General features: G+C 32.0%; 6 protein-coding genes across 41 annotated transcripts in view; 4 read left to right on the forward strand and 2 right to left on the reverse strand.

Moving 5' to 3' along the window:
- Positions 1-706: 706 nt before the first annotated feature.
- On the reverse strand, positions 707-132,473 carry LOC139523959 (piezo-type mechanosensitive ion channel component 2-like). 31 transcript variants are annotated; one of them, XM_071318419.1, is made up of 53 exons: positions 132,224-132,473; positions 119,253-119,368; positions 111,529-111,624; positions 108,061-108,183; positions 106,939-107,043; positions 104,133-104,175; positions 99,860-100,297; positions 98,607-98,766; positions 97,419-97,490; positions 93,282-93,314; positions 90,431-90,652; positions 89,673-89,933; positions 88,748-88,892; positions 86,798-86,833; positions 84,983-85,042; positions 83,726-83,865; positions 82,965-83,113; positions 81,256-81,402; positions 80,600-80,706; positions 79,813-79,964; positions 65,598-65,771; positions 62,900-63,136; positions 61,855-62,055; positions 60,834-61,035; positions 57,809-57,907; positions 56,881-57,040; positions 56,062-56,247; positions 55,257-55,417; positions 53,998-54,145; positions 52,652-52,812; positions 51,402-51,535; positions 49,816-49,884; positions 49,324-49,378; positions 47,574-47,734; positions 47,136-47,159; positions 44,838-44,917; positions 42,743-42,805; positions 42,091-42,346; positions 41,159-41,335; positions 40,574-40,672; positions 39,699-39,811; positions 24,153-24,306; positions 22,292-22,339; positions 21,667-21,833; positions 17,579-17,737; positions 16,826-16,973; positions 16,191-16,376; positions 14,422-14,514; positions 14,037-14,206; positions 13,176-13,292; positions 12,416-12,495; positions 9,068-9,266; positions 707-4,877 (listed from the first exon to the last, which is right to left on the reverse strand). In XM_071318419.1, the coding sequence occupies exons 2-53, from the start codon at positions 119,323-119,325 to the stop codon at positions 4,595-4,597; spliced, it is 7,326 nt and encodes a 2,441-aa protein (XP_071174520.1). In that variant the 5' UTR covers positions 119,326-119,368; positions 132,224-132,473; the 3' UTR covers positions 707-4,594. The 31 variants fall into 31 exon arrangements, with proteins under 31 accessions (XP_071174520.1, XP_071174519.1, XP_071174527.1 ...); XM_071318418.1 differs by having other exon boundaries at positions 97,389-97,490; XM_071318426.1 differs by lacking the exon at positions 106,939-107,043 and having other exon boundaries at positions 97,389-97,490.
- Positions 68,749-77,906, forward strand: LOC139523962 (uncharacterized). 2 transcript variants are annotated; one of them, XM_071318451.1, is made up of 2 exons: positions 68,749-68,903; positions 75,850-77,906. In XM_071318451.1, the coding sequence occupies exon 2, from the start codon at positions 75,854-75,856 to the stop codon at positions 77,543-77,545; it is 1,692 nt and encodes a 563-aa protein (XP_071174552.1). In that variant the 5' UTR covers positions 68,749-68,903; positions 75,850-75,853; the 3' UTR covers positions 77,546-77,906. The 2 variants fall into 2 exon arrangements, with proteins under 2 accessions (XP_071174552.1, XP_071174553.1); XM_071318452.1 differs by lacking the exon at positions 68,749-68,903 and adding an exon at positions 69,518-69,618 and having other exon boundaries at positions 75,850-77,655.
- Positions 132,344-138,318, forward strand: LOC139523963 (transmembrane protein 276-like). Its single transcript, XM_071318453.1, has 2 exons — positions 132,344-132,448; positions 135,378-138,318. Exon 2 carries the CDS (start codon positions 135,386-135,388, stop codon positions 135,998-136,000), a length of 615 nt encoding a protein of 204 aa, XP_071174554.1. The 5' UTR covers positions 132,344-132,448; positions 135,378-135,385; the 3' UTR covers positions 136,001-138,318.
- A 6,733-nt stretch (positions 138,319-145,051) lies between these two features.
- On the forward strand, positions 145,052-153,825 carry LOC139523964 (zinc finger TRAF-type-containing protein 1-B-like). Its single transcript, XM_071318455.1, has 4 exons — positions 145,052-145,347; positions 147,622-147,860; positions 149,354-149,565; positions 150,824-153,825. The coding sequence occupies exons 1-4, from the start codon at positions 145,147-145,149 to the stop codon at positions 151,210-151,212; spliced, it is 1,041 nt and encodes a 346-aa protein (XP_071174556.1). The 5' UTR covers positions 145,052-145,146; the 3' UTR covers positions 151,213-153,825.
- A 13,060-nt stretch (positions 153,826-166,885) lies between these two features.
- Positions 166,886-172,283, reverse strand: LOC139523968 (translocon-associated protein subunit alpha-like). The gene is made up of 9 exons (XM_071318466.1): positions 172,089-172,283; positions 171,416-171,543; positions 170,702-170,795; positions 170,132-170,259; positions 169,510-169,641; positions 169,002-169,081; positions 168,608-168,686; positions 168,038-168,131; positions 166,886-167,094 (listed from the first exon to the last, which is right to left on the reverse strand). Exons 1-9 carry the CDS (start codon positions 172,162-172,164, stop codon positions 167,015-167,017), a joined length of 891 nt encoding a protein of 296 aa, XP_071174567.1. The 5' UTR covers positions 172,165-172,283; the 3' UTR covers positions 166,886-167,014.
- A 45-nt stretch (positions 172,284-172,328) lies between these two features.
- The window catches only part of LOC139523965 (uncharacterized), a 76,022-nt gene continuing 32,914 nt past the window's right edge, over positions 172,329-215,436 (forward strand). The window contains exons 1-2 of one of the 5 annotated variants that reach the window (XM_071318456.1): positions 172,329-172,423; positions 175,302-175,393. In XM_071318456.1, the coding sequence (XP_071174557.1) occupies positions 175,384-175,393 (10 nt within the window). In that variant the 5' untranslated portion in view covers positions 172,329-172,423; positions 175,302-175,383. Of the gene's footprint in view, positions 172,424-175,301; positions 175,394-194,843; positions 194,948-207,492; positions 207,771-214,573; positions 215,058-215,436 lie in introns of those variants that run through there. The other 4 variants (XM_071318462.1, XM_071318457.1, XM_071318463.1 and 1 more) reach the window with 4 other exon arrangements.

The raw sequence follows: 215,436 nt of genomic DNA on the forward strand, positions 1-215,436 counted from the left end.
TTAGCATATTTTTTTCAACAGCACAAGTATTTAACAAGCTTCAGTTACAATTTACACAGCATACACCAATTGCAAGAAAACAGATTATTGTATACAAATAAAAGAAAACTGTATATATATAGCAAGATTTTATGGCAGCTTCCTATAACTTTTTAAAATGATGGAATGAAAAAAACTCTAATGAGCAAGATTACATCCCCCATATGATATGGGATATTTACAAGACTCTCTCTTAAAAAATAGTTCTGCATTTCCCATTTTTCTGATTATCAAACTCATTTGAGGATAAGTTAGTGAAAGCCTCATCTAAATTTGAACAGAATCTGTGGAAAAATGAAGATAATATCTGAGGCAACAAGAAATTATACTGTCCCCCCATACAAGATTTAAGAATTTTTTTCTGATGATTGAAATCACCTGTGGTTTTGATGTATGGAAACCGAATTCTGGGAGAAGCAAAAAATAAAAATATTCAAGTCTTTAGTTTTAATATGGCTGGGGATCAAACCACATATCACCCATATGTGAGGATAGCACACTACCATGAGGCATGAGATCACAGAAGATCTGATGTTCTGACGGGTGGAAAACTTCATCCAAATTATGGAGTTCCTAGCAAAGCAATTACGGTACAAAGTGACGATAGGCAAGTTAAAATTATAATACCCTCAGAAAATGGATGCATATGGTAAAATAACAAACTTCATTTACAACATTCATAGCTTTATTTACAAGGAGGCATACATAACAGGTACAATATCCATTAACAAAATAAATAGCAATATCTAAGTATGTACATGTAAAATGACTATGAGCAAATATAATGTAATGCATTGTAAAACATAACTAAGAAGTGATAAATAATAAAAAAATAATTATCCCAAAACAGTATAATAGATGATACTTTAGATGAAGGGGAAATAACCCTTTATTAAAATGAACCAAATAATTTTGTCATTTTTTAAAACCATTATTTCAAAAATTTAGCTTACTTAACTTTTAACATTTATGGATCAGCAGTAAAATTCATCATTTTTGAAAAAGAAATTACTTTTAAGCATTCTTAGTATCATATATTTTTGAATAAAAAAAAAATTAACCTCAATTTTTTTTATTTAGGTTTAATCAGAACTTGTTTGAATTTTCATCTGAGACAAAAAATTATATAAAAAAAAATTAATGCGCTAACTTATTTTCTATAAAGGCTAACATGATTCAAGTTTACTTTATTTTCCCATTTATTTATTTATTTTGAAACCATTAAAAAGCAGAAAGTATCCCAAATACAAAAATCATCATCAAAATATAATGACAGAAATAAACTGGCCAACTATATCGTATCTGAAATAAGCCATCAGTAATGCCCAAATATTTTATAAACTTTTTTCCCATTATTACAACGGAAAATAGTTTTCATCTTTTAGATGACATATATTTAATATACTAAAGCAAATTAAAATAATAGATAAGACCTAACCACACAACCTCACGTTGTTGCCAAGCAACATATCAAACAGCCTATCAGGCACATTTGGCAAACAAAAACATTATAAAAAGTGAAGGCACAAAAATATAATTTCATGATACAGTGCATCAGTGTTTCTAATAAGTATGAGGTAGAAAAGCTGGCACATTTTTTCAAGATAGGAAGACAAAAATAACAAGATACATAATTTTAACCACAAAATTTCAATTTTGTACTTCAATAACGAAACTCTTTTAAAAAGATATGAATAAAATAGATAATAATGTAGTCAAAAACAATTCATTCACCGAGTTTAAAGAGAGATCTGATTTTTTTCCCACGAAAAAAAGTAAATGGTTTTGAAATTTTTAAGACATAATAATTTAATTTTGGATGTAACACGTCTTCTGATTGGCTGACATTATTTTGATATCAGCCCATAGACATAATTCAGTCATGTGACCAAGATTATTATTGCACTTTGAACACTCATTTTTAACAAACTAAGTGGAGAATGCATACCTGGAGTTTGTATGTTACATAATTACAGAACTTAAAGATGAAAGAGAAGTAAAAAGAAGGATCCAATTACCTCTATGTTAATTTTGCATAGCATTCTTTAGTTCCAATTAATATATGAGCACTGGAAAAAGGAATGGACAGGGCAAATAACTGCCCCTTTTTATCCTGAAGCCATGACTTTATCCGCAATTAGTAATTTAAATTTTGTTAAGTAAGGTAGAAAGTCCCTAAAAATTCAAAGTCATTCATTCCAATTTAAAACAGTGACAAACCCAAGGTATACATTTACACATTTCCACTAACCAAATTACAAATATCATCCTTATATTATTTAAAAACGAAATTACAAACATTTTTTTCATTCCAGTTTAAGCTTCGTCACTTTAATCATAGTTGCTGGAGATCTGTATACGAAAATGAGTTTGGCAAATAAATCCTCTTCTAATCTGAACTGATGACATTCTCTGGCCATATATATATCCAGGCACAGATTGAGGACATAGTCTACGTTTGGCAGTTCTAAGAACATTATTACTTCTGACGAACCACTAAAAAACACTCGTACAAATCTGCCAATCACAAGCACAGCAGAAATATATAGTCCAATAATTCTGAAATGAAGAAATTAGTGAATTCTCGTTAGTAAATAAGGAATTATAAAGTTGATAACTTAGTAATTCATTATAATCAACAATGTAACTGATTTCCCGACACTTTGAAGTCGCAAAAGACATTTCTAACTCAAGAGGTTTCTACGTATCTTTAAACTTGAATTTGTACCCTACACTAACATGTTTTAAAACAGCATAAATTTAAATGTCTTACCCAAAATCTGCATCTTAAACATAAAAACATGAGATAAGTCTCAATAATTTACAATGGAAATATACTAATTTTATATAGTTTTACAAAAATATGTGAACAGTAGTTCATATTTGACAATTTTCTTGTCAAGACATTCTTTTAATTTTTCAATTCATAAGACAAATTGTATTAAAGAATTTAAAACTAATAAAGAATTAAAGATTTTTTTTTCAACTGATATATCAAAAATTAAAAAGCCAATAATGGCCATTTCTTTTATCAAAATTCTTCAAAAAATAACAATTTTTAAAATGCCATTTTCATCCTATACCAGTATTTATGTGAACATAACACTTGAGATATAATTTCAAATTAGCTTAAAAAATTTATATTTTAACACTTTATAGACATAAATAAGCTTAAACAATTATATTTTAACACTTTATAGACATAAATACACTTAAAAATACTTATAGACATAAATATTGCACATGATCATGAAACTACACGAAGATATATATTTCCTACCAAACATCCCCAAACTACATGACTAAACTAATTTTGCATACTCTTAGCCACTAAAATAAAAGTTCTACTCACAAAATGGTAGATTCTAAATATGTACAAGCTTATACAAAATCACCACTGGTTTTTTTTTTACTGTAAAACAACTTTTTTTACAAATCAATTTTAAATTAAAACAAGAATGTGTCCCCAGTACACGGATGCCCCATCGGCACTATCATTTTTCTATGTTCAGTGGACCGTGACAATGGAGGAAAATCTATAATTTGCCATTAAAATTAGAAAGATCATATCATAGAGAAGATGTGCACTAAGTTTCAAGTTGATTGGACTTCAACTTCGTGGAAAACTACCTTGACCAAAAACTTTAACCTGAAGCGGGACAGACAAACCAACAAACGAACGAACAGACGAACGGACGCACAGACCAGAAAACATAATGTCCTTAAATGGGGCATAAAAAAGATAACATGTATATGGATAACTGATGCCTTATAATACCATGAGGCTATTATTCTTGTAAATAACTTTTATCCATAATGAAGATCAACATCATAGTAGAATAGCACTTACAAATGGGTTTCCAAGAATATTTTGACATACAGAATTGCAAATCATACAATCTAGGGGAGACAATTCAATTGCCTTCTTTTATACTTATTTCTAATTGATAATTTTTTCTTATTTTACATATTATGATACATTCATGATTTCATAAACAAACAAAAACTGAAATGTAAATTTCATTAAAAAAAAAACACAAAACTTTCCCTCCAATTGCTTTTCACAAAGTATTAAACATAACAAGATATATAGAAAAAATAAAAAATGGCTATCTTCATAAGAGGTAACACGTTCAGCACGAAAACATACCCTGTAAATTAAAATGGCAAAAATTTATTGTCCTTTCAGACAAAAAAACAAAAGTTTCCAAAATATACAATCGATAAAATCTTTTCACCAAAAAAAAAAAAAAGGAAAGAGACAAACATATAATTGCCATTAAATTTGCTGCAAATCTTCAAATAGAAGTATGAATGTAAAATGACTAAAACAATTGCTATACAAAATAGAGTATAATTGATGAATATACAATATGTGAGCAAGACTGGCAATAGTATTATGGTTTAAGCAGTACTCAAATTTTTACAACGTTTGAATTTTTTATATATAAAAAACTTTCAAATATTAAACAAGGTGTATGGCCACTGCAGGTTATCATTGTTTAAACAAATACATTTTAGATTATAATTCAATCTTTCAGCTCCAACTCAAACATTAATTATTCTTTTTACAATCGGTGACGACAAGATGATTTGGAAGTCTAGTCCATTTGACACGAGTCTCTGCTGATCGGTAGAAGAATATAAGTTTGGCGTAGAGATCTTCTTCCAGACGGAATTCTCCCATTTCTCGTACAAGGTACAAATCTAAGCAAAGCTGCAATGCATTATCGATGTACGGTAGCTCATTGTAGGTGATATTTCCAATCAATCCTGATGTACTCAGTCGTAAGATTCTGCCAATCAACAATATGAAGGAAATATACAGTCCAATGATGCTGAAAAGCAAAGACAAATTAGAGAAAGGTATTTCACAATTAAGGAAGATATGCACAAAATTAAGAGAATATTACCTCTCCCTTTGCACTAGAAAAGGTCTGTTCTGAAACTAGAAAACAAGGGTGGACTGAATTTTATATTGGAAACAAATAATCTAGCTACCATATTTAGGATAGTAACATTTTAATGTGATAATATATCAGAACCATGCCATATTTAAGCCACTTCAGTTTGCTAGATCTGAATCTTTAAATGCTTTTTTGCTTTCAAAACCATAACCAACTTAATGGTTATTCTAAAAACATGAGTCCTATGTATGGAGTGGTACCATTACAAATTTTACAAGTACTTTTTTTTTACTATTGGTAAATAGTTTAGGCCTTAGTAGGGCTATTTCTATTAGTACAAAGGTGAAAAGAAATATGACATGTTTTTACCTTAACCTTCAAAGAACCTTTTTTGTACATGTATAATTCATGGAGTATCTTACTTCAATTTCCTTTTTAACATGATATCAAGCTATGGCTTTCTTTCTTGAATGCAGCACACCTTCTTACTGTGGGGAATAATAATGCCAAGTTTCATCCCAAATTTGAGTTTTAAGTTTAGATGGGGTACCAGAAACTATTTTTTTTTACATATGCACAAGGGTGGCTTAGCTGCACTAGGTTTTTGAAAATGCATTTCAAAGAACAGTTACCTAATGTGTAGGCAACACACCTTCTAGCAGTGGTGATAAATAGTGCAAATTTTCATTACTAAACTTTAAAAGGTGATTTGAAGTAGAGTTCAGTAACAATTTTTGCATAGGATCAGTTGACCCCACCACTAAAGGGTTTTAATGGTACAGGTCAAATATAATTTGTGTACAAAGGAACAGCTAAATTGAACTCATTTTTTTACCATGACTTTCAATGTAGTTTTCTTCCTTATATGATGCTTTCCAATAATGATTGAAAATCATGCCAAAATTTGATGGTGTTAAGACCGGAGAGCTGAAATGATTAGTGACTGGTAAAAACATGATATCTATACACTGTATAGGTCTCCAATGAATAATTAACATGGCACTTTTGAGCCAGATTTTTAATGTTGTACAAAAGAATGGAAACAGCAAACAAAATTGGCCTGAAAGATCAAGGTTAAAGGCAATCTGTGTGTTAATGAGGAGTGTAAATGCTTGCAATTTTCAGGTATGTTTTATAATACATTTGTATATGTAAAAGAGAAGATGTGGTATGATTGCCAATGAGACAAATCACCACAAGAGACCAAATGACACAGAAATTAACAACTATAGGTCATCGTATGGCCTTCAACAATGAGCAAAGCCCATACCACATAGTCAGCTATAAAAGGCCCTGTATGGTGGTATTATAAATCCAAGAGAATTTTTGTTGTTTCGTGAAACAAATATTTAACATTTCTGAGTTGTTTAAACACAGCCAATCGATTAAATCAATGAAGTTTTGCAGCTTTAGTAATTTTTTGGAGTCTCTTTTCCTGTGCTGACTTTCTAGCTTGCAACAGACTAAAATATACATCTACATTGCATAAATATCAAATACAAATATACACAAAAAAGCATTCAAAAAGCTAGAATCAACAAGTGTATATATATAATTAAATATAAATATGAAAAGCACAATAAAAAAAAACAAATGTGTATATAAGGCATTGGGTATTGCAGTGCTGTGACTTAAATTTTAAACATAATACATAAACAGTAAATATACTCTGTTGTAAACATGTATAGAATTAATTATCATACAAATTAGTTTGGGGGGTAGGTGTGTATAATAAAAGCAATCAAAATATCAGCAGCTGTAGCTTTATAAAAACAATCTTGAACTTTATAAAAATAATCTTGAACTTAATAAAAACAATCATAACATTTTCAATTAAATATCCTAAATTCAATGAGCTAGCATCATTTAAATTTTTCCCAATTTACTTAACTCTTTACTGAATATGTGATGTCTTTTAATGTGAAGAAGAATTTTACTGGACAACAAACTTTTATAAAATGCAAAGATCTTAAAAATGGCAATCAACTGGACATTCACCATGTTGACTTATGCCACAATAATTGGAAATTACCGAAATTCAAGTTTGATATTACATGTACTATAAAAGGTAAATATATGTCCATGTCCAAAACATACGTTTTCATTCCAATTTTCATCAATAAAGAAGTTCATGTACATAATAAAGAATCTCTTATTTTTTCATTTTTCTATTTTAACATTGTAAATGAGAATTTTTCTGGTCTAAAACTTTAATTTCAAGCTGCTGATATTTTATATTAGTATTATAGAAAATAAATACAATAAAAGCATACAATATAAAGTACCCCTAAGGCTATAATTGTCAGCAACTTCAGAATAACATTGAAGTCTGAAAGTGTTTCTAATGATGATATCTCATGATATGTATTTAAGCAGAAAATTTGTGAGTACTTCAGATATATTAATATTTGTGGCAAACTTTTTTCTTTTAACTACAAGCAAGCAAGAATTAAAGTATTCAAAAACTTTTCAATTTTCAATAGATTTGATATTTAAACTTAAGTAGAATATAAAAGTCTCAAATTCACCTAATCATCTAAAAGTGACTTCAACATGAAATTGATCCACTATTATTTTGTAGTAAATGTATAATTTAAAGCTTCTTTTTTTGCTATGAAAAATAATTAATTCTAAATTCTTTCCATCCAATGTGCTTTTCTGCAAAATTTGAATATAAATATAAAATTTGAAAGCCAAATATGTATTAAAATATCTTAATGACATATTATGAAAAGATATTTTAGTTATGAAACAGTGGATTTTTCAAAAGTCTACCCTGAATTAGAAAGCTGTAAACAATTGGTATCCGTTATATTTGGATTCCAACATATCTATAATTATAGCCTTATATGATATGACACCAATGGTTTACCATACAAAATATTAAAAGAATACCTTCAAAGTCTCAAATTATCTGACAGAATTGAAAGGTTTAAGCTCTATTTTGAAAATTTTAAATTCTGACAACAAACATTTTTGTGAATGTAACTGCATTGTTCTTATTTTGGAAATGATCTCAAGTTCTTTTCAACTTTCAAATAGAGAGAATAGAAAAAAAAAGGCGAAATGTGATATGAAAATAAAAACAATTTTATAACTTGACTTGATGAACATGGCAACCATTAGTGTTTATACATAATACAAAGTAAACAACATAAACCATGGTATATACATATGATTCACGATGCACTTTTTGTTGCAATATATATACAAGCACATGCATATCATTCCAAATGTGTATAAATCACAAAAAATTAAAGCTTAGATAAGGAAAAATAAAATAAAAAAAAATATATATATGTAAGATCATTAAAACTAGCATCTTCTAGTTTTACGGACCATTTTCATTTAATATTTGGCTTTGCCAGTATCAATACAAGATTTTGTGGTTTTAATTTTTTTCTTTAGCAAAATCCAAGCCAATAAATGATTATCTAGAACTATCAAATTCTAGTTGGAGATAGGTATATATATATACAATGTAACAACTTATTCTCTTGTTTCTATATATAATCGCTTCAGTATTTTTTTCTTTTTTAGTAAGAAATAAGATGCATATATAATTTTTCACATAGTCTCTGTACCATGTCAGGAATATTAACAGTTGTTATCCATTCTTTTGACGTGTTTGAGCTTTTGATTTTGCCATTTGATTAGGGACTTTCCGTTTTGAATTTTCCATGGAGATTAGTATTTTTGTGATTTTACTTTTTGAATCAATTTTTGACCTGTCAATACTCTGAGTGAATTAAAAGTTTTATTCAAAGTTAAGTCAATCATCATAATCAACAAAAGAGGTGCCATTTGTTGAGCAGAATATGCTTACCCTCTGGAGAACCTGAGATAATTTTTTTGTTGGGTTAATGTGATTCTCAGTAATTTTTATATGTAGTGGTTTGTCTTTTTGTTATTTGTTTGTCAGTTTGGCATCTTCTGCTTTTTATTGTTCATGTCATATGTTGACATCTGAGTATGTTTTCATTGAATATTGCTGTCGCAGGCTGCTGCCTGACTATGGTATATACCTACAGTCTAATTTCAATTAATTTTCAGTATTGTACTTTTTTCCAGCTTTGCTTCTCAATTTAATAGGTCTTCCCAATATTTTTGAAAATTCTTACCCATAATTTGTTATGAAACTAAATCCAGATGGCGCCACTCTGGCATTAAAAGTTATAAGTGAAATATGATGGACAACGTTATCTGGTTTCCCAGGACTGGGAGATATAACTGTACCAGTCATTAACTCGTCAACTTTCCACCATTCAACTATAGGATCATTTCCTTGTAAGTTCAACTGAACTTTACTCAGACCAATAGCTGAAAAATAAATAAAAGTTCTGAAATTTCTAAAATCAATACTCATTAACATAAACTGTTATCACAGAAATATGTCTCACCTTTTTGTAATTTTGATTATGCAAATGTTGAAATCAAAATACCAATACTTTAACATCTTACACAAGTTATGCAAATATTCAAAGTCAATGAACCATGACTGAGTTACATCAATCTCCATGTTATTGAGATGTGCCAATGCTAACACAATTGAACACCAAATACCATTGACCCATTGACTTATTATAAGTCGTTCCCAAACCTAAATACAAACATTAACTTGTAAACTATGAAAAAGTTTCAAAGTCAATGAACCATGAAGAGGGGGTGGGGCTATATAATCTCCATGGAAACGATACTTGCAGATGCCATTAAATAGGCATACCAAATATCATTGACTAAACATTAGCAGTTCATCTTAAACTGATCTAATCACAAACTAATACATGTAAACTAAGATAAGTTCCAAAGTCATTAGACTGTGACTGAGGGGTGAGGCCAAACATTCTCCATGGAATTGAGATGTGCCAATGCTTATACAACTGAATATCAATTAATATTGGCCTTCCACTAATGGTTCCCCTTGAACTGACCTAATCACAAACTATGACATGATAACTTTGAAAATTTTTCAAAGTCAACAGCATACATGTCAACCTCTGACAATGGGAAATCATGTCATGACATGACATGATATGTCAAAAAGCGTGTGAAAACGCGTGACGTAGATGCGGACTTGTTAATATGAATGTGGTAATGTTCATAATTTCATACAAATTTGTAAATATAAAAAAACAATATATATTCTACTTTGAACTTTTATTGTATTAAACAGTGGTCTGTTGTGTTGTTTTTAAAGCACCACCACTAGGCACATATTCAAAACAACTGCCAGTTTCAATTTTAGTTACATTTATTTGATAACAGCACACAATACAAATGTAACATAGTCAAGTTCGGATCAGAATTTAGTGTTAATTTCTTTATAATTGAAAAGGCTCTCCCACAGTAGGAATTGATATTTGACTGAATTAGCTTCATCAAGATTTGAAAGAATGTCATAATGTTCAGGTTTTTTTGGCAATGTAAAATGTCATCTATAGATTATCTCTGCCATTGCTCCCATTGCTATTGCCTGGTTAAAACTGGATAGTTCATCAGAAGAAAGCTGGTACTATCAGAGCTGATGCAACAGTTCTGTGGTATTTTTATCCCCATGGCCTGTAGAAATCTGTTGCCATGTTGGCTAGATTTGAAACTGAAATTGAAAAAGAAAAATGTTTTATAAATAGGATTTCTATTAGATAAACATGTTAAATGTTTATTCAAATAGCTACATTGTATTTCTCCTCTCACATGTATTGGTTTTTTTTTATCATTGCAACATAGAATGCACAAATTATGCGTTACTTGTCACTCGATCATTTAAACTCGAACTCCAAAATATAATTTATAAATCTTAAATCTTGCCGTACACATCGTTTTGGCTTAACAATTGGCACTTTAGGCGACGGTACAGGTCCTGAAAAGTGACCTCTTTCTGTGCACATTTCCCCTATAAAGTGAATTTGAAAGAAAGTCACAAAATTGTTAAAACTAATCACAAACTACTTACCTTTTACTGTTTGTCCATATAGAAAAATAAACAATACGGCAGCCAAACAATTGCTTCGAATTTTTCGGTATTTATCGCCGAATAAGGAAAAAACCCGAGAATAGCGATATCACTAACGACCAAAAAATGGGAAGAACGAAAAAGCGTGTAATTGCGTGTAAAGTGGTGAAAAGCGTGTACACGCCATGTGACAAAATCCTCGCGTGTAAACCGTTGAAAAAGCGTGTATTACACGCGAATATCATGTCACTTGACATGTATGCAATAGACCATGAATAAGGGGGTCAAGCTAAATTATCTCCATGGAAATGAAATTTGCCAATGCTTATACAACTGCATACTAAATATCATTGACCTACGACTTGTGGTTCCACATAAACTAACCTAATCACTAACTAATGCATGGTACATGTAAAATAAGCAAAAGTTTCGAAGTCAATAGATCATGACTGAAGAGGCAGGGCCAAATAATCTCCATGGAAATGAGATGTGACAATGCCTATACAACTGCATACCAAATATCATTGACCTACCACTTGTGGGTAAAAAAACCTGACTTAATCACAAACTAATACATATACATGTAAAATAAGCAAAAGTTTTGAGGTCAATAGACCATGACTGAAGGGGCAGGGCCAAATAATCTCCATGGAAATGAAATGTGCCCATGCTTATACAACTGCATACCAAAAATGATTGACCTACCACTTGTGATACACCATAAACTAGACCTAATCACAAACTAATACATTGTTGAAGCCGTCTCCGCCGTCGCCACAGCCGACGCTGGAAACAGCATACCCATGTCTCGCTTTTGGACTCCATCAAGGCGAAACAAAAATGATGGTAAAAACATTTAGAAAGTTTCTGATCTAAATGATTGCACTAAATAGCTTGATACCAACAAACATTTGTAAGGGGTCCCAAGGAGCCCTGTGTCTTGCCTGCAATTGCTGCTGTCATTGTAAAAGTGTTATGTTGATTTGATAAATGGAGAATGTGACTATGGGCCACAGAAATGCCCTTCTTTGTAAATATGCGTGAGTCATCTTCCTCATACAGATGCTGGATTAACATAGTTAATATTTCTGGGATTATAAGCATTGTGTAAAAGTTTCATAACATTTGGTTGAGGCAAACTGAAGCTAGAGAAAGAAAACGACAGATTTAGCAATTTTTCAATTTATAAAGGGGCATAACTTAAGGATGGTAAAAGTAAAACCACCCAAATTTAAACTTAATCCATATTTTGTAATAATTAGCATTGTATACAAGTTTCATAATATTTGGTTGAGGCAAACCTGCCTAATCTAACCCCTGAGTATTCAACATCATGCTTTAACCGAGACATTTTCATGGTCCCAAAATATGTCTAAATTTGTTTGCAGAAAACATCTGAGTATTCCAACACCCTGCTTAATCTAACATTTTTTCTGGACGTACAAATACTAAAAAGGGGTCATACAAAATTCTGCAGATTCAGAATATATGTAACTATATCTATTATCAACGTTACCATCATTTAAAGTCTTGATGCCAGCTGCTGAACCCTTGCTTGGTAACTTCAAAAACCTGGGGAATAACTTCGATATTACCCTGTAAAAGGAATACATAACAGGAAAATATTCTACTGTGATGATTTTATTCTTATTTACAAAATTATTCAAACTGTGGAATATACCGGTACTTACATTTTCCATGATTAAATGTACAGAAATTATATGATTTTCAAAAGTAAATGCACAGTACAGATTTTTAGCCACATTTTGGCATGTAATATAATGTCATGTCATAAAATAATATCTCATTGAATGCGGTTAGCAATTAGGCTTTAAACATAAAATAAAAATCTTTGAACGATCAAATATAATTGCAGGAGGTACACTGGGATACTAAATACAGTAATTTCAGTGATAAAGGTGAATTAATGGTAAACAAGAATGTGTCCCCAGTACACGAATGCCCCACTCGCACTATCACTTTCTATGTTCAGTGGACCGTGAAATTGGGGTAAACCCTCTAATTTGGCATTAAAATTAAAAAGATCATATCATAGCGAACATGTATACTAAGTTTGAAGTCGATTGGACTTCAACATCATCAAAAACTACCTTGACCAAAAACTTTAACCTGAAGCGGGACAGACGGACGGACGGACAGACGGACGAACGAACGGACGCACAGACCAGAAAACATAATGCCCCTCTACTATCGTAGGTGGGGCATAAAAAAACAATTTTTCAATCTGACAAATACATTATTTATAAAATACTTACAATGGTGTCTGTGTTGTATTGGTTAGTATATCTCTTAGTGTTGTTTGCTCTGTACTGTCTAAAGTTCTAACTATCTGAAAGGATAATGTATCTGCAGCTGATGCTGAGGCAGGAGTTCTGTCAAATGAAAATTTTATACAATTAATACAAAAATACAATTTGTACATTAATTCCTCCTAAAATACAAATGTAGCTCTCAAAAATTCTGATATTTCATATCCTGACAAAAAATTTATTTATGAAAATATCATGAAAACAAAATGCATACTGGTACTCATTTTTACATAACTTCCTAAATTGTTTATTCTCTCTTAAAAATGTTGAGATATTTTTTTATAAATAAATTATGTCAGAACATCCTTCAATAAGGTTATAGCAATGAAATTAGATGTGTCAAAACAACATGAATGACCCCGTCTCAAAAAGTTGAAAAATCTGCAATTTCAACAACACAAATGGACACAAACATGATTGTAGTCTCACAAATCAAAAATCAGCTCAAAATCTGAAGGCAAATAGAAAAAAAGTCCATATAACTGTTTTTCAAAGATTTATCAAATTCCAAAGACCGTAACTTTGGCAAAAATTAGTGGAGCAGAATGAAACTTTAACTTGATCTGTAACTCATCATTGTTAACTCACATACCAAAAATCAGCCCAATATCTAAAGGCGTTTAGAAAAAAAGTCTGTATAATTGTTTGTTGCTGAAATTAGAGACAAGGGTAAAACTATATGGCGTCGGTATGACGGATAAGGGTAAAACTATATGGCACCGAAAACTTTGTTGCCAATTTCTTCCCAAAATGTAATCTTACTTAGCCTGTAATAACTTTTCAATTTCTTTTTTTTTTATATCCTACCTCAAGAAAGAAGCATGGAATTCCAATCTAGCTTTATTGGAACTGGCTAACTGTTTGATAAGTTCGTCTTTACTAGGTGGACTTATTCCCCACAAAGATGTGGACTGTCCATTCAACTGTATCTCCGTAATATCTTCTGGTTCATATGCCGTCAAGAAGGCTATGGCATTCTGTAAATTAGAAGGACATGGCTTAGTATTTATAAATCCGGAACATTTTCTTTTCCGTTTATATTTAGGTATCTATCATGTTCTTATCAAAATCTTACTGATTACTCTTACCTGGTTTTCTCACAAAAAAATATGACTTTAGTACATTCAATTTAAATTTAAATCAATTATAACGTTTTTTATCAAAATTCACTGAATTGATTAATAAAATTTACCAGATTTCCATTGAATGTCTCTTTGAGGGTCTTGTACTCAGCAGAAGATAAAGCTCTTATTCCTTCTGTCTGTACTGTCATCTTATAAATAGGCTGTATATAAAATTAAAAATGTAAATTTAATCAGCCAGTGCAAATACAACAATTAACAATAAGAGTCCAAAAAATGCTCACACATTACAACCCATTGCAGTCAAGCTTCTGATCAAATATGAAGTCATTCTGTAAGTTTATTCACATAAAGGAAGTAAGTGTCTGACATATTTGAAAAGTGACTAAAAATTGTAACTAATCATTTGTCCAGCTACTGACCATATGATCAACGAAGTTATTATGTTTTGTATCACCTGAAACATATATTACAAATACATTGTTTTGGACTGAGTCAGTGTAATAGTAACCATTTTTAAGATTTGGTGTTTCATATTGTAAATTTAACTCACACATTTGATGTCAAGAGCTACAGTTGTTTTGAATACTTTCAAATTAGCTGTCAGAATAAGGAAATATGAAATATGAATAGCAACTGGCAACATATTCTTATAAATACAATAAAATCTGACAAAAAGGTTAGAAAAATTTCATCCATAAAACATGTATACAGAATGTATAAGTCGCAAGTAATGAGTGTAGTCAGTCCATTAAGGTAAGGCACAACTCTTAACAAGAGGCTGTCACAACGACAGCAAACCGGATTTATTAATATTTATTTGTGTCCTGGCAATATCACAAGAACCATTACTGATGAATATTAAGTGAAAATCGTCAATATCAAATTTGACCTCCATTTTGTCATCAGTATCAACATCTTAAAATTTGAAAAGCTTAGATTGAATGGTTCATGAGTAAATGCAACAACGTGAATGGAAACGCCATTTCACAATCTTTCAAGAACCATAACTCCTGAACGGTAAAAGTCAAAATCGTCATTATTGAACTTGACCTCTAATTTGTCATCAGTAACAACATATAAAAATTTCAAAAGCTTTGGTTGAATGGTTCATGAGAAAATGCACGGACACGACTGGAAACACCATTTTTCAATCTTTCAAGAACCATAACTCCTGAACGGTAAAAGTCGAAATCGTCATAATTGAACTTGACCTCTATTTTGTCATCAGTAACAACATATTAAAATTTGGGAAGCTTTGGTAAAACAGTTCATGCGTAAATGCACGGACACGACTGGAAACACCATTTTTCAATCTTTCAAGAACCATAACTCCTGAACGGTACAAGTCAAAATCGTCATTATTAAACTTGACCTCCATTTTGTCATCAGTAACAACATATTAAAATTTGGGAAGCTTAGGTAGAACAGTTCATGTGTAAATGCACGGACACGACTGGAAACTCCATTTTTCAATCTTTCAAGAACCATAACTCCTGAACGGTAAAAGCCAAAATCGTCATTATTGAACTTGACCTTCATTTAGTTGTCAGTAACAACATATTAAAATTTGGGAAGCTTAGGTAAAACAGTTCATGCGTAAATGCACGGACACGACTGGAAACTCCATTTTTCAATCTTTCAAGAACCATAACTCCTGAACGGTAAAAGTCAAAATCGCCATTATTGAACTTGACCTTCATTTAGTTGTCAGTAACAACATATTAAAATTTTAAAAGCTTTGGTTGAACGGTTCATGAGTTAATGCACGGACAACATTTGATTCCCGCCCGCCCGCCCGACCGACCGCCCGCCGTACATCCCCAAATCAATAACCGACATTTTTGTCACAAAAATCCGGTTAAAAATTAATTCATACCTGGAATCCATTAACTGTCATGGTAACTGTACATTCTGTAGGTGGGTTGACCTTGAAGACTGTATTAGCAAATGAGAAGATGACAAGTGGGAACCAGATAATAAAGATAATAAGAATCAACAGCAATCCTCCTACTCCATACTTTATCAGGGATTTCTTCTTAAATCCACGAGGAGTGGGATAATTCTGAAAATCAATAAATCATTTGAAATATGAAATAATACTGTGAAGTGAAAAATGTAATCTCATGAAAGCACCATCAATATGTTGAAAACATTTTTTCCATGTGCACTCACAGATATTTACTCCAAACTGGTGCACTGCGTTATCTAATATAAGAAACCAGACTAAACATGTATGCTTGTTATTATTTATTAGCAAACAGATTGTCCAATACAACAGTATAATTACATGGAAGGAATCTTCTTTCCAATATTGTTTGTTATAATGATGTATGGCAAATCAATCCTAGATCTCTGTTGCTTATTCTATAGTTAGAGTGTATGGGGCTAGCTAACAGCTGTGGATCTGTTCTTCATGTCAGATTCAAATTTTGAAGAACACAAACCAGCAATTGTGTTTACACACTTTCCTATGTCGAATGAGTTCAAAAACTAGTTATATAGTAAACATACCCTTTCAATGTCTCTCCAACATTTGAGCTGATACACATTAGCATAGATATCTTCCATCTGTAGCCAGCTCCCTATTGCCATTGTAGTATCTGTCCATATCCAGTCCATTAAAACTCTCAATTCCAACAGGAATGGGATAGCCAAGAACCTAAGTATGAATTACAAATTTTGTCAAACAAAATTATATATACGCACGTACATATAGACGTACAAGGGGGCATAAAAATCATCAACATGTAGGACTTATGCATTAGATTAAGAATAACAGTACTGCATGTTAGAATATGATGATGAAAACTTTTCAAATACAGTACTACTGTGTCTTAAATACAATGCCAACAAGAAAAGATTTATGAATAAATAGAGAATGTGTCTATGGGCCAAAGAAGCCAGCACTTGTAAATATGCATGAGTCAACTTCCACATACAGATGCAAGACTCATGTTGTTAAAATCGGTATGTGATTATAACCATAGTATATAAGTTTCATAACATTAAGTTAATGCAAACTAAAGTAGGAGAAGAGAAAGACAGATTTAGCAATTTGTCCATTTACAAAGGGGCTTAACTCAAGAATGGTAAAAGTGATGCCACCCAATTTCAAACTTGATCTGTTTTGTGGTAATAAGTATTGTGTATAAGTTTCATAACATTTGGTAGGGAATGTTAATGAGGGACAGACAAGGGTAACACTAAATGCCCCCTCGGTGCTACAGTGAGGGCATAAAAATATTTTAAGAGATAAGTACCTACCCTTTGTACAAGAACAAGTTAAGGTAGTTGTAACTCTTGGTGAGGAAGTTACCCAGAATCCTAGTGGGATAGCTGGATCTAATCTGATAGGCTGACAATCCAAAGTAAACACATTTCACAAAATACCATAACTGTGCTGGTCTGTTCTCAGAAAACTTCCTAAAAATATATGATATAGGTTTGTGTGTTATATGTTGTATGCTTTAATTTATATGCGTTATTACCATATTAAATTTTACATGATATCACCAGCCACACTTCGAAGATGGATTCCACATCCTTTGCATAAAATTGCACATAAAAAAGTACCTCAAATAAGATAAATTCATAGTAAGAATATCAACTTGATTTATAAAAGTTATTAGATTTTGCTGACCACAATAATGCTTTTGAAATGTTCAAATTTAGGCTTTCTAATAAAATAAAATTCAGCAGAAGACAACAGCATACAGTGCAATATTCGGTTACAGGATTTTTTTTTTTTATCTATTATACTTCACATCTCAAGCAATTTTTTTAGCCAATGAAATAAATTCAAACTGATTTGTATGCTATTAAGTCCTTCATAAGTAAACCGTGAAATTAGATATCCACAAAATTACAAGTTTCCTAAATTCATGAAAATAAATAAATCCACAGTCATCAATAAAAATGAAGAAAGGTGCACTGGTTTTGTCATAAGTCATGACTGTGTTTAAACAAGACGCATGACAATTGGAAATCGAAAAAAAAATCACTACAAAGTAGAAATTTCTAAAAACAGATGTATATCATGCTCAATTGGGTATGATCAAGAGTGCTCAAAGAATAATTTCTCTCTTGAGAATATTTTTAAAATTTTGTTATGAGCTACTGTGTGAAAAGCTCAGAAAAAGAAACCCCACCCTTGTATTGATCTTAACATACAAAGTACTGACCAAATATATACAGTTTATAGCATTCCACAGTACTTAGTTGGACATGTCTTTGTATATTTTAATATAGGGATATCCAGTTGAACAACAAGTTAAGTTTGTGTTAAGACCTAGCATACAGACATTCTCCAACTTTATTCTGGTCAAACCTTTTGGTGGGGGTCAACAAAAGTACTTAGTTGCCTTGGAATCCTTCAAAGCATGCAAAAGATGGTAACCAGTCATGATTTTCAACAGACAGAGTGATTCCCCTTTTTCCTGCATCTTTGTACATGGCAAAATCGTTTTGTGCAATTTGGTGTTACTATTGTGCTTATGATTATTATAGAATTGTTTATCTAAAGAGAAAGGCAGCAAGACTTATACTTGATATGTATCCTCTCAATCCATTTCAACCACTTTTTTGAAAAAATGTGTTCCATACTGTAGGGGAGATAATCAAAGATAACAAATACACTCTTATTTATAAATAATATAGAAACAAGAGGCTCTCAAGAGCCTGAATCGCTCACCTTAATTCTTTTGGTTAAATCTCTCATCAATGATTATTTTGGCTTTTCAATTTATTTAAATGTTTTTTGGATCGTCCTATTTTCTTCAAAAGCCAAAAAAAATAATCATTTTCTCCTATGTTCTATTTTAGCCATAGTAGCTATGTTTCTTGACATACAAGGAAATGAAATATAAAATTTATACTAGATACTCTGAAACTCACATTTAGCCTAAGTTTGGCTGAAATTGATACAGCAGTTTCAAAGGAGAAGATTTTTTAAAGTAAGTCAACATGATGAACAAATTGTGAAAAAAGTCTTTAAAGGGCAATAACTCCTTAAGGGGTCAATTGACAATTTTGGTCAAATTGACTTATTTGAAGATCTTACTTTGCTGAACATTATTGCTGTTTACAGTTTATTTCTATCTATAATTATATTCAAGATAATAACCAAAAACAGCAAAATTTCCTTAAAATTATCAATTCAGGGGCAGCAACCCAACAACAGGTTGTCTGATTCATCTGAAAATTTCAGGGCAGATAGATCTTGACCTGTTAAAGAATATTACCCATGTCAGATTTGCTCTAAATGCTTTGGTTTTTGAGTTATAAGCCAAAAACTGCATTTGACCCCTATGTTCTATTTTTAGCAATGGCGACCATGTTTGTTGATAGATCATAACTTCTGATACAATTTACAAACTAGATACCCTAAGGAACATTCAGTTAAAGTTTGGAAGTATTTGGCCCAGTAGTTTCAGAGGAGAAGAATTTTGTAAAAGATTTCTAAGATTTACGAAAAATTGTTAAAAATTGACTATAAAGGGCAATAACTCCTAAAGGGGTCAACTGACCATTTCCATCATGTTGACTTATTTGTAAATCTTACTTTGCTGAACATTATTGCTGTTTACAGTTTATCTCTATCTATAATAATATTCAAGATAATAACCAAAAACAGCAAAATTTCCTTAAAATTATCAATTCAGGGGCAGCAACCCAACAATAGGTTGTCTGATTCATCTGAAAATTTCAGGGCAGATAGATCTTGACCTGATAAACAATATAAACCCAGGTCAGATTTGCTCTAAATGCTTTGGTTTTTGAGTTATAAGCCAAAAACTGCATTTGACCCCTATGTTCTATTTTTAGCAATGGCGACCATGTTTGTTGATAGATCATAACTTCGGATACAATTTACAAACTAGATACCCTAAGGAACATTCAGTTAAAGTTTGAAAGTATTTGGCCCAGTAGTTTCAGAGGAGAAGATTTTTGTAAAAGATTACAAAGATTTACGAAAAATGGTTAAAAATTGACTATAAAGGGCAATAACTCCTAAAGGGGTCAACTGACCATTTCCGTCATGTTGACTTATTTGTAAATCTTACTTTGCTGAACATTATTCCTGTTTATAGTTTATCTCTATCTATAATAATATTCAAGATAATAACCAAAAACAGCAAAATTTCCTTAAAATTACCAATTCAGGGGCAGCAACCCAACAACGGGTTGTCTGATTCATCTGAAAATTTCAGGGCAGATAGATCTTGACCTGATAAACAATATTACCCCATGTCAGGTTTGCTCTAAATGCTTTGGTTTTTGAGTTATAAGCCAAAAACTGCATTTGACCCCTATGTTCTATTTTTAGCAATGGCGACCATGTTTGTTGATAGATCAAAACTTCGGATACAATTTATAAATTAGATACCCTAAGGAACATTCAGTTAAAGTTTGAAAGTATTTGGCCCAGTAGTTTCAGAGGAGAAGATTCTTGAAATAGTTTACGACGACAGACGACAGACGACAGACGACAACGGACGCCAAGTGATGGCATAAGCTCACTTGTCCCTTCGGGACAGGTGAGCTAAAAATGCATCAACATATTTCTTTGATAAACTATGTAATTTTTCTGCTAATAGCGTCTTTATTCATTTAGAACAATTGCTTAAGAAATCTCTTTGAATTTTGAAACAAAAAAAAGCACAATTATATGTAACCTTTTTAATTACTAAGAAGGTATATTGTGGAACAAGTTTTGACTATCAAAACTCTACCCAAGCTGAAAACTATGATAAATTGCTGAAAGAAATATTTTATGCTACAATTTCAAGTATATTAATTATGAGCTCATATAACTAATTTCTTTGCTTTTCTTGATACCTATGCTAGTTTTTCAAGACACTGTCACAACACAAAAAGAAATCTGTGAAAAATGTACCATTCACAAGTGTCTCTAGTAATTATATCACAATAGCTTTTTATCAGACACAGCAGTGACCAAATGCTATGTATTTTTTTTTTATCCATGATTATAAATGTTTCTCAAGATCTGGTAATATCAAATTATTAAAATCCTGTATAATAGTTAGCATTATCATTAATGACTTCAGTTAAATGAACTTTAACCATACTGCATACATTTTTTTTTCAAATTACAATGTAAAACACACATTCTGTGACTTCAAATATAACAATTCAACAAGTTTACTTCAGATAAATTCAGTTATAACAATGAAATTTTGTGACAAGAGGTTAATTCAATTACACCAAACCTACATTTTTTGTTTTGTAAACTCAGTCAAATCCATATAAAGTGACTTCGTACAAGTTAAACCTCATCTTTTGGTAAATTCAAATAAAACAATTCATTTTCCTGACATGAGCTGAAAACCTACCTTTTTGTGACTTCAGGTAAAACAAAGAACATCCATACATGTAACAGTATAACAAGTACAATCTGGAAGATAAACTTTCCTAGAACGTTCTTCCTCAGATACAGGGCACGGTCTATAATGATGAGGATAAACTGTACTACCAACATGATCAGGAAGGGTATAGGTACCTGCAAAGACATCATATTATAATAATGTCCTTTAGAAACTTTTAAAATAATTCAATTAGTAAATATATAATGCTCTGATAACAAAATAATTCTATTCTGCAATTTATCTAGGGCAAAACCAGTTCAAATTCATCAAGTAACAAATGTGTGTGTTTGGTGCTAATGGTAGATTTTAGGTATCCATTCAGTCCTTCAATCCAGGACCACACAGTTAAAAGTCATATCTTTGGGACAAATCAGGTCTGATCTTACCAAGAAACAATTTTACTAATAGGTAATTTCTGGTATCTATGATGAGTTTATTTTCAATCCATATGAGAAATTCAAAAAGAATAGCAGAGACATGTATGTTTACAATTTCCAGCAAGGCTATTACAGATATTAACATTAAGTCAGGTGAATAAAACCTAAATATTTAGCTAAGTATGACAGGATTTTTACCACAACCATAAACTTACTTTGTCTTCTTGGATGTAGGATGAGACATCTCCAGTTCCAACTGATTGCTGAAAATATATGCAATGAATTGACTGTTAAACAATTTAAATACTTGACCAGCACTTTCTATCCTATTCTATACATGTAAATTTCAAAATCAGATTGTATTTTTGTATTAATATTATTATCAGTGCACAATACCCCATTTAAGAAAGTAATTGTATACCAAAATTTGAATAGTGTTATGCAATTAGGGGCACAGCAATATGTCTATGTTGTTAACCAATAACCTGTTTTTGAAGACTTTGGATAGGATCATACACAATGCTTAAGATTCTGACACAATTTATTTCGTTTTTCTTTGGGTTTTTTATTGGCAAAAAGAGTGCTGAAATCAAAGTCTTCATTGAAATTCATCTTTTCAATCTCTTTATTAATATGAGCAAAAAATGAACCCCTCTTAAAACAGCATTCCCCCCCCCCCAAACCATAACAGATTGATTCCATCAAAGTTAAATAATTCCAAAGTGTTCAGGAAACTTTATACAGACTATAGGTATACACATTAAAACAAGAATGTGTCCCCAGTACACGGATGCCCCACTCACACTATCATTTTCTATGTTCAGTAGACCGTGAAATTGGGGTCAGAACTCTAATTTGACATTAAAATTAGAAAGATCATATCATAAGGAACATATATACTAAGTTTCAGGTTGATTGGACTTCAACTTCATCAAAAACTACCTCGACCAAAAACTTAAACCTGAAACTGGACAGACGAAAGAACGAACGGACTAACAGACGGATGAATGGACCCACAGACCAGAAAACATGATGCCCCTCTACTATCGTAGGTGGGGCATAAAAAGAAACATATCTTATTATGTTCAAAGATTTTTATGCCATGGAGTAAATGTTGGAACTGTATATTTTCTGCATTGAACAATTATTATTGAGAGGCAAAGAGTGGCCACTAAATTTCAGGAAGCTGTGATTTAAAGTACCTGAGATAAATTGAAGAAAGTTTCACGAGATGGAAGAACAGATAGAGGTAAACCAGTATGCCCCCTCCTTTGCAGAACGGGTAAAATTAAATTGTATTTTACGAATTGTGTGCTACATTCTACTTTATAAATATGATAAATGGTTTTTATGTATTAAGCTGACCTCACAAATTGTTCACTACTTGAACAAGAGAAAATAAGTACTTAGTCTAATAAACAAGAATGTGTCCATAGTACACGTTGCCCCATCCACACTAGCATTTTCTATGTTCAGTGGATTGTGAAACAGGGGTAAAAACTCTAATTTGGCATTAAAATTAGAAAGATCATATCAAAGAGAACATGTGTACTAACATTGGCTAGAGGTATAGGGGGAGGGTTGAGATCTCATAAACATGTTTAACCCCGCCGCAATTTTGCGCCTGTCCCAAGTCAGGAGCCTCTGGCCTTTGTTAGTCTTGTATGATTTTAAATTTTAGTTTCTTGTGTATAATTCGGAGTTTAGTATGACGTCCATTATCACTGTACTATTATGCATATTTTAGGGGCCAGCTGAAGGACACCTACGGGTGCGGGAATTCTCGCTACATTGAAGACCCATTGGTTGCCTTCGGCTGTTGTTTGCTCTATGGTCGGGTGGTTGTCGCTTTGACATATTCACCATTTCCTTTCTCAATTTTAAGTTTTAAGTTGATTGGACTTCAACTTCATCTAAAACAACATTGACCAAAAACTTTAACCTGAAGCTGGACAGATGTATGAACGGACTATCGCACAGACCAGAAAACATAACGCCCATAAATTGGGCATAAAAATAATAATTACGAGTCTTAATAAAAAAATCTTACTAATTCTTTTATTACTTGAGACTAACCTGTGGTCCAAATGCTGTGTAACCAAATACTACTATGAAGAAGTTGATAAAATCACAGAAAAACATGGAGGCATACACATCTGTTGTAGCATTGTAATCTGGATTTGTCACCTGGTTATAAAACTCCTTGAAAGGGTTCACTATCTTGCCAAACCTATTAATTAATCAAATTCATATCATTTTGAATTAAAAACAAGAGGCTCTCAAGAGCCTGAATCGCTCACCTGGTAAACAATGCCTTATTGAACATATTGAACCATGCCAGGCAAACATGTACAGCTAACAATTCTTCAATATTACAAATATATATGACTTACTGTTTATAAATAAAGAAAATGAGACCAAAAAAAACTTAGCAATGGACTGTGAAAATGAGGTCAAGTTCAAATAAAACCTGCGTAACTGACATATAGATCATAAAATATTTTCATACACCAAATATAGTTGACCTAATGCATAAAGTATTAAAAAAATAGACCAAAACTAAAAAAGTTAACTTTGACCACTGAATTATGAAAATGAGGTCAAGGTTAGATGACACCTGTCAGCTAGACATGTACACCTTACAATCATTCTATACACCAATTTTAGTAGACCTATTGCATATAGTATAAGAAAAACAGACCAAAACACAAAAACTTAACTATAACCACTGAACCATGAAAATGAGGTCAAGGTCAGATGACACCTGCCAGTTGGACATGTACACTTTACAGTTCTTCTATACACCAAATCTACTAGACTTATTGCTTATAGTATCTGAGATATGGACTTGACCACGAAAATTTAACGTTGTTCACTGATCCATGAAATGAGGTCGAGGTCAAGTGAAAACTGTCCGACAGGCATAAGGACCTTGCAAGGAACGCACGTACCAAATATAGTTATTCAATTCTGCCGCCGGATCACTATCCCTATATCAAGCTAACTGCAACAAAAGTTGCAGGCTCGACAAAAATGATCAAGACAATTTTTTTAACTAATCATTTATTAAGAGAAAAAAATCACACTATTTTGCTTTTTACGTTTTATTTATACACATATCTAGTTGATTTCACAATAAATAACAATGCATTTATTTCCTTTATGGAGATAGAATGTGTCATGCTTCTATGGAGATACATTTATAAAACATTCTCTTCTCAGAAAGTCTATAATTATATATATATATATATATATACAATGTCAGCCTTTACATCTCACTCAACTGTTGAATTAGTCCATGCTTCATGCATACTAGTCAATCATTATAGTAAATGTCCTTGTTAGATTTTATAACAGTGCAATATATATTGCTTACAATATTCTCTACACATCAACATATAAATTGAATCAAAAATACAGTTGAAAGTGTTTAGTACATAAGCAGTTATAAAAAAGAGTTCTTAAACAACAATATATACTCATGAAAAATTATAGAAACAAATAACAAACTATCATTTAAATCAGATCCATAAAGTTTATTATATGACCATAGATGACTTTTTTGTTTTGTCTGGCCCTGCGACACTGTCGCATATGCGAGTCTAGTGTCTGTATTGGGAGACTGATCTCCTGCATATGTATCAGGTTTTTATGCCACCACATTCTTGTTTGTTATTCGTGCATGGCACAGGACACCTGTTATCCTAGCATAGACCCTGACATTACATTATACCAGAACTTTTCTTCGAGCTATTTCTTATAATATAAATGTTTTTAAAAAATTTGCTTGCTTTAAAAAAAAAAAAGGTTATTGCTAACATTTAAACCTGTTTTATAACTGCTTATATACTAAATACTTTTAACTGTATTAAAACATGTATATCGTGAAGTGATTTATTTTTCTACAATTATTTTAACAACATGAAGATCATTCATCTTATCTGATACTTGTACTATTAAATTATCAAGATTATATCACAGCCATCACTATATGCTACAAATTGATCAATCAACTACAAATATCAAAGAATTTAAAAATAAAACACAAATGATACCTCAATTATTGTTCTTAAAACATTTCAAAATGTTTCAATAAAAATTATTCAACATTTATTCTAATGGACCAAAAAATATATCCTAGATTCTCATCCCCTTTATACATGTACCCAATTTTTCCAGCCTTCACAATAAATTATTTAGATTTTTTGTCACATTTTCTTATAAAACTTAAGTATGTTTGAAAGCAGTATTAATGGTAATGGTCCTTTTGGCTCCAGATGTAGCAAAATTTTGAAATGTGGATTATTTCTTTGTGTGATATATAATATTTGATATAAACATGTTTAACAAAATATAATAATCTTGGTTTTCAGAGGCCAATTATGCCCCTTACCATTCATACTCTTTTAACTGTATTGTCAGTTCCTTCCACAATTACACAGGCAAATTTTGTTCACGTGAATTTTATGTGAATTTAATTTTCACGTGAAATTCATGTGATGAATTGAGCTTATACATGAAATTCGTGTGAACTCATTTCATTTGAGTTTCACATGAATATCATTTACATGAATTTGTTTTGATGTGAAATTCACATGAATTTTTTCACGTGAATTTCACAATCATTTCATGTGAATTTCACATGAATTTGTGTGAAATTCACATGAACAAAATTTGTCTGTGACCCCAACCTTTATAAGATGGTGAGGGGAACCCATGAGCAAAAATAACCCCTCTTTGGACATTTAAGGTTGTTCTATTGAACAAACTTAAATGTCCAAAAAAATGTGGTGGGTTTTACACTTCTTACTTTAATATGTTTAATGTAACTGAACTGTAACATAAATAATCTGATGGTCGGACCAATAGGCATCAAGAATATCTGTCTCATAATGAAAAATTTTATCAATATTTAGGAAAATATGATCTAATAATGTTGTGTATAATCTGGTAGGCTTAGTAAGAATTTGGGAGCACATAAATGTGTCCAACATAAAGTTCAGGAAATTATCATGTCCAGATAGCAAATCAAAGTTAAAATCTCCCATTATAATTAAATTTGAGTGTTGTAAATCCAAAGTAGGAGCAAGATCATAGAGGAAAGCTGTCTTTAAATCTTTAAGGGAACATTCTGATGCTCTGTAGACAAACACTACTTGGAAGAGTCCTTTGTTAGGCACAATTATTTCCACTAGTAGAAATTCTAATGTAGGTGTTGAATAAGGCAATAGTCTTTGAAGTAAACAGCCATTTTTCAAGAATACAACAAGTCCATGTGGAGGTCTAGTATTTGGATGTTTTTGATTTTGATCAACTCGAATAGGTGTTTGAAATCCAGGAAATAAGTAATTTTCGTTGCAATCTGAAGGGATTAACCTTGATTCTGCGATACCAATGACATCAGCATCCATAATGCTGGGATCTGCTCTAATGTCTTCGTGATGCAAATGCATAGATCTCGAATTGTTAAAAACCACCTTGAAATTTTCACTTGGCAAAGAATACAGTGGTTTGAAACACAATGAAAGGACCGCCTCAGATTTCAATCTCTCAACTTCATCCTTGACACAGTCAGACACAGCAATATTTTTTCGATTCAAGTTAAGTATTTGCAATCCTGATAAAGTTGTTACTCTGCTTAAAGCAACATAATGAATATGAGGAATCTTCCCTTTGCATTTAGAATCAAGACTCACAACTACTTCTTTTAAAGTATCACCTTGTGACTTGTGGATTGTTTTTCCAGCAGCAGGTCGAAGAGGCATCTGGATTCGTTCAAAATTTTTGTATCTATAACTAAATGATCTCTTAATATCAAAAACTGGTGTCCATCTTTTGTCAATATTTTGACTGTACAAGTGGTTATACTTTTTTCTTGTATTTGTTCCAATTTTCTCATCATTAAATTTGACCCATACTATACTTGGTCTTTGCGATTTCGTCTTGTACTCAAATAATTTCACCTGACAAGATGAACCATTGGTGAGACCATCTGTTACTTCAATGTTAGCTGTTAGATCATATTTCATTCCAATAGCTAGCTCCACTTCTTTGGCTAAATTGGCTGTGTCAGACTGCTTTCCAGGTAAAGAACTGATCAATTTTGCTTTAATAGGAGGGGAAAAGTCTCCAACTACGGTGTCTACAGCTTTTACACTTACTTTCTCAGATGTCAAATTTGTTATAAACTTGTTGTTAAATTTATCAACAAGATCATTTTGTACAAATAAGTGTGTACTGTTTTTATTGTATGATTGATCTTCAATCCGGACAGTCCTTGTATCAAGAATAGCAAAATCATTGTCATTGAGATTATTAAGTCTCAACCTATTCAACAACTCTGCAAACTCTATATCATCTTTTTGTCTCATTATCTGTGTAAGTTCATGAACCTTAAATAACTCCTTCCACAAATTAGGAGAAAGAGCAGATATGCCTTTGTTAAGATCTTGAAAAATCCAACCATCAAATACTGGCTTCAGTTGAAAGAAGTCTCCAATTGCAATCACACTTACACCTCCAAATATCTGGTTGCTGCCTTTGATTTTCTTTAATCTAGCATCCAAAAGGGAGAACATTTTGTTTCCAACCATTGAGATTTCGTCAATCATTACAACTGATAAATTTCTATATTTCATTCTTAGAGTATTTAGAACATCACATGACAGAGATTGATTTAATCCTTTATTGGGCTGTATTTGAAAAGCATTATGTATGGTCAAACCATTAATATTATAGGCTGCTTTTCCCGTTGGAGCACATAACAGAATTCTTATATCATCAGGATCTTCACCTTCGGTGGAACACAAATGTCTATGCAGTGCTTGAAATAGAGCTTTGACTACTACAGATTTTCCTACACCTGCACCACCTGTCAAGAACAGATACAATGGGTCACATTTTCTTTTAATCCATGTGAGTACATGAAGGAAAAATTCTCTTTGTTTATTATTTAAAGACCGTATGAGCTTGTAATAGTCATCATCTTCAATGCGATTGGCATGACTTTTTACATCTATTGTTCTAGCTGCTACACCAACTTCTTCTGAAATATCATAATGTCTATGTTCTGTTGGTCTATCTGGGTTGAAATGTACATATTGATCTGCCTCTGTTGACCCTTCTTCAACATCTTCAAGCTCTACTTGCTGAGTTCCAGGAGCTATTTCATCATATTGATGGCAATCATTCTCTGCTTCCTCAATGGCTTTGTCAAGTTTTTCAACATTATGTTCATACTGTTTGGCTTTACTCTCTACTATTCTTCGAACAGAATTGTACATACTTTCATATGTTTCGTTTGTTCCCTTTAGATCAGATTGTTCATTTCTCCAAGGATAGAACAGTAGCAATCGTTCCCTGTAAAAATTTTCAGAATCTGTTTTTCTATTGTATCGGACATACCTAATCACTTTTTGTGATTTTCTTTGTCGAATGATTATGCCATTTTTAAGAGTAATTTTTATTTTTCTATGATTCTCATTTGACATTTCTAGCTCATCTTCAGTTTCAGACTCATTCTCTGACTCACTTTTGTTTTGTTCGTCATCTGAAGCAGGAAATTTCACTTCAAGTTGAGATATGTAGTCTGCAAGACACCAGTTTTGTAGAAGTGCTGGTCTTTTTGAATAACGTTTGATGTCATTGTTTGACTCTACATCAGTAGAATCAGGGGATAATTTTTCAAGCTCTGATGTTTGTTTTAGCAAGAAAGTTCTCTTGTCAGGTGGAGAAGTGTTTATGAATACTACATGTCTGGTAGCTTTTGTCAGAGGCATTTGTAGCAATAAATACACAGCTTCTTGAGCACAGGTTTCGACTGAATTTGTAAAATAATTTCCAATGTGCCTAACTTGTCGCTTGAGGTCCAAATTTCCTTCTCTAGCTTCCTTTGCAGCTTGGTCTAGCAATCCACTCATTCCCTTTTGAGACTTGCTTATATATGAAACAATGTATACAGCACATGCATATGGATCTAGGACAAACTGCAAATCATGATTTGCTTTCCATGCCGGTAATAATGCTTTCATGTATGGATTTACACGAACTTCACTTGGCTTTCTTTTAAGGAACACTTTTGCACTAGATAGATTGCTTCTGATTGCTTTAATATAATCCTCTCGACTTAACTGTAATACATTGTTAAGAAGCTCATCAAAAGTAATATCTTCAACATTATCCATTGTATAAAGTGAATCGACCTTGGTTTGGACTTCTTTATAAATTGCCTTGTATTTATCAATATCTTCATCTAATGGTTCTAAAATTACTGTCTCATCCAAAGGTGGCAAAGGAAACCCAAAGCGACATATTGGCCGGCCTTTAGTTCTGCAAGTCTTTGAATGTTTGTGAACTTGTAAACTAACCAAATCAGATGGAGCAGATGATAATGAACAACTTACATATTTGTCAATAAACTGAACGAGGTCTTCATTTGAATCCTGTTCATAAATTGGAGCATTTTCAATCCATATCAACATGTGAATGTGGGGTGACCCTCTTTGTTGAAATTCAACACGATAGAAATAATCAATCACTTTCCCAATAGGGTCATGATCACTCTGTAAAACTGTCTTGATGAATTGTTGGACACGATAATCAAAAAACCTAGAGCATGTGACAGGATCTTTCTGTACTAGTCTGGACTTTGTATTCCAGTCCATTTGATCCAATTCATCATCAGAATAATATTTACCATCATTCAACTTTCCAAGAATTCTAAGTAAATCCTTCCAATTTGTATCTGCTGAAGAAAAGGAACCAAACCATGTCGGTAAACCTAACTGTCTGATCATTGCAAATACATCTTTCTTTCTCTTCTCAAGGTAAACAGGAGAGTTTCTAAGTGATCTGAAAATGTAATATCCTTCATCTAACTTTACTATATCATTCACAGTTGAAGGGTTCAAAAAGTCTCTTACTGTCCATTTTTTCCCTTCTGATTTGCATCTACGTAAGGCAAGATTTACTCTATCATTTATATGTTTCATTTGTATTTTCTTTAATTTGAAAAACAAATTTGGTACTGACTGTGCAACTCTTCTGTCTACAGATCTCAGTTCCCACTTTACAATATCTGAATAATGCACAGAAACTAATCTTTCTTTGCTATCTGGTCTGCGTTGTCCACAAAATATACTTGGGAATGCTAAATACTCAGCATCTGTGTCATTGTACAAACTCAATGGTCTCTGCCCTTCACCAGGAGCAAAAACATACTGAGAACTGCCTGTGTTACTGGTCTCATCGAACACTTCGTCTAAAAGCGTGTCAGTATTTCCTGCATGGAGTTCCTCCTCATTGATTTCATCAAATTTATCACCTGTGCTTGTTTCTTCATCTTCATTGCTGGTATTATTAGCTACTTCACTTTCATCATTGTTTTGTACAGCAGTGATTTCTCTTATCCAGTTTTGATCTATTTGTACACCAGAGGTTTTGTACAAGTCACTATTCTGCATAAGATAATGCAATGCACAAAGTACAGCAAATGGCCTAACATTCTCACTGAAATCACATTTGTTATATGACAGTTTTTTTTTCAGTTTTATTGGTATTGTACCTGATTTCTCCAGAGTATGAGGAAGGGAATTAATTGTAGGTTGTACATCGACAGGTACATTTACTACATTTCCTTTGACTGAAAATTGACCTCCTCGTGGTAACAACCGAATTTGCATAAATGGTATTCTTAATGACAATAACCTTTCTTCTAATGGATACAGATTCAATTCTATTGGTTTTACTGGAAATCCCATTTTATTTGCAACAGAAAGCCTTGGTATTTTATTTTGTCTTATAGATTGTAAACATGTATTGCAAATCCATTCAATATTGTTGACAGATTTTCTATCAGTAAAACATTGCTTCAAATCACCCTTAACTGTCTGCTTTATTCTACAAGCATTAACAACTGAATTACTAAACCATGTCTGAGTACATGATGTGCACAGGTAAGTCGGACCTTCAATAATGTTTTTAGAAAATATATCAATGCATTGTTCAAGAGAAGAGCCTTGCTGTTTTTGTTTCTTTAATTTTGATTCATGACAGGCAAATTCTTCTGCCTTCCTCTTTTGACTCTTAACTGATCTATCATAGTTTCTAATCTTGGATCGATCTCTATTTCTAGAAGCTTGTTTACATAATCTTTCTTTTTCATTCACTTGGTCATCCTTTCTAGCTTTTCGCTTGGCATCTAATTCTTTCTGTCTGACTTCATCATCCCTTCTCATTTTTCGCTTGGCATCTAGTTCTTTCTGTCTGACTTCATCATCCCTTCTCGTTTTTCGCTTGGCATCTAGTTCTTTCTGTCTGACTTCATCATCCCTTCTCGTTTTTCGCTTGGCATCTAGTTCTTTCTGTCTGACTTCATCATCCCTTCTCGTTTTTCGCTTAGCATCTAGTTCTTTCTGTCTGACTTCATCATCTCTTCTCGTTTTTCGCTTGGCATCTACTGCTTTCTGTCTGACTTCATCATCCTTTCTCGTTTTTCGCTTGGCATCTAGTTCTTTTTGTCTGACTTCATCATCCCTTCTCGTGTTTCGCTTGGCATCTAGTTCTTTCTGTCTGACTTCATCATCCCTTCTCGTTTTTCGCTTGGCATCTAGTTCTTTCTGTCTGACTTCATCATCCCTTCTCGTTTTTCGCTTAGCATCTAGTTCTTTCTGTCTGACTTCATCATCTCTTCTCGTTTTTCGCTTGGCATCTACTGCTTTCTGTCTGACTTCATCATCCTTTCTCGTTTTTCGCTTGGCATCTAGTTCTTTTTGTCTGACTTCATCATCCCTTCTCGTGTTTCGCTTGGCATCTAGTTCTTTCTGTCTGACTTCATCATCCCTTCTCGTTTTTCGCTTGGCATCTAGTTCTTTCTGTCTGACTTCATCATCTTCTCTAGCCTTTTGTTTAGCATTAAGCTCTCTTTGGTGTATGTATGGATCTTCCCTTCTTCTTTGCATGTATGTTTTCATATATACCTTACGTTTATCACATTCGTCTGTCAGGGCTTTGGTCGAAATTTGAATTATATTTCTACGATTTTGATCTTTAAAATAACTATTAATCTGCCTCTGAAGTACTAATGAGTTGTCCATGTCAATTAACTTCACTGGAAGAATTTCATACTGTGACTGTAAATCAATATGCATGCTTGTGTAGTGAGAGTACATATAATTCACCAGACTTTGGATGTCTCTGAATCCTATGAGTATTGACATGCCTTTAGACTCTCGTGGCTCATATAAACCAGACTTGTCATGTGAATGAGAGTCAAAGAAAAAATAAGTATCGTTGTCAAAATAAACACCAGAACATATAGCACCTATCATAACTAAAGCAGCCTTAGCCTTTTCAAATGCTTCTACAAGGGCTTCTTGTAATGTAAGGAAGTCATTTGTTGAATCAAATTGAACAGCAGTACCAAACAAGACATTTTTTCTTTCCACTATAATTTTTTGTCCTCTAATTTCAAAGACATTTGGAATTTCGTTTAAAGTCAATAACATGTTTCTAAATCTACCTTCCTGTTTGAGATTCTGCACAGTTTTGAGATAAACTTGATCTCCTATTTCCAAAATATCATCTAAGTTATACTGTTGGTCATCTATATTCTTAGTTGCAAAGGCCAAATAAATTAAACAATTGCACGTGCATTGATTTCCTCTAGTAAAATTGGAAAAACGACCATCAAATTGATCAAAACTTCCAAAAGTCAACGTAACATTATCAAAAATATGAAGAGCATTTATTACTGAGTAGTTCATAGGTGTATCATTCGCATATTCTTTAGTATTTTTACTTTTAGTATCAGAAAGAATAGTTCTTGTTTTCCCACAAGGGGCATAATTTGCAATCTGTTCAGTTTTCCTACAAGAGGTGAAATGTACAATCTGCTCAGTTTTCCCATAAGGGGCATGCTCAGTTTTTCTGTTTTTAGGGAGGACAGACTCCTCAGGCTCATTTTCAATAGTATTCCCACAAGGGGCATTTGTTTTTCTGTTTTTATAAATGAGGGCAGACTCCTCCTCTCTGTCATCTACTGAGTGTTGGTCACCAGTCTTCGTCATTGGATTGGCAGCCCCCATGATGGCTTTGGAACGTTTCCAGTTCTTTCTTCTAGGCATCTTGAATGACTGCGAAATCACAAAAGAATGTGTAAAAATCATCAAATGAACAAGAGAACTTTCGAACATAGGCATCCTCAAGTTGGAACTCTGTTGCATGTGGGGACAAGAAACTGATTTGTTATTTATTGCTTTCATGAACTCTGTTTTTGTTGAAGCTAGGAGCATCTGTAACTTTGACACTTACAGTGTACATGTAATCAATCATCATGCACCTAAGACTTCTAATACAGACTGAAATAATACTCACATGTGTATTTCATGTTGGTAAATATTTTTTGTATAAATTACAATTTTTTCTTTGAGCAAACGTTATTTTTTTCGAAATGCACTCTTGTTTCAGTTTAATAAAATATTTAGGATTATCCTTTAATGTTATGAACTTGAAGTGTTTCATATATATATATAAAAATAGAAGACACTTACGGCACTGAATTATCTACTTTTTACATTTACACATAATAAACTCTGGCCAAAGTCGTTTCTTACTTAATCAGATGTTCATTCTGATTCTTTCAACAAGATCATTAATGTGCCTTAGTAATCGTTATCAGGCATATACAAGAGCTTGGAAAAATATCAAATGCAAATGTTTCTTTTGGGTTAAATTTGTACAACACTGAATATTGTATTCATTCAGTCTATAAAACTTTTAAAAGACCTAGAATAAATAGATTATCTAATAACCAACAAGATTTTGCAATGGACGAAATGACGAATTCCTGTGAACAGTATGATTTCTATCATATCTTATATACAACAACTTTACATCACTATATCATGTATACAAACAATTGGCAAGGTCTTTTAGCCACTCTAGATGCCACTCAAGTGCTGTACCTAAAACAACTCTAATACACATGAAATCTCGAGTTGATTTTGACCAGTCGGAACTACTATTTTTGTAATGTTGCACTACAAATAACTAAGTTATTGTGTTCTGATTACATTTTGGAACTTTTTAATGCAAAATGCAGCTTTATCAAACAATTTAAAAATGAAACATAACACAGTTTGTTTTATAAGACTTGGTTGCAATTAATTAAAATTAAAAACAATGCATATAACATTCAGAAGTAGGATAATTTGCCTTAACTCATTATACCCCCCATGAAGCAAACAAAATCGCTGGAGTCTAGATACCATTAAAGGAAAGCTGCCTTTAAAAACATGCACTACATTGTAAATGTACATGAACTGCATAAAAATACAGATATACTGCATATTGCTCTTATTTCTATTTCTTGTAAATGTACACGAACTGCATAAAAATACAGATATACTCCATATTGCTCTTATTTCTATTTCTAGAGAAATCCAAAAACTAACATACATGTATAGTGCATTGTGTAATATAATTTTGGCATAAAATTTTGAATTGTGGTGATTTTATTCTTATCAATTCAATTTATGTATGGATAATCATTCACTATAGCGCTTGTATTTGTGAAAAAACAAAAATGTGTCCAAAGTACACGGATGCCCCACTCGCACTATCATTTTCCATGTTCAATGGACCGTGGAATTGGATAAAAAAATATAATTAGGCCTTAAAATTAGAAAGATAATATTATAGGGAACATGTGTACTTAGTTTCAAGTTGATTGGACTTCAACTTAACCAAAAACTACCTTGACCAAAAACTTTAACCTGAAACATGCACTTTCATTTTCTATGTTCAGTGGACCGTGAAATTGTGGTCAAAAGTTTAATTTGGCTTTAATATAAGAAAGATCATATCATAAGGAACATGTGCACTAAGTTTCAAGTTGATTGGACTTCAACTTCATCAAAAACTACCTTGACCAAAAACTTTAACCTAAAGCGGGACAGACGGACGAACGAACAGACGGACGGACGCACAGACCAGAAAACATAATGCCCCTCTACTATCGTAGGTGGGGCATAAAGATTGAACATTTGATCTTGTTTATTATGCTCAGGGGACAAAGAAAATATATCTGGACACTTCAACTTCACCAAAAACTACCTTGACCAAAAACTTTAACCTGAAGCGGGACAGACAGACGAACGAACAGACAGACAAAGGAATGGACGCACAGACCAGAAAACATAATGCCCCTCTACTATCGTAGGTGGGGCATAAAAATTGAAGATTTGATCTTGTTTATTATGCTTAGGGGACAAAGAACATATATAGGAACAATGGTACCACAGCCGTTTTTCTAAGGGGCTGCATAAGCCAATTTCCAAACCGTTGTTTGGTGTCTATTTACATCTGATTTTTTCTTTTATATATATTTTTGTTTGTAAGTACATCTTGTGGCAGTTTGCTATGCATTCTAACCAAAATAAAATAGTAAAAATTTGCATTTGTTTTCTCCTCGTCAGAAAATGAAAATGAGTGATTAAAATTATGACTAAACAAACAATAAAACTTGAAACATTTTTACATCTTTTGGTGTTTATTTTATAAAAATCGGTCTTGTAGTTACTTGGCAATATTTTTTTTAAAAACATCGATTTTGGTTGAAATGATAGGACATTTTTTGAGTGGGAACTCAATCTTGTCCAATTACTGACTGTATAGTCTAAGCACTTGTTTCATGAGCTTGAGTAGGCTTATTTTATCAAGAACAATTATTGTTCTTAATAAAATAATATTTGCGAACGTCTTGTCCAGGAAATGCAAACCAAATGACATCTGACAGAGATATACAAAAAATAACGTACACGCGTGCTTCCAATGTTTTAATTATTTTTCCTGAATATAAGAGAACTAGCGGTGAAAATCGAAACAAAAAGTCTTTTTATATCGATGGGGAAACAATACCAACAATGCTGGATGAACAACAACACTAAGATTTACTAATATTAAGGAAAATATTTTCAAAAGGCTGAATGCAGTAATATTTCTTACCATCAAGTTACGGAAAGACTGTTTCCGGTCGGTCACACTAAAAACAACCCGGACGCGTCCGAGAGCGCCGGAGAGAAATACATGTATACACGTTTCCTTCTAATATAATATGCATACAAGAAGAGCGGCAGGACGTTATTTTTATTACATTATAGTTACAATAAAAGAATTTTAACAATAAAATTGTTATTGTTACATTATAAAATTGTTATTCTTTCGAATTTCTTCATTCATGATTTGGATTTATTCCACTGCTGAGAAGGGGCAAGAGGCTCCAATAACAGCAAAACAGTTAAATGATTTCATTAATAACAGTTAGGCATGGACCATTTAACTTGTAGGGGGGCATGTTTTTTTTTTCTGGTCAGAATATTTTCTATTTTTTGGAAGTAACACAACAAATTATTTTTTTTGCAAATTGCAAATTGAAAATTTCAGGACAGGTAGACCTTGACCTAATAAATATTTTAACTTCTAGTCTTATTTGCTCTAAATGCTGGAGTTTTTTTTAGATATAAGCCAAAAACTGCATTTTACCCTGTGTTCTATTTTTAGCCATGACGACTATGTTTTTAGACAAAATAGAAAATAAAACACAAACTTTATTTTATACACCCTACTGATCATTCAATTGAAGTTTGGTTGAATTTGGTTGAGTAGTTTTAGAGGAGAAGATTTTTTAAAGTTAGCAAATATGATGAACAAATTGTGAAAAAATTGTCATTAAAGGACAATAACCCCTTAAGGGGTCAATTGACAATTTTGGTCATAATTAACTTATTTGTAGATCTTACTTTGCTGATCATTTTTGCTGTTTACAGTTTTTCTTTATCTATAATGATATTCAAGATAATGACCAAAAACTGCAAAATTTCCTTAAAATTACCAATTAAGTGGCAGCAACCCAACAATGGTTTGTTTGATTCGTCTGAAAATTTCAGGGCTGATAGATCTTGACATAATGAACATTTTTACCCCACGTCAGATTTGCTCTAAATGCTTTCGTTTTTGAGATATAAGCCAAAAACTGCATTTGACCCCTATGTTCTATTTAAAGTAAGGGCGGCCATGTATTTTGACGGATCAAAAATCGAAGCACACACTTTGTGCAGGATAATCTAAGGAACTATCATGCTAAGTTTCATCCAAATCCATTCAGTAGTTTCAGAGGAGAAGATTTTTTAAAGTTAGCAAATATGATGAACAAATTGTGAAAAATTGTCATTAAAGGACATTTACCCCTTAAGGGGTCAATTGACAATTTTGGTCATATTAACCTATTTGTAGATCTTACTTTGCTGATCATTTTTGCTGTTTACAGTTTATCTTTATCTATAATGATATTCAAGATAATGACCAAAAACTGCAAAATTTCCTTAAAATTACCAATTAAGTGGCAGCAACCCAACAATGGTTTGTTTGATTCGTCTGAAAATTTCAGGGCTGATAGATCTTGACCTAATGAACATTTTTACTCCAGTCAGATTTGCTCTAAATGCTTTCGTTTTTGAGATATAAGCCAAAAACTGCATTTGACCCCTATGTTCTATTTAAAGTAAGGGCGGCCATGTTTTTTGACGGATCAAAAATCGAAGCACACACTTTGTGCAGGATAATCTAAGGAACTATCATGCTAAGTTTCATCCAAATCCATTCAGTAGTTTCAGAGGAGAAGATTTTTTAAAGTTAGCAAATATGATGAACAAATTGGGAAAAATTGTCATTAAAGGACATTTACCCCTTAAGGGGTCAATTGACAATTTTGGTCATATTAACCTATTTGTAGATCTTACTTTGCTGATCATTTTTGCTGTTTACAGTTTATCTTCATCTATAATAATATTCAAGATAATGACCAAAAACTGCAAAATTTCCTTAAAATTACCAATTAAGTGGCAGCAACCCAACAATGGTTTGTTTGATTCATCTGAAAATTTCTGGGCTGATAGATCTTGACCTAATGAACATTTTTACCCCATGTCAGATTTGCTCTAAATGCTTCCGTTTTTGAGATATAAGCCAAAAACTGCATTTGACCCCTATGTTCTATTTTAAGTAACGGCGGCCATGTTTTTTGACGGATCAAAAATCGAAGCACAAACTTTGTGCAGGATAATCTAAGGAACAATCATTTTAAGTTTCATTCAAATCCATTCAGTAGTTTCAGAGGAGAAGATGTTTGAAAAATTGTTAACGACGACGACGACGTCGACGACGACGACGTCGACGACGACGACGACGACGGACGCCAAGTGATGAGAAAAGCTCACATGGCCTTTTAGGCCAGGTGAGCTAAAAATATAGTATAATAGTGGGCTAATGCTTAAAGGATATTATGCTAGATTTTAAGATTTTTCAATTCTTTTCTGTAATGTGTATTAATAAAAAAAATGTAACATCTTCATTATTTCCTTAAAATATCACATTTTTGGATTCCAGACAGCAATAGTCCCCCCCCCCCCTAAAAAAAATTCCTAAGTAAGATCTTTGCAATTTATGCAAAGCAGTGTCTATATTTCTTTTCATTTCATGTTTCTTATTAACATTCTTGCACAAACTCTCCATGCATGTTTTCTATTCAAAAAGGTAGATTGTTTTAGTTTATATATATTAACATACGTAGACATTTCTGCCTTTTTCTTCTTGCCATTTGGATCCTCTAGACTTTCCTCTATACTACTGTGTGTTCCAGAGGTCTGTGCAGTACTGCCAGACACTACTAACTCTGTATCCTAATAATAAATCATATTTGTAAATGTACAAGAATCTAAATGACAAGTCTCACGTTTAAAATGCCAAAAAAAGGACCAGTTTTCTTATGACAAGTAAGCCAAAGAAAAACTGATAGATAAAAACATCACATCATATCAAACCAATAAAAAAAAAACGCCGCAATTTAGCGCCTGTGCCAAGTCAGGAGCCTCTGGCCTTTGTTCGTCTTGTATGATTTTTAATTTTAGTTTCTTGTGTATAATTCAGAGTTTAGTATGACATCCATTATCACTGTACTAGTATACATATTTTAGTGGCCAGCTGAAGGACACCTACGGGTGCGGGAATTCTCGCTACATTGAAGACCCATTGGTGGCCTTCGGATGTTGTCTGCTCTATGGTCAGGTTGTTGCCGCTTTGACACATTCCCCATTTCCTTTCTCAATTTTAAATGTATGTATCTTAAATCCAAATCTAAAATTAAAAAAAAGTTTACAATATTCAATTGCTTGAATACTAATCCAAGAAAGACTTCGCATACTCTTTTGTAATAAAGCTATTAAATTGTGCTTATTTACGGGAAAATGAATCTCACTTCGTACCCCGAAAATTTAAACATATATGTGAAAATGTCTCAGCTTCTAAACAAGCTATCATTCATATCCAAGTTTTACAATATGGACTGAGCTACAGAAGTAAATGTTACCATGACCACCTATGGGAAATCAATTGCGCATATTGACCCAATTGACAATATTTGTTTAATATTTTCCAAGACTTACCTCCCTTTTAGGTGCAGGAGATCCATGTGGTGATATTTTTTCCTCTACTTTATCAAAGTCTGAATTTATCTCCTCAGCATCCTTCCATAAACCATATCTCTGTTAATGGAGAAAATATGTAAAATTAAGGTTTTATCTTCTGTAAATTCAGAAATTATTGTGAAAAATGCAACAGGGTTATAATCGCAATAATTTGAACTCGCATTTCTAAATTTTTTTATATGAATTCAACAGGAATTTTCTGCATATAGCATAAATTAAAATCGTATTTCAGTCTGAAATGACAAAATCACATTAATAAATGCTTGCCATAATTCCTGAATTTACAGTATTAGAAATTTTATATAAATCAAATGCCTCATTTCAGCTGTTCAGTTTAATCATTGTTAACCTTTTAGAAAAGGTCATTATTCAATATTTATTTCAAACTTTCCATCTGAAAACAATGTAGTCAATAATTAGTACAGAAGTTATTGTTCTATAACTTGTTGCAATCTCTTTTTTTTTTTACATTTGTAAAACAAGAATATGTGACCATAGGACCAAAAGGATGGAATAATGGATACTTGAAATAACAGTACATACCTTGAGTATAGATCTATGTATAAACAGAGCTAACAACAGTATAAGATCCACAGTTGCATATCCATTTATCTGCTCTATTCCAATAATCCTTGGTGGATAAAACGGTTCTAAATTGGTCTGGTCTTTGTTCCAAGGCCAGAAACCAAACTGGAACAGATACTTCACCACAATGATAGCCTGAAATAACAATGTTTGTTTGTTAAAAAATGTATTCCAATGCTATAATCTTAGACCAAATATTTATGTCAAGCATTAAGTTGCAAATATAGAAGTGATTTCAGATGTTTGTTTGTTAAAAATGTATTCTTATGCTATTATGTTTTACCAAATATTTAGGTAAAATGTCTAGATGCAAATATAGATGTGATTTCAGATGTTTGTTTGTTAAAAATGTATTCCACTGCTATATTTTTAGACCAATATTTACATCAAATATTTAGATGCTAATATAAAAGTAATTCTAGTCTTCAATTTTTAAGTTGACTATTGACCAGCAAACTCAGGAATCAGTAACCAACAGTTTTCAATTTTAAATTATTCATATTGTTTCGATATCTAACATTTAGTTTAGCCACGATCAGTAGTCTTTCTGTTAGCTTCATTTAAGTATTTTCAAGTTTTATTCATACAAGCATAAGTGAATGAAAAAACACCCAATCATTCTTACTAAATAAATGAATAGTAAAAATGAAGGGTATGAAAAGTTTTCTAATTACCAAAGTAGGATTTGTCTGCAAAAATCAGAAAATGCGGGTGTTAAAACTTGTTAACAATTAACCCCGCCTTTTTAAAAAAAAGAAGTAATCAAGGAAGTCTTATTTCTTTGATTTATATAAATAATTCTATTGTAATTTGCATTTAACATGTCAGATGCAACATCTGTGTTTCCAACATATATTATTTTAACTATAATTTGCAGAACATATAATAACCTCAGTGTAAGTTATAGCAGTAATCCAAAAGCTCTTTGATGGGCGTGGCACTGATAACATGCCCCAAAGAAAGACCATCAATGGAAGTGGCAAAGACAACAAGCTGGCGTAGACAATCTGGTCGAGTATCATAAGGAAATAACAGATAAGTTCTGTCCGTGAGATGAGGAGGTAATACAAAGCTTCCAGAAGGAGGTACACCTTGGATTTACTCTGCTCAAACTTATCCTGCTTCTTTCCATCAAGAGAATCTTCACTGGAAATCAGGAAATTCAAATTACTTAACAAGACTTAACGGAAGACTTAGGAATAAATAAATATTTGCAAAAAAAACAATTAATTGATTTTGTTTCTTTCATATTTATTATAATTCTTTTAAAAGTTTGTAATTATATTGAACAAATGCTATCATATACATTTGTACTCTTATAAAAAATAAGTTTCATTATCTATTATAAAAACATGAGTATTATGACATTTCTAATTCTTTGTTATATTTATGTTATGAATAAACAGTGAATAGATATAGTATGAGTGCCAATGAGACAACTCTCCACCTGAGTCACAATTGTAAAATGTAAACGATTAAATGTCAAAGTACTGCCTTTAAAGTGGAGCCTTGGCTCACTCAGAACAAGGTTATTTAGTATACCTGGGTGTCTTCTTCACTTCAGCATCAGGAGCTATAACATGTATTGATACAAGATCTGTACTTCTGTAAATATAAAATGTCAATCATTAAAACTAAATTCAAAGGAAAAAAGAACTTTGTAAAGATTGTTTTAAAAGTTTAGTAAGATCCTTAGTTTCATTAAGAGTGATTCTCTGTAAAACAAAATGATATTGAACACCTGAAACAGCTTATGTTTTCATATATATCTATAACAGATGTAATAAATGAAATTTTACTATGAAAGTTGTAAAAAACAAGAATTTGTCCCTGGTACACAGCCCCATCCGCAGTATAATTTTCTATGTTCAGTGGACCGTGAAAATGGGATAAAAACTCTATTTTGGCATAAAAATTAGACAGATCATATCATGGGGAACATGTGTACTAAATTTTAAGTGAATTGGACTTCAACTTCGACTACAGATGAACGGAAACATAATGCCCATAAATGAGGAATAAAAATTGAAAATTATTAATCCTAACTATATCAACCCTTGTCATGTGGGGGCCGTAATATTACGGCCATACCCAGACCACCGTTATTTAGCACCAATGGTGCTCCATACATTTGGAGGTCATGGTAATGCCATTTAATTCGAAGTGTATGCATGTTTCCTCAATCTGACACTACTGATTGTCATGTTTCTCACTTTTAATATTCATTCTGAGCTCAAATACGAACTTCAAAAATTGAAATCAGAAAAAAAAATGGTTTTTTTTGGAGGGGTGGGCTTACCTACGAGGTCTGAAACACGGAGTTATGAGGACTGAAACCTTGACAAATACGGTAAACCCGAAGGCATATAACAACTGATCGTGTCTATTATTTTTAAAATCCAAAAAGTCCAGTTAAAATTCAAAATCGGAAAAAATGGGATTTTTTAAAAATTTTGGTGCAAATGACCTTCTTTAGATTGATGAACCCAGATTAGTTTCACTCCGACCTAACAACTGTTGTGATAAATGTGTTCCACTCTACATGTAAATCAGTTGTATGCATCTATTAGCATCCTTCTGACTTCCAGGTAGAGAAAAAGAATGAAACAAGAATGTGTCCCCAGTACACGAATGCCCCACTCGCACTATCATTTTATATGTTCAGTGGACCGTGAAATTGTTGTAAAAACTCAAATTTGGCATTAAAATTAGAAAGATCATATCATAGGGAACATGTGTACTAAGTTTGAAGTCGATTGGACTTCAACTTCATCCAAAACTACCTTGACCAAAAACTTTAACCTGAAGCTGGACAGACGGACGGACAAACAGACGGACGTACAGACCAGAAAACATAATGCCCCTCTACTATTGTAGGTGGGGCATAAAAACATCAAAATTGACGCTTTCTGCACATGAGGACTAACTTTGGGGCAAATTCCCGCCCACCCTTCTTCTGTGTTTGTTTGTGGTAATAAGCATTGGGCACAAGTTCATAGCATTTAGTTGAGGAACACTAAAGTTGAAGAACGGAAACCAAATTTTGGATGTATGTACGGATGGACAAAGGTAACACTGAAATGCCCTGTCCGCTGAAGCGGGGGTTTAAAAGCATAAAAAAATATCCTTGAAAGTTTTAAGTTCTGAAAAGGTCATAACTTGCACAATCAGACAGTGAGTCTAATCATCCCTCAATAATTTGCCATGGGGAATAATGCAGTAAATTCAATTTCATTCTGTTAAAAACCTGGCTTTGATGTTACTATTGAGGGATTATTGCTTGCTTAACGTCCAAGTTTATTATTTTTATCCAAAATCAGTACAACTTTTATATTCAGGAAAGTAAAACTCAATGGACTTTGATTTCTTATACCTTTCAATTAAAAAAGAATCAGGCTTTCGATTTCAATGTTTAATTCTAATGCATGCAGCGTCTACAGTATCTTCATAATTAAATGGCATATTTAAGAGAAGCTCTTACAGGAAAAATAGTTTGAGCAGTCATTCAAATAAAGAAAGATCTGTTTATGCACCATACTACTGATAATCTGTCTCAAAAAAAGCATTCCTTACTATTTGAATAGATTAACTTGGAGATGAACAGTCTATGTTTTTGTTTCTTTAGTTATCATCTTACCTAGGTTCTCCATCCTCAGCTGACCCATCTATTCGACCTTCAATAGACTGGTCCTCCATTTCTAAAGATTTGTGCCCAGACTGTTAAAAAACAAAACAAATCTTTTACCACTTTTCACAAATCATAATAAAGTATTTCTAAATTTGCAAATCTTCAAATTGAGGTGATGACCCATTAAAATCTTACTATGGATAAATTAATAATATGTATTTGAATTATGGAGATGTATAGAATTTATAATGTTAAAAGCAAAAGTCACATATAATGGTAAAAAAGTCATCGTTAGAAAGTTCAACTCAATAGAAAAATGCATAAAGAAATAAAAATTGTCTCCACCCCCTCTAACCAGTTTTCCACACCTCTTGTTTTCAAGTGTAAAAATTGAAAATAAAACTACAGATATGTTTGTATGATTCTAATGCCCCTGTCAGCAGCCTATAAAGAATAAAGGAATTGGAAAATGGCTATTGCTATTTAGTTGTAGTAGCGGCAGGGGCATAAATAAATATCACTATAAAGTCAAACAACCAATTTATGAACAAAATCCTAAAATTACAGCAGCATTAAAAATATCAATAAAAGCCATATCTACAGGCAACACTGGTTGACCAGTACTTCAGATGATTCAATATAATAAAACTGTATAAGTAGCATTTTGCGAATGGATAAACAGAAAATTACATTTTTAAAAGCATTTTTATTTCCTGACCCACAACAATTTAACAAAATCATTCTTCGTTTACCCACACTTTCTTATTCTTTTTCCATAGTTCCCAAAATGCATTTCAGGTAAATTTATATATATCCAAGAAAAATACTATTTATACAGCTTCTGTAAAATCAAATAAAATATTTCAACAACTTTTCTCATTGAAAGAAACAAATTGAACAATTAATAAAGTTAGAAAAACTATAAAAAAATAATTTGCTAAAAAGCTGATTTTTTTCTTCAATCTTTTATTATGTATCATGACATGTCATTCATATTTTTTTATACATCACATAGCTTCTCAAATTTACATGTTATCCAAGAACTTCTCTGATATTGTACTAATTTTCTGGCCTGGTTTGGAGACTTGCTTGGGCCATGGGATGCTAGAGCTAAGTCCATTTAGATAACATGGAAATTGCCAACTTAGACTTAGGGCAACAAATTGTCTCGATTCTTGAATTATACCACTTGTGAAGCAGATAAACCATTAACACTCCTTTTCTTTTCCACTTTTTTCCATAATTATCTACCTTTACTCACTAATCACCTTTAGCAAAAAACTAACGCTAGGTAAAAGCAAGTCACTAAAACTGTAGATGAATGATTTATAGTTCATCTGCCTCAAAATAGAAAACTTAAAATTTCCAGAAAAATTGTCGCCACCCCATGTCTTGGCCTGCCATTTCCATGTTTTTCTAAATTAACTGTCCAATGATGTTCACAGCCCCAACAAGTCCCTTAAACAGCCTATGGCTATCCAAGACATATCTAAATTCATTACATAATACATTTACAAAGTTAGTAGCATATTCATGAGACATCCTTATTGCTGGTTAACTTGCATAAGAAAAAAACTGATGGTGCAAAAAGAAAAAAAAAGAAGAGATGACTTCTATTTCCAAGAATAGGACCTCTAAAATACCTCTATTCCCTAATGCCCATGACTATTTTATTAACAATTTTGTATAAGAATTGCATTATCCAGGGTCATAATTTTTCTTTAGGGTTACGGGTTAACAAGGAACTAATTCACCAGAGGAGTATTTCTGTGGATTCATTTATTTTTTTGTGAACACCTAATTTTGTGAATAATGGATTTTGTGGTTTTGCTAAAGACTGCTAACAAGCATTTCAAATTAGTACTTCGTTGAACATTTACATTCATGGTTTACCAATATCCACAAAAATTTGGTATCCAACGAAAATAATGAATCCACAGTTTTTTTTTTAATTCTTCCATGAGAAGATCAAGGGAGACTGTACTTCAGAATATTAAAGTGGTTAAAAACAGAAAATTTCCATATTAAATCGCCAAAATGAAATTATAGTCACATGGAATAGCTTTGAAGGACTATTATGTTGCTCATATAACTTCTAGCAAATTACAATGTAAAGTAAACTTTTTTTTCATTTTTTTTTCCAGAGAATGTTCTGCTTTTTTCCTTCCTATGTTCTGATAAACTGAATACCGTATTTTCCATTGTGATTATTATCAATATTAGTTTAGTGAGCAGACGGCGTTTTAACTACACTGACATCAAAGCAAACTTAGAAAAGAACACAAAATTTGAAATGGCGAACTTTACCTCATGATGTAACTTTAGGGATCGCTGTAACAAAATGTGCAATTAAAACAATTAAGTGATCAAGACTTAACATTCAATTAATAATGACCACATACTTATGTAAGCTGCATTAATATATTTAGGTACATTTTGCATTTGATTAAAACAACTTGGTGTGCAGCTTAACGACCCATTTTATTCATCAAAACATTACTTCTTTGTCAGGTCTTATACATATCTAGTGTTGTAAACTACACAATATTTAAAGTAAGCTTTACACTATCAAAAAAGCAACCAACATGATTTGTTATGCATCATTATCTGTTATCCAATGTTAAATCTACTTCAATAGAAAGCTATTAACTATAGTTGTTGCATATAATGACCTTTTTGTTAACTTTTTATATTATTCTTCCTCCAAATTTCAAAGAAAAGATAAAAATAGATTTCCCGCCTTACTATAATTCCTTGTCTTTCCTTGTTCATCTCATCTTCTAGCTGGTCAGCCACCATTCTGTAGTTCTTAGAAATATTATTACAAGTTTCTATGATTGAATCACACAAACTTTCCAACAGCTTTTGTATAAACTTCAGAACGGTTCCAGTTTTGTCGATAATATCTAAAATAAAAATAGGTCAATTGAAAAACAAACAAAACATACATGTCAATTCTAATTCAATAACTCGAGATTTGTTAATTTTACTAACACATTTTATCTATTTTATTTTAGATTTCTTGATGTGAACTGGCGTACTAGATTATTCTTCCAGATTGGAAAAGTGCATATAAATTTCTAAATGTTCGGCATCATTCTAGAGCATGTGAAAGATTGCTATTTCCATTGTCATTCTCCACAATCTTATCAAAAGTGGTTATCTATATTTAAATTGTGTAACAAAATTATTTGTTTGATAACTCTTTGGTGATTTTTTTTTAGATATTATCCAACAAGGCAGTAGGACTAGGATGTGCAATAACTGTAGTGCTTGCTTGACTACTGGTGATTATTTTTAAAGGAGTAAGTAAGGTAAGGGCTCTATTTGCCACATCCCCCTCCCTTACACCTTATTATCAAAGTACAATATTTCAAGGTGAAGAGTGCCAAGTTGATACATATATAAGTGAAAAGTGAAAATAAAATATTTTTGTTAAGCTTTTCTTTTAAAACATTGATGTTTACATCAAAAATTGGTTTAAAAGAAAGATTTCAATGAAAGTTTACAAAATCCTTTGGATTTCAACACTACATTCCAACTCAAAAAAACTAGAGTGCAGGGTTCGAATAATTTAATATTCATATCAGAAAATTCATTTGTAAAAGAAACATGATCAAAAACTTTCGGAACAAAATACCTATTTCCTGTCTAGGCATTGTTTAACATATGATTCATCATACTACTGGCCATTAAATCCTAGTATATATTTTAGCTAGAAATAGGTGCCTTATTGGTCCTCATCCAGCCTAATGCCTTGAATCTTATCATAATAAATTCAAAGTATATATGGAGGTATTGAAAGAGCCATTACTTACTCACTGAGACTGCAAAAAGAGTAAATTATTTAAAATTTTATCAATTTTATCAATTTATAATATTGATAATTTACAAGTTCTGGTTACTTTTATTGACAAAATGTAATTTGTGTGTGATATCAGTTTGAAGTCATAAACATGAAATAATAAACATATTAGACAAAGCAAAAAGCTTTTAAGCTGTATTGTTTTGTTAAAATTTTAACAACAACTGTACCCAAAAAATGTATTGACCAACATTAGATTTTAAGAGCAAGACATAAGACTTTAAGAGAAAGACATCTTGCGGGATTTAACTTTGTTGGTAAGACAGTTGTCTATCAAACTATTCTTTTTGTAATAAGAAAATTTGAAAATGAGCCAAACTTTAGTTTTTTCCTTTCAGAAAATTTAAAGCACAACAAGCAAATAAGCAATCTAAATTCAAATATTTTATTATTAGTGATATCTGAGTTCCCAATGAAGGTGAACCCAGAAAACGCTTCAACCGCATAAAGTTTATAAAACGTTACTTTTAGTTCTTGATAAGAGTTCTGTTATAGCAAAGTCACTACCAAGTAGCTTTTGATACATAAAAACAAATAGCTGACATCATAAACTGTAATCCAAAGGACCAACTTTAACAAATCATCAAACTAACAAAAAGGTTTTCAGGGTCCATCTCCAATGTTACAAACCTTCTTCTTCATCTTCATCCTCTTGTTCTTTATCCTTTGTCTGTTGATCTTTGTCCTAAATCAAAGTTAATATCAAATAATTATCTGACCCATGTACATTTACTATTGTTTCTGATGAAATATTGATGAATAATAATAGGTATTTACTGTGTCAACATACATTTGTTCAACCAAACAGATGTTCCACTTCAAACTTTGTTCCTGTTGAAAAAATATTCCATACCAATTATTCTGTTAGGAACATATACTGTAATATTTATTCCACTCGATATAACATTCCAGAATACTTTTTCCTTTAGTAACTTACATTATGAAGGAATTTCTATTTCAACACAACAGTCAAGCTTAATCTAGGAGTACTTAATTTCTTCTTTCTCAGGTCATCAACTCTGTATCAGTATGTCCTTACACCATATAAATCATGATTTAAGTATGCACCATTATGTGCCATTGATGTAAAATTCAAAACAATGTAAAAGTCCCATAACTGACCTTATCTTCAGCATCTTCCGCTTGATCAATAGCTGCATCAGTCCCAGAATGTATTGCGGTTGATATTAGCTGCAATAGAAATAATTATCTCAACATTTCAGTATTTGATTTTTAAAACAATCAAATTAAAGTATATGTGAACAAGTTTTAGCGCCTAAAAAGCTTTGCAGTGTGTTGCTGTATAATACTTTTAGGTTAGATGTGGTTGGGAAATGGTTTTCTTTAGCTCCTTTGTGCACACTCATTAGTATGATATTTAAAGAATGGTGTACAAGCATATATAGTCACATAAGCACTCAGGAAATTATTCTTCTTTGTCACCCATTTTATCTTATAACAAGAAAGTTGACACGAAAAAAAAGTAAGGTAATCCAAGAAAGGCAAAATATTGATTCAGGTATTGGGTTGGCTCTTGAATACTTATATTGTTGGGTTTTTTTGTCAGATATTGGTATATTTTTCCTCAGATAGAATTTTCCTATACTTTGCCAGAATGCAGATTTTTCCATGATTTTTTTTGAGACAGGTATGGGTCACCATGCTATTGTTCAAGCTACAAGACCAGGCAATAGCAAAATATATAGTTTGTTGGGAGCAATGACAGAGATAATAAATGACAATTTAGATGGCAAAAAACACAACCCTATGACATTCTTTCAAAGCTCAATAAAGCTATACAAGTTCAGCCAAATATCAATTCTGACTGTAAGAGAGCATTTTCAATCATAAAGAAATTTACACTGAATTCTGATCAGAACTTGACATTGATATATTGTGAGCCTTGTTATCAAAACAATGTAGCCAAACTGGCAGTTGTTTTGAATATGTGCCTAGTGGTGTTGCTTTAAAAGACTGGTGAATACAATAGTATAATATTGTTTTTTATATTCACAAATTTTTATATTAAATGTGAAATTATGAACATTGTTCATATTAAAAAGTATGCATCTACGTCACATTTTCACATGCTTTTTGACATGTCATGTCATGTTATGACATGATTTCTCGTTGTCAGAGGTATGCAAGACCTGAATAATTGAGCAAATTTGCAGATTGTGCATAAAAAAAACCACTCTTTTGTGAAATAAAAAGAAATCTGTGGGATGTGGTATGAGAAGATAGAAATAGGCTTTCAGACAATAAAAGAAATATAATGTCACAAACCTTGTTTTCTTGCTACAAGTAAAAACATTTTTCTATCATTCCTCAATAAAAAAAAATTGTTCGAGTTATCTCCCCTAAAGGGGTCATTAGTTGTCAAATTCATATTCACAGATTTGATTCAAATTGTCATATTTTATTTAAAAATTCTTATACCTATATCTAAATGACAACAAGTCTGTAATAAACAATTTGCTATGCATGGACTTGATCATTTATATCACCATTTCATGTTTTTTTTTGTCTAGACACCATCTATTCAACCATCAAGATGACCCCAGAAGACTTCCCACTGTCATATAACCTGATATAAACATAAACATGAATATGGACCTCATGAAATTGGACGTTTTATGTCTGTTAGGTTTCTCAAGTACAAAGTTTTATACTTGTAATCCTTATTTTCTTTTTTTCCATTCCTTTACCTGTAGAGGATTGGGTGTTTCATCTTCTTCATCGTCTTGACCAAAAGTAACACTGTCCTTGACCTTTTTGCCTCCAACTTCCTCTTCTGATTCACTTTCCTCCTCAAACAAATAGTAATCACCAGATCTGATAGCTGAAATTATACAGCCAAATGTAAAATCTTAGGCAAGACCTTAAGGAAGCTCGCTTGTCATATTTTGGAATTTTGGTCAGATTTTCAAAATCCTCTGGTTTTATCCATTTGAATGCCTTAACAAATTTAAACCGGTGACCCCCATTTTTTTTTATAAATAATTCTCTTACATGTATAATGATAGGCTGTCTGTTAAAGTCTAATAGAATTTTAATTATTTTATAATAGTTTTTGGGGACATAACTTTGTCAATGATAAAGCTATGAAAAGTCAAGAGAAAACATTTTCCCTCCAAAATTTCAATGGCTAATATATCGCAAACAAACACGGTGACCTATATATTTTTTTTGCTCTTAGGATTCCTTTATTAACCCCCTATCAATATAAACTAGTGTTTTGAAAAGTTAATTAACTTGAAACTGAGAAACAAATTCCCTTAATTTAAAATTTTCATATGGTCTTCAATTTGCAAAAATTGTTTTATTGGGGTTTAAAATGGTAATTGCAAATGTTTTCAGACAGGTAAGTACAGATTTTGATATAAACAAATTATTGGATTTATTATATTCACTTTAATAAACAATGTTAAAATATTACTTTTTCTGTTATTAAATTACTTTTAACACTATTGAATATATAGTGGCTATCAGTTTTCATTGGTGGTAGAAGTGAATGTTCCTAAAGAGAACCTTGACCTTCCATATTTTTGAACTATATTGGATTTATATATATTTCTGGTGTGGGGGTCAAAAATATAATTGCAGTTCATATGGTTTCATTCAAGTGCTGCCTCATAGCTAAAGTTTCTTCTTTTTTATTTCTGGTCTTTTGCTCTGCTTTTTCAGGCATTTTTATATATAGCTGCTACTAAATGCCAGTGCTTAATTAATTAATATATTTTTGCTTTTTAGTTTGTTAGTTATTCGTGATATTTCAGTGAATGCTGGTTCTCCCATTCAATGCACGAAGTGGTGTTTGCTGCAAGCCAACAACTACTTTACTTTGAAGTCTCACAACTTCTCCCTATCAGTTTCAAAAAGAGAAGTCACTATGCCCTTAATTCTGATATCTAGAATAAAATTGTTTACCACATAAAAATATGTTTTGTACACTTACTCTGAAAATGTTCATCAGGCACAACAAAGTCTTTTTTGACATGTTTCTGTTTTTCTTTGATGGCGTCCATTTTTTTCTTAATGTTGTCCAATACTTGACGTTCCTCTTCTTTTTGTTTCAGAACACTCTCTATTAATGTTTGGTTAATCAGTTCTGCTCCTCTAATGAAGTAAAATGTATTAGTGTTAAGTTATTCTAATAGATCTATCTTTCATATATCTTAGAACATGATAAGAAACTGATCACAATAGTTATCAAAGGTAATAGGATTATAATTTAGTACGCCAGACGCGCGTTACGTCTACATAAGACTCATCAGTGACGCTCATATCAAAATATTTATATAGCCAAAAAAGTACAAAGCTGAAGAGCATTGAGGATCCAAAATTCCAAAAAGTTGTGTCAAATACATCTAAGGTAATCTATGCCTGAGATAAGAAAATCCTTTCGAAAAATTCAAAGTTTTGTAAATAGGAAATTTATAGAAATTACCACATTATTGATATTAATGTCAAACTTGAGGTTTTCCAAAAAGTAAAATCAAAGCAAATACTGTGGATTCATTTATTTTCCTGGGTACTGATTATTCTAGATTAAGGAAATCGTGCATGTTTGTGGTTTTACCAAAGTCTGCATACAAGCCTATATAAAATTTGTTACTGGTTCAACTTTTAATTTTGTGGTTGTCCCGTAATCAGGAAATCCACGAAAATTGTTATACAATAAATAATAATAAATCCACAGTAATTCAATCATAATGACAAAATATATGATATTATTGTATAGCAATATAATATGTCACACAGAAAGTAACCAAAAGTTAGCATGCAATAAATTCCAATATTGCACTAGTGCAATAAATATTCAAAATTCATCAACAACAAAATCTTAGTTTAAACCAATTTTTACTTCCAAATATTATATTGCTATACAATAAAAGGGTTATTGCATGTATATTAGGGAATATTGTCCCTCGTAGAACATATATTGCACTCACAAGCTTGTGCAATATAAAATTCTACTCGGGACAATATTCCCCAATATTCATGCAATAACCCTATATTATTTGATCTTATTGGTGTGTTGGGTAGCTGTCTCATTGATTAATTCTCCTTTTTATTAATCTAATACATTCGAACATGAGAACACAAGAAACTTTACCAATTAATCACACTTTTAAATTAAAGTTTGCGAACTTGACAAAAAAATTATTATACCACCAATTGTTTTTGTAGACAATAGTCACAATACACATTTTGAATATGTTGTGTAACATAATTTGGCCTAAAAATGACTTCATGCTTAGATGAAATCAAATATTACAATTTTCATTTGCTAATTCTTACCTAGAAGCAAGATTGTGTTGGGCCTGATTCATAACTACAACATGTCTGAAGTAATGACTGTTATATATCCTCATTTGTAACAGGAGAAATGTGAAACAAATCACATCCCAAGCCAGCCCAGTGTCATCTTCTTCAACCTTACAATCACCTAAAATAAGAAACAGAAACAATAAAATAGCAACAAATTCATACCTGTCAACCTCAGGGGTCAAATTTGAGGTCATCGAGTTGCATAAACAAGTAAAATGTTGGGACTGAAAACAGGTGCTCCCAAACAGCACCTAAATCAAGAAAAGGCTGTGCATCTGCCTAATATCATTATAAAAACACAAATAGAAGTTAAATTTCAAAACAATTCACCAAAAATCTTGTTTCTATTTTAGAATTACCCTTTATACATATAATTTAGCAAATTGAGACAATTGATCTTTCCTTTGCACAGAGAATTGTTGCACTAGTCAACACTAACCTGCATTGAATATGTGAGATGGGTTTAGGCATCAGGCCTAAGAGCTGTAAGAGCCAACACTAACCTATATTGAATATGTGAGATGGGTTTAGGCAAGTCAGGCCTAAGAGCTGTATGACCCAACTCTAACCTGTATTGAATATGTGAGATGGGTTTAGGCAAGTCAGGCCAAAGAGCTGTATGAGCCAACACTAACCTGCACTGAATATGTGAGATGGGTTTGGGCAAGTCAGGCCTAAGAGCTGTATGAGCCAACACTAACCTGTATTGAATATGTGAGATGGGTTTAGGCAAGTCAGGCCTAAGAGCTGTATGACCCAACTCTAACCTGTATTGAATATGTGAGATGGGTTTAGGCAAGTCAGGCCTAAGAGCTGTATGAGCCAACACTAACCTGCACTGAATATGTGAGATGGGTTTGGGCAAGTCAGGCCTAAGAGCTGTATGAGCCAACACTAACCTGTATTGAATATGTGAGATGGGTTTAGGCAAGTCAGGCCTAAGAGCTGTATGACCCAACACTAACCTGTATTGAATATGTGAGATGGGTTTTGGCAAGTCAGGCCTAAGAGCTGTATGAGCCAACACTAACCTGTATTGAATATGTGAGATGGGTTTAGGCAAGTCAGGCTTAAGAGCTGTATGAGCCAACACTAACCTGTATTGAATATGTGAGATTGGTTTAGGCAAGTCAGGCCTAAGAGCTGTATGAGCCAACACTAACCTGTATTGAATATGTGAGATGGGTTTAGGTAAGTCAGGCCTAAGAGCTGTTTGAGCCAACACTAACCTGTATTGAATATGTGAGATGGGTTTAGGCAAGTCAGGCCTAAGAGCTGTATGAGCCAACACTGGTCCGTATATAGCTTGTCTATATATACACAACCCAGAAGTTGTAACACGGCTTTCATAAACAGTACAAAGAATGTGTAACCAATCAGCATGTTCCATCTGGAAGTAAATTCATCAAATATAGCGAGAAAAATATAATAAACAGAAACTAACTTCAAGCTCTAATTAAATAATCAAATTTTTATTTATTCATTAATCATACAGACAATGAAATCTTTTAGAAAAACCTGATATCATTCAAGTTAACACCAATATTTCATTTTATTGCAGACTTTTGCTGCTAACAATTTACTAAGACTACAGATTTTACCTTAGTATTCCTGTTATACTAGTTTTTTTACTATCTAATTGAAATGTCTAATAAAATTTCACTGAAATATGAGATCACAATATTAATAAACTATAATTTTCAATAACATGCTCATGTAAACCAGAATAATACATATCTGTCTGAGAATGTTTTTTTCTTATTATTAGTTCATTTATCAGACATGTTTTGTAAATTGACGGCTTAGCAACAAAGATAAATAATTTTTACACAATCCTTCTTCTAACAATCTTAAAGGTTAAAGTAAGAATTCCTACCCATAACACATTAACAAATACAAACTCTTACTACATAGCAATTCAGAGAGAAGAAAAAAATCATCCTTAACTTCTTTTGTTTGTCCTTAGAGGAAGAAGTAGAAAATAATCACAAACACACTGATAGAACATTGCAGAGAGAATATTTTTATCCTTACCTTCTTCTAATAACTCTCAGAGGTAGAAGTAAGAACTCCTGTCCATACCACATAAACACAAATACAGCTATCACATAACCCATACTGAACAGGTTAATTCTTGTAGCACCAGTGATAAACATGATAAACAATGTTACCCAGTACATATAGGTGAAGAAGCCTATCTTCAACACATCAAGGTATGACCTGAAAATACATTATTATTTTTTACTGCAAAATTGTTTTAAAATTATATACATGTATAAAAAATATAAATATGTTTGAAACATTTGTTTAAACATGAATATATGCTCCACAAAATTGAACTGCAAGTTTCTGAAAAGAACAAACATTTGAATTTCAAAGACAATTTTATCTACAGCAAAAAGATTAAAATGTTTGTTTGATGGTCTTCTACATATTTTTATTAACATTGTTAAATATGTGCCTGTGGACCAAGTGTCTGATAGTGCTTCCATCTATTATTTTTACAGATACTGTGGATTCCAATATTTTCGTGGGTACCAATTTTCGGGGTTTGAGGAAAAATTGCATATTCAATATATTTAATTTCACGGTTTTGGCAAAGTCTGCATACAATCCCTTAGCAAATATGTAATTCGTTGAACATTTAAATTTGTGGTTCTCCTGTACCCACGAAACCCAGGAAAATTGGTATCAAACGAATATTAATGAATCCACAGTACAGAAGTCAATATCAGAAAAACACATTTGTTTAAACATGAATATATGCTCCACAAAATGGAACTGCAAACTTTTGAAAAGAAATGATGACTGAAAGACAGCATGTTTAATAATAAATAAGCAGACAATTCTTACTTGGCATGTCCAGTAAAGTCTGGCACATTTATTGGAGTACTGGCCTCAACTTCTTCTAGAATATCCTTATTGGAACCTCCTGGGTGCGAATCTCCTTCACTTGATTCACGTCGGAACACTTGCCACTGTAGGCAAATCAACAAAAGTTGAATTGTATCAGCTGAAAAATTAAAATGCAATTAAGCAACAATTTTAAGGTAATTTATAAAATTTTACAAAATTGCAAGTGAATAATTCGACCTCATTGAATCTGAATTCATGTGAACTTCAATTTAACCCCTTAGCTTGAGATGAATAACACATGAATTGTATTGTGTAACGTTATTTAAAGGAAAAGAATGTCAACATTGAAAGTGAAACAAAGATAAATCATTTGATGGACTGATTCGATCCACAAAAATTCATTTTTATACAGGTAAAAACGATGATAAACATTTATTTTTCATCTATAATATGAATTTAAATAGACCTAGAATAATCCAACAGCACGAGTTTGATTAATTTATTTATATCTATATTAATGTTTACATCGCTTATATGGTCATCGCACAACTTTAGAGGTCAACTCGATAATTAATTAGATGGAGTCTGGACTGAAATACACACGAAATGAAGCTACATATTTTCGTGCTTGTGCCTTGTTTATTATCTATTTTAGACTTTTGATAGTTTGGATAAATGTTTTACATTGTTATAAATAAAATGAGAATTTGATTAAAATTGGTGAACATGAATTTGACAGCTAGTGCCCCTTAAAAGTGTTTTTTTACAAAAAAATATTTTTTTATTTGTTAAAAATATATTGAGGTTTTTAGATGACATAATTTCATACAAAACAAATTTCACTTCCAATAAAATCTGATTATTTGAATAATATCTGTATTACAAAGTTAAGAGCTTTTTATAAATATTTAGAGATTGTACTTACCAATAAGTTTGATAGCTCTTGGTGGGAAGTTATAGTCAGGCAGATACAGCCATTTCTCTAAGTTTCTCTCAAAGATCTCAATGTAGGACCAAGGATATTCTGAAAAAGAAAAACTAATTTATAAACTTCCAGGAGTAAGTGCACAATAATAATTTTGGCATTGTTGTAAAAAATGCTGGAATATCAAATGATGGATGAACAAAGAACAGTGCAATGGAGATTGACAACTGCACTAGTGGTGCAGGAACTGCTTACCTTTCTGAAGCACGAGAACTCAATCCTGGTTTCATCACAATCCTAAATATAGAAGTTTTCCAAGCAACATTTTCATTGATTATTGTTTGGTTTGTTGTAAATTGGTATTGTGATGTTCATCTTTTTTTTACTTGCCAAATTCTTATTGCACCCTCTTGTATCTTCAAAATTTACTTTTTGTTAACCCTAATCATACTTGGCTAAATATAAATATTTTTGTCTATACATAAGGTACTCAGCACCATACAAATTATTTTTTCATTCATTTACAATGGTAACTCATTTTATAGTGATATTGTTTCTCTTTCACATCTTTTACATGTTGTAGGATGGTTTATACTTTCTGTTTCAACTGACATTTTATTAACAGCTTTATTTCAATAAACAGCTGCGCAATGAGCGCATGATACGCCTGACGTCTTGTGTGGAAGTTTTATACAATAATCATCAATAGCTTCTGAGAAAGTTTTAAGCAATAACCGTTTATTGTTTTTGAGACACGGCGGGACATGTGAAACCCCCCCCCCCCCAACCTGTTTTAAAAAAAACCAAACTAAATATCAATAAATAAAATTTTGAATCAAACCAAAAAGTATACAGATCTTTAGATTATTATAACAAAGAAGTGTGTACAGTTTCAAGCAATAATCATAAATTGTTTTTGAGACACGGCGCAACATGTAAAAAAAAAAAAAAACATCAACTTTTATACAAAATACTCAATAACTCAAAAATAAAATTTTGAGTCATCACCAAAAAGTATACAGATCTTTAGATTAATATAACAAAGAAGGGTGTAAAGTTTTAAACAATAATCAAAATTTTTTTTGAGATACTGCGCATGTAAAAAACCCCTCCCCCTTTTTTACAAAATACTCAATAACTCAAAAATGAAATTTTGAATCATCACCAACAAGAGGCTGTCACAACGACAGCAAACCGGATTTATTAACATTTATTTGTGTCCTGGCAATATCACAAGAACCATAACTGATGAATGCTGAAAGTGAAAATCGTCAATATCAAATTTGACCTCCATTTTGTAGTCAGTATCAACAAAATTTGAAAAGCTTAGATTGAAAGGTTCATTAGTAAATGCAACAACGTGAATGGAAATGCCATTTTACAATCTTTCAAGACCCATTACTCCTGAACGGTAAAAGTCAAAATCGTCATTATTGAACTTGACCTCTATTTTGTCATCAGTAACAACATATAAAAATTTCAAAAGCTTTGGTTGTATGGTTTATGAGAAAATGCACGGACACGACTGGAAACACCATTTTTCAATCTTTCAAGAACCATAACTCCTGAACGGTAAAAGTCAAAATCGTCATTATTGAACTTGACCTCTATTTTGTCATCAGTAATAACATATAAAAATTTCAAAAGCTTTGGTTGTATGGTTTATGAGAAAATGCACGGACACGACTGGAAACACCATTTTTCAATCTTTCAAGAACCATAACTCCTGAACAGTAAAAGTCAAAATCGTCATTATTGAACTTGACCTCCATTTTGTCATCAGTAACAATATATTAAAATTTGGGAAACTTTGGTAGAACAGTTCATGCGTAAATGCACGGACACGACTGAAAACTCCATTTTTCAATCTTTCAAGAACCATAACTCCTGAACCATAAAAGTCAAAATCGTCATTATTGAACTTGACCTCCATTTTGTCATCAGTAACAACATATTAAAATTTGGGAAGCTTTGGTAGAACAGTTCATGCGTAAATGCACGGACACGACTGGAAACTCCATTTTTCAATCTTTCAAGAACCATAACTCCTGAGCGGTAAAAGTCAAAATCGCTATTATTGAACTTGACCTTCATTTAGTTGTCAGTAACAAAATATTAAAATTTTAAAAGCTTTGGTTGAACGGTTCATGAGTTAATGCACGGACAACATTTTTGTCACAAAAATCCGGTAAAAAAGTATACAGATCTTTAGATTAATATAACAAAGAAGTATGTAAAGTTTTAAGCAATAATCATAAATCATTTTTGAGATACAGCGCGACATGTAAAAAACCCACCCCCCTTTTTTACAAAATACTCAATAACTCAAAAAGTGCAACATGTTTACGCCGGAAAGACAGACGGACAGACAAACGGACGGACACCAGACATTTGTATACCATTATACATCTGTCAAAATTTTAACGGGCATATAAAAATGTATCCTATGCTCTTAAGAGGCTGTCCATATAAATATCAGGCAAATCCTATGATATGGGTGGCACAACATATTTTTTTCCCCCACTGAATTTTTGGTTCTAATGCAATGTTTTATCATACAAAGGATATGTATGTCAAAGATATTTTTGAATCAACAGTGGATGGCTCAGAAATTGATTTTAAAGTTCACTAACAATGCAACAAAATTTAGTACAAAATGAAGAGTTATCTCCTCTTTTCAATAAATTTTCAGTCCTTTCTATGTATTTTTTTTTCTCTTTATTTGTTCCAGTTAATAAAAAAAACAAAATTTAACTTTGAGAAAGAATGAATTTGTGATGTGAAATAGATGAAAAAATTTTGAAAACAAAATATGTCATGTGCCATCCACTGCCTGGTTTTTCCATGGACACCCTCTTAAATGAAAAGAGTATCTTGTATAAAATAACTAGTCATTCCTGCAACTTTTGTTCTATAAATCAATAACATTTCCAATCAGAGTCACTTTGAGCAAGTTTTGCTCCATCAGTTTTACATTTACACTTAATGAACTAATCTGCTGAAACAAATCTAAGAATTTGCCTACCAATACACAACCCTTTAGGTAGCCCCAGACAAATGAGGAACTCCAAAGGTAACATGACAGCCAGAATAATGGTAATCAATGGCCATATCAAAGCATTCCCTCTTCTACTGAGGACCAGAAGTATTCCCAGAATGACAGCATAGATGACACTGTAAACATCCACCCGAACACAAATGGTTACTGCTAACATGATGTAACATAACTGAAACATAAACAAGGTTAATATACCGGTATATTATTATATTATATGTTAAAATGCAATATTTTAATTGGCTAATACGAGGATGTTAATTTACTCTATCACATGGCTGAGCGGGTGACATTTTTTTTTAAGTCACCCTCTTGTCAAGACCTATCAAAAATCGATAATTTAAAGGATAATGAATTGAATTTACATCAAGTAATAAAATACAATGCTCAAGTTCTACGTTTTGGCTCAGATTTTATTATACGACTGTCAAAATAAAAAAATAAAACATTTTGCCTCACTTTTCTTATTTTTCTAATACTTGTAATGTTGTTATGTACGTGACGTCATAGAAATTACTTTTAAAATAAAATTCATCTGTAAAAGACAATAATGATAGGACATTCAGTATAATGAATTAAAAAACACATAGCTGAGAGGGTGATAGAGCAGATTGGTACCCCTCCAAAAAGCATTGTCAACCATGGCTTTTGGGTAACAATCTGCTCTATCACCCTCTCAGCTATGTGTTATTTATATAACGTGAAATAAAACATTTTAGCAAGGTATAAAGAAGATTAGATGTGAGGTAAATTTCAGTGAAACAGAAATCAAACAACAAAAAATAACCCCAATTTAGTATAAACAAGAATGAACAGGTTGTCATTGTATTGTTATTCAAAGAATCAGAAAACAAAAATGTAAGTAAACAAATTTAAATAGAAAACGAAGACAAACAAAGGAGCAAATAAAAAAACAAATTACAGATATTAATTTCATGATTAAGCTTTCAAGTTTTTTAACTACTTATTTGCGAATGTAAAAACATCTTACCTGCAGCCCAAACTTATAGAAGAAAAAGTTGGCAAAGTATTTAGAGCAACGAAGTAAACCTCTGTCTGCCTCTGGTCTTTTAATTTCATCAAAGATAACTCCTGGTGGTGGTCTGTCTACTCTAGGTTTCTTATAATATTGTGACTGATGACATTTTATCAGCTTGTACAAAACAAGTATCAACAGAATTCCTATGTAGTTCTGTAACAAGAAAGAACAAGAATGTGTCCAAAGTACACGGATGCCCCACTCGCACTATTATTTTCCATATTCAATGGACCATGAAATTGGATAAAAAATATAATTAGGCATTAAAATTAGAAAGATAATATCATAGAGAACATTTGTACTAAGTTTCAAGTTGATTGGACTTCAACTTCATCAAAAACTACCTTGACCAAAAACTTTAACCTGAAACATGCACTGTCATTTTCTATGTTCAGTGGACCATGAAATTGGGGTCAAAAGTTTAATTTGGCTTCAAAATTAAAAAGATCATATCATAAAGAACATGTGTACTAAGTTTCAAGTTGATTGGACTTCAACTTCATCAAAAACTACCTTGACCAAAAACTTTAACCTGAAGTGGGACAGACGGACGAACGGACGCACAGACCAGAAAACATAATGCCCCTCTACTATCGTAGGTGGGGCATAAAAATAATTCCCACAACATAGAATTTTGGAATTTCTTAACTAATCTTCATAAAGTGTGGTTTAGAAAAAAATCTCCTGCTCTTAAACTCAAGAGTTTGCAAGATTAATGTAGCTCTAGTCTTTAAATTCTGTTCTGGTTTGTTGATTGTATGGTATGTTTACTTTTGGCCATGGTGTTGTTTTCCTTTCTTCTACTTTTTATTTTTGATCGCCTCCTGGAATCAGCCCTCTCCCTTTTTATATTAATCTTTTTTCCCTTGTTATGAAAAGACAAAAGGAACTGATATTTTTCTCCAAATAACAATTTTCTTATCTATAACCTACAAGTAATAAAATGGTTTCTACTGAAACCCACTATAGTGTACTTTATTTACTTCTTTCAACTTACGCTAAGATAATAAGACAGGTTACTGGTCTTTGCAAATCCTACCCACAATGCTTGGTTAATTGTTCCATTAGTATCTGGTGTGACACCATTGGAAGCAGAAAAACCTGTTCCACCACTTATACTGTTATATCCAGATGAATTGGCCAATAATGGGGAACCAGTTGAGTTTACAACACTGGAGGATGTATTCACTGTAGGACCTAAAGGTATGATGGTTGGCTCTATACTGAAATTTGCCTGTTTAAAATAAAACATTCAATTAAGTCATGAATATATTTTAAAGAGTTCATATAATATATCAAACAGTACATGTATCATTATAATTATTTTTCATCAAATATTGACACCAGATACCATTCAAAAAAAAATTCTTGCTAACGGTCAATTCTATTTTACTTTATTTCTAAACCAGGTGCTCCGCAGGGCGCAGATTTATAGGACCACAGAAGTTGAACCCTGAACAATTGGGGCAAGTATGGACACAACATTCAAGCTTGATACAGCTCTGAATTTGGATTGTGATTAAATAGTTGATACAATATAGGTTTCTGAAACAGAATGAATGTGGTCAAAAACTTGAACTTAAAAACTTTTAAACTGGACATTTACCTAATATGGTCCAATATCCAAAATCAAAATACATGGTAAGATTCTGCATATCAAAGAACCCCAAGAATTCAATTGTTAAAGAAATCTAATAAGTTCAATTTTGAACTCTTTAGACCTCAATGCTGACCAATTTGATAACTGGTCCCAAATATCAAAAAAATCTAAATACATATGGTAAGATTCAGCATATTAAACAACAAAGTTTAATTTTCTACCTCGATTAAGACTAACTTAAAAATTGCACTCATAATCAAAAATCTAAGTACATGTTAAAGGGGCACTAGCTGTCAAATTCATGGTCACCGATTTGACCCAAATTCTCATATTTGATTTATAATAATGTAAAACATTTATCCAAACTATCAAAAGTCTAAAATAAACAGTTTACAGAGCATGGGGTAGATAATATATAGGTTCGTTTTGTGTGTATTTTATTCCAGACGCCATTTAATTAACTATTGATTTGACCTTAGATGACCATATAAGCGATGTAAACATAAATAAAGATATGAATAGATTAAACCAACACGTGCAATTGGATTTTTATAGGTCTGTTTGATTTTATTTTATAGATTAAAAATAGATGTTTCTCATTGATTTTAACGGTATAAGAATGATTTTATGTACATCGAATTAGTAATCAAATGATTTACCGTAGTTTCACTTTCATTGTTGACATTCTTTTTTTTTAAATAACCAGTACACGAACAATGCATGCGTTGTCAATCTCTAGCTAGGGGTTAAATTGAAGTTCACATGAATACGGATTTAAAGGGGTCGACTCATTCACTTGCAAGTGAATAACTAATTATCAATGATTCTTAGTGTAATTTGACAAAGTTGAACCTTTTTGGCTGCAAAAAGCGAATTGTTATTTCACTATTTCACTTTCATTATTGATTGAACCGGAAAAAAAATCAAACTTTAAATTTTTTTATATATCTTGTAGCTAGTGCCCCTTTAAGATTCAGAATATCAAATAACCCCAAAATTCAATTTTTTTAAAATCAGACTAAATTTAATTTTGGGACCCTTTGGACCTTAATGTAGACCAATTTGAAAACGGGACCAAATATTAATATTCTAAATACACAGTTAGATTAGACATATCAAGGAACCCCAATATTTCAATTTTTGATAAAATCAAACAAAAAGTTTAATTTTGGACCTTTTTGTCCACTAATTCCTAAACTGTTGGGACCAAAACTCCCAAAATCAATCCCAAACTTCCTTTTGTGGTTATTAACCTTGTGTTTAAATGTCATAGATTTCTATTCACTTATAATAAAGTTATTGTGCGAAAACCAAGAAAAGTGCCTATTTGGGCCCTTTTTAGCCCATAATTCATGAAGCATGTGTTAAAATTTCATAGATTTCTATTAACTTATACTAAAGTTATGGTGCCAAAACCAAGAAAAGTGTTTTTAGGGCCCCTTATTCCTTAACTGTTTGAACCAAAACTACAAAAATCAATCCTAACCTTCCTATGGTGGTCATTAACCTTGTGTTAAAATTTCATAGATTTCTATTAACTTATACTTAAGTTATTGTGTGAAAACCAAGAAAAATGCTTAAGTGCGCCCTTTGTTGGCCCCTAATTCCTGAACTATTGGGACCACAACCCACAAAATCAATCCCAACCTTCCATTAGTGGTATTGAATCCTTCTGTTAAACATTTATAGAGATCCATTCACTAAAACTAAAGTTATTGTCTGGAAACTAAATGTGTCTTCAGACGCAATTTTTTTGTGGTCGTATAAAAAGCACTTCAATTTTGAAACGACATCCCCCCCCTCTAAAGTTAGCTTTAAGAATGCTGATAGGATATTCAACTTTTTTTTCTAATCTTTTTTTTTCAAAATATAAATTGAGCTGACCAAAAACCTGAAAAATGTTTGCACTTGAATAGATTAATATGTTACTTCATAAACTTTTGGCAAAATAAATAGATGCATGCATGCACTCCTGGATGTATAGTAAATATATGTACGAGCTACACACTAGACTGAAAAAGAGTTATCCCACTAAAATATATGACCAGTTTGTTTCAAAAAGCAATGACCGCTCAAATTGTGACTGGAAACTTACAGTACAGTTTGTGATCCAGTAATCTTTCTCCACAAGATTTAGCTGGTAGATGGTCTTTGCCAGCAATACTATGGCAGTCCAGAATTGACAGATGACTGCCATACATGGCCATGCTCCAGTGATTGGAAGGAATATTGCCAGGAAAAATACATATACAGCACTCACAGCAGTCACCTGTAAAAGACAATTAATGTGTTTAGAATAAAAATTGTTACAACATAGGAATATGGAATAACTTTATACTTAACTTTGAAAGCAATAGGGTTAAACAGTTTGATTGCATGCCAAGAGTATTACAAAATCTCATTTGCAAAGAAGGGGAGTATTCTAGAAAGATATCAAAAGGATACCAAATTAAAGCCAAACTGACAATGCCACTGTAAAAAGGAAAAAACAACCAATATAATCAACAGTCTACAAAACACAACATATATACTACTAAAATAACGACGACCAATTTGTAAGTCGAAATGACATAAAAACAATGAATCAAAAAATTTCAACTTTATGTATAACTGATTAGGGCAATGGTCTTGTCCTAAAATTATTTCCACATAATAAGTAAGTTCTGGGTTGAAGCCAATATCAATAGTTATGTCACATGCTGTTTTCCAATTGTTGTTACCTGTTACTTTTTGTAAATCCCCCTCTAAAAGAGAACCTAGAATTCTCCCAGTAGTTGGGTCAAGATCCCTAATGGACCATGAGATGAGGAACTTGGCTGACGTAATTAAAAAAAATATTAGTCCGCCATACAATTGTGGATACTGCGATTTTAAAAATGAATATAAATGAACAATAAGAACTGTTTTATAGAGCTGATGTGATGAGAAAAGAAATATGTAGATTTGACCTTAAATAAATTATTAGAGAGGACAAATTTTTTATTGAATTTTATGATCAGAATTTTGGGATTATTTCATGAGGAGAGTGATATTTTTCTTCCAGGGTCCCGCAATTTGTGAAAAAAGTAATCTCACTTGCCACCCGGAAAATTTAACCAGACATGTATAAATGTATCAGCTTCGATATGAGCCACCATACATATTGAAGTAAACGATATTGACTGAGCAATTGAGGAAAACGTTACCATTTACGCCTATGGAGAATTAATTACAGATGTTGACCCAGTTGTTTTGTCTTTGTAACACTAAAGTACCTTATTAAGTACAAGTCTGTTTTCTTCCACCTTAATATTACTATTAGTTTTGGATAATTAATTAAAACTAGAGGCTCTAAAGAGCCTGGGTTTTTAACCTCGATATATGTGCATATTCAACGAAGGAAACCCTCCAACACTGTAAAAAAGAATAGAACTCATGACAAAAATCTCTGTTTAAATGATGTAGTATTGCCTATCATTTCATTTGTTTGGTTTCTCTATATTCTTTAGTTTTAGCTCAAAACACAAAAAAGGGTTAAAAAATCCTCATTTAAGGGCAATCACATTATAAAAACTAACTTTAACTAACCTCAAAATTTTAATTGTTAGTAGATCCTTACTGATCATTTTAGTGATACTAGTATTTAAGTGTTTATTTGTCTATAATGATTTTTGTCATATAAGGCAAAATGCAAAAATTTAATGGTAACAAGAATGTGTCCACAGTACATGGATGCCCCACTGGCACTGTCATTTTCTATGTATAGTGGACCGTGAAATAGGAACAAATTTTCTAATTTGGCATTAAAATTAGAATAATCTTATCAAAGGGAACATGTATACTAAGTTTCAAGTTGATTGGACTTCTACTTCATCAAAAACTACCTTGACCAAAAACTTTAACCTGAAATTTGCACTATCATTTTCTATGTTCAGTGAACCATAAATTTGGGGTCAAAACTCTAATTTGGCATTACAATTAGAAAGATCATATCATAGGGCACATGTATACTAAGTTTCAAGTTGATTGGACTTCAACTTCATCAAAAGCTACCTTGACCAAAAACTTTAACCTGAAGCGGGACAGACAGACAAGCGAACGGACGCACAGACCAGAAAACATAATGCCCCTCTACTATCGTAGGTGGTATCGTAGGTGGGGCATAAAAATCATCTTTAAAGGACAATAACTTGAGTCTTGTTGATCATTTTTGCATATGAAGTTTCTTTTCTATTATAATTATTTAAATTGTTGCTAAAAGGCAATAACTCTAGGATGGTGTTGAATTGTTGATCTAATATACAGTTTCTTTCGATCAATTACAGTTTTCAAGATAACAGACAATATCGCTTTTTGTCAAGGGCATAACTTTTATATGAAGTTGTTGGACAGTTTTGATGTACTTGAACAATTTGTAGAGCTCATCATTCTGATAATTTTTGCCCTTGCCAGATTTTCCGTGTTTATAATAGTATTCAAATAAATGGACAAAACTTGCATTTTACCGCTATGTTCTATTTTTGGCCATGTCAGCCATCTTGATTCCAAGACAGGGTCATCAGACTCATTTTTAAACTACATAACCCAAAGATGATTGTGGCTAAGTTTAATTAATTTGGTCCGCAGCTTCAGAGGACAAGATTTTTGTAAAAATTAACAGAGTGATGACTGATGACAACAGAAAACTGATACCAAGTGATGAGAAAAGCTCACTTGGCCTATTGGGTCAGGTGAGCTAAAAATTATATTAAGTTTGTAATAAGTTTATTGTAGTAAGAAAGCAAAGACAATTCCAAATGCAAAGATTTTGAAATCATTGCAATACAAATACTAAAAATCCAGGCTAAAAATAAGGCATAGGTACTTTAAAGAATTTACAGACCTAAGATATTATGGATGTGTTCCAGTAGAAAAATAAAACCAGTGACATTGTGCATGTATAGTGTTTGTTTATTATTTAAACTGTGCATTTGATCTGCAGTTATATAGTTCTATAGATGTATAGATTAAATAGAAATACTTAATACAACCATAATTTTTTTTTCAATGATATAACTGCATGGACAGGAGGTTTTTGTCTAAATTATCTATAGACTATTTATTTAAATTACCTTTATTTTATTTTATCAATCCTTTTGAAATTTCTCTTCCAAAATCAACGTTTTAGAGCAATTTGTTCAATTCTTAAATTGCATTTTTACATTGGTATATGGGGGCTGAAGTGAAACAGAATTTCTAAAGAGGTAAATCAATACTTATTTTTCTGAACAGGTAAATCACTCACAAAAAATAAAAGTGTGCACAATTATTCAAGGTTATAAAAGCAATAGGGTCTTCCTGATGACAAGCAGGATTTTGGAGAATTTTATGAAAGGATATTATGGATTAAATATGATGCAGTTATAATTTCTGAATTATAAAGGTAATTTTGTTGTAGCAAAAGTCATTATTTGTAACTACTGCGCAATTATTTTTAAAGGTATTGAAGATTTTTCTAGGTCTATTTTTTTATGTTATATGTGTGTAAATCATTGTCTTACCTGTTTCAAGATTTTTTTTTATTCAAATGCGTTGAAATATTAAATTGAAAGAGGATATTTAAGCTTATTTAAATGAAAATTGGACCTGAAAAACTGAATGCTCAAAGGAAGATATTATTTCTTTTATTCTGATTTTATTAATGTTTGCAACAAAACTTATATTCTTTTGGTGTAACCCCCCCCCCCCCCCCCCCCCCTTATTAACTGTAGTTCACCTTGAAGTGGAATTAACTTACTTATTTTAGATATAATGTGTCCAGTGAACTGTTGAATGAATAAGAAACATATCTGATTCTGATAGTTATTGTTCAACTACAATTAATATCGTATAAAATCATGTTGAAAGTCTAGCATTCATTTGTATTTAATTTTAATTTTAGTCATGAAGAATATCTTTTTTGTGACTAGAGGGTTATACATAAGATGATACATCATAATTTTATACATAATAAGTTCATTCATACTTCCAGAATAATTGTAACCATGAAACAACGTATTATACGATAGTGACAATAAGACAGATAAAAGAAGTATGTTCTTGTTTATATACATCTAACCGGAATGTGTGCATCCCAATAGCCCAGTAAACTTCATATGGTAATGCATGTCTTCTTTTTTTCTATTTATATTACAGTGACTTGACTGTAAGTGTTGCTATCCACCAATTGCAATTCATTCAAAATTTTGACCAAATTGCAATTTGTTTTATTAAATCAAATTGTTCAATTGGTCAGAAATTTGAACCAACTGCTGTAGAAAACCACAGTCAAGTCCTGAAAGTGCAAGGTGATAAAATAAAACATACTTACAATCCTATAAGACTTTAACTCCACTTTAATGATGGTATTACTAAATCAGTCTATCAATCTGTATAGTTATATTATAGCCATTACCATACTAAAGGTGAACTGTTTTATTTTTAATTGCTATAAAAATGTCCAAACTAAGCCTTTATATAGTTTTTCTTTCGAAAAGTATTCTATATTCATAAGAATCACACATTATGTGAATAAAAACATTTCATGTTCAGTTAAATATTTGTGAAATTGCAATATGTTTGTAGGAAGGGGAGATAATCTTTTTTTGGTTTCAAAAAGTCTTTCTTCAAAAGAATAGTATTTTAGGTTATCTCCCAAAGGAAACTGATCAATAGCATATTGTTATTTCACACATATTTTACTGAATATATGATGTATTATTTTAAATAATATATGATTCTTATAAATATAAAATCCTGTTCGAAAGAAAAACTATATAAAAGTTTAGTTTGGACATTTTTATAGCAATTCAAAATAAAACATTTTACCTTTAGTATGGTAATGGCTATAATATAACTATACAGATTGATAGACAAATTTAGTAATAACATCATTAATGTGGAGTTAAAGTCTTATAGGATTGTAAGTATATTTTATTTTATCACCTTGCACTTTCACATTTTGACTGAACAATTTGTTCAATATTCTGACCAGTTGAACAATTTGATTTTATAAAACAAATTGCAATTTGGTCAAAATTTTGAATGAGTTGCAATTGGCGGATAGCAACACTAACAGTCAAGTCACTGTAACGTATTTAAAAATAACATGATCAGTAAGTCATCCCAATGAATAATTAGATGGCCTATAGTCTAAACTACCCACAAAATGCTGACACATTAAAATGAGTCAATGCATTGTTAATTGTTTCTATTGGGCTTTTTTATAATTTGAATATATATGCTTAATTATATATTATTAGTTACATAGTGTGCTAGTGACTTAATACGGTATATATGGGGTCAGTAAATTCCATATGGGGTGAGAGCGAAGCTCGAGTCCCTATATGAAATTTACTGACCCCATATATACCTTATTAAGTCACTAGCACACTATGTAACGAATTTATCTTACTGACTATCTTTACATGTGAAAGGACAAGGTATGATAAGAGGCGTTTTTGGCCCCCTTCCCAAATAAGTTTATATATACATGATTGATAGCCTTAGTATAGAAAATATTCAAAACTATGATTTTTTTATGTTCCGGTGAAAGGAAGGTTGCCTAGCAACGGTTTAAATAAATAGCCAAATTATCACATCTGCATTGCTTTCTCATTACACAATAGCATAATTCAAAATAATATTGTTTGTTTAACACTAACTTGAGTTTGCAAATAAAAAGTCACTTCAATTTCAGTTTTAAAAATGCTTAGCAACAACCTAGCAACAAATATTTTGCCTAGCAACGGTTCAAAATTTGTAATTTTGGCCATATAAGGTATAAACATAGCAATATTTAAAGATTTAGCTACTGTAAATGATTTTTCTTTCATATATATGATGTCTGAGTCATCATTATTTTTTTTTAAAGAAAATGAAATTGACCATAGCAACCTAAAAGTTGCTTAGCAACAGCCGAAAAAGATAGAAATTAAATTGAACTACAAAAATTTTTTAATTTAATTTTTAATTGTACAAATTAGAGTAAATCAGGTTAGTAAGATTGGTTAATACATGCATGAATAACTAGCAGTAAGAACTGAAAGCAAGTCAATTGTTTAGCATGCTGATAAAAAGATTAGCAACCGAAATAGTGCTTAGCAACAGTTCAATAATGTTTTTTTTTTTTTTGTAAACCGAAGTAGGTTTTTGGCATCATTATTATATCTTGCTGATGTAAATATTTAATCGTCTGCTGTTACCAAAAACAGGGTTGAGATCTAAAAAAAAATGTTTAACCCCGCCGCATTTTTGCGCATGTACCAAGTCAGGAGCCTCTGACCTTTGTTAGTGTTGTGTGATTTTTAAGTTTTTTTTAAGTTTCTTGTGTATAATTCAGAGTTTAGTATGACTTCAATTATTACTGAACTAGTATACATATTTGTTTGGGGGCCAGCTGAAATATGCCTCAGGGTGCGGAAATTTCTCGCAGCATTGAAGACCCATTGGTGGCCTTCGGTTGCTGTCTGCTCTTTGGTTGGGTTGTTGTCTCTTTGACACATTCCCCATTTCATTCTCAATTTTAGTATTAAATGTAAGATAGCTATCAAGGAAATGGTCGGTTTAAAAAAAAAAGGATAAATACAAATCATATTGTCACATAATAATTAGTAAGTATAAACATTAACAAGTTAATAGGTAAAATAAACAAGAATGTGTCCCCAGTATAGTATACCGTGAAAATTGGGCAACACTGGTCTCTAATTTGGCATTAGAATTAGAAATATTATCTCATAGGGAACATGTGTACTAAATTTCAAGTTGATGGAACTTCAACTTCATCAAAAACTACCTCGACCAAAAACTTTAACATGAAGCGGGACAGATGGACGAACGGACGGGCGGACGGATTCAAACGAACGAACAGACGGACGCATAGACCAGAAAACATAATGCCCATAACTGGAGCATAAAAACTTTAAGTTATATAAGAAGTGGCACACTTATAATTCATAAATAATAGTTGAAGTTATGAATATAGCATTTCACAATTACATGATGATTACCGGTACATTAAAAAACGCAAATGGATTAAAACTACTATTAAAGATTCAGTATCAGATCTATACAGTATGTATAGCAAATATGCATAGCCTGTACGATGTCATTGTTTGTCACTTAAAGAATCGTACACTGTGAACTTTTTAACACTTAACACTATATTTTAAAGACTGAAATGCTGAAAACAAAGTTCAAAGTTTTCGACGAGGTCAGGGTTTAAGATGTTAAAAACTCATTAAGATATGTAGACGAAAGAGGCATGAACATCTTCAAGCTTCTCTAAAAATTCTTTATTTCTACGATATATATCCTGAAATTAGCACATTGATCGCCGGTGTATAGTTTCATGTGCAATCATACCACATCTCCTAGTCTTATCCAAAATGTTATGCTTTTTTTTTAATGAAACAGTTGTTGGTAAGTAGTATTTCATGAAACCCCAAAACATTCGAATTTGATTAGAAACGTAGACATACTTTATTAAAGGGTCTCGGTGGCCGAAAGGTCTAAGAAGTTACTTCTGTAATCACTAGCCAGTAAACACTGATGTTGTGAGTTAGATTCCCGCTCGTGCAGGTGCACTCGTTTTCAACCTTGATTTCTCCTTTCAATGTTGATCTATTTATTATTTTCATTCTGAATGTCTTCACTTGCAGGACTGAATGTCCAGCCAGAAGGTTTCAACTTTCAAGATTTACAGCCGATTTCATTGAGTGTGAAGCCAAAGGTAAAACCTTTGGTAAGCTTGCTTGTTAGCTGAACCGTAAAGTCAATATTATGTAAGGTTTACTACCCTCCTTTCGAATTTGAAGTAGCACAGACCATCATACAGATAGATTGGTAATCTGCTGGACTAGTTTATTCTTAAGGAGGGGTAGATAACCTGACCTAACAATGACTTTATGGTTCATCTAACAAACAAGTTAACTATTTTTCTGTAGATGGTTAAATAGAAAACTTCAAAGTGCAAAATATAACGTAACGGTACCCAAATTGCACCTATTTAGCAAAAGTAGCAGCGAAAATCTTACAAGATTTCATAGAGACTAAACAATTTGTATTTTTATGATTTGATACTAAGCACATCTTTCAATATAGGTAAAACTATTTAAATATGCACAAAACGTTCACAGTATTTATCAACAGATGAAGTATTTACTGAAAAAGCAAAATGTACTGAAACGTCGCCATGCGACGTCATCAAAACGTCATCTTTTTAAAATGAGCAAATACAATATTTTACAAGTATCCATTTAAAAAATAATGAAGAGTAAGCATGGACTAATATCCAATTGTTCAAAATATTTGAAGAAATTAAACAAAAGCTCTGTTATTAAACTTTTGACGATGTGAATTTAGGCATGGATGCAATTTGGGTACTCCTCATTTCAGAATCATTGATGGTTTGGAGGTCAGTTTAGACCAATTTTTCTATGATTCCATATGGAATAAAAATCAAATTGGTGTACCTTTATAATAAAAAAGGATACGGCTACAAAATAAACACAGAATGGACATTTTTGTCTTTATCATAAAAAAATGTAGATGAAAAAACTGTCAAAATAGGTGCAATTTGGGTACCGTCACGTTATACGTTTTGATGAAATGATTTTCCTCAGACTACAAAAAGAGTTTGAATATATTGAGAATTTATTATAAAATTCATTAGTAAGAATTCGTTGAATATTTGAAAATTATAATGAATAAAAATGGATTCACCATATTTCAAGGGACACAACTCTGTATTTGGCAGCACAGTGTTAGACTATTTTGATCATTATGGGTCTAATTTCACGTACAACATATTTCTTTAAGAGAGTGACAATGTCTTGATGACTGGATACGCCATAAAACAATCCGTACGTGATATTCTGATCAATTATGGATCCCGGAATGATTTCGTACCAGTGCCGTTCACTGTGACGTATTATAATGACTTGTCAAAATATGTAAACAATCGGATTATTTTTCAAATTTTAAGACATGAGCGCCAACGTAGACCACCATGATATTTTATTATGTGAAAGATACATAAGAGTACAGTTGATGGTTGAAAATTTCAAGATGGTCTACGTTGGCGCGGATGTCAAATTTTGTCTCCGAACATGACGAAATTGTAGATTTTTTTACACTTTTCGTCGTTTAGGGCTTTTCAAGGTCTCAGTTTGAACATATTTGAGTACATAACACCTTAAAATAAGGTTCTACATGGACGATCAGATACTGCAGTTCATTACACAGGAGTGATGGGTTTCAACTTCAAAGTTTAAAAATTCTGGAAAAAGGGGGGCCAGAAACGGCCCTTATCATACCTTGTCCTTTAGACTAATGACCTATCAAAATGAGCAAGACTTTGATACTGTTAGCATTATGAAACTAGCTACTTCTATTGATCCTACAAAAACAGATGCCAACAATAACAACTTGTAAGGTTTAAATGTGTTTTATGAATTGATTTCCATCTTAATCATCAATTTCTTCGTCTGTTGAAACCTTTTAGATTTTTGCTCAGTACCGTTTTGTTTTTATAAAGGGAAGTAACACCACTACTAACCGTGTATGAAATAAGCCCCGCCTCCCTTTTACCTAATATGGAGTATAAAGGGACGTAACACCACTACTAACCGTGTATGAAATAAGCCCCGCCTCCCTACTAACCTAATATCAAATACACACCGTCTCCACGAGGACGCTTTTAACCAATCATATTCCTACAAATGTATAGGAGGTAAGATAAAAGAAATGTAGGAGTATGAGTGACAATGAGACAACTCTCCATTCAAGTCACAGTTTAAAAAGTAAACCATTAAGTATGTTATTAATAGAATAAGAATTTCGGTCAAATTCGTGAACAAGAAACATCTTATCCTTATGTTGAATAATTTGTATGGAAGAAGATAAATGTTGAGTTTCATCAACTCTTAAAAGCAATTAATCTCAATACATTATCCCTACTTTCATGTAGAGTAAAAAGGTGTATTGTGGTAGTTCATGACGAGAAATTGTCTAATTTTGAAAATTTAAAATATTGAAGATAAGTTCTGCATCTGTTGATAAACTCGCAATGTAAACATTAATGTACTAATAAATACAGAAATACAGAACCGATAAACATTTTCTACTTGGTGTTTTGGTGCTGATTCCTATGTTATGATATTTCTTCACTCAAAACAATTAAATTATAATATTTAAAGCGAGAGGCTTTTTAATTGATTATAATTCAACTGTTGAGAGATTTTGGTAATACACCAGTCAAGAAATGTGAAGATAACACAAACATTATAGAATAAGGCATTCAAAATTATTGCATTTATAATAAAACCAAATGATATTTTTAACTGTTTTAGATTGATGGCATTTTCAACTGAAAGTATAGTGCAAACTACAGCACTATGCCAACTTTGTGAAATAGAACCTAAAATAAAGTGGAAATGTAGAGAATGCAATCTGTTGATGTGCCAAAGATGTAAGGACAAAGTTCATCCTAAATTTCCATCTGCTAGTAATCATGATGTCATTAATATAAAGGACATTGGGAAAGATGAAGATGATAAAGAAGCAGAACTGGTTTTTACAAATCTGAAATGTAAACTGCATTCAAATCAAAACTGCTGTCTTTTTTGTAATACCTGTCACGAAATTGTTTGTCCCACTTGCTATACCAAGAGCCATAAAGTGCATGATTTGATAGAAGTTAAAGAAGGTTATTATAAAATAGTTGACAAACTAAAAGATGTTGATAAAACAATTGACAAACAGTTTAACAATTCCAGCATTAATCAAGAAAAACTTAATGTAGCCAAGTCGGTAGGGCCAAAATATTATGCAAGGTCAACCAAAGAAATTGAAAGTCAAGAAATGGAATTGCTAAAAGCCATTAAAACATATAAGGACAAACTTTTGACTGACCTAAGACAAACGTCCAGCAGTCTTTTCCTATCTTTTGAAGCAGAAAGCAAACAAATAGAAAGAACAAGAGACAGACTTATGGAACAAAAGAAAAAGGTCAATGAGATTTTTCAGTCAAAAGATATCCTAGAAATATTTGCTGCATCAAAAGATTTGGAAAATATATCAGTACCAAAAGTTAAATTAATAAATAACTTTGACTGTCCTTTGACATTCATCAGGGGAGAAATAAAATACCTTCCTAAAGTGTTTGGATCAATTGAAGAAAGTAATGTGAAACCAAACCTAAACCATAAGGTTAAACCACTTCTCATAAATTCTGATTTTCTCTCAGATTTGAAAAATTTCAAAATGATGGCACTTCCTGATGGTACCTTGCTGGTTTATGACTTACAAAAAATTCTAAACCTTGAAATAACAACGAAACCTGTATCTATTATATCCACCATTAAACCTGGAAGCTACTGCATGGCAGTAAATTCTTCTGGAGATATTCTGCTGGCTAATGGTTCTCCAAAACTAAAACTTTTTTGCAAGGATACCAAACAAATTTTACCAACAGGTTTTGACATTTCTTCAATTGCTATAACAGCTTTGCATGTATCACAAAATAATGACATTCTAGTAGCAGGTATTTCCCATGAGGCACCAAAACTTGTTGTCCTGAATCAGACGGCAGAAGTAAAGAAAGAATACCAGTTTGACAATATAAATAAGAAACCACTGTTTACAAAAGTGACCTGTATCACAAGTAATCATAAAAATAGCATTGCCATTGTAGATATAACTTGTAAAAGTGGCTATGGACACGTTCATGTAATAAGTCAAGACAGCAACACTGACACTGTTTACAAAGGGAATTCTTATTTGAAAGTTCAAGGGAGTGAATTTAAACCATGTGATATAGTTAGCACAGCCTTAGATAACTTTGTAGTATTAGATAAGGACAATAAGTCTTTACATATACTTAACAATGAGGGTCAGGTAATCATAGCCTTTTTTACTAACCAGTTGATCACTGAAAGTCCTGATGCTATATGTATTAGTGGCAATAGTCACTTATACATTGCATGTCATGCTATTGAAACCCACCATAAGACATCAGTATACACTGTAGACTTTTCTCGATGGTAATGTTATAAGAAGGGGTGGAGGGGGGCACTGACTGCCTTAAGAGGGGGCCTGCTCCAGTCATGATTCAGTGAATCCCTATGTAATCAACCAAATTCCCCCTCACCACTACCCCCTGGATCTGCCTATGATTTGGCAATTGAATTTACTTTAATTCTAATAAATTTAACAAAGTCCTTTTGTTGGGTAGAATTTGAACAAAGACTTTCCCAATATATAACTTTGTGCAATTTTTTTCCTTCAAAGACATGTGATTGATTATTAGAACAGAAGCAAATTACAACTTTTAATCTTGTCTTGGTTTAACATAACTATATGGACCAATCCAATAACAACCATTTGATGTGTAAATGCAAACATCCTATCATTTCTATCTGAAACTAATGAATTACAAAGACTTTTTTTATGGAATGTCATTGTGTTGTCTTTGTATATATTACATGAATTGATTAAAAGAGGGGCCAAAGATACCAGAGGGACAGTCAAACTCGTAGATCGGAAATAAACTGACAACGCCATGGCAAAAAATGAAAAAGACAAACAGATAAATAATAGTACACATGACACAACATAGAAAACTAAAGATTAAACACCAATGCCTGAATCATGCCAACAACTGGTTTTAGAATAAATGTGTATTTCAAATAAAAATGAAAAGTTAATTTGGAAATAAAAATGGATTCTTTTATTTTCATGGGTACCAATCTTCCTAGATTTAGGAAAAAATCATATCGTCGTGTCATTTGTTTTTTGTATGTCACATGTTTTCGTATCATCCCTATTTCATAGGTTTTGATTGCACACGTGTATATTATGGCGGGTTTTTCGGTTCCTATATTTGAAACAACAACACTACAACTTGACAAATTTAAAACATATTCAAAGTCGCTTTAAAAGACAGTAGAAAAAATTTAATAAAACTGACCAGATAAGCTATTTTTATTTAATGCCAAAAATATGACTCACGAGAATAGTTGTTGACAAAAATTCTGAAGGGTTACATGAAGTACAGATATGTCATTTGCCTGTCAGACATCGGATCTTCAAGACATGTGAATGTCATGTTCTTTTTTTGTCGTTTATAGTACAAACCAGTGAGTTAAAATTAACAGGGTTCTTATATAAAATGGTTGTTCAAACTCCATTCCTTCAATATTCTATTGACAATTTTTTTTATATACATCCTTAATACATAAAGATGAGAACAGTCTTAGCTTTTTACATTGAATCACAAAATATGAAAACTGCATTTTACATTCAAAACAGTAATGTCTTTTGTAAAAAGTGAGTGCCAACTTGAAAAAATATCACAATGTTTAAATTTCAGCACATGAAACATCAACAAAAAACATTTCACAAGTTAGTTTTAGAACTGAAAAGAATTAAAAAACTTTTTTTATGATTCAATTAAGTACCAGAACCACAACTTTAGAAAATACTCATTTCCGGATATTATAGTCATTGCCTGTACAGATCAAATTTTTACTTCATACGAAAACATATAACGCTGTTTTTTTGACATACGAAAATCGCAAAATAATCGGAAACAGTAAAAAATCGTCGTGAGCCTTGATAAAAAAAGCAAAATACCTAAAATCATTAGACAGAACAAGCTTGTAAAATTTGAGTACACAAATGAATAAAAACTTAACAGTGAAAACCGTAAGAAATGAAAATTGTTATTAGTACGAAAACACATCACACGATAATAGTTTCTTAAATATTTGATTTCTTGGTTTTACAAAATTCTGCATACAAAATGAAAATAAGGAGATGAGGTATGAATGCCAATGAGACAACTATCCACCAAATTTCAAATAGAGTGAATGTAAGCAATACAGGCCTATGAATATAAAAAAAATGTAATTCTGTGAATATTTCAATCAGTGCTTTATTTGTTCCTACAAAATTTAAAAACAAGAATGTGTCCTCAGTACACGAATGCCCCACTCGCACTATCATTTTCCATGTTCAGTGGACCCTGAAATTGGGGTAAAAACTCTAATTTGGCATTAAAATTAGAAAGATCATATCATAGGGGAATGTGTACTAAGTTTGAAGTCGATTGGACTTAAACTTCATCAAAAACTACCTTGACCAAAAACTTTAACCTGAAGCGGGACAGACGGACGGACGAACGAACGGACGCACAGACCAGAAAACATAATGCCCCTCTACTATCGTAGGTGGGGCATAACGTAGGTGGGGCATAAAAATTGTATTCCACAAATAATAACGAATCTTTGAACATTTTGTGTACTGTCACTAACCTCATGAACTGCCACCATAATGATGACAAAGACCACAATTTTAAAGATGTGAATCTCCATCAGTCTCCAGAAAATTTCAGACAATATCTTCCACCAATCACTACACAACTGCCATAGTTTGTTCCAGCATTCTGTTAGCTTCCTTCTCCATCCTAAAATCAGAAGATATTGGAAATTAAATATCAGTGCTTGTCAGGTAAAAGTCTTCAAATTATTAATGATTGAAATTTGGTGTTCCAGCACTATTGGGAATTTTGTGGCAGTCAGTTTTAATTGGCGGAAGAAGCAGGAAGGTACTATTGACCTTCAGAAGAAAAACAGGAAATACTCATCAATTAAGATTGGAGTAAAACTCACCCTTCATGTGCAGGATTCGAAATCACATCTTCAGTGTTGACAATTTAGTGGAACATTAGTTTAACTAGGAGATACTCAGCCACTCCTAAATACTATCATTTGAAAGGTATCAATTTTCCCAAAACTGAAGAATTCAATACTAATCATGGGCTAGTTTTTACCAGATTCCCATGTGCTATCACCAAATTTGAATTGAACAAGATGAGCCCTGATGATACCCTGTTTTGAGAACTTTTGACGGATCACATATCATTGTCCATAGGCAGATCCAAGGGACCCACCCTCCCCCTTTTGTAGAAATAATTTAGATGATTATATAGGAAATCACAGAAGCATGACTGGAACAGGCCCCCTCTTAGGGCAGACAGTGGACCCCCCTTTATGAAAATTTCTGTATCTGCCACTGTTGTCAGAGTAGATTATAACTTACTTTTTGTCTTGGTAATGACCACATGGTCTGTATCAGTTGTAGTACCTCCTTCTGTTTCAGAGATTGCTGGACCAGGAGGTTGAGTGTCTACTTCTTCTGAATCTTTCCTACAATAAAGACAGTCATTTTGTCAAAAAAATTGAAGCAATATGTCATATACTATTTCAAATAAATGATTGTTAGCATGGCATTGGTAACTTACAAAGAATGTTTGGTAGTTTCTTTTATTGTTATTCCAATTGTGATATTGTTATTATGGTCAAATCACTTATGTTTCATTATGAATTTTAATCAACAAATTAAGTAAATTAAAGAGATGAAATTTCAAAATCAAGATCTTTCTAGAAAATATTTGTTTAAGCCTATGCAAAAACCTTGTTGCTTTGTCAGTAAGGTTCAAAACAATGTATTTCGAACCAATTTTGTTTCAAAACCTTCACGTTGATGTAAAACCAATAAAATAACCAATTGTCTCTAGACTAGAGAATAGAAAAGGGGAATGTGTCAAAAAGACAAAAAACATACCAAAGAGCAGAAAACAGCCCAAGCCTAAAATAAAAGTTTGATAAGATAAGTGTCAATTTAGGAAAATTTTACATCTACATTTTCCCACTGGACTTTCAATTTTATGTCATTTAAGATAACAACTGACTTACGAATATCTGTTTAAGTCACTGATTGTAAGGAATTCCTTGTGGAAATAATGGACCTGCAATATGATCACAATCAGAAAACTTGTTGGTGTCAGCAGCTTTACAAACAGAGTGGCTGTGTTAAACTGTTCTAATCCTATATCTTTCAGCCTGCAAACATAAACTAGAGGCTCTAAAGAGCCTGTGTCGCTCACCTTGGTCTATGTGCATATTAAACAAAGGACACAAATGGATTCATGACAAAATTGTATTTTGGTGATGGTGATGTGTTTGAAGTTCTTTCTTTACTGAACGATTTTGCTTCTTACAATTATATCTATAATGAACTTTGCCCATTAGTAACAGAGAACTATATTTGGTAAAAATTTACATAAATTTACCAAATTAATGAAAATTGTTAAAAATTGACTATAAAGGGCAATAACTCCTTAAGGGGTCAACTGACCATTTTGGTCATGTTGACTTATTTGTAGATCTTACTTTGCTGAACATTATTGCTGTTTACAATTTATCTCTATCTATAATAATATTCAAGATAATAACCAAAAACAGCAAAATTTCCTCAAAATTACCAACTCAGGGGCAGCAACCCAACAACCGATTGACCGATTCATCTGAAAATTTCAGGGCAGATAGATCTTGACCTGATAAACATTTTTATTCCATGTCAGATTTCCTCAAAATGCTTTGGTTTTTGAGTTATAAGCCAAAAACTGCATTTTACCCCTATGTTCTATTTTTAGCGGTGGCGGCCATCTTGGTTGGTTGACCAGGTCATGCCACACATTTTTTAAACTAGATACCCCAAAGATGATTGTGGCCAAGTTTGGATTAATTTGGCCCAGTAGTTTCAGAGGAGAAGATTTTTGTAAAAGATTACTTTAATTTACGAAAAATGGTTAAAAATTGACTATAAAGGGCAATAACTCCTAAACGGGTCAACTGACCATTTTGGTCATGTTGACTTATTTGTAGATCTTACTTTGCTGAACATTATTGCTGTTTACAGTTTACCTCTATCTATAATAATATTCAAGATAATAACCAAAAACAGCAAAATTTCCTCAAAATTACCAATTCAGGGGCAGCAACCCAACAACCGATTGACCGATTCATCTGAAAATTTCAGGGCAGATAGATCTTGACCTGATAAACATTTTTACCCCATGTCAGATTTGCTCTAAATGCTTTGGTTTTTGAGTTATAAGCCAAAAACTGCATTTTACCCCTATGTTCTATTTTTAGCCGTGGCGGCCATCTTGGTTGGTTGACCGGGTCACGCCACACATTTTTTAAACTAGATACCCCAATGATGATTGTGGCCAAGTTTGGTTTGATTTGGCCCAGTAGTTTCAGAGGAGAAGATTTTTGTAAAAGTTAACGACGACGGACGACGACGGACGACGACGACGGACGCCGGACGCAAAGTGATGGGAATAGCTCACTTGGCCCTTCGGGCCAGGTGAGCTAAAAAGATGGAATCCTTCAAATGTTTATTCCTGGTACATGAGATTCTAAATTTAATAAAAGAATTCCCTAAATATATCAGTATTCAATACCATAAAAAGATATACCATTTGATTAAATTTTTTATAATTGTCTCATGTCTTAGGCAAAAATAAATCTGAAAATATTATGCTTGCATACTTAAACTGTCATAGTAAAATAGCAGGGTTTTGCTTATCCTTTTTTTTTTCCTAAATATAACTCACACTTCATCTGACAGATGTGTTCCATTTTTCCAGTACATTGGAAAGTCACTGAACTGATAGGTATACAAGATAATCAAAACAGCCATAGAATAGATGATTACTATCCACCAGAATAAAAACATGGTGAGCCGCCATAGCCTGTAACTCAACTGTATAAAGAAAATCATTGTTTAAAAATATTCTGGTTAAAATAGATACTAAATGACTCTGTTAAATGTATGTTATACATTATACTAAATTTTGATTTACATTTTTACTATCTTGACCAAATAAGTACTTAGTAGACATGTTTTTCCAAGAGTTTAAGCAAAATTTTTACAATAAATTTAACTTCTGATTATGCATAAATCATTTTTACAAGGGATCTATATCTGAATGCAGACCCAATTCATCATTTAATTTGAGAAATGATAGATTCTTGCACCTTGCACAAGTTTTATAATTTTTTTGATAAAAATACACCACTTTGTTACTTGAATATCTGGGCAAATATTTCATTGATAAATTTCTGGAAATTTTCATAGACAGGATGTTAAGAATGTTATAATTAATGTACTATATTTTGTGTATGTCAATAGAAGTGATAAACTTTAATAAAAGATTTAGATATCAAGTTAGTACCATAGTGTTTTAATTGCACTTCATGTATCTTTTCCCCAAAACAATCCGAAACCTCCCTATCCTCCTTAAAAAGTATATAATATAAAATCAACACATGCTTTCAAATCTGTCATCTTGTCTAGAAAGGGAGATAATCTTACCTGGAAGGTCAGTACAAAGAAGAGGAAAAGGATCATATAAATGATTCTATAAATAACCACTTCCTGTATGGAGATCAGTAACATCATTACAGCACATACAAATATCCAGTACTTAGCTAGCACACTCCACATGTATTTCCCTGTAAAATATACCACTTAAATTTACAATATTGAAGATGATGTGGAAAACTGCAAGGCGATGCGCAACAGCACCTTTTTCTACATTCCTAAGTTTCCATATTCATTGACAATATTCAATTATGTTTTTATTAACATAGATATGATTTCCGATTTTTAGATTTTTTTTAGGTAAGCAGGTTTGCTAGCATATCCTCCAAATAAATCAGTCAGCAATTGTCGCATGGCTTGAAGTTGGTCAGTACCATGTAAAAAGCAACTGCCAGAATGAGGCTGACTAACTATAGACAAAGCATTGATTCAAGGAATGAAATTATTCAGTTAAAACAGATGAGTTTAAAAGCAAGAAAATGTAAATGTTAATAAGACAATCAATTTTTAAAATTAAAGTTTAATAGAAGCATGTACAAAGAACAAAAAAATGAGCATCAGAACTTTTCCAGAATTAATTAAGGGGGTTGTCAAAAGAACTATTTTAAAAAGGCAGATAATTATCTAGAAAAAATCTACCACAAATTGCATTTGAAATGTTTATGTACCAAAGTAAGCATGACATTTCTGGAAATAAACAACATCATCCATAAAATTTTGAACTTGAATTTTTCAACCCCTTCATAATAATCTCTGGAAAAATACCAATATAACATGCTAGACTGTGAACAAAAGACGATATAAGTACATTTAAACTTATTGGAAAATGACCACAGACAAGTAATTTTAATTTGGGAAGTAAATATAGGTTTAGTATATACTGAAATAATTGTATTATTCTACCACTGAATCTTTAATGTCAATCTGAAATAAAATATTCAGTGCTCTTCAAAACAAAGTAACAAAATATTTTAAAAACAGAATTTTCCCAACTTTAATTTAAAAAAAAAAAGTGATAGTTTCAAATTAGACAAAAACATTACTTAGTTAATATCATTCATGATCTAGAAATATCAAACGTTGGTGTTGCTCAATAGTGAAAATGACTCAAAATCATACCAAGCAATAATTTGTCTTATAAGTATTTTTTTAAAAGACGAATACGACAAAAAAACACATGTTACTTTTTTTATTTATAAACAAAACAATAGAGAACTTGAAAATTCAACTGACATGAAGAACTCATACCTATTTTTTTCATAGTACTACTGTCATAACCATCAACACTATCCACTCTGGAAGGAAAACCTGTTGGAACATGCATTATTAATATACTGACACAAATAGCCATAAGTTTTCTATTCTCAAAGAATTCATTTTCCCAAAACTTCTGCATTATCAAAATATTGACACAAATAACCATAAGGTTTCTATTCTAAAAGAAAAAATTTTCCCAAAAATCTACCCTTATGCATTCAATTCAATTAATGATCTATACTTTCAATAACTTTCAAAAAAAGTCTTTTACAGTAATGTTGTTCAAAGAACACATAAATTTAGATACTGTCCATGTAAATTTAATTATACTGTAAATAACTGCTAATAACAGTTATACAATGTTGATTTAATCCCCCATTCCCACTCTTTTCTCCAATAAAGTGTGTAATATTTAAAATTCTTTGAGAATACACATCACAAACTAATTTCTATTGGTAGTTCAACTGCAGACAAAACTTAACAAAAAGTATCTAGCTACAAATGATAAAAGAATGTTGAATGTTAAAAAGAGGTCTGATGAAACAGATCTAACCTGAAATTCCCTCACTATTAATATTTATAACATTATATCAATTTTATTTTAAATGAACAAACACTTCATTAAATCTAAGATATTGTTATTTTTAAGACCAAGACATATTGCTTAGAAATATACAATTAAGAATTGTCATTAATACTTTGAGAAAATTTAACATGCCAGTTTTCAGATGACTGTTTAGTGCACATGCTGCAATAGATATCTTTTTTGAAATAGATTTTGCATGCTTTATGGACATTTTTATTCGGTTACCAAAAACTGGTAAATGTGGTTTTTTTCTACAATCATTTTAATGAAAATAAGAAATCAGTATCATTTCTACATTAAATCAATTCAACTACAACTAAGAATAGCATTCAATATGTTTTAAAAAGTACTTAGGTAAACAATGTAAAATGTTCAAAGTAAAATGTAAATTAATCGCCAATTGTTTTTTTTTAATGCCTTTTTTTACTTTAAATATAACAAATCTTAAATGATCTCATTTCTAAAATGCATGCATATCTGATAATATTTTTTTCAATCTATACAATTACGACCTTATAAAAAACATATGATGCAGAACAAACACTTTCCACTACACCAAGGCATACTCAGCTCACATGACCCATACCAGGAAGTATAAACAAAATCAAAATAACCTCTAAACCAGGCCATTTTTACCTAAACCCTTCTTTTTCATTTCTATCTTTAGCCTCTAAATTTGGGATCATTTCAATACTATACTGTGTCAATATATTCTAGCAATTTGACCTCATTAGCCATTGTTAAATTTATTATTCCTTCACCTCAAGCTTGTAGCAGTTTTCTCTTTTTCATGCAGAAAAAATTATGCTTTACAGTTAAATGTTTGTTGATGATAAAACTGATTTATTTTTTAGATAATGTTTTATTTTTCTTCGTTGATAAATAATTCATAAACATGTTGCAGTTTTAAATGAAAAGCACAGTTTTTATTTGTGCAGATGCTTTCTCATTTCGTGAATGACTTTTAAAAATCTCATAAATTATAAAATCAAAAAGAAAATTTTTAAAAAAGAATGAAAACAAATAACGAAATGAGGTAGCATTGCAGAAGAGAAAACTTTTCCCTCTAAATAATTTCTTCTTAAGATACTTATATCAAAACAAGAATATAAAATTCAAATCTGGTTGAAAAGGAGTAGGCAATTCCTTAATGAATTAAAACTTTGAATTGAAAATTGTCATTATTCTTAAGAAGAAAGGGTTAAGTTTGTTAATCTTACGTTTATAATCTAAACTCCGCAGCTGCATCCAACCACCTAAGAGTTTGCATGTACAGATAAAATCTCTTGTAGTGTTTATTTTCAGTCTTTTATCAAATAAATTAATGTGTGTATTCCATTTAAATATGTATACCCAAATGTATAATTTTTTGAAAGAAACAAAAACAAATCCTTACTAAACCCAATAGGGAGAGAGTAACCCAAACATCCAACAAGTAAAACCAAAGTTGATAAGAATAAACATGAAAAGACAGATTGATTGTTGCTCATTTCACATCCAGTGGCAAAATATCATGCATAGTCGGGACAATAACAAATCAACACTAATACAATAAGAAATTGGGTCAACTGGGATGAAGGACAGGCAAATAGGTCAGGGCAACAACAAATCAAAATTTATACAATAAGAAATTGGGTAAACTGGGATGAAGGACTGGAAAATTGGACTACCACTGGAAAATAAAGGTACTGGTATGTTGGATAGAAATTTGACCTTACAAAAGGCCAACTACAGACCCATCAAAGAGTTGTTACAACGAATCTTTACCTTGCTGAGAACCTGGTGCTCTCTCTAAATTGGTAATAAAGATAGAAAAGTAACAAACTTCTATTTTAAACCTTAACAAACCAGGTTGACTATACTATATTGAAATAGGGAAAACATGATGTACCAGGTAACTCACAAGTTCAGATACTTCTAACCTTTGAAGGCTATTGTAGAAAACTTCTATGAACGGAAATGCATTAAAATCAAAAGTAATTTATGTAAATTATTTTACTTAAAATAGTTTTGGGAAACAAATAGCCAATCAGCTTCAAATATAGGACCAGCAAGGTCCTTATGTACAAAATTTTTTATTTATACACAAGAGTGCACACGCTGAAATGTCTCGCCTTCTTTACTAATCATTGATATCATATTGATAGTCCTTAATATAAAGCTTTATTACAACTGTCTCATAAACTTAACATTAACCAAGATAACTAAACATTGACCAATGAACCATGAAAATGAGGTCAAGGTCAGATGAACCATGCCAGGCAGACATTTTAACAATTCTTACATAAAAAAAATATAGTTGACCTATTGCATATAGTTTAAGAAAAACAGACCAAAACACAAAAACTTAACTATAACCACTGAACCATGAAAACAAAAGTTGCAGGCTCGACAAAAACTATCCAACAATGGCCGTTTACACTAATTGATAACTTTGTCAACGATTTCATCCTATTAAAGAAAATTGGTTTGCTATGTTTTCTGACTAATACTATTTGCATGCTGTAAATCATGAAAGATGCATGTTACATCCTATTCATTTTTCTACTATATATGTACTGGTATAATTATTCTTGTATACTACTAGTGTGCAAGTACCTGTCGATTCAGAGTCTAACAATTGTGAGTCTAATGATGTCATCAAAAAGAAAAAAAAATACTTCTTTACTGGTTATAATACAGAAGAACATATTTGAACATAGAAGTCAAATTTCAAGACTTGTTTAATTTGTTTTTTTTATGATTACAACACATAATTTCTAACATATATTACATGTTAAAAACTATGAATTCATTCATTTTATCCGTGTTCTACCAATTTTTTAAATTGTGTTGGTCAAAGGAAGCCATCAAATTTCAATTTTTAACAAAAAATAGCACTGAAAATTGTATCAATTTGTTTCCTAGGGGTTTGGTAGCTGGATATATATATATATATATATATGTGATTATTTTTTCAGATGAAAATTGATATTCACAAAAATAAATGAATCCATAGTATTTTCAAGATTTGTAAGAATTATCTGAAGACATTCGTGCATAACAAACTTACAACAATGACTAGAAGTATATATCAGCATAAATGCATAATATTTCAACATGAAAAATAAAGTTTAATCAAATTTCCGATTAAAAAAAATATTTGAAGAGATGTTTGGGTTTGTACATACTAAAGAATGACCGAGCAGACGGCGACTGGGGTGAATCACCATTAGGAGACACATCTTCCATTTGATATCCAAGATGGTACTTTCTTTCTTTTCTTTCTCTCATAAACTGTCTTAGTGTCAACCAAAACATAGCTGTAAACAGGATCTACAAACCAAAATATTTACTTTAAACAGTAATTTTTCTCCTATACAAATGCTGTTCAACAAAAAATTGCAATTTACTCATTTAATATAGAGCAGTGTTCATGGAAATTTGCAGTATGGTTTCAAAATAAGATGTGATATGGTTGCTTAAATATACTCACTAACATCAATAAATAAATGAAATTCCAAATAAATAACCCTACAGATGCAAATCTTTAATTGTTTCACAATTTGTCATGTCTTCTATAGCAGATTACATGGTATCATTTTTGCTCATTGTTGAAGGCTGTAATCCCACAAAGGTGACCTTTAATTGCTTACATTTACATTATTTGGACTCATTTAGATTGGTGTCTAATTGCATTGGCAAGCACACCACATCTCCTAATCTTATATACATATTGTAAGTTTGCTTAAATATCACATTTATGCACTTGATTTTAGTGCAATTTCCACCCCCCTGCTAGTAAAATACCACACCCCATTTTTTTTTTTTTTAAATAAAGCAAAACACAAGAGACATTTTTTTTGTTTTGAATATTTAGAGATCAATGATCTTTCAAATCAATGAGAAAATTAAGAGTCCATGAAGTAAAGTGAAACCTATTTTAGCCCAACCAATTTGAAACAAACTAATTTGTTTTGATAGGTAAGTTTCTAAAGACTATTCACTGTATGTCATAATATACAAAAGTTCATGTTACACAGTTTTTTCAGTTTAATGCAGATTTGATAAAGATTAGTTTTTCGGTAAATTTACAATATGAATCTATTTTTATACCTGTACAGCTAGTTGTAAACATGGGTAAGGAAAGGTCTTCAGTCCAACCTCGTTCAATTTCACTCCATTTACTACTTCTGGTAGCTCGTTTTTCAAATTCATTCCAAAGACATACTGGATTATCAGAAGACATTCCCCATAGACTACCAGCAATGGAGATATACACAAGGTCAGCTCGCGAGACTTTGGAACCATCCACACTATACAGGCTCCCAACAGTAATACAAAAGTCAACCAGCTATGGAAAGTGATACTCCAGGCCTGAAAATAAAAAATTACATCATTTGAGTCTTCCAATGAAAATATGTCATGTTGTATCAAAAATGGCAGTGCTAATTATCTGTCACAACAGTTTAAATACTAGTTACAACACTGTCTCCTGTTAAGAGGATACAGCTCTAGAAAACATGTTTAACCTTATCGTATTCTGTGTGTGCCTGTCCCAAGTCAACAGCCTCTAATTCAGTGTATACATTGGTTATTTATTTGTCTGTCATTGGTAGAAACATAAATCAGGGTGTTCTTTTTTTCAATTGTTTTATATTTTGTCATATCTGGACCTTTCTATAGCTTTTAAAATATGTGTGATGGAGTTTGCTAGTTGTTGAAAGCCGTACAGTAATCTATAGTTGATTATGTCTCATTTGGATAGATTTCTCATTGGGATTCATACCACATCTGCTTATTTTTATATCGATAGCTTTTTTCATCATGCTAATGAATTCTACATTACCCTGTTACTGTGATTGTTGACCTACCATCATTGCAATCAGAGCTAAAACATAACTCTGTTTCATTGCATAAACAAAGATGGACACCATATAGGGACGTTTGACATCTTCTTTTGGTTGTTTTTTCTTCTTGGCTGGTTTAGTGTCACCGTCAGCTTCATCTTCATCAGAATCAAAAGCTGCAGACATGGCCGGGGAACCTTCCTTGTCAAAGGTGCTATACGATGCATTCTCATTTTCTACCAATCGCTGAAAAGTACAGCATATAAAATTACTGACCATGAATTGTTATGATATTAAGTGTCAAGTTTACTTTACTGTGTCTTGACTTTCACTTTTGAAGTACAAGAAGTTATAACCCCAAAATTGTCTATGTCATCAAAATCCTTACTTTTTACAAGAGTGCACACACTGAAATGTCTCGCCTTCTTTACTAATCATTGATATTATGTTGATAGTCCTAAGTATAAAGCTTTATTACAACTGTCACATAAACTTAACATTAACCAAGATAGCTAAACAAAGACCAATGAACCATGAAAATGAGGTCAAGGTCAGATGAACCATGCCAGGCAGACAAGTACAGCTAACAAAGCTTCCATACAACAAATATAGTTGACCTATTACTTATAGTTTAAGAAAAATAGACCAAAACACAAAAACTTAACACTGTGCAATGAACCTTGCAATTGAGGTCAAATACAGTAGACCTATTGCATAAAGTATGAGAAAAACAGACCAAAACACAAAAACTTAACTATAACCACTGAACCATAAAAATGAGGTCAAGGTCAGATGACACCTGCCAGTTGGACATGTACACCTTCCAGTTCTTCCATACACCAAATCTACTAGCCCTATTGCTTATAGTATCTGAGATATGGAATTAACCACCAAAACTTAACCTTGTTCACTGATCCATGAAATGAGGTCGAGGTCAAGTGAAAACTGTCTGACGTGCATGAGGACCGTGCAAGGTATGCACATACCAAATATATTTATCCTATTACTTATAATAAGAGAGAATTCAACATTACAAAAATTCTGAACTTTTTTTTCAAGTGGTCACTGAACCATGAAAATGAGGTCAAGGACATTGGACATGTGACTGATGGAACTTCGTAACATGAGGCATTTATATACAAAGTATGAAGCATCCAGGTCTTTCACCTTCTAAAATATAAACCTTTTAAGAAGTTAGCTAACGCCGCCACCGGATCACTATCCCTATGTCGAGCTTTCTGCAACAAAAGTTGCAGGCTCGACAAAAACACATTTGCAATGAACCAATAAGACAAATTATGAACTTCTTATAACAATTATTTATGTAGAAGTAAACCCAATCTACCGTATATATACCTCTCCCAAAATATTGAATTAGTTTTGAGTTATGGTTAAAATGTTAAATATGTGTATATCTTGTGCAATATTTTAAAGCTTAAAGCAATTGAATGCAAATAAATTATAATAAAAAACATAATGTAACAAGCAAAAACATATCTCGTACACAAGGTTAGTACATTAGTAAATATATAAAAATAAATAAAAATAAATAAAAATAATGAAGAAACAAATTAACGGATGCATGTCATTTCATACCTTAACCATTTTGTACCCAAAATCTGTTATTTCGTACCCTTGATCAAAAGATTTCGTACCATATAGACTTAAATCTTTTTCTTAACAAATATTATTAAATCATTGAAGTTTTGTCCATCAATTGGTATTATCAGATTTATAATTTAAAAAAGAAAAGATCCTTTATACTGCTTAATGTAAAAAAAATATAATTAAAAGTTATATTTCTAATGTTTTATATGTACCATTTAAGAATGCAAAAATGTTATTAAACATTTTGAAAAGTAAAAATGTTATTAAACATTTTGAAAAGTAAAAATGTTATTAAACATTTTGAAAAGTAAAAATGTTATTTAACATTTTGAAAAGTAAAAATGTTATTAAACATTTTGAAAATGGTTTTAATTTAAGAAAGTTTTTTTATTACAACATAAGCAGATAATGCTTCAAGGAGGAGAAAATTTCTAAAAAGACCTATAAATGATTCAAAACCAAATTTCATACTAAATAGGCCTGAACATATTGCCACTTGATGTTAAGCAAGCAACAATCGACCAATCAAAAGGGTATTTGATGATATAAAATTTAGATCAGCGCAGGGGTCGAAATTAGCCCTGGTCCAATGGTCTGGGACCAGTAGAATTTGCATCGGACTAGTAGATTTTGTAAGCTGGTGGTCCGGCGGACCAGTTGATTTTTTTCGATAAAATTCTCTGATTGCATCACAATCCCAGTTTGTTTACATAACAAATTACCAGTGATTACCTGAGAAATCAATTACGCGGTGCTGAAGGTATTAAAATTGATTAAGTTAATTAATATCTCGGGTTTCGTCCTTCACAATAAACAAAATATGGAAATTTTTGGAAGGGGTTAATACTTTATCAAAATCAGGATACAATAACTTCTTTGATTAATGTATTTAATATATGTTAAAGGCATGAAAATAGAAGTAAGCATCTTTAATTTATGTTGGAGTTTGTCAAATGTAAGTTTTTCAGGACCAGTAGATTTTGTACAGGACCAGTAGAAATTTCAGTCCACTGGTCCGGCTGGCCATTACACAAAAAACCTTAAATTCGACCCCTGGATCAGCGTAAACTATGGTCATATGGAGTATACATTATAATCTTTTATACAGGTTTTACCATGAAATGACACACTTATCTTCCTTATGGTATAAAATGGCATACATATAGATCCTTCGTATGGTACTAATGATCTTGCATGAGGTTCCAAATGGTCAAGGTACAAAGTGGTCAGGTAACCAAATGACAATAATTATTTTTTTCAAATTTACCATTTCCAAGAAACCACAAACAATGAATTCATTCTGCAAATTTAAAAGGGAAAAATTGTGGTTAAATGTAATGTAATGTTAATTTCAAATTATTTTTAAAATATGTTATTTTCTAATTTAATTTTTTTACATTCCTCAAAAAGCAGTTTATGTTTTAATTAAAATACCTCCTCCAAAATATCAATTGATTGAGACAACTGGTAAAATAGTGTTAAGTATCTGTTTTCTATCCAATTAAAGATTTGGTGGAATTTCCTTCCTTTCTTCCTTCCTTCAGCAATTTGTCTTCATTCCTAATCTATTTTGATTTATTTTAATTTCTTGATTTTGCAACAACTTAACTATTTTTCTAATTCTATGTTCATATTTATCTACATTTCGAAAAGGAAAGGTAAATTTAAATCCAACCAAAAACACTTCTTTATTGTAAAAGCACTATACTGGATGCATGCTAAAGGACATACAAATCCCCTAGCTCTAAGTCTGCAATCAGAACCAGTTTATTCAACTAGCTACAGTTGTAGAATGAACATCAATAAAAGACCAATCAAAAGTTTACAAAAATAAAGTAACATACTCAGAAAGACTGCAAAAAAAGTAAAAATAGACATCTAGATATCTGGATATATCAGTGTCTTAAGGATACATATTCTCATCTCTCAAGAATGCCTTTCATGTTCATATTGACTGCACTATAAATTTTCTGCAACAACTAAAACTTATTTTCTTATCAAAATGACAGAAAAATTTGAACTTTCATATAATTTTGCGTTTTAAGAAATAGCTCCTGTACTAGTTTTTGTGCTGAGGTGGCGTAAAGCAATCCTGTATTAGTTTTTGTGCTGAGGTGGCGTAAAGCAATCCTGTACTAGTTTTTGTGCTGAGTTGGCGTAAAGCAATCCTGTACTATTATGAACTGATTCATTCAATGTGGATAAACAATGTAGCATGCCAAATATATATACTGGGGCCTAAGATACTAATTTCTATTTTTAACAAAATATCCTAAGATTTATGTCAACTAGATAACCCATTCTCTGCTTTTATGGCCTTTTTTAACCCTACTAATCAGTGCACTCAAGCAAGCAGTTCATGCTTTTGTGTTTTATTCACATATCAAAGTACTATCTCAAAATATTGCAGGTTTTTTTTCCAAAATGGTACTTACTGTCAGCAGGGTAGGTGCTTTTAAACAACAGAGTTTGAAAAAAAAGAGAACAAAAAATCAATAAAAGACTATTCTATCACCATAATTATAAAAAGACCCAAAAAAAATGATTTAACTGTTTTTGTCCAGGTAGCTTTATGATAACGTTTAATACATTTAAACATATCATGTTTATATGCTGTTTCTATGATGGAGGTATTTTAAACTCTCATTAGTACTCAGGATAATGACATGTGGATGTGTTATGAATAAAGACCTTGCTTTGTACTAGACTGGTACATCGAGGCAAATCTTCAGCATGTTAACTCATTAGGTAATGTTTCACAAGGAGAGATGCTACCCCTCTCCTGTGCACATTATTATGTTTGATTTAAAAAAAAAAAATAGTAAGCACATCAAAACTAAAGGCTGAAAAAAGAAATTGTAACAAGGGGGTTGTTATACAATAGAAAATAATAATATTTGTCAATGGATATAGTGTTGTTAGCTGGCACTAATATCGGTATCTAAAAACATGAGGCTCTCAAGAGCCTGAATCGCTCACCTTAATTCTTTTGGTTAAATCTCTCATCAATGATTATTTTGGCTTTTCAATTATTTAAATGTTTTTTGGATCGTACTATTTTCTTCAAGCCAAAAGCCAAAAAAAATAATCATTTTCTCCTATGTTCTATTTTAGCCATAGGAGCTATGTTTCTTGACATACAAGGAAATAAAATATAAAATTTATACTAGATACTCTGAAACTCATTTAGCCTAAGTTTGGCTGAAATTGATACAGCAGTTTCAAAGGAGAAGATTTTTTAAAGTAAGTCAACATGATGAACAAATTGTGAAAAAAGTCTTTAAAGGGCAATAACTCCTTAAGGGGTCAATTGACAATTTTGGTCAAATTGACTTAATTGAAGATCTTACTTTGCTGAACATTATTGTTGTTTACAGTTTATTTCTATCTATAATTATATTCAAGATAATAAACAAAAACAGCAAAATTTCCTTAAAATTATCAATTCAGGGGCAGCAACCCAACAACAGGTTGTCTGATTCATCTGAAAATTTCAGGGCAGATAGATCTTGACCTGATAAACAATATTACCCAACGTCAGATTTGCTCTAAATGCTTTGGTTTTTGAGTTATAAGCCAAAAACTGCATTTGACCCCTATGTTCTATTTTTAGCAATGGCGACCATGTTTGTTGATAGATCACAACTTCGGATACAATTTACAAACTAGATACCCTAAGGAACATTCAGTTAAAGTTTAGAAGTATTTGGCCCAGTAGTTTCAGAGGAGAAGATTTTTGTAAAAGATTACTAAGATTTACGAAAAATGGTTAAAAATTGACTATAAAGGGCAATAACTCCTAAAGGGGTCAACTGACCATTTCCGTCATGTTGACTTATTTGTAAATCTTACTTTGCTGAACATTATTCCTGTTTACAGTTTATCTCTATCTATAATAATATTCAAGATAATAACCAAAAACAGCAAAATTTCCTTAAAATTACCAATTCAGGGGCAGCAACCCAACAACGGGTTGTCTGATTCATCTGAAAATTTCAGGGCAGATAGATCTTGACCTGATAAACAATTTTACCCCATGTCAGATTTGCTCTAAATGCTTTGGTTTTTGAGTTATAAGCCAAAAACTGCATTTGACCCCTATGTTCTATTTTTAGCAATGGCGACCATGTTTGTTGATAGATCATAACTTCGGATACAATTTACAAACTAGATACCCTAAGGAACATTCAATTAAAGTTTGGAAGTATTTGGCCCAGTAGTTTCAGAGGAGAAGATTTTTGTAAAAGATTACTAAGATTTACGAAAAATGGTTAAAAATTGACTATATAGGGCAATAACTCCTAAAGGGGTCAACTGACCATTTCCGTCATGTTGACTTATTTGTAAATCTTACTTTGCTGAACATTATTCCTGTTTACAGTTTATCTCTATCTATAATAATATTCAAGATAATAACCAAAAACAACAAAATTTCCAAAAAATTACCAATTCAGGGGCAGCAACCCAACAACGGGTTGTCTGATTCATCTGAAAATTTCAGGGCAGATAGATCTTGACCTGATAAACAATATTACCACGTGTCAGATTTGCTCTAAATGCTTTGGTTTTTGAGTTATAAGCCAAAAACTGCATTTGACCCCTATGTTCTATTTTTAGCAATGGCGACCATGTTTGTTGATAGATCAAAACTTCGGATACAATTTATAAATTAGATACCCTAAGGAACATTCAGTTAAAGTTTGAAAATATTTGGCCCAGTAGTTTCAGAGGAGAAGATTCTTGAAATAGTTTACGACGACAGACGACAGACGACAGACGACGACAGACGATGGACAACGACGGACGCCAAGTGATGGCATAAGCTCACTTGTCCCTTCGGGACAGGTGAGCTAAAAAAATTCAGTGGTGAGTAGGTTTGTATAGAAAAATAAAACTTGATCCTGCCAACATTTTGAGACAGTTTTTAACATTGTCAAATTAATTTTTACCCTTGTCTTTCCCTGTTTAAAAAAGAGTTAAATTTTTATTTTATAATTTGAATTAATATTAAACCGAATATTACTAGTATAAATTATAAAAAAAGTATTCATAGTTAAAAAAAAAAATGTTTTACAGAAATTAGTAATTAAAGTAAATAACAGAAATATTTATTATTTATTTATTATTCTATATTCTGTAAGTTTCATTTCTATTCTCTTTATAAAACAATAACCCTGTTAAATTTTTTTTAAAACATATAACAATTTAAGCAGTCCCTCATTCCCCCAGAAACAAAAATGCAACAAAATCAAGAAATTAAAATGTTAAAACTATAATACGATACAACAAAACATGCGCTTGTAATAAATACATGGAACTAAAGCAATATTGATAATAAAGGGTATTCCCCGTAAAATTGGAAATTCCACCCAACCTCTCTTTGGCTAAGATCCTGTAGGGCTACCTGCCGTTCTGACGACTTTCTTGATTTTTTACTACGGGTTCTTGCTTTCGGTTCCTCTATGATTATGAGTTCCTGTAAAACACGCCAACATGCAAAATGCAAAAAACATATAAAAAATTTAACTGGTTGAAACATTTCTGCATAGCATTTGTTTTTTCGCAGTCATGGTAAAGACTCTCCGAAAAATTGCAGATGCCTTTCAAAGCCCCAATATTTAAACTGGATATTAAATTAAAACATCATCTATCACCATATATAAAAAATTGCCAGGATATGATTTAAAATTAAATTTTTCAAAACTGCTAATTAAAATGCTACACAGACATGACAGAATAAACCAAATGCATTTATGAGAAAAATCACAAAATCAATTCTTAGGACAAACAACATGCTATTTCATTACAATAGACATCTAAAATTATTTATATAGTGTGCATATTAATTACAAAAGGAATAAGTCAAATTGTAAAAAAACATAAAAAACTATAAATCAACAAATTGATACACTTTGGCATCTTCCCCTGTTATGTCATGGAAAGAACATGTTTTACAAACAAAAAAAAGAAAGTTAAAATCCCTAAAATTAAACAATCCGAAAGCAGGCTTATAATGCCATTAATGGCATCAGAAACTCCATTCTGCAGTTAGGAATAATTTGAGGATACAAAATGACATCTTCCTTTTGTAGATGTAGAAAAGTTCACATGGGAAACTATAAAAAAATATTGGGATTAATTAATGGTGCACAATGCAGTTAAAATAAAACAAAAATTTCAATCATGAAAATAGAATCATATCATTTATGAACATTTATGAGTAAAAGTTGTAGAGTGTGTCACTGAGACAGCATTTATAAGTGTCTATACCCCACTTAAGTGTATTAACTGATAGATGTATCCAATCCAAATTGTGAAAGCCAGCACCTCTTTACAGACAGTGCACAAAATCAACAAACTACCAACTAAAATCTTTTGAAAGTATGTAAAATAAAAAAATAAATCTTCTTTTCGCTTAAGTTCTGTAAGTGCAGAAAATAAAATAAAAAAGACTGCAATGGAGACTTTTAATAGTTCATGCAATTTAATATAAAAAATGTTAATCATTATGGAATATTCTTACATTGCTTTTTATCTAGATAAATATTCAGAGTTAAAGGGAAGTAACTCACCAATGTAAACCATACATTACCTTACGATGTAACCATTGCCTGCTTTCTATAGCCAGTGTGAAGTACAACAGCAATAAGATTCCAGGATTGACAAACCATGGCCACTGACTAGCATCATGGAAGTCAACATACCAAGTTCTTTCACAATCAGTCTTAATGATGCCTGTTAGTCCTATTATTCTGAAATTTTACAAACAAGTGGTGAAAAAAAAAATTTGTCATGCAGCAAGAATAAACCTGATAAAACAGACATTTTTCGTTCATTTTTTTTATATAAATAAGGCCGTTAGTTTTCTTGTTTGAATTGTTTTACATTGTCTTATCGGGGCCTTTTATAGCTGACTATGCGGTATGGGCTTTGCTCATTGTTGAATGCCGTACGGTGACCTATAGTTGTTAATGTCTGTGTCATTTTGGTCTTTTGTGGATAGTTGTCTCATTGGCAATCATACTACATCTTCTTTTTTATATGAATAACTAATGTGAAAAATGCAAGAGAATTTTGGTCAAATTTTGAAGACCTTCAGTTCATTGATGAGATTATATGAATAACATAAGCTGAGAGGATGAAAGAGCAGATTATCATCCAGAGAAAAACATTGTCAGCTGAAGCAAGGTAACAATCTGCTCTACTATTCTCTCAGTTATAAATACAAATATGAATAATTAATTTTACTCAGCTAAGTCAGCTTTCTGTAAATATTGTCTTTAAAACTATGGATTTTGTTTTGTTATTTTAGGCATGCAACAATCAATTGATATGTTGTGCACACTGAATAAGCAAGATATATTTGTCCCTGGACATTACATTCTATGATCAATTTCCTGCTCTTAGCCAGGAAACCCTGACAGTAATGATCTCTTGTTTTTGTTAAATCTTAACGCTTTTGTCCTTTAAGGTATTGGTAACTGATAGCAGATCTTTGATCTTCTCTTTTACATTCAATCATAACTTTTTCAAGTAAGAAACATATCATAAGGACATGTCTTTTGTTGACCCCTAGATGTCTTGTGTTTTGTGTTGCGCTTTTTATATTGCTTTCTCAGTTTTGAATATGAACATTCTCTTTTATTTATATGTGTTTTTTCCCCTTCATTTCATGTATAAAGTTTTGTTAAAATCTCATTTTACTTGCTCTTTTCGCTGTAATCAAGCAGGATACAACACTTCCCAGGTTCAAATCAATTTTAAGAGAAAAATATTTTCTTTGCAAGGTACAAATACGCCTCTTACTGAACATCAGGCTCGGTCTACATGACTTATGTTACATACCTTGCTTCGAGAGATTTAGGATCAACCAAATCCTGGAAAAACGGGAACTGGTATAGATGTAAGACACAAAGGTGTAGACCACTCCACACAAGTACAACAAATCTATACACTGCAAATTTATATCCAAGAGCGTTATAAAAAGCCCACCATGTTGATATGTACAGGAATGATAGGAAGTAAAAAGCTCCCAAAATTGAAGGCACAATAATTCCGCTAGCTGCCAAAAATAATAACACCAAGAATGTCCCAAAGAAATGTAAAAATCTTTCAGTTCGTTTTCTGCGGGTTCTGCTGACTGCGGTTGGTAATTCTGTGTCTTGACCTTCAGGAACCTTGAGAAGAACGTAACAGATCACAAAGACTAAGATGGCCGTAATAAGAACAGCAAGGTCAGGAACTATTAGACGGATTATATTAATCGCTGGTACACCATCCAATCTGAAATAGAATTACCAAAACATTAACTGGGCTATTATACACATGATTTTTAAAAATTTCAGTAGAACACAAAACCCAAATATATTTGATATAACTTTGTATCAAAATTTTAATATGGCCTACAGGAGACAACATTCTAATAAACTGCTAAGTTGTGCTGTTACACCACTGTTCAAAGTTTCTGGGAGGATTGGCACATTTGCAAACATGTTCAACCATGCCTCCTTCTGTATGTGCCTGTCCAAAGTCAGGAGCCTGTAATTCAGAGGTTGTTGTTTGTTGCTTTATTTTTTTACATAAAGCTTGCTGTTAGTTTTCTGGTTAAGTTTTACATTTGTCATTATGTCTATCTATGCTGTATGGATTTTGTTCATTGTTGAAGGCTTTACGGAAATCAAATTCTTTAAAACATTTTTAAATGCAGTATCATTTGATGGTGGCTGCAACAGAATCTTCAGAGACGACAATCAAAGGTAAAAATTGCACAAGCAGTAATATATATGTTTAAAATATTTCTACAATATCATTGCTTATTGGAATAAATTAATCAAAATCTGTATTACAGACATTTTATCAATAAAACCTCTGGGCATAAGACGTACATTTTGTAATTAAGACTTTTTATCTGGCAAGGTAAAATTTTATATAAATCAATGAATTTTCAAAAGATATAAATATCTAAACTATGGAAACAAAAATTTCTTCAGATTTCTGTGGATGCTTAATTTCAGGTATTGGGAATACCCATGTTGACAAAAGTATTGAAAATGATTTTTTTTCTAAGGACAAAAAATTCTCACAAATCAATTTAGTTATCAATATCAAAGACAACGAGTGTGTCAGCAGAGAATAAAATCACCCTCATACCTGGTACTCTAAAACGATTATATACAAAAAAGTTATGGCAAATTTCCTAACAATAACTGTCTGGGAAAGTAAGAGATTATGCAACACTTGATGTATGGGTGTGACAGAAGAAAATGTTTTTCTCTCTAAGTATACTACTATATTCTTTCTTCTTTGTCAACATTTCAAATTTTATTAATGTCAAGTGGATACACCAGTAGTGCAAAGATATATACTTTTTGCTGCATAGCAGTTAATAACAAAACATGTTAGGTGACACAAGAATTCTGCTAGTCTGGTTCAAATTAGTGGTATAATTACAAATCACAGCAGGGCTAAGAAGTTGCACTAGAGATTTTATATTCTAACTAAAAATTGTATGTTTTTTATCAATCTTTATAACCTTCTTGCTTATTAATGTATTCTTAAAGATCAAGGTCACAAACTTCAATGCTTTATTAAAGAAAAAGCTTATCTTTAAAAAAAATAAAAAAGCTTGGTTGAATTCGTTTATTGAGTTCTAAAACAAATGGAAGCAAAGTCGTTCTTAAACATTTCTCTTCTTTTTCAGATGATTCAAACAATGCAAGTTTGCAAGAGGAAGTCAAGATGATTTCATGGATAATAAATTTAGCTATTAATTTGAAATAAGTACTATAATGTACGATTATAAACTGTTTTCATTAAAATCAAGGTTAAAAGTCTCAAAAAGTACTTATTTTACAAATATCAAAGTAATCAACTCTTATTATTGGTATTTAAATGACACCAAGCTTTGTATCACATTTATGAATAATAAATTTAATCAATTTTTAATGCACATTGGATGTTAATCACATATTTTTGATATCCATTTAATTGCTTTTACCCTAAAATAATCAGAAAGTGTGTTTTATTATTGTACAGTTTGCCTGGAAACATATTTACTTGTTGAATAATTCATAGCAATGTGTGGTAAGGTAATTATTGTATGAAATATCAATTTGTTGGCCTTGAAATAGACATTAACTCCACCTTAAAATGTAAATGTTCATTTCTAAAATTAGTTTCTATAATAGTGTACTATGGTGACCTTAAAATCATCACAGTAACAAATTTTCTAAAAGTGTTTTACAGCTAATTTCCTAATGCATGCAGATGAAGACTTTGGTTAATTTGGTTGCTTGGTTTGTATATCACGTACCGTATATTGTTCAATTATATTGGGAAAATGTCCAGTTGACTTTAAATATGATATATACAGGTGTAAATATGTCATATAAATTGTTTGGAGATGTCAAACTGAATTACAAAGCTTGGATAAACAATTATACAAACAAAGCAAGCAAGCAAGCCAACCAAAGTTTTACTGTACAAGCATTAGGGAATTAACTGTAAGCACCCTCTGTCTGCTAATTTACTTATCTTCAAGGGATGTGTGTTATATAGATAAACACGAGATTACACTCTTGTGAAATACTACAAAGAATTTATCAAAAGGATATAAATAATATTTTGACAAGTGCACTTATGTGAAGGTCTTTAATTATGATCTGAAGTCCAAGTACCTCACAGTGAGATCAAAAAGGCACTTTTTCATTGACATAAAAAAGGGACCAACTCCCTAACTTCACATCTAACAACATCATGAGGTCAGCATACAAGTATGCATTGTGTAATAGATTAGCACAAAGTGTTCTATGTAACTTTGCAGCATACAAAAACAAATGATATATTCAGCAATTCTAGTTGGCAGTACAGAGACCTAGACAGAGACAGCAAGTTTTGAATTACAGAAAGGAAGAGAAGTTTATATCTGACACATAATTTTTATATTAGTTTTGTGGGTGAGGTTCAAGCTGTCCATAGTCACTGTTTTTATTCTACTTATACAAACCATGCAGGCCATTTTTCTGTTAATGGATAGGATGTTAAAAATGTTATTTATTTGAATATTTGAATATGATCAGATCAATCATATGATCAAGCACTATATTTTGTGCTTCTCAGAAGTAGTGATAAGGCCACCAATTGGTCTTATATGTTACAGAGTAGCAATTCCACTGGAACTGCCCTGTTATTCCACTAGAGTTACATTCGCATTCCACTGGAAGAATTTGGCTGGAATACCAGTGAAATAACACTGTAATTTCCACTGGAATTCCAGTGATTGCAGTGGAATAATTTGGCTGGAATACCAGTGAAATAACACTGAAATTTTCACTGTAATTCCACTGGAAAGCCAATGTAGTTCCAGTGGAATTCCAGCCAAATTATTACACTGAAAATCACTGGAATTCACAATGGAATATCATTGGTATTCCAGTGTAATTCCACTGATCTTTTTCTCTAAGGGTATCTAATTCACCCTGTATTCTCTAACCAAATTTAAACTAAAAGACGTGTCCTCTTATTTCAAATAGCATCCTATAAAAAAAGTGAAAAGCAGAGTTCTCAAAATCTTTTTTGCCTAGTGGTCCTTGAAGAAAATATGCAGGTCCTTACTAACATTTCTATTGCAAATTACCAAAATTGAATTGGGCCTTCCCAAAACTGTGCTGGTCAAATCCCTAGGACCCCAATTTATAGAGAACTCTGGAACAGGAAAGCATTGTCATGCCAGGCATATCCCCATTCTAAATTCAAAGTACAACGTCAACAGACATTTGATGTCTTACACACACATGTTACAACTTACCAATGTTGCGAAGCTGACTATATATGAAGTCATTCTTTTCAGCACTTTTGAAGAAATGTGTGACAAAAATTTTAAAAGCATTCAAGGTATAGAAAATTCCTAAAATCTGCACACAGAAAGTAGGTTTCTGACCAGTCCAAGAAGTGCTCACATGTCACAACCCATCACATTCCAGCAGCTGATTAAATATGAAGTCATACTGTCTAGTAGTTTCTGAGAAAAGTGACAAAATATCTTTTGGACGAACAGACAGACAGACTAACAAAGTGATCTACAATATAGCTTCTTATCATACTAGACAATAAATGTTACCTTTCTACAGCAATCTGTCTTGAAATATTATCATTTGTTGAACCTAAAGAAAATAAGCAATAAATATTTTATAAATATTATGACCATCAAAATGTTTGAATAAATTCATTTTCGGAGACAACAAAATGAAATGCAAGTTTCCCAGTTTCCTACTGTTTCCCCGTTTCCTACTGTTTCCCTGTTTCCTACTATCACTATGGTTTGAAATATATGTGATGCTTAGTATTTAAAATCTGAGTTTCATGACCTAAAGCAAACAAATGGGTTTGATACAGTTGCAAAAATACTTTTATTAACCAAGTTAAGACTATAATTTAAAGATAAAATTTTGTAATATCCTATAAGGTCTATAGAAAGCATACAATAAAACAATATAAGTAAAGCACTTTACTGATAGGTTTTGCAAAAGTCCATCTAACCGTATGGACCATCTGAACTAAGATAATATGTGCCAAAATCAACTTATAGCTTACAGGGTTATTACAGAAACCCATATTGCTTTGAGGATAAAAAGTGCACTTTCTAATTCTTGACCTCAAGGGAAAATATTTATTCATGTTCAGCAAATTAGTAGCTAACCATCATATGCTGTCACTATTTCAAGCACATGGTTTAAACACTATCAAATAATGCACTAACTCGAATAATTCAAGCCCTTTCCGTGTCCGATTTTCTCCCACACGAGGGCTTGAACTCCTTGTGATCATTGGCCGCGTCGCCTGCTCTCTGTGAGAGAGAGCCAATCAGCGGCGATCAGGATATGAGTCTGCGCAACTCTCTTGAAATTGTCTTACTAAACACGTGTGTTCAATTAACACAAATCCGATAATAATTATTTAACATCAATTAACATCAGTTTACATCATTTATCATCAATTAACATCCGGAACTCCTCCTTCTTTAGCTGCCAATTTAAATCAAAATTCCCATATTGCAAAGCGGTGTGAATTTTCCGGTTGACGGTCTTGATCGAGGAAGACGTTCAGGCGTTAATGTAGCCTTCGTAGATCAGCGGAATATAACGACTGAATTATTCGGGTTAATAATGCACAGGATATTTTTTTCATAATTTGCTTTAACATATAGAATAGATGACAACCATTTTTTCTCTTTAAGTGATTCCAAACAGTAATCTCTTAAAAGAAAACATTAAGAAAAGTACTAGAGAAATTTTTTTTTTGAAAATAAGACCCTTGCAAACAACCAAAAAGCATGCTTTTAACACAATGCACTGTTCAATGTTAAACATCCCATGAATAAGTAATTTTATTTTTTGTTTCCATTCCAATATTTTGCATGGTTATATGACTTACAGACAAACAGAAAATACTTGTTTTAAAAAAAAATCAATTAAGCATATGATTATTATTGCAAGTATTTAAAGACACATTCTTTGCAATATTTTTTTTTATGTACCTAGACACACATGGATATCTCAAGGTGCAGCATGGACAGTCAAGTAAATCTCAACTATACTCTGGATGAAACTTGTTTAACCAACTTTAATACTACCTGCAGATATGCTCCAGAACTAACCCTACTTCATACTACTTACAGATCTGCTCCAGAATTATTCCTGCTTCATACTACCTGCAGATATACTCTGGAATTAACCCTGCTTAATACTACCTGCAGATATGCTCCATAATTAACCCTACTTCATACTACCTGCAGATATGCTCCAGAATTAACCCTACTTCATACTACCTGCAGATATACTCTGGAATTAACCCTGCTTAATACTACCTGCAGATATGCTCCATAATTAACCCTACTTCATACTACCTGCAGATATGCTCCAGAATTAACCCTACTTCATACTACCTGCAGATATACTCTGGAATTAACCCTGCTTAATACTACCTGCAGATATGCTCCAGAATTAACCCTACTTCATACTACCTGCAGATATGCTCCAGAATTAACCCTACTTCATACTACCTGCAGATATACTCTGGAATTAACCCTGCTTAATACTACCTGCAGATATGCTCCAGAATTAACCCTACTTCATACTACCTGCAGATATGCTCCAGAATTAACCCTACTTCATACTACCTGCAGATATGCTCCAGAATTAACCCTACTTCATACTACCTGCAGATATACTCTGGAATTAACCCTGCTTAATACTACCTGCAGATATGCTCCAGAATTAACCCTACTTCATACTACCTGCAGATATACTCTGGAATTAACCCTGCTTAATACTACCTGCAGATATGCTCCATAATTAACCCTACTTCATACTACCTGCAGATATGCTCCAGAATTAACCCTACTTCATACTACCTGCAGATATACTCTGGAATTAACCCTGCTTAATACTACCTGCAGATATGCTCCAGAATTAACCCTACTTCATACTACCTGCAGATATGCTCCAGAATTAACCCTACTTCATACTACCTGCAGATATGCTCCAGAATTAACCCTACTTCATACTACCTGCAGATATACTCTGGAATTAACCCTGCTTAATACTACCTGCAGATATGCTCCAGAATTAACCCTACTTCATACTACCTGCAGATATACTCTGGAATTAACCCTACTTCATACTACTTACAGATCTGCTCCAGAATTATTCCTGATTCATACTACCTGCAGATATACTCTGGAATTAACCCTGCTTAATACTACCTGCAGATACCATGCTCCATAATTAACCCTGCTTCATACTACCTGCAGATATGCTCCAGCAGAATTTGAATCCCCTAGTTTGTAATCAAGGAGTTATCTACTATGCATACATGCATTCAAAAACACTGCAACTATTCATGCCACAGATTATCATGCACCTTACCACTAATTGAAAAATTTCCTGAACTAGAGGAAATTCCTGATTTTGTAGAGACACTTCCTTTCTGACAACTTATGGACGGCTTAGAAAAATGAAGATAACCAACATCTGGGGACATAAAGAATACTAACTATTTAAATACATCCTTATATGTTTCCTGTTATGTTCCTTGAAAAATAGGCTGAATTCAACTATTTCAAATGTTTGGCTTTTTTTAAGGACACTGATGTAAAATGAAGAAGTGAAATAAAAATGACACTATTCTATTTCAAAAATGCATATTTTGAGGGCCATTAGCCAACATGTAAGCACATTGACTAGGAAATAATAGCAGGAAGCCACAAATACTGGAAGAATGTCTTCTGAAAGTCAGACTTCCAACCAATGCATTGAAATAAACATATTCTTTGGAAATTTAAAATGTCTACAGATTCAAATGGACAAAAAATCTTTTATAGGTTTCACTATTTTAATGTGCTTAATGTTATGCAAAAACAATGCTGTATTCTTTAAATAGTTTTTAATTCCACAGTTTGAAAAGGGAAGATCAATATCATATTGAATTAGATTGCTACAACAAGAAATAAGGCGCTCTCTTATAAAAAAAATTAATAGTAGAGGATTAAAAGTGATTCTTTTAAGACATCAGTTAGTCATTCTACACTAATCCTTACTAATGTTCCAAATTGAGAAAAAGTGGAGTTTTCCCGATAATCTAGTTGTATGCATGAACTGCAATGCAAAATTTTAAAAAGACAATTTTGGTTCACCTTTTGTTTGGGAACTTAAAAGAACAAGAAAACTTTTTCAATAATATATAAAATTGGGTACTAATCTTTCAAATTTGTGCACTTTCCATGACATTTCCTCTGTCACAATGTGATTTCCTCTGTCACAATGCTAATGTTATTACGTCACAGTAAGAATGGATTGTTTATTGATGTCATTTACGCTGCTAGACTTTTGGTCAACAGATGTAACTAATTCATGAAGAAACTCGTAATTGATTAATTTCAGTATACTTTCATTATTTTTCACCAATTCAGAAACTAGAACTATTTCTTCTATAAAATGGGTCCATAACCTGGATCCTTTAGTGACGAAACATCAAATGACTTTACTTACAGTTTGCAAAATCAAATCCATATGGTTTATCCAGAGCTGCTAAAGTGATGTGGAAGATAATATGAGCTAGAGTACCAAGAGCTCCAAGGACTATCAGAAGCTTCAGATAGAGTCCTGTTCCCCCTGAAAATAAATTTCAATACAAGTTATATTACTACAATTAAATTAGGTTATATAATCATCTCATCTGATAGATTCTTGGAACAATCTGGAGCTTGTCTCACAAAGTTTTTGTGCTAAAAAAATGTTGATTCCAAATAGAAGTACGTGTACACTACATGCATACATGTGAGACAAATATACCAGCAACCCAAAGGACAAGGTATGATAAGGCCTGTCTTTGGCCCCCAAATTTTCTCATTTTTCAAATTCTGTTTTTGAAAGCTACTTATTACCGGTATGTTAAAACATTCCCTGATGCTTGAAGTTTTTTTTTATGAACTTCAAAACCACAAATTTTAGCAAGTTGGTGAGGTGAGGGGGTAAACTTTCTCTTATTATTCAAATATTGTAATTATCATTCACTTTTCAGCTGTTTTGTACAACATTTTTTTTAGTTTTTAAGTGCCTGGGCCAATGTGACCCAGGATTTTTTTATTCCAATGTCATTAGCACTGTTTTTGCTGTCTCAATCGCCGTAATTTTCGCCTGGTCACGTAGGCGCACCCTTCATAATTTTTGCATCTTCGCTAGCCAAGGGTTACGATCCACTCCCGTTCTCTTCACCCTTGGCAGATTGAGCTAACATTTGTGGTATCAATGTTGCGCCATCTATCGGAAGATTAAAGTCACGCCCATTCCGAATACATTATTCTTGACCAATGGTAGCACTTGAACTCTTCAATTTGGAGGTATAAACACGGTAGCGTCTAGATTCTACACACTTGGTAAAGCCGGAAACGAAAATATACGTCAACATTCATGCATTTGTGCATGAAACATACACAGGAACTTCTATTAGTTGATTAAAAATATTCAAGTTGTCACTAAATATAGTCGTATGTTTAGTAATGTAAAGACATGTTGCACAATAAACACGTGGCAATTGTTTACAAACACTTTCTACATTTACACGTGATCATGTTATAGGCGCTTTTTGATTGGATGCAGTGAGTTTCTACTGCAACCAATAAAAATCCCTTCCTTGTGTCTCTGAAATTTTATCTCGATCCGCCAAGGGTGAAGAGAACGGAAGTGGATCGTAACCCTTGGCTAGCGAAGATGGCGTTTTTGGTGCCCTTTTTACCCCCCTTACCTCACCCATTTTCTGAATTAATGGTTTTTAAGTTCATTCAAACAAGCTTCAAACCTAAGGGAATATTTTAACTTGATTTTAGCTTTCAAAAACATAATTTAAAAAATGAGAAAATAGGGGGGGGGGGGGGGGGGGGGGGCAAAAAAACAAGCCTTATGGCTTATCGTTCCTTGTCCTTTGTTACTAATTCTGCGACAGCCAGATTTTCTTGAAATGGAATCCCTTATAGGAAAACTTCAATACAAAAAGTTAAGGAACTGTACTGGTAATCGTACATGATGGTTAAATAAAATGTCACCACAGAGCTATTTTATTTTGGTCGTAAAATGCAAATGTTGAAATTAAAATAGTAATTCTTTAATGTGTAAGTTATGAAACCTATTGGAAGTCAAAAGACCATGACTGAGGGGGGTAGGGCCACATATTCTCCTTCAGATGTATAGATACTAATACAAATGATACCAAATATCATTGACCTATCAATAGTGGTTACTCACAAAATGACCTAATCAGAAACTAATATATTATTGATGCTGTCGCAGCCCCCACAACCAGGAAACAGCATACCTATGTCTCACTTTTAGACTTCGTCAAAGGCTTTAGGCAATACAAAAAAAATTGTCATCAAAAGAAAATATTATGTTACACAAGCGCTTCATAAAAATAATCAATTTAATTAAATCATTCATAACGATCACTTTTAAAGCTAACAATGAGTTACAAAAATAAGTTACAATCAATGGGTTAATTGCAGCGTCCTTCAATTTTATCCTAATAAAAAACTAATAATAAAATTATTATTCATCCTGTACTTGATTCATAGGAAATTATCTCTTTGATCTCTAAGTGTGGATCTAAACATATTTAATTCATCTATTCATTTTGTAGAAATCAATATATTTCCTTTCAGTTAAAGTTAACATTTTCTGATCTTATTATTTATTGCAACATGACAGATATAAAAGTCCATAGGACAAAGAATACTGCTTTCAAACATGAACAAAGAAGATGTGAAGTTAACAACAATGCGAAAGCAAAACAAAATTATTTTCAAAGATTTTAAACCAGAAAAATGATTTTAAATATTTTTTTTTTCATTTTCAATAAAATCGTATGATATAGATCTGATCACTATCGAACTTAATCCTATCTAACAATAAAAACTGACATAAAATAGCAGTCAATAATTGTCCTGTTATATAGTGTGTAAAATATTCCCAGATGTTACCCTTTCTTCCAATTATTAACATCATAAAACATATAAATACATAAATATTTTTCATGTGTCAAGAGAGCTAGAAAAGATATGCTGTTTTTCACATGAAAATATCTTGTATTGTAGACTTATTTACCTACTGAATTCTAGTGTAAAGGGTCATAAATACAAGTAACTACTGGTATATGATAATAACCAAAGTAAATTATTAGCAGATATATTGGCGACACAAATGTTTAAGCAGTAGTTTAACTAAAATCCTATTATGCTTAATAATAGCCATAGAATTATTCTCATTAACATTATATTTGGATACTATAGAATGCACTACTACTAGACAATTTGCATTCTGACTGAAATATTTTGCCACAATGTTGTTGTGAATTGGAATCAAGCTAATAGATCAGACCTGCCAACTCACATAATTGATTGAGGAATTTCCTCCATAAGAGGGGCTGGCACTTATTTTGAAATTCTTTATTGCACAAACTAAACACCTTAAAACAGGGATTACAATGAGTTTACATACACAATTACTCATTCAAACTATATGTTTGAGGTATAAAAACACTGATGAGAATATAAGAGGAGTATCAAGTTTTCTTGCATTGAAAGTCCCCCTTCCCCAAACCAATGGAGATTTTGAAAAGTTGGCAGGTATGCTAAATGATAAATCTTCTTCTAGACCCATGTACTAGTCTAGCAGTGCAATTCTATTCGAGGACATACATGTACATGTATATGACCTGTAAAGGCTGTTTCTTATTTAAGGTCATGTATTTTTGGGCCCTTTATAGCTTACTGTTCAGTTTGAGCCAAGGCTCTGTGTGGAAGGACGTACTTTGACCTATAATTGTTTATTTTTCACAAATTGGACTTGGATGGACAGTTGTCGCATTGGCACTCATACCACATTATACCAAATCTTCTTATATCTATATATGACATTTGATAGTAATCTTTGTTTGTGATCCTAGTATATGAGGTCAAACCTTACCTTTTATGGTGAACTCTGTTGGCGACCTGAGCAGAGGACATATCAATAGAAATATCACATACAGGAAGGACAGTGCATTGTACCTCACCACACATGCTGAAAATAAAGAATATATCATTATTACTTTATTATTTATTAAGAAACAAATCATTGCAATATATTGGCCTAGCAGGCATTACTGTATTTATATGGTGCAGGTAGCAAGGAATAAAATATTCAAGAAGTTTTCTAAATAATAACATCTCAGTCTTGCATCAGTTTCCTTTTAAAACGATATTCAGCATTAAGGGTAGTGATATATAAATGGTTATTTCAACAACAAATTGGAAAAGTTGTTCCTCTGGTATTTCCAGGATATCTTGGAAATGTTTTATCACTGATTTTTAGTTATTTCCAGAAAATCTTGGGAAAGTTGGTCTTCTGGAATAAGATCATAATATCTAGATGAAATATTTTATTTTTTATTTTTTCCAAGAAATCTTGTCAACTCTTAATACATTGTAATATTGTTGCAATGTTTGAAATTATCAAATAAATGATGGTTATTTCCATGGTATCTTCAATGGGGAAAAAACTTTTCAAAAATATCCTGGAAATAAGCTATATTTCAGAGGAACAATTCTATTTCTTGTTCGTCAGTAATGCGGCTGTCAACTCTTAATATAGGTTCAATGTTTGAGGTCATAAAATAGATACTTAATTATAATCTACTTAAATATTGTACACAACTTAAAAAGCACTTTTGAAAAATAAAATCAATTTTAAAATTAAGAACCTTTTTCTTTAAATTTTTAGTCACTATGATTTAGGAGCCTGATTATCTGTTGTGACTGTAGGCAATTTTGATCCTAACAAGAATGTGTCCAAAGTACACGGATGCCCCACTCGCACTATCATTTTCCATGTTCAATGGACCGTGAAAATGGGTAAAAAATATAGATAGGCATGAAAATTAGAAAGATCATATCATAGGGAACATGTGTACTAAGTTTCAAGTTGATTGGACTTCAACTTCATCAAAAACTAACTTGACCAAAAAGTTTAACCTGAAACTCGCACTTTCATTTTCTATGTTCAGTGGACCGTGAAATTGGGGTCAAAAGTTTAATTTGTCTTTAAAATTAGAAAGATCATATCATAAGGAACATATGTACTAAGTTTCAAGTTGATTGGACTTCAGCTTCATCAAAAACTACCTTGACCAAAAACTTTAACCTGAAGCGGGACAGACAGACAGACGAATGGACGCACAGACCAGAAAACATAATGCCCCTCTACTATCGTAGGTGGGCATAAAAATCCAGATGATATCACTCACAGAGAAGTATTAAATCATGTCCTTCCGTGAAATATATTTCCAAGCAATTTAAAGCAGGTTTTTATAACAATGTCCATGCTTTAAGTTACTTTAAGACAGCACAGAGTTCTTGAAAAGTGGTGGTCTTAATAAACACCAAACTATTGCAAAAGACCTACAAAACTTTAGTATTTTGCAAGAGATATAGTAGTAAGGACCAGCAGATTTTCTTCAAGGACTACCATGGGAAAAAAAGATTTCAAGAACGATTGAGATATTTTGTCTGAATATGGATCAATCCCCATCACTAAGCATAGACCTACAGGGTTCTCGTTAAGACATGTATACATGTCCTGGACGCATGAAAATCTAACCCTACCCGAAAATGAAAAGGGTCCAATCTGTAAATTGGTGCATTTTACTCAGAACAATTTCTACGAGGATACTATAAGTACATGTACATGTATAAAGGCCTAATACATGTAATTAAACCAAACAATGTCACAGTAATGTCCACCCTCTAAAATCATATTTACATACAATGTATATATGTACTGAATATTAGATTTGTTATTAAATATCAGAAGCTTGGTTTCAAGACTGTGATAAATGTAACATTTCTTTGGTAAAGTTACGTTACATTACAGGGCGGCTATAATACTTTACTACTGCATATTTTCCCTACACAACTTATTCAGTCATGCACATCAAACAGATGCTAGCTAGTACATTGCCCCTACAGCAAGTATGCAATTTTACACTGGCATAGAAAAAATATTACTCCCACTCAATTCTGTTGACATTATTATAACATAGATGTTTTTTACACAAGAATTTTAATTTATATTGTAAATATACACACTTGACACCATAGGTAATAAAGTGAGAAATATTTGAATTTAAATAAGTTGAACATATTCATAACTGTCATTATCAAAAACAGCTATACAATCATTTTTCATTCATCTAGAATACATATGTTAGGCAACAACCATTCATCTTTTTGGGGGTTGGGGCACAGGGGTAAAAATGTTACGATCCATCATTTTTAACAGGGGGGATTCCATGCAAGGAATAATGGGGTTTCAACCATATGTACCCATTCAAAAAAGCAATGATTGTCATAAGAAGGGGGTTCCATCCTCTTGATCCGCCACTTGAGTGATACTTTCTCAAATATCAATATTTCAGCTTTAGTGTAAAAAAAATATCAATAACTTACAGGAGCAAGAAATATTTTTCTTCAGAAAAAATGATTTTTTTAATATTTGTTTTCAATAGAAACTATTTTTCACTTCCCTTCCAAAACAAATACGGTACTGATTTTAAAATTTAAGTTTGTTGGAGTAATTTGAACAGGACAATGTTACATGATTTATTTCCCTCATTATCCAATTCCTGCTGAAACTAGTTTTTGTTAGACCAGCATGTCATACAACTTTTGTTTATATATTCACTAAATTTTAACATACAGATAAGATAAGATAAGATAAGATATTTTATTTTCCAATTATGGGCCCCAAAGGGCATAAACATTACAACATCAATAATTTTTTCATAATACAATACAAACAATGAGATAAAAAAAAAAAAAAAAGTTAAACGAGAACTTTTTAAGTTCTTAAAGAATACGTAGATAAAGAATCTATAGTATGTTTTTTTTTTTTAATACTAATGCATTTTATTGCAAGTGTGGTTGATATAGATAACAAACAAGTAGCCCAAAAAGAAAAAAAGAAAAATAGATATCCACATATGTATAGTACAAAAAAAGTTGTATCAATTAAATATATAATAATTAGCCAAAAAGAAAGTAGAAATTAAACATGTCCATGACTCATCCTGTGTCAGCAGCAAATAGGAAAGCATTATGGTTTCCTAAAGGCAGCTGACACCAGGGGGCGATACCTTATGGGCCATAGGCATGTAAAATGTGTGTAAATGTCTCTTTCCTACCTGTATCAAAAGCAAACAAGGAAGCATCATAGGTAACTTGAATGCAGTTGATACCAGGGGACGATGCCTCAAGGATATAAGAGAACATTTGAATAAATAATATATAGATCTTAACAATTATTTTTTTTTTAATCGGCTAGTATGTTTGTGATATTCAGATGAATATAATTTTCTATGTCCAATCAAATGTATATACACACATAGATTTCCTTTAACTAATCTTCACTAAGGGAGATGTTTGTATATAAAATTACATATTATTTTAAGTAACTCAACATTTTCTACACTAAATAACCAGATAATTTTGCTTTGACTGTTCATATGATTAAAATAAGAATTATATTGTGCAATACTAGCTAACATACAATTTCTATCATCCTCAAATTTGTTACAATCAAATAGAAAATGAGCCTCATCTTCGACAGTATTGGAAGAACATTTATTACATATTCTGTTAATTCGGGGAATACCCTGATATCTACCTAATTCTATTTGTAATCTATGAGAAGATACACGTAATTTAGTAAAACTTCTTCTAAGTTCAAAATTCTTGATCAATGTTAGATATTTTTCAAAACCAAAATTTGTTTTATATAAAAGGTAGGTTTTCAGTTTACTGTCTGAAAATTTATCTATTTGTTTTTTCCAACAGCTAATAAACATACAAGTAAAAATACACTGCCTTTAGCATACATATTGTACTTTTATTAGGTACTATTTACACAAGTGTTAATATCAAATAAATGTAATATATTATACAAACATTGAATAAAAACAACATTTGGTATTCAACATTTATTTATATAAAAATAAGACTGTCTCTCATGTATATATAAACTTTTAAAAAAATCATTCTTAAAGCCCCCTGCAGAATACCTTGCTGGTGGTTAATATTAAATTACTTAATTTAAAATAAATCACATTGAAAATATTTTGAATTCCTTTTGTTGACTTTGTACATGTATAAAGAATCAATCCTACTAAGGAAAAATCAATTGAGATCAACCTTATGAATCTGCTTGATAGTTGGATATAAATTAAACTCCAATATAAAGTTTTTCAATGACCACTGTTATAAACTGTTCATTCATAAATAAAATCCTAGTCTGCATTATTTTCATTTGTAAAGTAGCAAATGATGGTAACATCTGGTCAAAGCCATGGTCTTAGGAGCCAATACATGCAATAGGAGGAACATTGGCATCTTAAACAAAACATTTAAAATGATACACATATTTGAGGGCCCTCATGGGGTTTTTGATTATGTGATTACTTGGCCGTTTTTTTAATGATTATTTGATTATTAAGCCAAATATTTCATGATTATTTGATTACCTAGGACTGTATTTTTAGTTTATGATTATTTGATTACTAAAGATAAGCAAATATTTAATGATTATGTGATTATATTGGCAAAAAAATGGTGATTATGTGATTACTAGGACCCCCCATGAGGGGCCTCATATTTAGAAGACAAGTTGGCATCTTAAACATAACATTTGAAATAATATACAAATTTTGGAATCACAGACTCCATAACAAACAAGGGTAAAATTTGATGCCCCTCCGCTACAGCGGGGGCATAAAAATTGGGTAACTACTCAAGATTTCAATATGAATTTAAGGTAGACAGACACATTTTTAAATTCTTTTGCATTTGTATAAACTAGAAGAATTCAAGCCAAGCAAGGTAAACCTAAGGACAAGAGAAATTTTGTCATAACACATATGAAAATAATTTTTGTAATTAATACAAACTTCTTAAATCTACCACCTTCAAGAACAAACCTCCTTAATATGTATACCTAACTAAGTTATATGTTTGAACTTAAGAATCTAGTCTTACTAGTTCAGTGAATCACAACAACACCCCCTCCAATATGTGTAAGAATTTAATTATTAGAATGCTTACAATTTAGTTTTTTGTCTTCTTCCAAGGGAAAACACTTATGACAATTATTGTGTAATACTTACTTCCAGATTTTGGTAAATGAAAATCAATTTACTCAACAATTGTTAGCATCTGAAGGTTTATGAATGATAGATGTAAGGACTGAAGCTTGTAGTTCCATTTTGACCCTATTAATCTGCTTTGACAAACCAAAACCTGAGAATAAGATGCCTCAAATAACTAGATGCTCCGCAGGGCGCAGCTTTATACGACCGCAGAGGTTGAACCCTGAACAGTTGGGGGAAGTATGGACACAACATTCAAGCTGGATTCAGCTCTAAATTTGGATTGTGATTAAATAGTTGACACAGCATAGGTTTCTGACACAGAATGAATGTGGTCTAATGAACTTAAACATTTTTTTTTGCCTTTGAGCAATTCACTATGCTGTTGAATATTAATCCTCTCAAAAAAATGTTTGAAGACATTTTCTTTTTATTTATGAAATCTGAAATGAAAAAAATTGACCCCCAATTTTTTTTTTCACATCCCCCTTTCCCTTATTTCAAAACTGATCTCAATTCAAATTTCTAATGAAGTTTGCAACAATAACTACTCATTTAAATACATCATAAAATATTAAAATGTAAAAAAAGTGCTTGTTATCACTGAATGGTAAAGATTGTTTTAATCTATCAGTTGGTAGTAAAAGTGAATATACATTGTATATTGTATAAAACAATGATTTAAGTTGATTCAACTACTATTCTGGACAAAGAAAGATAACTCCAATTGAAATCCAATTGGAATTTCTTGCTATTGCACAATATTGTGCAATTAGATATTTCTTGCTATTGTGCAATACTGTGCAATTGAAAATATTTGCTATTGCACAATACTGTGCAATTGAAGATTTCTTGCTATTGCACAATACTGTGCAATTGAAGATTTCTTGCTATTGCTGAATACTGTGCAATTGAAAATTTCTTGCTATTGCACAATACTTAATATAATAATTTTGGATCCTGATTTGGACCAACTTGAAAACTGGGCCCATAATAAAAAATCAAAGTACATGTTTAGATTCAGCATATCAAAGAAGCCCAAGAATTCAATTTTTGTTAAAATCAAACTTAGTTTAATTTTGGACCCTTTGGACTTTAATGTAGACCAATTTTAAAACGGGACCAAAAATTAAGAATCTACATACACAGTTAGATTTGGCATATCAAAGAACCTCAATTATTTAATTTTTGATGAAACCAAACAAAGTTTAATTTTGGACCCCGATTTGGACCAACTTGAAAACTGGGCCAATAATAAAAAATCTAAGTACATTTTTAGATTCAGCACATCAAAGAACCCCAAGGATTCAATTTTTGTTAAAATCAAACTAAGTTTAATTTTGGACCCTTTGGACCTTAATGTAGACCAATTTGAAAACGGGACCAAAAATTTAGAATCTACATACACAGTTAGATTCGGCATATCAAAGAACCCCAATTATTCAATTTTTGATGAAATCAAACAAAGTTTAATTTTGGACCCTTTGGGCCCTTTATTCCTAAACTGTTGGGACCAAAACTCCCAAAATCAATACCAACCTTCCTTTTATGGTCATAAACCTTGTGTTTAAATTTCATAGATTTCTATTTACTTATACATTTTTTTTGTACTAAAGTTATGGTGCGAAAACCAAGAAAAATGCTTATTTGGGTCCCTTTTTGGCCCCTAATTCCTAAACTGTTGGGACCTAAACTCCCAAAATCAATACCAACCTTCCTTTTGTGGTCATAAACATTGTGTTTAAATTTCATTGATTTCTATTTACTTAAACTAAAGTTATTGTGCGAAAACCAAGAATAATGCTTATTTGGGCCCTTTTTTGGCCCCTAATTCCTAAACTGTTGGAACCAAAACTCCCAAAATCAATCCCAACCTTTCTTTTGTGGTCATAAACCTTGTGTCAAAATTTCATAGATTTCTATTAACTAAAACTAAAGTTATAGTGCGAAAACCAAGAAAATGCTTATTTGGGCCCTTTTTGGCCCCTAATTCCTAAAATGTTGGGACCAAAACTCCCAAAATCAATCCCAACCTTTCTTTTGTGGTCATAAACCTTGTGTTTAAATTTCATAGATTTCTATTCACTTTTACTAAAGTTAGAGTGCGAAAACTAAAAGTATTCGGACGACGACGACGACGACGCCAACGTGATAGCAATATACGACGAAAAATTTTTCAAATTTTGCGGTCGTATAAAAACAAAAGAAACTAGAAAACTGGATGTCGTAAAAATAAAATGCTAACACTATTTGAAGGACTGATTGCGAAGCCCTGCATCTTTACATCCCTTGGGACAATAAATCTATAAATATGCTGTACAAATCAAATTTAGTAAGCTGAATGGACATGTCCTATAGATTTTTGTTAATTTTGAAGTACATTTTTTTTTAAATAATCATCAATTAGGTCAGGACTGTAAATGCCAAACTTAATTTCTATGACTGTAAATTGTGAATATAAATACTTATATCACTTTTTAATGTTGCTAAATACATAAGATTATTAAATAATTACCTGCTAACAGGATCAGAGGTACTAGAACCCTGAATAATGACCAGCATACCAAACTCTTCACTCGTGTTGTCATTTTTTTTAAATCTTTTTCACCCACTCACACCATTTTTCTAACACTATATAAAAAAAATCAATACTAGACAATCACAGGGGACTTCAAATTAAATCCTTTTTATAAACATCAATTTTACACAGATTTCATAACTGTATGTTGTATGTATTACTATAGGGAAATGTTTAATCTGTTTACAATGTGTCAACCAATTCCAATGATCATTTGAATCTGATTAAACAATAACAACAATGAATTGCATAGAGATGGGATACATGTATGAGAAAAAAAAGATACTGTGTGATATACATTTGTATATACAGAACAATTATCTGGTCTTTAAAGAACTAAATAATTTCCAATAAGAACATGATGAAATACAAAACATTGATATCACCTAAAATACATGTGATGTACATAAATTGGGCAATTTGTTTTCCTCTTTTGAATTGTTTTACTTTGTCATCTTGGGGCCTTTCATGGCTGACTATGTGGTATGGGCTTTGCCCATTGTTGAAGGCCATATTCATACAGTGAACTATAGTTGTTAATTTCTATGTCATTTGATCTCTTGTGGAGAGTTTTCTTATTGGCAATCGTACCACATCTTTTTATATGTTCATTGTATATAAGAAGTAGAGCAATTATATTCTTGTAATTTTTAACAGGTACAACTGTAGCTGTCTGTCAGGAATGATGAACACCAAAATATTTAAAATTTTTGGTTTATATCCCATTTACAACTACATCAAAAACATTCATGAATATCACCTTTCAATAATTTGATACTAAAATCCAAAGATTTAAAGCTTTTAAACTAGAATTAAATTGATTGCTGCTAGTGGCAAATATTTTATGCATATTAAGAACAAGAACAAATTAACAATTAATAAGAAATTCCTGGCACGCCATCATGAGCTGTATTGTGATGATCTTTATGGATTAATAGTAGATGCAGATTTTTTAGTGGAGAACAATTTTGTTTATGCATTGACATGAAAACTAAATTCTGCTGACAACTTATATCAAATGAAGGAAAAAAGGTACATGTATTGTTGCCTTGACCTATAAATTACTGTCAGACCAAAAAAATTACAGTTTTTATCTTTCCAAGGGTTATCCTCAAGATAATGCTGAATTTGAGTTTAAGCTTGATAAATGTAGGCTATACATGTTCAATTTAAAAAATATAACCAGGAAACTAATATTTTTATCTAATTTAATAAAAACAATATCAGTTGTGACATATATATACATTTGCCAAATTACTTCAAAATTAATAGAAGTCTTCTTCGTCCCAAGCGACATTATTACACATGTTGGTAAAAGTTGCACAAATGGTTCAAAGGATAACAGCAAGAAACAAAAATGTTTGCTACCTAGAGTGACCTTAACACCAGTGGCGGATCCAGAACTTTCCCTAAGGGAGGGCCCGCTGACTGACCGACGGGGGGCCCGCTCCAGTCATGCTTCAATGATTCCCTATATAATCATTCAAATTTTTTTCACGAAAGGGGGGCCCCCCCCTGGATCCGCCTATGAACACCAAAATTAATAGGGTTCTTCCACAGGTTTCTTTTAAGTTATAATATTGTTTAATGATAAGTATTATATAAACGGAATTGTTGAGGTTTGAACACACAGAAGTCCTGAAAGCTAACATCTTATTAGTAAATGTGAATATTGTTTATGCTCAAAAAGCCAGGTCCACACTGAATAATTTCAATAAATAATTTCGGGATATTTAGATCCTTTTTAAAATTAATTCCAAATTTAAATTGTACAAATAATCATCTGTACATGTAGTTCGTAAAATGGACATGTATCAGCAAATTTTAACATAACATGTACAAGTCCTTTGAGTGATTACATGCTGGATCATCAGAAAAAGGCACAAGTTTGACTATTTTGAAAAGTGAGGGAGTAGTACTGTGTTACTGAGATGACAAATTGGTTACATGTATATAACATGGTAGGAATCCATCAAGAAACTGCAATAAAGGATCATTTTACAAGCATTAATAGATTTATTAGAGTCCTGTCTTATTTTAAGTGCAATATGCTGGTACCCATATATATATATAATATTAATTATCCAAGTCAGTGATATTGTTTGCCTTAAATTAGTGGAGAATAAAGGCTTTTTCCCCTGGAGAAGAATCCCATGAATTTGAAAACAAGAGTGCACACACTGAAATGTCTCGCCTTCTTTACTAATCATTGATATTATGTTGATAGTCCGAAGTATAAAGCTTTATTACAACTTTCACATAAACTTAACATTAACCAAGATAGCTAAACAAAGACCAATGAACCATGAAAATGAGGTCAAGGTCAGATGAACCATGCCAGGCAGACATGTACAGCTAACAAAAGTTCCATACAACAAATATAGTTGACCTATTACTTATAGTTTAAGAAAAATAGACCAAAACACAAAAACTTAACACTGTGCAATGAACCGTGCAATTGAGGTCATGGTCTAATAAACCTGCGGGACTGACATATAGATCATAATATATTTCCATACACCAAATATAGCTGACCTTTGGCATATAAAATTAGATAAAAAGACCAAAACTTAAAAACTTAACTTTGACCACTGAACCATGAAAATGAGGTCAAGGTCAGATGACATCTGCCCGCTAGACATGTACACCTTACAATCATTCCATACAACAAACATAGTAGACCTATTGCATAAAGTATGAGAAAAACAGACCAAAACACAAAAACTTAACTATAACCACTGAACCATGAAAATGAGGTCAAGGTCAGATGACACCTGCCAGTTGGACATGTACACCTTCCAGTCCTTCCATACACCAAATATACTAACCCTGTTGCTTATAGTATCTGAGATATGGACTTGACCACCAAAACTTAACCTTGTTCACTGATCCATGAAATGAGGTCGAGGTCAAGTGAAAACTGTCTGACGGGCATGAGGACCTTGCAAGGTACGCACATACCAAATATAGTTATCCTATTACTTATAATAAAAGAGAATTCAACATTACAAAAATTCTGAACTTTTTTTTCAAGTGGTCACTGAACCATGAAAATGAGGTCAAGGACATTGGACATGTGACTGACGGAAACTTCGTAACATGAGGCATCTATATACAAAGTATGAAGCATCCAGGTCTTTCACCTTCTAAAATATAAACCTTTTAAGAAGTTAGCTAACGCCGCCGCCGTAGCCGCCGCCGCCGGATCACTATCCCTATGTCGACCTTTCTGCAACAAAAGTTGCAGGCTCGACAAAAAAATGGCTTAAAATTATTCCCAAAAAGACAACTTTTTTACGAAACAGTGCACTCTCAGTAGTACAATGTAATTGTGCATGAATACAAACTAAAAAACTCTCATTTAAACATATTACATGCCTAAAATAACTATATGTGCAGATTTGAGGGTCTATTTATGTATAATCACTGACAAAAAGGTGTCTTATTTCAAAGCAGGAGTTGACTCTTGAAAGGGGGTCTGTAAATTGAAGTTTCAGTCAAATTTGTGGTTTATTTTAGATTTCCCAATTTGATGAAAATGATTCATATTTTCCCAATAAAAAAGGGTAGATGTAGTTTTGAATCAAAGTGATGGAAATCACTCATGGAAAGATTAGAAGAGTAGTTTGAATTGTTTCATATTAAGGTATGGTGGGGGAAAATGAACATTTATAAAGCACTATTGCTGAAAATTCCATTTACAGCAGGTCTTTAGAAGGAAACTTGCTTTTCCAGTACATGCAGGATGAGGATAAAATGAGCTCAAATTAAATAATATGGGTCTCTTAATTTGCACAATTTTATTTAAACTGCAGTTTATATCTTATCAAAATTATGTTGCCGGTTCTGAACATGTTTCAAAAAAACAAAAAACAAAAAATTTCTTCTAGTAAATGTTACCAACTATCCTTGTAAGACATAAATCTGGACAACAGCTTAAAACTTAAAGTGTCAACAAAAAGTTTTGTAAGTTGAAACAGAGGTTATAGGGCATTGAAGATTAAAAGTTTTAGAGTGCCTATTGATCAATTTTTAAAGTATTTTTCAACACAGGGCATTGAAAATGTACTTTTTCAACGTAAAGCAATTAAAAAACTTATCTTATTGAAATGTGGATTCTTTCTTGATTGCAAAAATATATATTCACTTCTAATAAAAATTCAAATGACTAAAATAGACATAATGATTGATGGGAAATAAACTAATAAACAATGGTTTGTTATAATTAAAAGTTTTAAAATTTTTTAAACTGTTTCAAGCCAATTCCTGATAAAAAAAAAAGTGTACTAAATTAATTGTTAATTAATTACAGATGATTATTGGAAATTTATCAAGTAAATTATAGGCCTTACTTGAATACCTTTTATTTATTCATATTTATATTCATATTTCATTTTTTTTTAAGATCTTCTTAATCCATTAATCATTTATCTTTCAGATATAATTTACAGAATCACTTTATGTAATGTAGATCAAAAGTAATTGGCAATAAATAAATCTATCATCCTTATAAATATCAAACATCTAATATACACATTTTTGTATTCAATTATGAGGTCAAATACTTGTGTATTAAGAATTATATTGAGTGGTCTGAATAATTATGTAAGACTGAGGTTGATAGGTAATGTGGTCAATTTGATTGGCAGTTTAGGAGGTGGGGCATTGTAATTAAAGGTTCACCTTGTCTCTGATTGTTTAGTGATAATGAAAGTTGTCAATCATACTAGTTGAATCAATACCCAGTTACCTAATCAAAATGTTTTTTAAAAGCCTGCACATCAACACACCTTAATGACATACATTCTTGAATGAACTGCTCCAATAATATACCCAGTTTTTTTCAGTTTATATGTGTATTATGTGCACATACATCAAAACCATAAGGAACTATATTTCAGTGTGAATACATTTAGTAACAGTAGCTAACGGGTCCGTAGAAATACCGCAAAGGACCTCCTTAGTGCACTAAGAAGAAAAATGTGCACTAGGAACCTGATGGAATGATACAACTGTCACAAAGGACATGACATATAGAAATAGACTTTGTAAAAATACATAATTTCAAATTTTATGATCATATCTTTTGTAATTAGAAAGTTATTTTATGTTTTATCGACACGCGCCTCAATCAGATGACTGTCACCTGTGTAATCGATAGAAATTCATGTTTGCTCAACCATGACCGAATCCACTTTGTATACTGATTACACATGTAAAAGTGAAGATGCGAAACATGTTATATTAGACTGTCCTTTATGTGCAGATTTACGTGAAAGTTTATTTTATGAAGTTAAAAGAAGTAATGGTGATTTTAGTATTTTATCTAATGATGATAAGTTTATAGATCTTTTTAAAAGTACTGCTTTGGTGTGGTTGACAAGACCTGATGAAATATTCTAAGTAGAAGAAATTGTTTTTTATATGCTTGATTGATAGTGATGATTTAACAGACCTGAAATATTTTTATAGACATGATCAATGCAGTTATATGGTGTTTTTTGTATTTCTGGCGGATATATTTTTTACTTCTATGTATTTGCGTATTTTCTATTCTTATTGTAACTCACTTTTCGTCCGTCGTCGTTAGCTCTTACAAAAATCTTCTCCTCTGAAATCTGAAATCTGGGCCAAATTTTAGTTAGGTATAGAACAGTAATTTTGTTCAACCGAAATACTAATAAAAGGGTATTATCAGGGACATATATGTCTCTGGTATTATTTGGATCTCAAAACAAAAGAAAGAAAATCAAGAATCGAAGACCTTTCATGAGCTATTAAGTCTCATATGAAAAAAATAAATGGTTGTTATGGGGCAAATTGTTTTACCTTGTATTGTATGGAAAAACACCAAGGAGTCCGAACATTTGACACGATTGATTGATTGTCGGTTGCTTAACGTCCAGTGGCAAATATTTCATGCATTTTCAACGAGAGCAAGTTAACAATACATATAACAGGAAGGCCTTGTTATGATAGAGGCCACCCGGGATGATGGGCGGGGAAATTTGGACTGCCACTGGAAAACGACGGTATATTGGATAGGGGCAGACATTTTGCCTTGCAACAGGCTACCTACGGACCCCTCAAATAGTTGTTGCAAGGGTTCTTAACGTGCAAAGAGCGTGGCACTCTCTTTACGTCTTTACTCGAGGCATCGGATTTAACGTCCTTATTCTGACCGGACGGGATTGCGAACTTGATACATCCCGCACAGCCAAACGGACGCCCCCCCCCCCCTAAGCCATCGTTTTACTTCCGATCGGGAGACATCCAAGTGATCATGTTTCGTTTCCCCAGTCACTCTTGGGGTCATTTGACACAAATTCTAAACCTCACCCAAGTAGATCCTTAAAGAATATACGGTTGATATTATTTTTAAAACGCATCAGTGTTACATTAATAACATAATTGAATTTTATAATTATACAAAATACACATATGGCGGAGAATGACAATAAAAACCAATGACATCCGTAATAGAGGTAGCTTTTATAGAAGACAGATTAATATGATTATTCTCTTTTTGGTATTTACCTCTTGAAGTCTTTCTTTATCACTTCTATCATCGGGTTTTGAAGAACAGGTTTTACTCTCAAATGTCTTTCAAGGTATCTCAGAAGCATTTTTTTCTCAATTTATATCTCAAAACTGGCTTCTTAAAATAAGTTTACTTAGCAATTTCCTTCAAAGCAAAATAAAACAAAAGGCAAAGTAAACACAAAATTCATTTTTTTATTTTTCTTTCATCAGCTTGAAATTAATACACCCTAATCCGTTATGTTTATTCAACAAATATCATTAACTATAATCAATTAGTATCGATCAGAAGACGATTGTTATTTGGATATGGTTGATTGATGATTGATGATTGGGAATTTGCAATAAGCCGTTGGTCACGTGCCGAGTGGCACGCGCTGATTGAAAAAGTAATTTTACTTCAAAATTATAATATCTATTGATACCAAACTTTTTATTTCTTAGTTATATACTCATATCCTCTTATATCCATGTTCTTTGTGGTCTTAAAACATCGTTTTAGTGTCCTTAGTGCAAAAACTTTCTTCTTAGTGCACTAAGAAGTCCTTTGCGGTACTTCTACACACCGGTAGCTAACCTGTCCTGTTGTTAGGGAGGCTGGTGCCTAAGTAAAGATTTAGAACAAGTTCTAATCTTTCCAAAAAAAGCTAACAATATTGCTGCAAGTCTACCTACAAATTTATTCTATATTAACATGATTCATGTCAGAACTGCAGGAAACTTTTAGCTGGATGAAAGTGACTAAATGTCTTTAGTGTGACGACTGATTTTTTTTTTAAATTATTTAAAAAATATATAAATTGAAACCGTTCATCACACACACTTTTTTTGAATTGTCAAGAAAATTATTCAAATGTTCAATTTAATTTCATTCAATTTTGTAAGTTTTATTCCAAACATATTTTTTAATCAACATGATTTGGGACCAATAGAATAATGTACAAGTCCCATATAAAATGCATACAATTGTTTACATCTACAAATTAAAAAAACAAGAGGCTCTCAAGAGCCTGAATCTCTCATCTGTAATTTTTGGCTTAAATCTTTCATCAATGATTATGTTTTGCTTTTCAATATATACTTAAATGAATGGCTTAAAACTTCCATTGAAATGTTCCTTGTATCTGTCATATTTTCTCCAAAATCATTTTACCCCTAGATTTTCTATTTTAGCCATCATTGACCATAATGGCTATGTTTCTTGACATACAAGAAAATTAAATACAAAATTTATACAAGATACTCTGAAACTCATTCAGCCCAAGTTTGGCTAACATTGACTCTGCTGAACATTTTTGCTGTTAACAAATGGTAGTTTAATATTGGTCTTCTTTTAACTATAAAACTGATTATATTTCAGCATCATCTTAAGTAATACTGTTTATTTCAATAATTTTGCATTTGTGATCATTCATACCTGTAAGATACCTGTAAGATCGTTGTGGGGCTCATATGGAAGGATCCTATCCTTTTTAGCCCACCCTATTTTGGTACACTTTCAAAACTGATACAATCATCAATCCTGCATGATTTGGTGCAATATTTCACACAATTAAAAAGTTATATAGAAAACTATTTGTGTCCTCATAAATTTCTTAACTGATACATGACTGACTCCCAATGACGGTCTATACTAATTTTAAAGGCTTCCACAGTTTTTGATGAAATAACTTCAACTGGTAGGTTATTCCAATCATTAATAATTCGTTGTGAGAAATGTCTTAATCGAAAAGAAGTGTTACATCTAGGTTTTGCTAATTTCCAATTATGCCCACGGGTATTTGTACTGATGACAGTAAAAAATCTTTCGTAAGATATATCTTCGAATCCTTTTAATATTTTGAAAGCTTGTATCATATCACCTCTTCGCCTTCTGTGAGTTAGGGAAGGTAGTTTAAGTACTTTTAATCTGTCTTCATAGCTTAAATGTCGTATATCAGGAATTAATTTAGTTGCTCTCATCTGCACTTTTTCTACAGCATTAATATCTTTCTTTAAATGCGGATACCATATTGTATTTCCATATTCCACGTGTGGTCGTACCAACGCAACGTATAGTCTTAAAAATGTATATTGATCTTTAAAGATAAAAGTTCGGTTAATTAGCCCAAGTATACTATTGGCTTTATTTATTTTACTTGATATATGTTGAGAAAATTTAAGATCATTTTGAAAAATAATTCCAAGATCCTTTTCTTGTTCATCTTTAATGATATCAATATTGTTCATGGTATAAACATTTTCAGGATTATTTCTTCCATAATGGATTTGTTTACATTTGTTCACATTAAATTTCATGTCCCATAACTTGGACCAATCGTAGAGGGCATCTAGATCATTCTGTAAGACATCAGATTTAGAAGTAGGTGCATAAATTTTAGTATCGTCTGCGAAAATTTTTACTATAGACTCCACAACATCTGGTAAATCATTTATGAATATAATGAAAAGAACAGGTCCAAGTACACTGCCTTGGGGCACTCCACTAATTACATTTTGCCATTCAGATTTTTCCCCTTTCACCGCAACTTGTTGTCGACGTCCAGTTAAAAAGTCAGTTATCCATTCTAATATAGATCCACGAATACCGTATGAATACAGTTTCTTTAGTAATCTTTTATGTGGCACTTTATCGAAAGCTTTGGCAAAATCGAGATATAATGTGTCCCAGGATATATTATTATCCATATATAATGACCAGTCTTCCATGACATCAAGTAATTGTAATATACATGATCTTCCAGAGCGAAAACCAAACTGTGAGTCTGATAACAAATTATTGGTTATTAAATGATCAATCATTTCCTTCCGTATAACCTTTTCCAAAGTTTTACAAACAATTGAAGTTAGACTGACCGGTCTGTAATTTCCCGCATCCAGTTTACTACCTTTATTCTTAAAAAGTGGGGTAACTCTAGCATCTTTCCATTCTTTTGGAATTTTTCCAGTGTCAATGGACTTTTGAAATATCAAAGTCAAAGGTTTAGAAAATGTATTTGCCATACTCTTTACTATTAACGGATGAATATTATCTGGACCCATAGACTTGCTTCCATTTAATAAAAGTAGATATTTTTCAACTGTATCTTGATTGATCCCAAAGTGGTCTAAAGATGATTCAAAATTTCTCTCTTCAATATTAGGTATATTATTTGGATTTTCAGCAGTAAATACACTGGTAAAAAAGTCATTTAATACAGTCGCTTTTTCCTTGTCGGAAGTAGTTAAGTTCCCATTTGGTTTCATGAGGTTTGATACTGCTGATTTTGATTTCACTTTACTTTTGACATATGTCCAAAAATGTTTTGGCTCAGTTTTAGCTTTTGATGCCACCAACTTCTCATATTCCTTTTTTGCTTTTCGAACGTTCTCATTTGCCCTGTTTCTAGCAACTTTATAAAAATCAAAATCTACTGCTCGTCTAGTAGCCAAGTATCTTGACCAGGCCTTTTGTTTGCGTTTTATATTGCTCAGACAATCAAATGTTAGCCATAATGGTTTAGGTTGACAACCCGGTTTAGGATTAGTTTTCGGTATATACGTTTCGACACATTTTTTATATTTTTCATAAAATATTTTCCACATCTTGCTTATGTCTTTATCTTCAAAAGAACTATCCCAATCAAAATTGCTAAAGTCTTCAGAAAATTTTTCGAAGTCACATTTGGAATATTTATATTTCGATTTACCAGTTTCATATTCATTGAAAGAGTACAAAAAGTCAAATGTAATGGTAGCATGATCACTAAGTCCCAGTGGAGCATCAATATTAATATTGTCAATATTGCTTTCATCTTTTGTAATAACTAAATCTAGAGTTCTACACATCTGATTTTCCCTAAATCTTGTAGGTTTATCTATATGTTGATATAGAAAATTGTCGCGTAAAGCTTCAATAAAAGTATGTTCGTAATGGTCCTCAGAGTGAGGCGTAGTCCAAAAGTTCCAATCAATATCACGCATATTAAAGTCTCCCGTTATTAAAATATTGTTATACAATCGAGCTGCTTCATTCAAAAGTCCAATAATATTTAAACATGAGTTTTGATTTGATGGGCTTCTGTATATTGAGCCTATCAATACAGTCTTATTGTCTTTTACCCAATTACACCATGAGGCATCATCATAAAGCGAATTCATATATTCATTTGGTGAGACACAGAAATTACTTTTTGCATAAATAATAACTCCCCGTCCTGTATTTTTACTCAGATAAGCTATATAGCCTTCAATGTTAAATAATGGAGAAATGCAATCTATATCAATATTTGTTTTTGGCAAAACTTCTGTTATAAAAATAAAATCTGGTTTCACGACCTGTATTTGTGCTTCAAGTTCATCAATTTTATTACGTAATTGATCAGCATTGGTGTACATACACTTTACTTTGTTTACAATTAAAGGGTTAATATTTCGATCTAAATCATCAATATTATTTTGCCTGTTATTTTCTGTACTTTCGGAAGTACTATCACTTATCACACTACCATCATTGCTTATATAATCAGATTCACTTGCATTGTCATTTTCTGCATTATCAAAGTTATTAAAAAATGCATTATCTTGCGTACTATCTTTAGCACTCTCAGATGTACTGTATCTTATTTCACCACCCTTTTCGCATATATCATCAGATTCACTTGCTGAATCAACATTTGATGTACTTGCATTGTCATTTTCTGCATTATCAAAGTTATTAAAAAAATTAACTGTAACATTTGAACTGTAACAAAAACCAACTGGAATTAACGTATTTACATGTTGTTTGATCTTTTCTATAGAAAGTCTACGGTCGAAAATTGGCAGTCTGACCTAAACCGCCACTTTCAACACTACTAGCTGTATTTGTCATACTAGACTGACCAGAAATGTCTTTTCTTTCAATGATTTTCCCCCGGAAAATTACCAAGTTTGCATTGTTTGTTGCTTTTTTCTTCCTCTCTAGCTCTTTTCTCAGCTCAGTGTTAATATCTCTCTCTTCTTTTGTCAAGTCAGGGGTAATATAACTATTGTTCCATTTATGTACAGTATACCCATCACTGTTTTTCCTTCTTAACAATTTAGAGTTCCCTAGAACTTTATGCTTATTTACAACGGAGCCAACAGTTACTTTCATCAGTCTTGGTTTACTCTCATTTGGTTTACCCAATCTTATAAATGATTTAATTTCAACTTCATCACTCTGAACAGTGTGCAATATATCTTTTAATGAAATTTCATCATCTCTTTTCTTATTATCAGTACTACAATCTGGTTCTGGGACATTGTGAATTATTAAGTTACATTTTCTTTCTTCTCTGTCCCTAAACGACTCAAAGGCTCTTTCAACTCTTTGGTCAATTTTAACATCCATGCTGGATTCAACTACTTTCAATTTAGTATCAAGTTCTTCAAAAAGTACCCTTTGTCTCTCAATGTGTAACCCTAACTCATTTAATTTTGGTAATACGCGGACACATCCATCACAGTTAAATGGCAAATTAGGGGTCGACTCGGTTTTCAGTAACTCATATAATTTTGCTGAAACGTGGCTACACTCTATGCAGAACCAATATCGGCATATATTACAGTTCATACATTTTTGATTTTTCTTAAATGTTTCTTCACATTGGGCACAAGATTTGTTGTTAATTGAGGTCGGCATGGTGCCTGTCTTTGGAGTTGCTGTTTTACTCATTATGTTTTTTTCTGAATGAAATGTTAGTTAAAAAGATATGTCAATGTTGTGTTGAAGCTTTCATGGAGAAAATGTTAATAGGGACACCAAATTTATGCAGGATTGATTCAGATTTTTAAAAAAAATTAGGGGCACCAAAAAAAAACCTTTTGCTGTCTTCGCCGGAACCGGAAGTTTATAATATAGAAGAACATTAAACAGGCTATTATTTGAACTTGGAATTATTTTTAATTATGGAATTTGCTTGAAATTATAAACAGGTACTGTTTATTTTTATCTAGTATGTTTTTAAGGGCCCTACATTATCTGTGCCAGTGGGCTCTTAATCGATGTCATTTGATATAAAGTCGGCTTACTGAACATTGGGTTCTAAGTTCAATATCCCTAATGGCACATTAGAAAATATGTTATTTTTAAAAGGATAATCATGTTTTTTTATTATTTATACAGTAGTGCATCTACGCGTTCATTTACTGGGATCTGTTCAGAACTGTAAATATTAAATAAAAATTGTACGTAAAGGTCGAAAATATTACTATATATTTGAGATATTAAAGAAAATATAGTAACTGTGATTCATATGAAAATGAATCTGTGCACTGTTGACATAGAATTACAAATATAGTATACGTTGACAGTATTATTCATTGAACACAAAGAATTAATATGAAAATAAGCATTTAGAATTTACCTTTTTCACCTGGTTTGCTATCTTTTTGTCATGAATATGAAGCGTCTGTTTTAACGCCACAATGCTCACAGCATCTACAGCATGACAGATGCTCACGTGAGCGCCCTCTGTTATCATCAAGACACTTATTCCACCGGAAGCGAATGAATGTTTACATTTCCGGATATTCCAAACTGCAAATCCTGTTGAACATTAAACTTTAGGTTCAAATTTCCACATTTAAAGGTAATGACACCTTAAATAAATCCACCTGTTAAGAAGATTCAAGTCCAACAATTTATGGTCGCACTAGCACAAATACTGAAACCTATTACTTATTTCATAAAAACTCTCATATTATTCATTTATTGCAAGATCAACAATTTGTTGTAAGCAAGAAACAGAATTAGACTATGCATGCTTATTCAGTCACAGTAGTAAATCTCTAAACAAATTATACAACAGCAAAAAAAAGTTCCTAAAGAAGTGATCAGCTTGATCAAAAAAAATCATAGATACATGATTTTTCTTATTTGATGACTTGTTTAAAATATTGATTTTCTTATTCTTGTTTAAAATACAATCCAATCTATTCTGTTATCCGAACATACAGGCATTTTTAAAATCAGTTTTCTCCCTTTCTTAGTAACGCTGATTTCCGTTGATAAGGTGGTAAAACATTGTTAGCATGCTTATCGTTTTTACTTTTAGAGAACAGGCCGGATTGCCAACTTTTAATAAAGTTTCTAGTGAATGAATATGTATGGTTTTTTTGTGTAGATATGGTCAAGCCTTGTTGTAATGTAGGTTGTAAAAATCCGCGTAACTTGAAAAGTTGAAATAATTATTAATCCTTAACACTAAAAATGCAGCTACAAATTGTCAATCTTTAATTACTCTCTTTGTATATATATATACATTGTAATTTAATTATAATCTGCAGGAAAATAAATTAAAACCATTCTTATTATTTCATTTTTTTTTCTTTCTACTGTAGTAGAAATGAAGACGACTTACCGTGTGAGAAATCTGAGAATAAAAAAATCTAAAAAAAAACCAGAATATCAGCTAGATGGGAAATTGGGATATATATGAGGGGGATAGGACCTTTATCGGGACTCCAGGATCGGGTGTTTTTAAGCTCGGGATTTTAGGATTGACCCTTTCGGGATCCGGGAATTCTTTTTTCGAATTTCGGGACCTCAGGATTTCGGGTTTTTAAGCCCGGGATTTCGGGAACAGGACCCCTCCTACCCCTTCTCATATATTTGATCTAGTTTTGTGAATATTCCTGTTCAACAAAAATATGCTGCCAGTGAAAACAAAGCCATGAGTGATCTTATGCCTTGTTTAATTTTCCCTAATCGAGGTCATGTGCAAATTAAGTTGGGTAATAAAAATGTTAACATCAAAGAAACGTTAAGAAAGATAAATTAACCTGGTCATCTGGTCATACTCACGGGTTATTACAAGGTATATACATGCGAAGTTAAGGATAACAGTGATAATTAAGACTACTAGAATTTGTCCTAAACGAATCAATTAACAACAAATGTTATTTTGTTAATTCAGAAATGCGAACGAAGACATTACTCAAGGTGTATGAATATTTATTGATTGAGGTGATTTTAGGACATCAATAAAAAATAAAATGCATGTTAAAAAAAATGTTATATATAGTACATATTAATAAAAGATCTGAAAACATTAATTCACAGAAAAACTTTTTTTCACATATTTTTGAATAATTTGGCTAATGTCAAAAGAAAAACACATATAACACTCAAACAGAGAAATAAGATAGTTTTTCACGCGGGTTGGTGATTTTTAGATTATAAAATCATTCTACATGGCATATATATCATATACATCTTATTATTCATTCTACTAATATATCTACATAATGTACATGCATGTCACTAGCAAAAGCATCCTTCCTTCGTTTTTCTTCATTTCTTAGCATCTCCGTCAAAGAGGACAAAAGGGGAAAAAATGCAAAATGAATGTGAAGAAGGAAAAAAAATCAACTTCGCATCACCAGATCTAGCAGTACAAAGTTTGAAATTGGTGTTGAATCAGGATGTAGTGAAGGAACAAAGAAAAATAAATATAAAGCAACTTTTCCTGTGTCACCTATGCCTGTAACAACACCCATTTCTCCATTGCAATGGGCATCTGAACAAGATATGAGCTTGCTATACTGTTTGGGATTTTTTGGTTGTCAGTAAATTTTATTTTTTTCTGTGCATAATTTGAAGATAACTGTAAAGTTTATTTTAAGCTTTGCTTACGAACAAAGGTGTTTAGTTTACCTTAAAAGCGACTTGTAGAACAATCACACCTCTTGCATTTTCATAATCAGCTATTCGTGACATTGACAATATAGGATGAAAAATGTTGTCCTGCATTTTTTTTAGCTGTAATCTCTGTCCTGCCTTTTTATTTTTCTGTCTGTTCAGTCCTGCCTTTTTTTTTTTTTAGTTTATCCTGACTTTTTTTTACCTAAATTGTCATCCTGACTTTTTTTTTTTGCAAGTGTCTCATCCTGCCTTTTTTTTTACTCAAAACTCCTGTCCTGCCTATTTTTTTCAAATTTCATCCTAGCCCCCCTATACAAATCAAATGGTAGCTCCCTAAGAAATGTTTATTGCTAATAATTAACAGGTTCTATTATATAAAGTACCCCTCAGATATATAGGGTGATCAGCGTATCGATGGAAAAATGTCACCTACAGTGATGCCCGGATGCTGTATCTAAGTAGCTGCTATGTCACGCCGGATAAGAGAATATCTAAATTATTATAGATTTGAAAAATTCAAGAGTGGTAGTGAAGCCAAAAAGATGAATATTACAAACTTAGATCATATGTGTCTTCTGTTATCATATAAGCAAATACCACTTCTTATTGTCTGTGTGGCTTATTGCATGCCATGCTGTCTTGAAATGAAAGCCATAAGTCCATTGCCGAACAAGATTAGTGCAGAAACGTTAAAAAAACCTGATAAGTCCCTCATCATTCTACATAGTGTGTCATGTTTATTTATTTCTTACCGGTAGATGTTATTTCTCATATAAAATATTCTTCTGTATACACCCCTGTAATTGTAATGAGATGGTCATGAAATAAACAAATTAATTAAATGTAAATAATGAGTTTACACTTTTCTTTTGTAGATTTGATAATGCCTCGGCAACTGAGTACCTCACTCAGTGATCTCATCCTAGCTATTTCAGCATTTTATGTTGCAAACCAGTTATATAATCACCATCTTAAGCCATCTATTGGACTAATTATCCAAGGAATAGCAGCGTCTGTTGGCATCATTAGATTTAGCATGGAAAACCCAGAAGGATCTCTGATTTTCAAAGGCCATAAATTCTTTTCATGGTTAGCAGCCACATTTGGTGTTCCGACAATAGCTTTAGGATTTTGTGGCATTTATGGTTCAGCTGTCTTAGCAAACAAGATAATAATATTTGTTGGCATTGTTGCTGTATCTTCCTTCTTTTTACCAACAAATATGAGACAGCTGACAACTCAAGCTGTCAGTGGATTTGCAATGTTGACAATCCTTCTGCTGTGCTTTATGAACAGAAATTGGTATGGTCTTGGTGCTGCAGTACTGTATGTTGTTTCTGGATTGATTGGAGGGTCAGATGGACAGATAGGACCATTTTACAAAGTAGACATCCTTCATTATGGTCTTGTTATTGGAAATTTAATGTTTTGGTACTCATTTCCAACGGTGGACCCACCACCTAATAGCAATACAAAACATTATTTGCAAAATTTTTGAAGTACATACTTTAATTGTACAGCCTTATTTTCAATTGTTTTTGATTATTTTACCATTATTTTTGTAACTCAAGCTTTTATATACTAATTGAGAATGGTATGCATTGTATTTATACCTAATCTAATGAAAAGTATACTGGGTAATATTTTTTTACCAGATATAACATGGATATTGAGTTCAGTTTTAAGATTTAGATTTGATTTTATATAAACTTTTTTTTTCTAAATTTGGCAATTCGGGAAGTGACCTTTATATACTTCATACTTTTTCAATAAGATTTGCATGTGATTGAAAAAAAGACTAATTAGAATGTGTTTTATTCAGTATTTTTGTAAAAGTGAGACATAATGATCCTTCATTCAGTCATTGGCTGCTTTAAAATCAACACATTTAGGACTTTTAGGTTCAATCTGTGGTTAATGTTTTTGAAGACAACAACAATTTTGTCAAAACCAAAACCAAAAATCAGATTTGTGTATAGTTATACAAATCCTTGTCAAAGCTGAAAGAAGTTACAAAATGTTGACGAATTTATTTTTTATCACAAGACCATATTTCACTGATGAAAGAACTTAATAGTTTGCAGTTTACATTTTAAAGATGTATGTGTGGAGTTAAGTATTTTAGACATTAATTAGTTTGTAAACCATGATAGAATTTAAAAGAAATTTGGTAGAAGCTTTTTCATGACTTACACAAATCATGTCTGAATCTAAATTTTGTGATTTTTGATATTTTAGTACATGTATTTTAATACTGATAGATAGACTTCATAAATTGCAATTACTGTTTGGATGACGTATTTTTTTACATCAAGAACAATATTATGAAACTTGGTCAGAAGTTTCTTCAAGATCTAGTATACTTTTTTTTTCTTCCATACTGTATTTACAAATGAATTTAGTTTTTTGCATGCAACATTACACCTTTACACTGACAGCATCGATTACAGGCAAGACACATGGTTCTGTTGAACTTGAGCCCTTTATGAATTGTTTTAGAACCAATATTTGCAAGTTCATAATAGAGGTATCTAAAATTCTCAGCCTTAGATTTTATAACATTAAACTAAAGCAGTTTCTATTTTTACAAATATTTAGAAAAACTTTATAAAGAAGAGAAAATTCTCAGCTTCTAATGTTTTGTTCTTGTAAAGTTAAAACTTGTCTTTGACAATCAGGTTGGTGATGTGAAACTTTATAAATTACTTGTACATGTATGTATATAAGTAAAGTTTCTGTCCAAATAAGACGTATATATGAGATTTATTCTAGTCATCAAATTTGCAATAACATTTTCAACTCATTGGAATCATAAAAAATCATGTTTGTGTTATTCACGTTTAACCTCATCAAAGGTTTATCATAAATATGAAGACATCTTTTTATTTTGCTCAACTTTAAAAAGTTATCAATTGAATTAATTCTTGTCTGTGTTATTATAATTTTTCAAAAATGCTAATTTAAACCTAGTTCTCATTTGAATAATCCAAAGACTTTGTTAGTTATATCCGTCAGTTTCCCAGATACTATAAACAGAAGGTCATGGATGTTTGGTATATAGTAAACATGTAATTTTAAAGTGTAAATGACTGTCTAGTAGGGTTCATATAACCATGATTGCATACTTCATTGGTCAATGTTATATTTTTGGGGTGTGGTAAATTTCTCATATGCTACAAGCATTAGGTTATCTGACTTTCTTCTACCATCTTTATTTCGGCAATGTTTGCAAAAAATTGAAAAGTTACAAATATTTCAGAAAAATTACTATTATAAACTTTTTTCTGCATGATCAAATTTCACTGCAATAATACCTAGAACAATTGTTCACAAACAGTCTGCCTAGAAAATATTACAAAATTATGAATTTACTGACCATCAAATTATATGGGGGATAACTTTTACCTACATGATCTACGCAACTAAATGCACTGACAGTGAATGCTTAAAATATTAATATCCTGTTTTGTACATCCTTGGCTTGAAAATTTTTGACTTTGAGCATTCTAGATGAAAATCAATCCAGAAAAACACTTCAGATGTAAAAAATATATTATAAAGTGTCATTTTCATTCATAGATTGTGCCTCATATCATTCTTTTTTATAATTTGTAAAATGGCATTTGTGGCACTCATCATTTTGATATATATAAAATGTTGATATTTTGTTATGTTTGAATGTAGTGAACAAATTGAAGGGATATGGTTGTGTCAGGTCTACAGAATATACAATGTTTTCATTCACCTCTCAGATCTCAGAGTCTGTTCTTGACACAACCAAATCCAATTATTGTGGCAAATAAATATAGTGAGAGACATTTTGTGCTTATTTTTTATTTCAATCATTAGTTGAACATGTAAACTTTGTAGATTTGGCATAGGTTTATATCAGCAATGTTTTGAACAAGTTCAAAAATCAGTGATGATCAATTATTTTTAAAGAGTTATGTCCCTTGCCAAACTAATTAGACTTATTAAAAGGGGATATAGTTACGATACTGTTGTCAGGTCATTAAAGATTGCATATTTTGGCTTTAACATTGATTCACTGATAGGGTCTTTGCATCGGAACTAAACACATTTATTTCTAAAAAAACAGTTGTTGGCATGACACGGGTTATGTTCTTCTCATATATTTTATGATAGTATGATACTAAACCCCTAACGGGAGGGATTGTACCTGATATTCATATGATGAAGACATAATCTTTCAATCAGTTTAATAGAGGTCTGGAGCTGGCATGTCAGTTAACTGCTAGTAGTCTGTTGTTATTTATGTATTATTGTCATTTTATTTATTTTCTTTTGTTACATCTTTTGACATCAGACTCGGACTTCTCTTGAACTGAATTTTAATGTGCGTATTGTTATTCTTTTACTTTTCTACATTGGCTAGAGGTATAGGGGGAGGGTTGAGATCTCATAAACATGTTTAACCCCGCCGCAATTTTGCGCCTGTCCCAAGTCAGGAGCCTCTGGCCTTTGTTAGTCTTGTATGATTTTAAATTTTAGTTTTTTGTGTATAATTCGGAGTTTAGTATGACGTCCATTATCACTGTACTATTATGCATATTTTAGGGGCCATCTGAAGGACACCTACGGGTGCGGGAATTCTCGCTACATTGAAGACCCATTGGTTGCCTTCGGCTGTTGTTTGCTCTGTGGTCGGGTGGTTGTCGCTTTGACATATTCACCATTTCCTTTCTCAATTTTATTAATTACATGTATATGGAAAATTGAATTGTTAAAGCTCTCATGTGTACAATTCTTGCTAGATTTTTATCAAACTAATATTGTAGCTGATTATATCAGCAATATCTTGAACGAGTTTAAAAATAGTTATTGCCCTTGATACTTGGATAGATAAATTATGTCAAAGGCGTGGGACATTGGAACTCTGTTCATTTATTGAAGCAAGAAAAATATAAGGGTTTTACAAATTTTCCTTCAGTTTCATGTAGGATTGTTGAGAAATTTTGCTGAATTTACAACCGTTTATCAGGAAATTGATAAAACACAATTATGGAATGAAACTATTTATATATTTATTAACCTATGAAGTTCAGTATTGAATTCTAATACCTGCTTCTATAGAAGTTTAATAACCACTCCAATCCATCACTACATCAGTCATTCCAATGCAAAAGTTGTGTTATTCCAAACAGTTTCCTAAATAGTATTCAAATTTTGCTCAATGATTAAATAAATATTGAAGATGTATTTATGCTATTGTGGGAAATCAAATTTCTTCAGGTTTAACAAGCAGTGAAAATATACCATGGAAAACAAATCTATTGATAAAAGATCAACAATTTTAAAGCAGCTTGTGATTCTAGTCTGTTATTTATCAATTTTCTGTAATCTGTAATTTCATGAGAAATTTAATTTAACAGAACATGTGTTATATAAAAACACTAAAGATTGAGAACATGAACCCCACCAAATCTTGTTTTCTTGCTATTTGCTGATTTTCAGTAATTTCCTTTTGAATTATCTCCCCTCAATAATAAAGGATAAACTTTAGTGGGGCAACAGCAAATTGGATAAACGAAAGTGTGGATGGGGGCTAACAAAATAGAGAATAATGGGCACAAAATATAAAGAATAGTGAACAACTAGGTGCTAAATTGTAAAGAGTAGAAATTTCAAAATATTGGCCTAAAAAATATAGAATACAGAAATGAATGACCTCCCATCCAGATCCTCATCAAAAATCTGTTTGAATGTTTACAATGGTTATTTTAAAACTTTGATATGATGAGCACAAACTTAAATTCTTTTACGAAATAATGCCAATATCTAATGAATAAATAAAAATATAAAGCTATTTTTTTATAATTCAAGATGCTAAAGGAAATTATGATCAAATTAATGAAATCAATATAAAAATAAGATGTGGTGTAATTGCCAATGAGACAACTCTCCCTCAGAGACCAAATTACATAGACATTTACTACTAGGGAGAGATCCGTTTGCGCCAAAAATGCGTCCTTTTGCGCCACAACTTTTTTTCTCAAATGCTATGTTTGCGCCACATGTTTTAAAATTACATGGTATCATTTGCGCCAAAAATAAAACATACGATTGCGCCAATTACAAGTAAAAATGACTTTCCTCCTTCTTTAATCGGACTTGGAATCGGCAGTTTACACGGCAAATGTTTCCTTTTCTGAAACATATTTTCTTCTGACTGCTGCTGCATGGTTACTTCCCAATTTAATGTATTTAGTAGCTTGTAACTTCACTTTATTGTCAAAAAACACAAACATTGAAGGTTGAAATGCATAAAACAGTTCATAATAATTCCTAATGATAACAAAGCCCATATGCATGGTGGGAACAAAGCACTGTGTCATCAACATATATGGCTAAAACATAATCAGCAAAATAACGCTTCATTTTTCTTCTCTTTTGGCATATCTTTATCAAATATTCAGCAAAGCAATACGTTTTATTCTCTCTCTGTACATTGACTGTCTAATGAATTTTAAGTCATTTATCTCCAGATTGTCATCTTCATGGTGAAATATCTCCTAACATATGTTACTTTTAAGACAAAAATAACAATAAATATATTTTAACATTAACATTATGATAGATATGTGTACAGGTAAATTGGCGCAAATGAGTTCCGAATATTGGCGCAATTGACACATTTGGAAAATAAAATTTGGCGCAAATGATACCCCTGAAAAACAGTAATTGGCGCAAAAGGACTGCTGCCTACTACTATAGGTCACATTAAAGCCTTCAACAATGAGCAAAACCCATACAGCATAGTCTGCTATAAAAGGCCCTGAAATGACAAATGTATTTAAACAAGAAAACAATGAACAAAATACTAATATGATATACAGCAATAAATGACAATATGTATTGATTTTCTTAACCACAAGGATATAGATATGTCCTTAATTATAAATAAATAATTATATGTCAAAACATGTCCTAAAAAATAAGTAACAATAGAAGATAATCCTTCAATTAATGAGCTTAAAAAAAACTGTTTTATCATTACAAAAATTTCTGATTTTTATGCTGTAGTGAAGAAAAATTATTAACTCTGACTGCAAAAACTGAACAAGTTCCTTTGTATGTGTCTATATAATATTTATAATATTTATACATAGATACCAATTTTGCTTTTAATACAAGGGTAGATGATAGAGCACTGTTGGTCTATTGACAAGTTTGAAGGTCATGTTTGCACACATTTTAATATAATAGAAGATAAAAATTATAAAGCATATGTTTAATATCTTGAAAACCACAATAGATAGAAAATCTACATAAAAAATGCTGAGAAAGTCCAGATCTAACTTTTCCCTATATCTGTCAAAATGGTCTAATGGATCCTTACTCCTAGATGACAAATTTTCCAGTATTTGTCTTTTATCTCAAAAACGCTCATAGATAGGAAGAAACTGCAAACAGCAAAGAAAGAGGCAGAAGATACGGAAAAGGAATATTCAAAAAGTAAAAAAACAGCTGACAATGCTATGGTGAAAAAGCAAAAAATGATGAAAAAGACCACAGTACACAAAACACAACATAGAAAACTAAAGACTGAGCAACACGAACCCAGGGTAAGCAATTTATCATTGCTCCTATTGTGGTAACCGTTGTGTTACTCCTGCATGTACTTACAAACCCAGTAATAAATCTAATTCGGTAGGACACATTCACAGAAAAGAATTCGAAGAAAAGAGGCCAAAATACTTGCCAGTTACATTAATTGATCACAAATAGAATATTTCTGCTGGTCATCTTTAAAAATAGATATTCCTTATGCATCAACCAACTGGTGATGGTGTCTAAAAGTTCGAAGGGGTGATTTCAACATCACCACTCGAAACCCTTGGTTCATTGGATTCCTTGTAAGCAACAACCCTCTTTAAACAGTGTTAAAGGAAATGCAAACCCTGGAATATCGTATCATTTAGGAGATATATATTCTATATGTAGGCACTGCTGGAATGTTGCTTCCTTGCAATAATTTCTAGATGCAATTCAAGGTAGAAGGTAAACTTGACTGTATCTGTTATATCCTCGATTTCAAATTTGATGGGTTTATAGATACGTTTAATCTAGTCCCCAAACTGAATTATTGAGTGAGAGGAAACCATCTACATACTAGTATATATGTATAAGCAAAAAAAGGTGAATTTACAGGATACTGCAATTTTCTTTTCATTCGTCCTTAAAAAGCCCAGTCTCTTATAAATCAAGAGGCAAGTCTACAAGATCATGAGCCCGATTGATTCCCATGGAAAAGTCTTGTTTTTTTAAAAAACGCGTCCTTTAAACGTAACAAATATGTTACCTATCAAGAAATCAAGTATCTTGATGTAGTCACTTTCAAAGATTTTCTTTTATCTCAGTTATATTTAAAAAGTACGACCTAAATGTATCCTTCAAAAGACAAAATACTTGTATCTACTTTGTCCTTTTTTATGAAACAAAACAGGGTCAATTCTTTCAATATGATTGCTGATACAATTAGAAAGACTTTTGAGGTTTCGTGAACGCCTGGCATTTGGAAAATAATTAATAGTGTTTCAGATGATAGGAAAACCTAGAATATCAGCCAAACGTTTAATTTAAAGTCAAAAGTTTAAACCGGCTCCTATAAGAAGTCCGCATCCAATAGTTTGAGTACCAATCACATTTTTTTATATTTCAATTTTAGATATATGAAATATATTTTAAAAATAAACAAAAAGTCCCCAGTAATTCAGTCGACTGCTGTGCTTGGGGAATTTGATAGATTCACGTTATATTTTCTCAATTGTAATACTGTCAGATTGTAAAATATAAAGTTTGCAAATAATTTACTATATGAGGGCTATATACGTAACAAAGAAAAATTACCAAAAATTTAGAATGCTGGTATTTATTCACATATTATATCTTAAAAAAGCTGAATGATATTCAAAATTTCGATGTTAAGTAACTTTTTTTTTCTATCAAGTTAGCCATGCAAAAACTTTGAAAACAGGAAAAGTGATCAGCGATACAAGAACACCGGCGTGATAAAAAACAAAACGGTTATACAGCCAAAACTGTTTGAGGAATCCTTACAGGAATGTTAGCCATTTAATAGTGAATTATGAATTATTCGTATATTGTTTTATTATCTGGAAAACTATAATTGAAGAAACTGTAAACAGCCAAAAAAAAAATCTCACCAATACAAGAACTACAGTGAATAATGACCTTAATTATTCTTCACTGACTTCATGATAAGCAAAGTATTACTTTTTGTTCAGAAATTAATATAAATTTCAACCAATGATTAGAATGTTAAAAAAAAATAGTTTTTATACCAGGGGAGGACACTGAAAAACAATAGAAGACGAAACTGATAAAAGAAGCATATGCTATACGTTTGACTATAATTTTTCTAACATTCACATCAACTTGCAAGAATATTCATCATGTTGAATGTTGGCGGTATTTGGAAGAAGAAAGAAGAAGAAGATTCTGATCTTTGATTGATAGGTTGTCTCATTTGCAGATTTGCAAAAATACCAAAATCTCCTTAGCTTTATAATTATAATTTAGATGACTCTGTGTCTTACAACACATTGTGTTTAAAAGAAGAAAAAAGTTTAATAATATACAGCAAAACATTATAGGTGAAAATTTAAATATGTTTGGCTATGCACTGTAAATGTAATATAATGGTAATATGATTTTAATATGACCCAAACGATTGGATGACACCTTATCTGTCCTTACTGAATTGCAATTTTTGGCTAAATATCATTTGTTTGCCCTTTTTCTTGAAAACTATTAATGTTAATTAGAATCTGTACAGAAAAATGAACAGCGATACCATACAGGTAGAATAGCTGAAGACTGGTAGGTCAGGAACATACTATTAACTGTTAAATCCTATGTCTGAAAAGGAATTAAAATCTATTTGTATGTATATTGAAGAAGCTCTTGATTTGAGAGACCACCATACCGTTTCACCAGATAATAATCTTTTGCATTAGTTTGTGCATATGCATATATATATATATATAAATCTTATATTGTGTGTTTTAAGTAAATATATGAAAATCTAGAATAATACTGAAATATAAGTTTATGGTATCAATATCAGTTTATAATGTATTTGTATACATAGAATTGGCTCATGACTTGTTACATGAATCTTTATTTCATTTATGTGTTGTTTTAATATTATAATTGTCTGTATTTGGATCACGCCTCTATTGTGCTCTTTCCAATAAAATATTGAATTGAATTGTTAGATATACTGTTCCCAGAGTAGGTCTATAGTATACACATTCTTGGTCGCAAGTTTATGTTTGTTTGATATTGGATTTTTTCTATTTTTTTGTTTGTTTTTGTTGTTGTGAAACGCCAAGGATATGTATAGCACTAAACAAAATATCTTGTCACATAATATGTTGTGAAACCTTGAATGTATGTACCATGTATACAGTGCTTTCAAGTACTTTGATCCGATACTGATAACCGGAAAGTTACGAAGTTACTCGATGAACAAGGTTCGTTTCATTGGTTATCGTTGACGTCATGTTTAGACAGATCACATGATCAAAACAGCAAAACGTCAACATCAACAAACCTCAATCGTAAACAAACCAGTGACCCAGTGACAGCTGAAACGAAATGTCTGACATACCAGGACCATCAGCCCTTGCTATAATGGATGAAAATTCCAACAAGGAAAACATGGACATATTTTATGAACCTGAGAAGAAGAAAGTCAAAGTAGAGGAGAAAGAAAAAGAAAAAAATGCCCTCGAAAATCGCCTTTCCGGAATCTTGTGTTGCGCAGTTTGCTTGGACCTGCCCAAAACCTGTTACCAGGTATGCATTTTTTGTTTCATTCGAATTATCTATTTTCATCTGAATTTGCTAATTTTGGTTTCGAGTATATTAATCACCTCAATAAATATGTATTTCACTGATCGGATATTGCATCATAGCCATATATGGTCATGTCTGCCAACAAATATGCAGAAAAATTTACTTGGAACGGAACTTTTATACCTTAGCAACAATATGGCATGAAACAGAAATTCTGATTTATTGAAATATAAATGTGGCGCGTACGAATGCAATAGAATATGAGAGAATCAGCTCAGGGATTTGCCCAAACACATCTGTCAAAACCAGCTGTGACCTTCATGTTGACCCAAATTATCTCTGACATTGACGGATAGCATGATCACATGATCAACATAATCAGTTGTCCACTTGGCAAACTGCCACCTCATTTAATATGCATATGTATCACATATGGTTTCCCATAATATGAATGAAATATCATGGGAGCAAATCCATATGTAATTCATCGATGCATGAAGTTCACCCTCATAACATGACAGCAAAGTCAAGATAACACAAGATACTACTGATATACACATGAAATATTACATACATGTACATAATTTGATAAATGTTCCCAGGTGTACATTTTGTACATGTATATCTGTGTGTTAAAAGTTATCAGGTACATAATTAAAGAGGGGTCTGGTGGGGTGGTGTCTAATCACGATTCACCAGTTGATTTTTTTGTCAATCACAATTCACAGGAAAACAAATTTCAATGATCACGGATCACCAATTATAAATTTTTTTTTGTAGAAAAACGTATCACGATAGCGTAAATGTGCCAATCACAAAGAATGAAAACCCATCAGGCCCTCTCATTAAAAACATAGTAAAATTATATGTTTTTAATGACTTGCTAACTTTTTGTGTTCATGCAGGTTAGAAAAAAAATACCTTCCAAAAGATATAAGACATCAGATTCAGTGGCCGATCCAGGAATTTTCATAAGTAGTTGCCAACTGACTGCCGTAGAGGGGGCACGCTCGAGTCATACTTCAGTAATTCTCTATACTGTATAAACAACCATTTTTTACAGAAAAGGGGGGCGAGGGCTGAGATTGATTCAAAAACAAATCTCTTAAATATTGGTACATTGCAATAGGAGGGTGATCATGGGGATACCTTCATGAATAATAACGGTATTAAGTTTAACAATAATTTTTGGTGCAGGACAATAAAATGTACGCTTTGTTTTAGCAAAAAAATAGTCTATTTAAGACAAATCACATTTAGTTTTATTCAAATATATCAGTAATGATAATTATTTGAGACCTCTGATGAATCACAATATATATATTTTGACAAATCACTGTAAAATTTAAACCAATTTGACACTAAAGGTACCCAAAAAAGACTGTTTGAAACATGAGGGTAAAGGGCATTCCTACCATCACGTACATGTAGGTTGTACATTTCTACCAACCAGTCGGCACTTCATTGTTTATTGCATTGGTTGTTTGTTTCACATTATCAGCTATAGTGTTTTCCATTAACATATAACATGTACATTTTTAGCTCACCTGGCCCGAAGGGCTTAAAAATAGAACATACATGTAGGGGTAAAATGTAGATTTTGGCTTATAACTCTGAAACCAAAGCATTTAGAGCAAATCTGACGTGGGTAAAATTGTTTATCAGGTAAAGATCTATCTGCCCTGAAATTTTCATATGAATCTGACAACCGGTTGTTGGGTTGCTGCCCCTGAATTGTCAATTTTAAGGAAATTATACCGTTTTTTGGCTAAAATCTTGAATATAATTATAGATAGAGATAAACTGCAAACAACAATAATGTTCAGCAAAGTAAGATCCACAAATAAGTCAACATGACCAAAAAGGTCAGTAGACCCTGAGTTATTGCCCTTCATAGTCAATTTTTAATAATTTTGTAAATTTTGTAAATTTTAACAAAATTTTTTTCCTCTGTAACTAATGGGCCAAGTTCATTATTAATTGAGATAATTGTAAGAAGCAAGAATGTTCAGTTAAGTAAGATCTACAAACACATCACCATCACCAAAACACAATTTTATCATGAATCCATCTGTTTCCTTTGTTTAATATGCACATAGACCAAGGTGAGCGACACAGGCTCTTAAGAGCCTCTAGTTGTAAATCAGAGAAGTTTTATCTTAATAAGTTGTCCATTTATCAAGTTGTTTAAAATCAAGAGATTTTTCATGCATTAATGATTTAATTTATTACTATTTATAGCCATAAATTGCATAAAGAATTATCTTATTTTAGTGTACCAATGGTCATTTGATGTGTGCTGGCTGTATCAATCACGTACTCGCTGATTCAAGACTCAAAGATGAGACAGCAACCTGTCCCAACTGCAGATGTGAAATCAGCAAAAACCTTTGTTCCAGAAACCTGGCTGTGGAGAAAGCAGTGTCAGAACTGCCAACAGAATGCCAGTACTGCTACTGCCATCTACCACGTAACCAGGTTGATTATCATGAACGAGAATTGTGTGAGGAGAGGTAAGACGATGCATCGTCATCGTTAACTTAATTAAGTTTATTAGTTAAGATACTATCACTTGCTCAAGGAGCAAGCACGCGCATGGATGCTGGATCATCCGTACGGGTGCTTCTCCGCTTTGTATTTATACTTGTTAATAATTGGAAACACACTTTTATCTTTTGTTCCTGACCAGGATTAAATGGAGACCCTCTGCCTATCATGTGACATGGACGTGCCAGATGTTTGTCAACAGATCAACTTAAAATTAGGCGGCAAGTATTTTAAACATCTTTCAAAGATGAAATAACGGCAGCAACAAGCATGCTTTGGAATCGAAATGTCAACCCGGAGTTCTATTTTATTTTTCTTTCTTTTTTTATCAAAGTTTAAGATTTTGTTAGGAAAAGTATATACTTCACATGCCTGCATACATGCATCCGTTAATAGTATATTTTGGTTAAAGTAAAATACATTTAGAGGTTTTCGAATGAAAATAAGTTTTTGTGCTGAACCAAAAATGTCAAGTGCTTAATTTCGATAAAATTTGAATACTCCTAAAAATTTCATTTGGAAATTAGTAGATATACATGTAGCACAAATTTACTAAGGAGATTCAGGAGAATGAAACCGAAAGAGTGAAAAGGATTGTAATTTGACTCACCAGTATTATTTCCATATCAAAATTAAGTAATTCAATATAGCGGTAATATATAGTTTGTATTACGACTGATCTCTACCCAGCTGAATTAAAAAAGTTCATTGTTAATTAAATAAAAAGTCAATAAAACACACACAAACACACATTTAAGCTTTTTAAACTTTTTAAATGATTGCTTCTCAATGATAATTTAAAACTAAATTGCAATGTATATTCTCATATGTTGATTGCCTTGTTTATTTTTTCTAGTACTTTATTAATTTATCTTTCTTTTTTTTTAAATAACTTTTTCAATGTACAATTGTACCTTTATTGTCAGTATTGTGAAAATATAGGACTCCTGACATTGATTTTGTAAAAATAAATTGTGAAAAGTGGATGTGGATATCACAGCAGACGACAGTTCATGGTGGATTTGACAATTCATAAAAGTTTGGAACTATGTGCAAAACTTTGTTATCTGATGGAATAACAATGGAAATTTTATGAAATGTGGATGTATAGAGATACTGAGTGAATTAAAAAAAAGAGGATTAATGACAATGGATTACTCTTAATTACTTTCAGAAATATCAGCAGATAAACAGTGGATTACAGAGATTTTAACATTTATATTTTATTTCTTACACTGTATAAATGGGAACATTTTGCTTTCAAAATTGGAGCCTACAAAAAAGAACGGAATTTCAAAAATTTTCCCATTTATTTTTGTTGTGGCATATGGCTAATTAACTTGCTTTGTAGCTTTCAAAGAAGAAGAAGGCAGGTAAGTGACCCCTTGACCTTTCAGGCAATCTCTGATATCTTATCATATATTTATTATTAGAATGTGTTTTGTTTTTCTATATTCAGGCCTTCTTTATGCAAGTATTCCCGCATTGGTTGCTGTTGGTGTGGACCATTTCACGAACTGGCTGAGCATGAGATTAGCTGTGGACATCTCATGAAGCCAGGAGCAGAAATAATGGAATCTCTGGCAGAGGTGGACAAGTACAATGAGACCCAACTCAAATTGTATAAAGACATTGTCTCACTTTTTTCATGTGAAAAAGTTACTTTTAATGGTAAGTACAAATTATATCTGATTTTCATTCTTATAAAGTTTTTTTTGCCTTGGACTGTGTCCTCATCTTGTAGTCCTTAAAAATTTGGTAAAGCGGCAAAAATGGACTTAATTGGGACGCTACTCCAATATTTAAGATCTTTGATAGCAGACTAGTAACTGTTACTGTTTTTTATTCACTCCTGTTGGACTTATTTTTCAACCAAACATTATGAATATTATCTACAATGCTTATTACCACAAAACACAGATTTAGTTTGCATTTTTGTGACATCACTTTTTACAAATGGAAAAATTGCTGAATTTTTATTTCATGTTAAAAGTAGTTCTCTAAACATGAGTTGGCCTCAACAAATTGTTATGAAACTTATACACAAAGCTTATTACCACAAACCACATATCAAGTACGCATGTGAGTAGGGTCACCTTTACAGTTCTTGAGTCCCTTGATAAGGTTATATGCAAAGCAGGGGCATCATCTTTTTCCAATGGACATAGTATAGGAGCTATTAATGAAGTAGGCTGCATGATACCACTATGAAGTTCCGCCAGACAGTCTGCACCCAAAACTTTTGAGACTACTAGTCCACTGGACTAATTTTCCATTAGTCCGACATTGTTGAGGGTCGTGAAGTGACCCGAACCAGCTAGGGGGTTTGGGGCATGCCCCCCCCATAAAAATTTTGAAATCTTAGATGCAAAATATCCTCCATTTTGAGCATACCTGAAAGTTCCTGCATTACTTGTCAATTTGAACTACAAATATGTTCAAATTTCAAATAACATAGAAAGGATGTTATATGTCTAACTATATAAAAAAGAAGATGTGGTATATGATTGCCAATGAATAAACTATCCACAAAAGACCAAAATGACACAGACATTAACAACTATAGGTCACTGTACTGCCTTCAACAATGAGCAAAGCCCAAACTGCATAGTCAGCCATAATAGGCCCTGATAAGACAATGTAAAACAATTCAAACGAGAAAACTAACGGTCCAGTTGGGCTAGCAATAAATAAAATTTACTAGTCCAAGCTGAAAATTACTAGTCCGGGGCATAAGGCTAGTGGTTAACGTCGCAGACTGCCAGATGAAAAACTTGAGGCATTTCACCATCCCATGCTCCTGTAAATCATTAGATTGCCCTGTTTCACACTGATTCTCTCAACACTAGGGAAAATTATTTGTACTTAAACTTAAATCATCTTGTGTGTATTGTGTGATAATAACATATATACTAAATTTTTCTTGCAGACTTACAGATGAAACCTTACAGAACAGACGATTTCACCACCAAGTTATTCTATGAAACTAGTCGTTTCTCAGCATTTAATTTTCAATGGGTCATCAAAGCAAGAATCAACAATGATCAGAAAAATCCAGCTCTTACAACAGACCGTACTCTATCTTATCAACTGGTGTTGAAATCTAAATATACAACACCAATTAGTCTGTCCTTCATTGTACTAAAAGGCCCCTACGGTGAGATGAAGATCAACCCCTACATTTACACACATGACTTTGTACAAGACAATGTAGAAACAGCATACAATGACTTACCAATAATCAACTCTGTAGAATGTAACAAATTATTGGCTGGTAGAACCATTAATTTACGACTTATAATGGTTATGAGAAATTAAGTACACTTTTAGGATATTTTCAAATTTTGTTTATAGGAAAAACATACCAAGACTGACTGATATTTTTTTTTTTTTTATTATATTTATTTATTTATTTATTTATTATATATTTATTTATAATCTTATATAAATATTTAGATGAATGACAATTGGATTTTCTTACTAAACTTTAAAAAAAATTCTATGAATTGGAAAGTAACGAAAAATTGAAGTCATTTTAATTCTCCAGTCAGTGTTGGTATGTTAGTTTAGCTAACTTTTGCTATGTAAGGGTTTATTTGAATAAACAATAATTACGGGTTATAAAAGAGATTTTGTTTAAAAGGAATAGCTGGCATTCAGTATATACAGGTCAAGGGTATAGTTCATGTTGGTAGGCTTTTGAAAAATGAATAACTGTTAGATCATTGAAGATACTTGGGTTCTGTAAGGGCTGTCCTTGTATTGAAAATATTTCATAATTTGAAGCTTTTTTTCAAATACATTTTTATCCATTCAGATATTCAGTCATTAATAAGCACAAGGCTACATTGAGATGTTCATTTTAACTTAATTGATTGTATGTTTTAGGGTTGTCTTTAATGTTCACTCACGATACAAAAGGACGTAATTTATTCAGTAAATTCCCGAAAGTGAGCCTCTTGATATTCAAGGAATTTGTATTGATGGGGTAACATGTTAAATAGAGTTTTACTTTTTATGTACAAAAAAAATTCTACTCTTTGGTTGGGTTTTTGTCTCTATGACACATTGCCCCTTTTCATTCTCAATTTTATGTTTAATACCTCCCATTCTGAAATGATCTGAGAAACAAATTCTTTTTTCAATTGACCTTAGAAATACATTTTTCAGTGATCTCATGACCGCTTAGATTTTTTTATCCATGTAGCTACGATCTGTAAATAGATAAGTTGTCTTAACGATTTAGAAATACATTTAGGTTCATGTTTGTTTTGTGTTGTTAGGGAGCTACCATTTGATTTTTATGGGGGGCTAGGATGAAATTTGAAAAAAAAGGTAGGACAGGAGTTTTGAGTAAAAAAAAAAGGCAGGATGAACTAAAAAAAAAAGGCAGGAGCGAATAGAGTAAAAAATAAAAAGGCAGGACAGAGATCACAACTAAAAAAAAAAGCAGGACAAAATTTTTCATCCTAGCACCCCCTTAAAATCAAATGGTAGCTCCCTTATGTTGTTACATCATGTTACAAAAATTTCAGACAAATTGTTTGGTATTAAAAATTTTGTTTTGTATTGTTATTTTGTTATTTGTTATTTTCCTGTTTTCATTTAAATCATTTCCATTTGTTTAAGGTATTTTAAATGATACCATCAGTTTTTGTTTTCTTTTTGGAATAAAATCTATATGGAAATTGCATAAAGATTTATTTTCTAAAGCAGACTACCGTATAAAAGTTTATTTATTCTTTGTTTTTCATAATTTTAAAATTCACACAGAAGCTGAAAATACTGAAATGATTCCTTGAAAATACATTTATATATGTTTTTTTCTGAAAAGAGTAAATTTATTAAGGAACAAGACAATGTTTACTGTTAGATGTTTTTTTGTTTGTTTGTTATTTTGGTCATTGGGTTGCTGTCTTTTTGACTTTTACCCCATTTCCCATTTCACGTTTTATTCATACATCAATGCTTGACTGTAACAATATTTGCATATCATTTACATTGCACATCAATTGGTGTATACTTGTATGCAACATAAAAGGCAAGAGTAATTTTCCTATTTGCATACACTATGTTAAGAAATTATAATAATTCAATTAAAGACTGAAATAATTAAATAATTCACACTGACACTTAAGACTCCACTCTTTAACATAAAAAGAAAGAAATTTTAAGAAGGGGGAAGCAATTTTCTTAGGTAGCTTAAAAAGATATTGCAGCATATATCATCTGCATTTTTATCTTACACATGTAATTTTTTATTCAAACATTTATATTTTACTTAATATTTTGGTATTATTTTTTAATATCTCAGCTGTTTAATATTTTATATATATGATACATACCCCATTGCTTGTATATACCGTCTCATAATTCATTAGCAGAGATATATTTCTTCAAAACTAAATTTTTACTTAAATTCAATTACAAAAGAGAAATTTTTAAGATTGTACTGTAAATGCTAATTTATAAAACTGTATTTATTTAATTTCATCTTATACCACATCTGGTATTTCAAAAATTTAATTGAATTTGTAAAAAAGACCAAATTTAAGTTAAAGACTTCAATTTTACACTGAATGAAGATTTCTTTCTTAAGATTGTGTTAAGAATTTCTCTTTCATTAATCTTTAAAAAAAATTGTTTCTGAGTGATGACACTTTCCTCAACTTGATAATTAAAATATATACATACAAACAACAGGTGAAAAATGAAATAAATAAATATTAGTTTTTTCATTTAAATAATCAATTTCCATAATATTTATCAGATGCATGATTGAGGGAATATGTTATTTCTTCTTTTTAATGTGTAATTAAGACAGTGCTGTACATTTTTAACTGTAACTTGCCATTACATGTATATATAATCATAGTAGGTTAAAGGATAGAAAAATGGATGTTGAAGTCCAATAAAATTCAATAACAATTAGCTTTTGTATTTTATCTATAAGTGGACATTGTCAAAATCAACAATATGCAGCAAAAATAATAAAACAAGGTGGCCAAGCCAAAAAAGACAAAAAAAAATAAAATAACAAAAAATACTGAACTTAGCGGATAATTCAAAACAGAAAGTTCATAATAAAATTTTTAAATCAAAGGCTCAAGTTCCTCAACACATCAAATATGGATAACGACCTTGTACAGGCAATTTTTATGTATGGTGGATTAAACCTGGTTTTATAGCTAGCTGAACCTCTCACTTGTATGAAAGTCACATAAAATTCTATTATATTGACAATGATGTATGAACAAAAACATCAGACATAATAAAAGACAACTACAAACCAACAAACATTATAGAAAACTTGTTTAAGTATTTCCCACTCTGTTTTGTGATTCATTGATTCAAACACTGAAGAGTTTATTGCTTTCATCACATCCCAATCGACAAAGGGGTTTGGTTATATAAGAATTACTCAGTCTGTCCACAACTCCTACATATTAATTGAAACTTTGTGTTATGTTTGACTTTTGTTTTGGCCTGTGTAGGTTTTGTAATTGTTTGGCTTTTCAACTCTTTTGATCTGAGCATCACTGATGAGTCTTATGTAGAGGAAACACGCATCTGGCGTATTAAATTATAATCCTGGTACCTTTGATAACTATTTTGAATGGTTTATTTAGTGATCGTGCCCGGGTCCTCCACCATGATAGATCTGTGTTTTACTTGCTAGGATACTAATAATTAAAAACAATATTTTGGTATCTATTCTATATTCTCAAAACTACATTTGTACAGTTATGCTACAAATCTACAACTCCCAGTTTAGGCTTCACTTGCTGATCTAATCTATATTCATGCATATTCATTAACTATGTAGGCGTGTCAAAATCATATCATACGTGATAATGACCAGCCAGTAATGATTTCATTAACCAGTATTAAAAAGATAAACATAACAGTAGCCTTCTCTTCAGGGTTTGACAACTTTTTGCTTATTTCTAAGTGTATTGGTAAGTGATTTACTACATGTTTTGTGGGATCTAACATTATAAAAAAATACTTGAAAACTAACTAGACAACACCATAGCCAAAAGACACGTTTAGTCCACAAAACACCACTTAAAAACTAGAGTTTTAACAACACAAACCTCACCAAAAAAGAGTGGGTCCAGGAAGGATAAGCAGTTTCTGCTCTACACTTGATTATTCATTGATTAAAACATTGAAGAGTTAATGGCTATCATCATATCCCCATCAACGAAGTGTTTGGTTAAATAGGAATTACCCATTCTGTTCACAACTCCTACAAATAAATTGACAGGAATTACTAGAACCTTGGTGTTATATTTGACTAGCAAAGTTGGATGTGTATGTTTAGAATGTTTTTACTTCAGAAATAATCCCAAAGATCCTTGCTGGCCTCAACAACTTTTTGCTTGTTTCAAAACAACGTATTAGCAACCCATTTACTACATGCTTTGTAGGATTTGCATCGTTGAAAATAACTTGAAAACAAACCAGATAACACCATGGCCAAAAGACATACTAAGTTTATAAAAGTTCATGGCTTTCATTTTATCCCCATCAAAAAGAAGGAAATAGCATTTAGTGAAACTCTTGGTCTGTCCCCAGCTCCTATATACATATTTGTCAGTAATAACATTAATCATTGTATTATATATGACAATAGTGTTGGATATTTTCTCAAAGATCCCTGCAGAACAAAACAATATTTCTAAGATGCACTTTTGGCGACTTTACAAGCTTTGTAAGATTTGCCAAAAATGTAGACATAGTAAAAGGTAAACTAATTTTAATAAACAACAGACAACACCACGAAAAAAGAACAACAGTCAAAACAATATTACACAGAAACTTGATACTGAGGTACGCACAAAAAACGGACGATTCATATCTTAACTGAATGATGGGCAGTTCCACATCTAGGTTTGCACCTGACTTAAAGTCAAAATTTGCTAAAGCCATAATTAAAGAAATAGAACAGCTTTGTTGCTACCATGAGCGAAACATATCCCAGGTTATATATGTAACAGACATGTAGTCAACCAAATTTTTAAGTAGTCAAACGAATCATTGAAGGAAAGTTTATGAAACCGTTGGTTCAAAAACTTCTTTGCAATCCTCTAGCAAGGGCCTCGATCATACCCTAAAATGTGATATAAACTGGGAGATATATATTCTTTTTTAAGCTACACAGACAAGTAGAAATAGAAAATATCGACTGCTCATGATAGTCAGTTTCTATATGTATGTCAAGATATACAGCAGACATATCTGTATTTATTGTGTCCAAATGGCATGCGAGCTATGACATGTAGTGTCCATTCTCACTGCAAACTTTTTTTCTTCTTCTTGAAATCCCTTAACCAATTTCAACAAAACTTTAACTTAATTAGGTTAAGTGTCCTATCTTGCCAATCAACCATCATACATGTTCCTGGGGTCTAAAAAAAACAACATAAGGGCAAAATCGCAAAAGATAAAGAAAATATGACATTGGCAGAAATGCTAAGGCAGCAACCATTTGATTTTCTGGGGGGGGCTATGGGGTTTTTTTTCTGTGCAAACTTTTTTTTTTCGCCTTCGGCGAAGAACAATCTAATTTTTTAGCGACAAACCGAAGTCAATTTTTTTCTTTCAATTTTAGCATTACATATAGTGGCAGCTGAGGGTGAAACAAACATTTTTTTTTACTCAGGGTCCAAAACAAATTATTTTTTTCACCAAAACCTGGAAACAAACTTTTTTTCCAAAAAAAAACAAAGCCCCCCCCCCCCCCCCCCCCCCCAGAAAATCAAATGGTTGCTGCCTAAAAGATCTTCCTTCTCAAATTATAAGTTGACTGCTGTTAGGAGTTATCTTCCTTAGATGGCGATTTTTTTACTTTTTTTCTAAATTTTGTCTCAAATCGGCGAAAACAATAATAGAGTGCATGCATGGTATAAAGTTCCTACATAGCTGTATACAGCATAAATGATTAGTAATTTAAGATCTTCAAAAATGTCAGAAACAATTAGATGACGTACTCCAGTATTAATCCTAATAAGGTGGTATATATATGGGAGTCTATATAAAAGTGATATAATTTGTTTCTACTTTGCCAAAACGTAGTATCTATTGATAAAAATAAAAATAAAATAAAATTGATAGATCACCGCGCATTTTCTCATAGCTAGAGGACGTGACAAAATAGCACATTTTGTATAGATTAAACTGGAAAAAACACCATTTTGTGATTAAAAACTAAACAAAATGATAGAATTGTTAAATACTTTCGGAAAAGATAGCTTTCAGACAATGATTTGAGAATATCAAAAGAAAAGATAGAGTCCGTACGTTTTTTCGGGCTAAAATACAAAATAGGAAAATTCCATGTAAAATCCTTCAGAAAATGCTCTGCTTTAGAGTTACCTCCCCTTAAAATACTTTTTTTTTTAAAACAACCAAAAATAATCAACATTTGCAAAAATATAAATATTTATAAGTTATATTCTCATAAATTGGTTCTTTTGAATAAAAGTTCACATTAAATATCTGCATTCCTACATCAACTTTAAACTTTTTCGTCTAAATCTTCCTGAAGGGTATTTTTATTTAATATTACAAGAGGGGGGATAGGACCTTTATCGGGACTCCGGGATCGGGTCTTTTTAAGCTCGGGATTTCGGGATTGACCCTTTCGTGATCCGGGAATCCTTTTTTTCCGATTTCGGGACGTCGGGATTAACTTTATTTAAATTCGGGACCTCGGGATTTCGTTTTTTTAAGTCCGGGATTTCGGGATCAGGACCCCTCCTATCCCCCCTCTTACAATGATGTGCGCAATAGTGTCATCTGCTCAGTAGATTTAATGATTTCTGTATTCTGATTAGGCAGCAACCATTTGATTTTCTGGGGGTGGCTATGGTTTTTTTTGGGAAAAAAAGTTTGTTTCCAGTTTTTGGAGAAAAAAATAATTTGTTTTTGATTCTGAGAAAAAAAAATTGTTTGTTTCACCCTCAGCTGCCACTATATGTAATGCTAAAATTGAAAGAAAAAAATTGTTTTTGACTTGTCGCGAAAAAAATAGATTGTTTTTCGCCGCAAGCGAAAAAAAAAAATTTGTCCAGAAAAAAAAAAAATAGCCCCCCCCCCCCCCCAGAAAATTAAATGGTTGCTGCCTTACCTGTTGGTGACCTTCTGTTGTTGTCTGCTCCATGGTCGGGTTGTGTGTCTCTTTGGCACATTCCGCATTTTCATTCTCAATTTTATTGTCATTCATATTCCAGGAAGTCAAGGGCTAGAGGCTGTGTCATAGCAATGGACTGAGTCTTTTGGTACCCTAGAATACACATCACAGAAATTAGACATTCCCCCCTTTCTTTCAGAACTCAATGGGTTCTTTCAAAAAGAAAGCTTCTGATACAGCTATTTGGTTTCCAAATTATTCCACGGTGGTGTAACTTGTCGATTCGTAGACTACGGTTGACCATGTCAAATGCCTATGAAAAGTCCATGATAAGGCAATCCGTTTGTTGGTCATTGTCAATGTGGTGATATCATCAATAAATTCTATTAGCTGCGTTTTGCATGACAGTTTCTTCCTAAATTCGTTATAGATGATTCAGAATGTTGTTTCTATCTGCATGACACATTATATGACTGGTCATTGGCGGATCCAGGGGGGGGGGGGGGGGGGGGGGTTCCGGGAGTTGGAACCACCTTTTTTTGGCCGATCAATGCATTTGAATGGGAACATATAGTTGGACCCCCCCCCTTTTGAACTGGGTTGGGACACCCCTCCCCCTTTTTTTAAATGGCTGGACCCGCCACTGCTGGTAACTATGTACATCATTACTTTGCAACATATGGCTTTAACCTCAAACTGTTCCCTTTATTTTTCTCAATTACATAACTTGATGAAATACTCCAATTCATTCAGGAAGGATATATTAAACCCAAACTTGATTTTCAGGAACTTTGTGGTGAAATATATAATTCCATTGTCTGAGGGGTGAATTGGTATTGGTGAAGCAAATAAAAAAGGATTGTCTTATTTTTCTTCAAATTTAATCGTTTCGAACGAAATCAAAAGACATCTTTTTAAGGCAATCGCTCCCAAAAGGGGACATCAAATAATGTTGGTGCATTAAAGAAAAAAGAGAATCTTTAGTAGTAATTTTGCCCATGTCAGAACAAAAAACACAAAACCTCAATATCATTCAATTAAAGAATTTTCTTAAATTAGCTGCGTGGTTTCAAAGCAGAAGACTAGAAGCTTTTTTAAAAGTTTACAATCATCAAATAATACAAATGATGACTACAACTTACTAGTGCATTATGTCATTTATGTGTTTGTTTGTTTTGTTCACACATTGTTGTCAATATAATGGAATATCATATGACTGTCATACAACTAAAAGGTTTAGCTAGATGTAAAATCCAGTGCGATTCACCAGTTTCTCCATAAGACCCTGCCTGTACCAAGTCAGGAATACGACAGTTGTTATCCAGTGTGTCTATAGAACAAAGAAATTTTTCCTTAGTTTTGCAGAAATGTAAGTGATTATTTCCTAGGAACAAACCTTTTCGAAAACTCCGAATTCCTAGCAGATGCGTAGGAGTAGCGGACAGACCGAGAACCTGTATACTGTTACACAGTATTACGAAAAACTTTTGTTGATTGGGAAGTGGTGGAAGTTAAAAAAAAAAAAAAAACAAAAAAAACAACAACAAACAAGTCGTCACTAAGGTGGTATGGGTGTCTTCCTCCATCTTGGATTGTACTGAAAAAACAGAGAACCAAAGGTCCAGATTTTCTATCAAGTTAGCAAAACTTAGTAGATGAGAAATTCCATCCTGATATATGCCAGGCACTCTTTGTTACAAAGAAAAAAAACATATTCTCTCCATAGCCATAATTCGTAATAATTGATGATCAGCCAAATATCTTGGGAGTAAACATCATGATGAGTAAAAAACATCAAAACAAGTGGTAAATAAACTCATCATAGATACCAGGACTAAATTTAGTATATACGCCAGACGCGCGTTTCGCCTACAAGAGACTCATCAGTGACACTCGAATCCAAAAAAGTGCTGACTACTGGGCTTGTGATACCCTCGGGGAAATAAATCTCCACCAGCAGTGGCATCGACCCAGTGGTTGTAAATAAACTCATCATAGATACCAGGACTAAATTTGTATATACGCCAGACGCGCGTTTCGCCTACAAGAGACTCATCAGTGACACTCGAATCCAAAAAAGTGCTGACTACTGGGCTTGTGATACCCTCGGGGAAATAAATCTCCACCAGCAGTGGCATCGACCCAGTGGTTGTAAATAAACTCATCATAGATACCAGGACTAAATTTAGTATATACGCCATTCGCGCGTTTCGCCTAAAAAAGACTCACACCAGCCACATCTTTCTAAAAGCAGATAAAACAAATGGATTCATCTAAAGAAATATCAACATCTCCATTACAGAACTGATATGAAAGAAAAAGCGAGTACTTAATGGGATCCACATCTTCAAAAAGATAAGCACAAACTAGATATGATACAGAGATCAGCTAGAAGTGTAACAAAAACATACGATGTTACAGATCAATTAAAGAAAAAGATCATCTGTAAATAAAGGCAAAATGTTCAAAACTCATAAATAGATCGAGAAAATAACCAACAAACAAACACCGAGGGAAAAACATCAACTACAAGAGGAAATCAAAGGAACTCCGAAGTGCGACAAAAACAATGGCCAACACAAACAGCGACATGCTAGGACAGCTTAAATGGACATCGTTATAGGAAAGCAGAAATAACAAGATGCTCCGTAGGGGGGCAGCTTTATACGACCGCAGAGGTTGAACCCTGAACAGTTGGGGCAAGTATAGACAAAACATTCAAGCTGGATTCAGCTCTAAATTTGGATTGTGATTAGATAGTTGACACAGGGTAGGTTTCTGACACAGAATGAATGTGGTCTAATGAACTTAAAATATTTTTTTTGCCTTTGAGCAATTCACTATGCTGTTGAATATTAATCCTCTCAAAAAAATGTTTGAAGAAATTTTCTTTTTATTTATGAAATCTGAAATGAGAAAAATTTACCCCCCCCCCCCCCCCCCCCCCCATTTTTTTTTCACATCCCATTTCCCTTTTTCCAAAACTGATCTCAATTCAAATTTCTAATGGAGTTTGCAACAATAACTACTCATTTAAATACATCATAAAATATTAAAATGTAAAATAAAGTGCTTGTTGTCACTGAATGGTAAAGATTGTTTTAATTTATCAGTTGGTAGTAAAAGTGAATATACATTGTATATTGTATAAAACAATGATTTAAGTTGATTTAACTACTATTCTGGACAAAGAAAGATAACTCCAATTGAAAATTTCTTGCTATTGCACACAATATTGTGCAATTAGATATTTCTTGCTATTGCACAATACTGTGCAATTGAAAATATTTGCTATTGCACAATACTGTGCAATTGAAGATTTCTTGCTATTGCGCAATACTGTGCCATTGAAAATTTCTTGCTATTGCACAATACTGTGCAATTGAAGATTTCTTGCTATTGCTGAATACTGTGCAATTGAAAATTTCTTGCTATTGCACAATACTTAATATAATAATTTTGGATCCTGATTTGAACCAACTTGAAAACTGGGCCCATAATCAAAAATCTAAGTACATGTTTAGGTTCAGCATATCAAAAAAGCCCAAGAATTCAATTTTTGTTAAAATCAAACTTAGTTTAATTTTGGACCCTTTGGACTTTAATGTAGACCAATTTGAAAATGGGACCAAAAATTAAGAATCTACATACACAGTTAGATTTGGCATATCAAAGAACCCCAATTATTCAATTTTTGATAAAAATCAAACAAAGTTTAATTTTGGACCCTGATTTGGACCAACATGAAAACTGGGCCAATAATAAAAAATCTAAGTACATTTTTAAATTCAGCATATCAAAGAACCCCAAGGATTCATTTTTTGTTAAAATCAAACTAAGTTTAATTTTGGACCCTTTGGACCTTAATGTAGACCAATTTGAAAACGGGACCAAAAATTAAGAATCTACTTACACAGTTAGATTACGCATATCAAAGAACCCCAATTATTCAATTTTTGATGAAATCAAACAAAGTTCAATTTTGGACCCTTTGGGCCCTTTATTCCTAAACTGTTGGAACCAAAACTCGAACCCAACCTTCCTTTTATGGTCATAAACCTTGTGTTTAAATTTGATAGATTTCTATTTACTTTATATACTAAAGTTATGGTGCGAAAACCAAGAATAATGCTTATTTGGGTCCCTTTTTGGCCCCTAATTTCTAAACTGTTGGTACCTCAACTCCCAAAATCAATCCCAACCTTCCTTTTTTGGTCATAAACCTCGTGTTTAAATTTCATTGATTTCTATTTACTTATACTTAAGTTATTGTGCGAAAACCAAGAATAATGCTTATTTGGGCCCTTTTTGGCCCCTAATTCCTAAAATGTTGGGACCAAAACTACCAAAATCAATCCCAACCTGTCTTTTGTGGTCATAAACCTTGTGTTAAAATTTCATAGATTTCTATTCACTTTTACTAAAGTTAGAGTGCGAAAACTAAAAGTATTCGGACGACGTCGTCAACGTGATACCAAAATACGACCAAAAATTTTTCAATTTTTGCAGTCGTATAAAAAGGGGAATGTGTCTAAGCTAAAGGGACACAGATGAAGCCCCAGCTTGCATTTCATATGAGGAACAGAACTGAAGAATGGTAAATGTGACGCTACCAAATTTGTACTAAGTTTCATAAAATTTGGTTGAGGCTAACTTAGTTAGAAAAAGTTATAGAACGGAAACGAACATTCAGAAATTATTCAATTTGTAAAGGGGCATAAGTCCCGAACAAAATAGTGACACCCCAAAAATGAGTACTTCAAATGTATGTTGTGGTGATAAGCATTGTGTATAAGTTTCATGACATTTTGATGAGGCAAACAAGTTAAAAAATGGAAACGAAAAATTCAGCATTTTTTTCTAGTTGTAAAGGGGCATAACTATAGAACGGTTAAAACGATGCAATCAAAATTCGAACTTTTTTGTTCTTTGTTTTGTAGTAATAATCGTTGTGTATAACTTTCAAAACATTTGGTTTAGGCAAACAAAAGTTAAGAGAATTGAACCCAACTTTGGAGAATTATGGACACACCTGGGTAAAACTTAATGCCCCTCTGCTACGGCGGAGGTGAAAATACACTTTTCACCCTGCTTTATAACTTCAACAACTAAGAAGTCAACATTATAGTCATAAACTCGTACCACCAGAAAGAAACTCCAGTAATATGATTGTTACCTTTGCTATCTTTTTTGTTACCATCATGTAACACCACTATGAAAGAATCCTTCTACTAAAGAACAATTAGGGTTTATGTCTTACCCCACTCAGTGAAATCTGTAAGTAGCCTTGAATCATTCAGGACTCTGGACTGTTTTTCATTAAAGTCATTGGTCGTTCAGTTGAAGTATAAGAAGGTGAGTCAATTGTCATATTCAGTTATATGTACTGAACGAACCTTGATGTTCTTGATACATTAGTCAAACAGCCAAGCAAAAACGAAATAGTAACTTAGCCGTACAGTGACCTATAGTTGTTAATGTCTGTCATTTTGGTCTTTTGTGGATAGTTGTCTCATTGGCAATCATACCACATCTTCCCTTTTTTTATATTGTAACCAGATTGCAACATCTGCCACCATCAGCTACATAGTATGTCCTTATTATCTGAAAAGGTTTCGTGAAATTCTGTTGTGTGGTTTGAGAGGAGTTGCGATGACAAACTGTTGCAGTAGTACATTAAAGTAAATAAGTTCAAAGGGGCGCAACTCCTAGAAAAAAAATTGAATCGCAATTTCCCGTCGATATGCACAACTACATAGTATGTCCTTATTATCTGAAAAGGTTTCGTGAAATTCTGTTGTGTGGTTTGAGAGGAGTTGCGATGACAAGAAACAAGACTGACGGACGGACGGACAGGTCAAAAACATTATACCCTCCCCAACTTCGTTGCATGGGGTATAATAATACTCATCACCAGGGGTTTATCCTATATAGGCAACTTGACCTGTGTCTCAATTAAGCAGCTTATCAGAAGCTCTGCCATTTTTGTTCCATTGTTTAGCAATAAAATCCATGTTTATTGATAGGAACATTTAAACACACATAACAATCTATATGCAAGATACCATAAGCAACATATCCAGAACAACATTGATCCAGTGGTTTCACAGAAGATATTTGAAAAAGTTTACAATGATTAACATAATGTCAGAATAAAAACTAAAACACAATCAAAACATGTAGAGATATTTTTATTGTTTTAATGTAAAAATTGTTTTGAGACCATAATAACTCGTCATTTATACAAATGATACTATGCAACAAACTCACAATTGACGACGGTCATTAATCTTGCGGAGTCATAAGATAATATAGCATTCATTTTGTACTTTCTTTCAGCTAAGCATAAATATCACATAATTAACTGGTGAAGCTCAGCACCAAATATCAGTTAAAAACACTATTAGACCCTTAGCTGGACAAGACTTAGTTCCAGTCCTAATAACATGTCATATACATCTTCATAATAATAATAAAAAAAATGTTGCATAGGATAGTCTGGTTGAAATTAAGTTGGTACAGTATTTTTTTTTAACAAGTGTATCAATTTGGAAAGAAATATGAATAAACATAAAGCACAACTATTCTCAAGTTTGTAAATTAAGATATATAGTTATTACACTTCAAGTAATGGTCGTTAAGTCTCATAAAAACTGCTTCAACACAACAATTCCTTCTTAAGGTTGATATCTTATTTCAGACAAGTTTCAAATTAGTCAACCTCTACATAAATTCATATAACTGTACTATTTATTAGACACACAAATTGTATATCAACACAAATAAGCAAGAAATAAATTAAAGCTTGTGCATTTTGATATTCCCTTTTTAGTTTTACAGTGAAAGCTGATCTTAAAGAAGTTTGCACAGAATAATAACTACTATTAATTAAACAGATATCAAAATTAATCATTTAACAGGAAGGCATGACTAGAAAAAGAATTTTGGAATGTACCATCACCCAGAACATATTCACAACCTGAATCCAATCATACACCATTCATACAATAACCTGTAATCAATTCATTTTGTGCATGATATGATCACACAATATGTATTTTTATCATTTGAAACTTGCACTGGTTATTAAAGCATGTATGAAATTTTGATGTAGTCTGCAGTAAAATAATTACATTTAATTTTCAAACACCTAAATCATTTATTCTTTTCTCAGCTGCCATATATGGAATATATCTTTTCAATAGATCAATTTTTAGTACTTTTAAAATGAAGATTTCCTTTTCCTTTTCTTGGTGGTAGGGGACTTAAAAAAGTCCCTTCTGTGCATTTAATTTATGAAAGTCCCAAGTAACTCCCAGTAAAAACAGTCTGTTTAAAATAGTTTTACTTTTCTTAATACTGGCACTAAATAGATTACATTCACAATAAGTATATCATCATACAGAAAAGGTGGTTTTACCAAGTCAAATATTATCATGCTCATAATAGCTATCACAATTTTACAAAATCACAATTGCATAATACTTTCAATCATCTCTCACTCAATAAAAGTACTTGTTTTGATAAAATTTTAAACTTTAAATTTTACACCATCTTTCAACAATGATATGATAGATTAGCTCTTCTATTATAGCCAAACTTATGATCTGATTAAAAATAAAGGGCTGCGCTTTAACGCATGATACGCCCGTTGCTCTTTTAACTTGTATTTTATGCTTTAAATGAATTTATATGATCAACTAGAAATATATATACAAATCAAAAGGGATGTTACATTAATATATTCACCAAAGTTTCATAAAATCCCCCTTTTTAAAGTATAAAAATTCATTACTTTAGAAAACGTAAAATCTAAAATTTATAAAAATGGAAAGGGAGCTTATGTCAATAGATATAAACAATTTATTAAAGTTGCATAAAATTTTGTGAAAGTGTTAGTTATTGTCCCAAAATTGGAAAATCCCCCCTTTTTTAAGCATAAAAATTCATAACACGGAAATGTAAAATCTGAAATTTATAAAAATTGAAAGGGAGCTTACATCAATAGATATAAACAATTCACCAAAGTTTCAGGGACATTGGTGAAAGCCTTTTTGAGTTATTCTCCGAAGTGTTGAAAATCCCCCTTTTTTTATGAATAAAGCCCCATAAATCCAAAACTTAAAATCTGAAATTTATAAAAATTGAAAGGAAGCTTACATCAATAGATATAAACAATTCACCAAAGTTTCATGGACATTGGTGAAAGCCTTTTTGAGTTATTGTCCGAAGTGTTGAAAATCCCCCTTTTTTTATGAATAAAGCCCCATAAATCCAAAACTTAAAATCTGAAATTTATAAAAATTGAAAGGGAGCTTACATCAATAGATATAAACAATTCACCAAAGTTTCATGGACATTGGTGAAATCCTTTTTGAGTTATTGTCCGAAGTGTTGAAAATCCCCCCTTTTTTATGAATAAAGCCTCATAAATCCAAAACTTAAAAACTGAAATTAAAAAAAAACGAAAGGGAGCTTACGTCAATAGATATAAACAATTCACTTAAGTTTCATGGAAATTGGTGAAAGCGTTTTTGAGTTATTGTCCGAAGTGTGGACGACGGACGGACGGACAGACGGACGGACAACGGTATACCATAATACGTCCCGTCTAAAAGACGACGGGCGTATAAAAAGTGTCAAAATTTAACACATAAAGCTAGCATTTTTTGGATGATATGATTGGTCAACTTTTCCATCATGAGACACAACGATAAAATGTATTTAATACAATAAGTTGGCTTAAAATCTTAAACAACATATTTTATCAAAACAAATAGTTTTAAATGCAATATATCTTTCTGAGTTGCGGAATAATTTAAAACGAACTAAATAACAGCATGCCAAGTTAGAGAATAACATGATTTCGTGTGAACAATTTAATAATAGCCTTGCAGTCTATGTAACTACTATACTTTCGCTGAAAAGGGATTAATAGGTTGAGCTTAATTGACATTTGTATGATACACAGCAACTCTAGAATTATTCTTCGCCTGAACTTGTGGCTCTCTTGCTCCTCCTCTGTCTCGGCGATTGTTTCGGAGAGCGGCCAGGGGAGTTTTCTGAAAAATAAAAAACAATAATTAACTATCTGTGTAGCATGTGTTTGCATTAGTTCAACTTTAAGAAAATATACAAACAATACTTTGTACTTACAGGTATTTAGTAATTTACAAATAGAAATCCAATCAATGATAATATAATTGATAATTGTTTAGAAAATGTAGGAGAATTCCTAACCCTCCATAACCCACTAAGAGGTTATGAAGGTCAAACATCCTCAATCTTATTATAGCAAGTCTCAAGAAAGTTGAAAGATACTGTATAATCTATCACTTGCTGGAACTTGCGCCCAAAGATTTTTTCTTTTAGATAAAGTAATTTTGCAGAGCGTGATGAACACTGCACAATCAGATGAGTTACAAAATTGATTTTATTTAGCATATGTTAGAGAATTCCTAACCCTCCATAACCCACCAAGAGATTATGAAAGTCAAACATCCTCAATCTTATTATAGCAAGTCTCAAGAAAGTTGAAAGATATTGTTTATCTATCACTTGCTGGAACTTGCAACACAAGATTTTTTTTAGATAAAGTAATTTTGCAGACAGAGATGAACAGTGCACAATCAGATGAGTTAAAAAATAGACATTTAAGCAATATCATGATTATGTTAGAGAATTCCTAACCCTCCATAACCCACCAAGAGATTATGAAAGTCAAACATCCTCAATCTTATTTTAGCAAGTCTCAAGAAAGTTGAAAGATATTGTATAATCTATCACTTGCTGGAACTTGCAACCCAAGAAATTTCATATCAGTATTTCTACATATTTGCAAAGTGTTTTTTTCTTGATACTAGAATGCTTGTTATCATAATTTGTACACACCTAGAAAAGACAGAATTTTAACACAGTTAATTATTTATTCAGTCTGCTGAAAGGCTCAAAGAATAATGTTATCACCCCATTTATATTTATCGCATTGATAAACCCAATTCTTACTTTGAAGGGCTTCCTTTGGGATCCAGTCATAATCAATGTCTGAGTTCTGTGTTCCCATTTCTACCTTTGGTTTTGGTTTAGACAGATGTTTTCTCTAAAATAAAACAATAAAAAATTCATACAATTGAAATCAGATCACACATTTACCTCTTGCATACAGCCTAACTAACAGATCCTGAATTGTGAAAACAACTAAGAACATTGTGAGATTAAATTATTTGGAGTATTTTTTATTTACACTTGCACAAGATTCACTAGTATAAAGTTTGACTTATAGAAATTTCTAACAAGAATTAGAGATTCACTTTAAAATTGACATTTCTTACAGCTTTTACAACTTATGTGTTGGTTTACTTGAAATAAATAGTCTTAATATGTGCTAGGTTGTTCATAAAAACATACATAAAAGGAAATCACATCGAAATTGGTTTGTTGCCAGGTTAATTTAATCATCAAAAACATTATACTTTTACAGAAACAATTGGTTTGTATACTATAAATGATATACAAATGAATATATCACAATATGCTAGGAGGATGATAGTTATAATAGAGTGAAGCATTACTTACGCTGAAAGTTCCAAGGAATTGTTGTGCTCCTACCATAAGTAATACTGCTAATGCTGCCAAAAATACATACAAGAAAAATCTGAAAGAAAAAATGGAGTTTATTATTTAAGACTGCTCGTCTTTCTACATTTTGAACCTGCAACCACATAATCACAGCTTGCAACTTTGACAAATAATAGATAAAGTTTAAGTTATGGTTTAAAAAATGAGGGTACTGACAGGCTTGTACAAATTGAGTCGACAAATGAAGTGTTCAGAATTGCTACATATAACTCAATTCTGTTGAATGCTATGTTTATATTTAAGACAAAAATCACACCAATAGGGCTTTAATTTCTATATTCACTGGAATCAATTTTCCTGCATCCAGAAATGATTAAATTGGGTTACTTACGTTTCACCATCTAATCCTTCATCAGGTTCTATAATATTTACTGTTTCATTAAATACAGCGTTCTGGAATGAATTGCCATCCTAAAAAGAAACATACAAATTATCTCATAAAACATTTAACAGATATTATTGAAAAAAGTGAATTCACGCTTAAATTTTAATTTATAGCAGGTTATTTCGTTTGTCAGGCATTAGAACTGCTTTATGTCTATGATGCTCAAAGAAGATTCCAGGATTGTTTTAAAAGAATAATTTGTGCACCTTTAAAACAATACATTATAATGTCAAAACATTTTTTATTAAAGAACAAAGCCTTAGAATCTTTCTATTTATATTCTTTTAGATGTTCTTAAAAGCTAGCAATAAATTTATTCGAATATATTTGGGATGATAAAACTTGCCATTAATTAATACTTTTGGTCTAAAGTGCACCGATTATTTCCAGGAAATAAACATGTTGTAAAAATTTTCATTATTTCATACTTTTTTTATTATCTTAAAATTCTTACCTCATCTTTGTAGTCCAGAAGGATTGTCAATCCAAATGGTCTTGCAGCAAATGATTCTGGTGGACTGAATGCATATTCGACAGTAGCCTGACGCTTGGCTTCAACCTCCATGTTGTAAGTGGCGGCAGTGAACTGAAAGAAGAACAAAGAAACATTAAGTTCCCATTCTTTTATAAATTAAAAGCTATTTACGTATATATGGAATGTTTGTACTGTACTATTATTAATATGTATATTTTACAATGTATTTCCAGCTATCTATTTTTCAAGCAGACAAACAAAACAGGTACATTTTTATACAAACCAAAAACCAAAGAATTAGATCTCAAAGTCTGTTATCCCTTTCATGACAAAGATAGGTTTAAGGTAAAACGCTGCAATTAGTATTAGTGACTAGTTGTTTGTCAAGACACTTGATAATATTCTCCATAATGAAAAAGCAATCAATATCAAAGCCACTCAATATGACACTACCGTACTCTCACACCCAACTATTCCATACCAGATATAACAGAGACCTAATACACAAAATTTGAAGTATGTTTTTAACCAATTGTTTGCTTGAGATGTGAAAGTATTCTACAAACAAACATTATTTACATATATTAATCAGATGACATACATTTTGGATGAAGAAGTTGTAGTCCTGTGGATAACGGAATGATGCTCCTAATGATTCAAGGGTGAACTTCTTATCTCCTTTGTTTGTAAATCCTACCAAAAATCTCACTAGTTTACCAGCTGGCAAATCTGAAATAAAACAAACAGAAAGTTGGAGCAAATGGCTACATTAAACTACATACTGGTTCAATTGTGTAAGAATAAAACTCCCTATAATATTGAATTCAATGATAAATGTTTTGACTTCGATATTGAGGACAAAACCTCTTGTAAATAAAGTGTAGTTTCTAGTCTATATTTAAAAAAAAGAAAAAAAAAGTTTTCAAGGCAATATGCGTCAAAGATTTGACTGAGATTGAAACAAACCCGTTTCAATAGGCATCATAGATTACAAATCAATCATCAACACTTTAGAAAATTTAAACTCCAAGTATGAATCCTCATTTCTAGATCACTGTGACTGTATTATTCATTTTTTTATCATTTTACATACAAACTGTACTTGTAACTTAGGCTAATGCCGCTATATATTATATATTTAATTACTTTTATGGAATACCACTTTAATTACCTGTTGTTCCAGTGGGTTTGGTGAAGAGTGTGACAACGTCAGCATCTTCAGAAGGTTTTAATTGTGTCGTCTCTTCTTCTTCTTCTCCCTCCCCCTACAAATGTAAGCGAAACATTGAATATTGTATGTACGGTATAAATGTAAACTATACACTCTTGTTTATAATTTATTTAGTTTAAATGTTCATTCAAATATGATTAATCCGAAGTGCAAAGATAGTATTATTGGAAAGCAATGGTAAATTATGGGCAAATTTTGCAACTCAATTACTTTAAATCAAATAAATTGTAAAATTTAGATTCTGGGAGATGATTAATCAATGTTTGTCATAATTAAGTAAAAATGTACTGTAGTAAACATATATTAGTCATAATGGACTATCTGCTGTTGTTATTTCATGTCACTTTTGTGAACAATCAATTATTCATGTTCATTGTACAAAGTTGTACATTTTCAGGGAAAGGATTAGTATTCAAATGATTTCTGTTGTTACCTGTTTAATAAAATATTACTTTGTTTTTTAGAGTTTTCAAAATTTCAATCTCTGCCAAAATTGGAGCAGTGAAAATAAATAATACACCTTCTAGAGTAGGTTTCATTATGTTTTCAAATAAGCAATATACATGTACTTGAGTTCATTATAACTTGTAAAACCTCCCTAACAATACATGTATTCAGTTCTTATATATATTCAAGACTGACAAGAGCCAATACCTTTTCTGTTTCTGTGACAGCAGCTTCAGGTTCTTCTTCTCCACCCTCAGTCTCTACATTAACATCTTCATCCTCACCTTCCATAGCATCACCTCCCCCATCTTCAGCAGCGAACGCTATAGACTTTCCTAAAATGAAAATATATTCATGTAGAAGGATTTGAACCAATTGATAATTAAACAAGACACATCCACTGCATAACATGTTCCACTCTGTGAGCAAAAACTATCACATCAAGTTCAGTGAACTCAAAAATATGGAACATGTAGGTCAACATAATAATTTGGTATATACATGTACTTTTATGGTTTAATAGCTTTAATAAGGTCTATTTTTATTGCACCTAAAATCATTTGACATGATGAATCTTGATACAAATTGTCTCCAATCACATAAGTTATGACAAGTTAAATAGATGGAAAAGCTTTATACATAAACAAAACTGTTTGCATTTTTCAGTTGCCACGTATGGACTCTTTGTTTTAATATAACGGGTCATTCGTAAACTTAAAAAAACTCAGCCTGCAAAACAGGTAAAATAGTTTTGCACCATGATTTGATTAAATACTGCATCATGTTGGTGCGGTTAGGTGGGATTCGTGTACAACTCTGTGGCACAAAAGTGCCACGTATCAGAAGTGAAGTTTGACATCCCGAAAGCGAAAGTACTTACCAGATTCAAATATCATCAAGGTTGTTGGTAAAACCAACAACAAAAGAAACAAAAACTTCCCAAGAAAACTTTTCATTGTTAATTTGTTCACGATAATAAACAGTGAGATGGATGATTACTGATTTTCCACAGCCTCTTCTTTTCTTTCTACGGCGACCGGTGTAGTTAATGGACGTAGTTGTAATGATTAATTTGATTGGTTGTTACAAAACTTTTACAAAATCTGCACCAATAGGATATCTTCTGACAATAAATGTAACCGGAAGCAACATGTAAAAATGAAGTGCCCTGCGGGAAAATTCTGAAAACTACATCTGTATTCTTTTCAAAAACATGTAATGATAACGTGTCACCAAACTAACGATTTTCTATCATATTCTATGCATTTGTATGAAGGCATAACTCCTATATTCTATCTAAGAAAATACGTAATCGTGTTGACTCGTACGATTGTCTAACCGTACCATGTCATCTCGTCCTATGACAACTCGTACCTTGTCTTTTAAATCAGGCACTGAATTAAGTAAAGGTTGAACACGGGGAGGGTCTTTTTACCACAGAACACCAAAGAATACCCCAAATATACTACAGAACTTCGAAATATTTATACTTGAGACATTGTTATCCTGTTATTGCCATTGGTCATTCTTTTAAAAAATTGATATTTAATAATTTATTTAAATAAATTTAATTTTTCTATTTACTAATATTCAGGGTCACTCACAATGGCTGTGCCTCAAACTGAATAACCAATAATTTAGATCATACAGAAACCCCTAGCTATTTAAACCATAACATACAAAGATATTTTACGTTTGTGACATTTATATTTTAGCTACATTTTAATCTTTTTTTTTGTAATTTTTAATTCATTTTTGAAAATGTTTAGATGCATTACAAAATTATTTGTTAAATTAATTTTGTTTATCAGTTTTTGGTCACTTTTTTTTATTAATTTTATGTTAAGGTTCATGTGGACTCCTTGGCTAAAATGGCTGCATTTTCACCTCAAAATTTACTCAGAGTACAGACAGACAGACAGACAGACAGACAGAGTAAAGACAAACCTGTGCATCTAGAAAAGTTTTAAGGCCCTAGATAAATAAATTTCAAATATGTTTTATGTTTTAGAAAAAATAAAAAACAGGATTTTGCAGTGCACTTTTTTTTTCATTCCACCAGAAGGTGCCAAAATAAACTAAGTTGAGAAAGAGGTTTGAGAACTTCCCCACAGGTAATAATTGAAGTTAGATGTATTAATTAACATGGACAATAGATGGACAATAGATACCTGACAATAATTGATGATTTAAACTGTATACCTGAGTGGACCATATATCAAGAGAAACTCAACTGTTTGTTTATTTTATCATCTTCTGCAGTAATGAAAAAAGTGCACTGCAAAATCCAGTTAAGTTTTCAATTTTCTAAAACATACAATGCATTTGAATTTTATTTATCTAGGGCATGCTATGCCTTAAAACTTTTCCAGATGCACCGTTTTGTCTGTACTCAATGTAAATTTTGATGTGAAAATGCAGTCATTTTAACCATAGGGTCCACATGAACCTTAAGAGTTGTTGCAATACATATCAAAATGGTTAATGGGACATTTAATTAAAGTTGATGTTATTAAAGTGACTATAAATAATAAGGTATTTGTAATTTGTTAAGCTGGTATCTATTATTTATACTTTAATAATGTTTGTACAAGAAAGTTTTCTCCATTAGAGTATATATATAACTGTGTTAAGGGCTACCAGATATCTTCAAAAGATATCTGAAGTTGTTGTAGGACAGTAATATTTGAGTTGACTAATAAGGGTGTCTTTTTAATTGTAAAAAAGTTAAAGTTCGGTGACTGTTTTTGGATACTTATGTTGTGTGTATATCTTCTCCAATCATTTGATAATATTTTGGATTTTTTACCAAATGTTGTATGCAGAAAGAAAGCGTTAAACTGGAACTTTATATTAAAAAAATTGGTACATATAGCATCAATCTAATTAAAAACCGATCTCTCATCGCTCCTGTTTCTGATATGTCGCGTGGGAGATCTAACGAAACCCGCTTTGAGGTCACATGTGAGTGACCTCGTAGGTGTGTCTTTTTCGACCAATGAAATTGAGTCTTCCGCGATCTTGCAAGTTTAACGAAAGGCAAAGGGATGTAACTCATTTTATTTACGACGAAATCGTCAGTCAAAATAATTCATAAACTTTTTTGATTGGCTTATTAATAGGTCGTCAACTCATTTGCATATCTTTATGAATTCATAACTTTTAGTTCACTCACATGTGACCTCAAAGCCGGTTTCGTTAGATCTCCCACGCGACATATCAGAAACAGGAGCGATGAGAGATCGGTTTTTAATTAGATTGATATAGCATTTACATATAGATTCTATATTTTTGAGACCAAAATTAATGCTGACATTAGTAAGTTCACTGAAACAATTAAAGTACCAAAATTTAATTAGATTAACAAATTTTGATTGTTCTGTGGTATTCTGTGGTAAAAAGATGCTCTGTTGAAAAGGTGTACGTGCTGGTTTTTTGTTGACAATTTGCCAGGACACAGCCACAATTTTAAGGTGAAAGGCATGCATGTTAGCACAGTTCCTTATCTGAAAAGGGACATCTTGATCATGTTAAAGTGTAGTCAAAATATTTGTGATTTATCAGATCTTGCCACGTCTTGATAGGCTATTTTAATTTTCTGCTGTGACACCTTCCTTTTTACTGACTTGTAAGATATATTTAACTATCTTTTCAACCTGTTTTTTTTGTAAGTACAGGCAACTGAGAATTTGGAATATGATTGGCAAAGGTGGATGACTTCTTTTGAAGCTTGCCCTGACAATCAGCTTTTTCAATGAGCAAAACCAATACTATAGCATACAGTAATTTATAAAAGGCCATGACATGACAAAATGTGAAGCATTTAAAAAAACCAACTGCTAATTTTGCAAAATAATAAATGAAAAACAAATTTGGCAGATGCAACAACCAACTACAACCACTAAATTACATACTCCAGATCAGGGACATGTATGTACAGAATGTGGTGGGGTTAAATATGTTATTTGTGGACAATATTTCATAGGAAAATATTTTGCTTTACAGGTAAACAGAGCAAAAGTCATCAATTTTAAAATATAAGAAAATAAACAATTTGAAAAAGCTATACAATGTCAAACTTTTTATTTTGCAGGATTAATTAAGAGTTTAACTGAAGAATTTAAATCCATTGGCAGCTAGTATAAGACACTAAATATGTATAGATAAGTAAAGAAATGACAAAAGGTAAGTGATTCTATTGTCTTGAATATCTATGAATACACTCAGACCAACCCTGCCGCATGTTATCATGCTTATCCAGAAACCTTATAAGTGGTTGTTGTTGTTAGTATATGTACTTAGATGTTAGTCTTGTTCTGTTTTTTTACATGCTTAGAAGGCTTTGTCCTTTCACTATACTAATTGCTAAACAATTTGTTGCATTTGTTGTTCCTGGTGTAATTTGATCACTAAAATCACTTCCAAATATTATATAGTAAAGTACAAACAAAATGTACACGAACAAAGATGTGTGGTATACATGTATATCAACAAGAAAGTCACCAATGGCACACATATAGCCTTGATCTTTATTTGTTTTGTATGGGTATTTATTTGGACAATAAGGTTAAATGGATATTGATGTTTTTATTTATAAGGCCAGGATTTTTTAATTTATTGGTTTACGGATCCGCCGACCCGATTTTGCTGATTTCCAGAATAAAAATAAAATTCACTTTTCACGCTTTTTTATTCCCGCCGACCTTATCAAATGCATTATCCCTAAAAAATAATTAAAATATTTTTTTTCCTGAAATGAAATGCATTAATCACTAACAAAATTGACAACACTTTCTGTTGTGAAAAAAAAACCTTCCAGTTTACGTTTCTAAATATAGACAAATCAATTATAACTGACCTTGAAATGTCGTTTGCGCAAATAATTTTGCGAAACAAAACTTGTGTTTAAAACCAATTGCACAATAAGTTCGTTTACCTTATTTGTCATCAGTCCGTAAGATGCATCATCTCATAGAAATAGACTTGTCCAAATGTGGACAGGGTGAAGGCATCAAATTAAAGAACTGAATATTAACAAATCATTAGGAATTTTCTTGTTTTTATAGGTAATAAAAAAAATGTCGTTCATTTGGATAAAAAAACGGGAATGCAAGACAACAGATTAACCCGATATCGTTTTTCCAGTGGACGATTCTATTAGGTTTTTGACACGTGTGTTGAAACTTATTTTCGTACGACGTTTATGCATTTTTTCTTTATCAGTTTTCGTGCTTGAAGATCATTATTTACCAAGTTTTCTGGAATTGATTAAGAGCTACGCGAATCTATTTTTCTTGTTTCTGAAATGATGATTTAATTTAGTCTTTGTCCATGCATCCCCCTTTTTTTTACTGTAAATTACTAGACAATGTCATGCGTAGTTTATAACAGCTGAGCAATAATATTTCATCGAACTAAAATTTTAGAAATGATGATAAAATAGCATAACAAACATATTGCTAGAAAGGTGAAATATATATTGATTTTGCATATTTTTTTGTCTTCAAAGATGATTTTTTTTCTTTTTTTTTCCCGACCGACCGACCCGACCTTTTCATGGGGAAAATCCGTAAACCAACAAATTAAAAAACCGTGGCCTAAATGATAGTTTCAAACAGTGTAGCATTTACAGTAACTAGTTAGAGTTGTTTCCCTTTAACTGTTTATTACAAACAAAATGATTGGCTGAAAGTTGTAGTATACAAAATTGATTATGTTTAGTCTATAGACACCATTGACCAGGAAATTATTTAGATTTGAAATTATTATGCTACCAAACATTCTGGTGGTTTCCTTCTTGTTACATTCATTAATATGCTTTTCTTCATAAAAAGCCCTAGGGTTAACTAAGGTATAGAAATATGGTCATTCATGGTATATTCTATTCAAGCAGTAAAACCTATGGGTAAGAGGGGACTGGGGAGTCCATTTACATCTGCAGTATGTATAAATTCACAGACATATCTGTTGTTCTATTAAATGTGTTGTTTACTAAGAGAGCCGTTTTCTATGCATGTTCAAGAACCCTTGCAACAACTCTTTAAAGATTCCATAGATGACCTGTTGCATGCAAATTTCTGTCCCTTCATATTCCAGTTACAATTGAAATTCCTACCCTTTTTCCTTGTTGACCCACTTTGCAGAAACTGTCAATCAGATGTGTTATTGTTTTGTTCTTGTCCAGACCTGTCACCATGCATGAAATATTTGCCACTGGAAGTTAGGCTAAAAAAAAATATTAATTATTCTGCAAAGTAATGTAGATGGTTTACAAAGTACTTCCATGAGTTCCCACTAAAATTTCCATACCATATAGAAAGTATTACAACTTTGAAACTGATTTAATCTGACTAATGGTGTTTCATGCAATTTGCTTTTGAGGTTTTAAGCATTTATTTAAAAAAAAATCTTAATGACAGAAAATTCAATATTATGAAGAAAAAAATCGCTTTTAGCAGTCGGTTTGGTTAGATATTGTCAAAATAAACTCAAAGACAGTGCTGCTGTATTATTGGATTGTAGGTCAAAATTAAACCTCATTTGAATCTGTATTGAGGCCACATTTAATTTGATCCTTAAATGGCGAGATTTGTGCATGTACTAAGCTTGCTCAGTCATAAAAATGAAAGATAAGGATTTTTCGGGGGACATTTTGTAATTTGGAAATATGTTTAAGTATGTAATAAATAAAAATGAGACTTTGAGTCTAATCGATAAACATTAATTCAACAGCTTATATCCCTTCAACATGTACAAACCTAAACTTCTTTTTTTTATTAACGTTTAAAACTCTAATCATGCTAATCATGTAAATGAAAATTTTAACACTGTATATATTTCATGTAATTATGTAACGCTGTAAATATGTAAATGAATACATTATACTCTAACTGTGTAAATGAATACGATAAAACAGTAACTCAGTATCTAAATACGGTAAAATCAAAAACACGACCAATAAATTTATGGAAATCATTGTAAGAAGTACATTAGAGCGACAGTAATCTAGACAAAATAAGGTTATGACAGCACTTTCAATCTTACAGGCAATCATTTACAAGATTATTGAGGAATTTATTGACCGAAAACTGTTTATTGGAAGAATGCTAAAATGTTATAACAGTGCAAATAACCCTGCTTCTTAAGAAGCTATTAGATTGATCAGAGAGAATATTTGTTGAATCTCGTCTTATTAGAAAATGAATATTGTTTCCTCCATCCTTTTAAAAGGTTATTGGAAAATAATAGCATTTTTAGTCCTTGGCCATTGACATTTACTCCACGTCATATTGGTATTAGATTACTGGTGGTTAGGATGCTCTGAGTTTTCAAGCTGTGAAAATAGTTCCCTGCGCTTTAACAATTTGTTATACAAACACTGCAAATGGTTTCTCTTATGTCTGCTTCCTGGTTGAAGTTGTTTGTGAGCAGAAGGTCATTTCCTTGAAAGGCAAAGAGAATGAAAGACCAAGTTGTATTTGATATGTTTGAAGGCCGTGTTAAAAACAAATCGTTGAAATATTATCAATTTGTTTTAAGATGAGAAGAAATGTCCTGTGAATCCATTAACCAAACCTTATTGGGTTGATTTGCAGATTTCTTTTTTTTCTAACAAAATGGTTTGAAGAGTTAAATCCCTTTGGAGTGTTATTTTCCATATAGGAAAGGCTGTCTTGTTCTATAAGGGACCTGAGTTTAATCATGAAATTGGATTGTTCAGTTACTATTCTTTGTCCCTTTACTAAAGTTAAGCACTTAACCCAGCCTTACTATATCTTTAGGTAAAGACAAATGACATAAGGTATATATATAATGCTCCCTTGCAAACCCAAGATAAACCCAGATGAGTCCAAAAAGATAAAGCAAGGATTTGTGTATTGAGACTCACTATACAAATCCTTGAGTAAAGTGATTATCCCCTTAATAGAGAAAACAACACAAACGACATAAGTATCTACTTTATACATTAAATGTAACTTAACAATGGTATTTGTACGTATGAAGCGTCAACTTTATGTTATTTATACCTTTCAAGCGTCATTGTAACATACATTGTACGTATGAAAGTGAAAATTAATAATTTGGATTTCCCAAAATCATTTTTAGACCGTTAAAAAGGTGAAAACTTATGTATTACGAATCACTTAATCACTGACTGCATACGTAAGATGGCAAGTCGGTGATTGTTTTTACAGATATACAAAAATACGATTTTTATAGATAAAATGAAATTTGTCAGTATCTTTTAATTTAAGTTGACATATGTTATATATACATTTTTTTCCAAATTGATTACGGTATTTAAGTTTTCGGTGAAGACAACATTTGTATTTTTACAGTTGTTACGTTAATGTGCAATGTTATTTGTCAACTGATGAACATTTAGTTAGATTACTAACAGTGGCTGATCCAGGATTTCCACTACGGGGGGGGGGGCAAAGTTTTATTTTCGCCGAGTGGAGCGAGGCGAAAAAATTTTGGAGGTTTTTTTTAGGTAAAACTATTGAAATATTCTTCTAAAGGGGTGAAATGTAGATATCTCGAACTATTGTGTGGTAAAATTAGCGAGAAATTAAAGTTTCAAGCTGAAACCGCCTTAATCCACACCTGACAACAATCTACATAGACGGGCGGACAGACGGACGCAAAGTGAGACGAGACAGATCACAATTGCTCACCTGACCAATATAATATTCAAACGAAAATTTCTACTTTTACCAGCGATTTTTAATTGTCCTTTCATACTATCTGTTTTTGACTTTTATGATTTTCGCGGAGGTCGTGCCAGACTTCACTGCGTTGGCCACAAACAACTAAAACCAGAATGAGATGCATTTACGCAGTTATATTTATTTTCTTGGGATCCCAAGCATACAGTAATACGGTACAGAATTCGACTAAATATTTAGGTTGCAAGTGAGAAATAAATATAGACACAGAGAAACAAATTAATAAACTAACCTTTCTCTTGAAACAGTATTTCTATCTTTCATTACGCCGGTATATTATAAAAGAATCTCACTGTTTTCTTGACCGTGTCATGATGAAATTGTGAAAGTGAGTAAGGGATGTTTTGGAACTTCGATTATCAAACAAATTGATTATAAAAACCGCAACTACATTGTAACATTTGTTTTTACTTTAACTGCTAAAAACCTATTATATTTGTCATCAAACGCATGCAGCTCCGAGTTTGACACCTTCCTTTGAAGTTATTTATAGGACTTTAATAAAGCGTAGGTCAGTTGATTAGTAATAACGTTGATTCTGTTAAACTGACTGTTTTATATACTTTGAATGTTAAAAAAGATTAAATGGTCTCTTCTGATACTTAAATATGTTGAAGTCAACCCATGCTTTGCAAATTTTAGGGGGGGCGCACGCCCGCCACGCCCCCGCCTAAATCCGCCCCTGACTAAAGGATCTTTGTAGAGTCCCCTGTCATCAATTCCAATCTTTTTAAATGCGTTGCAGCACATACTACATGAAATTGAACAAGCTTAGAAGTTTTTGCAAGGAAATAAATCAAGATTTTATAATTATAAGGAGTCAAAACAGATAAAAGAAAATGTAGCTGATGGTTGCAAAATTATTATTTTGTTTTGGCTTTCTGAAAGTTTATTCTCTTTCATGCAGAAAGAGCAAGAGCCATTACAACATATGCAAAGTAAATTTGCAGAAATTTCAGTCAAACACTGGTACACGATTTCATATTACATTCATTTTTTTATAGTCTAAGAGTAAAGCCATTTTCAATTAATATTTTATAGTGCGTCTTTTCAATTGTAATGTTATACTGCTGTTTCAGTTTTAGGGTGAAGGTTAAATTGGCGCCTATTAAAACGTTCAAACCCGCAGCATATATTATATGCACCTGTCCTAAGTCAGGAACAGTGCTTGTCGTTTGTTGGTATGTTTGATAAATGTTTCTCGTTTAAAATAATAATAAAAAAAAAAGATGAGGTGTGATTGCCAATGAGACAACTCTTCACAGGAGACCAAATGACATAGAAATTAATAAAAATGGTCACAGTAAAGCCTTCATCAATGAGCAAAGCCCATGCCGTATAGTCAGCTATAGAAGGCCCCGAAATGACAAATGTAAAACGTTTTACAATTCAAACGAAAAAACTAACGTCCTAATTAATGTACACAAAAAAGTGAACGAGAAACAAATATGTAACCCGGCACCAAACGACAACCACTGAATTACAGGCTCTAGACTTGGGACAGGCACATATGTACGTAATGTGGCGGAGTCCAAACCCTCCTCTAACCTGGAACAGTGGTTTTATAGTACAACAAAAGAACGAACTGTAAAAATCATTTAAAAAAGGCTTATCTGTAGATATTCGGTCTCAACAGTATTTCATGTACATTGTAGAAACCCGCAAATATATTTGCTCTTCTCTTTATTTCATAGCAACGTAATGTTACATATTTATATATGACTTTTAAAGCCAAGACGCAAAGATATGCTGATTTAGTTTAAGTTTGGTTAAGTTTAATCGGTAATTAAACTAAATTGATTTGTGTGGGACTTGTGCCTAATTAGCTATAACACATTTTGTTGATTGATATAGATCGTTAATCATCTAGTGTTAACTAAATATATAAGTCCCTGACCTGTGAAGTGAAGCTGTAGGAGACTTTATTTTATTTGTTTGTCTGTCTGTCTTGTAGTCTTTTTTTGTCTGTCTGTCTGGTGGTCTTGTTTGTCTTGTGTGTCTGGTGGTCTTCTCTGTATATCTGTCTGGTGGTCTTGTCTGTCTGTCTGTTTGGTGGTATAATCTAGTTGTCTTTGTATGTCTGTCTGTCTGTTAATCTGGTGTTCTTGTCTGTCTGTTTATCTGGTGTTCTTGTCTGTCTGTCTGTCTGTTTATCTGGTATGTCTGTCTGTCTGGTGGTCTTGTCTGTCTGTCTGTCTGTCTGTCTGTCTGTCTGTCTGTCTGTATGGTGGTCTTTTCTGTCTATCTGGTGGTCTGGTCTGGCTGTCTGTCTGTCTGGTTGTCTTGTCTGGCTTGCTGTCTGTCTGATTGTCTTGTCTGTCTGTGCCTGTCTGGTAGTCTTGTTTGTGTGTCTGTCTGGTGGTCTTTTTTGCGTGTCTGTCTTGTGGTCTTGTTTGTGTGACTGTCTGGGGGTCATGCCTGTCGGTCCGTCTGTCTGATGGTCTTGTCGGTGTGGTGGTCCTATTTGTCTGTATATCTGTCTTTCTGGTGGTCTGATCTGTCTGTTTATCTGTCTTTCTGGTCGTCTATCTGGTGGTATCGTCTGGCTGGCAAATGTCCATGATAAAATCAAGATCAAGTTCGAATTTGTTTGGGTCTTATGAGTTTGACCGAGTAATTCTCTTATATGCTGGATACTGTCCACGCTAGTCTGTGTCCACACTTGTTTCATTCGATATTTCGTATAAAGAAATTCTTTCCAAGATATATTTTCGTTATTTATATGTTCAACCTTACTGTGGATACTCGTTTAAAGAGATGTTTGGTAGAATATGGCAAGGAGATAGCAACTCAGATGTTCCATTACTTTTCTTTCTAATGTTAACATCATAGAAGGAACGAACCATCTTTTTATGTGTTTAAATATTTGGTGCGGAGGGGCATTTTATTTCGTACAGACAATTTGATGAAGTATATATATGAAGCCAAAACAAAAATAAACTTTAAAAAAAATCCTTTGTTCAACCACAAAAGATGAATCGTCAATATCTAACAGTATTAACAATCAGATGGCTAACTATCAGGGGATATAATGTTGATTTTAAGCAACTATTGGTTACCGTATGGCCTTCATTTTTAGCTTTAGTCCAGACCAAGGGCTCAATTTCAGATTGCCTTAATTATGTACTGACGACAATAAACAAACAAGAACTATCTTGATACAAGATATACGACACATTTATATCTGATTTTTTATAATTTCACACATATGTTGATTCTGACTTGACTATAAGGTATATCTGAAGGTTTTTTCTGGAGAAAAAAAACCCTTCAAAATACTAGTTATGATAACTATACGTCAAACACACCTTTAAATTAGAGATACAACCTATTTTGGTTTGAAAATCGTGAATTGACGGTCAACAAAGTGAGATGATATTTGTATTTTGAGATTTTTTATTTCAATTATAATAGTTTAATGATAATATGCTTTGACTTCATAATTAACCCTTGGCATTTAATTAAACAAAGTACAACAGATGTATAGCAGTGTCTTCAGTTTTTGAATCCTAAACTGGATATAAGCTCTTTATACATTCCTTTGCTTCCATTAATTACGATTATTTTTCTTAAGATTTAATGGTCAATAATTTTAAGTTACCAGAATCACTATAAATACTAAAAAATCGAAACTGCTTTTTCAAGTTGAAGACGTGCATGTACGCTTAAAGATCGATTAGTTATGCACTGACAAAATCGCTATTTTGGAAAGGGAAAGGCAAGGGAATTAAAACGAGAAAGCAAACATGTGCGAACCAAATCAAATATTATAAACAGCAACAAAGTCAAGCACTGAGTAGCATATGACCGAGCATAAATTATGGCGGTGGACAAACATGTTTACCGACTCAAAATGCTCTCCTAAGTTTAGAAAGTGATGCAACAGCAGTCGGTAAAAATCAATTTAAAAAGACAGTTGCAACAATTCACACTAAATAACTCGTAAGAAATAGTCTAAGCTAGGACATAGATTAACGATCTGAGATATTAAAGCCCGGGATGACGAAGTATGAAAAACAAATGAAAGACGAAAACATTCCAAAAAGACCACACCAGACCATAAAGCATAAAAAAGTCCATTAATGGCATTGGACTGTATCTGGTTTTTGATCGGTTTGTTTCTTATAAACAAAAAGACTTACACGTACAGTATTAATATTGTTTTAATTGTCCAATGTATTCATAATTCCCTAACTGAAATTAAACGTTTTCCCTATGTACAACAATGTTGTCTTAATTCAAATATCCTAATTAGATTAAGAAAAATATGAAGATAATGGCGAAATTATAGCTGAATGCATTTTTTTTTTTTTTGGAAAAGGGAGACAATTCAATCTCAAATACAGTCTTAATTGTGATTTCTTACGTATACTTTATGTATGACGTTAGTAAAGTCAGATATCGAGAATTCTCTAATAGATCATCACCAAACATTTTAATATACAACAGAAACAGTGAGTGAACTCTCAAAAGGGTAACCTCTCTCCCCATTTTGCTTCCACCCATTTATTACAGTGTATAACCATGATAAAATCATTTTTTTGCTATAATAATCCAAATTCTGTTACATTCTCCTTATGATTTTAACATGAATTATATTTTAAGCAGGAAATATGGTACATTTTTGTACCAAAATATGGTACATTTCTATACCAGTGTTAATTAAAGTTATTATTTTACAATATTACAATATATTGTCATGGAGTTTTATAATCACTTGTTGAATTAACTCTTGAAAATTCACTATTTTAAAGCATGTTTTAACAAAATAGTTTTCCAAAGAATTTGACTTAATTATTGGATTTTACACGTCCTTGGAGTTTTAGATCATATAGAACTAGTTTAATAGACATCAGATATTCATTCAAACTAATTTACATAGTGCAAAGATGTAAGGTTGTCGAGGAAAGTACACTTGTGATTGATTTTCTTGGACAACCTCAGCATGCTGTAAGTGACAGCAATAAACAAACATCTGTGAGACTTCTCCGTTTTGAATACGTCTATAGAATCACCAAGTTTTCATTGTGATTTACAGACAGACAAGTTGACAAAAACTGGTAGCAACATTATGTTGTCTTACATATGAAATACATTTTGTTTAGAAATAAATATAGCTTGTCAAAAGAAATGTTTCAAAATGAGTAAATGTAAACAAAAATGTCTCAGGAATATGACAGTTGTTATCCATTCGTTTGATGTGTTTGAACTTTTGAATTTGCCATTTGATTTGGGACTTTCCTTTTTATACGACCGCAAAATTTGAAAAAAATTTCGTCGTATATTGCTATCACGTTGGCGTCGTCGTCGTCGTCGTCCGTCGTCCGAATACTTTTAGTTTTCGCACTCTAACTTTAGTAAAAGTGAATAGAAATCTATGAAATTTTAACACAAGGTTTATGACCACAAAAGGAAGGTTGGGATTGATTTTGGGAGTTTTGGTCCCAACATTTTAGGAATTAGGGCCAAAAAGGGCCCAAGTAAGCATTTTCTTGGTTTTCGCACTATAACTTTAGTTTAAGTTAATAGAAATCTATGAAATGTTGACACAAGGTTTATGACCACAAAAGAAAGGTTGGGATTGATTTTGGGAGTTTTGGTTCCAACAGTTTAGGAATTAGGGGCCAAAAAAGGGCCCAAATAAGCATTTTTCTTGGTTTTTGCACCATAACTTTAGTATAAGTAAATAGAAATCTATGAAATTTAAACACAAGGTTTATGACCATAAAGGGAAGGTTGGGTTTGATTTTGGGAGTTTTGGTCCTAACAGTTTAGGAATAAGGGGCCCAAAGGGTCCAAAATTGAACTTTGTGTGATTTCATCAAAAATTGAATAATTGGGGTTCTTTGATATGCCGAATCTAACTATGTATGTAGATTCTTAATTTTTTGTCCAGTTTTCAAATTGGTCTACATTAAGGTCCAAAGGGTCCAAAATTAAACTTAGTTTGATTTTACAAAAATTGAATCCTTGGGGTTCTTTGATATGCTGAATTTAAAAATGTACTTAGATTTTTAATTATTGGCCTAGTTTTCAAGTTGGTCCAAATGGGGGTCCAAAATTAAACTTTGTTTGATTTCATCAAAAATTGAATAAATGGGTTCTTTGATATGCCAAATCTAACTGTGTATGTAGATTCCTAATTTTTGGTCCAGTTTTCAAATTGGTCTACATTAAGGTCCAAAGGGTCCAAAATTAAACTAAGTTTGATTTTAACAAAAATTAAATTCTTGGGCTTATTTGATATGCTTTATCTAAATATGTACTTTGATATTTGATTATGGGCCCAGTTTTCAAGTTGGTCCAAATCAGGATTCCATATCAAGTATTGTGCGATAGCAAGAAATTTTCAATTTGCACAGTATTGCACAATAGCAAGAAATATCTAATTGCACAATATTGTGCAATAGCAATTAATTTTCAATTGGAGTTATCTTTCTTTGTATAGAATAGTAGTTGATAATATATGTTGGAAATTTGCCAGACATGACTATGATGTCATTTTCTATTTTTATTTGCCAATAACTTTATGTAAATAACTTCATTGGAAATTTGCCAATATAAAATGTTGCTGATGAAGCTTTTTTTCCTTATCTTATCTAAAATGTTTTTAGATAATGTATGTTGGACATTTGCCAGACATGACTATGATGTCATTTTCTATTTTTATTTGCCAATAACTTTATGTAAATAACTTCAATTTGCCAATATAAAATGTTGCTGATGAAGTTTTTTTTTTATTGTTTTATACAATAAACAATGTATATTCACTTTTACTACCACCAATCTTTACCATTCAGTGATAACAAGCACTTTATTTTACATTTTAATATTTTATGATGTATTTAAAAGAGTAGTTATTGTTGCAAACTCCATTAGAAATTTGAATTGATATCAGTTTTGGAAAAAGGGAAACGGGGATGTGAAAAAAAAGGGGGGGGGGTTAAATTTTTCTCATTTCAGATTTCATAAATAAAAAGAAAATTTCTTCAAACATTTTTTTGAGAGGATTAATATTCAACAGCATAGTGAATTGCTCAAAGGCAAAAAAAACCTTTTAAGTTCATTAGACCACATTCATTCTGTGTCAGAAACCTATGCTGTGTCAACTATTTAATTTTAGATTTAAAAAGTTTGAAGAAATCTTTAATTGATTTGTAAAATCTTGACATTTGTTTTGTGTAAAAAAAAACCATGTAATGTCAAAAATTTGATCACAATCCAAATTCAGAGCTGTATCACACTTGAATGTTTTGTCCATACTTGCCCTAACTGTTCAGGGTTCGACCTCTGCGGACGTATAAAGCTGCGCCCTGCAGAGCACCTGGTTGAATTTTCCCCAGAGTTCAGTATTTTTGTGTTTTTTTCTTTTTTATAAGATATGGGGTGGATTTATAAGGAAAAGCGATGAGATGGACAAGTTGTTTACAGTTTGCTTATTATTTTTATTATAAAATTGACTTTAGGAGTCACTGTAAGCTGTTGCTGTTATATGATGTCCTTGATGTGATGCATCCATCTGTCATTATTTGTAAACTATTTGGGCTATGCTCATTGTTGCAGGTTGTATGATGACCTATAGTTGTTAATTTCCTTGTTATTTGGTCTCTTGTTAAGAATTGTCTCATTGGCAATCATCCCATATCTTCTTTTTATATATTTGCTGTACTAATTTAATTTATCTTGGTCACAATTATTCCTAGATTGATATATCTTTTCAAAATTGTATCTTCTGATGATGTTGTCTAGCAACAGACAATGAATAGAAAAAACAAAAGCGTTTATTATATTTTCTGCAGTATGGTTTTGTACATGTACACAATATATAGAAATCACCAGATATTAGTCCTCTTTTAGTCCAATTTAAAATTGTAAAAGTTGACCCTGGCATCATATAAAAGTTCCTGCAAATAGCAATTTCCAGAAAAAAAAGCATAGCTAATTGATCCGATCTATTGTGAATGTTACTTTGATATAGTTCTTAAATTTACCGCTGATGACCCACCCCTCATCCAATATGTATACCACTTTTGACTATAATTTGAGATAGTACATTAGCTAGAGATTAACCATCTTACCTGTCTTACATATAACTTGATGCGACTGTCATACAAGTGAGAGGTTTAGCTAGCTGTAAAACCAGGTTCAATCCACCATTTTCTACATTTGAAAATGCCTGTACCAAGTCAGGAATATGACAGTTCTTGTCCATTCGTTTTTGATGCGTTTTGTTATTTGATTTTGCCATGTGATTATGGACTTTCCGAATTGATTTTCCTCTGAGTTCAGTATTTTTGTGATTTTACTTTTTGTATGATTACAAAGGTGTTTTTTTTCAAAGTCTAATTAATATATAGAATGATATAGCTATCCGATTGAGAACATATATGACATGGTTTACATGACTTTTTCTGATATTGAATCAATGTAACTAGTACTCATTGGATACATATAATCTGCTTTGAGACTTGAGTTTGAATTGACTACATTGACTTACTTTGGTAATAGGAAACATTAAGAATTAGTTAAGTATGATTATCTTGGTATCATGCTTAACCATGAGGGTTTGGATGGGGTTAAATGATTAAAGAATAATCCCCTTAAAAAATGAAGATTAGAGAATAATGGGCAAAAAAAATGAAGATTAGAGAAAAAAGGGGTTAATTTTTTAAAGATTAGAGAAAAAAGGGGTTATTTTTTTAAAGATTAGAGAAAAAAGGGGTGAAAATTAAATGTTTACAGAATAACAGACCACCCCATCCAGACCCTCAACCATTGTAACATTGTATTTTTATTGACTTGATGATCTTATGATCTTATTAGAATCGTGATTATGTAGACCTTTACCGATTTTCTTTCCGTTTTGATAATTTGTCTGTAGTTAATTTCTTGGAAAGATGAGTTTACACACTGTCGGTCAGGGTGAACAGTTAGTTAATGTGTTTATTTGTCCTCAACATTAAATGCATTTTTTTACTTTGATCTTCTGGATCTAAGGATATTACAGCAGATAAATGTCTTTATCAAGATTGAATTCTGAGTCCTGTATTATGCTGTTTTCTTGAAGATTACTTATATGAAAGGTCTATGACCGGCTCTTAGGAGTTTACTAATGCATTTAAGAATTCATTTATTCTGGTCCAGTTACTATTGACAGAAATTAGTACTCATGAATATTTAATTAAACATTACCTATATTGGTTCTAGTTCTCATTAAGCATTCTGTTCTTATCAGAACTTTCGTTGTGGAGTGTTTTCCCTACTATTTTTGGTCATTTTTTGGAATAATCCATCTCCTCTACTGTATTCAAAACGAAGAAAATATAAATTATAAATTATAAAATGTAAATGTTCCCATGTCAGCAGATTTTTTTCTTTACTTTTTAAATTCATACAGTAATTGAGGTAAATGCCATTCAGTTGTGTAGTAAAACTTTATTTACCACTTGAACCTTAGGAAGGCAGGATTTTATCCTGGTATTTAGTTTTTATACGACCGCAAAAATTTTAATTTTTCGTTGTATATTGCTATCACGTTGGCGTCGTCGTCCTGCGTCGTCTTTGCTTGTGTCGTCGTCGTCCGAATACTTTTAGTTTTCGCACTCTAACTTTAGTAAAAGTGAATAGAAATCTATGAAATTTTAACACAAGGTTTATAACCACAAAAGGAAGGTTGGGATTGATTTTGGGAGTTTTGGTCCCAAAATTTTAGGAATTAGGGGCCAAAAAGGGCCCAAATAAGCATTTTCTTGGTTTTCGCACTATAAATTTAGTTTAAGTAAATTAAGAAATCTATGAAATTTTGACACAAGGTTTATGACCACAAAAGGAAGGTTGGGATTGATTTTGGGAGTTTTAGTTCAAACAGTTTAGGAATTAGGGGCCAAAAAAGGGCCCAAATAAGCATTATTCTTGGTTTTCGCACAATAACTTTAGTATAAGTAAATAGAAATCAATGAAATTTAAACACGAGCTTTATGACCATAAAAGGAAGGTTGGGTTTGATTTTGAGAGTTTTGGTCCCAACAGGATTTTAGGAATAAGGGGCCCAAAGGGTCCAAAATTGAACTTTGTTTGATTTCATCAAAAATTGAATAATTGGGGTTCTTTGATATGCCGGATCTAACTGTGTATGTAGATTCTTAATTTTTGGTCCCGTTTTCCAATTGGTCTACATTAAGGTCCAAAGGGTCCAAAATTAAACTTAGTTTGATTTTAACAAAAATTGAATCCTTGGGGTTCTTTGATATGCTGAATCTAAAAATGTACTTAGATTTTTGATTATCAGGGCCCAGTTTTCAAGTTGGTTCAAATCAGGATCCAAAATTATTATATTAAGTATTGTGCAATAGCAAGAAATTTTCAATTGCACAGTATTCAGCAATAGCAAGAAATCTTCAATTGCACAGTATTGTGCAATAGCAAAAAATGTTCAATTGCACAGTATTGTGCAATAGCAAATATTTTCAATTGCACAGTATTGCACAATAGCAAGAAATATCTAATTGGACAATATTGTGCAATAGCAAGAAATTTTCAATTGATTGGAGTTATCTTTCTTTGTCCAGAATAGTAGTTGAATCAACTTAAATCATTGTTTTATACAATGCACAATGTATATTCACTTTTACTACCAACTGATAAATTAAAACACTCTTTACCATTCAGTGATAACAAGCACTTTTTGTTACATTTTAATATTTTATGATGTATTTAAATGAATAGTTATTGTTGCAAACTCCATTAGAAATTTGAATTGAGATCAGTTTTGAAAAAAGGGAAAGGGGGATGTGAAAAAAAAATGGTGGGGGGGGGGGTAATTTTTCTCATTTCAGATTTCATAAATAAAAAGAAAATTTCTTCAAACATTTTTTTGAGAGGATTAATATTCAACAGCATAGTGATTGCTCAAAGACAAAAAAATTATTTTAAGTTCATTAGACCACATTCATTCTGTGTCCAAAACCTATGCTGTGTCAATTATTTAATCACAATCCAAATTTAGAGCTGAATCCAGCTTGAATGTTGTGTCCAGACTTGCCCCAACCGTTCAGGGTTCAACCTATGAGGTCGTATAAAGCTGCGCCCTGCGGAGCATCTGGTTGTAACATGTACCAGGTATTTGACAGAAAAAAACAATACCAGTAGTTCATTCTTCATGTAGTCATGTTTCATTGAATGGGAAATGTATGATAATGCAAAGTGCAAAAATGTCCAAAAGTAGCCTTATTTTCAGATATTGTCTGAGTTTAGATATTCTACTTGGGGGGTTTTAATTATCTTCAGTCCTTCCACTGTTGATATTTAGATATGAGCCAAAAATAATTTTGCTACGCTACTGTATTTTATGAAGATTTAAATGTGTCTGAAACATCTTTTTGTGTAAGGTCTTGGCTCAGAAACCAATTTTTGGTCAATTATGTCAATTTTGACTGTATTTTTGAATTATTTATTATGTCATAGCTACATCGCAAGCAAATGACCTTCTGCACTAAAGTGTCAACATTACATCAGTACTTTCATTTATCAATACAATTAACATCAGCCTGCTCATTTATCAATAAAATTTACATCAGCCTGTTAATTTTTCAATAAAATTAACATAATTTTGAAAGGCTTGAATAATTTTACAACTTTATGCAATTTCAAGGACCAAAAAATTACTTGTAACTACTAGTATATCATGCTTATATTAACACATGACTGACTATTGTAATCCTACTTAATCAAAATTAGGAGCCTGGATGATTGTTAAAACCTGCTATTAAAAGGTCATTGTTCACTCAGGGCAATCCGACTTAACCCTCATGCACCTAGGAAACCTGGCTGCAGCGATATAGCCAACATTACTGAAAGTGATGTTAAATACCAATCATCAATCAATCAAACATCAGTATTAAGCCACCCATTGATATTAATATGCATACTAAGACACCAACTATCAATATTGAAAAAAAACAAACAATAAGTATACCAAGCTTGACACTTTTAAAACCTTACTCTTATTTGTTTAAACCAAAAAATAGTATCGGATGTGTTGAAACTTTTTATATGATTTGTCAATTTTGAGAACTTGACATTACGTTCCCATAATTTAGGTTGATAAAATTCTGTGTTTCTAGAATAAAGTTTGTTAAATCTTCACAGAAGTTGTGACCAAAATACACAAATTGACCGACCATGAAGAGTTGATTTTGATTTGAGTTAAACAAGTTATTGTAAGGACTAGGAGCTATTCGTCTTTCATCAAGTATTGAAGCAAACATTGAGTCACATGATCTTGAACTTCTCTAACATTAATGACAAGTAGAGTTGAGAGAATCTTTTGCGTAATTTATATAACACAATGCTATCGTAAACATCTTAGCGTTATTTAACTTTCGCTACACAGGACTGGAAGGTGGGTAATTTTTTATCCGGTTTTATATTTTGCTTTTATCTTGATTAAGACAAATTAAAGAATACAACTCCTCATATATATTTTTTGAAGTGAGGTTTTTTTAATGCAAATATGAAATGAAACTTAGAAATTATCGCAATACAAATGTATTAAGAACTCACATTCTGATATCTGAAACCTTTATCTGCAGTGGCAGATCCAGCCATTTTAAAAAGAGGGGGTTCACAACCCAGAGTAAAGGGGGGTCCAACTATATGCTCCAATTCAAATGCATTGATCGGCCAAAAAAAAGGGGAGGTTCCAACCCCCAGAGCACCCCCCTGGATCTGCCACTGATCTGCATTGAACTTTTCTTGAAATCACAATAACTAATCTTGTTATTTGTCAGTCATGTCAAAATATTTGTTGTGATTGCTAATGTTAGACACCTTGCAGCCAAAGACCAAAAGTCAAAGATATAAACAACTACTGGTCCCTTAATGTATGGCCATCAGCTATGAGCAAAACCCCACTCGTATAATAAGCTATAAAATGGGCCAGGATTTAAAAGATAAAACAAATTAAAATAAAATTGAGAAAGGAAATGGTGAATATGTCAAAGCGACAACCACCCGACCATAGAGCAAACAACAGCCGAAGGCAACCAATGAGTCTTCAATGTAGCGAGAATTCCCGCACCCGTAGGTGTCCTTCAGCTGGCCCCTAAAATATGCATAATAGTACAGTGATAATGGACGTCATACTAAACTCCGAATTATACACAAGAAACTAAAAATTAAAATCATACAAGACTAACAACCCTCCCCCTATACCTCTAGCCAATGTAGAAAAGTAAAAGAATAACAATACGCACATTAAAATTCAGTTCAAGAGAAGTCCGAGTCTGATGTCAAAAGATGTAACAAAAGAAAATAAATAAAATGACAATAATACATAAATAACAACAGACTACTAGCAGTTAACTGACATGCCAGCTCCAGACCTCAATTAAACTGATTGAAAGATTATGTCTTCATCATATGAATATCAGGTACAATCCCTCCCGTTAGGGAAATTGCCTGTTTAAACTTAAACTATTTTACAAAAACAACTATAGCAGACAGCAATCAATGACTAGATGTGTTGCTCCCAGTTTGGGCCCTGCACATGAAAATTGTGGTACAGTTAAACAAACCTAAGTCAGGAGCCTGTTCTTTAGTAGTTGTCGTTTGTTGGTATGGTTCATAGGTGTTTCTTGTTTCTCAAAATTAGTTTGGTGGAGGGATTTTTCATAGGACCAAATTTCCAGTAAAATGATAACAGTACTGATTATATTTTGTAGTACAGAAAGAAAGTTGTGAGGTCCAGTAATTGTCATTGGAACCTTTTTGCATGACCTTCATAGTTCATACTATACATAGCTATTGTGTCTACAAACGCTAAGATTGCATGATGTTGGTGACCCAATTTTTTCTTTTTCTTATCTGAAAGCATATGTGAGCTATCTTCACATATTTTATCTTTTAATTCTATAGTGTAGTTTTCTTTTTGTCACACAAAATTGGGTTTTCCATGCATAATCTTTATAAAATCTGACAATTTTGCTTCACCTGCGGCATGGTGACCCATACTTATTTTTTTATTTTTGAAAAAACTACTGGATTTTAATTTAGACCTTTATACATGTATCCTTGCTTTTTTTCTAAAAAGGACCAGTTTAGTCCTTTAAAAAGATATCATGCAGATGATGAACTGGTTGCATATTTCTTCAAACAAAGCCTATGTTTAAAATATCTACCATAAATCACACAGGACATGGCGATAGTTCTTTTAAAAAGTTGACAGGATTGTCTAATATACATGTATTCCTGTTCAAATTTTTTTTCAGAAATGTGGTTCAAATTATTAAAAAAGTTATGTCATTGAACAAATTTATGAAAAAGATATTGATCTATGTGTCTGGCTTTTTCTTTCAAGTTAAAATATATTAACAAGGTAGTTGACCATTAGAATACCAATGAATTGGAAATGATATTAATAACTTTTTTTCAAACTTGAATTAATTGTACTATGTGTAAATCATTAATAAGTTGATACTGTACTACCATGACAGACACTAAATTTGTGTATATAATAACTGAATTTAGAAGAAGAAAAAAATACTGCAAGATGAAATTCTCACAATTTACCTTATTAATCCAACGATCTTTACAAAAATTATAGACGACCTAGTTAAATATCGTAAGACTTGAAGCAAATGAACTAATTGACCTAATAACATATACTCCGCATGATCTTATTAATTTTCAAATAAAGATGTTTTGTCAGTCAAAGAAACCTTTCAGAGAAATCTGATCAACTTCCTTACATTGTCATCTGTCTAAATGATGCTTGTGTTACAAACATGGGGATATTGATTTTTTTTCATCACTGAAAGCTAGAAACCTATGAAGTATAGTTACACAGGGCAAATTACTAGTTAACATCATAACTGCGGTTATTACTCTATCATTCTAACGATCATGATGTCACAGTGGGTCCTAAGGTCAAGGTCTTTATCATAGTATAAGACAAACCAATTTTCTACGACAATGTTTAGATCGGTTAATGACAGGCTCTACTGAGGCAATTGTGAGTATCTTTTATTTTATATCTTAAGAAAAATATTAAACTTGCAATTACAATTGCATTTTTTATTAGACTGTTGAATTATTATACTATATTTTTCTTATCCATTCATGACATGGTATAGTGACTGTAAATAAGACTTATCCTAAGGTAGTAATACTATGATCTACTTTGCCACAATTTGATTATTTTAACCTACAGGTTGATAGATATTGTCAAATTGTTTCCCAATATGATCACTGTGACCTACATTTCTGTAGGCACATGTATTACAGAAGATGGTCACAATGAACTATATACATTGCTTGTTAGAAAGGCTGCGTTGAAAATTAAGGTCTTAACGTAACATACATCACCTTCACTCTTCAAGTCAATTGGACCAGTGACAATAGAGAAGACAATAGACCTAATAGGTATCGGAACTAAACACATTTATTCTAAAAACAGTTGTTGGCATGACACGGGTTATGTTCTTCTCATATATGTTATGATGGTATGATACTAAACCCCTAACGGGAAGGATTGTGCCTGATGTTCATATGATGAAATCATAATCTTTCAGTCAGTTTAGTTGAAGTCTGGAGCTGGCATGTCAGTTAACTGCTAGTAGTCTGTTGTTATTTATGTATTATTGTCATTTTGTTTATTTTCTTTGGTTACATCTTCTGACATCAGACTCGGATTTCTCTTGAACTGAATTTTAATGTGCGTATTGTTATGCGTTTACTTTACTACATTGGTTAGAGGTATAGGGGGAGGGTTGAGATCTCACAAACATGTTTAACCCCGCCGCATTTTTGCGCCTGTCCCAAGTCAGGAACCTCTGGCCTTTGTTAGTCTTGTATTATTTTAATTTTAGTTTCTTGTGTACAATTTGGAAATTAGTATGGCGTTCATTATCACTGGACTAGTATATATTTGTTTAGGGGCCAGCTGAAGGACGCCTCCGGGTGCGGGAATTTCTCGCTACATTGAAGACCTGTTGGTGACCCTCTGCTGTTGTTTTTTATTTGGGCGGGTTGTTGTCTCTTTGACACATTCCCCATTTCCATTCTCAATTTTATTAGTGATTGGGTGACCCTTGGACTAGATGTTGTGTCATGTGGTTCAACATTCAGTTAGGATGTGTACCATCTTGGACTTACCTGTGTAAGTTTTGACATCAAAATTTTACTGAAGCATAAGTGATGTCCTTGGCCAAGCAGGCAGGTCTACTGTGCTCTCAGCAGCACTATGTGTTCAAACATGATAATGAACCAAAAACCAGGGGGTCTGTAGTACATGACTGTCACTTTTTTTATACGACCGCAAAAATTGAAAATTTTTTGGTCGTATATTGGTATCACGTTGGTGTCGTCATCGTCATCCGAATACTTTTGGTTTTCGCACTATAACTTTAGTTTAAGTAAATAGAAATCTATGAAATTTAAACACAAGGTTTATCACCATAAAAGGAAGGTTGGGATTGATTTTGGGAGTTTTGGTCCCAACAGTTTGGGAATAAGGGGCCAAAAAGGGCCCAAATAAGCATTTTTCTTGGTTTTTGCCCAATAATTTTAGAATAAGTAAACAGAAATCTATGAAATTTAAAATAAGGTTTATGACCACAAAAGGAAGGTTGGGACTGATTTTGGTTAAATTTTTCTCATTTCAGATTTCATAAATAAAAAGAAAATTTCTTCAAACATTTTTTGGAGAGGATTAGTATTCAACAGCATAGTGAATTGCTCAAAGGAAAAAAACAAATTTTAAGTTTATTAGACCACATTCATTCTGTGTCAGAAACCTATGCTGTGTCAACTATTTAATCACAATCCAAATTTAGAGCTTAATCCAGCTTGAATGTTGTGTCCATACTTGCCCCAACCGTTTAGGGTTCAACCTCTGCGGTCGTATAAAGCTGCACCCTGCGGAGCATCTGGTTTGGTTTGGGGGGATGCATTTTTTTTGGGGGGAGGGGTACATTTAGTCAACACATTTTTATTGATTTATTTTGGGTTGGGGTTGGGGCTGTTATAATCTGCTACAAATTTCAGTCCTTTTTTGTTGGTTGTGGGTTGTTCTTTTATGCTTTTTTTTTTAGTCTGTTGCTATCTAACACATTTCTTTCACTTTTTTGGGGGGATGTGTGTGTGTTATAGTCTGTAACACAGGATGATATAGTCTGTAGCACATTTCAATCCCTTTTTTAAACGACCGCAAAAATTGAAATTTTTTTGGTCGTATATTGGTATGATGTTGGTGTCGTCGTCCTCGTCCGAAGACATTTGGTTTTTGCACTATAACTTTAGTAAATAAGTAAATAGAAATCTATGAAATTTAAACACAAGGTTTATCACCATAAAAGGAAGGTTGGGATTGATTTTGGGAGTTTTGGTCTCAACAGTTTAGGAATAAGGGGCTTAAAAAGGGCCCAAATAAGCATTTTTCTTGGTTTTTGCACAATAACTTTAGAATAAGTAAACAGAAATCTATGAAATTTAAAATAAGGTTTATGACCACAAAAGGAAGGTTGGGACTGATTTTGGGAGTTTTGGTCCCAACAGTTTAGGAATTAAGGGCCAAAAAAGGTCCCAAATAAGCATTTTTCTTGGCTTTTGCACAATAACTTTAGTATAAGCAAATAGAAATCTATGAAATTTTAAAACATGGTTTATGACCACAAAAGGAAGGTTGGGATTGATTTTGGGAGCTTTGGTCCCAACAGTTTAGGAATTAGGGGCCAAAAGGGGCCAAAATTAAACTTTGTTTGATTTCATCACGAAATGAATCATTGGGGTTCTTTGATATGCCAAATCTGACCGTGTATTTAGATTCTTATTTTTATGCCCCACCTATGATAGTAAAGGGGCATTATGTTTTCTGGTCTGTGGGTCCGTTCGTCCGTCTGTCTGTTCGTTCGTCCGTCTGTTCGTTCGTCCGTCTGTCCCGCTTCAGGTTAAAGTTTTTGGTCAAGGTAGTTTTTGATGAAGTTGAAGTCCAATCAACTTGAAACTTAGTACACATGTTCCTTATGATATGATCTTTCTAATTTTAAAGCCAAATTAAACTTTTGACCCCAATTTCACGGTCCACTGAACATAGAAAATGAAAGTGCATGTTTCAGGTTAAAGTTTTTGGTCAAGGTAGTTTTTGATGAAGTTGAAGTCCAATCAACTTGAAACTTAGTATACATGTTCCCTTTGATATTATCTTTTTAATTTTAATGCCTAATTATATTTTTTATCCAATTTCACGGTCCATTAAACATGGAAAATGATAGTGCGAGTGGGGCATCCGTGTACTTTGGACACATTCTTGTTAGGTCCTGTTTTCAAATTGGTCTACATTAAGGTCCAAAGGGTCCAAAATTAAACTTAGTTTGATTTTAACAAAAATTGAATTCTTGGGGTTCTTTGATATGGCCCAGTTTTCAAGTTGGTCCAAATCGGTGTCCAAAATTAAACTTTGTTTGATATCAACAAAAATTGAATAACCTCTTTCAGTCCTGCGCCTGACATAATCCGCCCTATACTTCCCTAAAGGGGTTCTTCAATATGCTGAATCTAACCATGTATTTAGATTTTTAATATTTGGGCCCGGTTATCAAATTGGTCCACATTGAGGTCTAAAGGGTCTAAAATTGAACATTATTTGATTTCATAAAAAATTGAATTCTTGGGGTTCTATGATATGCTGAATCTAACCATGTATTTAGATTTTGGATATTGGACCATAATAGGTAAATGTCCAATTTAAAATTTTTAAGTATTTAAGTTTAAGTTCTTAGACCTTATTCATTCTGTATTAGAAACCTATGTTGTGTCAACTATTTAATCACAATCCAAATTCAGAGCTGTATCAAGCTTAAATGTTGTGTCCATACTTACCCCAACCGTTCAGGGTTCAACCTCTGCGGTCGTATAAAGCTGCACCCTGCGGAGCATCCAGTTTTTTGGTGGGGGGACTGATGTGGTCTGTTACACATTTCTTTAATTAACTTTTTGGGGGGAAGGAGGGGATTGAGGAGTTCTTACTGTCTAACACATTTCTATCATATTTTTTTTGCAAGTGTTGGATGGGCTGTTTTCTACTTTTAGGCAATTTTACAATAGACCAGTTACTGTTCAAGAGTACAATGGTAACTATAGTGTACGAGTACTTCGTGGAAAATAGTTTTGCTTTTGCTTATAATGTAACAATGTTCATGATGTATATAAGTTAATACAATATATTACTTGAAATGTCTTTATCATTACCAAAATTCATATTATGAAATGGCTTTGTTGTCTACAGTTATAATGGTATCCGTATGTCGTTGAAACAGTTATAGATATATATAACTAATTGTCAGCTGATTGTTACTGCGAGTATGATTGAAATAGTAACTCTTGTACCAAACTTTAAATAAGTTTATAGTAATTTGAGAATCCAATACATTATTGTAATCCTACAAAACATGTATAAATTACTTGTATTCAAGTAAATTAGCTCTCAAATCTCATGGTAACTTTTGCATAATATTGGTTTATAAAAATTGTAAAATTAAATGAGTCTTAGTTATAAGACGATATTTGATTAAATTTTTTATAAACCAATAGTTATGCTAAGAGTTAACATGCCCACCCTTTTTTCATCATTAAACACCCAGAAATTTATTCAATTATACTGGAATATCTCTGAATAGTGACCTCTATCTGCGCATGCGCTTCTCATGTTAACTCTTAGCATAACTATTGGTTTATAAAATTTTTAATCAAATATCGTCTTATAACTAAGCCTCATTTAATTTTACAATTATTTTCTCTTTTTTGGGGGATGCTGTTATAGTCTGTAACACATTTCTGTCACCTTTTTTTCACCAAGTCTTAGCTTCTTGAAATATGGTCATACATTAATTCCTTGTGACATGTGCAGACCCTATAAAGATCTGCTTCCTGGTTGCTACGATTATCAGATTAGCATCAGTTTCAAATGTTATGGCATATAATGCACTTACATTAAGTTTGTGTCACATATTTTATTGAGAATGTTCAATATGCGTTGACATGGTATAATCAGTGATTAAAATAGCTAAAATTAAATCTGATTTGTTAGGTTGCTTATTGGTATAAGGAATTTAATTTAAATAGATCTGATGCATCAGCTCTTTGTTCACATTTTAAAAAAATATTCTAGTACAAAAAGAAATTCTATTACATTAATTATCTAACTTCTTGATTTTTATTCATCCTTGACCATTTTAAAGTTGATTAACCGAAAGGATGTTAAATGTATATCTGTCAGGCATTATGAAAAATTATATCATTTATCTTTACATGTAATTGTATAAAAATAATTTGATTTCCATTTGTGAAAGTGCACAAGAATTGAGTTACGATGAATTGAACAATAAGTCGTAACAATTCTATTGAATTGCATTCATTGCTGAAGGAAATCTGTTTGATAATTTCATTTGGTTATGAAACAGATTTTATCGATATTACTGAATGATAGAATGAAAACTAAAACAGTAACTTAATAAAGATGTAACAGGTTGCCGTGACAATTGTCAACATGTTTTTTTTTACCAAGTCATAACATTGTCATGCAAATCATCAGTAACGAAGAATTACCCTGCATCACATCAGGAAGTCAGATCTTTGCCATGTGACTGTGTTACAATTATAGTAACTTGCGGTTTTCTGATCTTACGTGATTGCAATGTTAAGCATCTCAGAAATGTACGAGGCTGAAGAGTTACGATGCCAGTAATGACGAAAGCAAACAAGTTGGCTCTGACGCCATGATAAACATTGCTCTATAACAGATGGTATAATTAGTTTATTCTAAAGTGATTATGTATCATACTCAATTGTTCTGTTATGACAACATCGTTACCAGTTTTACTGAAAAACTATTGATAGATTGCCAATATCAAAGTGTAGCTACTTGATCTATGTCAAATCAATGTGTTTTCTCATGTTGAAAATATCTTCAGCTGCCATTTATTTTTAGGATGTATGGGAATAAACATCAATAATTGATAATTGCTGAAGAATTATTTATAATGGTCTAATTAAAGTGTATATGTCTGTTAGTCAAGTATAGAAAAGACAGAGTCATTGTTATTGTAATTAATTACTTGGGACTTCTAAACAACAATTTGGTATTTTTAATTTTTTAAAAGTTCTTTTTTGGATTTCACAGTCTGAATTTTTTTAATGGAATAAAAATGGGTCTGTTGCACATGAGGCAAACATCCAATGAATGCAATTGCTTGTATTATAACTAATGGTTTCAAAGAAAATAAGCTTTTTTTGCTGTTATTCATTTTATCAGTTTCAACAATGAACAGAAGTTGTCCAGTGGCTGATCAAGGGTGGGGGGTTTCTGGAGATCAATGCTTTTGAATGGAGACTTATGGTTTGCACCTCTTTGTCCTGGGTTGGAAACACCACCACCCTCCCCTTTTGTCATGCTGTAAAGAGAAAGTTTGAAAATTAAGGTCATCTCTTCAAAAGTTTAAAGATGTCAGCATGATTTGGTATACTAGTATGTACTATTTGTTTTACAGATGACCATGTAAATTTTTCTATTTGTGGAACTGTCCTCCATTCCTCATTTATGCCAACAAAAATGCACCATTATGCAACTTATTAGCAACATCACACAATGGTTTTGAATTTTAATATGTTAAATTGTATAACTAATGACAAAATGGAGGTCAAGTTTGAAAATAGCACTTTATATTGTTTCTGAGGAATACAAACTTTACAAGTTTTTTTTTTTTATTTTTGAAATTGTCCATTCTCCTCTAGGGGGGGGGAATATTTGTTGGCAAATTAAATGGCATGATGGACTTTTTTTTATGTATAAGTGAAAGGAGAGAATTGTTTAAAAAAAGGTGAAGTTTAAATATGAAGTTTTATATCGAATATCAACAAAGTTACATAGATTTTTAATGCATTGCTTAGTCTTATGATAACAGATATATCAAATTAGGGGTGAAGTTTTTGTTAGGTAGCAGGAAACAACAGCAAATTGATAAACTCATTAACGCAAAGAATTATAGTGCTACAGCTTCTTTGAATGTGTAAAATGAGATCACAAAATTCGTATAGATCACTGTTCACACACATAGACTAAATTTATCAAAATAACTGAATTAATTATAGGAGTTATTTCCCCTTGCACACAAAATAGTAAACATACAACTGGTATCGTGCTGGGCTTCCAAAATGTTGTATGTGACTTTTTTGGCTAAAATTCGTCATGGCGGGAGAAAATCTTTGATATTCCAAGATACCACACAGTTAGACCAATCAAAACGGTTGAAATAAGACATGTTACAAAATTGCCAATCTCAGCTGTTTGTAAAATTTGCTTCCAAAATGTTGTATGTTAACTTGAAATTTGTTGTATAATGGCTTTGGGAATCAAATACGTGTTCATTTCTTTATTTCCGTGAAAATAAATAAAGTTTTGGGGTAATCCAGGGATTTCTAAGTTTTTGTTTCACTGCCATTTACAAAAAAGTTCAAGTTCACAAACAACATTTTGGAAACATACATTTCGACAAATTTTGAAAGCCTGTTTGTGAGATTTCTTTTGTTTGAAAAATTTGTAATTTACAACATTTTGGAAGCCCAGCGACGGTATCATTCAAATGACTTTAAAACTTTTAAATTTCCTATTTTGTATGATTTTTAACCGGATTTTTGTGACAAAAATGTCGGTTATTGATTTGGGGATGTACGGCGGGCGGGCGGGCGGTCGGGCGGGCGGCCGGGCGGTCGGGCGGGCGGCAATCAAATGTTGTCCGTGCATTAACTCATGAACCGTTCAACCAGAGCTTTTAAAATTTTAATATGTTATTACTGACAACTATACGAAGGTCAAGTTCAATAATGGCGATTTTGACTTTTACCGTTCATGAGTTATGGTTCTTGAAAGATTGAAAAATGGAGTTGTCCGTGCATTTACGCATGAACTGTTCTACCAAAGCTTCCCAAATTTTAATATGTTGTTACTAATGACAGAATGGAGGTCAAGTATAATAATGACGAATTTGACTTTTACCGTTCAGGAGTTATGGTTCTTGAAAGATTGAAAAATGGAGTTTCCAGTCATGTCCGTGCATTTATGCATGAACTGTTCTACCAAAGCTTCCGAAATTTTAATATGCTGTTACTGATGACAAAATGGAGGTCAAGTTCAATAATGACGATTTTGACTTTTACCGTTCAGGAGTTATGGTTCTTGAAAGATTGAAAAATGGTGTTTCCCGTCGTGTTCGTGCATTTTCTCATGAACCATTCAACCAAAGCTTTTCAAATTTTAATATGTTGTTACTGATGACAAAATAGAGGTCAAGTTCAATAATGACGATTTTGACTTTTACCGTTCAGGAGTTATGGTTCTTGAAAGATCGTAAAATGGTGTTTCCATTCACGTTGTTGCATTTACTCATGAACCATTCAATCTAAGCTTTTCAAATTTTAATATGTTGATACTGATGACAAAATGGAGGTCAAATTTGATATTGACGATTTTCACTTTCACCATTCATCAGTAATGGTTCTTGTGATATTGCCAGGACACAAATAAATGTTAATAAATCCGGTTTGCTGTCGTTGTGACAGCCTCTTGTTCAGTGTTGACTTGATAAATAAAACTTACCATATAAATTAACATATTGTATCCTATTTACAAATTATTTATGTTTGAGTGCATATAAAGATGTTAATGTCATTGAAAAATTCCGGTTTCAAATATTTACTTAACACCCACCTAAATAAACATCAAAGAATATTAGATATAAGTAAAAAGTAGTCTTAGTTTTTATACCACCACTGGGAACTAGTAGGCGGGTTTATCAGATTGGCTTTGTCCTTTGTAAATCCAATTTCTTATAGCGATTGAAACATAGTAGAATAAAATTGTACCAGTTTTCGTAGGTGACATATGAACTTTGAATAATATGAGAGTTATTGTAAGGGAAAACGAAATAAAAATATTTAGATTTAGTTTTACCAATATTTATTTATAGACTTAGCTTTATTTTGAAAAAAAAAAGACCTGCACTATTGAATAGTAAGGGAATTAAAATTACTCAAATCTTAAGTATGACTGTTTATGAATACAAGATAGATCAGATTTACAGTTGAACCTTTTTGTGTCAAACTCAGATGTGTCAAACAGTCAATTAAATCTTGTAAGGTATTTTGTCTGTATTAGCTTGTAAGTCTTTGTATCTACAGAAATAGTTAAGACTGACATTACTTTTGGTTTATAAGGTCAAGAACCTCATTGGCTGAGTATCACAATTATTATAAAGTATGATTATGTGCTTCTCAAATTTTTATCCATCTACAAAAGAATTGCATTTAATTTTCATCTTTAAACCTTTGTCCAAATTTCTATGTCAAATAGTTTTTTTTTTGTATTTTTCAATTATCTGATGTCTTTTGTCTGAATGTCTTCCTAACAAAGTTTTATGTTCCTTCAGTTCATATAAAGGATTTCGTTTCATTAGGTAGATTATCCGATAACTCTTCATATTGTAGATCGTGCAATTTATTGCCTTGATTAAAGTGAAATTAACAGATTTACAACTTCCTGGAAGACATATGACAATTGCTAAGTGACAAGATACAGACATTGAACTAGTACTGAATGCTGTGAGCCAAAAAACTATTGATTATAGAGACTATCGGTGACAAATTAGGTCATTTATAACAGTAATTGACAGAGTGAATACTGGCATTTAGGTCAGATCCGATCAATAGAGGTTGAACTCCCTTTGACGGTACGGTTTAGTTTACAGCATCATTACTCGATATTGATTCCGTCGCCAGATGATTTACTATAAACCAAAGTCATTAACGCCAATGCCCGTTTGACATTTTATTCTAGCATAATTGGATGTACTTGTAAATGCAAATGAGGCAGTCTTACGTCTTAGAAAATGGTTTTAAGCTCCGTTGACGTAAGTGCTGTATATGGATTTGGTTAAAATGTGTTATGAATAAAAGACAACGTATAAACAATAAGATAATTGACTGGTTTGATTCACTACTCGTTAATTGTCTGTCGCTATTAGTTAACATTCATAAATTATAAATGTAGAGAATGCAAAACCCTGTTTCAAAGTGTTATATTTGAACATTGTTGTGAATTTTTTATGAAGATGAGTATTTTTTACAGAAAATGTTCCAAATTTGGATTTTTGTAGTATTTTCCATGAATAATGTATTAAGTGTTGATCAGTGTTGTTAGTGATGCGTAGGCATCCAGATCCGAGTGTTTTATTTAATTGTTCCTCCCAATTTAGGCATTTAATAAGCTTGTGTATTTAATTGTGGTTTTGTGGGGGTGGATATATTAGATTTGAAATCCTAATTCAAGGTTAAAACGTTCTGAAATTAACTTTTACTTCTAATTATGCACTTAAAACAAATTTACTTGGTTAGAAATACGGAGACAAATAAACAATTTGCAGCAATAGATTTCTATTTAGTAGATTCTAAAAACTGACAAACATACAACATGCAAATAAACTGTCAAAGCTAAAACAAAAATTGAATTATTCAGATTTTTCTAATTTCAAGTGAAAATGAAAACAGAAAATAATGTTATAACTTGAAATTCTTTGGTGTAAACTAGTGCAATTACCAGAAAAGTAACTTGAAATTGAGCTTTTATGAGTTTCTCTGAAAGAACAATATACCCTGAAATAATATTTCGTCATTTGATATGTCCTATATCCCGTGTTTTGAATGGAGAAGAAAGAATACTGTGGATTCATTATTATTCGTTGGATACCAATTTTCGTGGGTACCGGGAAACCACGAATTTAAATATTCAACGAATTGCAAATTTTCTAAAGGAATATATGCATACTTTGTCAAAACCATGAAATTAAATATCCACGAATATGCAAGTTTTCCTCAAACCACGAAAATTGGTACCCACGAAAATAAATGAATCCATAGTATGTTGTATCAAACCATTACACAAATTACTGTGTTCACAAGAAAAAAGCAAAGGGATTGATTTTTCATTGCTGTCCTTCATCTTAAAGTCACAATGATCCCTTCAACATGGATATACAACTCTAAACTCAGTGTTGAAGATGGAACCTAGAACTGGTTGTTGTTTTTTAGTCAACACTTTTAAACAGTTCATTTTGTATGCAATTTTATATTATTTATAGTTTCATTAATGTAAACATAATCAACATAACACTATTTTTACCCATGTGTTGAATCGGATATATACAGTGTTATGAAGTTTAAACGAAGACCACAAAAGCAATAGAAACTATTGGCTTTTCTTCAACCAATTTCTTTCCAAGTATCTTAATTAACAACAATTTATCATCATTTATTGTATTTCTGTAGGCTGTATCAATTTCAAGTCACGTAGTTTGATTTGAAATCTTAAACCATATATTTATAGATGATTCTGTAAATTCTGAATACTTTTATATGGGTTTAAAGTCCTCCTGTAAGAAAAGCGGACAATTGTACTATGAAAATTATGTAATTTAAAAGATTTTTTTTCGCAGATACTTTTTTTTTCATGTATAGCCCTTTTTTAGCCGACTTTGCAGCAATTATTTTCAGATAGACAATCAACAAAAACATTACAAGATATATTTTCAGATAGACAAACCACAAAAACATTTCTAGACCTTCTATTCTGCTACACATATATTTTGTTGATTGTCTGTCTGAAAATATCCCAGCCAATGTATAAAGTCATTGAGAAGGTCTAGTAAGGTGTTTTTGGGTTGTTAGTCTGAAAATATCCCAGTGCAATGAAGTCTTGGGGGAGATCTATTAATAGGTTTGTGGCTTGTTTTTCTGAAAATACCTCAGCCCAACAAAGTCATGGAGAAGATTTAGTAATATGTTTATTGGTTGCCTATCTGAAAATACCCTAATGCAAGAAAGTTGTGGAGAAGATTAAGAAATGGGTGTGTGGTTTGTCTGTCTGAAAATATTCAAATGCAGCAAAGTCACAGAGAAAATCTAGTAATGTGTTGTGTTTTTGTCTGAAAATATCCCAATAGTAAAGTTTTGTGGGTTGTCTGTCTGAAAATAGTACCAGTGGCAGTGCAATAAAGTCATAGAGAAGATTTGTGTTTGTGGGTTGTCTGTCTGAAAATATCCTAGTGCAAAAGAGATGGTCTTGTAATGTTTTAGTTTATTATCTTTCTGAAAATATCTCAGTACATCAAAATTATGAAGAATATATATTACCATGCCAGAAAGCAAGTAATAGCCAAGTTTAATTAATTTGTTTTGACTTTAATGTGTAGCTATACATTGTGTACAGTTATTTGTACTATCATAACCCCAACTCAAAGTACCATTTGTTTGTGGTCAGAAAATACCCGTAAGTTAAATATGATTTTTTCTGGTATTATAAGCTAATGTGGTGTCAACAAGAATTTGATCATAAAGTCTATGAGAAAAATATAAAGAAATTAATTCCCCTCATTTGCACCTCATTTCTGTTACACTTGACCCTATATTCACCTCTTAAAACAACAAACATAACTTTCCTGATCCCTAATTTCACCTCTTCCTTATTTATTTCTTTAGTAAGATAAGATGAAAGCCAATCTCTCACACTCCCTGTCTGTGCCTCACACTGTCTGATCAATACTATGGATGAGTAGGCATATTTTTTGTGGCCAACCAATCTCTGGTTTACTACAAACATAAGATAGTGGCCTAGTTTTCACACAGCTGTTGTAGTGAAATGTCTGTTTCGTCAACACCCCAGGTAAAGTGAAATAACTTCATATTGGATGATCATATTGGGTATTACAGCATATTTTATGTGACCAAATCAAGTAAGTTAATTAATTTTTATTATGTTATATTTGTAAAAAAAAAAAAATTTAAGTGAAAATGAAATTTTACAACTTTGTTTTATTTTTAGCTCAGAAATATCATGTTGTCATCCATGGGGTACATAGGGTTGTATGATTCAGATATGAAACCTATTCCTAAAAATTGATTTATATTTAATGAATTGAGAATTTAAGTTAATAGTTTTTTCTTATCAATACTAATCAATTTCAGACACCTGTCACCTGATGTTATTTTTAGAAAAGTTGTAAAACCATAAATTCAGCATTTATAATCATGCAAATTAGTAACTGAATATCACCTGCTTGTAAATAAATGATATTAAAATGGCAATTACATCATTTATGAGTAAATATTTGCCGCAATCTGACACACATACACACATCAAATTGTTGACATTAATATTTGAATTGTGTAAAGAATTTGAATTGGTGGTACTAAATTATTCCGAAGGTATATATAACAATTGACAGATATCATATTTTATTCCCAGCCGAAATATGTAAATTCTGAAGTCCTAAAAAGTCATTTGAATGACATTTATTTTAAGTCCTTAATTTACAGCAATGAATTTTTAATGAGTTTTAAATCAATTAGCTTATTGATTTCATTTCCTTTGCTCGTTTTTAGGTGTTTTTTTAAAACTTTAGTTTACTTCAGGAAGTATGTGCAAAAACAAGTAATAAACTTTTTGTGTAACTGTACAATACCTTTTCAAAGTTTACCCAGTCTGCGACCCTGGTTTTTGTAGAAGTTCATTGGTTTTGACAGTTGATTGTAACTTTCATACCCTGTTGGAGCTATCTGGAATTGAATAAAACATGACCTGTCCAAACAGATCAAACATTGTAAACTTTTGGAACCACCTTGCCACTTAGAACTGAACATTGCCATGGTCATTTGAAGATGTGTGATGTCAGAATCTTAGCTGATGATGCTGCCAACCCATGTTGGTTGGCACTCATATTAAAAAGATAAAGGTATGAAAAAGTCAACACTGTAGAGGGGAAAGGGGGGTTCATGGATTTGATCCCTAGCAATGTCAAAATAATGTCTTAGGATAAAGTGACATGTCTTCGTGGAGGGCTGTTACTGTGGTAACTAGCGCTTATCGGCTCAGAGTGTCCATCTAGTACAAAGTGAGGTCCATAATCATGTCACCTTACCATGTTCTTGTTCTGGTTCACATAGATTTACCTGAAATGAATTATTTGATGAACCCAATGCATCGGCTATGTACTGGAATCCTTTCGGTTCCATTTTTTACCCTCTTCACTTGCCCTTTGAATATCCATAGTTCCATGGACTTGTTGATATCTGAGCGAGACATTGGCAATATTATGCAGTTAACCAATTATTTATACATGTACCAGTTCTTTAGATCCTTTATTTTCCATTGGATTAAGATTAAATACTAGACAATCCATTTTACATGGTTTTCAGAGATAATGCTTTTTTGTGACTCCTAAACTTTGACCTTGTCCATGACCTTCAGTGTAACTTTTAACAAATGTATAGCCCTGTTCATGACAATACATGCCGTTAAAGGTGACCCTGTATTGGAGCAGATTAGTAAAAAAAATACTGGGTAGTAGAAAGCTACATTCCCATATATATATATCCTTTTAATGTGTTGTCATTGATTGTACGCCTTAAGCATACATTGCATACATTCATATTTATATTTAATTTAATTTTAAAAACTGATTTATATTGTCGCACTGGTATAAATGTGGGCGGCATATCATGTTGTCTGTCAGGATAGAGGTTTTTGACAAGTTCGTTCATGATTTTACAACAAATATAAATCATATACATATAAGAAAATGTCTTAACATTATGGCTTTTTGATTGACATAATTAATAACCGAGAAAATTGTTTACTTATTTTTATTTACAAATATTTTATTGGCTATAACTGTCAATTCTATAAAAATTTACATTTTTTGTAATTATATGATATTAATTTATGTTGGAGCTTTAAGGTTTATCTTGAGTAGGCCATTTGCATATATCATGTATATAACTGCTAAATAGTCAAAAAACTGCTAAACAAATTTTGTGATTGGTCTTTAACTTATAAATAGCAATTGAAGTTGGGAAAAAGCTCCTTTGTTAAAAGCAATGGCTGAAAAAATTAAGAGGCCCATTGGAACATTTTCAAAATCCTGGACCCATATGATGGGCCATATCTGCCAAAACCAATCATTAACTGAGCAGATCTACATTTCAGTTGCCATGAAATCAAACTTAAACAATAAAACTTGAATGTTCATTTTACTCCTTATATGTGTATTACATGTACATATAAATTAGGAAAGCCTCTATTTGAAGTGTCATAAACAAGTCCAGAGCAGAATGTTGAAGTCAGTTACCACATCCTGCCAAATAGACAAAAATTTGTGAATTACCGATCGGAATGTGATCATTTGGAACGGATACAAATACACGGACAGATACAGACATTTTTCCTGATTAAATTGCAGTTGTAACACTGATAGTTTATAAAGTTGTAGCGGTAGTGGTACATAAATGTTTATCGTGACTGTCGTTGCTTAGTAAAACAGTAATATCTATTCTGTTTAAAAGGTGAGGGTGGTGGGTGTTACTGCCTTATTTAAATAATTTTACTTGGTTGTTTGCACGGATTAAATCAAAAACAAACTTAAACATTGATAACAGAAATTCTCTTGAAAATGAATAAAAAAGTTGTCTGCGGTGTAACATATCATATATATTTTGTAGGTTAAGTCTATAGCATTTTCTGTATGTCTCTTTATTTAACAAGACCCCTTGTGCCTTCGAGCTCATAAATGTGAAATGATTTGTATAGGGAGGTATTGAGGAAAGACCACCATAGCACCTTGCTTACTAAGGAAGTATATATCTAGTTGCTTATACATGTAGCAGTCGACCATTCACCCATAGTACAATTTGGTTAGGGCTACTTAAATGTCTGCTTTTCTTGAATAGAACTCTTTATATTGGCTACAAAATTACTATGCCAAATTTTAACTTGAATCCCTGAATAGTAATGTCAACTTTCAAAATACTAAGATGTACCCAGTATATTTGTTTCTTTGAGAATACTACCAAGTCCCCTCGTCTTTAAACTTTAAGGAACTTTAAAAAGTGACAGTCTTGTACCGACTTCCATTAAAAAATATAAAACCGACTTTTCTGCACTGTTTAGTTTATCATGTAAGTACGGGCTATTTTTGGATAATCTATGGTTATTGAACCTGTTTATAGAATGCACATTTTATTATAAATTAAATTTGGTCAAGCATTACATCTTGGGGGTCCTGCTTGAACTTTAAAGCCAATAGTAGCATAGTGCAACTTCAAAGAAATATTTATGGCAGAAATGTATACAAAAGTATCTAATTGATGGCAGTACTGTATCTTTATTGTTCTCTTTTATCTTACTTAATTAACTTGTTAATCCATCATTGTGTTGCACACTAAGGTGAATTGATCATATGATCCTAGAAATAGTTTCTAAGGATCAACTTTGCTCATAGAATCTGTGTCAAATTTACTGAAAAAGAGTTTCATAGGGACACTGTTAGTCTGCTGGGACAAGATTAAAGATAAAAATATTTATCAGTTTGAAAAAAGGAGGTAATTTTTGTGTTGGATAAGGGCATTGGTAAAAAATATCCTTTGATGGCCTTGTTTATTTGGATGGCTTTCAGGGGTTATTTCTGTGCTGTAACAAATGACCAAGCATGCAGTCTCACACAGGAACAGTCTGCAGGATGATGTGTCTCCTTACTTAAGATACCTTGTTCTGACCGTTAAAAGACCTGAGTCTATAATGGTCAACTCCAGAATTCATTTTTTTTTTTTGAGAAATGATGGTCAGAAACTTTCTGTAACCAGCTGATAAATCATGTTAGGTTGGTAATAAACCAAGAAAAGGCAACAAGGCCTTTCATATGAAAAAATTTTCTTTAAAAGTTTTATCAGGTTTTTTGTGATAAAGATAAATTGTGAATCTATTGTAAGAATAGCAAGCCAAAGCAAAACACTATTGTTTTTTTAGACTTAAAAAAAAGTGATTGGAAATAGCTTTTACTGAATAAGTACAGGGCAATTAGATTGTGATTTCTTTGTGAAGATGAAAGCTGTCTTTATCCTGCTTATATATATATAAGGTTTAAATCTATTTTTTCATGTTAGTTTTTTAAAAAGTCTGATGTCATATAGCTGTGTACTTTACAAACATACAAGATTGTGTTACGATAAAACGCCTTCCACAGTTTGTGTATACAAAGAGATATATTTAAAATTCTGTTAAAGACCAGTTTTGTTAGTTGTAGTAACTTGTAGAAGTAGTATCAAGAGGCACTGAATTCTTTAAATATATTTGTTGTGATTTTAAACGATAAAAATTAATATTCTTTTGTCGTCTCAGAAGAGTTAAGGAAATATTGTAAAATGCTGAGATATGCATTTTTCATGGTTCAGTTGTAGTAATACGAGAAGTCGACACTTTACACTTAATTTACCTTTTGTTCATTCGTCAGTATTTCATGATTCCTATCTATTTGTTCGAAACCACAGGGAGATCTAAAACAAAATTCGTACTTTTGCCAAACAAAGGTATTTTATGCCAGAGCCTAAATTTTATAAAGACCCATGTTTTACCTAAGGCACAGAGTGCATAATACATTTATTATGAAATGCAGGTTTAGGCAGGCCAGCCGATTAAAGTTCATAGTGAACACAAGGTCTAGGGTCTGTATACGTAGTAATACATAGTAATAGACTAAATATTTTGGGCGACTAAATGGAAGATCATAGAGTACATAGATAACATTGGAATGTGTGTCCTATTGAGATGGAATACACAGTCAGGTTGAATGAGATAATTAGGTATTATCCCATTGATATTCAATGGTACAGTAATAAGAAAGAATGAAAGAAATATGTTCCTGTTTACATTTTTGCCAGAATGTGTGCATCACAATAGCCCAGTAAATTTTGATATGAGAATAATGTTGTCCAATTTTATTGATAAAATGCAGGTATATGTTGGATTTTACAATGAGCTGTTTTATAGTGTAAAGTTTACAAGGTTTCAGAAATTTGTGAGTTGGTCTAGAGTTCTAGAGTTCTTGCTCTACATACATGTATATACATGTACAAAATTGAACATGTACTTCAAGTTAAAAAAATATGATTGGGGGGGGGGGGGGGGGGAAGAGGAGGTTTAACGACCTGGACTGGCTATAAAGCCCTTGCGCGATCCATAAAAAATGAATAGGCGTCAAACTTTCAATGTTAAATAAAGGAGTTCAAGATGTAAGGTTTCCTTTTAACTGAAAGAGTTTCAGATTTATTTAGAGCAATAAAGGTCAGAATACGTATTGACCCTTTTTTTCTGACTTAAAAAGAGTTGGAGCTGAACATGCCTTCTTGCACCTCAAACTTCCTACAAAGTAATCATTCTTTCACATGCTGGTTATCAATTTTCAGAATTCAATTTGTGTTGAGAATAGATTTATTGATTTTAATCTTTTTGCATGTTATTTTCATTCATACTCTCAGCAATCCAGGTGTTTTTAGCATAGTTCAGTTCTAATTTTATCAAGCGCCAGATTTAAAACTTTATATTTAGAAGCTGATATAATTCTGATATGACTGAAAAATGCAGTAAAAATGCAATTTAATCTAAATTCTGCAGCAAAATTTTATATTGATACAATCAATAAGATAAGTTTTAAGTTATAAAAAAGATTTATTTGATAATATATTATTCATCGGGTTCCATTCATAATCATACCCTATATTTACGCAAATAGCTAACATAGTATTAGAATGAAGTTATTTTGAATTAATAAAGTTAAGCAAGGCATTCAAACACGTTACCCCATCAGAATAACTTATTAAAGAATGGGGCAGAGTTTGCACTTTCAGAAAAAAAAAGATCAAAAAGATATAGGGGTTTCAATTGAATAAGTCTCATAAATTTTGAAATAAAGCTATATATTTTGGGAGAAAGGGGCTGGGAGTTTAGATCCTTACTTGAAAGTAAATACTTTTTTTGTACCCCTAACTATTTAGCAACCTCTCTGGTTTGACCTCTTTGACGATCATGTTGGTTATTTGTACATACATAGGCGGATCCAGGGGGGGCCCCCCTTTCGTGAGAAATTTTTTTATTGATCATATAGGGAATCATTGAAGGACTGGAGTGGGCCCCCCCTTAGGTCAGTCAGCGCCCCCCCCCCCCCCCCCCCCCTTAGGAAAAATTCTTGATCTGCCACTGACATAGATTTAAAATATTTACAAATAATGAAAAACCTGTTGTACCATAGAAACTCAAAAGTCTGAGATTTTATAAAAGTTATGAATTTCAAAAAAAAAAAATCAAATATCAAAAGAATTTTTCACAGATGTTAGGTGTGTTTGTGTTAGTGCTAGATGTTATGTTGCCAATTGCATGAATTTTAGGAGAGCTTACAGTCTTTAAAATGAGTCAAAAAGTTGACAGGTGAAAAAAAAGATAAAGTATAAAAATGTACTTTTAAAGATATTTAAAATTGTCAATTTTTTTTTTATACATGTACATCACTAAATAACTTTAGGACATTTATAAATTCAGTATTTGTGGACACTTACAATAGGTAAAGTCACAGTATAGTTACATTGCCCTATCTCAGGTTACTACAGATGATTTTATCATCAGATTTATTTTTGGCAACTACAACTTCTACTACTACAGACACCATTGTGGGTAAATATTATCCTAAATACAACTGACGTGAATCATACAAGTCATGTTTTATCTATGTGTATATATGAATCACTTGTAGTAAACACAAAAGGACAGTCAATTTAATCTGGTTAAGATCAATACAACATAAATAGTCTTATGTAAAGCACCAGTTGGTAAATTTCTTGTTTTCGCAGTTTCCATATCGTCAAATTTATATTATCACTATTCAATATTTAACATGTGATGTGATTGCAAGTTTGTTGGGCGTGAAAGTGAAAGTTGAGAAATTTACAAGGATTTTTACACCTTGACAATAAACAGAAGCTTCTGTTCTGCAGTTGATCATTGGGCGTCAGTCCTTTTGGCAATTGATATCATGAATTGAAGGAGTTTAATTAAGGAGAATTTCTTCAGTATTTACTGTTAAGATTCCATCTATACTGTTCGAAATTTGTTCAATGCAAAAATCTTGAACAAGGAAGTAAGTTACATTGAGAGGATTGAGTACGAGATTATAGGATTTATAGCAAAGCCAGAGAAAGTAAGTGCATTCCGTTTCATACATTTAATTTTATCGCTCATTAGTGATATCTGAGTTTGTGGTATATGAAGACATGTGTTGCATGCAAAGTATAAAATCATTATTTCGATCAGATTTTATTCTCTTAATTGCAAGAATATGGAAGCTGGAATTTTTTTTTAAGTTGTATATTTGCAAATAAAAGCATAAATAGAAATTATTTCTTTTAAAGTGTCTTGTAATTGATATTTACTATTTGTGACTGAAAAAAAAGTTTAAGGTACCAGTTTAACTGCACCAGATACATTTATTTTCTAGTCCAAAACCTTATACAAATGTTGAATTGCTGATAAAACTATAAGGACCAAATGTGAAGCTAAATTCAGAAAAGGAATCTGAT

The sequence above is a fragment of the Mytilus edulis genome, chromosome 5 (assembly GCF_963676685.1).
Source record: "Mytilus edulis chromosome 5, xbMytEdul2.2, whole genome shotgun sequence".
Lineage (NCBI taxonomy): Eukaryota > Metazoa > Mollusca > Bivalvia > Mytilida > Mytilidae > Mytilus > Mytilus edulis.

Coding starts and splice junctions, on each gene's coding strand:
- LOC139523959 (XM_071318418.1), bottom strand. CDS start 119,325: ATGACAACACGAGTGAAGAGTTTGGTATGCTGGTCATTATTCAGGGTT. Junction 24,307..39,698: donor AAAAAGGCAGAAATGTCTAC/GTATGTTAATAT, acceptor ATTAATTAATAG/GTTTGGCAAGATAGTGAACC. Junction 12,496..13,175: donor AATACAACACAGACACCATT/GTAAGTATTTTA, acceptor TTCCTTTTACAG/GGTAATATCGAAGTTATTCC.
- LOC139523968 (XM_071318466.1), bottom strand. CDS start 172,164: ATGAAAAGTTTTCTTGGGAAGTTTTTGTTTCTTTTGTTGTTGGTTTTA. Junction 170,796..171,415: donor CTGTCACAGAAACAGAAAAG/GTATTGGCTCTT, acceptor TTACATTTGTAG/GGGGAGGGAGAAGAAGAAGA. Junction 168,687..169,001: donor GAAGGATTAGATGGTGAAAC/GTAAGTAACCCA, acceptor TTTTTCTTTCAG/ATTTTTCTTGTATGTATTTT.
- LOC139523964 (XM_071318455.1), top strand. CDS start 145,147: ATGTCTGACATACCAGGACCATCAGCCCTTGCTATAATGGATGAAAAT. Junction 147,861..149,353: donor CGAGAATTGTGTGAGGAGAG/GTAAGACGATGC, acceptor TTCTATATTCAG/GCCTTCTTTATGCAAGTATT. Junction 149,566..150,823: donor TGAAAAAGTTACTTTTAATG/GTAAGTACAAAT, acceptor TTTTTCTTGCAG/ACTTACAGATGAAACCTTAC.
- LOC139523963 (XM_071318453.1), top strand. CDS start 135,386: ATGCCTCGGCAACTGAGTACCTCACTCAGTGATCTCATCCTAGCTATT.
- LOC139523962 (XM_071318451.1), top strand. CDS start 75,854: ATGGCATTTTCAACTGAAAGTATAGTGCAAACTACAGCACTATGCCAA.